Genomic DNA, 288,358 nt, shown 5'->3' on the forward strand with positions numbered 1-288,358 from the left:
GGGTTTTATTGACATATTGTCCACAGGGAAGTGGGAGAGAGAGATTTGGAAGAAATGTTAGAGAAGTGTTAAGAAGCTGTCAGTGTAATGCTGTCATGTGTTAATTAATGCAGGGGAGAAGATGATTATACTGAAATTATACAAATAGCCTTATCTCAGGTTAGCAGCAATTGACTGGCGTTTAAATCATTCACCAGAATTAATTAAACATTGCCTCCAAATGCCTCAGAAATTATCGTGGTGCAAATCATCCCAGAACAATAGCAAGCCTCGCCACTAGTTGGTATGAGTTGGTTTACTCCACTGACTTCAAAATACCTTATCATACCAGTCAAGCAATAGGAAACAATAATTGAAGGACTTATTTCAACCACTGAACAATTCCAGCAGCAGCTCAGAAGAAGAGAGGATATTGTTATCAATTTTCCCAGCACAATGTCTCAGAGCTAGCTCATGTTATCCGACCAAAAGCCATTACAAAGAAAGAAAAATATCACAACCTGATGGGCTGTCTCTCTGCTCCTGGAGAGATACTCAGAAACAGGCAAAATTTACCATTTTATTCTGAGGCAAACTTAGCCACCATCTCCCCATGCACAGTAGGCCTGTGGATATTTGCCCTTGTGGTTATAGAAGCCAGGGAAAATCAACATCATCCACTCCAGGAGCAGGTGGGTGGACTTAGTTTGAGGTGAGGCTGTCAGATCACTATGAGAACATAAGTCACAAAGTTTTTTGAGACATCTGAGCTTCAGTGAGCTTTGGAGATCCCTCATCTTCTGAGGTGAGATAAAAGGTTCTCCAAAACTGGTGAGATTGCTCAGGATGGAGAGCTGTATATATGGGAATGTGAACAGTCCAGGAAAGGAGCACTTCTTCCACCCTGCTGCCCACTTCCCTTCTTAAACCCCAGGAGGATATGTGAGCAGAAAATTCTTAATCTTACAAGTTAATCTGAAAAGCCTTCTGTAGCTATAAAAGTAATTCCAAACTGCAGATGTTCACAGCTTGTAAATCTTATGACTGCCTGCAAACCCAAGTAAAAGAACAGAAAACCCATACACCCATCACCAGTGAATAAATTCAATTAACATCTAGCTTGTTACTCGAGTTCTTGTGCTACAAACCTGTCAAACACTCATCCCAGCAGAGGCAGAGGTGCCTTTTGAAGTGGCCCTGTGAGCCACCAGCTGAGCTCGTCAGCTCAAATAAGCCAAGTCTTCAATCCTCTGCCCACCACATCACAAGCACGCCCTTCTCAGCTCATTGGATTGCTCTTGCTGGACTTTTTGACATAAGCTGCCTCTCTCCAGCTCCGTTTTCTTCAGCAGTGCCTAGGGATTCTCCTGTGACAACTGATGATAAGGTGAATTTGTTCTACATGAATTACATTCGCTGTTTCTCCCTTCCCTGGGGAGAGCAGTGATTATTTCCCTCTTAGGAGTTGTGCTGGGTTTCTGGCATTTGCACTCTCTGGTGTGTCAGTAGGAGATGGTGCAAACCTGTGTGACTTCCAGTGCATCTCTTGGCTGCTGGACTCCCAGGTACTGGCCCCAGTCCTCTGGGTCTGGTCCTCAGGATATTGCAGGATAAGCGACAGCCATCAGTCAGCTAATGCCTCTTAAATTATTTTTTTGTTGTTACTCTGCAAACAGTGTATTAAAGACAATTTGAGCCAAGGAGGAAAGTCAGGATCACAATGACTTATTTTTTGATACAGGGCATACCCATGGCCACCATCTGGTTGGGTTCTCTCTGAGGGTGCTTTAGTTTCCCTCTCCTACTGCTCAGTGCTTGTGCTGGGCAGCATTTTAGCATCATGATTTGCTCCCTGTACCAAAGGGTACATGGATTGTTTGCAAGTTGAGAAGCTTTCCTCCACCTGCAGTGGGGTTCCCCAGACACTCTCACTGCAAGTCACCCTTTTGGGGGCTACCTGGGGAAAATCCCTTTCCAGTGCTACAGGTGTCTGCAATGCTACAGGGGACACTGTAGGGCCAGGGACTGTCAGCTCCTAGCACTCACATCTCTGAGGTGCCTTTACTCATGTTATGGCCACATGTACAGCTCTCCAGTATACTCAGAGCTGCAGTCACAGCCTCGGGGTCTGCCCTACAGGCAGTCAAGCAGGGCAATAGGGCAGCTGGTGCCACACTGCTGCATTTCAGAGAGGCACAGGGAGCAGCCAGGGCTCAGTCATCCCACGTGTGCACGTCAAAGTCAACACAGGAAGGCAACCCTAAGGGAAAAACAACCTTCCTCTTCACCATTCACCTTTGTCACCTCTTCTGCCAGTGATCAAATTCCCAGCTTTGCTCTGGAAACCTTCCAAAACTCCCCTAATCTCTGCAAGTTTTCTGTCTACCTTTTCCTATCTTTGTGGTGGTTGGCAATTTTCTCATCCAGTTATTAAAACATGATCCTAATATGCAAGGGGCACCTACAGAAACAACAGCAATAAAAAAGATGCTTTATGCATAAAGAAATGACAGCCATAATCTGGTTGGGGGAAAATGCAAAATTTTAATTGCTATGTGAGTGGCACACAAAGAAGGACATGGTTTTCACACGTGTTCAAGGAACCAACACATTTCTGATGTAATTACAGACAGTAATTCTGTAAAAACCTGTAAATTCTGTAAAAAAATCTGTAAAACTGGTGCAGTCAGCAGTGTCAGGAGGTTTAGAAAAAGGACATGTGATATCTAGATGGCTCCAGTTCAGAATAATGCACCAGACAACAGATTATTTAAAAAAAAACCCATATGTACCCAAAAATGGAATAGAGAAAAGAGTAGACAAAGCCATAAGATCATCTGAAATGGAACCAGGTAGGAAAACTGATGAGATCAAATCCCTCAGAAAATGTTTTTGTTTTGGTGCATGCAACTTACCAGGAGGACAAGATTTGTGCAGCAGCTACTGCCCAGCCTGATGCAGGATGCCCAGGAGCGTTTCTAACCTCCCAAAATACAGCAGAGCACAAGCCCTTATCCCTACACAATGGGTATGATGCAAGTCTGAGTGCAAGCCTTGGTCTGGCCTGTCATTTCTGTATCCATAAGGTGAGCAGTGCCTCTTGTTTTGCTTATACTGTGGACTGCTGTAATTCCTTTCATCAGATGCCAGCCCTTGGTAGATCTCATTTCGGTTTGGGGGCTTTTTTTAGTAGCTGAAAAACTGGAAGTAAATTGGATTTTGCGTTTGTTCTGAAAGCTCTCCAAATGTTTATGTCAATGAAAAATCTTTGTCCTCTAGACTCCTATGGCAAATAAAATTTGGGGTTTTTTTTTAAATTTATGGTAGGACAAAGGAGTACAGCAACAATAAATCTTGTTTCCAATGATACTGGTTAGAAAGAGATGCTGTGATGCCACTTGTATTTCGTGTGCCCTGCAAGGCCTGCTGGTCTGTAGTGTGAGTGGGGCTGAATGATGTGGGGTGTCTTGGGTGGAGCTTGAATACCTGAGTTTCTTTTACACCTGCCCTAAGCTACACAAAAGGCAAAAGCAAGGTCTGCTTTCAGCTTTGGTGTTTCTTTTGACCCAGGCTTGGCAGTGGGGTCAGGCATCTGTCCTTGACAAGCAAGTGCTGTGGTGAATTTTGCCAGCAGTCAGTGGTGAGCAGCAGTGCTAAAGGTTTCCACATCCATGATGTTCTCTCAGCAGGATGGATGCAGCATCTGCCAATGAAAGAGATTACACTGAAAACATTTCTTTGCTCTTGACTCACTTTTATCTCTTTTGCAAAATACTTTACTTACTATACTGCCTCCATTAATTTATACAGAAACAATTCTTTAGCAGGACTTTTCAAACTAGGAGGAGGAGGGAAAGAGTCTCTGGGCTCAGAATTTCCAGCAATTTTTCACCAGTCTGCTCCAACACTGCAGGGAGCTGTACAAGTCCTCAGTAGCTTGGCCATGGGCAGACTCTTTGGCCAGGCTTTGTTCAAGTTTCTCGTACAAGTAACCCCAGAGGATGTTACCATGAACATGTAGAGCAAAGGTTGTTTAAGTTCCTCTCTCTGCCTCTGGATGTTCCCTGTCTCAGGAGTGAGGATGGAATAAGATTAAGATTACATCAGTTTCTCTTCAGCAAACGTGGAAGCAGCCCTGTGAATATAGCGTGCAAATATCCCTCTTTACATGCCTTCTGCTATCAGGAAAAGAAAAAGCAGCACTCATGACATCCTGTTGGGTTCCATAATGTTGCTTGACCTTTCACTTCAAGTATCCTTTTCAGATTTTTAAGACCATGTGAGAAATGTTTCAGTCATTAAGGTACTTGGAAATTGTTAAGTATTGAAATCACTGGAAGTCTTTTGTTGGCTTAAGAGGAATGCTGGCAGGTCATCTGTGATCCTGCATGTGGGACAGCTCTTCCCTCAAGCATCACAGACTTAGCTCCTATTTAAGTGATTCTAAAGTCTTCAGGAGGAACCAGCAGGTGAACAAGCAGCTTTCTGACCTTGCAGACATTTGAGTGGCTCTATGTCCCTGAGAAGCTTTGGCCAACAGCTTTGTTTCAGTTCTGTGGTGTGTTACCAGGTAGGAGGAGGCACAGGATGGATGCACCCCGATACTGTTCAGTCTGTTGGCAGGTGGAAGAGTTCTTGCTTTCCAAAATGCAGGGAAGAGCACATAAAGCCTTGGTCATATCTCCAGCTTTCTTTGATGCATCTGAAAAGAGACAGAAAGTTGCCTTTTCTGGGATTTACTTGCAACCACCATTAATGGCACTTTGGATTCAGCCTTCCTTGGTTTCCCTTCCTCAGACATTTCCAACGTGCTGTCCAGCACATCTTGCATTTTCTACAGTTTTAGGCAGAGGCATGCCTTGTAGGAAGACGTTTTGAGAGGAGCTTCCCTGTTTTTTATATCTGTAGCAATAAATCCTGTCCACAGGATAATGTGGTGCCCACTAAGTGCAGACCATTCTGGAACAGCAGTATGCTGCAACCTACAAATAAAATGGATTACTTCAGTTATTTTAAGGTATTTCCAGTCACAGTTATTCCTCAACAACATGGATGGATATTTTTCCAAACTAGGACACAGCTGGTTTATGTTATAGCTGCACTCACAGCATCTGAGAAGCAGTCAGATGAGTCATCCCAAGAACCTTTCAGATGTAGGGTGGGAAATCTATTCATGTATTATCAGAATCTGATCCCATATCCAACGGTCTGTTACATAGAGCAGATAAGCAATGGATCTGGTGACAAAAGCTCTGCTTCTGATGCCCTTTCTCTCTTTCCAAAGAGAGAAAAAAAAATAAGAGAGAGCCAAGCTTGACTGTTCACAGAGGACATATTTGGTGTGTCACAGGGAGGAACACGGCACAAAGTTAAATCAATCTTCCAGCAAAACCAGCAACAGGCTTTCAAATCATGTCTGTGGGGATTGGATGGGTTAGTGTAGGTGCTGGCAGAGCTGGGTGCTGTTGGGACGTCTGTGTCACAACCTGCAGGGACCTGCCAGGCCACCTGCCTGGCTTTGGGCACCAAGAGCCTGGTGTAGGTGTGAGGCCACCCTGACCGGCACCAGACTCAGCCTCCAGGGAAGAGGGAGATGCAGTGGCACAAACGAGTGCTGGAAACCTGGCTGGTGACTTTGGCCCTCAGTTGAAGGCCACCAGAGAATGTCACTATCATGGTAATTCATGCATTTAACCTGTAAATAAGAAATTCCCTCTGGCTGCTGTATCCTTCGCCCAGGGAGGGGATTTTTGCCAGCCTGTCACTGACTGTCTGCAGAGCCTTGGGGGAAGAGCTGTGGAGAGCTTGTTAGTGGGCAGTGCCTCCTTCAGGAGGAGGCTGAGTGGGATATAATGTAAAGGCAACTATGCAGATGAAAGTCTGGATGCTGCTCATGTCTTACACCTACTGTCCACTGCCTGTCAAAATGTGGCTGGCAGAAAAATGGGCTTGGCAGACTAATAAGAGAAATGCCATGTTGTAAAAACACAGTCAAGACCTCAGCTTGTCTGTGTTCAAAGGAGAGCAGGTCTCTTGTAGAGGATGTAAATGGCAAGCTCCCATCCCTCAAGGGAACCTATGTGTGCCCCTCTGTGTGGAAATCCCTTGTTCACTGCTGGCCTGTGAAAGCAGCAAAGGTTCAGCAGGGGCCAGAGCAAAGGAATGCTCCATGGTTCATGTGTGCAGCAAAGGCCAGAGGATGGAAACTCTCTTGCATGGTGTTGCAGCATGACAGAAGTGGAGGTAATGTAGCACATCTTCCCTTCCAGCTCCCCTGGAGATTGATTGGGAAAAGGGACTGGAGGAATCACCTTCCTGACCTTGTATCCTTCTGCATTATGAGATCTGTATCCTCTGGTCCAATGGAAGAAGGTCTTTGTTCTTGATATATTATTTAAAAATCCTTATTTTCCCAGATATTTTTATCACACATTACCAATTTTTTAGGCTTCAGAACTTTGCATTTTATCAGCTCTGATCTGTTTCTTCTCTCTTTCTCTGTCATATGGTGCTTTTCTATTTCTGATTGGAGCCTTCACTTTGCCACAGAAACTGGAAGGGATTTTAGCCAATGTTGTCTTCTTTATTGATTGTGGGAATGTGATTATTTTGATGTGAAAAAATGTTGCTTTCCATTAGCTTTCTGTCTTTGCCTTTACTCTGTTTGCTTATAATTTTCTTAGTCTGGAGGAATTAGCCCTTCTGAATCATCACACTTGTGTATCATTTATTAAGTGGGATTGCCCTCTTTCCCATATTAAGCAGTGAGACTGACACTCAGTGCCTGAGGTTTTGCAGTGTGTAATGTGCACAAAACCCCAGGACCTAAATCTCTCCCTGGATGTCAGCATCACCTTTCTGCTCCCCTCTTAACTGTGGTCAGACCTTGTAACTGAAGTCCCATGGTTTTCATGTCTGAGCTAAGGTGAAGGCCTGCACTGTTGCACGAACATTTCTTAGCTTGAAATTACCTAAGAGATGTCATAACCCTAGGGAAAATGTATATTTACTAATTTCAGCCCTGGGGAACTGCTCAGCCCATGGTACCAGCTGCCAGGCAAGGATGTTCACAGGATGCTGCAGCTCCTAGGAGCTTTTGGGCCCTGCACAGGCCCTACATAAGCAGAGGCTGCCTAATTTCACAGCCACTGTTTTTCAACCCTCCTGTACCCTCAGGGGCAGAGTTTCTTAATTGTAAGATGGTCTGTGGGCAGAGCAATTGTCCCAAGGCAGAACTGGGTGGTTGGAGCAAAGAAGCTTTATCAGGAACCTGATCTGATATCAGATCAATCCCTTGACCTCGTGCCCAGGGATGTGGTGCTATTCCCACTCTTCATCCAGGACAGCTGAGGGTCAAGCAAAGGTTCTGAATGTGTCTGCAGTTTACACATAAGAAAACCTTAAACACAGCTGCAGACAGCTAACACTGAAGGTCAAGCACAGAACAAGGGGAGTCTTGCTCAGAGCTGGCCCTGTGGGCACTGAGGGAGGACTGGCAGTGCAAAAAGCCCTCCAAAAGACCAATTGGACATGAAGGGGGCACAGATCCTGCAAACAGACTGAGGCTTCTGCAGGAAGCAGCCAGGTCTGAGCTTGACCCAAGGCTGCTGGAAGTCGGAAAGGTTCCACAGCATCTGCTCATGGCAGATGGCACCACTGGCAGCACACTGGGGCCAGCAGAGGTATCAGAATCCTCCCCTTGACAGGCTGGGATGCTGGGCAGAGCAGGAACAGGAACAAACAAGGTCTCACCAGCTCTTATTATTCTCACAAAACATTGTGTGAACCCGTGGTTTTGCAGCCAGCTTTGGCTGTAGGGCCACAGTGCCAGTGGCACAGAGGTGAAGAGGGTTTGTGCATCCAGGAGTTCAGGGAAGACAGTGGCTGAAGGCCAGTCCCATCCTGGCAGACTCAGACAAGCTGCAAATGCTTCAGTAGGCTGAAGCTACAAAGAATGAACTGGGGGGCAAAATCCTGGCATATTGTGAATGTCTTGACATATAATGTCTGCAAGCTCTTGATACATTCCCTGCTAAGGAGATGATGAGGAGTGGAAACAGCATGGGCTTTGCTGTTTAGCTCATTATTTAGACATATAAATGCCTCATGGTGCCATTGACTGTGCTTACACAGCCTAATTTTTGAGGTAATTAGTTGTTGGATTAAACACAAATCAACTGTGATCTCTCTCAATAGGAGAGAAAGGGAAGATCTTTGCATTGGCCACAGAGAAAGTAGGAGGGAACAGGAACAAAGGAGTTGTGCTGTCAGCAGAGCAGACCTGCTGGAAAAAAATTAATATTTCAGAGAGGAGAAAATTTTCATTTTTTTTTTTCATTTTGGGAAGATATGAAGCACACCAAAGTTTGCAAGAATCTTGAACTGCTTTTGTGAATATTTTTGTCAAAAATATTATTGCAAAGTCTGATTTACTAAATGCTTACTGTGTTAATAGACAAATTTGTGGCTAAATAAACGTATCTTTCAACAAAAAGGAAAAAGAAAATCTTAGTAGCTCTTCAGTTTTTTATGACTCTTTTGTTTCCCCAAGAAAAATAATGAAATTCCCCAAATGCTGGGCAGGACTGTGGGAGGCCGAGACTGGGAGCTGCAGGAATAAGTCACCTGCTAAGTCACACTGCTAGGCAAGTGTCACTGCCAGGAGGGGGTGAGCAGGGGCATATGGATAAATACCATTGTATACTGAATGGCAAAGCAAAGGAGGCACTGGAAGGAGAACAGGAAAATGTTTATTTAGGAAGGGATGTGAATTTTCTGGTACAGAAGCAAAGAACACAGAAAATTCAGTCAAATACCTAATATCTGCATCACCATTGCATTTTAAGTACTTTTGTACATTGTCTCTGCAGTGAAACAAAACTGAGCTAGGTCCAAGGATGAAAAAAGTATATAAGGTCCTGTGCCACTTTCCACAGAGAATCATAGAATCTCAGAATGGTTTGGGTTGGAAGGGATCTTAAAGATCACCTTGTTCCAACCCTCCTGCTGTGGGCAGGGACACCTTCCACTAGACCAGGTTCTCAGAGCCCCACCCAACCTGGCCTTGAACACTTCCAGGGATGGGGTATCTGCAGCTTCTTTGAGGAAACTGTTCTGACCACCGTCACAGTAAAGTATTTCTTCCTAATACCCAATCTAAACCTTCCTTCTTTCAGTTTAAAGCCATTCCTCCTTGTCCCATTACTACATGCCCTTTTGAAAAGTTTTTCTCCAGGTCTCTCATAGTTCCCTGGTAGTGATCATAGCTTATCTCTGATGATCATTCTGACATAGCAAATTCACCATCTCTGCTGTAAACCTACTTTTATTTGTCAGGTGGAAAACACTTGTGCCCTCTCACCCCACAGATTAGGTAAAGGAGTTTGATGAGTAAAGGAATAAGTGATTTATAAATCTTTGGTTTGTGTTATTTTTCTTCAACTCAGTGTCTGGGCAAGGGAGTTTGAACTTTGTATATCTTTGAAGGTCAGTCCTGAGGATCAATCTAGTAATTAGATAAAAATACAACTTCATCATTATTGCAGCAACCAATGTAGACTGTTACATTTAGCAGAGAGGGGTTTCTGCTTTATTTTTTTCTTCACAGAGTTATATTGTAGACATAAAAGGTAATATTTTCAGCCTGGGAGTTGACTATGTGAGGGTGAAAGCTCTGTGGTTGCAACCTGGGTCTTCTAAAATGTAATTAACTCAGAGTTTTGAGCTCCACTGTATTGCACCAAAGCATGACAAGCAAAGGGAAAGTTTAAAAGTCAGAGAAGATAGAGAAGTAATGAGATTTGAAAGCTAAATTTGAATAGAACAATGGATCAGAATAGAATGGATCAGAAAGGTGCCTTGAAATGTAAAGAATTACTTTGCTTTCTTGGTTCGCTTCAAGTCTAAAAAATGTGGGGTTTCCCCTATAAATATTATTTAAATCCAGTATAATGCCAAATGACATTAGCAACATGCTGTTTAATTAAACTTAATTTCATTCTAATGCCCTAAATACCTCACCTCAGTCACTGAAGATGTGATGGAATGGCTCATTCTGGAATTCAGTTCAGCCTTGAGAAGAGATGACTGAGAGAGGATCCTATCCATGTCCATAAGCATCTGAAGGGAGGGTGTCAAGATGATGGAGCCAGGTTCTTCTTGGTGGTTCCAAACAATAGGACAAAAGGCAATGGGTAGAAACTGGAACACAGGAAGTTACTCCAGAACATGAAGAAGAACTTTTTTACTGTGAGGGTGACTTACTGAGAGTGGAACAGCTTGCCCAGAGGTGCTATGAAGTTTCCATCTCTGGAGACCTTCTAAAGCTGCCTGGACACAATTGTGAGTGATATGTCCTCAGGAGCCTTGCTTGAGCAGGTGGGTTGGACTAGAGGACCTTCAGTGGTCCATTCCCAGGCCAACCATTCCCTGACTCTGTGACTCTGTGATCCTACACAGGAAGGGGCCCTCTTCCCAGCATATATCCCTACAGTGTTCCAGTCTGACACACTGGGCTCAAAACCCATCCACACTGACTGAGGAGTGCTGGTGTGCCCAGGTTATTTTCAAGTATATGGCATGGTGGCAGCATCATGTTTCATGATGGCAACAAAGGTTACCTACTAGTTGTTATGTTTGTCATCATCTGAAACAAGATACTGAAACACAAATAAGAATTTTGCCATGGTGCAGCATTGCCTGGACAAGCCCAAGTAGACTAATGGAAGATGTAGTTCAGCTGATTTTCCAGTCCTCCAGATTTCCTCATATGCCAATACAAGCTGGAGGGATGAGATCAGTAAAGGCATTTAAGACACAAGAAGAGAAAACCTGGAAACACAGACAATCTAAAGAACTTGATTTTCAGTCAATCACATTTTGGGACAGGATATAAGCCAGGAGAATTATTACAAGAGCGTGACAGGGGAAGGATGGTGTCATGTATGGAGGATTTGGATGTCAGCCCTCAAATAGTCAGGGAAGCTTACAGTCTACACTGTCTACAAATGACAAGACCTGAATGTGGGATCAATACAAGACTGACATGCTAAATCAATGTAAAAGAGTGTTCCTAAACCAAGTGTCACAAATCACATCTAAGTACAGACACTGGAAAATAGAGAGGCAAGTCACAGTGGCTGCACAATTACATTTCAGTCTGATCTGTGTTTGCTTACAAAAACATTTGTGTTTGCTCCTACCTGCTGTCTTAAGTGACAAGTGTGAAGATGAGGGATTTGAAGGCACAGAAAATGAAGCAGAGCTATAGAAGCGTGACACGGGCTGACACAGTAACTCTGTGACCTCTCTGTGGCTAGTATTGAAATTGCAGCAGACTCACATGCCCCATCTTCTGCAGACTGAATAGGGGCAGAAATTCACTGAAAAGAGTAAGACAAGAGCACGGTTTTTTTCTTAAAAAAAATCCAGAGGTTATGGAGAAGTGCAGGGCCCTGGACACGAAGGTCCAGGCTGAGGGATCTCAGTACTGTATAACTAGATTATGGGAAAAACCTTGGTGAGAAAATGCTAGAATCTGCCAATTTATCCCACTGAGGAGGTTTTTGAAGCAAGGATATGGCAACCACAGCCTTGGTATTGGGGCAGCTGAGTGCCTGAGACAACACCGAGCATTGGCCCATCAGCCCAGCACAGTGTGTGAGCACAAACGACTTCCAACATCAGCCTGAAATTATTGTTCCCTGTGATGGCTTCCTGCTCCATCTAAGCAAGGATGCAGCTCTTCATTAGCAATTCCTGTCCAGTGGCTAGCAACATGCTGAAGGAAGAGTTTAGCTTAATGGTATGTTGGTGCAACAATATAAACACAAAAAATTATAATAATTAGAATGGGAAAGCTGGGTCAGGAAAATACCTATGGTCTGGACTGCAGCCAAAGACATTTTCTCCACTTCTGTTATGGTCTTCTGCTTCCAATTCCGCACAGTTTTGGCCTCATAAATACCATTGTTAATTGTTATCTAATCTCTGCTGAGTGCATGGTTCATGGGCTGAGCTTGTCCTGAAGCTCCCTGACCTTGTGATAGCTCAGGGAGAGCCATGCCATGGAGAGCTACTCTCCATGAAGATATTCATAGGGCAAATAAATTCCTATCTGAGAGACAGAGTTACAAGAATAAGACACCTATTGTCTCACTCACCAGGGGAGGCCAGGCCAGCTGCTCTGCATAAAACCTTCAGCATCCAAGGGGGAAAAACACTGTCTCCTCTGAACAAACACCCACACTTTGCATCCTCTCCATTTTGCATAACATCTGCTGAAATCAGTGTTTGTTGCTTCAGATGGGAAAATATGCACCCATAAACAAGGGAGCTAGAACAGAAATAATTTCCAAACTGGCAAGAATGGTTTGCATCCACTTGTCTTTAGCAAAGGTGGGCAAATGCCACTCCAGCTCTGCTCCAGAGCTTAGTGGTACCACCAAACTTGCTCAGTCTGGCGGCGCTGTTTCCTTTGGGTATGCTTCACTGTCAGCTGTAACTGACAGAAGCCTGTGAAATAATGCACCATTTATTTCAAGATCTATTTTGAAAGGAATTTTTGGCTCAGTGTCATCGGCTCAAAGGAAATATCTTCTCCAGAGAATGCACTTCCTCAAACCAGGCATCTTGGCACATGACCACCATGAGACTGATGCTTCTTTTTGTGGTAACTGAGCACTCAAAAGAAGCCATGACTGGGGATCTGAATGATTTCTTTATTCATTTTAGAGCAGAACCTGGCCATGTTCAGGCTTCTAAGGGGCTCCAGTTCTGCACGTGCACTGTGCATTGTAGGAGTATCTATTTCAGCTGCATGCTGTGAGGACAGCAGTGTGCCTCAGTGCCAAAGATCAGCAAATGGAAATGCAGTCCTATGGAGGCACCTATCCAAAGGCATATGCCTTGTGGAGCTGTGCTTTCAGAGGAGCAGATAGCCCACAATGTCAAGTTTCACTACAGCAGAAACAAGAAGTCTCTGAGAGGCTCCCCAGAGTGGCAAGGTAACAACGAAGTATTTAGGAGCATAAAGACCTTTACAGCAGAGTTAAAGGATTTATTAATATCAGTCTGCACCACAGAGAATGCTGGGGAATATTGGCCCCAGATGTATTTTTTCAGGCTCAAATTGTAGACAGTGAGATGTTAAAACATGAGGTGTTGAACAAGCTTAAGAGCCACAAGCTGCTAGGAATGAAAGGTATATACCCCAGGAGAACTGGAGGAATTTAAGGAAAGAGGAGCTAAGTTGCTAACAAAAATATGCTGCCTCTCATTTATGTCATATCTGTGTTTTAGAGAGAGCTGATCCTAGGATGGGGGACCAGCGAGCCATTCTCCAGTGCCAGCTGCATTGGCTGAAACTAATCAAAACCAGAAGTTAGTTGGATGAACATGACAGAATGGGGACGACTCAGTCTGGATTCACTGAAGGGAAATTGTCTCTAATCTACTAGTTTTTTTAATACATTGCCAGAAGAGTGGATGTGACTTTTTTAGACTTCCAAGAGACATAGGACAAAGTCCTCCACAGGAGGCAATCTGGGAAAAAAATACCCTGGTATACAAGAGCAAATATTGTCACGGACTAGAAACTGCCTAAGAGAAAAAAAGATCAGTTTCAACAGGCCAAAGAATGTACATGAACCTTCCCCTACAATATTCTTAATAGGACTGATGTTTAGTATTTTTAATGAGGAATTAAAGAACTGACAGAACTGTGAGATGTGTTGGATGTGCTGAAGGCTGTGAGGAGGGTCCCACCATTAGGTGTGCTCTGTCTCCTGCTTGGTGGGGTTTGGAAATGCTCCACACAGAACAGTGCCACTAAGCAGCTACTTGCAGGTTTATGTGACACCTGTGTTGAAGAGACAAAATGCCAGCACAGCAGTTTTTGAATCCTTGTTTTCAGTTGCTTTGTAACTGAATCTGGTTTAAATTAGTTTTTGTCATTTCTAGGAATAAATACATCTTGCCGCCCTTTCTCAAAACCACTGCCCTGTTAAAATCTCCACGCAGAATTCACCTTTCTTGCATGACATACATGCAATTATTTCATAAAGTCCAGTGGGATAGCAGGATTGAGCTGTGATTCAGCTCTTACCCTTCTGAGCTGCTGTGCAGCATAATTAACATTACAATTCCTCAAGCCCACTGTGTGGTGCTGGACATTGCATGATTCCCCATCAGCAGCAAAGTGGTCCTTCACCTGAAGTTTTTTGTATTTCTTTCATCTGAAAGATCTTGAGAACCAAGCATTAACAGAGCTGTTGTTTAGGAAGAGGAGCCATAATTTAAAAGGACAGGAAAACCTCCAAGATGTGTATCTCCTTATTCAAAATTGCTTATTTTCCCATTAAGTCATCTTTGAGTTACATATCAGGTTCAGTTTCTTGATAAGGATTCTGCAGATGTCATATCTCCTGTTCCCAGACACTTTTCTCTGCACCGTGTTTTGTGTCTAAAGGCCTTTTTTCAGACAGTATCTTGCTTATAGTAGACAAACAGCCACAATAAGGGTTTTTAAGGTACTGATTCTGTTGTCAGCTAACTTTGCCAGTTGTGACAGTCTTCTACTGTTCAGACACACTTTATTATTCCTTTCATGGCATCTCCTTCTCATCCAGAGATACTGGCAAATTAAAAAATGGCAGAGAAGTGCCAGTAATGAAACAGATGACTACTTTTACCAACGTTATAAATACATTATTTTAGCAGCTAAACTGCTCTGGAAACTTTTCCTGTGAAGGAAATCTAAGCTTCCTGAGCCATTAAACAAGCAGAAGAGAAAACTGTATATTTATGAAAGAGTAGCCAGATTCCACCACGTTTTTTATTTGTGAGCTTTGACAGGTCAATTTGTATTCTCACTGAAAAAAACCCCCAACCCTGTAACCAGCCAAGTGCTTTAGGCCAAACAACTTGTTTCATGTCTAAAATACAACTTTACTGACCAATAGTACATAAAGAGAGGTCATAGAATCACAAAATATTTTGGGTTGGAAGTGACCTTTAAGGATCATCTAATCCAACTCCCCTGCAATAGGCAGGGCCATCTTCTACCAGATCAGCTTGCTGAGAGCTCTGTCTGATTTTTCAATATAAAATGCCTCTGAAGAATGTTTTTAAATGGACTCATGGATGCATTCTCAGCACCTCCTCAGCACCAGCACTGTGACTAGACAGAAAAGGACCTTAATATTTTTAAGGTACTTTTGTTTTCCCTGGAGATCTTCAGTGAGCTCTGATACACATCACTCACCAGCTGATTTCTCACAAATATTTAAATTAAGCGGATTAAAGAAGAGATTTGGTTTTATTTTGCCTAATGCCCAATCACAAACACACACACACACACACACACACACACACACACACACACACATATCTACAAGACTTAGGCTCATATAGTTAAATTGAGTAAGGCCAGATCAATTTCTGTTGTAGTCCTCCCCCATTAATTCCCCACTCTTTATCAGTTTACAAGGTACCTTCTTTTTTTTTTAAAGACTGAGTCATTGATAAAATACTAAACTTGATGAACTCAAGAGAAGTATTGTTATCAGCATTCACAGGCTTAGGGCACCTTATATTTCTGTGCCTCTTGCAGAAACCCAGGCAGTTTTGGGCAATGGAGATGATACATTACAGACACAGAACCCTACCCAGCTGGGTTTTCAGATCTCTTTTGCAATAGCAGGGCTGTACAGGAGCCTTGCACTCTGGTCCCATAACAGGGGTGGAGATGAGTGATAGGACTGTAGTTTTTAAATATATTCATCTCATTACAAAGAGTCGCCTATGGTGCAGGAGTGCAAAGGTTTTCACATCAACCATCACTCCTGAGTTAGGCAAAAGAGCACGTTCTCTCTTATGCTGTCAAACACAAATCATCATGAGAGGGCACTAAAGAGCTGTCAATAGCAACACATTTTCAGACAAGGGTTGTGGTGAGAGGTAATTGTCAAGCGTGAAATCATCAAATATTTCCACTGAGATCTGAAACTGTGTGATTTCAAAATGTCTTCAAAATACAGGGAAGCTGAGCCTTTCAAGATCCTGTTCTCAAACTTGAGCCTATGAAATATCTGGTGTATCAAGATGAGAGGGGATTTGTGAAAAGTGGACAAGCTCTTTTAATGATGAATTTCAAATACTTCCTGTTTTGGAAAATATTCTGCTTGGGAGACTAGAGATATCATGAGGCCTTAGAACACCTGGCAGCACATATGAAAAATGAATGAATGAAATGCAAATTGGACATCTTGACTAGGAAAGATGGACTATTTTCCTCCAAACACTGAGTTGTGAATTGAGTGCCAAAGCTGGTGCAGTTGAATTCAGCAGAGTCAACCCTGACAAATTGTAAAGAAAATCCCCTATCTCATAGACAAAGCAGAGAATTTTCAAAATTAAAATGGGCTGTTTCACAAGTGACTTGTGAGCATTCCTGTGGGACAGTGCTGCTAACAGATGTCCTCAAAATTCTCACAGGCCCCCTTGAAATGGAATGCACATATGGCACAAACTGCAACCAGACACTCAGCAGCACAGTGCAGCACAGGATGATCACTAATTCTGCAATCCTGGTTTAAATCTGAGCAACTGACTCAATGAAACAAGGTCACTTGACATCTCCCAAACCCCAGGAAAGCCAATAAGAATGTATTTGAGGTTTAGATTAAGCCTAGCAAAACCAATATCTGCTTACTTGCAAAATTAATTTTCCTTCTTAGACATTTCTATTCCTCTTTAGGGAACATTTGAGGGTAGGATATGAAGATGGTTCCAAGACAGGGGCATACAAACACATGTTTGATTAAAATCCAGGCTCTAAATTTGTTTCTCATAAGACCAGAACTTTGTGACTCTAGTCTTCTAGTCCAACTCCTTCCCTAAGGTGAGATGTGAGCCTTCTCAGAGTTCTGTTCCAGCAAGACTACCTTCTAGGAAAAAAAAACCCAAAAAAAAGTTTCTCTTGATTCAAAGACTTCAAAGACAAGAAGCAATGAAATATGGAACATATTTTTTTGTAAACTGTTCTAGTTTCCAGTTTCTATTGCTGGTAGAAACCTCTATTCTGAATTTACCTGGCCTCAGCTCCTCATAGTTGGATTTCTGCACCTTTGTCCATAAAAATTAAGTCCTTTGGTGTCAGACTTCTGCTAGACAGTGATCAAAAATCTCAGTCACCTTCCATTCTTTTCATAAGTCACAGAGATGATTTCTCTTATGATTGTTTTTCCAAGACACATGCTGAGTCAACTATTCCTGCCCAAATTTATTGACACTTTCTTGGATTCTGGACCCCAAAAAGGAGGACACCAAAGCAAGAGACATCTGGCATGGACATTCAATCCTATTTGCCTTTCTAATCTCTACATCAGCCCATAGGGCATGGCTGGCTAAACAGCTACTGCTGCTTTTTAATGCTTTCCCAAGGCAGTTTTCCAGAGAACTGTGTCTTGGGCTGTGAAAATTTCTTAGAATCTCTCACTCTAAATACAGTATTTGCATTCAGTCATGGTAAAAGTCATCTTGTCTACCCTACTTCATGTTTGCTCAATACCTCCACTCTGTGGAAGTGCTTCTCTGGGCAACTTTTGCCAGCACCTCACCACCCAATGAGCAATAGAAACACATAATAGCATGGGGACAAGCCCTTTGCAGCCTTGGTAGAAATTTACTTCATTAATTATGATTCTTGCATTTCTGAGATTGTCTAGTTTAGCCAGTTTGCCTGCCTTTTAGTGTATGCTGAGTGGATTTTTTAAATCTTTTCCTCAAAACTTTTAAAATTATCTTTCATTTCTATTGTCAATTGAAATTGTGTTTATTCAAAAATGAACAAATTATTTTATTTTGCATCTGAGTAAGGTTTTCAGAAGTTCTGATTCTTGACTGCAAGGTTATGAGTATTTTTTGACCATTTAAAGACAAATCTTTAAAAAGCTTGAGCTAACAATCATATTTTCATATGCTTCTTTCCAAGTTATTTGGATTATCACTGTTTCTATTTGTAAAACACTTCTCTAAGGAATTGAATATATGTATCAGTTCACTACAATAATCATCTGGGCTTCATTTTGCCTGTATACAAGAAATCTAATTAAGTATAACCATTTGTATCAAAGCCATCACTAAAATTAATTCTGTGGTCAGTTCTTCTTAGACTGTCAAGATGAGGTTTAATACTCAATTTCCTGGATTAGATGTAACAGAGTAAGGAGATTAACTTCAGCAATTTTTAGAAATTCTAAGGTTGTTTAGTTTTGGCAGAAAAATGCCTCCAGCATGTATTAGAATAAGGATCCCTTCCCTTTCCCTCCAGCTACATTTGATACTTGTGAATTGTGTATCTACAAGCAGATAACTGAAGTGTAAATGGCTGGTGTGTAGAAGACACCAACTGTTATCCTCTTTACTGGTTAGGACACAAATCACTGACTGTCAAGGACTTGTTTCTGAGCTGTCAGAAAGATCCCAGCAGTTCTGACCATGTCATTGCCTCTCCTTCTTTTGGCCACTTAATCCTTTCTCAATATAATTCTTCCCTTTGTATCTCGGATAATTTGACTAATTCAATTCTCCATATTTTGATTTTCTATTAAATGATTGCTGACTGTTTCCTCACTTCACCCTCTGCTTTTGGGTATGAGTTTTACAGTTAGTGCAGTCAGACCAGTTCTTAGGAAACTGCTTGTCTTCTTCTTTCAGTCTGTTCTTTGGATGAAGGATTTGCTGCTACAGTCATGGCCCTTAGATTTCTAACACTGGCTTGGCCTCAGACTCACCTCCAGTTCTTCTCTGTCTTGCATTATTTACAGGAGTGAGAGTCTTTATGACATCTCCAGGTGTTCCTGTCCATTAAGACCCTTTCAAGTCCCCTGAAGTACTGAGAAAATTTTCTCCCTGTTCCGTTCTGAGGATCTGGCAGTTTGGGGGAGTTTTGAAATCCCAGTGCTGCATCCTTTCTGCAGGCTAGAGGGAGTCCAAAACACAGCGGGGAAATGAGTGTGGTCTATCAAAAGAGGCCTGTCCTTTTAACCACATCATAGAGAAACAGAGTTCAGTTTTACATTTTCCTGCCAACAGGAGTGCCCTCACATCCATGACATTCCCTCAGCAGCATGCCCATTCGTTGGTATTAGCTTAGCACCAAACCACCAAGGGCTTTGTGCTCTGTCTCTTCAGTCTTTTCATTCACAGAGCTAAAATCATAGTTTTGTAACTATGAAAAGTTCCATGAGGTAGATTTTGCATGATTTACAGGCATCAAATGAGAGAGTTCAAATGCCTTCACCAGAGCAGCCACACCAGGTATAGTTCTGAAGATATAATTCTGATTTCTCTGAATTTTCCAAGATGCTTCCCCACAGCCATGATCCATGCCTACTTCACCTATCTAAGGCTTTGTTGGCTGCCACGTCTTTAGTATCTAGTATAATCTCACTTTTCCTTATTCAGTCTTCCTGTTATTTCATAGGGTTATAACTCAGAGCAGTCACTGCCAAGGACATTCTGATTTTTATCTATCTCATTATAAAATTATATTTGTCCTATTTCTTTTTTCTTCTTATGCACACTTAATATAGAAACTAGTAGAAGAACCTTACAATTAGCAAGGTGAGATGATTAGGTTGGTTAAGACTACAATAACCTATTCTTTGGTGATGGTTGAATGAAGCTTTATTGTAGATGAGGAATATAGTATTTGTTCAAGCCAGGTGGAAGAAGTGGTCAAGCTCTGTTTAAAAGGAGCAAATTAATACAGCCTTTGGGCAGTCAACCCCTACAGCTAAAGTAATCTGTCATCAAGTAGCATTGTGTTGTATGGTTACAAGCCTTTGACTCCAGATTGGATCTAAATGCAGGGAGTTTAGCATTTTTCAAATACTTGAGTGAATGAGGAAGCGAACTAGAGGTGTAAATCACAGAAGCTGATAGAAAAGGCAGAAAAACTAGATATTTAAAAAGAACAGTCAGAGAAGCTATAGAAGGAAATCTAAGAGATGTTAGTGGCAGACTTAAAATCGTAGCTTGGAATATTGGCAGCTGGTGTATGTCCAGGGTATTTTGTGTGTTCATGTGCATTAACAAGATTATCCCAAAGGTCTATGTTACCCCATGGAGAACAGCACATAGATCCCATTTATAAGGTATCTGCTTGCATCAACAGAGTCATATTCAAAGAAGAACATACTTTAAAATAGTACACATAATTTTGTCTGGATAATTATTTTTTTCTCTCTAATCCTCCATAGTTTCAGTTGTGGTTAGACAGTTGCTGTTTTTCGACCCAAATTACTCCAGCATCATTGTGAATAATTCCTATGGGTGTTGGAATTGTGTTGGAAGCTTTCCAGACAATGCTGCCCCAATTCTTCCCAGGCATTCTCTGCTCCCAAGTGTCAGAGTAAGGTGCAGCAATGACTGAATGTGTGCATACTGCTCTCGCAGAAAAGTAACCCAAAGTCTGCATTTGTTTGGCTCTGTAGGCAACTCACATTCCAACTTATGTTTTTACTCCACATTTCAAACTGCTTCATGAACCCTGTGCAGGTCATGGACCCTGGGTGATTCTCACCTGCTCCAGATTAAAGAAACCAACACTGTAAACCAAAGATTACTATTATTAGCAACACGACTAATTAGTAACATATGTCATTTCCTTAGTGAGCCTTTCCAAGGGGGTTATAAATGTCCATGGAAGATGGCACACTATCAACCTACAGGGCTTCACATATTTTGTCTATGCATATATGATTATCACCATGCTTTTGGCATGATGTTGATTCTAAAATTAGCCAGGCATTAAGGGGTATAAGGCATGGTAAGATGCAATCAGAGGGAGCAGAACTGTGGTAGTGGGAGAAGAGGCCAGGAAAGAGAGCAGGCAACATATTTCACATATCAGCATTCACTTGATCCAATTTAGGAACGAGCATCACCCCTCTGTGGTCATGGTCATACAGTATTTATAGAATGCCATCTCCTGCCTCACAGACATCTAATGGCAACTAAGCATTTACTCCAAGAGTAAATTTGAACCAGCTGGCCTTTGGGACCAATGGGATATTTTAGAGAAAATCAAAACAATTTGTTTACTTGTGTGATCACCTCCAAAAGTGTTTAATCTTTTAGAGTCATTAATGGAAAGCTTATCAAAATCAATATTATTCCCTGGCTCAGGTCCAAAAAGGTACTTAAGTGAATACCAAACTTCATGTATGGAAATAATCCCACTGATGAGTGTTCCTAATGAATTGGGACTTTCATTTTAAAATACTTACCACTTTTTCACTCTATGGTGCTCATCATAGCATTATTTAAGTCTCAATTTAAATTAGCATATACATTAAAAATACTGTTCTCTATTGCATCTACTCTGTATAACCTTTAGAAGAAAAGGGAATTGTGATTGCATGCAGGTTTTTGTGAAAAGCAACTAGGTATGCATGTAAAAAACTAATCTTCAACAGCATCTGGAAACATATGCCCATCACATCTGTTAGGCAGGCTCACAGTCCAAGGAAGACATTTCATTTTCAAGCATCACATCACATTGTTTCAGAACTGCCATTTTCCAAGAATTTTCAGCTTGTGAGAAGCTTCAGACAGCTATAGGTTCAGCGCACTTCAAATCACAAACTAATTTCCAGTGAGAACATTGAGGCCATTTATCATAAGCTAGAAATTCTGCTTTCACATATGATCTGGTATTCCAGAAGCAGCCCAAGATCTCTGTTAGGGTCAGAGAGACAGCCAGTGTGGACTAGGCATCTTTTGCACCTTCTACAGCTAAGTTTAGCTTTTGGGATCATATTTGGGGGACAGCTGAGGTGGAATGAACTGGGCAGTTTTCACTAGCATTGCTCTGCTTCCTTAGGAGGTGAGTACCCATACCCTGTGCCATGGGACAGGGTGACCCAAGGCTCTGGCAGGACAGTGGCCTTTGCGTGCCAGCCCCTCATTCTGTACCCTGCAGAGAGAACTGAACACTACCTCATGAAGGTGCTGAGCGTGCAGCTCTTGTATTTTAGTATTACCTTTTCATACATACACATCTTGCCTAACATTTTTGTCCTATTGTTCACCTCCTCTGCTGCTGAGCCACTGTTGGTCTAGGGTTGGTAGCAACACCCCTCCTGTAAGGGATGAGGACTGGCTGAAACACAGTCCCCACCCTGGCCCTCCCTTGCACTGGCTCTTCACCTGGCTCTGGGCACACCCCAGGAGCTGCTGCACAAATAAACACCAGTGCAAACCTGAAAAAAGTCTTCATTCTGCCCAAATGCTGTTTTCCAGCTGTGACTCTTCCCTGGGAAAGCTCTGGGACTTGCAGCATGGCTCCACATAGGCAACAAAGAGCACATTTAGCGAAATGCTGTTTGAGAGACTGTGGTTTTGCTCTGCAAAGGAAAGCAGGAACTAAGGTCCATGCACTTCACAGAAGTTATCTCTGTCTTCTATTAATATCTGTTCTGTAGCTGTTGGATAAAAATATATTGCGCTCTGAATATTAAGTGTACCCTCAACCAAACCCACAAATTTACAGGATAGTCATTGTGGATACAGATATGAGATTTTGTGGAGAGGGACTCCACAGAGAGAAAATGAACAAAGCTACAAAACATAAAATACTAGAAATGTTTGTTATCCAATGCAGAATACCAAAATCCAATGCAAAGCAGGATTTTGCAAAGCAGCCATGTGATACCTTTGACTGAAAGAGGTAATCAATATGATGGGTTTTTTTTTTTTTAAATCTGGTGGAAATACACTGTCTATGCAATATCTGTATCTACTCTTTAGGAAGCTAGCTGGGGGAAATATAAATATAAGCAGAGGCTAAAGGTTTCATACTCTCACATAAAATGTTTGGTATCTGATACGGGAGACACAAGCACCAAAATATTCATGGTTACAGATTTCAAATTATGGTGCACCAAATTAAAATATTCCAAAATCGTGAATCAGACTTCTCTAAAGCTTGTCTCAGTGTGACACTGAACAGTTTCTGTGGAGGAAATCACCTATAATTGCCATCTTACATGATTTACAAGAGCCTTCATTTTAAGACTGGCTTCAAAATAATGAGATACAGAAAGAAGCATTCTTCCAATTTATCTTACCGTTCACAAACCATTGGGATATTTCAGATCTGAGTTTTAAATTTTCTTGTAACCTAGAGGACTAGAAACTTATTCTTTTGAATAAAATGTGACTTTCTCATGTAATCAGTTGCCCTGGAAGCAAGATCCTTAACATAAATGCTGAATTCTATGAAGCTTCTGATAAGCTCCTAAGAATTGGAGTCACTAAATCAAAGAATACAAGATGTAATCACAGGGTCATACTATAGGGCCTGTGAGAAGGAATTGAGTGATGTTAGAAAATCAAAGAAACAACTTCATCTTGCAAAGTGACAATTATGGGTGCTTTCATCCATACAAATTGTTCAAATGTCACAATGTTACAACAAGCTTTTGAGATGCTGAGTACCTTAAAATGTCCTTCTCTGAAAATATTCTTATGGAGCAATTCCCCCTTGAAAAGAGTCAGTTCAGGTGACCAGTGACAGACTTTTCAAGCCATTTGTGTGATTAAATTATGGATAATCATCATCCATCCATTTGTACTGAGGCTGTCCTACAGATCAAGCACAGGAATCTCTCTGCTGTGTTGTGGTCTACACCTTTTCTGACAATTGAACCACAAGTGCTGGTGGTTCTTTTTGCAAACCTGGTGACTGTGTCATTCTCTGTTATTCTGCCCAAGAATGAAAAATGGAGATGGCACAATAATTGGTGAGATTTTCAGCAATCATTCCTGAAAGCTGAGGGGCTGGCATGAAGGATGAGTGGATGTTTTGGTGTTTTGGTGCCACACATAGAGGAGTGCTGACTCTTTCAATTTGCACTGGACAGTCTACTCTTCCTCTCAAAGTATTTTCCAGACTTGAAGTTTAGCATGACTGGTGAGGCTAAATTCAGGCAGGCATTATTGAGTGGAAAATATATTCTGGTCATGTATCACTTTCTTTCCCAGTTAGTTCCACACATACTTAGCTGGTTTCATCATTCTAGTGTGCTGACAGCTCCTCACAGGAGTGAAATTATTTGTCTGATCTAGTGCCTGGGCTGATTAATTGGTTCACTGTGCAAAATGGCCCTACTGAGATCTGGGTTTATTGAGAAAGAACAGGAGGCTCATTTTGCCCCTGTTTCTGCAGCAGCAGATTTCTACAAACACTACTTGTGGTGTTGGTAGAGAGATTCAGAATGGTTTCTGCATCATTCTTGTTGGAACCATTTCCCTGGATGTTTCCTGCACCAAAGTGAGTGTGTGCAGCACCCTGATAGGTCATCAACCCTGTGTTTGTGTCCTTCACTGCTTCTCACATTATCCTCCTGCCTGGAATGGCAGCAGTCAATCACAGCCTGATGTGGGCACTGCCTCAGTGAGGTTGTACATGCAGCCTGGGAGCTCAAATCCAATACATCTAATACTGAATTTCCCTCTGCAATCACTTGAGTTTGTTGTGCTTCAGATAACCCATGAGGAGAGGCTGGTTTTCCCTAAAATAGTTTTTTTACCTTTTTATATTTATTCAATAGGAAACTAGGCAGCTCCAGAACATAATTCAGTCCATGTATATTAGACATACCCATCTTCTAGATGTGTCATGAAAATCAGTAGCTTTGAAAGTGCTTCCCTGTGGATGTACCAAGGTGGATTGGAGCTGCATATTCCTAACAAAGTGCTTTTGAAAGGTTCTGGTGCCATCTCTTCTGGCTGTCATTTCCCAAGGAGGTCTTTGGGAGTCTGGAGAAGGCCAAAAACCCTGCTGGCCTTCACAGGGTGAACCCATCACACAGAGCTGGTGGAAGAGGGGCTGTGTCTGTGAGATGAGTTGAATGCACTCAAGACTGAAGATAATTCAGTCTGAAAGGGACCTCAGGAGGTCTCTAGTCCAACCTTCTGCTCAAAGCAGGGCCAGCTGTGAGGTCAACCTGTTCCTCTGCTGTCCTCATGACAAAAGAATTTCTCTTTTTCCTGGTCTGAACCTCTCTCACATCAGCTTGTACCTGCTGCATCTCATCCTCCTTGCATGCATGGCAAAAAGCATGGATGTAGTTCAGCTGAAAGCTGGCTTTGAAACGTACACAGAGCATAAGGAGAACAAGTACATGTGATGCATAAGGAAGAAATTCAGATATTCAGTATTTCTTTCTCTGTTTGCACATTACAACTAATTGTTTTGTTGGCTAAGGGATGATAAGGTGCCCTCTGTCAGAAACTCATAATAGGCTGAGTTGCAAACACTGAACAAAACCAGCATTTTCAAAAAACTGGACCTATTTGTTAAATGCAGAAATATGCAAAAGTCATAACTGACATTCTAGAATTAATTGACTGTAGTTTGGAAGCAAAATATGACTTCTAGAGGTTGAAATATATAAGTGCTTTTCCTAAGCATACAAATTTTTAACTACAACAGGAATTATTCCTGTGAGGACCTCAGACCTAGCTCATTACCTCGTCATGTCTGATGGTCTCTGAGCTGCTAACAGGACCTCCCTCTCTGCTTCTCTCTCTCTCACCAAACTTGTCCTGGTGAGTGGTTCCTCACTGCCCCTTGTGGGAGCCCCGCTCTTGCTGCTGCCTAAAACAACCTGAAATGAAAAAATCTGATTTTCATATGCAAGCATCACATTTTTTTAAAAAATCAGCTGTTTGTATCTATTGAACCCAACCTGAGTGGTCCCATGCTGAGCAAATGACATGGCTTGAAGATTTTATTTCTAGCTGTTGGGCAAGAAATCTTAAATTGAACTCAAAGAGACAAACTGGATGTTTGAAAAATGCTTTGTTTTCTAAAAAAAATTAGATCTGAGGATGAAATCTCCATCACTAAAGGGTTTTAGGAGTAGGTTTGACAACTATCTGTCAGGAATGCATTAAGTTGCTTTTGTCCTGGCTTTGGATGAGGGGATGAACCCTTCTGGTATATTTCCTTTTGGTTATTCAGTCACTGTGAGGCAGTGTCTACCTCTTATTTGACTATAGAGACAAGGAGCGAGACTGCAAACTTGGAACCACAGTTCAGTGCCTGGAGCTAGATGGGGTGAGCTCAGATTTTAGCTCCTCATCCTGAGCTCATTAGTTAGTGAGTTACTAATTCTGCCATTTGAGTAACTTCTGGTAGGAACAAGAGAGATGGTGTCTGGTGATGGCCATTCATATTCAGCTCATGTTTGAACTTTTCTGGCTGCACCTCTGGATGATCCAGTTCACCAGCCTGTTTTATGGATGTCAGTCCTGCTCATTGGGATGCCTACATGGACCCCAGGCTGTAACTTTCAGCTCTATTATATGAATATATTAGAGAATAGGTGAAGGCAGGGGAGGAAGAGGATGTGATCATCAGCCTTAGGTTCTGTTTTAACTTAATTCTCTGCTAATTCAATAGTTTTTCAATTGATCTCAGAGAGAGCAGACAGATATCATATTTAAGAAAAAGTCCTCTTGCTGATGTTTATGACAAAGTGGAACCTCTGGTGGTTAGCTGTACCCAACCTAAGTAGTTCATCTCTCCAAAGCAAATCTCAGCTGTTTGCAGAGGCCATTTTCATCATTCCCTTAGGACACAGAAATGACAGGAAGGTTCCTGGTGTATGTGTCACAAAGCAAACCCAGTTCCTCTGACAATACTTGGTCAATCTTCAGAACACCATATTGATGCTACCTGGATAAGTGACATTGCCATTTGCCAGATTTCCGGAGCTTGTGTAGAACAAATTGCTGGAAGACCTTAATAGTGAGGAAACCCATCTGATCCTATGGGCAAGCAATTTGTCTGAGATTTCTAATAGCAGGGAAGTTCTCAACTTTTGCCTCTTTGCACTCACCTAATTATCTGACTTTCTGCACCTAATTAACTTGCAATGCTGTCCTCAAGGGAATGCATGATATTTCCAAACAATTTTGTGGCAGCCATAGATAACCCCTCTGTAGAAAAGACACAATCTGCTTTTTAATTATTGTGTCCATTTTTCTCTATTCCCTTTCTGTATTCTATTTCAAAAGAATCAGAAGTGAGGAGAAACAAAATTGAATGAAGGGCAGAAGAAATGCCATGTACTCCTGAGACAGTATTGTGTAACACTGAATCCTAAAGAGATCATATGTACATGAAATGTAGGTTAAATTCCCTTCACCTTTCATTGCAGCAAACAGCTTTTGATTATTTAGCTTCCCTTTACATCTGATGGATTTGACCAGGGCATATGAATTTTCACATCTTTTTTCCATCCTTCCAAGGGTGGTTCTTGAGATGATGTTTTCTTGCCTGGCCAAAACATTTCAAGAACAAACTCCACTTGACATCTTCCAGGACACTTATGGACTCTTGTACTTGAGTGTAACATTGGGAGTCAGGAGTTTTGGGAACTATTTCTGTCTCTGGCACTAAACACTAGAGGAAGGACTCAACAAAAGGCTCTGACCTTTTAAAATAGAAAGTTAAACTCAAGTTTTCACCTAGACCTCCCCTGCTGAGAGAAGGAAGAGAAATATGCTTGTAGATGTATCATTCCACACCAAATAAACATGTTTAAGTTAAGTAACTCACCTTCAAGGTAAATACTGACTGGGGTACTGCCTCTGTACTGCAGTGATATTCTATGTAGAATGGAGACAATAATGTTTATTAGGTATGATATGAGGGCAACCATGACATTTTAGCTGCTAATTTATGACATATATTTTTAAAATACTGTTCAGGAAGCTGAATTGAATTTATTGCCATTTTTACCCAATAAAAGAAAAAGCAACAACCTGTGCAAAACTTTTCTCCAATGAGAGAGATTTCCAGAGGAAAACTGCAAGTACCTCTTCTGAGTCCAGACACTGACTATTCATTTAAACAGGGAGCAGGAGGATGGAGAGCTCTTGTAACTTATGCACAGCTGTGTGGGCTGTTCATATTCACGTAAAGGTCTCAGTATTGCCTTGCTCCCATCCATTGGGGAGCAATAGGTGGTGTGGGTGGCAGTGTAGTTAATCCAAATGCAATGTTGTGTCACGCTCTCTGTGTCACTTTCCTTTTTCTATTTTCACTTTTTCAGCATTTTAATTCTGGTGCACTAATTTTGCTACCCATGACAATGGCTTAATAAGTGTTTGTTCTGCCTTCACAGCATTAGCTTGTATTTTTCTGTCTCTGCCTCTCACACCAATCTGCTTTTTTACTCTCCTCATACCTCTTAAGACAAGCTGGATTATAATAATTCCTGGCAGAACTGGACTCTTAAGTTAATTTTCCCATGGGTTTGTATTAAATCTCCCAGTCTTGGCTATCCTGAACATTTTGAGCCAACATTTTAGCTCCTGGCTGGGCAGTGGTAAGCAAACACAGCACCAGTCTGCAATACTGTCCTTGCAGCTATCCATGATTAATCTCTTTCCATGCTAAGAATTGCCCATTTGTTCCTACTCTTTGCTCTTTATCTCTTCTCCAGTTTTTAATCCATGACAAGACTTTACCTTTCACCCCTGGCCAAGTTTCTCAATAGGCTCTTGTGCAGGACTTTATCAAAAGCCTTTTGAGAGCCCTTTGAGTCCTCCCTGCTCTGCAGCTTTGTTAACCCTTTCAAGGGATTCAAGTTGTAAAACAAGAACATGAGAGAAGGAAGATAATGGCTCATAGGTATTTTGCTGGTTGGCGCATCTATCATCATTTTTGTGTTTTCTTGGCCAAATGGATTCCAGTTGCAGGAGGGATATGAATCTGCTTTTATATGAACCTGCTTTTCTTGGACGCAGTCTGGCTGTTTGCTCCTTCACCACATTTTGGGAGAGAAAGGCCACTCAAGAGTTTATTTAAAATTATGGACTTATTTTGGTCTCTAAGTGTTCATGTCAAACTCTGAATTGACTGTTCCAGATCCCCAGTCTTGCAAACAGACTTGTATGTATCCTGTCATGCCAAGTGTGTATCCGGTCTAAAGGCACAATTTGGCTGCTTGAATGTGGCCCAGTACCATTTAAGATGGCCATGGGTAAGTGCTTGTGTGCATCATGGAACAGCTTTGTAGGCAGGTACCAAATGGGCACCATGGGAGATCTGGCAGTGCTGGACAGAGAGCTGGAAGTGGGCATTTCTGCAGAGCCAGAGTACAAAACTTGCAGCTTGAGATTGGGCAAGAGGCCTCCAGAGGTCCCTTACTCTACTCCATTTTCTTGCATATGCTCCAATACAGTCTTGGCAACACTTGGCACTCCCTGGCTCCTTGTTTTCCCTGCAAACCCTTCTGCAGAGGGGGCAGCAGCTCCCAGCCCTGCAGGGCCCTTCCCATTGTGCAGCCTCAGCAGGTGACTGGTGGGGCTGGCAGAAACCAGGCCCTTTTCTCTGTTCAGAAGCTTCTATTTGCAGTGACTTGCCATTTTGTCTAATCTTACCAAGCCCCTCCTGTACCCTATTTCACCAGTGCACTTTTACTGTCACTCACATTCCACTGATAACTTCCCATTTACTGTTGTTTTCATTTCTCTGCTTCCACTGAAGCAGGCCCCTGGTGAAATATCCCCAGCCCCACATGAACTAATCCTGGTCACATTAGTGTCCAGTCCTCAGCCAGCCCTGACCAGGCTACCCTTCCTGCATGTTTGTACTGCCTCTGTCTGGGCCTTTGGAAGCTTCACCTGGCAAGATGTCCACTAAAAAAAAGCTGAAAACTCTCAAATCTACAGCACCACCACTTCAAAGCAAGCTGGGTGCATTCACTAACTCTCAGGGCATAACTGACTGATGTCTCTGGCTTTTGCTCTCCTTTTTACCTGCCATTTTGTCTGGATTAACATCATCACAGCTGGACTTCTGTTTTCACTTGATATTGTTATCACCATGAAACTGGCAGACAGAAGAGAATATAGGCAGTAAGAGACTCTTGGTAGGTCTCTCTTTGTTTGTGAGGACCATGACCATTTCCTTTTTCCCCTGCAACTGTGATTCTTCTGCACTTGCTTCCTGCATCCATGCTCCTGGGAGCTCAGTCATGCATACTACAGAAGTATTCCTTTTGTGAAAAAAATACCAAAATTGTAAGTGCATCTAGACAGCAGCTTGCTGGGTCCTTGGGGCAGACAATGGAAATGTCACCATTTGCTTCCTTAGTTTTTTACTTGATTTATTTTTTATATCTACTCCTACCTGTAAAATATATATATATATAAAATACAAAAAGTACTTTGACTACAAATAAATATACAGTTTTGCTTTCTGTATCACTGTCACCTTACAATGCATATAGCAGGAGTTGCAGACCACATACTGAAATCTCTGGCTTTTGTGAGGCATCCCACAATTCCCAGAAGTAAAAAACTTTTTAAAAAAGGAGAAATACAACAACATTTTTCAGTCACTACCTGTAATCCTTAGAGGCGTCAAAAGACTCTGGAGGGATCTGCTATATATACTGAAGACTCTGAAGAAATACTGTCATCAAGAAATCAATTCCCAGCTCGTAAACAAGCAGATAAAAGTTCACAAAGGAACATTTTCAACAGGGATATATGACAGTCCTACAAAGACAGCTACCTCTCCTGAGGCAGCTGCATTAAGAAAGCTTTAACCCTTCAGGCAGTGATCAGAAAACCCAGGCGGTCTTTGGACATGTTTTTGTTAACCATTTTGTCTGCTTAGAAAGCAAACACCATAAACCTGTTTCTTGGGAGACAGCCAAGGGCTTGCTGAGGACAATGATTTTTATCCCAAAGCTCTTGTTCAGGATTCAAAGAAAAACTGATGTTGTGTAAACACCATTTAAAGTTGCCACAACAAAAACCCTGACAACAAGAGACAACATAGTATAATAGTCTACTATATAATTGCAATGTAATAGCAATAATAATATAAATGCAATGTAATGCCGTCCTGTTTGAAAGGAGGCAAGATGTTCAAATCAACGATGTCACTGCTCATTCCAGGTTGATTCCCTGAGGAAGAGCAAATCCATTATCACCAGAGCACAGGGAAGTGCCCTCTACAACATGACCTCCTTGTTCCTTCACCTTTTGTCAGAGTTTGACAGCTTTTTATTAAATGTTGGCACTTGGCTATATTCATGTTACAGCTGCCTTGCCTTTCTGAAACACTGCTGATCACCAGGGGTACAGCAGGTCATCGATTTTGCAAAGTACCTGCACTTTTGGTAGGATTTTTTTACAGGAAGTTTTCTGACAGTTGTAAAAACAAATTATTCTGATTATGTTCTGTTTTAACTTTCCTAACAGAATCAAAAGGGTTGATCTGAAGGAGAAGATTTGAAAGACTGGACATTCACTTGCATACCACAGCTTCTTGAAGCCAAGAAACAATTAAACAACAAGGTGTGAAACCTATAATGCTGTACTTACCCTGGCCAGTGAAGAATTAGGAAAAAAGTAGGTAACATTTCCTGGAAGGGGAAAGGTTTTACACACAATGGGGAAACCAACCATCATTTCCTTAAACGTCAGCAGAGTGAATAATCACATTAAATAAAATTTTAAAAACCCCAAACTCTTCTGCACCTGAAAAAATACAATATTGCTGTGGGATTCCTGCAGGAACCATATGACTTAGGGTTAAATTTGAGTAAATCAGATTTTGCTCAGCTCAGCTTCAGAGCATCCAAAGAAAAAATGTGCTGCTTTCTTTTCCATAAAAGCACAGCTTTCCTTCTATTTAATTTTGGGACTAACAAAAGGGGAAGATTGTATGAGTCAGAAGTAAATTGCTCTCACAGGAAATAATTTTTGTTAATCTCACTCACCTCAACTGTTTTCATTTGGCTTTCTTAAGTGTAGCACAGAGAAACCTTATCTAACCTTGATGCTCTGGTGTCTCAGGGATTATATATCATCTTAAATCACAGATTTAACACATCATGTGTTATCTTTCAGCACCTGATAAATGTTATGGGTTTCCTAATGAACTTGCAGAATTGGAACCACCAATCCATTGGTTCTCCAACTGTTGTCTGACTATGTGGCATTAAAGGCTGAATGTTTTATTAACAAAAGGAAAGCCACCCTCAAATTAAAATAAAATCCTCTACTCAAAAGCCAAGCTGCATAATGCTCAACCTCAAATCCAATTTGTGCTCCTAGCTGGCTTCAGAATACAGGAATTGGGTAGTTTTAACAAGTAAAAGGGTTTTCTAGTGACATATCAAAGATGGATCAGATTCAATCACCTGCTACAATCTAAGGATGTCTTTTTAAGAGGAAAATAATCATAGCAAGAGAGTTTCAGGAGCTAAAATAATTAGATGCTGAACCTGAGTGGAAATAACCCTAGAACTCTGGACACAGTGGTTGGAAGGGAGCTCTGGAGGCCTCTTGCCCAACCTCCTGCTCAAAGACAGACAACTGACAGCTCTAGATTAGGTCAGATGTGGTTTGCTACCCAGATTTTGAAAACCTACAAAGACAGAGGCTGAACTCCCTCTCTTCAACCTGTTTCAGTGCTGCACTACATTTCTCATGAAATTATGTTTTTCCTGCTGTCCTTCCCAAGCTACAGACCGCCCACTCCCATCTCTCACTGCCCTGTGCTCCGGAGAAGGTTTTGTTTCCATCATTTACCATGATCTATCAAGGAGTTGTGAACAGCTGCTGAATTTCTCCTTTCTCTCTCTTTTTCCAGACTAAATGAACCCACAAGGGCAGGAGGCCTCTGACCACGTTACTAGAAACGTGTTTTGGCACTGGGGACCTAAAGAAGTTCCCATTTGGAATGCAGCAGGCAATACTGGTTTAAGTCATAGGCAGAAGAAAATCCCATAGTCCTTTGGAGACCTGCCCAGGATGAAGACCTCCAACAGACCAAGAAAAACTGCACAGCCATTTCTGCAGAGCAGGAATGAGGTTGCTTAATAGAGAAGGGGAAGAGGAGGGTTTGACAAGGCCATCTCCTCAGGAGAAATTGCCTCCTGCCAAAACTTTCATTTCTCTGAAAGCATCTCAGCCCAATTAGCTTGTAATTTAATCTCCTGTGTTTCATCTCAGGGTGTTTCAGCTGCTGTGGGTTTTATTTGCACATACATGGTTTGTAGTTAGAGGGATGCCAGCTCTCTCTCTCTGAGAGGACTGAGAGAACCAGCTGAACATTAGTCTGGTGTAGGCAGGCACCTGCAGCACAATAAATGCATCCCCTGATTTTCTATAACTTCCTCTTTCATTCCCTGCTCTTTCCTCTTTCCTCACTAATTTTTCTGCATTTCTTTTTTTCTTTTTTTTTTTTCCCTGGCTCTATGCTCCTCTTTTACAAACAAGCACCTCTTTTTCCATTCTTGATTCCTTTCCCCATCCTCTCTGCTCCCTTCCTCCACAGCTGTGCATTAAACCTTGGTGCCAACATTTGAGCCAGCGTGCGAACCCGTGCAGCTTCACATCTCAACTGCACTTGTGAGCCACAGGAAAAACTCCCACTCTCTGCAGCAAGCCTGTCAAGCTGAGGTGGATTTATAAGGAAGGTCTATGAGAGCTAATGACAGAAGGCACTTGCAACATGTGCAGAAAACACCACAGCAAGGGGAGGGCAGCCAGCTCTCCGTGTTCCTGGGGACGTGATCTCTGTCTCAGCCATAGTGGTATTTGTAGATTGCAGCACATTTGTCCATATTTTACACATGTCAGGCAGCCTGGCTGGGGCAGCCAATCTTACCAGGCAAGCAGATGTCCAGAAATCCTGACATACCCATGGAGCATGGGAACATCTGTGCTGTAGGGTCAGAGTACTCATATGGAGACTCCGGGAAGCCACGTGGGATCTGGGCTATGGCAGCAACATCAGCTACTGTGTGACCCCAGCATGGAGGGTCTGGAGGGCACATCCCAGAGCTCCTACAGCCTTTTGCAGCTATAACAAGCAGACAGTGCCAGGGCAAAAAAGGAGACTGAGGAGATTTTGTCTGTGCCAGAGGCTTGTCTTGTTACTGTGGATGTCACTGCATTTTTTGTGCCTGGATTTGCTACTTTCAGCATGGAGATTGTGTTCCCTTTCTGCTTCTCTATTCAGATGATCAGCAGTGATGCTGAGAATTTCTTGGTGTCCCTTAGCCCAGCAGAGACACAATCTTCAATTGCACATCCCCAGAGTGATGAGGGAAACCTGCAGCACAGTATGGAAGTACATGACATTCCTTATTTTTTCTGGATTGAAAATAAGCAGGTTTATTCATATAGATCTGAGGTTTTTTAACCATTGCGGAGGAAGAAACATGTCCTCAGTCTAAATTTCACCAAGTCCCAAGTAATTGACACTGAACAGAGGCAACATGTTGCTAAGCCTCAGGATTGCTCTCAGAGTCAGTGGCACTCACTCTTCCTGCTCTGGTGTCTGGGCACCAGCAGCTCCTGTGCCGCAGGATCCTCACTGCCCTCTCAGTCCCTGCACAAAGCACTCTCCCATCTCTAAAATCAAAAGGTCAGAAAGGAGTTCTTATCCCCATCCTGTTCTCAGTTTTAACTGAAACTTTCAGATGTGGGGATTAGGATACGAAAATCCCAGTACTGACACTGACACCACATTTAGAGGACCTAAGGTAGGGCCAGTCTGCAAGGCACTGTGACATATTTACCCAATAGGGACAGCAAAGCAGGGGAATTAATGCATTGTTACCCTGTGGCTTCCTGAGAAGAGTCATGACAATAATGGTGATGTCCTTACAAGCACATATATCTGTTTCCCTGGGGAACCAGGCAGCTAGGAGTTAAACTTCACCACACAGCTGACAACACACAGGGAGCAGTGCCCATCCCAAACTTCCTAAATCAAGCAGCTTTGATCACCACAATGGCTGTCACTGGAGAAGGTGGGAGATAGACCATGGCAAGGGCTAGGGGACACTGTTTCAGCCTTGCGAAGTGTTGTCACAGGGCATGTGTATCTCATGCTGTCAGCACAAATCCAGTCCATTACAAGGCTCTGGGTTAGACACATGTCCAGGACAAAGAGAGACTGATCAGGTCATCTGATGCTGATGCCTCTTCTCTGATCTCATTACTGGCATCTGTCAACACCATACTCTGGGAAGTCCCTCACTGATTAAAGGTCTCCACTCCCATCATCCTTCCCAAGCCAGATGTGGGGAATCCAGCCTCCCCAGATTGGTTTCCTTGTTTAGTCTCCTACTGCAATAGAAAACGCTTTGTCTCCACAAGGAAGCAGCAAAGGGATCCTGGGTGGCTTTCCTTAGGTTGAGGAGCAGCCAGCAACTCCTAAACCAGGGAGAGCTAAAAAAAATGGCATCTTCAGTTGGAGACAAGCACTTCTGTTTTCTTACCTGGGCCTCACAGACAGGCAGGATGTTCTGCCACTGACATGTAGGGTCCAAGTCTGATCCAGCTAAAACTCTCTTTTAACTGGCTTAAAGAAAAGGTTGTATTTATTATAGATATAGCTACAGCTGTTTTTGTTGTAGATAAAAAGTTATATGTAACTTTGACAATGTGGAAAAGTAAACATGGCTTTGCCCAGTTTTTTCTCTCTGCCTTTAATATTCAGCATTTTTTATTCTCTCAGACTCTTGAAAGAAGAGGGAGTGGTTGACTCTTGAAAGAAGAGTGCATTGTGTCTCCAGCATTTTGTGACAGCATCTTCTGTAGCATATTTGGGCCTCCTTGGAGGAAAAGTATCACATGAAGGAAACCACCTCAGACAGGGCTTTCAGAAAGATAGATGTGCCACTCTTGACAATGTCATATTAATAAATAGTCCCTTCCCTTCCTAGTCCCAGGGAAGAGCTCTTTCCTAGATGGGAAAGCAGCTTTCCATGTCACAAGCAGAAGATCTGAAATTAGCTGAGGGGTTTGAAGTCTTTGCCAGCAGTGCTCAAGCAGCATTACCTCCTGGCAGGGTGCCTGGGCCCTCTCTGTCCCTGCTGGAGAGCCACAGCTGGCAGGGGCTGTTTACCCTTGAGGCCATCCCCCAATCCCCCTACCAGCATGGGAAGTGATGGGGGGGCTTGGCTGGAGAGGTGAGCCAGTGTAAACCTCCTCAAGTTCAGCAAAGCAAAGTGCAGGGTCTTCCATCTGGGTCATGGGAATTCAAAGTTGATAAAGGACTGGAGCAGCTCCCCTGCAAAGACAGGCTGAGAAAGTTGGGGCTGTTCAGCTTGGAGAAGAGGAGGTTGCATGGAGATGTCATAGGAAACTTCCAATACCTGAACAAGGCCTGCAGGGAAGCCAGAGATGGACTTCTCATCAGAAACTGTAGTGATAGGACAAGGAGTAATGGATAAAAATTGAAAGAGGGGAAATTTACGTTAGATATTAGGAAGAAACCACTTAACATTCTATGTTTCCATGTCCTCAGTCAAAGCCAAACCTGCCCAAGGAGCCCTGTGGAGAAAAGTTAAACCCCAACAGCTCTCCCACACAGCAGCTGTGTGGGAGAGGAGCCCACAGAAATGCCAGGTCCCAGGAGGCCACACCAGAACTACAAGTTCCTGCTGCAGTCAGAGAGACCCCAGAGGAGAAGCAGGTCTGTGCTGCATTATGTGCTTCAGAGATGCAGTCCAGGGAATTTGTCATCCCAAAGACTTTAGCATTCAGGAGGAACTTACAAGTACTGCTGGGATCTCAGCTTCACTTGATTCTTTTTTTTAAGGATGAGGATTCTCCACAAGCAGCATAACTTGAGTCACTGAGTACATCCTGAACAGCAACTAGAGATTGAAGGAGCAGTGGGGATACCTTTATTTCTCCCCTTGCAGGGATATGGCTGGGATCTCTGCTCTTCAGCTGCCTTGGCTGAGTCACTGTTCCTGTCCTCACCTGGGACTCTCTCCATGACTCTTGTGCCTGGTAGGACACAAGGCCTGACTGCCATGCACAGACTTCCTCCTTGCCTTGTCTCCTGTTCACTCTTCAATAATGCTAAATATTAACTCATCCCAGGAACTGATTTCATTCCATGCTTGACTTCACATCTCAGACCCAGGAGGAGCTCTGCAGGTCTCAAAGCTCATCAGAAATCCATGATCCTTTCAGATGCCTAATAACAAGAATGACTGCCTCTGTCTTGTTCCCTGACCAGACATTTTCCTCATGCACCAAAGTTAAATGCTCCCTCTGAAATATATCTTTATGAAATAAACTTCCAAGTGCCACTAGCTCCTAACTCCTCTGTGCTTCTGGTTCCCCCTGCTTTTCTGTCCTCTGATGTCTCCTCCTTTTGCTGTCACAGTCAGAGCAGGCTGGTGGAGGTGTTGGCCTGACACTGCTGGGCAGGCAGGTGGGCTGACACAGACACTTCTTAGCCCCACTCCTGGCTCCCTTTTCCACACTCATCACAGTGACAGGTTGATCTGGTGTGGGTGGGCTGGGAGACAGCAGCACAGATGGGAGACCCAGACAGCCCATTCAGGAGCACAGCAGTAGGGCAAGAAGCAAGATTCCTGAAGAGTGTTGAAACTGCAGGGGAACTGCAACCACAACTGGGAAACACAAGTGAACTTGCATAAATCACTCCACACGCCACATTTATTCCTCTAGTGCTCATAGAAATGGCAGAGCCTAGCTACCCTTTGGTGTTTATTGGATTGCTGCTGGGCTAACAAGATTCATGGGAAAATTAAAAATTGATCAGATGAGCTAAAAACATTGTGTTCTGCTGGATAAAAAAGGTTGGCTTTGAGTAATTTTGCAAGTTGGAAAAGTATTTTTTGAACCACACTTGACATTGCTGAACACATATTGTTTTGCAGCTGGAGTGGGGTGACAGGCAATTGCTGCATTCTTGAAATGGAACATTTCAGTTGCACATACTGGAATCTTTCTTCAGGTTTACAGCTGGAAAACACTTTGGTGATGGTGGCTTTTTGTGGCAACTCATAACAGATTTATTATTCTTTTCTTTGACACCCTAACAAATTTCACAGGGAGAGAAAACCACACTCTACTGAGCTCTGGCTACACGTACTTGGGGGCCAGGAATTGTTCTGCAGGGAAGGCTGTAGTGTGTGCAGCTAAAACAAGGGCAAGTTGTGCAGCTGCCTGTTTAACCCAAACAGGCACAATAACAGTCAATAATCAGATCAACTGGAGCTGCTCCAGTCTCAAACAATGACATCTTGGAGTCAGGGTACAAGTGACCCCACCAGGCTCTGCCTACCTGCACCAGGGTCTGGTTTTGCAAAGCAGAGCCAGCATGGGCCCCATGCAGCTGCCCATGCAGAGGCACAGAGCACCACTGCGGTGTTCTGTAGGTACTGGACCATCTGTAGGGCAGTGGTGGCTGTGACAGGGGGCCTGAGGCAGGATCCTCCCGATACAGAGCAGCTGGAAACCAGGTAGGCTGGGAAATGGTATCACCTTCCTCTGTTTAGGCAAGAACACTATACTGTCCTCATCTGCTTAAAGAGAAAATATTCTCCTCCCAAATGTTCCTGGGAGAATGAGATCATGGCTGTGTTCATACACCTGCTTGTAGAGCTTCTCCCCACTGCTGAGGCAGTCAGGTCTGGTGGGTGGATCCCAGTCCTTTCCTGACATTAAGCACTGTGATTAAACTGGACACTTAATGGAAGACCTCTAAATGCAGACCAAAGTTCTTGCAGGGCCCCAGCACCTCAGCATTCTAGCAGCAGAATTCAGTGGCTGACAACTTGATCTCCCCCACACAATGAGCCAAGGCTGGCTCAGGAGGAGAGGCAAAGATTTGCAGATTGCCTTGGGGCAAGAAGCACTAGCAGCCTTGGAACGTCCCCTGCAATGGCCGGCTGAGGAGGTGGATGTCCCTGCAGGAAGCAGTACTCAGCATGATATTTACAATGATTTACAACCAGAATTTACAACAGAAATTGCCTCTGGTAGAAAAAACTGAGCATTATTAGCAGCACAGTAAAATATTCTGGGAGTCTCTGAGGATCCGAGCAGGGCACAAGAGAGGCAGGGTGCTGGGTCCTTCAAACAGGTCCTTTTCCGTGAGGAAAATTGGTTTTTAAAATTTAGGCACTGACTTGTATTTGTCTCAGGACTTTAGCTGGTCAGAGTGACCCCAAGATATGTTAAAAACTCTCTTTTCCCAGCGTGGTGGTTGAAGAAGGAGTCAGAGCTCTTCAGTTCTCGGTCTCAAGGTTGTTTATTGTTCCTTATCTATAAAATATTTGCTCCTGTCCAGCTAAGGTCTGCTCAGCAGGACAGTCAGAGGCACTCTGCCTCCCCTGGGGCAGTGTTGTCTTTTCATACTAAAAACTACGTATACAATGTTTACAATTACTTTCCAATACCTATCACCTATGTTAGACAGTGAGCTTCTACTCTAAACCAATCTAAAAGTGCCACCATCACAGCAGAAGATGGAGGCCAAGAAGAAGGAGAAAGGCAGGACACATCCAGATCCCTCCATCTTGCCCTCCAACTCCCATTCTAAAAACTCCCAAAAATACAATTTTTTCACCCTGTGATAAATTGACTATCATTCTGCTTAAGCTGTCATGGCTTGCAGATCCTCATCTAAGGTTGGTAACTTGCTCCATAGGTCATAATCAAAACCACAGGCATCTTGGGCTCTGTGCCAGGGTCTCTGAGCCCCCTGGCAGGGATCTTGGCAGTCCAGGACAGCCAGAGGGATGTCCTGAATTCCAACACATTTGCTCTTATCTGAGTGACTTGCTGGGGTGGCTCAGTTTTGGTTTGATCTGCTGGAAGGGCCAGGCAGGCTGGGACAAGCTCTGTTCAGTCTTACTCATCTGGCATCTCGCTATCACGCTTCTCTCCTGGCCGGACCAGCTGTTCCCTACAATCAGCCCCTCTGAGATAGCAGAACGAGCCAAACGTGCTGTTCCCAGTGTCACTCCAGCCTACAAACTGCCTCATGCCTGCAACAAGTGATGGAGGGAAGTCCCTGAACAGGATGTGGACTCCTCTTGGGGCCTCTGAGAGATGCAGAGAATTATTGAAAGCAGAAATGAAGTGAAACTTCTCAAAACTTGTCCTCAGCACTGGGGACGCAGAGGGGCTTCAGTGTAGATCCAACCATAAGGAACCCAAACCTCATCATGGTATGGATGTGGTGTCTGGGGGCTGACTTGCCTTTTGTCCTTCTCCTGTCCTTCTTGTCCCAGAAGGTGTGGGACATCTGGCCCAGGTGGTCTTCTGTGACAGCACACCAGTTACATAAGCTCCCAGCTACAGAGAGGAAAGGAAATCTCTGGGAAAAGCCCAAGGAGAGCAGATTTCTACCTTCTCTCTACAGGAAGGGGAGGAAAAGTGTATCCAGGCATGTTTCCTCAGAAAGATGTATTACCAGCCCAGGCTGCCTTGCTCCAGGAATGTTGCACAGGCTTTTGCACTGAGCAAAGACAAAGCAAAAGCCTTTAAGGACAGATTCTGCTCCATTTCCTTTCCTGTCCACAGCACCAAAACAGCCAAAACCACCAGGAAGCTCAAAACCAAAGACACAGGTTGCGTCCTTTCCTGAGAAGCCTCCCAAAGAAGTTGGGCTGTGGCAATGCCACTGGGAACCAAGGCAGACACACACTGCAAAACACAATGGTTGCAACAAGGAGATGAATTTCTGGGTTTCAGATGGGTCTTGGCTTGTTTAGTCTAGAAAAGAAAGCTAAAATGCCAAAAGAGGATAATCATTCAACATGGAAAAGGTTGCTCTAGAGCTGGAGATCGTCAGACATTGTCCCTCAGCTCCTGACAGGAGAACAACAGATAACTGAGTAATATCCAGCAAAAGCGGCTCAACTTAGACAAGTAACTAAAAGGAGATATCAGACAATAAAAACAGAGATGAAAATGCTGAATAAAGCTTCAGATTCCCATCTATAAAGGTTTCTAATGACAGATCAGACTAACTTTGCCCTAGAATAGTATGGAAACATGCTGAGTGCTTGATGAAGGAAATCTTCATAAACTCTGGCCTCATCTCAAACAGAAATGCTGTTTGAGAGGGTGAACATGGGCAAACAGATGAACAAAAATAAAAAATAAAGCTACTTGGAGAAATGACTGCCCACAAGAGCAAGTCACTCTATGAAATATGACATCCCAACATTTTTTTCTTTGCTTACTTCCCATCTCCTGTATTGCAGTTATGTGTATTTGTCAGTCACTGACCCTGTCTTTCTATCCTCCCCCCTTTCCCAAGGCCTGGCCATGCTTTCCCCCAGGGCTGCTACATATTTAATAGGTATTTTTAGTACATGCATCACTATGGCATCTCCTCCCACCTAACAAAGCTGAAGTCAGTACCTGGTCATGCTGTGATGTGAACCTGTAGTTCCCAAGAGTGGGGGCATGAGCTGCTGAGCTGCACATTCCAAATGACACAATTTACTGAAACTTCAGGGTTAGACTGATTTATGGAAGCTTCCTGAAGCCTGCAGGTATGGCAGTGACCTTGTGCTGGTAGCAAAGGCCAGCTGATGTTTCAAGGTGCTCACACTCGAAACAGGTGGATGAAATCCATCCTCACCCCAGCAGAATAGCTGTAAGCACTGAGCCTGTTTCAAAGTAGCATCCAGTGACCTCCTGGTAGCCAAGTGCTGAACCAGCTGAAAAGGTCAATAGCATATCAGCCAGAACAGCTGGATTTAATAGAAAATGAGTCAAGATGATACATAGCTGGCATTGCAGAAATAACAGATGTCATCTGGGCCGGTTGTACCAGCGTGTTGATGTGCTAAAACAACTGAAAAGAGACTCACATGACCACAGCAAATCACCCTCTTCCCAGCCACTGAAACTGAGATGACCCACAGATGTTGCACACAGATTTTCTGGAGACCAGGTTTCTGCACATGGCAGATCCAAGGCAGATCCCATGGCAAAGCATGGTCTTGAGAAGGGCTATTTGCAAGGAGGGATACAGAGATGAAGCAGATTGCAAGGTAATAGATATCACCCACAGTATTGACTTACATTAGGGCTCTGAAGTTTTCAGTCCCAGGCAACATTGCTGCCATCCTGGATCATGCGTACCCAAAACCCACATTTTCCATTTCACTTTCTCTGCTATAGTTGAAGAGATGGTGATGTTTGCAGATTTAAAAATAATAATAGTCATAAAAAGCAGCTGCTTAGCTCAGAGCATCTTTTATTGTCCAAATTACAGGGGGCTCATGGGGGCAAGGTGAGGAAAGCAGGAGGCAGGGAGTGAGGCTGAGAAGCCAGTAAGTCTTTCTGGGGGCCCTGCAATGCTGCACCTCGCTCCCAGAGCTGTAAAAAAAGGATTAACTTAACAAATTTAGAAAGAAAAAGAAGGCTAAAATAAGAGTCTAAAATAAGAATCAGAATCCCTCTGGTAAATTGCTGAGTTCGCTCCCTACTGTAGAGAGCCAGTGGTGTCGGGGGGAGTGAGCTATTTTCTGGAGATGTACTGGAAATAGCACGGGGTAGTCAGAGAGCAGCAGAGGGTTCAGAGAGCAGCAGCAAGGGAACTTGTGGACCCTCAAAAGTTTTCACACCAGACAGGGGCACCCCAGAGTACAGTGAGAGGACACAGCAGGGATGAGGTGGATGTGGGATGGGATGGGATGGGATGGGATGGGATGGGATGGGATGGGAAAAGATGTTCACTCTGCTGCTGATTCAAGGCTCCAATCCTCAGCAATCACAAGGCACTGAGCCTTGGTGTGCCACTCATGGAGTGAGTGCAGGGCATGCTGAGCCAAAAGCATGGGGCTTCTTGCAGCCCTGTGACTTATGGCACTATCCCAGCACCACATCCCAGCTGCTCTGGCCCCCCAGCATGCAGGCAGTGATGAGCAGAGAGCTGTCTGACAAAGCAATTACTGCCAGGCCCAACATGCCACTGCCAGTGCAGAAATTGAATTTTGAAGCAGTCAGCAGCACTCCCCAGGGAGCACCAGCAGGTGGATGGGGGACAGCAAGGAAGGAGATTTTTCTTACCAAGCTTCAATCCTTACTTGGACATGCTGAAATTAGACACTAAGCCTTGAACTCAAATCCTCTGATCTTTCCTTTTGTGCTCAGCACAGCTCTTGACTTTCCCTTATAAAACCTGTTTGTTGTAGCCACTCAAGATACCTCATTGGTATCTAAATCATTTGTCCTGAATTTTGAGATGATTCTGCCTCTTGCAGACAGCATGATGGGAAGGTGATGGACATCAGGAAAATCAGAAAAAGCCATGGAGGAGACTGGGGCTAAAAAATTAGGCTAAGTAAAACCAGCCATTTGGTGCAAAGGGATCACAGAAGAAAAAAGCCTCAAAGCTAATTCCTTGGTCATTGTTAACCCAGGAAACCATCACCAAATCCTAGGGGTTTGTACTGCTACTTTTTTTCCTCACAGGAGCAGCAGACTGGCACGTAGAGCACTACCTTGTAAATGAGTAACCACTCCTTATGGAGGTGTTTACAATAGAGGCACATGAAGAAATGGTGGTTGTTAGAAGGGCTTTGATGAAATCACATGAAGCTGATGAGTTCAAGCCTTGTGCCTGTCTGGATGAGAGCACCAGGAGGGAGGATATCAATGGGAAAGCCCCTCTGCATCTCAAAGAAAGAGGGAGGCACTGAGTTTCTGTACTGCACCCATTCCTGTGGGTGGGAGGTTATGTGTGATGCTTGTCCCAGTGATGCACTGTAAAGATCCTTTTTCTGGACCTTCAGTGTTTCCCACTGAGCATTCCTGAGCCCTGCTCCCTGGTTGTAAGAAAGCATATGGTCAAGTATGGGAAACGAAATCCCCGGCTGCCTCACCTGCTCTCAGGTTCTGTGTTTCCAAGGGGCAGCGGGGGCTGTAAGGAGCTGAGGCCACGCCAGGTCCCAGAACCACATTAGGACTGGGAAGGTTTATCTGCATTTCCAGGGCCTGTCCCTGAGAACACCCTCCTTGAGAAGCTGCAGGCTCTGGGCCTCAGAAGTGAGATGGAGCCAGGGCTGCCACGGGGCACTGTCACACAGTGCTCCACTGCATGAGCACTGCCCTATCTCTCCCTGAGACCCGAGGCAGTGCCTGCAGCCTCAGCCAATGTGATTTATTTAACCCTAAAGCACTGGCCACTTGCTGGGGATACAGAGTAGACGGCGTCGACTGATGAGGTGATTAAAGATGGTTTATTGCAAAATCAGCCTCGTGGAAGGGTGAGACTGTATGGTTGTTCCATCCACTGAAGCGGGGAGGAGAGGAGTGACTCTTCCATATCCCTTTGCTTTCCTACAGGACCCCTCACCGTGCACATGAGCTCTTGTTCGCTCACTTGCAGGAGCGGGGGAAGAAGAGGCGCCTCAGGCGAGGTCCCCGTCCCTGGGGTGGCGGTGACAGTGACAGTGACAGTGACAGTGACAGTGACAGCGACAGTGCCGTGTAGTACTCGGGAGGGCCACTGGAGGTCTGCGTGCATTCGCTGTCTCCTGCTGCTCCCCGCACAGCTCGGCATGAGGAGCCCCGCTCGCTGTCCCTTAGCCCGGCCCGCACAGTGCACGCAGCCCCCCGGGCCAGCCCTGTCCCCCAGGCCGGCTCCGCTCCGTCCAGGCATCCCAGGGCAGCCTTGGGCTCCCTCTGGCTCCACAGTGGGGCAAAAATCCAAGAGCAGAACTCGAACGTGGGGAGATTAGCTCGTCTGGCTGCTCTCCACGCAGGAGGCACTATGGGCAGCTGAAGCTGCACCGGCTCTCTGTTTCCCGAGGAACTTCTTGCACCTTTCCCAAGTTCGGAGTGAATTCATCCTCGGGCCAGACCAGCATGAAGCTTTCTACCTTTAGGACATGAAAGCCTCCTTCCTTTCCCTAGCTGGCTGGCACCATTGACTAGATGATTTTGGTATTCTCACAGCAATGCTCCTTTTTTCAGGGTCACAGGTTGCTATTTTCTGAAGACAGCCGCTGTCATCCAGCCCCTGCAGCTCCAGCCCTGCACGTCTTGCCTGTATCCATCATTGCTTCCCTGGCCCCTACTGCATCAGTTGCCCTGATTTTGTTTTTAGTCAAGTTCAAATTAATTTGTGAGCTGCAGGATAACAGCATGAGTGTGTGTTTGCACAGTGGTTTCATTCTAGGAAGGTGCTCACGCACTTTCCCAGCTGGACAAACAGACAGGCACAGCAGCTGTCTGACACAGAGGGAGCAGCTCAGGGCCAGCACTGAGGATGCAGGATCACAGGTGACTCAAGGCTGGCTCACTTTGACCATGTTTCAGCCCAATTTTGTTTACCCACAATGGCAGGATGGCATCTTCCCTGCCCAGGGTGCCAGGCTGTGCTCATGGCTCTGGACTGTGATGCCATGGGAAGGCACTTTGGTTTTGAATTTGCCCAGTGCATTCAATATAACAAAGTCACCACTATGAAAATGCCACCGGATCTTTCAAACTTCACAAGCTTTTAGGACTTCAGTTTTAAAGGAAATAGGGCACACAAGGATCAAAACATCCCCACTGCAGCAAAATCAGAGCAGAACACACGGAAAACCAAACTGGACTTCTCAGGAGAGCCTAGGCTGAAGCTGCTCTAGCTTCATCTACACAAGGAAAATGAGCAGGTCTGCATCTAACACTGGAAACCAGTGTGTGAAACAGATGCCTGGCTGTGTCCTGCTGCAGCAGGTCTATCCTCCTGCCCCAACAGTGAATTTTGAGTAGAACCTACCTGGGGCAGATGTCCAGAATGCCCTTTCCAGGGGGCACATGTGAGCCCTGCTGCCTGTGGCCATCTCAGAGTTTGCCCAGGGCTCCCCCAAAACCTCTTTGTGGACCCTAATCGATGATGCCCAACACCTATCCCCAGTTCAAACTGTCCCTGAGGAGGATGCTGGACTCCTGGATCTCTAGAGAAGAGCACCAAGCATCAGGCAGCTGATTTTTAGAACTTGAGGTCCCCCAGAGAGAGAAGGGAGGATCAGTCAGATGCTTCTGTCTGTGATAAGTGTTGCTTCTCACAGGTCCCTGTGTCATGTGGGTGAGTGTCCCCCTGCCCCACGTACAGAGGGAAGGGGATCTGTGGTCCTTGTCTTGCAGCAGTGTGGCCTGGGGGCACCACTGAGCAGGAAAACTGGAAATACCTGAAAATTTGCCTCAGTTCCTCGGTGAAATGCATTATAAAGGGAAAGGAAAATGCCAGCCTGGATCAAGTGCTGGAAAAACCAGAGTAAAGTCAGCTCTGACATGAGCCCAACCCATATAGGGGATGATCTATATTGCCTCCCCCAAGGCTACACACACACTGCTGGGGCATTTGCTGGACATTGTATGCAGTTACAGGGCAGCCTTGCAGGCCAAGCTGAAAATGTGACTTTCCTGTGCTCAGCAGCAGAACTGACTCTCAAATGTTGCCAGAAAAACTTCAAGTAATCTTGCCACATCTTTTTCTGCCTTATTGCAGAGCTCATATTGAACCAGGGCATTTAGAAGTAGTATTTTGAGGTTTTTCTACCCATGGTTAGTTTCAAATCTAATTTTCCTGTCCTTGCTACAGAATATCCTCATATCTTCTTTGCTCCAATTTTCTTCCTGTTTTCCTTTTAACCTCCCCTTGGTCCTTTTCAAACTCCTTCCCCCCTGCCTGCTGTCAGGCTGCTGCAGTGTCTGCCATGTGGAGAGTAAATAGGATGCTCCTCATCCAAGTCCAATCATAAAGCTATAGTTGTACTTTGGTGATCATTAGTTAAAACAATCATTGTTTAAAACACCAGGAAAATAGCTGTTGGTCAAAAGTACAGTCAATAACCTCATGTTCTCCCCTTCTTCCTTAGCAAAGATGGATACACATTGACAGAGTAGCTCATGATACAGCAGATTTTGTAATAGTGCTACCCTGCTGACCCAAGCAGGTAGCCAAAATTCAGGTGGCTGGAGGTTATTTACAGCAAGAGAAGGAACTGACTGTGGAGGAAAGGTGATTTTCCAAAGTGGTGCTGCTAATTTACAAAGAAGGTGCAAAGTCCTGCACTGAAAACCCCAAGAAATGAGCATTTCCTGGCTCACACCACCTGTGCTATTCCCATGTGCATAAGGGCTCTCGTGCTCTCAGCTTTTCTCAGGACACACATCATCCTGTCCCCTCCTTCATGGCCTTGTGCTCCCAACACAGCCCCTGGACAGCCTCCCCCATTCATCACAGAGCTTGGTCTGCTTGCACAGCTCTGTCTCCTACACCTCATTGAAGTGAAAGTTTCTGGTAATGTTTGGGGGAAAACTGAACCTTCATTTAAAAAAAAAAACAAAAACTAAGCTTACAGCAAAAATATAATAAGGAAGAAAGATACGTTGTCTCCCCAGGACTTCATATCCAGTGTCAGAAAATACTACTCAAATTAAAATGCTTAAAATCTCTACAGAATCATGGAATGGTTTGGATTGGAAAGGACTCTAAAGACCATCCAGTTCCAATCCCCTGCCATGGACAAGGACACCTTCCACCAGACCAGGCTGCTCAGAGCCCCATTTTCTCTGCCTTGAACACTTCTTTGTTGGAAAGTATTCTTGATGGCTGCACTGAGATGCTTTAGATAAATCTCCAAGTAATTGCTACATGGCTCAGATTTTAATGTTGCTTTGATCTAGAAGGGGTTTTCTTCACCATAGATGTTATTGTACATTAAATGTACATGCAAGTTCCAAAATCCCCATTCGACAGAGGATAAAGCCAGCCGTGGGCGTGCACACTGTTTGGGAAACATTCATATTTCATTCACAACCCACAAAATTCTTTCAGCCCAAAAAATTTGTAGGAAGAGATTAATCTTCAGAGATCCCCCAGGGAGACTTACACAGCTAAGCTAGTCACCCTTAACTCCCTTTTTTATATCAACTCAACTGCTTTTAGCACATGATTCATTTGATCTATTTGAGATCCACATTGGGTTGTGGGGCTCCATGACTCCAAAGGAGCCTGTTTTCCTACTTTGCTGTGCCCAAAGCAAAAGTCAGCCAGCTCCAACACCAGCAGAGACTGGGGAAACCAGGATGTGTGTGTGGTTACTGCCAGACACTCACACAGCACGGGAGCTGCTGCCAGTGTTGGCTCCTGAGCAGGAGATTTGTGAATCCTCAGCCCTGGGGGTCTGTGCAGCAGGAAAGGGGCCAGCAAAACACTCTCAGCAGGAAACCAGCGTCCCTAAGAGAAGGTGCTGCAGAGCTGCTGCAGTCAGAGGGAGTGCAAAGAGAAACCTTGGGATGCTAATTAATCCCCCTTTGGGAAGATATTTATTAGGCAAATGCCTCACATTCATATGCACATCTGCAGTCAACAAAGAGGCTTTTACTTTTCCCCCAGCCCAGCAAAGCAGGAGGGTGAGAGGTTGCTGTGACCCAACAGCCAGAGGTGCTGCTGTGCTCAGCCTGCTCCAGGCATCTTGGGTCAAGCATGGAAAAAACAGCTGAAATTACCAAGGTCCAGGTTAAAGGAGAACCTGGAGGCAGTTGAGATCTTTAAACCTGAATATCTTCTCCCCCGCTCACTGATGGAGACATTGCAAAGGACAGGGTGGGAGCCATCCCTGATAGACAGCCTCAGCCTGCTGGGATGAGCTGTTCCAGAATCACTGCATTAATATAACCTGGGGCAGCTTGTGCTGTCAACCAGTTAATTGCTGAGGTTGATAGATACAGCCCCTAATGAGCAAAGGATTGTGGCTGCTTGCATCTTTTGCAGAAGAGGCAGCAGGGCCTCTCCTTGTCCAGCAGACACTGAGCAGCGAGTCATGGAGGTTTGCCTTGGTGTTCCCCACGCCTTAGGTATAGGTGCTTTGGGAGAGCAACTATTCTTCCTGAATTGTTTCCCTGATCTGCAATCACACTGATCTCACTGCTTCAGGAGTTACAGTAAAATCTGGCTGGAAGATGTTTCAAGCCATGCAAAGCCCAAGGTTGCACAGAAAACCCAAAATTTCAGACAAAGAGCAGGGCATGATCCTGTCAGCAGGGGAATTGGTAATTTTGTTCTACATTTGCTGGGTGTTTCCTAGGGCTCATGGGAGGGACTCCCCTTGACCCAAGATGAGAGCTGCTGATTTGGGAAGGATAAATAATGGCATTTCCAAGGCTTACTGGTTTGATGTGCTAATCCAAAGCAAAGTCAGCCTAAAGCAGACCTGCTGAAGGCAAAGCATGTTTCTTACTGAAATACTCAAACCTTCTCAGCCCCCAGAGTCACACAGGCTGCCCTCATTATCCCAGGTTTTTTCCCCAATGTACCAATGGATCAAACATCTGTACAATCTCCTGTTTTACACTGAGCAGTGAGAGCTGCTGAGAGCACTGGCATGACACTCAAACTTTAAACTGTCCATCTTAATTAAATTAGTTCTATCCGTGAGGTTCAGCAGTCGGTCATGACATGTGGGAGATTTACCCTCAGGTCCTGAAGGAGCAGAAGTAAACTCAAGAGTAAAATCATCAGTGACTTGGGATGACAACTGTGTTCTTAAAGACCAAAAGCTCCTGGCAGAGCAGTTGCCGCGCCAGCAAGCTGCTGTGAACAATATCCTTTTCATTCCAGGGACCCAAATCTGCCGTCTGTGAACCTGACTGGCTTTTGCAGTGGATTTCAGAGGCCCTTAATTTTCACTGACATTTGCTTCAGTCAGTCACAGCTTTAAGCTCCTCCTTCCCTCTTCCCCATTGTGCAGCACCCCTAGAACCTCCCCTTCACCCTCATTTTCAGAGAAAGCTGAATCCTGGCTTTGCAATAATAAAGGCGAAGTTCGGCATTCCTACAGCAAGGACTCAGGAAATTTGGTCCAGTGCTTTGTGTTTTCTTTGAGTCACTGCATGATGGTGCACAAATCTCTGCATCCCTCTGTGCCTCAGTTCCCTTGCTGTGGTCAAGGATGAAACCCCATTATCTTGGGGGAACAGGAGATATTCATTACTGCTCATAAGATGCTCAAATGGCAGCATAAATAGTAAACAACTATTTAGTACTTTTCTAAAGATAACTCATCTGCAAACACTCAGGTCCACAGCCCAGAACTGGGAGCTCCCTTGGCTGTTACATAACTGCAGTAGGTTGTTTTTATTTTTTTTTTTTTTTTGTAGGAATGGGTTGTTTTTATTACTGTAGTAATTTCACAAATAAAGAATACATCTGACTAGAAAGGATGAAGCAAAAATAAATGCCTGCTTGACCCAGGCATATGGGAACTAAGCATTATCTTAATTATATTTCTGAAACAGCAACCTCCTATCTTTGGCCCAAAGCTTTCAGAATTCAAAGGCAAACACTGCCCTGATTTTTCAGCTTTTCTCCCCCATCCACCAACTCTTTGTGTTGGTGAATTTGGGGCTGCCAGGTATCTCCCAAGTGCATGAGTCCAACTGCTCCTTCCTTGCTGAAATGAGATGTTAGGGGGCATGCAGGGGTGCCATGTGCCTTGCCTCTCCTCACTGGGGTGATCTCCCTCCCAGAGGAGACTCCACTTTAGCGCAGGAGATGCTCTTTTGGCCAACTCATCCACTATTGTACCTGTGCCACGATGCCTTTTATAATCCCGTGTTTTGATCTCCAGTGCAGAGGCTTTGGGAGCTGGGGGTCGCTCTGGCTGCAGTTGCAGGTGATGCTGGTTAGAAAGGGGAGCTCTGCAGTGCCTGGCCACGAGCAGGTCCCACAGCCACCCGAGGAGCACCTTCTCACCAGGGATGCCCAACGCAGCGCAAGCCTGTGGGGTGCTGGCACTGCTCCTCTGAGTGGGAAGGCTTCCAAGTCCTTATCTAAACCTTCCCCCCTCCCTCCTCTCATACTCCTGAACTATTTTTAATAGAAAAAGTGAAGCAATGAAACCACTATGAAACCATCACGATGAAATAAATCTTTAGCTTGAAGCCAAGATCCAGTCACTGCATCTTCCTGAGGACCAAAGCCTGGGAGCTCCAGGAATGCAAATCCCGCAGAGTTCCAGTGACACAGCCGCACTCCCTGAGGGCAGAGTGCATCTCCCAGGACATGCAGGGACAGAACTTGTAGGGAGGGTGCACGGGTGCATCTCACAGGGACATGTGCACATGGCAGGGGAACACAGGGATGTTGACTGCACGGGGGGTGCACAGGAGCACCTTACCGGAGCAAGAGGCACCGGAAACTTTGATGGGGTGTATGGGTGCACCCTGCAGGTGAAGGCACGGCTGAGGCTCGCAGGAGTTGCAAGTCCCGAGGGGATGCACAGGTGAAGTTTGAGGAGAGGCACAGCTGCTACGGCTGGGCGCTGTCACCGGGCAGGGGGAGGCGCAGACGGAGCTCTCGGGGGATGCACTTCACGGGCCCGGGGGGGTCCGGGGCCTCCCGCCTCCCCGCCCAGCATCCCCCGCCCACCCCGTCCCTGCACCGGCCGCGCACGGCGCATGCCTCGGGCAGATGCCGGCCGGTTCCAACCGGGAGAGGCCGAAGCTTTTCGGGTCCTGCGAAGAGGAGGAGCCCGTCCTCCTCCCTGCGCATCCCTCCTCCCCCTCCATGTCTTCTCACCGCCCCGCGGAGGGGCGCAGAGGCGGCTGGGCCGGCAGCGCTCTCCGCACCGCGCAGTGGCGTGGGCACGGCAGGAAAAGTTACTGACCGGGGGGCGCTGAGGGATGGAGAGGGGCATTTACTTGGGCTTGGGACGAGCCGGGGCCGCGCGGCTGCACCCCCGGGCCGTTCCGCCCCGCAGAGCGTTCCGCGCGGGATGGCGGAGCGGGGGCGCGCAGAGACGCGGGGAAGGACTCACGGCGGAGCAGCCGCGCCGCAGCCCGCGGGGACAGGGTGCGGAGCCCACCGGGACGCGGTGCGGTGCTCGCCGGGACGCGGTGCGGAGCCCACCCGGGACGCGGTGCGGAACCCCAGCGGCTGGCCCTCCCTCCCCGCGGCTCCGCGCTCCCGCAGCGCCCTGCGCAGCTCCGCGCACCCGCAGCGACTACTCCAGAAATCTGCTGAGTGCACAGCGCGTTCGAAGTAAACAGACACATGAAAAATAAATTAATAACCCTCTTCCGCGTGCACCGATGCATGCGGGCAGGGATGCGCGGCCCCCGACTCTCCGCGCAACCCCGCGCCGTAGTAATTTGCAAGGGGCGGTGCAGGGATGGGGGGGGCAAGGGGGAGGTGTCCCGCCCCCCCGATCACATGGCGACCCCGCGCAGCCAATGCGGGGGGCTCTAGGACCCCGGGGACCCGCGGCCCCCCCGCCCTATAAATGCCTCTCCAAAATGCAGCGGGGCTCCTTCCTCTCGTCCCGCCCGGCCGCGCTGCTCTGCGCCCCGCTGCCCGCGGGTCTCCGTGCCGGCTCCGCGCCCCGCTCCTTCCCCCTCCCCTTTTTCCTTTTTTTTTTTTTTTAATCTTATTTTTTTGTTAATTTTCTGACACCTCCCCTCCCGTTTTTCTCCTCGCCCCCTCCCCGCGGCCGGTTTGCATGCATTGTCTGTCTCCCAAGATGGTTTGTGAGACCAAGATTGTGGCGGAAGATCATGAATCAATCCCGGGATCCAAAAAAGACACGATCATTGTTTCCTCCTCCCAGATGTGGCCCTCTTTGGCGGGCTCCCCTCCCTCACCCCCACCTCCCCTCACCCCACCAAAAGAAGACCCCAGGCGCGACAATGTCTATATCCGCGAATTCCACCCCTCTGAACAGGAGGTGGTGCGCCGCATCTTTTACGAGGGGATCATGGAGCGAATCCCCAACACGGCGTTCAGGGGGCTGAAGCAGCAGCCCCTCACTCAGCTGCTCTACGGGCTGCTGGCGGGTGAGTATCCGCTCCCTTTTGGGGCGGGGGGCGCCGGGTCTATTCGCCACCGCGGATCTTCACAAAATGGTCGGAGAGGCGGGAGGCGGCGGGATCCGCGGGCGCGGTGCGGCCGGGCAGCGCCGCAGCATCGTGCGGAGCGGCCGCGGAGCCGCAGCGCTGCGGCGGGGCCAGGCGGGCTGGGAGGGGGAGCCTGGCGCCGCCGGGGATGCGCGACCCTCGCGGGTGGCAGGGCGGGCAGCCGTGCAGGGGAGGTCGCGGCGGGGGTGAGGGCGCATCGGTCATTGTGGTTATTACAGGGCTCAGGGGTGCGCGGAGGGGAGCAGAGCGGGAGCGCACCGGCCGCCCCCGCGCAGCCCGGCGAGGGGGGCACGGCGTGCCGGCGTTGCTTGGAGACAGCCGGGCCCGCCGGTGAGCGGCCCCCATTCGCCCCCGGCGTGGGGAGGGGGTGCCCCTGCAGCCGCACCGAGCCGCGGGGTCACCGCACCTCCCCGAGTTAAAAATAGCGCTTGCAAGGTGTCCCCTCCCCGCGCCAGTAATTAATAACGCGCGCCCCCCGCCCCGAGAGGGCTTTGGGGTGGTCTCCTGTCCCCGGTGGGTGCAGGCTGGTCGCACCCCGTGTCCCAGACACCGCGGCGGACGGGATCCCACGCTGAGGGGGACCCCCGGCAGGCGCTGGGGAGCTGGGGGACGCAGCCGGTGGCTCTGGGCCGTGCCGAGAGAGCCGCCGGCTCAGAGGCACCCGCAGAAGCGCCCCAGGATGGGGACGGGCAGGGTGGCTGCCCGGGGAGTCGGTGCTGATGGAAATAGCAGTGCCGCAGTGCCGAACACATGGCTGCGGAGCGGTGCCCGCAGCGCGGCTCCTCCGCCCGGCCGCGTTCCGGCCTCGCCGGGGACAGCGGAGGGGCCGGGGGCGTGCGGGGCTCTGGGGGTGCCCACGGCCCCGCTCCGGAGGGGCTCGGTGGGCCCCGGCGTGGCGCGGCGGCATCCTCCCCACCGGCTCCTTCAGGACCTCATAAACTTCTCCGGGTTGTCTCGTCGCGATACGCCGTCCCTTAACACGATAATCTCGAGAACGTGAACTGTGTGTGTACTGCAAATGTATATTTTGACTGTGCTTGTTTTGTTGATTTATTTTTATAATGAGTTTGTATTCCGAAATCAACACTAAATTCTCTTTTCTGACAGGTGTCGTTTATTTCTCTTCCTTATCTCCATAGTAATGTGCTTTGTTGTGACCAAGTCCTTCCTGCTGACCTGCTGTTTGCCCATCTTTCTGATGGGCATGAGGTACTACTTCAGTAGAAAAGTTATCCTGCACTATCTCGATTGTGCGCTGCACACGGACATGTCCGATATTGAGCAATATTACATGAAACCGCCAGGTGAGTACGAATTCCCCGAGGGAGCCTTCCTCCCCCAGCCTGCTGGGGAACATGGCTGCTCCCTGCTGCTGGCGCCTTTTCCTCCTGTCAGCAGCACTGAGCAAGCTCAAAAGTCGCCAGAATGCAGCTCTTTAGCCACACCAGGCACAAAGCCATCTCTGGCTTTGGTTTGGGGTTTTTTTTTTGCTGATTTTGGTTTCTTTAATTTTTTTTTTTCATTACTCCCCCTCCCCCAAGTGCCTAGTCATCCCAGGCAGGCTCTGTCCACCCCTGGAGCGCCGTGCTGCTGGGTCCCACAGCCACCCCGAGGGCTGGGCTGAGGTGCCTGGGGACACTGAGGCTGGAGGATGTTATTCTGGAGGATGTGGGTCATTCCCTGCAGCCTGGGCCCACCCTAGCCCTTACATCCTCAGCTCGGTGGTTTTTTGCTCCATGCATTTGGTATTAGCTCTGACTGCAGGAGGAGAGGGAGATGAGAGGCCTTTTAGCCCAAATGCTCAGAGGAGCCCATTTTAGCTATTGAGCCCATTTTCCCATGTCATTCAAGAACATTCCTTAATGCAGGTGTTTTGGAGGAGGCTTGGATCAGGTATGTAAAGGGCTGCTGCCGCATAAGCTTGCCCTGATCTGGATTCATCCCTTTGTTCCATGTATGCATATAATTAAAAATACAGTATCTAATGATGATGATACCTTGTTAAGCTGTAAAAGACGACTTAGGTTCTAAAGACCCTTTTTTTTTATGACCTGTCAGGTGCTATTTCCCTTTTTGTAGGCACACAATCATACTGAGGACAAGGGCAGGGGGATGCCTGGGCAGTCAGTTGGGATTTGAGGTTTGCTTTTGGTGGTCACAGAGTGCTAGTGGTGAGCTGGAAAAGCAAGGCAAGGATGGTATCCCACCTGAGTTCCATCTTCTTGGGGTACCTGCTCTCTTCTTGGGTACCTGCTGTGTTATTTTTCCACATGACCATGTTTTTGCTGTATCATTTGCTGTATCATTCATGTTCCCCAGGTGTGACAAACCTTTCCCTGGGCACTTCTAAAGAACTGCTAGGAAGTGTAATAACCACAAGCCTTCCCTTGCTTCTAATATGCAGTGTTACATTTTGCTAAAGTGTTGCTCCTCTTATGAAAATCGTTAACTGGCTTAATTTAGCTGTCTCTTCCCATCATAGTGTATATCTTATACAGATATATCTATGCATAGTGCATATCTTATATCTTGTCCCATCTTACACACAGAGTGTGTTTCATTTACAGAGCGTGTTTTTGTAAAAATTAAGTGATGTGTGATGTATATTGAAAAAGCTCAATCTTCATTAAAGGTGGTGTCACAGAAATCAAAGGGTTCATAGCAAAACATTTCTGCACCTCTGTAGTGAGGCCCAGCAAAGTATTATGCTGGAGAAAAGAGCAGAAGATTCCAGTAGAATAAGAATGTGTGACATAGAGTTAATAGGTGAGCTGCTTCGCTTGTTAATGCTCAGGGCTTGCGTGGTCACAACTGAGAGGGATCACAGTGCCTGTGTTTATAACACTTGCAGACACAGAAAATAAGGGAAAGAGACTCAAAGTAATGCCCTCAATTTGTTTAGGGTCAGTAATGTAATTTAGTTCAGCTGTGTTGCCAACATGTCTTTGAAATGTTAGCATTGCTTTTATTTGGTACCTGAAAGAGCTAATTGCAATTTTACAGTACATGTGTGGGCTTTCATTTTTGACAGAATTTAATCATCTAATTAGGCTTCTGCCATGCCATAAAAATCAGATTTATGGGATTGTTGGTGCTTGTTAAAAGTTCTTGATGATAATGGTGTTGGATAAAGGGACCAGGGAGGCTGTGGGGTCTGGAGAAGGGTGTCTGTGCATTGGAACCAGCGCTGTGTGCCATAAATCCATGTGGTGATATTTGGTGTAGCTGGCCACAAGGCATGAATCCAGTGGTTTGCTCCTGTTTCCTCCAAAAATGCAGTTGGTGGATTTTTTTTTTCTGTAGGACAGCAGGATAAACACAGTTATCCTAGAAAATGCCAGAGTTTTGTGCACTTTGAAGGCTGGCTGGCTGAACATCCAGAGGAAGGCAGCAATGTGCCCCACTGGCATTGCCCATCCCACCCGAAGGACACAACAATGGCAATAAAACAAATTCAAGCCCCAAGTTTGTCTTTTATTTGCCTAGTTTACAAATTAGCACCCAGGCAGAAATTATTGCAGTGGGAATGAGAATGGCTTGTTGTATTGTGGCAGCTGAGATATTTGTGAGAGCTTTCTCAGTGAGGTGTTAAGAGTAATGGGATGTGGGGACAGGGTCCCAGAGAGGCTGGAGGTGGCCAGAGCTTGATCAGACAAGTTAAACCCAACCTGATATAACTGCAGCTTGGCCTGGGAATATGACCAGGCAGCTTGCTGCTCCTTCTCTAGAGAATCCATGTTTTCCTCCCTCAATATCTTTTTTTCTCAGCAGGGAAAAAAGAGAAAGAGAGCTTTTTTGTGGTGGGGTTATGAATTCCTGTTTCAGGGTGATGAATGCAAAGGTAGAACTGGGACATGGATAAAAATGTTGGTTGAGGCTTTGCTGAGGTTTTTGCCCTTGGAATGCAAGATACCCAGGCACAAAAACCCGTTGTTTGCAGCCAGCTCTGTGTGATGCCTAGAGCTGGGGAGTAGTGTTGTAGTGAGTATCTACAGCAAATAGCTTCTGGTGAGGCAGGCATCTACAGTGAGGGGATATTTTAACTATTAAAATGGATCATTCTTGGTGGTATTGTGAAAGCATCCACAGAACATGTGGGTCAGTTTATAACCAAGCCAAAAGGACCAGGTTTGCAGTGGGATACTGTGAGCACCCAGGTTAATGATTAGTGTTGAACAATTCCATGAGTTGCACCATATTAGGGCTTTTCTTCTGTAGCTTTTTTGAACCTCTCCAAGTTAGTTATTGTTTGAATTTTCCTCTGCTGGATTTTGTATGAACTGAAAAATATGTGCTGACAGTGATTTTGCAGAAGTACACTAGCCAAAATTCAAATCATTGTTTTCTATTGCCCTCCTACACTTATGCCAAGGGTCTGGCAGAACATTTGGGCCAGTGCTTAACTTGGAGCTTGTACACAGCAGTGTGACTTGAAATTGCTTTCAATATGAAAGGAATTGTTTGTGTTGTGCATGCTGGGGTCTTAAAACAGAAGGCTGAATGGTTCAAACACCTTCTTGAGCTCTTTGTAAATTCACATTTTTCATTTTAAAATAGCACTTATTGGAATATACCTTCTTTTTTTTTTTTTTTCCTTTTTCAAAGGCTATGAAAAAAAACTGGTGGAATGGTGAAAAAGAAAGGAATTGGATAATGGGCTTAATTGTCAACCAGAGTAACAAGTTCTAGTAAATAGAAAAAACCCCAACCAAAACCAACCAAAGAAAAGGAATTAATTTTAAATAGAGCCCTGCCTCTTGCATTTATCTACACAAAAAAAAGATGAGAACAGCTGGAGCTTCTTTTATGGTCTGATGATTTTGATGACTAATCAATTTTACAGTGTCTCTTTAAGCTTCTGTCCCACTTGGTTGTGTTGTGCGTTTTTTTGCAGTGGTTGGTGTGTTAGAGGGATTCTTGTGAGGCTGAGGTCTTGGCTGGAGAGCTTATGGAAACCAAGACTCCTTGTGTCCCGTGAAAAACTGCTGCTCCCCAAAGTGGCAGGAACTGGAGCTTTGGCTGACGAATTTATGAATTTCCTTGTGTCTGTCGTTGTTCATCGAGTTGCTGTGGCTGTCCTGGCAGGGTTTGCTGAGGTGTGTGCATACCTGACCTGGTGGTGGTGGCAGCTGGGCTGTGTCAGGTTTTGGGAGTTGGTGACAAGCTTGGTGGCTGCATCACAGTGCCCAGTGCTGCAGGGGAGGCTGGACAGACAGACAGCGCAGATGGACACCCTGGGCAGCTGAGGCTGCAGCACCTGGGGGGTGTTGGTGCCCTGGTGATGCAGCAGCTGAAGCTGCAGTGCTGCTGCAGGTGCTGGGTCACAGAGCCACCCGTGCCGAGGGCTGTGGCAGCTGCACAGCTCCAGCCCTGCTCCGTGGGCAGCCAGGCGCCTCTGGGTGCTCCAGGCAGGGAGGGGATGGTGTTTTGCTCTCCTGCCTCCATCCAGGGCGAGCAGAGCCTTCCTGTGCTGCTGCCCTTTGTCCCCTGTGTGTGACAGTGCACGGGAGGAGCCTGCAGGGATATCCTGGCCACCCTGCGGCACAGGGCCCTGGAAGAGGGACTGCAGGGGGATGGCTCTATAGGGTTCAGTTTCTGCTGCTCTTGGGTGGCACATTCCTCAGCTGAGCCCAAAGGGGGATGTCCTGCCCTTCTTGGCAGAGGTTCTGGGATCATGCCCTCCTGCCAGAAGAACACCAGTTAGGCAGGTCCAGAGCTGGGTTGTGATCAGGTGAGATCCTGTTTGCTGCCTCCACCTTTTGAGGTTTCCCTCACCTGCTGTGAGGTGTCTGTCTGGGTAACAAGTGAGTATTTGTGTCTTGCATCAGGCCATTTGGCAGTGGGTTTTTTCCCTCTGGCACGATGTTTGCAGGTGGACAGCTGTTTGTGAGTCCTGTGGCTCCTGCTACCTCTGCTCCATAAGTGCTGAGCCTTGGGGAGGCTCAGAGGTGAGCACCAGTGACTTTTGGGGTGCAGGGAAAATACAGGGTCTACCTTGGGAGGAGATCCTCAGCCCTGGAGCTGTGGTTGCTCTGCCATGCCTAAACTCTTCCAAAGACACACAGAGGGGGTGGGGTTCTCCCCACTGAGCCCCGGGGCAGAGGGGCAGCCACAGAGCCCAGTTCTTCCACATTCTGGATAATGCTCAAGCTGCTAGATAAGCAGGAGTGAAGCTGCTGAGAGTGATAACATTGTTGGGGAAGAATAGAGCAGCTCTTGCTTTGCAATGAAACTGCTCAGTTACCTGAGCCAGAGAGGGCTCGGGGCTGCTGCTTCTCAGTGGAGGAATGTGTTTTTGGAGAGCCCTGCCCCACTCCTGGTGCCCAAGGGGCAGCTGGAATCTGAAGCATCCCTATCTGCAGCATTTCTTGCTGGCTTATGCCGTGCCCTGACCTCGTGTATCTGCCAAGCCCCTGAGCTGCCTGTCCTGTGTTGGGGTTTTCATGCTTGCCTTTCCCACAGTGGGGTAGGGTGATGAGCAGTTCTGTGTGGGGCTGGGAAAGCCACGGGAGAGGCTGTGTCCTTATCTCCTCCTGGGTGTTCCCCAGCTCTGCTTCCTATCACTGCTGGCAACTGAGGTTAGGTCTCCTCAGCAGAGGAAAGTCTGTCCTGTGAGAATATCACTGCTGGCATCTCTCTGCAGCTCCATGAGAGTGCTTCCAGGGATGTGACCTCCATAGCAGAGAGATCCTAGAAGATTAGGATTACAGGCTTTCCATATACTTTATAGTGGGAAGTATTTTGTTGAAGTGTTTCCAAAGCTGACCTCCTGCGAAGGGGACAGTCAGAGATTTTTCTACTGTTGCTTTTGGGTTTCTACAACTTAGCAGCATGAAACTGCCTGGTTTGGCATCTCTCATCTCCAGTGCAGAGTTTTTTGGGAAGCAAGATAAAAACAACTCATGTTTCCAGGTGTTAGGGATGGGCTTTGTCCAGCAGTTTTAGTGGGCTGAAATGTTTTGGTTTTATTTGAGTAATGTAAAATGTCTTAAGAGTGGGATTGCCTCCCAAAACCCACCTCCTCTCACACTGGCACTCCATCACTCATGGCTGCCTCATTTCGCTGTGCTGGAGCCTTGGCTTTTCCATCTGGAGGCAGCCCTGTCCTGCAGGCATGGGCACAGTGAGCAAGGCAAAGAGCTGCTGGCACCAGCTCTGCCCCCACCTGAATTCCCAGAGCTGGCCAAGGGCTGTCCTGGCCCAGCAGCAGAGCCCCAGTGCTGCAGCCCTGCTGATAACAGCTGGGCTAGATCAGGATGTGACACAGCTGGGGTCCCTTGCAGTGCTGAGCCACGTGGGCCCACTCTGCTCAGTCCACTGGAGGGTCTGCAGGCTCTTTCCACTTCACAAAATCTTTTTTTTTTTACCCGCCTCTGGGGGCTCAGGTAGTACAGAGTAGAAGTGCAATGCTCTTGGTGAAAGGCCCACATAGGAAAACTGGAGTTGCCTGATGAGGGGAGCAGTCTGTAGATTCAGGGCTGTGTCATCCACAGCCAGTGGAATAAACATGGTTATGGGCAAGCAGCTGCAGCCTCCCCCCCTCCCTATTTATTTATCATAGGAGCAGGAACATATGCAGCAAACCCATTACTCAATGTGCATACCCATAACATAAAAATAGCTCTCCCTTTAGATCCACAAGTTTGGCACAGTCCCATGTCAAAATTAGATGAAAATAGATTTTATAGTAAATTTTGCAGAGTAATATGACCTTTTTTTCACCCTCCATGTGTTCAAGCAATCTCTCTAAAACAGCCAGTCCCTCATGTACGTGACCATCACTCAGTGTTTGAGCTGTAGCCATGACTGGTGGATGTGATGCTGCTGAACCTGAGCTCAGCCTGCAGGTGTTGAAGATCCTCAGCACATGCCAGTGCTGCTCATTAATCTTCAGTACAGGAGGTAACCAGTTGTGTAAATTGAACATCAGTAGTTTTTTAGGTGCAGTTAACTTCTCAAGACCAGCAAACACACCACATTAGGATTTAGGAACGTGAAGGAGTCAAGGACATCAGGTGTTTTGTGTTTTTTTCCTAGCTTTGAGTAATTTTTTTAATGTTTTCTCCAGTGTTAAATGTTTTCTGGCATGACTGTATGCATTTTTTCAGGACTGTCTTAGTGAATAAACCAAAACGGGTTCTGACTCCAGAATTTTGTTCACAAGTTTAAATGCAAATTTATTACTCTTATAAAGGGGTTTTGGCAGCTCTTTTTTCTCTTGCTTTCTTAGGAATGACCAAAATTTAAAACAATTGCCCAAAAGTGTTTCAGTTTAAGGTTTCATAATAGCCTAAATTTAGGCTCTGTGTTGGATATCTGACTAGTGGCAGGAGTTTTACAGGTACAAAGCTTTGAGCTCCTCTTGACACTGAATTTTGGATGTAGGAACATGAACTGATAAATCTTATTCTCACATTGTTGTATTTATTTATTATATTCAGCCTCCTAGGATTACCCAAGTGTGGTCATGTTGCTGCCTCTCAGTGTGCGCCACCAGTGGTCTTAATACTTTAGAAATTGCCATGGGGAATTGCTCTTTACTTGAAGAGACCTCTAAATATATTGAAAAAAACCTGGTTTTATGTAAAAGTCTAATTCCATGGCCTGATTTTTCAAGAAGGCAGAGCATTCAAAATCTCCCCAAATTTCAGAGTGGATTTCTGAAATTCCTTCTGTAGGCTTAGATCTTGATTCAGGCAGGTTATATTTAACTTCTCAGGGTGGGAATGACTTTTGGGGTGGCTGTGAGCCCCTCGGGGACTCTGGGAGCTCACAGAGTTGTTTGCTGGTGTATTGGCTTTGTTTTGGTAATGCACTGCTGGGGATCTGTTACAAATAATCACATACTTGGTGCTGTTCCCTTCCAGGCTACAGCAAAAAGAGAGACCTGGAGTGTTTTGCTGGTATCTGGTTCTGTGATGAGCTGAGGGATGTATGAGCCTTTGTTGTCACTTTCTGCATCAGCAAAACAGGGAGCTTCAAAGTGTATTTTTAGATTTTCTTTTTTTCCATTCTGTAGAAAGCTGAGGCATCGTTTTGTTATCCTGACAGGTGGCTAATGAAAGGAGTCTTAAAGAATGTCCAAAGATAGCAGCATGTCTTACCTAGTTTCTATTGACATATTTATTCCTTGTAACCAAATAATAGGGTTTAGGGGGGTTTTGAGGGGATTTTTTGGGGTTTTTTTTCCTTCTTTTTTTGTTTTTGTGTTTTGGTAAGGGGGGAAGATGCAATTGCCAAGAAGCCTCATGTCCTTTATTAAGGATGCTTCAAAAATTAGTTCATAGTGGTCTGGTCAGAGCCAGGTAGACGCTGTGGTATCTGTTACAGATGGCTTTGAGCCATTCTTTTAAGTCATCTATTGACCCATTGGACCCCAGCAATCAATTAACAATTTATGACAGCACAGTACAGTATCATTCATTGTCTTCTATAACTGTTTGAAGAGTGTTTCTTTCAAAAGGAAAAAAAAATATTTCTTACAGGATAGTTCTAAAATGTACACCTGTGATTCCCAGGGCTTCTGCTTTAAAATGGGATTCTGGGAGTGAAAGGAGACCTTTCAAAATTGATAATGGGAAGCATGCATTACAGTTGTATTTTTAAGTGGCTACATGAGATATTGTTATTTAAAGTGGGATTTGCAACAGTGTAAATGCTAATGGAATAATGCAAGGTATTAGTCCCACCGCAGCGTGTCCTGCTTGAAATTGTAACTAGCAAGTCATATTTGTCACTTAAAATTCATGTGTTGTTTCTAGGGCTTATCCAAGTGGCAAAACTGAAAAACAGGTTTTGTGAGAAAATGATTTTTCAGTTCAGGAACTGGAAAGTAAAAGGAAGGAAGGGTAGTTTTGGTCCAAAGCAAGCTGATTTACTACTCCCTCTCTGTTTTTTCATGTGATGAAGCAAGGATCTGTGTTTAGTGGGGGATGTAATGCTTTTTTCAGCCCAAAACACAATAGTTGGCTGTTAGAGCTTTCCTTAAGAAGCACAGGTCAGACCCAAGTGCATACCTAGGAAATGCTGACCATGATAGAGCCATGACATGGTAAAGTGTTGGTTCCCCTCAGGCAGGTCCTGCTTTGCATGGCACTGTTAAATCTGTACTGAGTCAGTGCTGGCATTTCAGGCATCCCAGGCCCTGTTTGAATTACATATTTAGGTATTTTATACCGGTGCAGTAGTTGAAGTGGTGTTGAGGGGTCCATCTCTGAAGTCCTGGCTGCTGGGGCATCCATTCCATGTGATCCTTGGAGCACTGAGCTGTGTGCCTGTGTCCTGGCCAGCAGCGCTGGGGGCTGAGCTCTGTGCAGGATTTGTGCCAGCCTGGCTTTCCTCTGCCTTTCATTTTCCACCTTTGGTGATTCAGGACAAATGTGTGAATTGTTTTGCATTGACAAAAACTGCATTTTTAAGTAAGCTGCTTGCCTAGATTTACCCTCAATCACCAGTAATTGCTATACAAGCTGCTCCCACTCTCCCTTGCCAGTGTGCTGAATCCTGACTTGGAAGCCAGCATCAGCAGTGCAAGTTGGTTTGCTTTTTACCCTTGCAACTCTTGGGCTCTGTGCTGGTGCTGCTAATTGAAATGGGGGTGCTGAACCAGCTGTCTGGTCATGTGCACCTTGCACAATGCTCACTTTAACAGGTATCAGATATCATTAGTGATTCCTTGAGGGGTTTTTTTTCCCATTTTTTTACCCCTCTTCCATCCCCTAGCACAGTAGTTCAGTATCCCACATTTCCAGTCTTGGGTCTAACTGCAATATTTGCATTCCTTTGAGTTCTGCTCACCTCTCTTGTCCTTCCCTGTGTTGAATTCTCCTGTGATTTTTGGTCTGATCTACTTCTTGCTTTACTCATCACTTCTGGCATTTCCCATGGTTGGTGGTCCCCTACCCAGGATCCCTCTGTATCTCTGATTTTCCCCTTCCTTCCATCAAACTTTTCAATTTATGTGCCTTTACCTAATTTTATTGTATATGTACTTTCTTCTCTTCTTAGATTGTCCAGATGTGTGGTGAGTGCAAGTAAATATTTGCAAGTATCTTTTGATAGAAGTGTGAGAATAACAACGATGAGAAAATAAATAGAAGTCAGCAGCAGCACGAGGATATTTTGCGTCTGCTAAGCTGCAAACAGTGCACAAACCCACATGTCACTGCTGGGGGGAGAACATTTTACCTAAAGGCAAATGAGCTGCCAGCAACAACATTTCTTACACCTTCTTCAGAGCATCTGACCCACATCACTTCTAGATGTATCGATTGATCTTTTCCCCTATAACTTTTCTCACAAGCCTAATCCTTCCCATTTTAACAAGATATATAAAATCCTTATTGCATTCAGAGTGTGCAAGAAAATAAAAAAAAAACACAAACCACTTCATTTTCTGAGACCAGGGTTTTTTGTTCTTTTTTTGGAGGTGCCAAATCTGTTCATCCTCCCTGGATCTAGAGAACAGCATCAGAAACACTGTGTAACACTTCTAGTGGGAATCCAGGGAAGACCTAAATCTGTAGTCTTCCAATTTAAAATAATGTTAAATAGTAGAATGCAAAGAGAAGCTTTTGAAGACAGCCTGGTTTGGAGCACCTGCCATTTCCAAGTGCTAATTCAGATGATGGTTAGTGAGAGGCAGAGCAATGAAAGCACAGCAGAAACCTGGCTGCTGAACATCCTGATGAAGTCCTCCTTGGTGGAATTACATTATTATTGTGGGATTTGTTAAAAAAGAGAGAAACCAAGCAGTGAAAAAGTTACTGTACAATAGAGATGCTAATGAGAGGGTTGTGTTGTTTTTTAAAATCCAAACTGTCTAAAATGGGTATTTGTAAAACACCTTTTCAAGCTTTTGCTGCTTGTAAAGTCAATTAGAGTCACTTAATGTCTCTGAAAATTTATGTCTGGTGGGGTTTCAGAAGCTGTCAGTGTTCAGAGGATAACATCAAGCTGTGCCTCTTGGACAGTGATTCTTGTCTGGGAATAAGCCATCATTGGGTTTTATGGGGCTTTTTTTGAGCCATCGGTAGTCTGAGGAACATCAAAGCATCTGCAAGGATTCTCAAGAAGTGGGAACATTTTTCATGGATAACTCAAATAGCTAAAGAGGATTTCAGTGAAATCCTAAAAAAAAATCTTCACATAACCCCCCACATTAACTGAGACTGAACTCTTGGGACAGTTTGGCTAAAAGATTCAGTGGAGCATTTGCTTTAGCTTAATCATGGGCTTAAATCCCTTGCTTCTTGCTGGGAGTTTAGCATATACTTAGGGGCAGTATAGGTCCAAGTCCTCTTTGGATAGTTACAGGGGACTTGTGACATAAATGGTGGTAAACCTTGGGTTTGCTGTGTGTGCTATCAGCTGCCTGCAAGATGAATTTATGATGCTTTAGGGAATACTGATGCACTGGAAAAAGGAGTTGTAGTTGTGAACCTGCCCTTGGATATATTCATCCTGCTCTATCCTGGCATTGTGTGTGGAGGTTTAGTGTTGTCTTTGTAGATGGGACAATCCAACAGATCCTTAAAATACTGCAGTTCTACCCAGTCTCGTGTGGATTTTAGTATCTTCTGGCTCAGGTTGCTGTAGTGCAGTTTGTATTCAGTTTGTATTTGTAAGTTGATCCCCTTTCCACAGGTCCTTTGTGAATGAGCCTCAGTCTGAGGGGGCAGGCACGAAGGTGTCTGCTTTCCCTGGCCCTGAGCAGCCTGCCCTTCATTTGCCACGTGTGTTCCTGATGGAGTGAGACATGGCCTGTTACCTACTCACTCCAGTAATTCACTTCACAGATGTCTTTCAAATCCCCAGCTCTTGTGGCTGGTATTGAGGCTGGGGTTCACAGAATGTGGGGTGTAACAAGCTGATAGGTGCTTATCACAGGAGATATGGATTAGGCTTCTGTAGGGACTTTTTTGACCTGAATGGGTGGCAAAGGTTAGGGTTTTTTTCTTATTTAGTTTTAGAGATGTAGAGAGTTACACATGTAATTTTCGTTTTCTGTTAATGCATCATCCACATCACATCCATTGTCTGTGCCCAGCCTGACAGATGTTTGTGTATTTATGGATGTGCAATTTTCTTGTGCTGCCACGTTAAATAAATGTGCTGGTTTGAGTCTGGGCTAGTGGACCTCAGTAGAGCTATACCCAAAGCACATTGGCTTTGATGTGCTGGGAGGGGCATGTAGAAAACTGCTGGCTTTCACAAGAGTGGCCATCCAGGTGTGTGCTTTTTCTGCACCATGGCAGAGCTCTGGCCTCATGTGGGGCATTGCCGCTGGTTTGCTGAGAGTTAAGGGTTGAAGCAGTGTGTGGTGATGAAGGCTCCAGCTGCCTGGGAGGTTTTTCTGGGGTCTGCTCTATTGAAAGACATTCCTTCCTATGGCAGGGGATTGGAGCCAAATGATTTTTAAGGTCCCTTCCAACCCAAATCATGGTAGGATTCTGTGACCTGTGGCAGAAGGAGGTGAAGTCCTGAGGCAGTGTTTGCCCTGCTTGTGTGGTATGAGAGGCTCCAGCAGCAGAGTGGAGCCCTTTGCCTTGGCATACACAGGTGAGTGTGTGTACACACAATTCACTGGAGCAGCCTCACCCCAGGGCTTGTTTGGCTGAGTTAGGGGTAAATATTGCAGCCCCAGGGGTTACATATTCACAGTGAGGCTGGAGAAGCAAGAGGGCTGCAGGCCAGAAAGGTGTTCATTTACAGTGGGAGCTGGGGTGGGGTGCCCATGGGGAGGGGGTACCTGAAGGATGGTGGGTTGCCTTCTCCTGCTGTGTTTATTTTCAAGGACAGCTCTCATTGCAGTAGTGCCCCTGGCTGTCCCAGTTGCCTCAGGAGGGCTGAGTACCCTCAGCCACCATCTCAGGAGGGCTCGGCATCTCCCCAAACCAGGCTTTGCAAACACAGTGAGAGTAGAAGGCAGTGGTACCAGCCCTGTCTGCTGGCTCTGCCTGGTCATGGAAGTCACCACCCGCCTCGTGGGGGTTGGGTTGAAGATGTGGGAAGGTGCAGATACCAGGAGGTGCCTGCAGCTCTCAGTGGGTCAGATCCAGCCCCAGCAGGACTAGGGAACACTTTAGGGTGTGGTGGGGAAAGGGCCTCCTTCCCTGCTCATCCCAAATGGGATGGGCTGATTGGTGTGCTGCAGGGAGAGGGTCATTGCTCTAGGAAGTCCTCCAGTGTTAGAAGTGTGATGCTGCTAAAAGCACATCAAGAATACTCAGAATGTTTGCTTCCAGAGAGGTTTGGTAGTTATTTATTCATTTATTTGTATGGGTCAGGAGTTGGATAAACTACAAACTGTAGGATTAGTCCTGTTACTGCCTCTAGCCTTGGATGTCAGAAGTACATCAGACCCCATTCCAAGGGAAAGGACTTGTTTCTTGGCATGCTGCAGACAGAAATTGCTTTTTTCCCATCACTTTCCATGATAGGATGAGCACCTCTGCAGAGGGAGCATGCTGCCTTGATGGGAGCATGCTGAAACCTGGGTGTCCAAGCCTGGTTCTCCTGACCAGTTTGATTATCTTTCCCAGTTATCCTGTTTAGTCACATACCCCTTCCCCAGAGGTTAGGGGAATAGGTTTGCCCAGGTGTTTGGGGGCTCGTGCAGGTCAGAGAGGGTTGGTCCAGTGAGAAATGCCCAAGTGAGAGCCCTTGGTGAGCAGCTGGGCATGACAGAGGTGATGAGCTCACTCCTCACATCTTCATCTCTTCCCAATCCATTGTAATGGATTTTAGGGGCTCACCTGGGTGTGGCAGCTGGTGACAGGGTGGGTTTGTCCCAGCTGATGATAACTGATGTCCTTGCTGGTTGCCTGTGCCCTGGAAAGATTGTGTGTGCAGCACCATTTCAAGGTGTTACACTAGAAATAGGAACTATTTATTGCTTGCAATAGACTTAATGAGATCAAACCATCTACCACCTGACTTCAGCCTGCAGTTTTTTACCAAATTTCCACCCTAAACCTCTTATTTTTTCCTGATGTCTTCCTCAATATTGAATAATGAATTCTTCACTGTGGTTTCAGAGAGAATATAACTCCTTGTGGTTGCTGTTTCACTCCTATAGGTTATGAAAAGCTGGAGGTCAGGGAGGTTTGATTCATTGTGTCAGGGATTCTTGTGGAACCACTGCCATGGGCAGAAGGAAAGGCTCTGAGTACAGCAGAGCCATATTTATTGTGGGGGTTAGGATGTCCTGGTTGCTTCTCTTTGCTGTGCAGGGTTTGGTGAAGTGCAAGTCCCTGTCTGTCAGATCCAGTTTGTCCTGGGAAGGAAAGCAGAGGGGCTACCCTGGGATCTGAGACTTTTCTGGTCAGTGTTTCTGCACCACAAATATTGCCTTGTCATTGTCACTCCTCAGCTGCTGGGGTAGGGAGGTCCTCACTTAGAGACTCTGAGGGCAGCAAGAATGTGGCAAGGGGCTAACATCATGCTCAGAAGCACTGAAACATGCTGTGCAGCTTGTTTTGGTTGAATATATCCTCTGTGTGTGTATATATATGAATATATACCCATTATTTGACTTGGTCTGTTGTGGTTTCTTTTCCTGGGTGGGTTTTTTTTTTGTTTGGTTTTTGTCTGTTACTTTTTAAGTATGGAAATATTCTTAGCTGCTCCCTTTTTTACCTTTTAGGGGAGGCATCTCTCAGCCTTGTTTTTGACTCTGATTTAAAGAATTTGCATGCACAGATGAGTTATTCTGTCCTGATGCATCATTCTGCCATATCCTAAGGTTGAACTTACATCTTGGCTGCAATTCATCTTACCTAAGTTTCTCCTGACTGAAAGCAGTTGTTTGCAGTGAGCTCTGTAGGCTTTAGCTGTGGTCTTTGGCAGAAGAGGGGCTCTCCTGAAAAGTGACTCATCTCAAAGGTTGTTGACCTCAAAGCCCCATAAAACCCCCTGGAAGTCTTTGTACAGCTCAGAATTATGTTTATTGTTTAACCTTAAGTAAATGAACCTTCGTTTCTCTCTTTGCTGTGGAGCATTTGGTGCAGTACCTATGTAGATACAGGCACTCTGTTGAATAAAGGGAGTCTTGGCTAAATTTAGACCAGAACAGTGGTGATGGATGGTACAAATCAGATTGATTCTGCCCATTTTCCCTGTTTGATTTATGACTTGGCCAAGTGCTAAGCTAAAGAAAGCCATTCAATAGTTATTGCTCAGTCCCTTTTTACAGTAAAGCATATAAAGTAAAAGTCAGCCACCAAGTAATGAATTCTAGAACATCCAATAATTGTAGATTTCCCAGTTTGTTCAATGTTTGGGAGTGAAAATTGCTGCAAGGCAAATTCAGTACCTTTTGAAAGCAATAAAGCCATGTAGTGAAAGATTGATGTAGGAGATGGAGACCAAGCCTTAACAATGTCCTTTTAAGGAGCTGGCTCAAAACACAACCAGCAGCACATTTGGTCTTGTAAACTAATTTCACTAACAAGGAGCTAATTGTCACATCAGTCTTTCGGAGCTGGCACAACCAAGGCTAGCAAAGCAGGCAGAAGAGCTTGGTTTCTTTTGTCCTTAAAACTTCTAACTAAAAAACAGTTTTAACTTCTGGGACATAGATTTACTTAAGGCCCGACTCTGCAGTTAGCTTAGTGTGTATTTTTCATGCATAAGGAGCATCTACCCTGAAAAGTTTAAATACTTTTTTCTGGTTTTGTCCGTTTGTGCAGACCAGACTGTTCTGCTGAGCCAGCTCCATTGCACTGGGACTCATCACCCAGCCAGCCTGGAGGACAATGCCCAGCCAAAATCACACATCCCAGTCTCTATCTGCTCCTTTAAGCTGTTTAATTCCTTGCTGATCGATAACAATTGCTCACATGCCAAAAGCACAGATGCTGCCTTGTTCCTCAATCTGTGCTTTCCCCCTGGTGACCCAGCAGCAGGTAGACCCTGGTTGCTGAATCTGTGGTTTTGTCTTTGCTTTCTCTGTGTTGTGTCATCCTTTTCAGCAGCAGAGAGCAGAGTGATGGGCCAGGCTACATCTGTCCAGATAACCAGGCTGCTCCCAATCCCCCACAACTGCTTCTGCAGCTTTTGCTTGAACAGTTGTTATACACCGGCTTTGTTACAGTCTTTGCTTTTCAAGGTGCAGCATGGCCAGCAAAAAGAGCCTGATATCATTTTGAAAATCTTCATTTTTTCAAGTCCTGCTGTTACACTTCTTAATATAGCAGCCTCTGAAATGTGCTGGAAGGGCTGTCTTTATCCCATCTGCGGCATCGCCCGGGTTTCTGGCTGTCTCATCAAAAGCCTGCTCCTGCCAGTGCCCAGCACTTCCCGGGGCTTTGCTGAGCACCCCCTCGGGTGCTGTCACACGTGGTGACACTCTGGGCCCCAGGGGACTTCAGCATGTTTGCAGAACCAACCAGTGAAGTGCTGACATGGGGCAGGGCCACTGACAGCTCGCATTGATCCGGGCTGGGCGCTCCAAAGCCTTGCCGGGAGTGAGGTGCGTGGGCAGGAGCTGTTGGAAAGGTGCTTCACAGGAACAGGGTGAGGCTTCAAGCAAAGGTTTTAAGAAGATTAGAAATGCCTGCTGGGTTATCTCCCCAGGAGATGCTATTTAGGACCAAACCTGGCCACTTCCTGAAGTCCCTTTGCTGCAGAATATGTTTTTCTTTTTTCCTGTCAAAATATGAGCGTGAAAGTAAGCTATAGCTAGCCATCAGCATCTTAGGGGTTTTCTGGGGGCTTGGCACCCCAAAATGGAATACCTGTGTTGGAGTAGCTGGGTGCTTTTGGGGCTGCACCAGCTCCATGAAAGTTTTCATACTGTTACTCTAAATTGCAACCCCACCACCCTTTCCTCCCCCAGGTGCAGGTAGAGCTGCAGTGGGGCCATCACCTTTGCAGATGTGCTGCTGCTCCAGGCTTGTCAGCCCTGGCATGGTACAGCACATACCACTCTGAATGCAGATATGGTTGTGGCTTGCACTGGTGCTTAGGGCAGCAGTTCCTGCAGTCCAAACCCCATCACCCTGCCTCTCATTCCATGCTCAGGTTTATCAGCTCAGAGGCCAACTCTGCACTCCTGTCTCCTGGGGCGGTTTGAGACCCACTGCTGTGCTGGGTTGGGGTCACAGTGTTTCTGGTAGCAAATGTCCATGGATCTGCCCTGTGGCTGTGTTGCAGACTGAATGCTGGATGTCACTGTCATCCCACTGATTCCCTGCTGCTTGCAACTCCAGAGGCTTTGGCTGAGCTTTGTGATTGCGGCAAGTACCTTCAGCCCTTGGTAACAACACAGGTGAAACCTAGCAAGGATAGAAAAGGAGGTCGATGGAGAAGTAGATGAAGTGGTTGCTCAGAACCAAACCATCTATCTCTTTTCATGCTTTGTAGGTGATCTCATTGCCTGCTGCCCAGATGCTCCATGAATCAAGGGATGTCACCCACCCTTGGCATATAGATGCACTGCCCTGTGCTCTCCAGCCAGGAATTATTTATAACAGGGCAATGTGTCCTGCAGTGGTAAATTGTGGGCTTATTTATGGGGAGGAAGGTGTCCCACAGCATTTCTTATTTCATGCATGGATAATTCCTGTGTCCCTGACATATTTTGTTCCCCCACACCTGGGCCTTGTCTGATGCAGAGGGATGCTCATGGATGTCAGGAGTGTTGGAGTCAGGATCTCTTGCATCTCACTCAGTTTTCATAGCCATAAACTTCACTAAAATGCCATTATTTTGTAGGACCCTTCTAGGAAAGCCTTTTAACTGAAGTCAAGTGTAGAGTTACTAGCAGAACTTGTGGGAGCTGTCATGCAGCCCTGCCTGAAGCCAAGGGAAACTAGAAAGGTGGAAAGGAGAGAAACTCAACACTTGGGAAAGATGGAGGGAACGAGGGATGATAGGATAATGGCATGCCTCATAAACACAGAGAGAAATCCCTCCCCATCCTGGCTAGCTGAGCAGTTGTAGTCAGTGACAGGGGCAGCTGCTGCCTGTCCTTGGTTGGTCCCTGCACCCAGGCTGCCTGTGTCTGGCTGGGTGGCAGCTGATGTGCCCTGTCTGTGCCCTCCTGCCAGCAGCATTCACATCCCAGCAGCCAGGCTGTCCCCAGAAGAGCCTCCTTTCTCCCCTGATGCTGATGTGACTCGGCTGCTCTGCCCTGTGTTTCACCAAGGATGAAGGGCAAGGAGGAGGGAGTGTTGCCTTGAGTGCTGGGAGATTCCTATTCTCCTTCTTCAAGACCCAGACAGGATAAAAGGGCAGGAATTTAAGCAACATCAGCCACACACAGTCACAGCACAGCCAGCTTTGGGCTAGGGACTCTGTTCACTTGCTGCCATGTCCAGCTTGTCTGTTAGAGTGATGTATGTGAATAGTGCTGGCAGGAGGAGAGCCCAGACACTGAACTTTGGGGCTTTTTAGCAGGTTATTGGTGAACAGGTAAAACCAGCTCTGCACTGGGTCCAGATTCCCTCTGTACTGCCCTGCTTGGGCCACCCCTGCTTAGCACAAAGGGCTGCTGCTCTGGCCACAATCACAACAAAAGGTGGCACAGCAGGCTGAACAAGTGACTGCAAGGGCAAGCACTCGAAGCTCCATGATGTGACAGCATGTTGTGCCTCCTCTGTGCAGGTGTTTCTGTGTGGTGGTGTCACACCAGGCTGTGCTGCAGCCAGGGGTCACAGGGAGGAGTCAGGGAGCTTTTGGATCTCTGGGATGAGCAAGCCTGTCACTTTTGGCAAGCCTTTGTGTAGGTATATTAAGAGCATGGAACACAGGCAATTGCAGACCCTGTCCTATGGGAAGTGCAGAAATTATTTTGAGTTTTTTGGTATTTGGATGTTTTTCCTTCCCTTTGCCCCTTCATAACAGCCTGGAGGAAAATGTAGGAGAGGGGTTTGCCCTGTGCAGGGTGCTTTCCTGCCTCTGCTGTAAGGATGCAGAGGAGCTGGTGCTATCCTGGTGGGTTCCCAGCAGTGGTGATGGAAACTGCCAGTCCCTTTGCTGGATGATGCTCCAGGGACATCACCTGTGACAGCTTTGAGCCAGCAGGGAAATTGCTCACATTTGTGTTGTTGTGACATGCCAAAGCAGAATTGAAAGTCACAGTCTCTGCTTGAAGGGATATTTTCTTAAGAAGTTGCATGTCTGTCTAGAAGTTATGTTCCATGCATAAGCCTCTAAGAATTAATGAGAGCTTGGCTGCACAGATAGCAGTGCCACCCCTGAAGAAAAGGAGAGAAGACTGGCATGCCTCTGGGCAAGATTTCCATGCTTGTCTGTGCTGAGCTTCCAAGGAAAACTCCTTCCCACAGGGATGCATCCATGCAAAATTAGCACCAACAGCCAGTGGTGGCCCCAGGATCTGCTGGGTCCTCTCCCCAGCCCTAAGGAAAACAGGGATAGGTTTTACCTGCCTCAGCCCTCACCCCTCAGTGTGCAGGTGCTGGCACTAGGGAGCACACAAGTGTTGGGGCAGCAAAGGTTTGCTTGCTCTTGTGGGAATACTAGAATTTTCTAGAAAGCAATGTATTTGAAAAGCATGTGGAAGACAGAGCTTTGCCTTTTCAGAGCAACACAATTCTGGGGCTGCTGAGGCTTAAGAAGGCTGTTGGATCCTGCAATAGTCAGTCATGTGGGACTCATGCTGGTGAGGAAGGCTGCTGTCCCTGTCCCCTCTCCCTTCTAGCACTACTCTGCTATTGCTTTTGGCTCCAGTCTTTCCACCCATCCACCCACCGGCCTTTTATTCATCAAAAGGTGTAGAAGAATTTGCAGCAAAAATAAATGAATTTATTTTCACCCACCATCCATCCTCGTCGGCTGCGTGGGGGAGAGCTGTGCAGCTCATGGCAGTGGGGGAGGCTGGGAGAGGAGGCTGCAGGCACAGCCAGAGGATTCCATGGCAGCCTGGGCAGGAGGGGAGGATATGTGGCCAGCATGGTGCCACTACTCTGGGGACATCCTTGGTGTCACATCCTTGGGGTGGTGTGTCAGCAAGACTCTGAAGGCAGCCCTGTGCTGTGGGAGTTGGGTAGATGGATTAGAAGAATACCCTCTTTGGTCTTCCTCTAAATTTAAGGGAACCATCCTTAAATTTAGAGCAGAAAGACAGTGCCATCTTGTGTGCTTTCAGGCTCTGGATGCCATCAGCTGAGCAACCATGTCTGACCTTGCTGTGAAGCATGAGCAAGCTGAAATTGTGTTCCTTGGCAGGCACATCACAGTCATTTAGTGCCTTTTTTCATAGGTGGGTGCATCACAAGGTGGTTTTTTAATGGAATGGTTTGGGTTGGAAGAGACCTTTCAGGACCATCTCGTTCCAACCCCTCTGCCATGGGCAGGGACATCTTCCATCAGACCAGGTTGCTCAGAACCCCATCTAACCTGGCCTTGAGCACTTCCAGGGATGGGGCAGCCACAGCTTCTCTGGGCAGCCTGTGCCGGTGCCTCACCACCCTCATGGTAAAAAAACCCAAATCTTTCTTTATTCTATCTTTAGTCTGTGATGTGAGCTCCTGATGTCAACATTGTGTGGTGAGGCAGCAAGCTGAGGAAGAGGAGAGAGCTAAGGGAGGGTGGTAGTGGGTTTTCCATGTCTGCTTCTCCTCACTTTTGCTTTTGGCAGCCCAGAAGGAGTCAGGAGGGAGTGCTTGGTGTTTGGCTGGGAGCAGATGGGGCCTCTGGAAAGTGCCTCCAGTGCTTCAGAGTGGTGTTCCCAGGGCAGCTGTGGTTAAATGGAAGATGTCCATGAAGAACAGATGCTGGAGTGAGCTGGAAGGGCTTTGGGTGACCACAATGATGGGTTGGCAGAAGGTGGAGGCAAGTGAGGATGAAGGCAAAGGTAGAGATGCTGCCATGAGATGAGTATCTGGAAGGGCAGGGAGAGTTGTAGCTGTCAGGGTCTGTGTTTATCTTTGCAGCAGTGATTATTTTCAGATAGCATGTGAGAGAGTAAAACGTCAGCTCCTGCTAATAATAGCCCTGCAAACAAGGCTGTTGCTCATTACTGACAGCTGAGATGAAGTTAGTTTTGTTTCATCCTAGGTATGAAACAGTGCAAAAACAAGCTGTGCTCTGAGTCAGTATCCTCAGCCCAGAGAAGGTCAGGAGGAGACCCTCTCCCAGCCCTGGGATGTGGCAGTGCCAGGTGCTTTTTCCAGGCAGCTTCCACCATGCTCCAGGGTTAAGTGCTGCTGGAAGAGTGGGTATGGTGAGGAGCTGCAGCTGGCTGGCATTGTGGAAAACATAGAATCATAGGATAGGATGGTTTGGGCTGGAAAGGACCTTTAGAGGTCATCTAGTTGAGCCTGGGTAAAAACCAGTGTGAGGACCTTCTTCCTGTGGAACTGGAGGGTTTTCCCAGAGGAGAGGAAGTCTCAGTCCAGGGTTGGCAGCATGTGGTGAATCCCAGGACAGCTTTCAGGGGCAAGTCCCCATCCCAATGGAATGCAGCTGCTTGGAGGAGGGATTTGACAGCCCCATGGGGGAAAGCTGTTCCTGGGCTTGTTCCCACCTTTGGGAGCTTGAGGTGTCTTCAGCAGCCTGAAGGAACTGGCTGCTGGAGATCCTTGGAGCAGACACAGACACGAGGAGGACAGCAGGGTAGAAGTCCTGGGGACTGATGGCGTTTGTGTAAAGGAGAGCTGAATACAACTCTCATTGTTTGAGCAGATGTGTCCTGTCTGTGGCTAATTATAAGTGTTGTGTGCACAAAACACACTGGGACATTTGCCAGATACTATTTCTTTTCGTGTTGAACTCAAAATCATTATAATTAAGCTTTAAAATTGTGAGTAAAAACTAACAACTAACAAGGAGTGCAGGTTTGCTGTCATGCTGCTTGTAACCAGGTCCAGTCCCTGCTGGGATGGACAGGGGTGGGAGTATGGACAGGGTGGTCAGAGGGCTGGGAATGTGAAAGGTTTGGTGGCTCTGTGGTAGCGGGTGTGTCCAAATTTGGGTTTTAAATATTCAGAATACCCCAAAGTACCAGAAACGTGCCATTTTACAAATGTGGGAAGTGCTGCTGAGTGAGCTTTAGCAGCCTCTCAGGTTTGGTGGGCACAGAGAAGAGGTGCTTGCTGAGAGGAGAAAATAAGGAATAAAAGTGGGAAGTAGTCGTGGAAGCAATTGTGTAATCTCGGGTTGAGAGGAACCCAGGTTGTTTCTCTGGTTTGAGGGGAAATGAGGCAGACTTGCTGAAGAAGCAGCTCCAGGAGGAGTTGCTGTGGATGGGGCTAGATGAGGGGGATGTGACAACTGTGCCACCAGCTGCAGCCCGGTGGACACCAGCTGATGGCTGCTTCAGGGCATTTTTGGGGGCTGCCCCAGGAATGGAGACCCAGCTCCCCAAGTGTGGGGAAATTCCTGAACCTCCTTTGTGGAATTACACTGCAGGAGTGGTAGCCATGCATGTAGGGTGAGAATCACTGTGACCCTTATGTTTGGTGTGCTCGCCGTGTGGCCAGAGGTGTGATGGATGGGCTGGGGAGTGAATTGGGCTCAGCCACCACGTGATGAGCACTTAAAGACCAGCAGTGAGCTCTCCACCCCGCAATTTGTATGCAGAGGGAGGGTGGCTGCTTGATTTCAGTGCTTGTAGGTGTTTGTCTGGGGTCGTGTTTGAATGAATCACGTTCTGAGATCCGAGCGAGCGCTGGGGAACAAGTTGCGCTGTCAGCGTGGCAGCGGAGCAGAGACATCTCCACTGCTCGTGATAAATGGGTCAAGATGGGCCCTGGTGTTTTAAAAATTAGCTGTTGACCTAGATAGCAGCAGCATGATGACTTGCCCACAGTGGGAACAAGAGTGAGTGTTGCTGGAGCTGCACATTCCTCTGAATGTGAGGATGAGCCCAGTGTGCTGAGGTGAACCTGGGCTGGTTCCCTGCCCCTTGTTTGTAGCCAGCTTTTCCTTGGAAGCTGGACTGTGCCACAGGGAAGAGGGGAGCACCTGGGGCATCTCATTTGGATGGCTTCATGGAGTCAAAAGGTGCACTTTTCCTACTGCAGCTGCAAATGTGCCTTCCACCACCCCATGCTTTGCTCTCCTCCAGTGAGAAAGTGTACTGAGTTGTCTTACTCATGTTTCCCCTGGTTTTTCAGGAGGGGTGGTCCCTTGCCCCCCTGGGCTGCATAACTCAGGTCTTACAGAGGTGTGCCATGCATTTGGGTTGGAGCAGTCAGAAGGGTTGGTGCAGAAGATGGAGCTGCTGCCCAAGTCAGGTTCTCTTCTGCTTAGCAGCTGGGAAGAAGCCCATTGCCTGCACCGGGGGTTTCTCCTGTCATGGGCTCTTCTTCCTCTGGATGAAAACATATTGCTCCAGAGCACTGCAAGTCAGTGCTTTTCATCTGGGCAAGAGACTTCTCAGTGCCCATGATTGGCTGCTGTATTGAAAAGTGGCTTTCTTGAGATATTAAGCAACTGGTCAGGCCACACCTGGAGTACTGTGTCCAGTTCTGGGCCCCTCAATTATGCTGAGATGTTGGAGCACATCCAGAGAAGGGCAACAAGGCTGGTGAAGGGTCTAGAGCGCAAGTTCTGTGAGGAGCATCTGAGGGAGCTGGGGGTGTTCAGGCTGGAGAAAAGGAGGATCATGGGAGACCTTCTCATTTTCTGCAACTCCCTGACAGGAGGTTGTAGGCCCTGTGCATTTTCCTTGGGAAAACAACATTTCCTTCACGTTGTCAGGGAAAGAGTGTTTGTTCCTTTCTTATGGAGGTCATTAGTTGCCAGATGTGATGTGATTTTGGACCCCAGGCCCTGCTCCCAGAGTTGTGTTTGACAATGGCCACTTGTCCGTCGGGGATGACTCCATGTGCTGCTCTATCTCCCACAGGCTCCTGCTTCTGGGTTGCCGTCCTGGACGGCAACGTGGTGGGGATCGTGGCCGCGCGGGGCAACGAGGAGGACAACACGGTGGAGCTGCGGCGCATGTCCGTGGATTCCAACTACCGTGGCAAAGGCATCGCCAAGGCCCTGGGCCGCAAGGTGCTGGAGTTCGCCATGCTCAACAACTACTCCTCCGTCGTGCTGGGAACCACGGCCGTGAAGATGGCAGCCCACAAGCTCTACGAGTCCTTGGGCTTCAAGCACGTGGGTGTCGTCGAACATTACGCCCTGCCAGGGATGACGCGCTCCTTACTGGAGAGAATGTTTTTCCAGGTCCGCTACCACCGCTACCGCCTGCAGCTGCGGGAAGAATAAAAAAAAAAACCCCACCAACCAAAACAAAACAAAAAAGTATTTTTTTCCCCCCTTCCTCCCCCTTCAAAAATAATAAATTATCCTTCTATTTCTCATCACCATTGATTTGCCAATTTTGGGTTAGAGTTTTTGTACCCTCACGTCACGTTTTGGTTTGCTCCGTTCAGCTCGATGGGCCGGCCGAGCAGCGCCCCTTCCTCGCATGCTGTAGGTGGTGGTGCTGGGAGTCCTGCGACCCAGCGGGGCGGAGCAGCGGCCTCTCCTTCCCAGGTACCTCTGTAAAGCACAGAAACTTACTGCAAAATAGTACAACTGCTCTGGTGTACATAGTCCTCTCCTTTTCCAGGTGTAAGATAACATAGTGATGCATTCATAATAGTGCAGAAATATTACTTGAATGCAGTTTTCAGTATTTCACGCACCAGTAAGTAGAATATGCATTCCTCTTACCGTAACCTACTGGTTAATAGAGAAAAGGTGGGGGGGTGCACCCTGCCCCTCCGCCCCAACCCGCTTGCTACAATGCATGAAGAGGGAAGCGCACGCACTCAAACACATCGCACTGCCACCACGGCACTGGTATTGCACTTTTTTTGGATGTGCCTCATTCTGCCAAATGTCTGAGAGACCCTGGGTGCATCCGTAACCACGACTCCGCTCCAGCTCCCCCTCCTTCCTAAGCCAGCACAGACTCGGACCGGCTGAACTGAGCCCCATTGTACCATAGTGTGAAGTTAAGATCAAACCTAAGCATCTCCTGCGCTGTTCCGTAGCCACGCGTAACCTGCAGTCCTGGGCCAGACTCCGCATGTGCGTTGGACTTTCTCTTTGCTGCCTTTTGGGGTTTTGGTTTTGTTTGTTTTCATCTTATTTTTAAGGGGTTTTTTTGTTGTTGTTGTTGTTATTTTTAGTTTTGGCTTTTGCTGAATGGTGTCGTTGAGGCGTAATGGAGGCTGCAGTTCCTATGGCAACACATTTGCACATTAATGTGCGCACCAAATCTCACCACTTCAGAGAAGCAACGTGTGACAGATAATAGCATTTTGGGGAGCACCAGGGTGAGGGGGAGCGTACTTATTATCTTAACCAGCTGCTTGTTTGATAAATGTAGATGGCCTCACTGCAGCCTTCCATCAAAGGTAATTAACTGCTTTAATGATGTCAGATTTGTGAATTGTACAATGCAAAAAGCAATGCAAAGCAGATTCGGCATGTGTCTGTACCCGGTATGTATGTACAGTGCCTGCCAACTAAAGAATAACCAAGACTACAGCTTCTTCTAGCCTGAGATATCAACTTTTATAACTTATTTAAACAAATAGCAACTTTGCATGAATTACATCTTGGGGAAAAAGAAGACTGGTAGGTTTTAATTTTTAAAGCGTGGTATCAGAGGTATTACAGAAAACCATTTCTGGCTGCACTTAATTTCAGGTGGGTAGAGGGGTTTGGCTCTGCTAATACATTGAAAGGGAAAACCCCTTTATTTACTGGGAAAAACAATTGTAATTTTATGAAGTTTTATGTGTGTGGTGAGGGGGGAACCCCCCACCTCACCGTGATGAAGTTGGTGAAGGGGTAGAGCATGTGTTAACCACGCTTGTGAATACAATGGAAGAGTCAGCAGAAGAGCTGCAGAAGGAAGGAGCCTTGGGGTGTGGAGAGAGGACAGGAGCCCTGGGGCACATGGGGGGACAGACAGCACAGACCTTGGACATGGGGGGCTGTCTGTCCCACTCCTACCAGGAGCTGCCCTTTCCTCTCCAGCCAGAGGCTTTCCCAGCACTGAGATGCGGCTGGTGGCGCTGATGGAGAGCAGGGGGCTCAGCCCATCCCTGCCAGGGCCATGGGCCAGGCACTGGTGCTGGGGATGGAGGAGCCATTTGGCACAACCCCAGCTGCCCTCTCATTGCTTGGCTTGGGCTGGGTCCAGCCTGTGAGGAGTGGAGGGGCAGAGTCCCAGTGTGTGTTCCAGCAATAAGGGGGTAATGAGGATGGTGAAGGACACTGTAGCAAGAGACCATGAGTTTAATTAACAAAATTTCTCTTGGGGCGCTATATTTTTAAAAGTCTTTCTATGCTGTACATTTCTCCTGAAGCTGAAATAATGTACTGTTGGTAGGGGTTCTTGTATAGTGTACAGAAATCGGCAGAATATTTTCTTGCTGCATTCAGTGATTTATTAACCGAAGTAAAGCAGACAAATATGAAGTGTTAGCAAAAGTTGAAAGAAAAACACAAAAGTTTGTGCCTTTTTTAGTTTATTTTTCTGTTGCTATATAATCACTGCACTAAAACCTTTCCAGAGGGGTAAAAAAAACAAAAAGCAAAAACTAGTCTCTTAATAAGGGAGGAATATGTAAAGTCTAAATTGAGCATTAACTTTTTTATTAGGCTATTTAATTAAACTAATGTTGCTGGTTTTATTTGATACCTGTGCCTTTGAAATAAAACTCCACATCCTGTCAGAAAATCCAAACCTGGAATAAATCCCACCAGATCCCACAGACACAGAAGTAACATCAGGTTTACCAGTATTTTCTTCTAAAACGTGTAAATTTTACCTGATGATATTACAGTATCTGATTGTAATACCTGTTGAGTTTCCTGGGGAAGAGGTGCTTTGGGAAGGTGTGGCTTTGGGGGTGCTGTCTGCATTCCTCCCCAGCACACGGAAATGCACTGATAAGGATTGAGTTGTTGCCACTTGGCCGGTAGCTGCCAAGAAAATTTATTCCCTTAATGCTTCTGCCAGTTGCTTTGTGACCACGCTTTTTGGAAGAAGTCCAGCTGGTTGCTCCCAGCTCTCCAGCCAGGACAGCTTGTTTCTGAAGGAAAGGGCTGGCTGCCAAATAGGCTGGGATTTGCTCTCCTTGGAAGATGGCGCAGGCTGCCAGAGCTGCATCCCTGGTGGAAGCAGTGGGACAGGGGTGCTGCCAAGGTTGGCCTTAAAAGCACCACATGATGCTGTTGTTCTGTCTGCATTCATGGGAGGTTTCCCTAAGTGCCATAGCTCAGGCACAGCTCTGGGGTCAGGGGTGCTGGGTTCTGCCCAGCCAGGCTCACCTGCTGCCAGGGAAGTGTTGGGCAGACCACAGTGCAGCTCACAGGGTGACACGCGAGGTTGAGCTGCCTTTGGCAGATCCATCCCTCCGCTCTGCATCTTTCAGGTTTTAACAAAGTGCTTAGAAAAGATCAGCACAGCCCTTTCTCAGGCCCTGAGCATCTTCTCCTGACTCTCCCCATCCCAGCTCAGGGCTGGGTGGGTGAGGAGCAGCACAAGGTGGTTGTGGGATTGGTCCCAAGCAGATGAGGTGGTGATCTGGACCTCCTGCTAGTCCTTGAGTCTTGATTCCAAGAGACCCACATCAGTGTGAGATGGGAGGGGATTTTCCTGAGTCAGTTTGGGGGTTTCTCTTTCCAAGGACAACATTGGCAGGAGTGTGTGGAAGAGTGGAACGTGTCTTGGGTTTGAGCCCAAGGTTGGTAAATGTGGTGGTTAAGTAAGACCAGTTCAGATTTAGATGGGGGATGTTTTAGACATGTGAGGGCATTTCCCACACTGCTCTTACTCTGCAGTGCAGGTGGGCTCTCACAGCCCTCGTGCTGCCTGCAGAGGTGCAGTTTCCTCACCTGGTTGCTCCCTCCTTAGACTGGGGCTTTTTCTGCTAATCCCCGTGCACAAGACACTGCTCAAGTGTCCTTTGTTTGGAGGGGCTTGGGACAGAGCCTTTGTTCTCAGCGGAAAGCACTAGGTGTTATGTCCAAAAATTAAAAAAAAAAAAGAAAATGGGAAAGAAGGGGAAATTTGCATTACTGTGGCTGAGATCCATAGCCTTGGGGTTGTCCCAGCCCTCCAGCACAGCCTGGGCCATGTGGAGGGAGTGGGAACTCCCTCCACATCCTGAGCAAACTGGCATCTCAAGCACATGTCAGATTTGGCAATAAGCTCTCTGGGAAGCTTGGCCCCTAAACAGATCCAGGCTGATAATGTTAAGCAATCAAGCCAACAAAGAAAGTGATTTCTAGTCTGACTTGAAACCCTTGAATTTGTATTTGTTATAAATTTATGCTGTGTTTTCCCTCAGTGCAGCAGACAGCCCCTGCAAGATGCTTAGGAATGGCACCTGTGTCTCTGCTGAGAGATGCAGAAAAGTCCAGGGCATTGCCATCAGTGGAAAGCTGCTCTTTTCCCTCCCCTCTGTCCCTAGGTGGGGTGCTATCTCTGAGAAAGCCTTCACCTTTCTCCAGAAGTGATCCTGCTTTGTGGGGATGGGTGCAGCCTGCAGGACTCATTTCAGAATTGCCTTTCAGCAAATGCAGGGGGCAAATGACGCTGGGGACATCTGTCCCCGGGGCTGGGACCTGGGGTTGTTCTACCCTGTGTTCCTCCCCATGGCAAATGAGGGTGATTCTTCAGGCCATGCTGTCAGAATTTGTGTCCCTGGGGAGGGCAGGCAGGACCAAGGGCCAGCAGAGGCTGCTGGGGCTGGGATGTGCCTGGTGGGGTCCTGGTGCTGCTCACCTGCAGCACGAGCACAAAGGCTTTGGTGCCAGGGCTGTCCTGGGCCCTGTCCTTGCTGTGGCCATCTGGAAGAGCAGAAAGTCCCATGGTCAGAATTCCCAAGGGAGCTGTGGCTTTGCAGAACCTTGTCTCAGTCCTTGCTGCTGCTGTTGCTCACTGATCCACACCCGTGTGTGATGCAGGTCTGCTGCCTTTTAATTTACCAGATTTGCTGGCTGAGGTGCAAATGGATAGAAACTGCAGGGACTTCCAAATTACCAAACACACAAAGGCAGGAACCAGCTCTGGTTACCTCTGAATTAACAATCTCACTTTGGGTGTGCTGGGGCCTGTGTTTCATTAGTGCTGGTGTGATGCTCTTGGTACGCACTCTACTTAAAGCTTAATAAAGGCATTTTAATTGGACACTAACTGGAGTCTTGCAGTGGAATATACTGCACCACATAAAGAAAATGAAGTAATGCTAAGTGTTAAGTAAGCTTTAAAATGCAAAAGGAAAATATTCTTTTTTTCTCCCTCAAAATAGATCCACATAGAATCTTGAGGAAAAATTGGTGTGCTCTTGCATCCCTCAGTCATAGAGACTATGCAACAGAGCTAATCCCACCCACCAAAACCTGCTACCTGAATGGTGCTTGGGAGTATCTTTCATAGAAAGTAAATCAGGAGATTATTTGGATAACTGAGAGTTTAGTCAAAACACGGTATTGTTTAAAATAACAAGCTCCAAGTCAGCATTTGGAGTTTGATCACAGTTAAAAGTCACTGTTCAGTGCTGTCTTTGTATTGCACATGATCACCTGTGGGAGAGAACATGCTTTTAACATCTAAATAGTAGAAGACAGACCTAGTGAGACCAAGAGCATAACAAATACATAATGCAACTGTAAATTTATTTACAAATAACACATTTGAATGCAGAAGCAGCTACTCCTATGTAAGTGTAATGAACTTACAGCTAATATTGTTTCCAATTTCTTTTCCTCCAAAGCTTAATCCTTTTGCCTTGTAATATGTATATTTGATTTTTTTAAATGTAATTAGGTTTAACAAAGCATCAGTTGCTTTGTGAGTTGTACTTATGATTGTGCTGGGCAGTTAGCTTTAAGCAGTTTGTGTGCTTGTGTTATTTTATTAAAGCAAAAGTCTTCTTGAGACAAATGCAGTAAAGGAAAAAAATAATATTTTTGGTAGTGTTAAGCAGATGTGTGGTATGCATTTGGAAAATGTCCAATGTCAGTTAAAAAAAACAAAAACAACAACAAACAGGCTGAATTGCTTCCCAGAACTGCTTGTGTTTAAGGCAGTGGCTTACTCACTCATGTCTAAATAAGAAACTTGGATTTCCCCAAACAGCCTCTTACTCTGCATCTCCTCCCCCTTGTACAAGACCAATGTGAAATGAGTCTTGTGTTTTCTATGTTCAGCATAGTATGTACTGTATCTGTAATGGGAAGTGGCTACAAGTCCTCAAAGAAAAATGAACACACTCTAAAACAGCAATAATTACCACTGGAAAGCAAAAGAGCACGTGGGGGAGAGCCAGGGAGATGGTTCATGAAGGTGATGCTGTCAGGAGCACACTGTGTGTGTGTTCTAAGGGATGCTGTTGCACCTGGGGAGCAGGATGAAGTACAGGGAAGGCCATCAGTCTCTGGAGCTGGGTGTCACCTTGGCAGAGAACCTGCCTGTGTGGGGTCCCTAGAGCTGGGGCATTGCCAGCCCTGATGCAGTGCAGGCTTTTCACCAGGTAAGGGTGAGTTACTGCAAATACCATTCCTGGTGGGAGAGACAGACATCAGGAAGAGCTGTCAGAGTCACACAGAGGAAGGTGAACACTTACTGCCACAGCCTTGTACCCCAGGACATTCTGCTACTGCAATTCTGGGGCTCAGCAATGGCAGAAAACAGAATCAATTGATCCCATTTCTGTGGAGGGAAGCAGGAGCCAGCTCTGTTGGAAAGCTCTTTGCATAGCATCAAGGTAGCAATGCAAACCATTCCCCAGGCGTGGCAGGTGCTAAGGTGGGTACACGTTATCCCTTGGTGTGCTTCAGGCTTTGAGCTGCAGCTTCCCCAGCGTGGCCCCGTGCAGCCCCGGGAGCCAGGCAGCTCTGCAGGGCCAGCAGGGTGTCCCCAGGCAGGGACAGCTCTCCAGGGCCAGCAGGGTGTCCCCAGCAGGGACAGCTCTCCAGGGCCAGCAGGGTGTCCCCAGGCAGGGACAGCTCTGCAGGGCCAGCAGGGTGTCCCCAGGCAGGGACAGCTCTCCAGGGCCAGCAGGGTGTCCCCAGGCAGGGACAGCTCTGCAGGGCCAGCAGGGTGTCCCCAGGCAGGGACAGCTCTCCAGGGCCAGCAGGGTGTCCCCAGGCAGGGGCAGGCCGGTTGCTCTGCACAAGTGACTTGTAGGTACTTAAGTTCTGTTCCTGATGGCCGCTGTAACTGTGAAAATTAACCAGACCTGCTGTGATAAATTTGGTTATATAAGGTTTATTTGGTTAATTTTTTATAAGTGAAAACTGAAAAGATGAAAGAGAATTGTAATATGAAAGCAACTGCTGTAAATAATGTACGAATGAATAAAATCTAAAACTTATGTCAGTTTTTTCCTAAACTGTATTGCTGTCAAGTTACTGATGTGCAGATGGTGCCTGAATCTTTTCCAGCTCCCCAGCTCCAGATGGGCAGACACCACTCATTCCTGCTTCCATTGATAACAGGGATATCTTTTGGTGCCTCAAGCTTGTCCTTAGATTGTATTTCCAGGCTATTCCAGCTCATATTGCCATGTCCAGAAGCTGCACACAGTAATGTGGAGACAGCCCTGCCTGGGACCTGACTGCTCCAGCCACCTGCCTGGTGAGCACTCACCCCAAATCTCCCCAGGGATCAGAGGTGGCCCTGAGGAATGTGCCACTGGAGCAGAGGACACAGCAAAACCACACAGTGTCTGCTCTCTGCCACCAAGGCCATAAGGTGGTGGGGTGAGAGTTACTGAGGAGGAAACTTTCATGGTGGGGGTGCATCCTTGGGGTTCCCCAAGCCACACAGGCCCCTTTTTCTTGCCTACACCTGTGCATTACCTTAGGTAGAAACCCATCAGAGGGCTGTCCCCACTGTTTGTTTGTGAAACCTCACAAGGCTTTTCTGACCCTCTCTGGAGCACCTCTGTGAGGCCAAGAATCACTGACCTCCCTTTGGGGTGGGAATGGGGCTCCAGCCTCCAGTCACAATGAGATGCATTTGAAATAAACTGATTGCTGCTGAAACAGCCTCTGGGGATGTCTGTTCCTGAAAAGCAGTTTCTGGTGGCAGTTATGAATGCTGCAGCTGAGGGACACCTCCCCAGCACCATGTATGTCCCTGGCAGCCTGGCTCTGGGTCCTGCAGGCAGCACCCCAGGGCCATCATCCCCCAGCAGTGCAGCTGGGGCTGTGGGATGTGCAGGGTTATCTAGCTGAGCAGTCAGCAGTGATGTGGAGCACAAAGTTAATGCCTTGCCCTGTGCCTCTGCCCCTGTCACTTCCCTGCCCTACCCAGAGGTGCAGACCCTGATAGCTGTATCTCACTCTGAGGAGGTGAACACAAAACACCTCCTGGCACTGATAGCAGTGAGTTCTGGGATTCGACCTGGGGGCAGAACAGCTGTAAAATCATGTATGTGCACAAGCTTTATTTTATATCAGATCTAACAAAAAAAAACCAAAAAACCCTCCACCCTTAAAACTGCTTTAGTTTAGTTTTTAATAACAGAGTAGTGGCAACAAGAGCTGAGTTGGTTTTAGAAGCTGCTGCAGTGTGAGTGTGCTGTGTGCCTTAAAGCACCTCAATTAACTGCTAATTGGGTTCAAACTCTCCACTAGCCACACATGGCCACATCCCTGTCCTGACTTCTTTCATCCTTTGTGGTGAATTTTTTCAGAAAAGAAATTAGAATTCATGGAGACAAGGACTCTGCCTCCATGCCTGTGTTCCCAGCACATATCTCATGCTCTGGACCACCTGATCCCTTTCCCCGTTGCTCTCAGCACAGCCATCATCTATGGACACCTTGGTCCTCCTAAAAAGCCAAAGCAAAGCAGCAGCATGGACCCACTCCAGGCTGTGCCTCTGCCATAAGCATGGCCTCCCATCAGGGGTTTGGTGCTCTCCCAAAGAGAGGAAGAAGGTTGAGGCTGGAACCAGGCAGGGAGGACCCCAGCTGAGAACATCCAGCCCACAAAACTGCTTTTATCTTGGGCAAACAGCTGCAAAATATTCCATCTGTCTACTTACCTATCCAGCTATCTACATCTATCCATCCATCCATCCATCCATCCATCCATCCATCCATCCATCCCCACCTTGTGTCAAGATCCCCACCTTCTGCTCAGCTTTTGCAGAGCCTGCTTGGAGTCAGTTTGAAGTTTCCTTCATCTCCCAAGTCTTTCATGGAGCTTTCTGTGACATTTCTCTCTTTATTCCCTTAAGCATCTCCCTGGTTCACAGCCTCTGTTCCACAAATGAAAGTACCACAGTTACCACTTCTCCCATTTTAATAGGTGAAATCCTCATGAGGGTGAAGGTCAGGGTGTCCTGTCTCAAAGATTATTTTTATTGCACTTATTTACAACACTACTGGCCAAATTTGTCAGGAAATCAGCCTATTAATTTCTCCATGGTAGGTTTTCATTCTTTTCTGAGCTTGATTGCATTTGCAAAGTCAATAAAGTAAATCCAGCACCTGATATCTGTTATGACAGAAGAGGAATGAGCGTTGTAGGAAGATGAATCTTCTCATCTGGACATGAAAGGCAGGGTCAGGTGAATCATTCTCCAAAAAGCACTCATTTCTCTCCATTAATAACCAGTCCAAGGCATGTCTAGACTACCCAGCAGTAAATGTCTATTCCAGAAACACCTAAGGTGAGATAAATCCTAACATGATGCCTCTGTAGAGAAGCTTAATTGCACCTGAGAACTCAGGGAAGCCGAAGGACAAATTATCATTTCTTCCACAGATATTCATTGGGGCTTTAAAGGTAAATGGTTGCAGTCAGTAACCAAAGATTAAAGACTTAACAGGGAAATATATTCCTGGTTGTTAAAAAATCAAAGGTTTGATGCGGTGGTAAAGACAAATTACTTGTGAAAACTCAGGTGGTCATTAGTGTGGTCCAGCTGCACTGGTTATCTGCACTGTGGTTCCCTCTACCACAGAGAAGTGTGAAAATCATTTGCTCACCACCAGTAATTATATTAGAGTCTAATTACTTCAGTTTTTTGACCTATACAGGAAAAAACTGATGGGATAGGAAAAGAATAAAGAGCTGCTTTGCGTTTCTCTGCAGAGAGAGAAGTGCAATGGAAGAAAGGAACACTACAGCAAACTGAATTACCTTTCACTCCTCTTTATTTGTTTTATGTTGTCACTCATATTTTGCCTTGCAGCAGCCCTGAATAATAGCCAATAAAAATCAACATCAGTTTTCCAATTCTGTTGTTTAGAGGCCATTTTGGTTTAGAGCTGCTGGGCTTACTTGTAAAAACAGAAATTCCTACATCCTTCTCAGCTGAAGAGGCCATGTTTCTCAACAGGAAAGACTGATCTGTATGATGAGATTGGCTTCCAACATTAATTTTTTGTGTTTTTTCTTTTGTGGAAGCATAAAAGTAAACAACAAAAAAGTAAATGCTTAAGTCTTACAGGTTGTGACTTCTTTAAGAGCACTTTAAGGAAGAGAAAGAAATACTAGAAGTCAGTGGACCATTAAAAAACCTCCAAGTAATGTGCACTAGGAAGATATTTGGGCAGATCATCAAGGGGAAGAGAATTCAGTACCAGACCAGGAGCCACCAAGTAGGAAGGATGGATCTTTCCCCCACCCTGGGAACTGTGAAAACATCAAAGAATGAGGGAGGGAGGGATGACTAAATGGTTACAAATGCTGCTCTTGGCCTTTGCCAAGTGTGGAAGGTGGAGAACCCTCCAGTCCCATGGTGATGAACTTCTCTTGCTCTTAAAGCATGAAGAGTCTCAAACCTGCTGGAGAGTCATTACAAGGGGGAGGTCCAGCCTTGAGACCCAAGAAGATCACCCCAGGAAATTAATTTAGGATTGGATGCTCTCTTCATATACTGATTTACCTTTTTTTTCCCCCATGGATAGATGAGCTGAGCAATCCAAGAGGTGTTTGTAGGGTTTGGGTTGCTTTGGCCTGACAACAACCCCGTGCCTCAAACAATGACCTCATGCAGAATGTCAAACCTGCACAAAGAGCTGAATTTTCCCTCCATCCCAGCAGGTGTATGAGAGGCTCCAAGCCCAGGAGAGTTTGTGCCTCTGAATGCAGGGGTGGGCAGGGCAACAGGGCTCTGTGTGCAGCTGCCACTGTGGGCACATCCCCTCGTGGATATTCACAGACACAAGGGCACAGCAGAGGAACAGCTCTTCCTTCCATTTCAGTGCAGCACACCCAGAAAAACACCACCTAAAATAACTTCAAGTTTAACCACAGGGGAAAACCACACTGTGATTCTGCCTCACATTGCAGAGGTTAGCATTCTGTTCAAAATGCTCTCTGATGCAAGAATGTCTAAAACATCATTATTAGCCTGTATGCATGTCAATTCCTATAAAAACTCAAATATATATATATTTCTGTAATGAAGATACCTTTTTTCCTCTTAAGAATGATTATTATACACCCAGCTCTCTCTCTCACTGAGTCCACTGTAAGAAAGAACCCAAATGGAGAATTGGAGATCCTCCTTTTGCATTGCCAGGTGTGGTGAATGGAACTCAAAAGACAGGCAAAATTATACTGACCTGTCCCTCTCTTCATTCCCATTAAGTTTTGCAGGGGTTAATGCACAGAAGAAAAAAAGTAGCTCTGTTCATCAGATTCTGTTTCAGATAATGTTAGATGGGACATCAGTGTCTTGGGAGAAGTGGGGAACTGAAAAAAGGGTGAGCAAATAAAAAAAAAATTAAAAGGGAAAAAGAATGGAAAATAGAAAATAAAAAGTCAACCTGATAGCTATTTTCTACAAATACAATAGTGTGAAAACTTTCCAGTTTCGTTCCCAGACAGGAAAAATTTGTATGGCTGGCACTTGGGTACATTAAACTGCAGAACATATCCATGATAGCTTATTAAATTTTCACAAGGCTGAGGTGCTTCTCACTGATGCTAGATCTGGACTTTTTATCATTGCAGTATTAGTCTCCTAAATGTCAATTAATACGCCTAGGATTATCACACACCATCTCCTTCAGCCTGGCCTTGGGGAGGAGAACTGCAGTTCCCCTTCATGCTTCAGCTCTATTGCAGTGTTTAAAACCAGTATTTGAGGTTTTGGGCAGCCTGGCAAAAATCCCTCCCTGTGACTTGCAGAAATTGTGCATTTAGAGGAGGCAGATGCTGGTTTTTTCACACTCCTTCTTACAGAAACACAATAGATTTTGGTATGGACAGCAATGCCCTCGAGAAATACAAAGGACATGATTCAGCTGGATAAACATGAGGATCTACTATCATTTGAGACAGCCTGTGTTCAGATGTTTGAAGTGAGCCCAGCCAGTCTGTGAGCAGTGCTTTGGGAAAGTTTACCAGCTGGAGAGGTAAGAAATGTTGTTGTCTTCTCCCTTACTCTCGTGCTGAGTCATTAAGATTTATTGAATGCTCTGTTTGCATGGCAAACCTGAACAAGTCACACAGATACCTTGAGCACTTGCAAGTTATGAAGGCTAAAATATAAATATCCTTTCCCCCTCTGGGATTGTTTGTTTTCCTAGACTCTGAACATCTGAGACACACAGCTTAATCACATGATTATCTATTATTTCTTTAGTAGCCTTTTAATTAATACCAGTGTCATAACACCTCTGGTCCTAAGAATTTGCTATGCCTGTACCTAATTAAAAAAAAAAAAAAAGATAGCTTTCAATAGGACAAATAATAGTGAAATGAGCAGGGTATGTGATAAAAGGGTTCCTTTGTCATTCACTTAAGCAAAAGTAATCAAAACACTTCACTATGCTAATAAACTGCAAAATTATTCATTGAGATGGCTTGTTCCTTCGTCATGTCAGAGTCTCAAAGGATTTGTCACCAGAGCTTCCACACAGATTTTCAGTATTTTTTGCATATGTAAAGAAGTCTTAAGGGAAAACAGCACAGAAGCTCAGGGCCTACAAAAGGCTGTGTCAGATGGGTAAGAACTGTGAACTTCATACACTTCCAGCATGCAGGTATAGAATAATTTATCTAAGTGTGTCCTGTACTCAAAAACTCATTCTCAGAAAAATATTTTCAAGAGTTTTGTGTTTAAACTGAAGAGTTATTTTACCAGGGGTGTGCAAGAGCCTCCTGCTCCCTGGATGTTAAGAGCTGTACAGAGCTGGAGGCTGAAGAGCTCATTCTGCCATCACTCAGTGGCTGCCCAGAGAGCCTTGCCTGCTCTCATGGCTGGTGTTGTGGAAAATCTGTGTCAGCTGAAACACCAGGTCAAGGTAAAGAACAATGTTTAAGCTTGTTTCTTTGTTCCCTTTTCACTAAATTAAAGAATGTCACACAAATCTCTTTACATTCATTCTACAGATAATGAGTTCAATAAAGATTGTGTGATTCTCATGCTGCAGAGCTGACAGGTCCAAGGCACTTTCACTGGCGCCTCTTGCTCGGAACAAGATGCTCTGAACCAGCGTGGCTGCAGCTGCAGAGCATCCTCAGCAGGCAGCTCCCACACTTAGGGGGGGGGTCACCTCTGCCCATTGCAGGCCTTTCAAGAGATGGTCCATGGTATCTTTACCTCTCTCCACCTCTTCACTTCAGGACTACCCAGGGAGTGGGACTTCAATGGAATTCCTCTGGGTCTGTGAGTCTGTGGGATGTGTTAGGGCAGGGCAGTAACAGAGCAGAGAGCTCCCCACAGGACCTTGCCCAGTGCTCCTGCAGCTCACACTGTGCTCTCTGCTGCTCCACCGTCACTAAGCCTTCCAAACTGCACTGACAGTGAGTTCCTGCCGCGGCTATGGAGGCATTTGCTGAAATTCAATATAGCAACCCTTGGTCAGTTTATTGGGATGTAAAGTTCCTGGAAGTGAGGTACCTATCAGTGTTGTTTTGTAGGGGGATACAGTATGGGTAAATAAAGTAGTATAGAATGTAATCTTATCCCCTAAAGAGTTGCAGCTGAGCCAATTACTAAAGATTAGGAGCAGGCCTGATGTTAACAGGCCACAGCTGTAGCCAGTCAGAAGAGTGTTATAAAAGAGTGGGTAGGTTGGCTGAGGGGAACTGGAGTCAGTGCCTGCTGTGAGGACAAGGAAGAGTCAGTGCCTGGAGGAGATGCCTGTGAGAAACATCAAGGAGGTACAAAACTCTGGCAATATGGAACCCTTGCCATGTAATGACAATAGAACTCTTGCACTATAATGATAACATTGTTTTCCTGGCAAAGTGTTTTAATTAAAGAAAGCCATTTAGTTCCTACTTAATTATTATTTCTGGGAGTACTACCAAATTTAGACATTAAAATTATAAATGCTAAACATTTTGTCTATCTTGCTCACCTATTTATGACTTCTACACACAAACCATCCCAATTATTACAATGCCAGGTCTTCAAAGGGGCTGGTTTGATTTAGTTTACAAAGAAGTGAAAATTATGTGTGGTTCTGAGTCTTTTGTGGGGGATTGTCAAAGGCCGCATTCTGTGCAGGTGACTCGAGATCAGTCTTTACAGACAAGGCATGTCAGAGTCTAAGGAAAACAGAAATAAATAACAGATAAAAACAGATAAAAACGCTTCTATAAAATGTTTGATATAGCCTGCCTTGGTAATGGATATATGCTTGTGTCCTGACTGGTAGCACTGCCAGAGGCTCTGTTTTCAGAGTCCTGTGCCACAGCCTTAGAGAATAAGAGCATCACTGATCATTCCAAAAGGAAGTGATCTGAAAACCTTATTTCTCTGTAAGCAAAAATTGAGATCTATCCCAGCACACACTGTGAAGACAATGCCTTGGCCTGTAAGCACTAAGTTGTCTGGAAGAGTAGTGGTGGACCGATGGCTCAGATGAAATTTCAAAGAACCTGAGGCAAGAAACCATGATGCACTTAAAGATACATCCATTGCTCTGGCTGCCTTTTGAAGGAAGGAACAGCCTGCTCAGTGCTAGAACAAAGGACCATGGATATCAGTCACAAGGAAGTGAATCCCAGAAGCTGGCACTTAAACTCCAGAGGGGCAGAATCAATCACTTCCCTGGGCACAGGTTTTGGGCTACTTGGTTATTCAGAGGGCTGGCAAACAAGGGAAAGGTTAAGACCAGGCACTTTCTGGAGTGCTGAGTGAACACCTAGTCCTAAAAATGCTGTGTGACACCAACAGTCTGCCAGCTCCTGCTACTTCTGTCAGGCTGAGTAATCCTCATGCTAGCAGCTGATGAAAAGAAGGGTCAGAAGTTCATTTGGCCCAAGCTGGACTTCCAGATAAGCAAAGATAAAGTGCCCAGCTCAGCAGGTCCCCTCCCTGCATGGCAAGGATGGACACACCAGGAACATGAGCAGGAAATGGAGGTGGTGCTGGGGTGGGCTGGGATAGACAAACACACTTTTGGCCAACCTCAAGGGTAAGGTGCACTTATTACACAAAAGCCAACACATTCCTGATCATGTCTATCTGGCACTGAGCCTCTCAAAGGATAAATGCTCATGCTTATCTTTGAGTAAGTCACAGATGTGTGGGTTTGCTATTTTCAATCTCCCAAATGAACTGACAGCAATAATTCTGAAGAGAGTGTTCAGTCAGAGAAAATCAACCTGTAGATGCCTGACAGAGATGAGCTCTACTAAATGCACCAGAAGGAGTATTTGGGGCTATGAACCTTTATGCCCATTTTGGGATTTGAGCTTGCAGAGGCATGTCTTCCTCAAAATTGAAGCAGAGGGGAAAATCACCTCTGAAGTCAACACTGTCTGCCTTAAACATGAAAATAACATTTTTCATTAATTAAAAAATTCAGGTGTTGCCCAACATTGAAAGTAATTTCTCATGGAGGACTGATGAATACAAACTTTGGTCAGTCTTAAGGAGCTGTCTGCAAATCAACCTGGGAATAGCGTTTTCTGTCTTATGACTTATTGATCTTGTATGTTGTTTCCTAATTTGTATCCTAATTGCTGTGTTTGAACAACCATAGAGTTATGTATATGTTATATACATATATGTTACATACAAAAGGCATGACCCTGGGTAAGGAAATGTGTCAAAACCTCAACAGCTGAGCAGCAACTCACCTACAAGGATACAGATAAAAGTTGTATCAAGTTTCAATTCACACAGCCGAAGGTGCTTCCCTAAGAATTATGGAGAGGAGTCCCATCTCCAGTCCTCAGCCAGCACCAATAAAGATTGCTCAGCAACGTTGATGCAGAGGTTCCTGTAACATGTTATCCATAAGGAATTGATGCAGATGTTCCTGTAACATGTTATCCATAAGGAATTGATGCAGATGTTCCTGTAACATGTTATCCATAAGGAAGTGGCAATGAACACTGGCAAGCTGGAAGATGTGTGGGGAGAGAGCTAAACAACAAAGTCTTGAGAGTTTGAACACTACTATTTTTTACTTGATCAAAAGATGAAGATCATTTAAAGATCAAGGGCAGGTCAGAATTTAACTATTTTCTTTCAGTACGAAGAAAAATCTGTCTGCACTAGTGGAGACAGACTTCATCAGAAAATCCCAGTTTTCTCCACACCAGTAGAACTCCAGTGATTAAAAAACACCATTATGGGCTCTTTCTCTGAGGCAAGTAAGAACCTGGCACTGTCATCCAGGCAGGCTGCAGAGCTGGCCCAGGTGGGACTCTGGCTGGGAATGAGCCAGCAGAAAAGCTGAGCGCTTCACCTCTGCATTGGTGTACACCCACAGAATAACTGGGGCTGGGAAGGATCTGAGCTGGTTCCTTCTACTCCTGTCCCCAGGGGCCAGCTGCACCAAGAGGAGTGGCAGGGAGCTTTGTTTGCTCTTACACAGTACAGAGTCTGCCCAGAACCTGTAACACACATTGCACTGGAAGCCCCTCATTTTGCACTGGGATGGAAACTCAGGGTCTGGTTTGCCAATGGCACCTTTTCTGTTGCTGTGTGTGCATTCTCTGAAGGATGAAGGGTTGGAAAGGATCCCAATGTGCTGCTCAGTCTCTGCCCCTGGACTGAAGAAGGATCAAAGAAGTATAAGTATATTGTGATGTGTATTTGTAAATCCTGCACTAGAAATGCATAATAATAAATACCTGAAAGCTCTATTCAACTCCATCCAAATGTTCAATTATAGCTAGCACTCTTTTTAAACACTTGCTTAACATCTCCCCTAGTTACACCTTGCTGAAATTTAGGCCCCTCTCTCATTCTATCCCCAGGAGACCTATGGAGCAGTTCAGTGCCACCTTTATGACAGCCTGTCGCATACTGGATGAATCCTTTCAGATTTCTCCTCAGTCTTCTCGAGGTTAATTGACTTAAATTCTTGCAGCCTTTCCTCACAGGTGATATTGTCTATAGCTCTGATCACTCCTGTTGGTCTCCTATGGATTCCTGTTGCTCCATCTATTTTCTGAAATGTACTTCTGAAAATTGGGCAAGGCATTCAACTGAGACCTTGCTGGTGCTGAAGTGAGTGGAGGCATTGGTTATTCCACTCCTGATCCTTCTAGAAACACCTTCAGCTCCCCATGTCCTTTCCTGAAATCGATACCTAACTAGCTGTTCCCTACAGTTTAGGAAATATGTTGCCTACATTTGGGTAGCTAACTGGTTTTGCTTTTGTGTGATGCTTTGCATTTATCCTCACTTCTTTATATTCCTCTTATACTAATAGTCCATTGTGTTAAAATCCTATTGAATTATAAACCTGTTGGCCAGAAGGATTTAAAGCAAGATTTCAACTGTACAAAAGCAATATAAACAGGATTCAAGAGCTTCCCAAAGAAACATATGATTCTTTGCAGAAAAATATTTGGTTTGTTGTGCAATGATAAATGGTTACCCAGACTGGAGGTGTGGGATGAATTAAAGAGGTTTTTATTAACCTGATTTCCAGGGAATGGAAGGTGTTAAAGGATATAGATAATGCCAGGAGAAGGTTAAATTTTAGGTCAGGTATGAGAAGTGAAAGGACTAAAAACAAATAATCTCCAGAAGAAAAATCAAATGTATCACAAGCCACAGTATCTTGAATACAGCCCAACATTTGCAACACTTTTTAACCTCATCTGAGACCCACAGAGGCCTCAAGGGAAGATGTTGACTTCTCCCAGCTCATATGTTACAAAAGCTCATTATATTTAAAGGAAAGCCTCCCTGGGTAGCTTATTTAATTTACCATCACAGTTCAAGTGAATGGATGGGAAGATAAACAGAAATGGGGATTGCTGGCAGGAGAGTAGGGTGGCTCTGCTTTCAAACTGCTGCAGAATTTATTCATTGTGAAGAAATGAAGTTCTTATCGGTGTCTTTCACATGCAGCTTGGAGTCAATCATCAGCCTGAACAGGCTCTGGGGCATAGCTTAGAGTTAAAAAGAGAGGGAAAAAAATGTCTGGCAGAAGTCCTGAGAACGCTTGTCTTCTTCACCTAACCAGATACCAATAAAACATTTAGGATAAATCAGCAATTAACCAATTTCTGGACTCAGCTGGATGTGGACTAATGGATCAGTGCAGACAGGCCAAGTAACCCAGGGAGATATTTAATTTTGTCTCAGACAATTCTGTAGAGAAAGGCAGGAGCCACTCGTGGGGAGGATGGAGGTTGATTCTCAGGAGCCTGTAACTACAGTACTCTGCTTAACACACAAATTGGAAAATGGGATTGTAATCTGATGCACGGCACTTTTGAATAATTAGTTGTGAGAAATTCAGTGAGCACAGCAGATCAAGCTGCCAAAAATGTAGGGGGAGGGGAAACCAGAGAGGATTTCTACAGTCAATTTCTGATAGCCTGGAAAAATTGATCATGAAATGAATAACAGTAAAAATATAGTTAGCCAGAGAACAGTCTCTAAAATGCTATAAATGCATAAATGTCATACCAAATGGCAGAGGAATCAACTGAGGGCACAAAGATTAGAGATAAAAATATAAGCAATTTTTTAAACTCATGCACAACTAATAGTGAGATTTGTACTAGAAATAACTGCAGCATCAATGAGGAGTGGGAGGAAAGGTTAGCAGTGGAAAATTGTCAGTGTAAGAAGCAAAAGCTGAGGAAGAAAGGAGCTAAAAGTTGTCCAACCAATTAACCTTGAATGGAGAAGGTGACATGGAAAAGTGCACAGAAAATGTACAAACATTGACTGGAAGTTGGACCTTCACAATTCAAAACATGAGCAGACAGCATAAAAAATTGCCTGGACTTAGAGCAGATAATAACAACTTGCTTGATAACAAAAAGGGACTTGCAGAAACAGGTGGTAGAAGTGCCCTTCAAATATGTCTCAAGAGAACCAGCTGACCAGTGAGAACAGCCTGGCTGCTGTCTCCAGAAGGGATGAGTTGATTGTTAGGCTGGGGATGTTTCCCAGCAAGGCAAAGACAAGGCACGATTGAAACTTATTTTAAACACAGAGAACTCTCTACTACAACCATTGCAGAATGGCAGAAAAAACTATTCCTTTCCACTCCCTGAATGTTTCTGACAACGTGCTAATACCAAAAGGAAGTATGCCAGCCAAAAGTGAGCCTGTGAGCCAGGGAATATAGTAAATGCTGGCACAGAATGAGGCAACACAGGTGGGAAGGCAAATTCCAAAACACTTCTGGGGCTTCTGCTGGAATGGCACTATATCCTTAATGTGGTGCAGCAGAATGTTTAAAGGGAATTTCTGGTTTGTCTTCCACCCAGGCGATTGCTGTTGTCCAGCTGAGGAATGACACAGGACCATAACTCAGTAGGGATGGGACCTCAGGAGGTCTCCAGTCCAACCTCTTGCTCAAAGTAGGGTGAGCTATGAGGCCAAAACGAGGCTACTCAGGGATTTGTCCAGTGTGGTCTTCTAGTGGTGAAACAAGAAAAGATGTTTCAACCTTGAACCTTGTTTAACAACCTTGAACCAACCTTATTTGGCCTCCTTTTTTAAATCAGATTAAACATGAAATGAGAGGAATAGGTTTTGCTGGCCCCCAAAAAATGAAATTATTTTATTTTTAAGGGCTTTTTCTTAATCATTAACATGAATAAAACTGTGTCCTGAGTGATCTAGCAGACTCAATGTCTTAATCTACTCTTGCTTTGCAAAAACTCACACTTTTCCCCCCTCCTCATGTTTAAGATGTCTTGCTCACATAAAATCTGAGGTCAGTGTTTGAGCTATGTTTTTTATCAAGCTGGACCAGCACTGAAGATCAGTCCTGCTGTCCCACAGTTGTATGTGGACATGACAAGATTTGCAAGCAGGGAAGTGTTGGTCATGGCATCCCATGCAAACACCAGCAAATAGCTGAGCTGTTTCATTTCCCACAGACACTGAGCTGAAGTATTTTCAAATAGTGCTCGTTCCCCACTACTTCACATGGCAAACAAAGAGATTTACAGATAAACTGAAGGAAGATTCAGGCCATCAAAGACAGACCTGAAATAAAACCCAGACACAAATCAGTTTAAAAGGGTGTTATTACTGTGTTCAGAGAATCAATTAATGAAATTCCTGCTCACAAAGGATAACTGGAACTAAGTATAACCAGCTATTTCCCCCTGCCCATTTATTTTGTGATTTCCCATGCTCATTGATCAGTACTTTTGCAGGGTTCTGCAATTCAAACAGAAGGTTTTGTTTCTTGCTCTCCCAGTGCCTCTTTGTAGGTTGTGAGGAAAACAGAATCATTTTAGAGACCAAATTGAGAGCTTTAAGGGTGTAAAAGTGCTCTTATGATTATTCTTCTCAAGCCTAACCATGTTTTAAAGTCCCTTTCATGCAGAACCAAAATAACCTGACAAGGTGGTTATTTATTATAATAAGGGTCTTGAGTCCTGTGGTGTAAAATTATTGTGCCACCCAAAGGAATTCAAGGCAGTCATCAAATACTGAATATTTTCACCTATATTTATTTGGGAGGAAATCTGTGGTCAGGACTGGCCTTGCTTCCTATAATGGCTCTTTAGATTCAGGCCTCAACTAAGGTTTGGGCAAACTGTATTGCACAGATTATTATGATTGTACATAGATCAGCACACAAGTGAGCTAAAACTGATGCCTTGTCCAGAGGACCTCATTGGGAAATGAACTGCAAACACTACTCTTTCTCAAATGGAGAAATCTTCTCAGTTTCTCTACTGGGGAATTTGGAGCACTGATATCCCAAGTTCGTGGTATGTATCCTGCAAGCTGGGGGGACACAAACTTCACCAAGCCCCAAGACTCGGTAAGCAACAATCCTCCAAAATTATGCCAGTTTGCCTTTTGCCCTCACAGCAGTGCACACAGAATGAGCCCTTGGACACTTGTGATAAATTGGTGCTTTACTGCTTGGTCTTCTTCCTTCTATTAGCTGATTCTTTGAGAATTTAAAACCCTGAAGAAACTGTGATACAAGGAGAATAAAATATTAACTTTGCCTCTTGTATGACAACCTACACAAAGTGCACATGTCTGGGGAACTGTGACTGACAGTCATTTGTGAAGGGCTGTGTTTGAAAATTTGTATGGTGACCTCTGCAGTTCTGTAGCTGCAGATTTGAACAGATGTCAATTCACACAAGTGGATTGAGGTTCTTTTTGTTCTTAAGTGTGTTTTTGGGTTTTGTTAGGTTGAAGGGGTTTGAAAAAATGCACCATCCATCTAATTGTAAAGTATGCATCCTAAGAAAAATGCACAAGGTGAAAATCAGCTGGGAAATTTACCAAAAATTATTATTTGCTCCATATGGTAGGAAGGTTAGCAATATAGTGTTACAGAAACAGGGCTTAGTTAGTAGAGGCCTCCCAAAACCAGCAGATCTTCAAGAGGAGTGAAAGAGATGAGACAGAACATTTCACACTTATTCAATGCCACTGCAAACACAGAGGGCTCGAAAATAGCAAAAAACAGAAGGAAACTTGTGCAACCTCCTCTCTGCTGGAGAGGTGGGATCAGGGCCCCTGCTCCCAGCACCTGGCATGGTGTCACAGCCATGCAGGCAGGATTCCCCTGCCAAAATCTGGCCCTAGTTAATGTGCAGCAGGTTCTGACTTTGCTTACATGATCAATGCCAGTTTTATAAGAATCAATTTTTAGAAACTACTGACTCACATCAGCTGACAGGTTATGTATGATTAATAAGCAACATAAGAAAACAATGTTTAATAGTTTAATGGCTCTAAGTGCAAAGTAAAATTAATTAATTATACAAATTAAAAATGCTGCAAAGTCTTTACAATCATACAGTTCTAGAATTTAAATTGTATTACTGTGATAATTTGAAGTCTAATGCTGAAATATACTGAAGAACTCTTAAAAGTTTTGTGGTTGACTTTAACTTCTGAATAATCAGTAGACTTCAAGGACAATTTTATATACCACAAGCACAGAGACAGAATTTGTAAAACAGTAATGTTATGAAACAAATCTCATTTGAAGAACAAACTCTACAGAAAAACAAATTATTTATAAGAAATCCAAATATTGAAGTAAAAGCCTGAATCCTAAAAAGGAATAAGGCTGAATCCTAAAATTTATCTAAACAATATTTGTCATTATATCAGTAATAAAAATAATAAATTAGCAAAACTGTCATACTTTGTCTAAAGTATGCTAAGGCTATAGTGCAAACTCAGTTTGAAATTAATTGAATGGACAACAATCTACTTATTTTTAATACCTTTAAGCTTCTATTTTGTTTATCTGTTTTGCTCCAAAATTCTAGACAAAATTAAGTTCATTAACTCTTTTTCTAAGTCTGAGGAATGGGACAGTTAATATGTGATGAACAGCAAGCAGTACATTCTACTCACAAAACACAAAATAAGCTGAACACAACAGTCAAGCATCTGACACAGTCCAAATACTGCCAGTTTATAAGTATTTCTACACAAACACTTCCCAAAATATTTAACATTAAAGTCTAAACATCTGTGTAACTCAAATATATTTGTGATGCTCCCAAAGGGTTAATACTGTCTTGTTTCATTTCTTACATGTAGTAATTTAGCAGTGAACAAAAGCAGCTCCCTGCTGGATACCTTGGCTAAAGGAAACACAATGAACTGGTAAAAACCAGTTTTATCTCACTGCTGTTGCCTAGGGCTACAGACAAAATGAAGTAAAAAAATTCACATGCAGAGTATTAGGTGCTTATGAAAGATCCAGCAGCGCTGTTGCCTAGTGATTCAGCCAGGAATCAGCACAGGCCAATGAGGTGTTTGGGTACTGAATAACATCCCCAATGACTGCTTTACATCTCCTGCAATTCTGTCATACACCCCCATGATTTCCCAGTGGTGAGAATCACTTTCAAGGGAACCTGTCAGGGAAAAAAATAAAAATTTAAACAAATAAACACATCACATATAGCACAATTACTCTTTTCGCTTTTTCCTTTGGATGTAATACTGCTCCAGATTCCATGTCTATCCAGTGTGAAATGCTCTTCATTTGTATTAATACTCAATTATTGCTACAATTCTGATAAAAATACCTTAACAATTTAAACTAAACTTTAGTTTTCAAATTGCAAATACATGTTACTGAATTGCAATGAATACACTAAAGCAAAATTCATCTCATGCTTTTAAAAGAGCTACAAATGATGATTTTGATGTTTATCATCAGCAACTTTGTCAGCAATGCATAAAGATACTAGGGTTTTTTTACCCCCCATTTTTCACGTTCTGGGGTATTTTTATTGTTGCTTTGGTTTAATTTCCGTTTGTTTTGCAGTGCCTGGTGCTGTTGTACACAGTAGATTTGTTGACATGAAAGCTGCCTCATTAGCATGGACTATATTTTGGGAAAAAAAAGCTACTTCAAAGATAAAACATCCTTTACGTCAAAGAAGAAAAAGAGATCTCTCCCCATTAAGACTATATGTGTGCTCTACTTTAGTGACATTTTGTCTCTGTATTAAGAAATAATATTCATATATAAGGGAGCACATAATACATATTTAGTTGAAGTAAGTCTGCTGAAGGGGAGCAGGAGCATTTCACAAAAATCCTTTCATCTTCAACATCTCTAATCCTGAAAGACATTTTCCTACTGTATAGAAGGGTAAACAACATGAACAAAAAACCAGACTTTTTTTTAAAGATCACTCTCAATTTCTTCTCTGAGATCAAACTTTATGTTTTCTATCTGGCCTCTGTCATTGATCTCTCTTTGAGGCTTCAGAGGAAGCTGAAGTATCTCCATGATGGATGTAGTCTTACATGCACAAGCAGAAGTATGTCAGGACTGCCACAGTAATTTGCTTAGGAAAAGGAGACCAAACAAGGGTTATGAAATGTGTATCTCCAAAAGTCCTAATCTTTGAAAGCCCCAGATAACTATTTATTGTCTAAGAATGTGTTTCTTTTCACCTATTAAAGCATAGTTGGTGTTTAAAGGAGAATTACCGTTTTCATGGGAATGACATCTTGAATCCATCTGTTTAATGCATTGAGAAGGATTTGCCAATGTGTGACAGTAAAACACCTTAGACAGAGGTGAATAACAAGATATGTCCCATTTGTCCATAGGACATTGAAACCTTCTGCCAGTTAATGGTTAGTCTGAAAAATGTAACACTAAAATGATATTCTACCCCTGCAACCAGGAACACTCTCAGTAACCATGTAAACATTTGTCTTTCCTAGAAACCTATTACAGTACTTATATTTATTTCATGACCATGACTTCCTCAGAGAAAGTATGAAAATTTTACCTCTGAAAAAGGCACCAAAAAGTCTCCTTAAACTTTTCCTATCCAGAAAGGACTATGATTGCTATTCACTTTATATGCCACCAGTAATACCATACTTGATTATTTTTAAGAACCTTATAGAAGCATGAATGCCAGGTATCTAATACAGTAATTAAAAATATTTAAATGTAATATATCTTGAAAAACATTCTAGCTTCTTTTTTTTACCAAGGAATTTGTAACAAAAGAAGAAAGGCAAACACAGGTGTACAATGTAAGCAACCTACAGAAGTGCATTTTGCAAAGCTTGGGAGTATCAGTGTAAGACATTTATAATCCCAGTGTAGCCAAAAAGTCTCATTGGACTTTTAACATTTAGTTAACAGGAATGTAAAATCTTACAAGGGTTAAGTGAACAGTGAGGGGGGAAATCAGTATGGGAACCAGAAAGAGTAATTTAGATCTTGGATACCCTTCATTATCCTTTCTCAATTTCTGTGGGAAGGATAGGCTCCCTAAGGACCCATAAAGGGTCTTGTAACTGCAAGCCTCACAGAGTGGCTGGAATTCTGCAATAGATACAGAAGATCTGCAGGAGGAAATACAAGAAAAATTATCAAGTAGTTTTCTGTTTCAACTGTTTCCATAAGTGCAAATCTGTATGCAACCATCTCTGAACTAATTAGAATAAAGCTGTTTCTCCCTGAATCTTGTTGGGTATTACTGCTGAGTGAATGACCTGGCAACACCAAGTACTCCATTTATCAGCACACTGGAAACCCTTGGGCTTTGGCTCACTGAAGTTTAGGGATTCCCAGGAGCTTTAGCCTTTTACCAAGCAACAAAAGCTGAGCAGTAGGCTACAGTGACAGGTACCAGTTTTGTAGAGAGAAAAACATAATTATTTTATCATGTAATTACCATTTGGTCCAATACATAGAAAGCTGTGTAGTTACCTACTCACTTTCTAGAGATCCTGGTCTGGCAGATTATGTTCTCTACCTTTAGCAATGACCAGTGATTTTGTTTGCTTTGTGTGCTAGGCATCCACACAGAAATATTAAATAGACACATTTTCTAACTGAAAATTACTGGAGAAAGATCTTTTGCAATATTTTTTCAGCAGTAATGAATGCCTGGCACATCTAGAAAGGCAGGCACATATTAAAGGGACATATTTCTCACTCTACCACACCCAACAGAAGTTCCATGGCAATGAATGAAATAGATTTTAAAATTACTATGTGCATTGCTACAACAATCTCACTTCCCAAAAGGGAGTATCCTTTCTTTCAGTTATTTTCCTTTGGAACTTTATAGTAATTTGAAAAAGCAATTACTGCAAGTATGAAAACGAAACAATTGAAGTAAAAAGCAAAATAGTTGTTTCTAGATTCCTAATATGATGATGATGATGATGATGTACAAAGCTAAGCATGCCTGAGAAAGAAATGGAAATTCAAAACTGTCCCTACCTTCAGTGGCACTTCCAAGGCTGTAGTTTGCTGTAGGGACTCCATTATTCTTTTTACCAGTGCTGTAAGGTAAATTTGAAAACCTACAGCTTTATTTTCCATGTTAGAATTGTTATATATATGTATATTAAAAATAGTTTTTTATATTCTGTTACTTAATACCTGCATTTCTACATTAAAAATTATCATTTACAACTTTTTCAGATTATTTTAAAGTGATATTTTATCTCTTGAGAACAGTTTAATTTCCTTTTCTAAACTGAATTTTTGGGTGAAATTTGCAGAATTATTTAATTTATCTAGCCCATATGTAAAGAAGTATAGCACTACTACATTTCATATAAAGGTATGTAGAGCATGTGTGAATGCTCAGTGTTCAACTTCACTTCTCATAACTATCTGTGTGATGACATTTTATATATTTTAATTTTCTAACTTTCTTGTGCAACCATAAAACTCACTTTAAAAAAGAAGCTAGGAAAAAAGCCCACAAGAATCTGAACTTTAAAAAATATTTTAATCTTCAAAGTAAAAAGATCAGAGCCAAATTTTTTAAAAAATCATCTCTGTGGGGTAGTGGAGCTACCAGGACTCTAAACAATTAGCTTCAGTGTAATTCATGTAACTTAACAACTCATCATGCCATAACACTATGCTCAGTATTACTGTGCAAATGCATCTATAATTATTCCAAAACAATCATCTGGGATCAGATTTACCATCACTGGTCCTGCTAATTAGTGTTTTGCTTGACAAAGATTGCTGCTTCAACACATGCTGTTCTAATAAAAATCAAGGAGAGGATCAACAGCTTTTAAAATGGAAGGTACTTTTGGCTAGTGAAAGTGAAGCAGGAATACCAGGTGGCCCCAGAACCTGCCCTGCTCTGACAGGATGGGGGAATAAATAATGGATGTAGTCTTGTGTCTCAGAGGCCTGAGAAGGAGCAGGGGCTGTGATTTGAGCTGCCAGAGCAAACCCACACGATTACTGAGCAGCTTCCTTTGAAGTTATCCCTCACTGCACATCGCAGCTCTTTGGCAGCTGAGGTTAGAGGCAAAGGAGTGACAAGAACTCTAAGAAGCTGTGGATGTTGTTGCTCTGGCTGCTGCCAAAACCTTTCTAATGATGCCAGCAATGAAGAGCAGTCTGTAATGTTTCATGTCTTGTCACTGACACTGAGGCTGGCCTGATAATAATGATGAGGATAACCAGCTTCTGCTTGAACAGTGATCAGACCGTGCTGGCTCACTCAGATTTCTGTGCTAACGAGCTGTCATAAGCTTTTCATGAAGTCCAAACAGTAACTCAAAGTATCAGCAGATCAAGTGCCAGAGCTGAGGAAGCCAAGACATTTGTTGACACATCTACGTACAGTTACACCTGTACACTTGCTTCATGTCAGATTTGGGGTACTTCATGGTCCACTGTGGGGCAGAACAACATTTTTTCAAAAGCAGAAACAAACAGTGCAATCCACAGATTGTGAAAGGAGAAGTGCTGGCCTAAATAATTACTCATTTGTAATCCAGTCCAAGTCAACATGGCTATTAATAGAGGAGTGTTGGACTGCCTCTGTCTTGAGAAGCCCACTCTGAATTTCAACAAGCTGTCAGCTCCAGGAGGTCAGCACTGCAGCAGATGCTGGGGCACCCCAGCCAGGTGGGATGCCTTCAGAAGGCTCAGTGTGTTGCCAGTCAGTCCTGGATAAACATTTTTTCCAAGCTATGACTACACAAAACTTTTGAGAGGATAACACCTGAATTCTGCACTTTTCACGCAGAATCACTCAGCTCTGTGTGTTCCACCAGACACTTATGAAGGGCACACTCAACTCTGAGCAGCTTACCATTTCTTGTGTTTTTAGATAAATAAACAGCAGCAGGAGAGGAAGGAGGGGAACAGGTCTTCTTGACAAAACGAGTTCCAACAGACAGTAAAAGATGGAGCATGAGTCAGCAGCATCTCTTCCTGGGCTGAAATTAGTGAGGGATATGACAAAGGCTGCTGCCTCCTGTGCACTGTTAGATCTGCTCCCCCCAGGTTCTCTAGACCTCTGAATTGGACTAGTTATGTCCCATTTAGCTGTTATCCCCAAAAGGGGATCCATGATGGCAGCAATAACTGCAACAGCTTTCTCTCTTGGTTCACACACTTATTGCTCTAAGGCATCTGGCACAACCAGAGTTCTGCTGCATTCTTAAATACTCTTAATTTTAAAATGCACAGATTAAAGTGGCCACATCAGTGAACAAACCCAATGGTTCTTCATTCACTTTGACAACCATTAAAAACCTCTCCATGGGTTTGCTTCATTTTCTTCTTTCCTTTTTTTCTGTCAGTTCACCTCCCTGTTCTCTTTCTCATGTCACACTGACTTTTCTCTACCCAGAGTTTAGTAAAGCCATTCATTTCAAGCAATCTGAAGTTGTTGTGTCTGCATTTCAGCCTTTTGAAATCACTCCCTTGCAAATATCAAGAAAAAGCAAGAGCTGGATTGCCATTCCTGTTCAGTGGTCTGCTAAGACTGTAAACAGTGAAGAAGGAAGAATTTAAATACATTACAGTCTTTGCACAAAAATAAATAAGTATAGTGGCTGAATACATTTAGGCTGGAAATTTAAAGTTCTAGGTTTTGGAGAGACAAAATTCTGGAATAGTCCTTAGTGGGAGCAATTTTTCATATGAAGATGATAATTTATAAAAGAGACCATATGGCATGGGGGTATGTAATCACAGGAAAGGTTCCCTTTAGTCCTATGTACATAATATCTGATTCTTCCACTGTTTTCTCAAATCTCCTTGAAAATTTCCCTCTTTCTCAAGGCTCACAATAAATAATCAAACATGTACAACTATATCTTCTTTATCTTGTATACATTTTAGAGTGTAGTCACTAAAAAACAGAACCACAGTGTCTAAATAAATCTGTCTCTACCACTCTTAATTTTTGTTTCATTTCTAAGATTTAGACTGGAGACTTTGGGGATAATGATTATTTCTGTTCAGTCAAGAATCTAGTATATCTAGGGCACATAAATTATTAAAGTGTTCCTTTACAGCCAGCCATGTACTGCAAAGGCATTTGTAAAATGCTGTTCTCCCAATCTTTGCAAGTTATCTCTCAAAACCCATAGTCAGCAATTAGGAAAGCTGTTGATTATACTCATCTTAAAATGCTTTGTAAGCTAAGTAGACACGCTAAAATATTGTGCATAAAAAAATGGTGACAGCAAAGTTAAAAGATTTTAGAGGAACTGAAATTTTAACATGCTTTACCATACATTAGATTTTCTTGATACTGACCAGAATAAATATGCTTATTGAAAGTGCTGTGAATAGGAACAAAGATAAGACACGCATGCTTGCTGTGGAACAAAAGCTTATTTGTCCCTATCAAACTGAAGACATTTTTCAAGCGCACTCACCTATGAAATTATGACTCTAGAAACATGTCAAAGCTGGCCAGACATATGATCTATGGAACAGGAATTTTTGCAAATTGAAAGCTATCTAGAGGCATCTTTAGTTTACGCACCAGTGTTTTCCAAGCCAGAAAACGGCACCTCAGAGGACAGAAAATGTCACTAACTTGTGATGACCAGTTCATTCTTTTGTTCTTCTGTTCCTGCAGTTCCCTTTTGAACATGTGCACATTTTAATGCAGTTGTCTCAGTATCAAGTAAGCATAAAATTGCAGCAGAATAAAGTGAAATTTCATGTAATCTGTATGCAAGCCAAAAATGTGCACTGGGCAGATGTTAAAAAAAAGTATAAGATACCATTCTTTGGGTAGCAAGTGATCTTAATATCAACATAAATAGGTTTAATTTATATTGATTGTTGGTTTGGTTTTTCTTTTTGGTTGTGTTTTGTTATTTGGGTTTTTTTTTTTTTTGGTTTTTTTTTTTTTTTTTTTTTTTGACTGGTCATTTCACTGTTCTTAAATTTAAGGTAAGGACTTCAGCTGAAATATTTTATACCTAGTAAAGTATTAGAAAAATTGTTTCAAGCTCTACATTGTGCATGTATCAAAAATACAAACAGATGCAGAAATTCTTTATTTCTATCAATACTGTATAATTATAAATGAATTCTAAAAAAAACGCCCTTTAAAATTACTCTAATGCACTGTGATATTGAACACAAAGCACTGGAATACATGTATTTCCATAAAAAGATGTTATTTCAAGTACCAAGTATCTTTCATTTAATTATCACTAATGGATACAATCAAGCAGAGAGAAAGGCATAGAAGAGTCCACAGTAATTGCCACTGGCAAAGTTCACCTTTCAAACTCACCAGCTATTTATGGAACACACATCAGAAGCCAGATTCTACAGTTGTAACTACGGGTATCCCTTGACCGTAAAAAAAAAAATTAAAAAATTGACTTTTCTTCCCCACAAAGCGTGTTCCCCCTTTTAGCTGTAATGCATTCAGCATAATCCAAAGCCAAAGAGGCAGTTCAAACACAGCATGGAGCACCAGTGTCAGAAACAGTCTCACAAAATGAAAAATTGAGTTCTGCCATTCCTAAATACTCTTCCAGAGTCTGAATTGGGGACAGACTGACTACCTGATTACACAGACTTCAGGACTCAGAGGCACTGAGCCTTCTCAGATCCAAGAACCCAGTTTTTGGCATTCCCATAGTATCATCTGCCTTTCTGCTTCCTGGGCTGCTGGAGAGCTCAAGATGTGAGGAAGCCAGACAGGCAAGCTGGCCAGAAACCAGGCAGATTATTGATGGTAAAGCTGAGAGTCTTCTGCCCAAGCAAAACGAATTTCTGCCAAATGTTTTGATTTGAACTTCCCAAGCACCCTCTAATAGGAAATTAGGATTTTAAAAAGCTCTTTTGCTGTCATGTTCTTGCCCTAAACAGAGAATTGAAGGAAACAATATTCCACATCATTGATGAAAATTGCAACATTCAGAGTACTATGTGCTTCATTGTATTTCAAAGTATGTCAAAGCTTGGGCAGTCAAAACCTTATTATAAATAAATGATGTTCTGCCTTGTCCATTCAGAGCAAGCCATATGTGCACTATAAAACTGTGGGCAATGGATTCTTTTTGAAGAAGGTATTCTTCCAAAGTACAGATGAGACCTTGAGATGACCCATCTCATGCAGTACTTTGTGCAGAAGTAGATCAGAAAAAAAAGAACACTTCTTTGCTTGTTTGCTTGTCCTCTTGTTTATTAGATTCAAAAGATTCCAAATCATTTGTGCATTATTAGATGCACTATAAATGGGATTTCTGTATATTGTAAAGTCCTGGGAATTCTTATTAGAGCATATGAAGTCCTATGCAAGACTAAAGAAAGTGCCAATACTACAATTCCTTGGGGCAATTTTCAGCTGCCATTCAAGAGAGTCTAAGAAGCAAAAGAACATTTTAATGTTGTGAAGTAATTCAAAAGAGACTCTTCCATCAGGGAAATGCTGCTGAGAAGGCTTATCTCCTGCATTGTGATCTTATGAAACAATACTATTTACCTTTATGTTCTTAATTTATAAATCTTAAAAATATTTTAAGTTTCATGTTCATTCTACAAACAAGAAAAAGGAGACATATTTCTTGATGCTTTCCTGAAAAAGTAGATCAGAAGCATGAGTGGAATCAGAATGCAAACATGCTGAATAGTAGGCCAGTACTTCTTGGATCACATTAAATGCAGGAGAATAACACAGCACTGAAGTGTAATCCATTAAAACCCTCCAGCACTGCTCTTTAGCTTCAAGTCCACGTCCTTCCCTTTACTGAGCTTTGTGACTGTACAACTGAGATTTCTCTCTGGATCATTAAACTGCAGGCTGGAAACTGCAAGTCAGCAGATTCTGTAATTTAAAGTTTCTGAATGGACAAAAGCTCAATAGATATGTAAAGACAAAGCTGACAGCTAAAGAATATTGGCTAATAAAAACAAAAAGAGTAAGGATTTTTAAAAAAGGGTGAGAGAAATTTAGGTAAAGAGATGAAAACTCTATTTGGACTTTCAAAGCACTTAAGTGAATTAAGAGCACACATCCTACTGACTCCTCTTTGGTTTAACTCTCAGATATCTAATCTGTTACTTTACTTAGCAGCTCCTGAAATAATTGGAAAATATGAGGAGAAAAAGAGTGTTCCTATTTAGTTTCATCTGAAAGGAATCTAGGTCAACTGTTCTCAGGCTGCTCTGTGATGTGAACTGAAACCATTCCCACCAAGGACTGGGACAATAGGGAGATGTGCTTCAGCACTGTTGCTGGCTGCAAGTGAGATGCCACTGCAGATCCACACTTTCTCTGCTATTCAGATCAAACAAAATCCTCATTAATGACTGAAGAATTGCCAGCTTTGGACCCTTTTAAGACATCTTGGATTAGTTCTTCTACCAGTAGCAGAACTACTTGCAAACCACAGTCGGAGAGGTTGAAAGGCACCTTTGAAGGTTACCTGGTCCAGCCTTGCTGCTCAGAGGGACCACCTCGAGCTGGTTACCCAGGACCTTGTCCAGATGGCTTTTTTACATCTGCAAGGATGGAGACTCCACAACCTCTCAGGGCAACTTGTGCCAGTGCTCAGTCACCCTGAGAGTAAAACAGTGTTCCCTCATCTACAGAGGGAACCTTTTGTGTTTCAGTTTGTGCCCGTTGCCTCTGGTGCTGTCACTGGGCACCACCACTTCCTCTATGCCCACTCCCTTAGGATATACACATTAGCAGGATCCTCTGAGCCTTCTCTTCTCCAGGCTGAACAGTCCCAGGTCTCAGCCTGCCTTCTCCCCCCAGACCCTTCATCATCTTTGTCACCCTTTGTTGCACTTTCTTCAGTCTGGGGAGCTCAGAACCAGATGCAGTACTCCAAGTAAGGCTCTCCCAGTGATGGATAAAAAGGAAGGAAATCAATATCTCAATATCTCTTTTGTGTAAAGAATAAGACAAGTTATCATTCTTCTGTTCTGACAGGAGTATATCTGAAAGTTCCTGTAATGAAGAATTTCCTTTTTTTTTCTTTGGCTCTTAGGGCAAAGTAGAGACAAATTGAAAAGTCAATCTTCAATCAGCAGAATGAAACAAACTTCCATCTTGAACACTCAAGTTTGGCAGCCTATGCTAAGTGCAATGACAATTTCCAAGGCATCTCATACCTCAAGACTGCCCAAGTCCATTTTCTAAAGGTCATCTTAGCAACTTCAATTATAGGATTATAACTTTGAGGCACAAGAAGGAATTTACAGGTATGTTTGTTCTGCACCCTGCAGCTAGACCTGGAGATCAGCAAACTAATTACTACACAGTCTAAACTTGAGTATTTGAATTGCACTCCTTCTGCATTTTCAGAAAAAAGCCTCCAGTCACCATATTTCCATATTGGGATAATGTATTACTATTATTCATATGATAGCTAGAGGTTTTTTCTGTTATACTTGAAAAGTATTGATTTTTCTGAATTTGCTACAAATTCAGACTAGTAATGGAGATCTAAATTTGACCCAATGGGGGCAGAATCTATGATTTTCTACATGTATAATCAACCATGAATCATTTTTATATTTTGGATATAATATTAGCTCTATACTTTATGCAAATTGATGCAAAATAAGATAATAAAAATCCTTCTATGCTGTCCTACAGATGTCTTTCAATGCACTACACTTCCTAACTCTGAAACTATGTCACTTTTAGACATTTTCTGAACAGATATTGCAATCTCCTATAAATTGTATATATTTTTTAAACTTTAAATCTGATTTTAATTCCTGTATTTAGAGGTCAAATGTTAATATCTTAACTGAATTCATTACAATGCCCTGAATATATTGAGCTGAAATACTTCCCAGGTAATTTGTTTAGATTAGATAGAGTTTTAATGCTCTCATCCTGAACTAATATTCACAAGAGGGATCAGTGATGAAATGAGACTAATATAGGAAATCGCACTGTCCAAATGAATGCAGCATGGGAAGGTGAAATTAATTTTTTATTAAATGCTTGTGCTATAATGGAAGATATTTCTTGTATTGCTTAATTTAAATCATTTTTTATATTTTGGCTAATGGGTTTAGCCAAACATTTTGTTGAGCTTCAAACTAGGTCAACATTTGTGAATAAACACTTGGTGCCTACAGGAATAAATCCACAATTTACTGGAGAAGAGACCCAATAGTCTTCTACATGCCCTCACTTGCTAAATTTGTACCAGATGCTGACACAAACCCTGGCTTAGGGAATACTGTCTGGAAGTAAGCCAGATGAGAGGATAGAAACATAGGCACAAACTTTTACTAACCTTAATCTTGAGAGTGCCATCATAAAGGTTTCTTATTACAAAAAAACAGTAAACTAATTTATAAATTACAGTGTGGCATAATCTTACATGAAGAATGGAATAATTCTTTATGTAACAGCCCCTAATCTAAAGTACTTTCAAACTGGTTTATTTCCCTCAAAACCTTGGAGGAAATAGTATTTACTTTTACAGGATTCACACAGTGGATGATGAAATCTTGATTAAAAAACTAAATACAAATAATCATACTAATGAATTCCAAATGAGTGTATCACATTTTACATATGAGGCAGTGGTGGAAAACATTCAGAAAACTCTGCTTAGTATACATTTTCTTAATTGTGAGAACCAATGTGCTTCTTCTCACTACATTAGTTCTTTATTCTCTAAGAGGAAAAGAGTAGAAGAGATTTTATTTACCTGAGAATTCCTGGATTTGAGAATCTTCTACCTCAAACAACAATTCGTCGTGGATCTGGGCAATTAACCTGAAAAATTTCAGAGACATCAGATAATATATGCAAGAAATTTTTAACAGTGCTTTCCATTCATGGATAAGTTAGAGTGAAAATAAACATCCAAAGAAAATTTAAAAATCATTAATGGATTTAAGAATTGCCTCTCCCTATATTCTGGAAACATGAAGGCCATAGTTGCAAACCCAAATTGTGCTTGCCACCTTATAAATGTCATTCATGGATTTGATGACATAACAAGGTATCACTTAAAACCAAACTAATTTGCAGAAAAAGACAAGAAATGATGGAGACAGACTACATTTTGTTAATATAGTTTGGTTTTTTGAATTGGATATAAAGAAGAAGTTCTTCCTCATGATGGTGGTGAGGCACTAGAACTGGTTGCTCAGTGAAGTTGTGGATGCCCCATCCCTGGAATTGCTCAAAGCCAGGTTGCAGGGGGCTTGGAGCAATCTGGTCTAGTGGAAGGTGTCCCTGCCCATGGCAGGGGGTTGAACAAGGTGGTCTTTATAGTCCCTTCCAACCCAAACCATGCTGTGATTCCATTATTTAAATTAAATGTCACTTGTAGACTTTTCTTAATATCTTTTCTTAATAATAGCAGTTATTCAAGTAAATAATTCTTTACAAATGGCTGAAACATCAATATGGTTATGACTTATAACTTTTCACAGCTTCTTAAGATAGTTTCACACTGCCTTAAATTACAGTGTGACATTGACTAACAGTGTGGTGAGCTCTAATAATAGATCTTAAATTATTAGTCACTTACAACACAGTCAGAAGCAGAATGAAACAGATTAACATATTTTTAATAGGAAATTAGGACACAGGACACAAAAAAAGAAATAGATGAAAAGTCCAGGATCATCTATAGCAAGAGAACACAGTTACATGAAAAGTTGTAATTTCTAATTCAAGTAAATTAATTAAAACAAGAGTATCCTGATAACCATTGAAATGACATGCAAAAGGTACAAATCAGAACAGTGAATATTAAAGATGAATAAACAGTCAATCAATTGAATAAGTGAAAATAATTGCATTTATTAAACCAGTCCAATAAAAACACAATAGACTGATTATTGTTTGTTCCAGAGTAGTCTCATGCCTTCAGTCAGGATTAAAGCATCATATATTCTGAATATTTGGTAAGGAAAAGTCCTTTCTTAGAAGAACTTACAATATACATAAAAACTTCATCATAAATTTTTCAGGATTTAGGAATGAAAGAATAGGATTTTCAAAACCTCTCAGCATTGTAACAACTGATCACCTCACCTCCATGCTATAAGTAAAACAGGAGGAGCAGGTTTGGACCAGAATTAAGTGCCATCTTATGCATGTCCAAAAACCTGTGGAAGCAATGTAAATTAACTGAAATTTTCTCTCTGGACAGCAAAACAGGCTTGATACAGCTCTACACGCTCCTGTTCACCAAATGAATGCAGCCCAGCTCCTTTAGCTTAGCTCTCCATCATGGCTAAAGGACATTTCTGTTTCTCGTGCACATCGTCCTGAACATCGCAGCCCATCAGCTCAGCTGCATTGCCAGTTAAATCAGGAGCTGCTTGGAGCTGCAGAGTTACACCTGCCCCATCTTACACCTTTGTGATTAATTTGAAGTTCAGGACCATGTTCTGTCTGCTAAATACAGAACTAGAAGTTGGCATTGCTGGTTCTCTGTCTAGCTCTGCTGCTCTCCTAACCAATGCCTTCAGTTAGAAAATGGGAATAATATTTGTGTGATCTAAGGAATGAGTATTTCTAATACACTTCTATTTTCAAATGAAAGATATTACAGAAGATTTAATTAACACTAAACATGATTTCCTAGACTGATGTCAATAATGAAATAGTACACACTATTTCCTCCTTAATCTTCATCAAACAAGACAGATATTTTTTGATGATGTTTTATCTCTTTTTCTTACATGTTTCACAGCAAATAATGAGTTCTGGTCTTGCAGTACAAGGCCACTTGCATTTTTTCAAGCTTGCTTAAGTAATAACACTTTCATGTAATATGCTGTTCCACAGAAGGAAGCATTCAATTTGACATCAATAAAGATGAAAGAAAAAAGTCAAAGCAATTTGTACATTCAATATTTACAGTTTTCACCATTCCCCTGCATGCACCTACCTAGCTATTGCATAGACTGAAAGAAGTTTGAAAAAGCCCCTATACTTTTGCTTAATAGCTTAATTGAATTCTCTTCACTTTGAAGGAATATTGCAATGGCAAGCTCCTCTCATTATCTTGTGCTAAAAGGTATGGCCAACTGGATTAGAAATTGCAAACCAGGCAGACACTAGTATATTTTTAATTCTACAGATGTTAAGAATGCCTTTGATTTAGAAACTAGTATTTTATTAACTATGTTCTTGCCTGACTAAAAATTAGACATCACTTTTGGTGAGTACACAGAGAATATCCTTTACTGAGAAACATGACTTGCATCTGAGCATGCCAGTAGTGTGTAAATAGAAATTTTTACAGCCTGACCTCTCAAATGCAGAAATATTTATGTGACTGCCAGTCTGAACATGGTTTTTGATACCACTTTAGTGTGCCCAGGATACAACAGCCATCTTAAACTATAATGCTGCACTGTAGGATTTAAAAAAGAAGATATTTTTCATTTTCTTAACACTACATTGATCATTCTTCCAGTTTCCTATAAAGCAACACAGGGACTAAATTCTCAGGCCTCCAGAGGATCACAGCCCAGCTATTACTACGGAATCATAATCATATTAATGAATTATATATGCCAAAACTAATTAAAATGTTCTCAATAGATTTTTCATAGCATTCTATTTATGAAGCCATATTGTTAGAGCATAGTATAAGGCCAATTGTCTAATAAAAAAACTAATAAGATTTTGTTTGTTACTGGAAATCAATATATTCCAGGTCTGGACTACTCTGTTCTAAAGTACAGAATTGGAAGGTTTTCCATTACTACTACAAACACCTAGAAATAATTACACCACTGAACTGATGTCACCAAAACAGCCGTTACCTTATTACTGAGCAACTGCATTTTTCTTTATCATTAAAGGAAACAGCTTTCTCTCTAAACTCAAAAGAAGTTTAGTGACATGACATGCTGCAGGCTCCAGTGTAGGTATGTTCACTAGAAGAGGCCAGTGTAGAAGAGGGGAAAAAAGAAAGAATTATCATAGTAGTCTTCATCAGAAGGAGGATTTTAACAACAACATGCAGTGCTTCAGGATGTTAGAACGTGCCAAGAGATGCTGAAACGAATTAAATTCATGCTTCTTCTACAGACAAGGGACTAAGGCTGGTTCTGACCTAGATGTTCTGAACTCACACTTGGAAAACCCCAGCTCTGTGCGGTGGCTTTGTGGCAGTGCCATCTCCCAAAACAGCTACCTGAAGTTAGACAGAGATTAACCCTCTGTACATTTTTTTATATAGTTTTTGCATCACTGGGGAAATTTTTACTGCTGTTTACAACACACCCAAAGCATAACATGGTTCAGCTTTCCAGATTGGTCTGTAGAAAGATAAAATAAAATATAAACCACCAACAGTTTAGTAGTAGAGTTGGCAGTGCCAGCTTAACAGTTGGACTCAATGACCTCAGAGGTGTTTTCCTACCTAACTGATTCTATCACTCTCTATTATACTGTGCTGTCTGCTTTAAGAATTTGAATAGAAAATAAATTAAAATAAGGTTTAAAACTGGGCAACTGGAAAAGGGGTTAAAAAAGAGGGTTTGATCATCATGCATAACATAGCAGGACTCAATGATCTTAAAGGTCTTTTCCAGCCTAACTGATACTATAATTCTGTAAGGAATTGAGGGCACCTCATTCTGACCAAGAGCCAAGCTGAGAGCCCAGCTCAGTTTAAGATGGTTCCTGATGGACACTCCTACACCTTCAGAAAAAAAGTGGTGCAGGACAAGGTCACAGGTCTGATTCTGAACTAGATCATACCAGTGTAAAATTTCCACAGCAAACGACATACTTTAACTTGAAGAGATACTGAAAATTAAATCATATTTGAACAAGAGATTTCCTGAAACAAAAGGATGGTCTTTGGAGAAGGAGAGAAGAAGATTGATTATTTGAAATCCATTATAACTTAATGGTTGGAGTAAAAAGTTCTAGTGAAAAAAAACCTATAATAAATCTTGAGAATTTAAAACAATGTTAGCAGTTAAGTATTTATGTAAGAACAATAAAATATAAACATTGAAGAGTTACGAAAAGTACACCACTTTAAATAAGGCATTAATGATCACTTGGTAGAATAAACTTTGAAATACTTGTTTAAAATATTCTTTAAAATATTTTATAAACTATTTTAAAAATATTTCTTGTTTTCTATTCTCACAAGGTTTTCATCTTATTTAAAAAAGCACTATGTCTCTGACCAGTGAAATGAAGGCCATACAACAGTATCAGATTTTATGTCCCAAATATTAATATCCTGGTTTCTCATCCTTTGTTCTTCCCCTTTTTTGATATAAGCAAATCAATCAATAAAATAATAATCCAACTAGTAACATCACATTTTTTGTTTTGAATTTGAAACCTATAAATGCCTAATGGGAGACTTCAAAATTGCAGATATGGGAGTACACAGTTAAAAGCTATGTGTAAAAAGTTTAAAAATAAACCCAAAAAGCATAAAAATTGTTAGGTGGTTAGGAAAAAAAATATTAAAACAATAAGCTATTTTAAAATCAGACAAATGGGGGAATATGGAAAAAAAAAAGAAAACCCAGTCCATCAAAACAAAAAAAAAAAAGGAAATATATTTCATGTTTTTTAAATTAAGAAAAAAATTATTCACTTTAAAAATTGACACATTCACACTTAATAAATCAATATTTAATAAAATAAAATATTTAATAAAATTAAATAATGACTAAAAAGGCACGTAATGAAATACTTTGCCAGAAAAAGCCAGAATGGCTGCTCATTTAACAAACACTTGCATGGATGTCAAGAACATTTAGAACTGATGACATACAATGATTTTGTGGGAAGACTTTTAAATCTGACTTTTCAGAACTCAGACTCATCCTCACAAGCAGAGGAAGATGAAAATCTGCAGACAGACAGACATTTGTACTCTCTACAGATCTTACACCTCCCTCCTGGAGCATCTGCTACTGGCCACACTCAGTGATAACGGATCAGATGGAAGCTGGATCCAATTCCTCTCAGAAATTTCCATGTTCCCTATACTGAAACACTATTCATTTATTTTCTGATACTACTAACACTACCTGTTGGGTAATTGTGCCATGGTTTCCCCACAGAACCCAGTGGACAGAAGGCCTATTGTCATGGAAGAAAGGAACAAGATCATTAGCATATTGTAATATTTTGTAGAATTTTCCCTTTCTAAAAATTTTTTTGAGGCTGCACCTATGTGGATTCCTAATGTTGCAATATAAAAGTTACAGCTCAGGATACATCAAGCTTTAATAGATGTTACTTGCATAAACTTCAAGCTACCTATTTCAGTGTTTTCATGATAAAGACCAAATTATTTTAACATTTTTGCCATAAAAATTCAGCTAGCCTGTGAAATAGGCTTTCTCAGCAGCTACATCATGAAGAGTAGGAAACTGAACAGATGGCTAATTAAAGATAATAGAATTTCTGCATGTATCCAAAATGTTTGAAAACATACAAATCTAAAAGGTGACCTACAAAAAGGTTTTATAAATGAAATATATTTATTTGTATTGAATGCTCTTACATAAAGCAATAGTGAAAAACCTGCTAAATCGTGCATGTCTCTTTTGGCTGTGATATTTCAGCATTTTAAGTGTACTTGGCTCTTTCTATAAAGAACAAATTAGTCTGATTTGCTCTGGCTCACTGAGCATGAAGTGTTCAGGTAACAGCTCACCATCTTGTGGATACATGCAAAATACTGCTTTGGTTGCTTGAGGAAAGTGATAATTTTTCTAAGTTACAGCTTGCATAGAAATTCAATGTTATTTGGCTACTTTGGGAGGCAAAGAGCTACATATTAGAGAACAGCTATTGAAAGTGCAATATGACTACAGAAATTTCCTTGTGTTACAGAAACAAAAGCATTTGTCTGTGAAACAACAATCTTACTCTCCTCTCAAGCAGAATCCAAAATTTATCTTTTCCTTGTGGTTCCATTTCTCCAGTATCAGGCTAAGGATAAAAGTTAATCATCTTGCTAGAGTTAATACATTAAGGAAGTTTGGGCACATACTGAGTGGGAATTGTGGGCAGAATACCAGAGCGAAAAGCATTTATTTGAAAATCCTAGTTAACTGCTAGAGAAGAAACATGAGTAAAAACAGTTCTTTAACTTCTGAAGAAACAGATAGATGGATGTAAGTTTTATACCCCAAATTAAAGAAGATCAACACACATAGCAGCAGCACTACAAATTTTACCTTATTTATTTGTTTGAAACTATGATGCAATCAGGAAGTTGGGTTTATTAATATGCCCTTTTGTATGAATCTGAGAGATTATAAGCAGTTTATTAAGTAATAATTATTGAATCCCTACACACCTTATAAAAATGCTACTAGATTCTTGTATTGTACTAAAACTGAAGGCTACTTTCAAGAAATTCATCACTTTTGATTGATCACATGACTTCTATCTGAAAAAAATCCAGGTCACATAAAACAATACTTGTTGCTGGGACAGTAAGAGCTGTTTCTAACCAATTTAGACATCTGTAGAAGCCAGTTGTATTTACAGCTCATGAGCACAGAAAATCATTAGGTTGATTAAGGTGTTCCTTAAGGAAGACATACAAAACTCCAACATCCACTGCTATTGAAAAGCAGCTGGGATCAACCAAGAAAATAAACCTTTTCCTTTAGTTTGCTGGTGGTTTCTCCCTTTCAGATTACTCATTTATCCTTGGCCTGTGGTTGAACCTGTCTCTTTAACTGGGCTCCAGACATGCTGAGAAGTAAAGCTGTGTGTTTGTGGCACAGGTCCAGTGCTGGAGGAACAATAACTTCATGCAAAAGCAGATTTGGTGGATTCACACCAAATTTCTCAATAGTTCTGCAGACTTGTTAAAATTCATGTGCATGTTGTTGAGATACTGAGAAGTCCATGTAATACCTAATAGACTTTGGGTAACATCAGTGCTTCTTCAGCTTACAAAATGATAATATGTACAAGAAATGCTAAAAGGAAGCAATTCTTCCACAATTTGTCAGCACCCTTCTTTCTCACCAAGTTTCCATGTGGTTCTCACTGCAGTGATGTTTTAAACACAGAAAAGAACTACAACTGTCCATCTGAGTTCACCAAGTTCACATTTGCACTCTCATCAATTCCATGAATCTTTCTTTCAGCTGCTATTCTATGCCTTGATTTCGTTTCAGAAGTTTCTCTGCTGTCATCTGCAGGAAACATTGTGAGCAGGTTCTGTGGATTGCATCAGATGGGTGAAAGCTGGCACTTCAATAATTTATGCTAGCAGCACATTTTCAGTGAGCAACTTGGCCAGCAGCAGCAGAACATCTTAAGAAAGATCTAGGTAACACAGGAGAAGTCTGAAAACTTTTGATTACTTGTCAGCACCACACAAAATGTAGAGATATTAACACTGATGCCAGTAGTCGACCCATACTAATATTAGATCTATATCATATATATTAAATTTAATACTACTTTTCCTGATTTCTGTAAAATTGCTTCCAAGTAATTGATTGACTTTTTATTGTCAATTGCATAAGCTGCTAGGCTAGTATTTGAGTTAGAAGATAAATAAACATAAAGAAAAAATTGAGATTGTTGACAGAATTGATCAGTCACAGTGGAAAGTACTGTTTCATCAAGAACACCTCTCTGATGAAGCATCATGAAAATGTAATTTGATCACCTTTCCTGCCTTCCAAATACAGTATCATATGTGCAAACAAGAACTAAAAATCTACTGACTGCTAGACACACAAAAATGAAGCTTCACACTATTGGGTCAGAGTTTTCTTGCTGCTGAACAGCCTCCAGCACAGGAACAATAAATGCAGTGTTGAGAGTGAAGACTGCAAACATACCTGCAAACTAACACTAAAAACTGTAAGACCTTATTTAGATTTTTTTTTCTCTATTTCTAAGGTAAGGAAGAAAAAATGTTGAGTGTTAGCCAAAACTTAGCTATGCTTAATAGAATACTGTCTCCCAGGGTAAATGTTCATAATCACTTCTAAAGCATGTAAAAATGATATTTCCCTTTGATATGCTGTTCAAAGTGAAAACCCTGTTTCTAAAATTAGAAATTCTAACAGGGAAATAAAGATACTTACAGGGGTATGAAGATAGAAGAAAAGATAGTTGTATGCTGTCTTTGGAATGAATATGATCTGATGGAGTGATAATAGGAGATTGATTATATTTCTTATTTTGGAAGAGCTACTGTACATTCCCACTGTTACAATAGCACCAATTATGTCCACACTTCCTTTCAACAATATTTTTCAAAAGGCTTTATAAAGGATGTTAGAATCATTATCCTAACCTGACTGATAAGAAAATCAAGAAACAGACCACTGAAAAATAACCAACTGAATGTCACCTGGCAGACAAGCAGAAACGAAATATTTCAAGTTTCAGTCCCATATTCTTTTGGCAAGATCCTTATTACATTTTCAAATGCCACTGTCCAAGCAGGGAAGTGCTTATAGAATTTACAAGGCATTGATTGTGCTTTTCTGACAAGCCTGGTCTGTAAGTACCTACTAAATATTACAGCAAGGAGCCATTATTGACTACTAAAACAGTCTCCTCTAGCAAAGGCATCCAGTTGTTAATGGCTGGCAGCAGTTCAAAACCCCTGTTTAATACAGTCTATCCTTTTTAAATGCCCTTGCAATGTTGGTCTTTCCCAGCTGTGACATTTATGATAGGAACAAGCAGGATAGGCAGTGATGTTTTTCTGTTATCTGGTGTAACCATTCCCCTATGCTTTCACAACACCAGGAATTTCAACATGTACAACTCCAATACTTCCCCATGGCTGTTACCTCCTTAGCCATTTGGTGACATTACTTCTTTGAAATAAATGATTTTAAGAAAGAAAAGCTCAAGTAAAATTTTTTGTTGAGAGAAAAAAACATTCACAAGCCTAATCAGACATGACATCAGTAGCAAAAAAACTTTGGCTTTCTCAGAATTACAACAAACAGGCAGTTGCTGAACCTAAAGATCTGTGTGCCAGGCAGGAACTACAGAATGTAGTATGTTCTTTGCCCTTGCACCACCTCCACTTGCCTCCTTCACTAAAAGCTGTTGGCTGCTCCTCTATCACTCATCTAACTCAGTTATGCCTGCTACTGCTACAGAAATTTTCATCCATGCCACAGCTGACAGATTCTGGGCTCTTCATTCAACTCAGGTAGCAAAATGAATTATAATCAGTGCAGACAATCTGCCTGGCAGTGTACAGTGCAATATGTGATAGTGCATCATCCAACATTTAATACATAAATGTATAATTGACCGAGTGCAGGCAGGATCTCCACCAAAGAACAATTTCCCTTTTCAGATTTGTACCAGTGGGTCACTTACTTTATTTTTTTTTAAATAGTTCAATGGTATTTTGCTTAAAAAGTTGCAAGAACATTTAAGAGTTACCCAGAAGTTGTTTTATTTTTAGCATAGGAATGAGTCCAAATACTTTGAAATCAACAAACTGAACTTTTATTTGTAATTAGAAATTGTATTTTGAAACACTGATCAGATAAGACAACACTGCTCTGTGTAAATGATACACACACTAACACACACAAATTACTTATAGGATTAGATAATACCCATAAAAGTACATTCAGAAGGACAAACCCTATTTCTTTGTACTGAGCTACACACCCACCGTAGTCCTCAATGCATGATTGCTACAGCTAAATTGTTATCATCCTTTCTAGATGCCAACAGAAACATTGAAGTTCTGCCCTACTTGCACTAGTCTGCTTTTGTCTGAACTTCTACTGCACCAATTCATGTTCTACTGGATTGTTTGCTACAGAATCTTTGCATTACCAAAGATGAGAAACCACTTATTTGGAGTTTTTTCTACATATTTGACTTCAAAGTCTCTTTTTATTGCAGCAAATAATAATGTTCAGTGGCTGTCTGGACCAACTTCTCCACAGGAAAAGTAGACTTCATTATTTCTGCTACTGGCATAAAACTCTTTGAGGACGTTCTGTGATCTCACACCCAACTCTCAGCAGTCACAACAGAAGAGAATCATGATGACCAAGCTTTTCTTTAAAGAAAAGCCATCTATACAAGAATGAAAAATGTTCATTTATTTTGCTTGAGCACTGGTTTCCTGATTCCTGGTTTTTTTTCCCAGTCCATTGAATGTTCAATTCCCACTGTACAGTACACTCAAATACAGGAAGGATATGATCAGTGGGCGTGATTTTAAAGGTGCAGAACTACCACTGAATTAGATCTGACTGAGCTCAAATGACCCTGGGGCACTTGAACGCCTTGGGATGCATTTACAGATCCAACGATTTAAGCACAAAGATATGACTTTAAATGTATAAAAGCATTCTGCATGTCCTTGCTTAAGGAGTTAAAAGACTCAGAGGCACACATGGTAGTTCTAGAGCTGCTTAAAATGCCAGTAACATTAATTTCAACTCATTTTGTTTTGAAACCAAGAAATTTTGCAGTTATTCATTACTAACCTGGCTGTTAAAGTTGGAGAAATGACAACAGAGGCAAAAATCTTCACCATAGCCATTTTACAAAGATCAGCTGCAGAGCCTACGAAAGAAAGGGATCTGGTTTTAATTTAAAGCATGCAAAAAGAAAATGTTCTTCTTGGAGCCATGGCATAGGAACAAAAAATATCAGAAGATTCTGAATTATAAGAATTTTGTAAACTAGCAGATCCAATTAATGTAATATGTGAAACATTTTAAGATTAATAAATAACAGAGGAAGTAATTATATGTTAATTAAAACTAGAAAATAACAATATGATATCATGTGTTAATTAAAGGTGAATTTGTCATTCACAGCTGTATGTTGAAAAATTGCTTTCTATAAAAAAGGTATGAAATTATCTATCTCTAAGCTTTAATTAAAATTTATCTAATAATCAATTAAAGTTTAATGTCACAAAAGGTCAGAACATTGTTTCAGTGCTGCATTTCAATTTGGAGCCTTAATTTTACACTTTTTCATATTTCCATGTATATGCAAAGTATATTCATTACATTACAGTGTTAAGAGCAGTGGTGCATAAAGCAGTGTCATGGCACGGAATAAATGACACATTTCTGGTCATCAAGAAGCAGAATGATTCTCCAGGCCTGTAGTTTGGTGAAGGGCTTTGTTCCAAACATTTTACACAAAAGATTTATCTGATAAAATATAAAAACAATCCTTTGAGTAAAGAATGGAAGTCATAATCCTCCTTAAACATTAAACATCCTAAATGTCATGGTCATTTTTACAACCCTGTAACTCAATGAATTCTGAGTTTTTTTCTTCCAAATGATTCAACTTTCAGAATAGGGGCAGAGAACAGCCAGGTAGCCAAGTGACAAGGGTAGTCTGCTGGAGGTAATCAGAGAATCACAGAAATCTCCAATCTGAAGGGACACATAGAGATCATCTGTGGATGCCATGGGACAGAGAGAGAGAAATGGCAAGTGTTTCTCACAGTGGCTTGTGAGAAGTTTTAGGGAGCTGGAAAGATGTGATAACTTGTTGACTATAAACAATTTGCAGGTGGTGTCTTTCTACTTTATTTTTCTGTTCCTCTCAAGGACAGTGTGTGAGAAAGATGTTTCTGTTAGTTGGCCAATAGAACAGAATCTATGGTACCACTCTATAAAAACTGCTCGGTTCTTTTGAATAAAACCTTCTTTGCCTTTGCTACAACCCTGCCTCTCGCCTGCTCCTGCCCCGACCCCGGCGCAAGAGTGACAATCAGCAAGTCCAACTCCCCAACTCCCTGCTCCTTGCAGGGCTCTAAATCTCAACCATATGACTGAGAGCATTGTCCAAACACTCTTTGAACTCTGTCAGGCCTGGGGAGCCTGTTCAGTGCCCGGCCACCCTCTGGATGAAGAACCTTTTCCCAATATCCAATCTAAACCTCCCTGACACAGCCTCATGCCATTCCCTGTAGTGACAAGTCTTGCAGCTGTCACTGGAAAAAGGAACTCAGCACCTCCCCCTCCACTCCCTCTCTTGAGGAACCTGCAGATTGGGATGAGGTCACCCCACAGCCTTCTCTTCTCCAGGCTGAGCAACACAAGGGACCTCAGTTGCTCCTTGTAAGTCTTGTCCTCAACCCCTTTCACTGTCTTGGTGACTCTCCTCTGGACACAGTCTGACAGTTTGATGTCCTTATTCTATGCAGGCACCCAAAGTGCACACAGGATGTGAGGTGGGGCCACACCAGGGCAGAGCAGAGTGGGACAGTGACTGGCCAGGGAGGCTGGGTCTGATGTCCCCCAGGAAACAGTGGGACCTTTTTGGCTAGGGAAGAATATCGAAAAGAACAAGGACAAAGGCTTAACATCTCTTCCTTCTCCACAGTCATCTATGACAAGCTGCCTCCTCTGGATCACATGCAGACTCTGTTTTGCTCATTAACTGCACCCATGCTGACCCTCAGCTGATGATCGAGATGGCAATGTCTGACTGTGGATTTAGCCTCAAATCCCTGTCCTGTTTTCCTGTTTACATGATGTGGCAAATTACTCAACACATTACAAAAAGGGACAACTGATATAAAAAGTAAGAAAGGCTGTTTCAGCAAAGGTAAGGTAAATATCTTTAAGTGATTGTGAGAATAAAACTATACTTAGCATTTAGTCCATCACAAAAGATATGCTCTAGATACATTCCATATGAAACATTGTAGAGTAATAAAATTTGAAAGGCTTCTCAAAATATCTTTTTACTGAAATATGATTTTAGGGGTATCCTATTTTAAAAAGAAAATAATTTTCCTTTTAAAAAAGAAAATAAGTACAAATAAATAATTGAAGATAAACTGTTTGCTCTATGGGAATAGGTACAACTGAATAATAATTGAAGAATATTATGCTGTACATTGGTGAAAACTATTGAACTGGGAAATATTCAAAAAGAGAAAAAACACTATGAAAGAAATGTGAGGAACTGAATTGTAATAATTTAAAGCTGCAATTCTGCATTCCTCTCAATATTGCAATGCATCTGACATGTTGTACTATCATTTACTGCTACCATAATCAAAATGTAAACTACTTAAATTAATTATACTATTAGGAAAAACTATAAAACATATTAAATGCAATTTATTACACTAAATGTGATAAAAAGTTTTATAATTTTGAAAGTTTTTATAGACTTCAGATATTATCTTATTGGTGAAATCTTAAAATTGAAACATCATGGTAGTCTAAAATGATTTTTTTTATAAAATTTGGGAATACTGAATATTTTAGAGTTTTTAATCCTTGCTTCACTACACCTTCTAACATTCCATTTTGAGTAACAATTACATTATTTTCCATCAGATTTGTCCTCCAGTACTGCCAACAAAATCTGACAATCTCATTATTGTAGCTACATTGAAGCGAGTGTTCCACAGACAGCCTTGCTCCAGCTCTTGGGACAGATGGACACAGCAAATGCTGCTCAGAGGGCTGTGTCTCTTTATCAGTGCTACACTGTGTGCACTGCAGGACTCACAGAATGGGAATTAGAATAAGAATTCTAGACCTGTAGGTATCTTTGCAGAGACAGTACTCAAAGACTGTCAAACATGACATAAATACTTAAGTCATTTTAAAAATTAAACATTAAAATGAATAATATTTGGAGAGAAAGTGATACTTTCAAAAGAAAAATTCAAATAGCTTTGGAAGGAACATGCCATCACCATGTCTAGAAAGCACTTATAATTCTTCTAAGGGACATCAAGGTAGGAAGGATCTCAGTCTTGGGCTGACAGCTCAGGATTTTTTTTCTTTGGGTGGCTAAATTCTGTACACACTGGAGCTCCAAGTGACCTAACCAGAGTGTGTTATTGTATCAAATTAACTAACATGTCAGCACAGAATGCTGACTTTTACATTTCCAATCTATATGCAAAATGCTTTTCTGTGGAAAAAAACCACCTTTTTTCATGCCCTCTACAGAATTATGTTTGAAGTTTCTGCAAAGAATGGGCTGGATTTCAAAACAAATAATAAAAATGCACAATTATTGTAACATTCTGTATTTCTGAAACTAAAGCTACCTGGCAAAATAAAAGCTGGAATTTGTAAGAAATCACAGAAAGAATCACAGAAAGAATCACAGAAACCTTTCTGGAGTAACAGACTATAAAAACCAGAAAGGAAAGTGTTTAAAGAAACAATGTATCTGAAGAATTGAATTCTAGATATTCTCTCTATACATAGTGTTCATCAATACCTACATTTAACTATCACAGAGCACTTTAGTGTATTAGAATATTTATACTGTTGCTATTATTAATATTACCTGTTATTATTATAATAACATTATATATTATATAATAACAGAATAATATTATTATATTATTCTGTTCACTGGCAATTTCCAAGGTAGATAGAATATATAATTTTAACTTCTTTTTCACAGGAAAACTCACGCCTAGTCTAGTAGACTACTGCAATATCCATTCTTCTGAGATTATCAGAGTTGTTGCCCACTAAAGCTAAGCAGGGATAAAGACAGGTGGGTAGAGAGGAAGGTAGGGAGGCAGATCTTTACCTTGAACAACAAAATTTACAGCCTGCCTCTCTGCTTGAGTGCGTAGCTTGTAATCCTGTGCATTGATGTTGGCCAGGGGCCTCTTGCGTCCCATTATGGAAACCACGTAACCTTGCAGGATTTAAACAAAAATTACTTTTATGTGTTACAGAGTGATTAAAATTAAATTTCAAAAATCATTTTTGAAAATAATACAGATATTTGTAATTATGTGCTGCTTGAGACAATTTAATATTTTGTCCACTGAAAACAGTCAGAGTTTATTTAAACCTTCAACGCTTATTGTATTTTTATATTAAGTATTATTTAATTCAGAGAATTGGTACATGTTATACAAGGAAAACTTTAGTGCTTTAAGGCTGTTCAATTTTTATTAGGAATGTCTACTGATAAAGCAGCGAACTCTCTCTGTGGGGGATGAAACTATAAATACCTAGCAGAATTAGCTATCTATTAGCAGCCATAATTAGAGCTTTCCACACAATGAATAGTTTACTTGGGAATAGTAAAGAAAAATCAATTTGTAGAGTAATTAAATCAGTAATGAATATTTCCCAAAAATATAAAATAGGTTTTTTTGGGGGGGAAAAAAGTTATTTTTTTCCCATTTTCTTTATGTAGTATTTCTATGTTCCTTTCACAGCCAAACTTCCTTAATTCTAGTGTGGTGGGAATTTTTAGTTTAAAATAAACATTAAAACACAGTTAAAGCTTTATGTTAGGCCCTATGATGTATTTTCCTAAAAAACCCCTATTTGGAGGGCAAGTGAGAGGAGTTGAGATAGGAAAAGAGATGTGAGGTTCCTCTTGTCAAAATAACACATACAAACTTAGCTTATCTTCAAAAATAAACTTCTATTCTTATTTTAAGAAAAATGAAAAATCATCCATGTTAAAAATACATCTTGAAAAAAATTTTCTTTCTATTTCTGATCACCTTGACTACCCATGAATTGTCATTAGATACCATGGAAATTCAGACTGACATAGTTTCATCTCCTCTTCTGTGCAAGCACAAGTGGTAAGGAGACCTCTTCAAACAAAAAGTTGTCACCTTATTATGGACAACACATACCCAGGCTTGTGTGCAGAGGATGAATTAATTTAGTTTTCTGTGAATTAGTGCATTTCCAGGAGGGCTGATACCAAAAGTACCAGTTTTGAAACAACAAACTGAATTATCTGGAAGTTAGGATATTTGGCAAATCAGTCTTCCCAATTTAACTAACATTTTCATCATTTTCCATGATGAATAGTATTTAAAGATGGAATTCTTGAACATTGTATTCTTATGTAAAATTAGATTGTATTCTTAAGTAAAATCAGATTTGCTGCAATATCCTGATTCCTGTGAGGTGTGACTCCTCATAACTGAGCAGCATCCCCAGACAAACACCATCATCTGTGTAACAGTGGCAGAGAAGGTGCCTGGTGTCAATGATTAATCTGCAAATGCATGCCTGAATGAGGCCTTAATGTGGTCTTTTCAATATGTCAATAATTTCATAAAAACAGCAGCAGGATATTAATATTAATACACTAACAAATCTCTTCCTCATAATAGAATTATTTATATGTTTTTCATGTCTACATGGAGTATCAGACATTCATAACACTTAAAATATATTAGTCAGGGGGGTGCTGCTCACCTTTGAACTGCAGATAAGTTAAAAAAATTACATTCTAATGAGCTCAATATGTTGGAAAGTTTTGGTGAAAAGTTAGAATCCAAGGTGGATTAACAAGAAAAAAATAATATTGATCTGCTGCAGATTTCTAAAGCTTGTACAACCTAAACAGATTGCTCTTCTACCATTAATGGTTAAAATGGTTGATAGGCAGGAGTGTAAGAAGGAGTAAGAAGTAATTAGACAAGGGTGCTGTGATGACTTTAGAGTATTAGTCAAGATATTCCTGTCTACTGAACTCATAAAGCAGATTCTCTTGCACAGAAGTCTGTTCATTGAAATTCATTCACTTTAAAGAAAATAATGCTGAGTTATTTTAAGTATATCAAAAATATATCATAAATGTATAATATTTTACTAGGTATGTTATGTTTGGCTTAATTACAGCTAAAAATAGATGTTCAGTAACTTCACTTTTCTTGAGCAACATTAATAAACAAAGGAATGCAAATGTGTGACACAATGACAGTTCATACTTCCAGTAGATTTTGAGAGCCTACAAAGTACAAAAAATTAATACTACCAATTTTCATGATTAGAAGTGAATTATATGTTTCTGTCATGACACTCATCCATACAGTAATGGGTAATATTGTATTGCAAATTTACTGTTTATTTCTAAAAAATGTCTTAGTACTGCCTGCCCTTTTAAGAAACAAAAGAACTCAATTTTGACAGTTCCGCTAATTAGCTTTTAAAAGACAATATTTCAAGCAGCTATGTTTTCTCTTCTCAAATTACTGCACTTCTAGGATTCACTAAATATAAATGAATATTTAGACTAAAAACAAATTTGGTGCAAGAAGAGTTTGCAGCTGCTGGCTCCAGAAGCACTCTGTGCACATCTGTCACTGCAGCTACCACCTGAACTTCAAGAACATAAATTCTGATTGATGCAAAGAAAAAATAAGTTTAAAAAAATTGGCTGTGTAAATTGACTGAACTTCCACGGTCCAGCAGCCATGTACCCAATTTATTAGGTAGAAGATTCCTTGGGCTTTTTTTCTGTTGGAGTACATTATATGTCAAAATGATGCGGTGTAACTTGACATTAAGTGGGGTTCATTCTGAGAACAGATGTCTTATTCTGTTAGTGTCTTTCTGAGAAAAGGCAGACTTAACCAGCTCCTTTTAGGGCTAAAAAAGAAAAAAAAAAAACCCAACCCTGATTCACCAAGAAAGGATATTTCATCTTTTTCTGTTGTCCTGTAACTATTTGAATTTGGGTCAAGTTGAATCTTTGTCCTCACCACTGTCACACAGTGCAGATCAATAAACAAAATATGGTCACAGACTTTGGATTACCTTTATTCCGGCACTGCTCAATGGTTTTCTTTGTAAATTCATGCACTTTCTTGTATTTTTGCATAAAACTCTCTATAAATTGACTGGCTTGAACAGGAGTAATTCCCAGGCAGTCAGCGAGACGTTCTTTACCTGGTGGTACAGAAATTATTTCTGTATGCAAAAAAGCAGAACAGAAAACCACTACATACAATAGCACCGGTTTCATGCACAATTAGTGGAATTAATTAACTTTACTTACCTCTATGAAAGAGGATGGATCTGATACACTAAAATCATATTGCAGCAAAATAAATGTTTAACCCTGAGCTTGAATGTTTTACTGAAGTTACTGGGTTAAGCATATAATTAGCAAGAAATATATAGGAAGTATGTAATTAAGCAATTACTAGTTAAAATTTATACCTATAAAGTGGGTGAAATCACTTTTGTTCACAGAGCAATGCTGTAGCTTTAAGCATCATTTTACTAGATCACTGTTGCAATCTCCAAACTTAGAAGAGCAGATAAAGATTTGAAACTAACTTTTAACAAACACAAATATAATGAAGATCTAAAATGGTTGGAGATGTTTAAATTTAGCTAGAAGCTTTAGAATTCAGTCTGAATTTAGAAAGGACGTTTGGAGGCTGGGTCCCACAGATTGCAAAGAGTCCTAGGGACCTCAATGTCAGTAGAAATTGGGGTCCAAATTTTGAGATAAAAGGGTTGGAAAAAGAAAAAAATGGGAAAAAATAAATAGAAAAAATGTTCCAACAGAGGGAGAAAGGAATAATAGCTTTTGGACAGGATACAGGCGCACAATATCTGTTATGCTGGATCTAAGGGCATTTAAAAGAAGATGTGGAAAAAACCTGAAGATATTCCAGAGTGTTAAAATATAAACTAAGAGCTACTGTTTAAACCCACTTATAAATCAAACAGTTCCAGTAAAAATAAAACATACATCAACATTAGTCATATGAAGTTTGAAAGACAGATATATTTGTGTCAGCTGCACAGGAACACAGAACCAGCACTGTCTGCAAAGAACATAAGCTGAGAGGAGACATCTCAAAGCACCAAAGGCATGGAATAGTCATTGTCACAGTAAGACTGTCAAGAAAAATTGTCTGGCACTTTAAAAAGAAGGAGGATTGCAGCCATCTACATGCCATCACTGTCAGGCTGATGTGCACTTCAGAACAATTCTTGTAGCATTTTGTTCTCAGTCACGCCAGGATCTGCACTGAGCTGCAAGAACACCAGTCTGGACAAGGTGCTAGAGGAAGAAATTCACACAGACATCAAAGATGACATTTGCTGAGCTATTATAGATCTATACTCTCTTTTTTTTTGACATCTATTTAATTTGGGTTTTCTTCCTGGGTCAGCAAACGACAAATCTATTTGATAAAGCACACATTGCTAGCAGCTAGGAGACTACTGTAGCTTCCTTAGAGAACTGTAACATCTAAGTTTGTCCATGTTATCCATTTAAAGAACTATTAATATACAGAACAATTGCATAAAATACTAGGAAAATTAAAGCACAATATTAGCAAGGATATCTGGAAGGTCCCAGGGAAATGCAGTTCCCAGGAAGCAAGAAGAGGGGAATGAACAGCCACGTAATTGTGTCAGATCATGCTCCACAGTGCAGGAGCACAGGCCATGCAAGGCAAAGCCCAGGATGGACTAAACCTTCTCTGAGCTCTCTTCTGGAGTTATCTGTGCCAGGGTAATTAGCAGCAGCAGCCTGTGAGTTTCAATGTTCTACATTCTGCAATATAATCTTTCAAAAATTAAAATAGCATTAGTTTTCATTTCAACACTGTGGTAGCCCTCAGTGTTAGTCCAGGGCTTGAACATCCTGCCATTGAATAGAAGGAATTCCTTATTTTACAGATGTTTAAGTTGCTTGCATTTTAGTTCTACGAGATGACTAAGGCAGAAGCAGGTGAATTGAACAGCTCCAAACCAACCAAAAATACTTAAAGAATGTCCTGAGGTGGAAGGGACCCACAAGGATCAATTCCTGGGCCTGCACAGGACACCCCAAGAGTCAAACCATGTGCCTGAGAGTGTTGTCCAAATGCTTCTCGAACTCTAGTTCAGACTTAGGGCTGTGACCACTGCCCTGGGGAGCCTGTTCCAGGGCCCAACCACCCCTCTGGGTGAAAGCTTTTTCCTAATTACCAATCTTCTTTTTCCTTTATTATCCTTCAGAGTTAAGGAAAAGACCTTGAAAGCAGGAACCAAGTGCAACCTAAGAAAACAGAACATGCAACCTAAGAAAAAAAAAAAAGAAAATGAAAAGCTTACTATTTACTACATGAAAGGTTTTTATTAGCTCCTGTAAGCATAATACAGGCAAGCTCCTCAGGGAGTGTTTTTGTAGTTTTCAATCCTAAAAGAAATATTATTCACACTCTTCAGTTGTATTAAAAATGTCTCATTTATGAAAAGTGAGCTGTCTTTTGAAGGGAGACAAACTGTGGGTGGAATTCAGACCATCAATTTCAGGTATATAACAATTACTTTTTGTCAGCCCAGTTTCCATCTAAGTGGTTTAATGATATCATTTCATGTCTTAATTAGGATCTGATCACACTTCTAATGAACTGGAAACTTCTTATTATCTTTGAGGTGCTTCAACTGCCCTTGTTTGAGAGAGAGGGACACAAGGCAAACAAGTAAATGGAGACACTTATATCAAGCACTGCTGCACTGAAATCTTTAGTGCCTGGTTCAAAGCAAGTGAGGGAGTGCCAATACTGTGCTTAAATGTAAACATTAAAGTTCTCTATAGATTAGTAGACAGACACAGGCTCTACTGAGCCCTAGGAATTGAGGCATTTCTGACTATATACAGAACTACAGGGCATTCAGCTGGTGGTGATTCTTCTGATTACATCTGATATCTGCCTGTTCCACCCACAGTGAAGGGAAGAGATAGGAAATGTGTACCATTTGCATGGACCAAGGGGCAGGGGTCATAATGCTGGCATTTTGTAAAGTAACCCAGTGATGAAACCATTCAGGTGGGAAATGGAAGATTTGATTCCAGTCTCAGAACAGAGAGGTCTAAATTTACAGTGTAGGGTATGAGTGCTGGTCTTCTTTAATAAAGATTTTAAACACAGAGGTTTCAAATGCAATCCAGCTTAATGGAAAAATGCAGGTGTGTATGCATACACACACACACACCCCTAAACATAAAAAAGATATTCAGGAGAGCTGAATTTGATGCATTTATTCCCAACTGAATACTATAAACGATAAATGGAATACCCTAGCTGATTCTGCCTTTGGCTCAAGGACTCAGTGCAAAAGATGGCTTAGAAAGCATTCACAACCAGGAACTCAAGATGTAACATTAAGTGTTTCCAAGTTACATAAAGTTTGCAGCCCAGGGCTCTGATTTCCTAAATTACTTTTTCAAGAACACACCCTCTGTAAAGAAAGTTAGTCAGGTGCTCACTGAAGCCAATTCACAAGAACTTCTAGGCTGATGACATACCTGCATTTATCTCCCTAGAAAAGGTAACTTTAGGCATGTACAAAGTATAAGGAGTGTGGGGCATCATTTAGAAATAGCAGGTAGTTTTGGAAAGTGTGAAGAACATCTTGACTTATCTAGGACCTGGTCAAGACTTAGGCAGAATGGGTAACAGTGGATTTTTGCATGATTTCTGCAGTTGTAAAGAAATGGCAACAAACATTAAGACTCAAAGTAAAGGAACACTTTTACACTGTGAGGGTGAGCAAGCACTGGCACAGGTTGCCCAGGGAGGCTGTGGAGCCTTGAAGAGCCCTTTCTCCAGCCCTGAAGACACTAAAAATCTGGATACAGGCCTGGGCAACCAGCCCTGCTTGAACAGGGGGCTGGATCTGATGCCCTAAAGAGGTCCCTTCCAATCTCTGCCATTCTCTGATTCTATAAATGTGATTTCAAACAATAATGGAGTTTTTAAAATTTCATTGCAGTTATTCTCATCTCTGTCTATATACTAAGAAAATTATAGTTAATTAGTTAATTAAAAAGTCCACTCAAAATTAGATATATGTTTTAGTTATATCAGCAGTAAATAAATACAAAATCAGACAATTTTTGTATATGGCAATGTAACTACATTAAATTCTTAATTTTTATACTGAGTAGATAATTTGATAATACTGGATAAAAATATAAATGCAATACTCTGATAAACTTTTACTCACCTTTATAAATTCAGTCTACTTATATAAATGATGAATAAAGTATAAATTTACAGTGGCTGGGTTTTTTCTAAAAATGCCTACCTGCTCCATAAACCACAGAGTAAACGATTCGCTTTGCCTGCTCTCTATCAGCATGTTTCACTTGTTCAATTGGAATCCCTTTCCTAAACAAACAAACAAAAATTACACATTTTCAGTTAAAACTAAGTTGTTATCCCCACAGAAAACTTATTTAAAGTCAATAATCATTCAATAACTACAAAATTGTAAGATATGAATAGATGTACTTGAGGGCTTTTGTTGTCAGCCAGGAATGCACAACTTCTTTACAAATTTTCATGCTGATAGTCCATAGTAAATTAAACTATTTATTTTAATTTTAATCTTCTTCTTTCCATTTCAATTAAATTCTTGGTTAGGAAAAATCCTACTACTATATTACTAGCTTTTCAGGTTGAGGAGGATTTAATAGTGGCTCATGAGAAAAATTAATTTCCAGCAGCAGCATTTCTTCAAGATGTGAGGGTCTAGAGACTCAAAGCAGAAGTCTGACCTAAAGCTTGTTTAAATAAGACTATTTTCAAAGCTTCACTAACAGAAATATCAAACCTTTTCTCAAGAAATAACTGATTGAACAGGCACTGCTTGCTCCATATGCTTTACAGAGCTCCACAATAGCAAGGCTCCATAAAACAGCAGCAGTGGCTGATTCTGAACTCAAGAGTGTATCCAGATTACTCCCAGCCAAGTGTCCTCCTTCCCAGCTCCCATTCTCTCCCAACTGACATAAAACAGTCCTAAAAAATGCTAATGGATTTAGCAATGTGAAAAATGAAAAGCTATGACTATGCAATCATCAAGTATGTGTCATCTATAGTTTTCCTTATCAAAATGCTTCAGAAAGAATACTGAAATTATTAACAACTGAAAGCACTGAAGAATATTGACCATTTGGTTTAAATGGAATGGTGTTGGGGGAAATCATACGCTCACTTTCTGAAAACAAATACTTACAAAAATTGTATTTGAAACATGGAGATTAATTGCTATCAGAGATACTTGATGACATCTGCACCATTTGGGAAAAAGTTTCCTCAGGAGACTGTTAATTTTTTTCATGAGTCTGGTCACATTTTTAAAACCAAAGTTTTCTATGGTTTGCTATGAAAGCTTTTTTGTCATGAAAGATGCTTTGCTGTGAAGGTTTTAGCAGAGGAACTTTGAGAAAATGGTGTATTTCTCTGAATCTTCTTCAAGGAAAGTCTTTTGCCACTATTAAGATACTCAAATTTCTAGAAAATCAGCAGAGCCACAAATTTTTGCTTGCATACCTCATACACTGATTTTAGCCAAGCCTATGCTCAGTGCTGGTATAATGAGGCATTCTGAATGACAAACAGGCAGACACTGGATGAAATCAGATTTAAGCAAGTCTTTACAGCAGTACAGATTTTTGAAGAGAAAAAATAAAACTGAATACAATTTCCAGCCTTCATTGGACAAAAAGTCTTTGGTTTTGCAGAAGCTCACATTGTTCTGTTTACTACTACTAATTGCTTAAAGATGAAACAAAACTTTTCACTGCTCAGTTTAGTTGAGAAACAAGAGTAATTTAACAGTGTTTCCACCTGTAATGAAGACTGCTCCCACTTAATCATTCTGCTAGTTTGAGACTCTAACAATTTACTTTCTTAGCTGTGGCAGGTCAAAAGTTCATGGATCTTTTTGAATACAATAGGTTGAGATTCCCAGTTGGACCTGAATACAAGGACAAAGTGGCAATAAGAGCTAATAAGTGCAGAATTAGGAAACTAGACATCATTAAGGATTTCCTGAAACAATCTCCAGCAGAAAGACTCCAGGAATTTCCTGAAGAACCTGGCAGAGAACTACACAGATACTTGAGAAAGCATTGATCCCAAGGGAAAATAGAATCTGGTAAGAGCAAATATCACCTGACATGCAACACTAAGACTGGGGAATGCTGAAACTGGGGAAAGCCTAAAAATGTAATACTGCTTTCCTAAAACTGCATAATTTGAACTAGGTTGGATTGGACCAGGCAAGAAATGGGAGAACAGGAGCAGAATTTACTTGGAGAATTACTGAAGTCAGAGGCTAGAGAAAACTGAGAAGCAGTGGGTACATCAGCTGCTCACTTCTCTGGAAAAGAAGGGCTACAACAGAAAGGACACAGTGGGTAAGAACTGTGGAGACTTGTAGGGGAATAAAGATATTCATCAGACCATGATGCTGAGGGAGACACAAGGTGAGACTTGCTGGGAGGGACTGGTGGCTCTAGAGAAGTTTTAGCAGAGAAAGACACCAGAACTGGATTTGTGCACAATTAGAACTGCTGCTAGAACTTTGATTACGATTTTGCATTATCCAAGCTTCAGCTTGGAAGGCTGACTGGAAAAACCAGAAATAGTCTCATTGCTGTGATGATGATTGGCAGTGTCAGCAATCACAGTAAAACCTTGCCTAACACAGTTATTGGTGCAGATGTACACGCATCATGTAATCATGGCAATCCAATAGTCACTTAGTAATTCCTGGTCTGTGATTAGTCATGAAACACATGGAAAAAATAAAAATTTCAGAGCCTTATCTTAAATATTTCCTTCAATATAATGTTACAACCAAAATGGTCAGTCAACACCTCCAAGCATGCCAGTGGGAAATGTGAGCATTGGACAGAGAGGCATTACATGTACCACTCTGAGTATTTGCAAATTTATGTACCACATGAAAGAATACATAATTATAAGGTATGAAATTGCCATAGAAATCAAAACTGCTTGAGCAAACAGAAGTCATTAATCATAACTATTCTTTTTTTCCTAATAAATGCTTTTTTTCTCTTTGTATTGACAATTATTGGCTTCTCCTAGAGTGTTTGATTCCTTCTGTAATTCAGAGAGGCATTCCAGCAGTTTGAGGTGAATGCTGTTTATTCCTTTGAACAACAAAATTAAAGGGGAGGTGCGCAGTTTCTCAGAACTGCAGCAGCCATGTTAGAAATCCCCAGTGGGCTTTCTGCTTTATCCTGTTTCCTTTATGAACTAATTTAGGTTTGTGATAATTGATTTGTTTTAATGGGTACTGTGAGAACCTATTTAATGATAAAATCTTTATTTTGCCTTTGGACTCATCATGGAACACGCAAAATATTGATAAAAAGACATTGTGATCTGCATACTTGCATAAGAAGTTTTTAGCAAGCCATCCAGGGCATGAAAATATTCAGTGCTGAACTGTGGTATATGTAACATAGATCTTTAGTGGAAATGCATTTTTTAAAATAGATTTGAATCTGAAAAAGGAAGGTGAATAGGCATAAAGTAGTCTTAGCTGCTGGGCAGTGACACTGAGGCTGTGTCTCCAGCCCAGCCAGCACTGACTGTACAGCTGGAGTAAGAAGAAGACTGTTAATGCAATGTTATAGAAATTGGTACAGAAAAAGCTTAGGAGGAAAAAGAATTTGCTGCAGATTTTGTTGTGGAAACAGCAAAATTCCTGAAGGCCTGCAGGAAATAAATATGCAGTTACTAGTTCTAGTATGAAACATTTTTCCATTTTTCCACATCCTTCTCATTACTCTCTCTCAAGTATGCTGGGAAAAGTTCAAGTTCATAATCACTATTTTCACCATCTTCAAATCTCCAAATGTGCAGTATTTCACCTTCTGCATTCCTGTCCTTGCCTGCATACTTGTCTCAGGCTATTTCCATATCTCTGATTTGCTTGTCCTTTACTTTGTTTAGCACTGATTTCTAAGTACTTTGCCTTGTAGTACTTTATTTTATAGACATCTCTTAGGCAGAAAAAAGAACAGTTCTCAGTGCTGGAAGACATGTTCAGGTTGGCAAATCTCAGTATCCTAGGAAAGAGCTAGCAGAGCTAAACAATCTGGGAAGGTTTGTAAGAGCAGCAAACAACTTGCAGACAAAAATTGTAGTATATCTAACAAACACAGTGAGAGTAGAGATACATAAAGTCTTTAAAAAGGTGGCTCTAGTAAGAATTGTACTGTTTGTCTAAAAGGGAATAGCTGCCTAATTCTGAAAGTAAAAAACATGGAGAAAAAAATTTCTAGCAAACAATGAAGAAGGATAACATGAAATTATGACTAAGAAACAAAGTGAAGATACAAAACAAAAGGAGGTATATATCATTTATTACTTTTTCAGAGAAAATACTTTGAATATTAACATAATTTCTCCAAAATTCACTATACATTTTCATTTATTAATGGGGTCTAATGGACATCTTAAAGAGTTTCTACTGAATTCAGTCTTAAGTCACTAATACATATGAACACCAAGTTTCTTTATACCCCAAAAATATACAGCAATCATATCTGTAATTTTAACAAAGTTTAACTGTAAACTGGAATAGCACATTTAATACAGAGTAGACATCTCAATGGATTAATTTTTTACCTGTACAGAATATTAAAAAACTAACATGAAATTTAGTATACAGAAATGAGCTCACACAACATAAACACATAAAAAACCCATTAAGATTAAAGAGGCCACAGAGCATAACATATGAGCAATGGCAAAATAAAACCTTGAGAACAGGTAGAAATGGGAGGAAATCAGCCTTAAAAGAATGCGATAAGACATTCCAGAATTTCTGGGAAACGCTGTGTGGGGACGGAAGGCAACTGTTTATGCACAGGAAATGGCAGAACAAACTCCTCAAACACAATATCTGGCAGGCATGTGCTGCCTTGATCTGCATTACACTCCAGCCAAGCTGTGCTCACTCATAATAGCCACAAACCCTTGGCTGCTCTCTTGCATCTGCCAATTCATCCAAGTCCAAGCTGTGAATTGTTGGTGTGGGAAATGAGATGGAGTGGCATTAAATTCATTTTATATGTGGTCATTAATGTCCAATGAATGAGTCAATGTAGGAGTGAGTACACATTTGTTCATCTGATGGCTCTTACAGCTTTTTATGTTTTTATCAGTGAACTATATAAATCTCATTTTCCATCACCTGTTGCTGTTTAATAGCAGATGAGAGTGTTATATTCGGTAAGTTTGGAACTTTGTGTTGGGGTATGAAACAGGTATGGACAATTTATGTAATCAGTAAAATTAGAAAAGCCCAGTTTTACAGCAGCATCACCATTGGGTGGATCATGTAAATTCTGAAAGTTCACTTTTTCAGTTTAGCAGACCTTATATCTGAGGCAGTCAGAATATATATACTGTTTCATATATATATATTTATGTGTATATATAACAGATATATATACATATATATATATATATATAACAAAGTATATGAGTATTCAAGACATACAGAAAAAAAAGGACTACCTGTAATCCAGTTGACCCACTGCTAATGCAATGAGCAAGAATAAACAATTTTTTTGAAAGCTGCTATTCCATGACTCATGGAAAATGCTGACAAGGCTCAGGCATACTTTGTCTCAGATATTTGCAAGGCAATATGCAGAAGCTAACTTGGAATTACTTTTGCCTGGCTAATCTCTGCTACAAAATACAGAAAAGGAAGAGGCTGGGAAACAGTTTCCCTGAAGACATTGTCATATCAAAATATATCACTACTTTTGTGTTGTATCAATCAAGAGCTAGACATAAGATATGTAAAATTAGCCCATCTTTTTTTCATACAGAAATGTAAAATGTATGGTTTCTATGCTTTCTAAAATTATGAGGCATTTACACAACTACGTTCAAAAAAAAGCAATGAGATTATCTTTCACACAAGAGCATGGAGACAGCAGGATGAAAAATGAAATTCTTCTAGATTTCCCAGAAGAGTGGAAATACAGCTAAGATACTTTTCTAGAAATAGGAAAGAAACCTCTCCACAGAGAAGCTGTGGACTCCCTGTTTCTGCAGGTGTTCACAGCCAGGCTGGATGGGCTCTGAGCATCCTGGCCTAGTGAAGGTGTCCCCTGTCCATGGTAGGGGGCTGGAACTATATAGTCTTCCAGGTCCCTCCCAACACAAACTTTGTAGGATTCTAGGATTCTATGAAAAAAAGCATCTACAAAGACTAAAATGCAGACTAATATCTTGCCAGAAGGGAAACAGCAGGTCAAGAGTAACAGAAAGATCAGCCTTTCTGTTGTAACCTAAGTATATATTAGCTTTTTGTTGTATTTTTTTATCTTCTAAACACTTCTCATGTCCGATCCAAAGGTTATGTCAAATGCCTGGATTTGCAATTTTATCATTACCTGGTTTGAATAAGTGAGACAAAAGGTCACAGAATAACATCAAGAAACTCCTCACAGCACAGGACAGCAGATCCCTCACATCTCTTCCTCCTCACCTGAAGGCAATAGTATCACATAGTATTACATTTACATCCATGTATATTTATCCTCACCCTGGCATCAGCAGAGGCAGAGCTGTCTTGCAGTAACCACTGCACATGATGGAGGACCTCTGGCATGGATCTTCCATGTAAGTACTGGGTCATGTAGCCATGGCTCAGAGGGGAGAGAGTCACAACACACTATTCAGGAGTTAAACATTGTGTTTTACTTAGCTAAGAAGTTTTTTTTTAAGTTTTTATTTGTGTTCAGCTTCTTTGAAATAAAGACTACAGCTGTCATCTTGATGTCATCCTTCCCAGACTACAGCCAACTCTAAAACATTTTTGTCATTTTGTCTCTTTTCCCTTTGGGTATGCCACCCTACAAAACTGTGGTTTAATTTCTTTTATATGTATTTAGCACCAGGAAAATCTTTATAACCCAAATAAAACAGTTTTGCAAGAATCCAGAAGCACTTTAGTATTTTAAAACTTCTTCCAGTAGCTAATCATAAAATAATTTATTTTGTGTGAGTAGCCTCTATAATCCACTGCATGAAGATTTATTTCATTAGTCCTCAGTCTCCTTTTAAAGAGCATGGTATATAACTTTCATGTATTTTAAAGAAGATAAAGACATGACTTTGCAGTTTGCCATGAGGGTCAGAAGTCTTCTGTTGTTACATTTTAAAGTAGCAAGGAACCAGACAAAGCAATTGCAACAAGGTTATATCATAAATTATAGCTATCATCAGTAACGACTTGCTGAGAGATTAATTTGGGACTGAAGTGATCCATTATCTTTATGAAGATATTTACTGGCATGTTGCTGTTTCAGGTATCAGATACAGAAGAGATAAATTAGATAGCACTTATTTTCAGTGCTCTTCATTAGGAAAAGGCCACTTAGAAGATTTTTCTGTAAAAATGCACAATTCTGGACATATGTCAGCTGGAGCAGGAAGTCCCTGACACTGACATAAGTACCTGAAAGAACACACCTTACCCTGCAACCTTCACCTTGCCTCTCCTTCACCCCATTGGAAAAAATGAAAAAGGGCTTTCACCTCACATACCCATAGTCTTTTTTTATTTCTGAGCCATGAGGGCAGTCTTATTTTAGGGCCTCTCTGGGTCTATGAGCACAGAAGAGAAGGAAGTCAGGGTAACTAACTCCCCACATCAGGTGCTGGTGTGAGCATCAAGTGATGGGCACTATCACTGAAAGAACAAATAAATGTTAATGGATTAAGAGGTCTATGCAAACTGGGATGGCATAAAATTTCCCAGAGGCCATTTGTATAAAACAACAGGGATGAAATGCAAATTAATGCCCTTGGAGTTCTTTCTTTACTTATCACAAATCACTTTTCAAGAAGCTTCAAACAGCTAAGACAGAGCAGCAGCCATTTTGGGAGATGACACAGGCAGCTGCAGCAGAGCATCAAATAATTACTCATCTTGGACCTGTCAAAAGTCTCATAAAGAGAGGGACCTTCAGAGCAGCCTTTATCTAAATACCAGAAAAGTGAAACAGAAAGAACAGAGTTCTTAATATATAATCAAAAGATGATGTAATGCTATCTCAGACATTACACAGAATAAAACATAGAGCTATCATATTGTTCCAACAATGTATAGTTTGCTCAGGAAAAATAGGCAGGGGAAGGAGGAGATGTCACATTACATCAAACTGCATCCTCACAAGACAGAAAAAAAATAAAGAGACAGACTTTGAAATATCTCGGCCAGGCAATCAAAAAAGGAAGAAATCAGTCATGCTATATATAAGGGTCTTGAACAAATTCTGCAGAGAGGGATAAGAAACTTCCTACCCCATCTTTTTCAATCTTCTCTACAAACATCTCTTTCAGTTTAAACTTCTGCTATGCCTTGGGTCAACACTGAACTAAAGGCAAAAGTAAAAGTGAAGAATGAATTGCTGTGACAGTCTTGATTTCATCAAAATTTAGCTTGGCACTAGAGTTGAAGTTGAGTTAAATGAAATAAACAGAAATATTTTACTGAGCTCTGGAGTGTGCTCATAAAACAGAGCATTTTATCAAAGTCACTCTAGAAGGACATGACTGTTTGGAGATAAGAGTTTCATACACAACAAAACCTTTCTATGAAATTAGCAAAGTCAAAAGTTATCAGACACCACAAAACAATTGAGGACTATCCAGCCTCCTCAGAGCTTGCTTTCTCTCTAGTTTCTGTTTTAGTTGTGGTGGTGGCAATTGTAAAACTTTATTTTTCATTTACTCTAGAAGGCTAAGAAAGCATTTAATGTGCAATAATAATAAGCTCCCAATGTGACCTAAAATTAATCTGTCTGCTTAAACTTCTAGTTAACTGCCTCATTTATTTAAACCATCTAAAACCAAAAGCCATTATGCTTCCTGAAGATTTTATTCCCTCTGCTTCATCTGCCAGTCTAAACTAAAGTCACAGCTGCACTTTTACAAAGCAGTGTAAAGTACAAGGTGAAATTTCCACAGGTTGTCATACAGACTGTCAGAGTGCAAAGTAAGACAAGTGTTAAATTTCATTAATATCAACTATTGCAAATGAGCTTTCAAAACACATAGAAATCTGTTTGCTGCAAAAGTAACACTGTTAAAATATTCCACACCCACACCTATGAGGTGTTGAACCTGGAACTTAAACATTTTAAAACTCTGATTCTGAGCAGGCAAACTGAACATCTTCCCCTTTTACCACATACAGCAGCTGCAGGAGCTGCAAGTGGTACAGCTCACTCACAACTTTTTTACCAAACAAGTTCTTAAATAGCAGATTCATAATGACAATGCCTGTACATAGTACCTGTCCCTGAATTTGTGACTTGATTTGAAAGAGCATGCCTTCCCATTCAAACTGAAATTGTGTCTCTCTTAACAGCATATAAGAAACAAATTACTGATTCCACACTTTTTATCAGGATCACTCTAAATAAAGGTACAAGATGAGAGATATTTTAGCTATTGATCAGAATAGAAATTATACATATATAGCAAAAAATGCTTCTTCAGAATCTGTTTCACCAAAGGAAAGTAAGTAGAAGCCTTGAAACTAACTAAAAATTGTAACAGAATTAGAAAGCCTGCCAAGTAAATGTTAATGAAAGAAATGTTATATTAAACCTTAGTGGGTATCCTAGCAGGCAGCACTGAGCTTAGGACCTCCTGATTTACAGTGAATCAATACAGGCTGAGTTACAGAACCAAACTTCAGAGCTGAAGGACCACAACAGTCACACACTTCTAAAGGGAGACTTCAGCAGAGATGCTCACTTACACTTATTTAAGGGGGCTGCCATGTAACACACAGGAAAACTTTTCTCCACTCTCTTCAAAGGATTCTAAGAGTAACCTTAAATACTCCCCAGTAAAGAGTAGACATGATTGTAACTTGTCTTAATACTGCAAATATTTCACCATTTTATATGTGCTCAGTGGCATGGAATGTCTCTTCTTCATTGCAACTCCAAAACCAAAGATTTTGCCATTTTGCAATGGATGAAGTGGAATGAATTAACTCAAATTCATTTCAGACTTGACTTAATTTCATAAAAAAGGGGAGAAATGCACGAACCCCAGAGACCCCATGTCCTAGAAGATTAGAAGTGTATGAAATAGCAAGTGTATGAAATAGCCTGGATTATCTGAAAAATCTTTAGACAAATATGAGCCTCTAAGAACCCTAAACTGGCGTAGCTCATTATTTAGACAAAGGACAAAACTAAAAGAGCTCTGCTTGGGGTAAAGGGAGCTGTGTAGCCCTGTAGCTGAATCTTGTAACTCTATGTCTGCTAGTGGGGACAGGAGAGCTAAAGCTCTTCCTGTTTCCTTAGTAAAAATCCACCTGGATAAGCATGATCATTTAATTATTCCTTAATCACCTAACAAACACACAGGTGACATCTCTTGATTAATAATGACTCTGTTCAAGCTTGTTGATAATATTTTCATAAAATTAATATAGAAGGACAAATATTCATATCTGTTTAAAAACCCTTCAGCTGCAGATGTGGCATTCACTTCCCAGAAATCTATTTAACTTATCCCTGATTAACTGGTCTTTCCTCTTGCTATTTGAGAAGGCAGCCCAACTGAATTCCATATCTGCTATACCATACAGTTATATGAATTAACCTGAAAAAATACTATTTTGCGGAGGATTAATCTTTAATCTATTCAATACAAAGAAGGTATTTGAAACAAAGTCATATGAAATGGATATGGGCAGGTGTGTATATATTTAGTCAGCCTACCACCAAGCATTTGTGCATACTTGACCTTATCTTTTTCAAACAGACCCAGTTATCTTTTTGTATGATTCAGTCCATGGGGACTTATTTTGATTAATTTCAGGAATATCCAAAATACCTCTGCTTATTTCCTGTGTTCTTCAGAACTCAGCAGGGTATCAGCAGATAGAGCTATTGTCAGGAAGTATTGCCAAGAGGCTGGAAAAACAAGAGTTCCTATTTTGTCACAGTTTCTACCAGATCAACTGCCAGCATGCAACAGTTTGGCTCACCTGGCCACCACTGGATATAATCAGCTCTGTGAACCCCCTGCATTGCAGGTGGTAAAGAAATAAATTTCCACACTTCCTGTAGGAAGACATTCTGTGAAGAACAAACCAAATCTTCCTGCACTGTTGTCTTTTTATACAAATATGGCTGAACTTATTAAAAAAAAATCACCCAAGACATAACAAAAAGCCTTTTTCCCTTTAAACATGCTAATTTCAAGTAATTCTGTGCTTTGCTTCTCTCTAGGCTTTTTCTTAAGTAATTTCCAAAACCAGCATGTCAGTCTCTAACAAAACAGTTCAGAAGAGATATCACCATGATACTACAGAAATACCAGCTGAGGAGACAGGGACTTTCATGTTTAGAACATTTTATAAACAGTTCCCAAAGTTATTTGAAATGAAGTGTTCAAGTTCCTCGGATCGTGGTATGGATAGTATAAGCTAAAGACCTTTCCATGTCTTAAAAGCATCAGCCAACCAAGCCTACACTATAAAAATGGAAATAATTTTTTTTTTCAAAATAATTGGTGCTAAAGAATTTATAAATCCCTTGGAATTCCAGGAAAATTACACACTTCTTTATTTTAGATATAAACTGCTATGGCTACAAAGACATAATGAGATATATCCTCTTCTCTGGAGCCAATTTTTTAAGCTCTCTGAAAGCCACACAGACTCAGGTGAACAATTATCATATCCAAGGTAAATTTGATACCTGGAAGAAGCTCAGGTATTCATGCTGCTCTTCATCACCACACAAAAGAAAGCACTAATAGCATGAATATGAGGGAGCAGATGACAGATGAGAGAGAAGGGAGTATTTTGTGGTTTGGATCTTACAAAACTCAGATCTCAATGTGAAACAGGAGCAACTAGACCACTATCAATTTCTCCAGCCTTCTTTCAAACGCTGCCACGAGTGCAAGCATTGCATACAGCTGCCACAAACCATCCTTTCATTGGTATCATCAGAGCAAATATCACCCTTAAAGAGTATGCACTAACTACCTTGTTACTTTAATTCACTATCAGTAGTTAATGTGTATAGGTTAAATTACAGTTCAGAGCTAGACACTGATACTTTAAAGAGAATGCCCATTTTCATACTGGAAGGGCAGCAGTTTTTAGATTATTATACCTTTTAATATACAACACATCTGTGTACTGAACATTATTAGACCTACTCCTCTACTATATAGTAACATGTAAGTATTACAATATAGAAATTATTTAAATCTCTCTACTCTCCTATTCTTTTACTTTTAGAATTTAAGGAAAACTCACTGCATACAGGCAGACTTTTTGTGTGTTCTCTGATTTCATACTGAAAAAGAATTAGAGTACAACTCTTTAACAATGTTGTCTATTGAAGGCATTTTTCTGAGGCATAGACCAACTTGGGTATCATTACACTGGATCTACAGACAATCTGTAGCACAGAATATATGACATAAAATACCCAGGTAATTTATCACTGTACAGGAAAATTTGTGCACAGGGACAGTTATCTTTCTACTCTCACACAATTAAACACTCACCATTTATAGTAGTAATAAATTCATGCTTGCAAGTAGGTCATACTGTAAGCAACTCAAAAAATATCTTTGTTAATTTCTCCCATTCTCAAAGAGCAAATATCATCCAAAGAAAAGGTATATTTACCATGAGAAGATAACAGTAAATCAATACAAACCATCTAGAAATATTAGTATTAAATCTCAGAGAAGTAATGTAGTCAAGAGAATGTTCTTTGTTTCATATGCTAGTATTATCCCTAGATAAACCACCTGGGTATTCCCTTTCCTAAATTTCTGAATATAGGAGTATTGGACTTTCACTTCTATCCATTTGCTTACAGGGTCTTTTCCTCTGAACCTCTTGGTTTACGAGGATATAGAGACTACATGTTTCACCATCTTAGTTCATAGTTATAATTTAGAAAGGGCAAAATGGTCTCATAAATCTGCTAGGCCATTTATGACAGACATATCAGTGTTCTATTTCAGGCATGAGAACATAAACCATAGAACATAAATACACTTTGCAGATACTAGGGATATCTGTAGCAAATAATGGATCACAGTGACAACATCTTCAAGCTTAAATTGACTAAGCTTGTTCAGAGCCATAAATAACAGAGTTGCATTTGTATGGCCAGGCTGCACTCAGGACCCCTAATAGAGGGCAGCACTGTGCTCTGCTGGACGCAGCTGAACTTGTCACTACTGGGGGTCTCCATTTGTCTGAGGTAGATTCAAAAGAAACAAAGGAAAGGACTTACCCAAATATTTTAAGTATGGATGAATGTTCCAATCATAGGAACTCCGAAGCAGTACTATCCTAATTTAAAAAATCACTCAAGCAGTAAAGTAGGCAGAAGTCAGACAGGATGAAACCCCTATATGAAACACATCATGCTATGATGTGTTTAAGTGCTTAGCTAAATCAAGATACCTTTCCTGCTTTTTGACTCAATATTGCCAATATGAGTATTTACTTTGATGGAGGAACAACAACCTACTGAGAAGGGTGACAAAAGAACAGTTTGAAAGAGACAGCTAATCATTACACCTCAAATTACTAAATTTTGCAAAGTGCAGATTACCTAAAAGACCAAACTTATTTTTCAGTATCTATTTTTCAAAGTGATTTTAAGATATGCACATCAACAGCATTTTAAATTACACAGAATTACTTATTTTTCATTTATTCTGTAAAAGCTAAAGAGGTGAGAGAAAGTTCACACTGAGGTTTGTTGTCATCAGGATGTCTAGTGGCAGTTGGGTCCCTTGGCTGGTCAGACATCTGCCAGGACAGCTCTTGTCACCTTCAGCACTGGGATGATGATTTGGATTTAAAAGGATTATGACTGTCACAGGCCATCAAGGCAACATAACACAAGGAGAACTTGCAGATAGCTAGAATCCATTATATCATGATTTTTTAAAAGTTTAGGCAAGCCTTGAAACTTTGCCATGTGTTCAGTGTGTCATTAACATAATGCACTCTTGGTGTTGCTGTAATAGCAGGTGTCAACCTGTCTTTCAGGCTTTTTCTTTGTAGGACAACAGAAGACTCACTGTAAGATAATTTTGGTAATACCTCATCATCCCAGCAAAACAGGAAGAAGAGCACTAAGCATATACAAGTGAGCATCAAAATCTCTATCACCTTAGTTTTAGCTGGGGTAACTATGTTAGATGACCAGAAAATATATTGGCTGTACAAGGCAGAGATGAGCAAGCTGGTCTAGTGGAAGATGTCCCTGCCCATAGCAAGGGGATGAACTAGATAATCTTTAAAGGCCTCATCCAACACAAACCATTCTGTGGTTCTGTGGAAGTTAACTGCAGCTTCTGACAGTTTTAGCTGAATAGCCACTTCAAGACAGTTCTGCCAAAGGGAATACACAATACTTCAAAAACACTCTATAGCAAGCAGCGTCTCCAGCAAACAGCTGAGCCCAGAGCAGGGAGGCACAGAATGCTGGAGCTGAGTTACTCCTGAAATGAGCTGTCTCTGCAAGCTCACCAGAGTAGCACAAGATCCAGCCCAGCCTGGCAGGAGCCTTGCCTCTCACTGGGGTTAGTTTGGGTAGTGTGTTGCACATGAGTGAATTTTAGCTTGGCAGTTTATACCTCCACTCAGCCCTTTACTACCATGTACAGACACAGCCTGGGCTGACACACACACCTCTACCTGCTCTGATGACCAGGGTAAAGATTCCATATGAATGATTAGCAGAAACATGGATCCAACAGGGTTCCAAGAGAAATGTATCTCTAAGGCACCAGAGATAGGCTGAGTCACAGCACAGAATACCAAACCAAATTGTGAAAGGAAAGCTTTTATACATGAGAGATCTTAATTTAATCAGGAACTCAGAGAGTTCACCTCTTTGCAGAAACTGCCCACCCATGTGTATTTCCTGCCAAATGCTATAAAAAGCCTGTGAAAGTTTTTAAAAAGGTTGGATTTCATTTGAAGGCTTTAGTCTGAAGGGCAGCAAAGGACCAGAGTCATGTTTCAGTGAAGAAGCTATGAAGTATAGAAAAAATAAATGAATAAACTGATACAAAACTTGGCTGGACTCTGGAGTGTGGCTCAGATTTCTATCCAATAATGTATTCTTCTCTATTTATGATTTAATATTTATCAGACTGAGGATTTTTAGATATTGAAAACCTGCTAAAAGATACCACCTGACATGCATTCAGAAGCTGATATGCTACTAGATACTAACACTAACCTAATTTTTCGTCCTTGGAGAGGGAGCTTCAGAAACTAATCCATTCTTTATAGATCTTGTAGAGAAAAAACCTTTTTTTTGTAAAGGTTTTTCCAATTGTACAAAATATGTCAGGAAAGACAAATAGTAAAAACACGCAATTCCTTCAAACAGAACAAAACTTTTGCTATGCCCATTGGTGTATCAGTTGCACAGATTTTAAAGGATAAAGACCCAGAGAAAACCAGATGACCAGGAAGAGATAAAAGATTTGTTGTTTATTTTGTTCTTCTCATTACCAGTCAGTAGAATCAACTACAGACTATGAAAGAAGAATAAATATCTGGAATGAGAAAGCATTTGTGAAGCCTGTAATTTTATATCTTCTCTTTGGTGCCAAAGAAATTAAGGACAATGTTCAAAAATCCAAGCTGAGTTCAGTAGGAACTGACCCAACAGGAGGAATTCAATTTGTCAGAACAAATACAGATGTCCACATTTAAGCTGGCCACCCCAGACCTACTTTGTTCTCAATGGTGAGAACTGAGAACTCAACACTTATATTGTGCAACTGATATTATTACACAGGGCATATCAGCAGTCTGCCAAATAAATCTCTCCAAGTATGTGACAGATGTCCAAGGTTAGATGAGATTAAACATACCCTTCGTGTTTCTGTGATTCATAAGTCATTTAACAGATTCAATAGAAAGTTTCTTCCAAGCATTAGCTTTACTGAAGCTTGAGAGTAGAGTCAGCAGAATCATTATGTAATGATTTTGTAGACACACCATGACAATTCTGTCTGATAAAAATATTTGCCTGTAATTCTTCATTAAATTTAAAGTTACTGTGTAGCAACTGCAAGAGGTTGACGGCTGCCAAGAGCCGTGAGATTGCTGAATAGAATGGTATTTCTGGAGCAGTGCCCAGAGCTGAGACAAAATTTGACTCATCTTCATGCATACATTTCCAATAAATCATCAAACTAAAATAAGGATTTAACCCCATCATGAGGTTCCAGCGATATCGAGTTAGAGCTATGAATTGATTACAGTATCAAGAGAAGTTTCCAAGAAACTTTAGAAAAAAGGTGATCTTTCCATAGATATATTTCATGGCATGCTTGTGGTCTGGAATTTTGTTCTCCCAGAATGCACACATCTCAAGTAGAAACAGTTGTTGGTAGCAGAATGAATATAATGTGAGCTCCATTTCTTTGTACCGATTCAGAACATATTAACAAATATGTCCCAGCCCTGGGTGTGTTCAAGGCCAGGTTGGATGGGGCTTGGAACTACCTGGGATAGAGGAAGGTGTCCCTGCCCATGGAAGTGGAACTGGAAACTGGTGATCTTTAAGGTCCCTTCCAACCCAAAGTATTCTAGGATTCTAAGATTCTGTGAACTATGGAAGTGTGCAGGAAGTACCATGTTTGGAACACTATGCCTGCAAAAATTTAGAAACTGTAGGATGACAACTGAGCTCAATCAAACATAGGTATTTTTGCTTTCATTTTCAGCTAACAATCTTCCAACTAAAATGGAGATGAAAAGATAAAAAAGAGGGGGAGACAAAGAAAATAAGCAAAGTGCATAATATTTACATGAACTACAGTCTGTTCAAACAGCTTTATGCTACAGCATTCTATTAAATCTTTTTCTGACCTATCTGTTGAAACCACAAGTTTCTTGACATCTACCCTGGCACTAATTGAATGCTCATGCACTTTTGAGTGCATGGAGTAGTAGTCTCAAGTGAGGTTTTTAGGCATCACCATGATATAAACAACAATATAAGATACCTTCAACAGCTAAGTGACTGTTATAATATTTATACTATTCTATCTTTTTTGATAGGTAATATTTTAATTGGCATACTAAAGAGATTAGTAAATAATTATATAGATATGAATATTAAAATATCTACCTTTTTTAAATGATTGGGGTAGCACCTTTTCCAAATAATTCCAGAATATGGAAGCACTAAACCCTATTAGTTCAAAAGAAATCCCATAAGCTCTGTTTTTCAAGTATATGTAATATGATTCCAATACTTCTATTGGATATCTAAGTAAATTTCAATAATGCTTGTACTGCTACTCAGAAAAACTGTTCTGCTTTTTTAGATGGATAACCTCTCTAAGTGCTGCTCTGGATTTTTTAGAAGAATTGGTTAAAAAAAATAGAAGGAGGAAGCCATCAGCAACCACTGTTCACAATATATCATTGCATCAGCTTTAGCCACAAGGCTCATACTGGCCAGTTGGATTGCAGAGTTTTGATATATGGAGAAGAGAAGGCTCAGAAAGACAGAAGGGAATTCACAGTGTTAAAATAGTATGAACAATAGATATTGTAACAAAATACTGTCTTTTGTTATCATTATGCAGTAATAAAATAGCTTAGGTTATTCTTAATATTTTGTCTAATTACTATTAAAATATGCAACATTTAATCTTACCACTGAGAAGCCAGTGTAGTAAAGATATCACTGATTTCAGGTTCTTGGAACAGTTTCAGAAGTTCTGGTTCAGATGATAAGTCAGCAAGGATCCTCAACTCGATATGGGAAAAGTCTAGAAAACAGTGTTAAAATGCATCTATTGCTCTAAAATAAAAACATACCTGCATTTTAACCAGAGTATCACAAATTAAAATGTAAGCCTGGAGTAGTCAATAATTTCTTCATTCTCAAAAAAGGCAGGTGCCTGTAAGAAGCTCATCCTGAAGATGCTATATTCCAGCTATGGATCACAAAGTGTCTCAGTCCTTCATTATCTTCATGTGTCAATTAATATTATTAACTATTTCTATTCACAAGGCAAAAACATCATCCACTTCCAAAACATAATAAGGAACACACATCACATAACAAAATTAATTGTTACTAAGGGATTTGACAGCCTTGTAAAATATGTCATCCAAAGGAGAGGGGAAAAAGACATGAGAGAACTGTGACTATTAATATGTATGAGAATAATAATTGACTCTCTCTCTTACCTGCTGCTAAAAATGTACATCCTTTTTTTGAAACAAACAGTGTTCTTGGGGAAATAGTTATTATGTCCTCTTCTTTTCCTAGAGAGGAGATCCACATTTAAATCCCAAACACCAGCTCAAAAATACTGTGCTGCAAACCATAGAAGGTTTTAAACCAAATACACAGCCAACACCACAGAAATGGCAGTGTAAGCAAACTAGCAGAGCACCAACTGCCAGCATCACAATTATTTCACTATATCAGTCATGTACAACTTTACCTTCACCACCCTTGCAGTACTGCTCACTTCCTTTCTCAAATCCAAACCCTTTCCTAAACACAAGCTATCAAATATATAGAATAACTAACATTATTCACAGATCGCTTAATAAAGGATACATTCATAAAGAAGGGTCTACAAAAATAAGTAAAAATATGCATTTTTGTATCTTTAAACATGCTGCAGCAATGTATTAATAACCAAATTCTGAGGTGGCAGGGGAATATAATATTGAGAACATACAGCTGTCATAGGCATCCAAATTGTAATGACAGAAATCCCCAATAATATAATGAAACACTAACACAAGGTACTAGAAACTGAATGCATCCAGGGAATATCACTTGACATAGTGTAGGGAGGGATGGTGTTTGAAATGCAACAGGATCTGGTCAGCATAAAAGTGAAGAAAATAGAAAAAATGTGTCTTGATACAGGAAAAACTTCAAATTACATTTTTGAGAAGCATATAAGATGATTAACAAAGTCTCCAGAAAGTTTCATGTGCCACAGTTATGCCCAGCACCTCAGGTTTATGCTGCCCCTGCTGACACAGTTTTTAATAGCAACTTTGAAAAAATACTAATAAAAATGACTCATGTAGATAAAATAAAACTGCTGTCAAAATTTTACATTATCTTCCCTAGCCTCCTGTTTAATGACCTGTATTATTTCCAACACAGGGAGTGAAAAGCTGTGAAAAGGCAAAGCTTGACCTTAGCAGAAAAACATTGAGCAGCACTGCCCAGCTGTGGCCGCAGGCATTCCAGGAGGAGAATGTGTGTTCCAAAATCTTTCTTATATTTTGAGTCTGCTCTATGGGTTTCTCTCTTTATCACTTGGCTCATGCTTTTCTAGACTTCACTTTGATTCTCTCTGAACCATCTGCCTTAAATCATCTGCCTTAACACATCTGTTATCAAAAACAACACATCTGACTAACTACTGGTGTTTAGTTGTGAGTATGATTAAAATGGCCCAGCTTAAACATTGACTCAGGCAAAGCCTTACGAGCTAAACACACAAAATCATCCCTAGGATATTTAAGGTATTTAAGATGTATCATTTCATTTGGAAAAAGTGAGGGAAACAAAAAAAATCTAAAAGCTTGTAACTATTTAAATCAGTGCTGAAACACCAATTTTTTTTTTCAGGAACATCAGAAAAAGTAATAGGTTTAAATGCTAATGTATAACAGAGCATTGATCATCTGATATTTAATGCTGGACCTATCAGCTTGCTTCAAAATATAATACCACACAGTAAAATAATTAGATAAAACTGTCTTTTCATCTTAATCAAAACACAGTTTACCTTTTATGTACTGTTTCTTTGCAATTGTAACCGGATGTTTAGAGATACCTTGAATGTTCTACAAACAGGAAGAATAAAAATGCTTAGTAAGTGAAAATGTATTAAAATATGTTTAGGAACAGTTTATTACCAGCATTAGTGATACTAGTGCCAACAACTTTTTCCCATATAATAAGAAAGATTAACCACTTTGCCTTCCAAAGGAATCTTCACACTCTGCATCTGTCTATACTTTTGAATATTTGTTCTTCCATAAAAATTGGAAGATTCTAAGAACAATTACTCGCTTGTGACCATTTCAAAGCCTAATCTCTGGATGCACCATAGAAGATAATTAGTAATCAAATAAAAAAGAATTTTCTTCCTGTTTTAACCTGTCTTTTAGTTATATTGCATTACTTTTGAGAAAAGAACACATGTGAATCTTGTCTGCAGGCTAAAGGAACTGAATATTCTTCAGCCTCTTGGATTTTTTCTAGTATCTATTCCTACTATTTTTAAATGCAGGATAAATAAGGAACCATTTATTGTCTACAGCACATCAGTACAGGTTAAAAACTAGAGCTAATTTTATGAACCAATATGCAGGTCTAGGATCAGCATCAAATTTTTTTTTCAAGGTCTGGGTTCATACACCTCTAGTAAAGCATCAAAGACACACAAGACAACTCCTTTCTGTTATTTTGTGTCCTTATGCTTCTTTATCTAGAAAAGCTACACATGACAAGAGAATGTGTATCAAGCTCTGATTTTGTCATTCCATATAATTAATTTGCAAGTGGTTCAGGAATTAGAGGAACATACTAATATTATGCAATACTGAAAGTTCAGAGAGTAGGAATAGTGCTATATAATTTCCAAATCAGAACGATCATTTTCTATGCAATTTCCAACTCAAAATTGTTATTTTAAACTTAAGAGGGATGTAATCAGACAGCAAAAGCTACTGAAATCTAAAGCAGAAGCAAAAGAACAAAACCCCCAAACCACAACAGTGCCATTCCTAGCATGAGTACCACCCTTAAAGATGTACAATTAAATGTACTCAAGTTGAACACCTGCCACAGCATCCTACAGAGAGAGAAATAGGAAAATACCACACAAAATACAGAATATTTTCACAGCATGGGTAAAAATTAGCAACACTGCTCTTAGTCCATCAATACTCAGAAGAAACACTTGCCAACTGGAATATTTTATTCTTTAGCTTCTAGAAACAGTTAAAAACACAGTTGTGGCAATGCTTATGGTAATGCATATTTTAAAGCCATTTTTGAAGCAAGTGGTTATTTAATCTGTACACAAAACGAACACTACCACTGGCAGCTATTGATTTCCACTAACAACAAGATGGGGAGAACTAGTATTCATTCCTATGAATAATATGCAGTCCAAGTGGCCATGGAATCTAGTAGATCCTCAGAAACTCAGAAAATTTCATCCTTTATTATGTACCTGGACATAAATGAATGTGGGAGCCTAATTTTACCCACATTAAAATATATTTTAACTCTGATTTATAGAACCATTCTAACAGAGGATGGAGAGGGGCTTTTCATTTGACTTTACACTGGTGTTGTGACATATACTTAGGTAATTTTCAGCACAGGTTAAAATTGTTTATAGTTACTCTCACTGATATTTTTCCTTGTCTCATTAGCTTCAAAATCCTGAACAAAGTGAATTTTAAAAAAAAAGTATTTCAAAATCTATCAACAATGTAAAAATCAATCACTATATTGCTATCTTGTTTACATTGAGGGCACATGAACAAAGTCTACCTTAAACTCAATTTTAAAAGTGTTATTAATAATTCTGGAAAACACCAGTAATTAAAATTGCAAAATGTCTTTTCACTTGTAAATTAGTTAACACCTCATAATTTGACTAGCTCCTCAGAAAAGAGGTAACTCAAGAAACACGAGAGTTGTAATGCTCATCTTTAAGCTATTGGAATAGTTCAGCACAGCCCTCTCATCTAATTTTAGATTAATTAATTTTAGGCAAGTTGCTGGTTTAAACAGGCTGCATAGAATCTCTCTATAGCCAGGGATTCTACCTCTACTGGCTCTACCTCTACAAAATATAACCTGTAGTTTTGTTTTTATGTGTACATTTCAAGTCTTTCTGCAAAAACTTCACAGATCATCCAATCTGAGATGTGAATGTTATCCCTTATTGTTAGAAAAGGGCATCCCCATCTTGTTAGAACCTACAAAGAAACAAAATTGCCCTCTCTGAAAAATCATGTTTCAACAGACAAGAAGGAAAGCTTGAAAAGGTGTGGTGGAAAAGCTGGTTGTGAAAGTTAACTATTATAACACCTCTCTTCATTGTTTCTGAGTGAGGGTAAAAAAAAAGATTAAGCTATTCTAGTAGATAATTAACAAGAAAATCCTAGAATTATTTTTTAAAATATTAAAAACATATAAAAACAACACTGTAATCCAAAATTATCTTCCAGCTGATAAAAGGATAGATGAAGCCCAAATCCCAGATTCAACAGGTCTGAAAGGCTGTGATAATCAGGGCAGATTTCTGAAGAAAGCAGCTGTCACTCTTATCTTGCACAAGGACAAGAAGGAAGATGCAGAAAACTACAGGCCAATGAGTTTCTTCTCAGTTCCCAGGAAGATGATGGCACAAATAAACCTAGAAAACATCTGCAAACATATTAAAGTCAAGTAGATGATCTGGGGTAGTCACCATGGATTTAGAATGGGGAAATCATGTTTAACCAGTGACACCTTGTGCAATGCAGTAAGCAGCTCTGTGGAGGCAGGGAGAGCAGCAGATGTTGTTTACCTTGACTCCAGCAAGGCTTTCAAAACACTCACTCATAAAAGCCTCAGAGAAGCTGCTGAAGTACAAGTTAGATAAGTGGACAGTGAGGTGGACTGAAACCCAGCTGAACTGCAGCTCCAAAGGGCTTTGGTGAGTGGCACAAAGGTGCAGTCACACAGCTGGAGGTCAGTCACTGCTGGAGCAGCCCAGGGGCAAATAAGGTCCAGCAGCCCCATCTATGACCTGGATCACAGGGCTGATGCAACCTCAGCAAGATGGCAGGCAATCCAAACCCCTGAGCAGTGCTTGGCAGATGAGTGATTCAGAGGGACCTCAGGCAGCTGGAGACACAGGATGGCAGGGTCCCACAGGGTTCACAGTCTGGAAAGCAGCTCTGCAGAACACAACCTGTGGATCATGGTGAAGAGCAAGCTGAACGCGAGCCAGCAATGAGCTTTGTACTCAGGAAGGCCAACAGCACCCTGGGCTGCATCAGGAAGAGCATCACCAGCAGGACAAGAGACTGATCCTGGTCCTCTGCTCAGGGTGCCTGATGAGAGGAGCATGTAGAGAAGATGAAGCCTCAGGAGCATGTAGAGAAGATGAAGCCAGGTTCTTCTCACTGATGCCCAACGACAGGACAAGAGGTGACAATCAGAAACCATTACAGGAAATTCCATTTGAATGTAAAAAAATTTTTCTGCTGTGTCAGTGGTCAAACACTGGAACAGGCTGCCCAGAGAAAATCTGAAAGCTCTACCCTTGGAGATATTCAAATCCTCAATAGACAATCTCCAGCAGTCCTGGCAAGGAGGCTCAGAACTGATGGGGTTTGGGTATCTCTCTTGAAGCCTCACAAACACAGCTTCAAGTCTCAATAAGCAATGCTCTAATCCATAAGGAAAGTCACTATATGCAAGGAGAGTAGAATCATCAATGAAACAATCCCTAATCAAAATCAAACAAGCAGTTCCTCAGTTTTATGAGTTTCTTCTCAGTCAGTTCAACTCTGCTGAGCTTTTTATTTCTGGTATCCAAAATTCTGCATCTTCATTTGCCACTGATATTTTCATTCCTTCCTAGATTAAAACCAGTATATTATTTCAGTTCCTTCCAAGGACTACAGTATACAGACATATATTGGATAAATTACCTTTGAAGTCAGTGAAGTTAGATTTCACCTAATCACAGAGGCTGGTGGTGCATTTTAATTCTTTCTTACTCTACATCAAGTAGGGTTGTTGTTTGTATTTCCTTTACTCTGATTCTCCTTTCTGTTTTTTATATGGATTCAGCTAACCCCTACATCTCTCCTCCTCCCCATTTACATTATTAATAGCATAAATTGTTATTTTGAACAAGTAACCTCAGTCAGCCCCAGTGACTCTCAGAATACACATCCATGTCTGTATACAAAGGCATCAATAGTTACACACTTTTTTTTTTTTCCTGGAAAATGGCTCACTAATCTATAATTACCCAGATCTGCATTTCTAAAGCTTTATGGAATATGTCATTCTGAAACCCTACAAACTGCAGGGAGGGGAACAAAGCAATCTAACAGGTTACAATGTTACTGAAATAAATGGGAATGCACAGAGGTGGCCCCTGACTATTCTGTGGGCATTTGATTCTGACTAATTCCCTCACTGTTCTAAGAGCTTACTTAAAAATAAGAACAAGAGACAAAACTTCCTACTAAGATAAGAATATCCATTCATAAATATATACAGGATGGATGTGTCACAAGGGAAATTAAAAAATAGCCAAGGAGTTAGACCAAACAGATAGAAGGAAGGAGTTAGGTAAAGTTATGTGCATGTCCTTTGATGTGGTGACCAATCCACCTGCTGTTAGTGAGGCACAGTGCCAAGCACTAGAGCAAAATAAAGGAATTAATTATTGTTTTACAGTGGCTACCAGTGCCAACAAATAGCAAAAACTACTTGCATTTCTTGTAAACAATAACACTTACTGGGACTGTGATCTTGTTAGATTTAATAGCTCTAATAGATTTTGCATCAGGAAACCAATTATTTCCTCATACTTGAGAAATACACATATTTTCTTTTCCATTTGAAAAAAAGTTCAGAGCAGCAAAATTCTAGTTTCTCTCATAAAATGTAGCACTCCAGCAAAAACTGAAGCATTACAATTCAAAAGTTCCTGTGATTTCTCTCAGCAACTTCTTCTCCAGAAAGTTTATTAGAATAATTAGGCCACAACTATTCTCTTTGAACACCAACTCAGCTCTACACAATAAAACACAAAGTAAGTTTTTAAATCCACAGCATCTGTTTGATGACTAGCATTGTAATACTTTTAGAGCAGAAGCAAGACTTTGGTCTGTAAGACCAGACTTCATCACAATGCTAATAGATAGTTGGATGACAACTCCTTTGAGCTTTACATTCCAAATTTCTAATTGCATTTCAAAAAAAATTCTAATTGCTATTTTTTTTTTAATTCTTGCTATTCTTTACTGTTCTCTTCAGTTTATTTGCTTCTTCAAAATTTTCTCACTTCTTTTTCTTTGTCTTTTGTTGTTCTGCATGGGACCACACCTGGTGATAAATTGTGCTCTCACATCTCATTTAATCAGTTTGAGAAGAAATTTAAGCACAGGTTCAGTGAACTGCTTCCTTGACCATCAACACTTCACTTGTTCCATTGTTAAAGGCCAAAGGTATTGGAGAACTAGCAAGGAAAACTGCACCCTGCCTAGAAGAGCATCTTTGCAATGCAGAATGAATAGACTGAGGGCACTCACAACATCAAACTCACTCAATTTATCTGGCACCTCCAAAGCTGGAGGCAACTCACTCATGAGAAATTACACAGCAAAAATAATTTAAAAAATCTTTTTGGAAAATTGCCACATTTAATTATTGCCCACACTAGCATTAATTAATAGTTCTAAAGGAATAAACAGCTATTTTTGTGACTTCTATGTGAAACACAATTTCCAGACAGTCTGAAGATCTAATTTTTAAAATCTGGCATGGATCTCAATAAACACAGAAAACAGGAAAATGAACAAAGTCACCATAGCAATGCCAGCCTGGTATGGATGGTACATGCATTCCTTAGCAAACCTTGACTTGTCTGCAATCGCCATCTAGTGGCTTGGGGAAAATTAAAGACATCTATTTTCCTTGTCAAAAACCACAGAACCATAAAGACTTCTGGAGAAGGATTCCCTCTTTTTTGGTCCTAGTTTGCACTTTTCAGCAGAGAACAATCAATCGAAGGTAAGGCACTACCCTCTTGCCTTACCAGCAGCAAAGAATTATCAAGGTTTTTTAGACATCAGACAAGTGGGAAACTTAGAAGTTATTCATCCCATTCCCACAAGCTTAATCAGCTTTGAAAGATGTGAGCACAAGGAAGGAAATAAAGGGCAACCAAAATTAGTGACTTCTTCCTTCAGAGAGTAGGCTCTAAGAATAGTGTTTGATTACCTACAACTAATTATCTTTTTGCCATATTCCTTGAAATTTAGACCTGACAATGATCTCAGATAATAAAGATTTAGCAGCACATGAGAAAGGTTTTGATGAGTTATTTTTAAAATGAAAAAAAATTTACTCACTGATTTGATTAAAATCTGTGTTTTGTAACAAATTTTCATCTTTGCACATCAAGCAAGGAAGTTTGTATATACACAGCTCTTTGTATCTTGCAAGAGAAAAAGACTGCTCTTGTTTGCCATCTACAAACTGACTACATTTAATTACTTATTTAATTTCATTTTCCTGAAAGAAAAACATACACAGAATACCAGCTCTATTACACTAATATTCATTAATATGGGAAGCTCAAACTCTGGGATGAACCCCAAGGAGATGTGACTTGGTTTTGGTGAAAAAATCCAATGCTAAGGCATAGAGATAGCTCCATGAGTGGCAGCTGGAGATAGTAAATATTGTACAGTTTTAGATGAGCTGCATATTATAGCTTTAAAGCAAACAGTGTCAGGGGAATATTGTCCAAAGGTAGAAACACCAGACCTCTAATTGCACAAAAAATTGCAAGATTTCCAGGCTGGAGGAATTTACTGTTAAAAGAAAAGATGTAACAGTTGTTTTATGAAAAGGGTAGAATTTAGCATCTCAAACAAGATTGTTCCACATACTGAGGAATTTACTGAGCATATGTTTGCAGGGAATTCCTCTTAAAAGGCTGTGAACAGGAGGCTGTTGAAGGAGTTAAGGAAACCCAAGTAAGTAATATCTCTTTGCTCCCAATGAGGAAAGGACAGTCCCTGACTTTACAGAAGTGGCCCTTAACTGTAAATTCCCAAGAGTCAGAGCCAGTGCATGATCATGCTGGGACAGGAGAACTATGGACAGCAAGGCCACAGGGGTGACAGCAAGATGACCCCTGTCCTATTCTGTCCATCTTCAGCAATTGTTGTACAAACCACTGGTTTTTTTCTACTGCTGTTCCCAGCTTGAGAGAGCACGTCCATATCCAAAACTCTGCACAAAGGCTTTATGAAAGGTTGCTGAGGAAATAAAGAATTGGTAAATTTTCCACTTAATGGAAAATTATTGACACAGAAATAAAAATAATTGTCAGCAGAGAAAGATGAATATAATAGGAATGTAGAGCTACTGAGATAATTTTCCTGAATTTCTTTGGAATGCCAATGACAAAGCTTTGGAAAATCATTACTGTGTGAAACCTGGTCCATCCAAGACAAGAAGTCTCTTTCAATCTACCTAACCTTTGATCTTCCCCTATAAACCATTTTTTTAATCATTCTTCATTTCTGCTCTTGTCCAACCTCTTAGATATTTTAATTTTTTCCTAGATACAAATTGGAAGATAATTGTACAGTAGAAGAACACTACATAGCAAAATAAACTATTTAAATACTTCTGCTCTATTCAAACATGAAATCTATGTTGAGATGGAGTTAAGACTGCATTTCGTCCTTGCAAACAGGAATTCAGCCATCAGAGAAATATAGTAACACTTCCCCCTTTTGAGAGCATGTAACACAAGACATAATTTGTGTGTCTGAGATTTTTATTTCAAATGTTCTGTCTCTAAGCACTGAGTAGTTCCTACAGTGTATATCTAAAACTCCCTCTAATGGAGTGCTTCATATGAAAACCAAAAAAAACATCAGGCAGAATTTCTAAAATCTTAATCAATTCACAAGAAGTTCCAACAGAAAACTTACTAACAAATAGACACAGAGATATTTAATATAAGGATCACACATGTATTTGTGCACATTGCTGAAGATTCAGCAATCTTATGTATTGTGGATGAGGACAGTAAAAATTACCTCAGCAGGACATGGGCACCATGAAACTCCTGAGAGCTTACAGAAGCCCAGTGGGGACATCAGGGGATGCTGCACATGCCAACCTCAGGCACAAGAGAAGTGCCCTGACAGGAGTTGAAATGTGAATGGATAAACAGCAGCAGAACAATGACTATGACAGACATCAGTGAATGACACTAATTGTTTCTTGCAAGCTGAACTCCATGCTAATATTGCTCTTACACTATTCTCAGATTACATGGAATCAGACTTAATAAAATTCCAAGAAACACCCCAAAGTGCATAGACTAACTCATGTAACAGAATACTTCCACTAATAGATATTACTATAATTACTTTACATTAAAACACCTTTGAATCTGTGAGGTAGTGAAAGCTACATTAATCAAAACAAGCTTTTCGGCAAGGATGATTTTAATTTTGATTCTTGTTAGCTTTGTGCTCCAATCATATTATAGAGAAAAATAACCTGCCAGTAGTAGTAGCTGTATTCCAAGGTGAATTTCTAAAACATGATCATAGCTTTAGCTTTTACCTGGAGCATTCCCAAAAGATTACTGGCAAAGGCCATTTAAAGGGTAAAATGAATCAGCATATAATCAACAACGTTAGCAATGTCCACTCAGTAGCAGTAAATGCTCAGTGCTGACAATTTAATTTATACATACTGGATTGAAATATATTATCCTCTAATTCCAAAGAAACAAGTGGAAGTATGCAGTGCTGTCATCTCTCAAGCATAGGAAGATTTTAGAGGAACTTTTTTTTCCCTATTTCTACAAATTTAAGCTTCTCTGAGAATTTCTTTTGCCAGAAACTAAAGGACAGTGAAGGAAGACTTCAGCCTCCATAGTCAATATTTCATAATATGCTAAAAATACTCTGGCTGATATTTTTCCAAGTTGCATAGAATCTTTCATTTTTGAGCAGCCAATTTTAATTGCTCTGTTTATTTCTGTGCTTATGTTTAGCTTGTAGAAGAAATAATGACAGACTACCTTATCCTGCATAAACAAAATGCAAGTATCTTTCATGCTATTACTGCAAGGAAGTAGATTTATACCAGCTGCACATTACCTTTCTTTAAATAACACACAGAGCAATTATACATGCAAAGATGATCCCAAACAGAAGAGAAGAGGACAGGATTGAACTGCTTGTTTTAAAGAATGACAGCCCAGATGATGCTACAAGCTTTAGTCAGTCAAATTGTGCTATAAAATGTTGTCCATGTATTGGATACACCCACTCACCATGAGGTAAATGAATCTATACAAATCAGGAGCATTATAGCAGAGAATGCCAAAGATGTGCATATATCATAGAACACTGCAGTCCAGCTGCTGAGAGAACAATGAGCAAACCTTGTTTCTGCATTTGGGTAATAAACCAACACAGTGATGTTCTGGAGCATCAGATATGAGTGTTACAATGTGACCAACAGTGACTTTCCACACTACAGTTGTTACACTAATACTTAAGAACTTTCTATTGCAATGTTAAGGTAGTGTAAAATTTCATCCTGAAAATGTCATTGGACCAAAGGCTTGTCAACATGCCCATTCACTCAGTTTTAAGTACAATTTTCCTGTCACAGAACTTCAGCTGTGATGAGTGAGGTAGAGGAAATAGAGAACTTCTGTCTCCAACATTGTAAATGCAGTTTCTTCAGGCCTTCATTAAGATAATTTTTAAAAAATGAAGCAACAACAAAAGCAGCTATAAAAACATAACTCTACTCATAAAATGAGATACTATTTTAGTGCTATTAGTGCAGTAATAACCACCATATGACTCAAGAGTATTGGAATAAACATACTGAAAAGAAATATGGCACAATAATATGCACTGAATGCAAAAGATGCTCAGAGAACACCAATCAACCACAACAACCAGCAAGCACACTCTGGCTTTCTCTAACAGCACATCAGCTCATCTGAGTGACAGGGGCTTGTACTGACCAGAAAATACAACATTAAATTGCTTTAGTTCAAAAGCCCAAGAAAGCACAGACATATTCTCTTATCTGCTAAGACAACCCACCCTTGTTATAAGCAAAGCCCACATTAGGGAATACTTAGTTAAAACTGATTTTGTTAGCCTAGATGACATTATAGAAGCTTTAGACAAGATGTTTTATATGAACCTGTAATGTGTCTGACATGTCTCTATCCCCAGTGCTTTCCAATAAACATACTTTTAAAAAAAATAGAAAACACACTCCAAGATCAACGAAAAGGTAAGGCCCATATAATTTCTTCATTTTACATAAATAATCTTCTCAGTTGGACAGTATATTTGGAAAGCAAATGTTTTGGAAAGCAAGTTTACAAAAATCTTATTCCTATCAGTGCAGTTTCAAAAGCAGCCAAGGCCTTGGCTCATTCTGGGGAGGAGGTTAAAAAACAAAAGGAAAATGTAAGCATATTCCTGCTCCCAGTCTTGGTGTCTGATTCCTCACATTGCACCAGCCTCTGCCAAACCTTCTAAAAGCTGTGAAACAAAGGGGCAGGGATAAAACAAGACAGTGCAGAATCCCATCACTATTGGAACACCTTGCAGAATATCCTGTTTCTGCTGGAATCCAATTGTAACCACAGACTTCAAACTTCCAAAAAGAATATTTATAGTAGCACACATCAGCCTGCAGCCTTACTAAGGCCTTGGACAAAATGCCTGAAATTTGGAGATGCCACAACAGCTTTGGGAGCACAATTCTGTCAGACCACCCTGCTAGGAGTGCACATGTGGGGATGCCAAAATGGAAAACCTATTGGGATTCTGCTACAAAAGGGAGACAAACAAGCAGCATCCCATCCACACCGTCCAGAATCCCAAAACTATGCCAAAACCACATTTCCATTTTATCTCAGAGAAAATTAGAAAAAATTTCACTCCAAAAAAAACAGCCCAGAGGGGAAATAACACAGATACAGTATGGCTAATCAGAAATACTGGTTTGCTAAGTTAATTGAGAGAACAGACTCATTTTGGATGGCAATTGCTCAGAGGGGCCTCTACTTCAAGGGAGTGTCTCCCCTTAGAATGAAAACCAGATGCTAAATTCATTATTCATATTCCAAACACTGCTTGCAACACTCATTTTCTAATAAACAAGCATGCAATTCTCTATTGTGCATTACCACCAGAAAATCTTATATCTGTTGAAGAGATTGAGATGTATGCAATATTTCAGGTTCTTTATGATCCTTCCTTAAGCATGTTAACATTTAATATGCCCTAATTAGCTTCCCTTTCAAATTACATTCCTGATTTCCAAATTATAGGCTAACATGTTTCTTTGACTTTGATAGGTTATATTATTTTATTTCTTTGCCTTCTTGGACAAGCTATAAAAGCATTTTTCCTGAGGAAAAGCAGGAATACTTTTTTTTTCACTTTTTTCAAGAAGGTGAAAATTTTTTATTTATCTTCAGTATAACTTTTTGTTACTAAAAGGAAGGAAATGCTCCCTGAAGCCCACCACTTTATGCTTTTCAATTTAATGATACAAACATCTTCTGAAGTAGAGAAGCATAAACTCATTAGCAGCATTTCAGTTCTCTCTGCTGCAGAAGCCTGGAGGAAAGAAACCTTAATACAGAATATCTGATTCTAGCACTGAAATTTACATCTTAAACCAAATTATAACATCTAATTTTATGCAATCTTTATATCTCAAGTTAGGATTTCTCTCTTTTCATTCTGAAAGGGGCTTGATCTTAATTGGTTTTATGCTTTTCCATTTGGGTCTTGATTTATTTCTGCTTTAAACTATGAGAGACTGAAAAGAGATATTTCTAGGTGGCTCTGGAGAACATAAACAAGCTTTTATGAATGTCATAAATATATATAATAGAAAAGTTATCTATGAGTAATATAATCAAAAAGTATCCTAATGTAGACAAGACTAATACATTTATACAAAAACAATTGAAAATAACACATTCAAATAATAAACTTAATTAAATTCCCCTAACAGTCATAAGCAATCCATCATAGAGGAAAAAACCCCAACAAACTAGCACGTGGATACATTACAAAATAATTTGTAGGGTTTACAATTACTTTTAGGTTTCAGATACTCAAGTTTTCCAAAAGTAGCAAATAGACATCTACAATGCAATAACAGGAGACAGCAAGATCAAATGCAATAATACCTGTTATTGTTTAACAAAAATACATTAACAGTTATTTGTGAAAAACACATGATTTATACAGAACAAATTCTGTACAGGAAGAAACCAAATGAGAAGAAATGAAGTGTAAAGTTAAACTAAAATAGATGAACACATGGAGAGCCACTGAAGTAAAGTGCTGCTAAGAAACCCCCTCTAAGTTGTTACAACACAAAAGTCATAAAAATTCATGTGAATAAACTTATCTATTGAGAAAAACCCACATAAAGCCAAAAATATACATCATCCATATATCAACTGTGGAACTGTCTGAAAGAAGATGACAGAGTTTATCTGAAAAAGAAATTCAGCTCTGTGTCCAATGTCTAGTCATTTCCCCTCAAACCTACAAGTAAATCCCTCCTGGACTCCATTAACTGCCTTACAGGACAGAGGACAGATAGATCCATTCTCTTTACAAAACAAAAGAAAGATAAAGAAATCTTGGCTTGGAATCCAATCTCTCAGAAGCACTGCAGAATATGGGATGTTTTTCCATTTGAATTTTCAAAGAATCTGAATCACACTTATCTTTTGCTTTAATCACTTGTTAAAGCATTTTAAAACAGTTAAAAATAAACTGCCTCAGCAAAAAATTCAGCTAAAATTTGACATAATATCATAGTAACCGCAAAAATATCTCCAATATTTATGATTTCTGGCAAGAATCTTCCCAATCCGTTAACACTTAGCAAAGTGACAGGGCACTGCAGTATATCTTCCATATCAATAAATGATTCAGAAACAGATGGTATAAGTTCCATAAACATGTCAAACAAAAAAAGCCATGCCAATGTTTTTCCTTAGAAGGAAAAGCCAGCCTTAAGCAACCCTGGATGCTAAGTTTAGCAGCATTATTTTGAACAAAAACCACTTTTAAGAAAAATAGATTTCATGTCCTTTTTACTACGATGGGCCAAAGGTCACTTTGTGTTGAATGTGGTTTTTCAAGACAGCTGTCTGTCCAGCTCTGACTTGGAAATGCCTGTGCTTCACTTCAGAGAATTCAGCAAACTGTGACCTTCATTATCATCTTTTCCTCTCAGTTTTTCCACCTGGGTGCATGAGAAATGACAGCAGCAGTAACACTTCCCCATTCTGTTGTTAATTCAGAATCCTAAATACTGATTTTTACTCAGCAAAAAGCATAAGCACTTCCTATAAATTGTTTGATGACAAATTGCATGGAAATATGTAGCATGAGGGTAGGAAGATGCAAATGAAACATGAACTGTGAAGACAGGTCAAAGAAAAGCTAAGGAAGTCACCAAGTGTGGTGAGGGTGAGAACCCCCCAGGACAGGTTTCTGTCAGAAACCCAAAGTCACCATTCCAGGCAGGACTTGCCAGGAACCACAGCAGCCCATCAATGCAAAGTGCTCACAACTGTTAAAGTTAAATCTCTGCTCCCACAAAGAGCTGTGGAACACCATGGCCTTTCTTCAAGCCTGCAGAAACCTCCTAATCCCATTTGTGCTCATGAAGCTTAAGGTTGGGTCCTGCAGAGAGATAAGCAGAACCCAAATCTGCATGGATAGGAAGTAACAACACTTTGGGGCACAAGTTAAAAGGATAACAGCCTCACAGACTGCCTCTAGCCTTTGTGGACAGTCCCATCTCTGCCTCTGTCCCCAGTCACCCTCAGGGCCAGAGGGCAGGTTTTGGCAGAAAAGACCATGGTTAAACCAAACAGAAACTTTCCCCAGATAGACAGTCACTACTTTTCTTCTGCTGTTCTCTCACCTATGCCTCGAACCCCTGGAGCTCTGCAGCCCCATCTTGTCCCACTCCAGCTCCTGCACTCTCATCCATGCAGCCATGGGCTGTGACAAGAGAGGAACACAAAGGCCTTTGACCTACAGCAAATGGTCACTGGGTGTCACAAACACCAAGAGAAATGGGATCATAGAACACATTCAAGTAAGCCCTTAAAAGGCCACTTTGTGGAAAGGAAAAAAACAAAAACAAAAAAGTAACCTAAGCCTGTAGCAGTCCATAAGTAGCAGTCCATAAAGTCAAATAAAACACGTTTCAGGCATGTACATGGAGATCATCACAGACAAGAGAGGAAGCACAAAGAGCCCACATGTCACAGTCATACAAGCAAGACTTCCAGAGCACCAGCACTGCCAGCTGAGCCCTTTGCTGCTATGAGGCCTGAAGACAAATTCCAGAAGAAGAGAGCTTCCTTTTCTTTCTGTAATACCCACTTTCCAGGGCCCACTGATGCTTTACAAGGAGTGCTTCATGAACACCAGAATTCATGACAAGGAAGTGTCCAAGGTACATCCATTGCTCACAATTGTACTCCTCTCCTTCAGGTAAGAATGTTAATTCTAATCACTCATACCACAAAATATGCCTAAGAACAGATGTCCTACAGTAAACCACCCATTTAATAAGCTTTTTCTGTCCACCATTTAGATACAATACAGTAACTGCTAGACTTGCATGAAAACAAATATTTCTTGTGTTAAAAATATTACATATTTTGTACAAGTAATATTAATTTTTCATTTCAATTAAAATGCAAATTTTCCAATAACCTCACTTACAGGATGTTTGGCTGAAAGTCTGCCAGTCACAGTTCCTGTTTGATTCCAAGTGGAGGAAATGAATCCCTGTAATCAGGTAAAGTAAAAAACAGAAAAAAATAAAGAATGAAGACAAAGAACTATATTTTATTTGATATAAGTATCAGTAATAAAAATGCACTGCAATCAAAACAAGAAAATACAAAAGAAATACTGTTAAATTTTCCATGTAAAAAAGTTCTTAAACAGTAAACATTGCAATCATTTCACATATTTTTAGGATTTTACAAGCTACTTTATATATTTCTACCTTTTTCATGCACGTTTGTAGTCCATCCACATAAGTTGATTTCATCTTATGAACCTAAAATACATAAACTTTAAGATAAATGTTTACTTATAAAAAAAGGGATTTTTCAAATTAAAGATCCTAATTTCCAAATGCATCCTGCTTGTAGACTTTTCTTTTTTAAAGACAGTTTTATCCAAATAAATAATGGATTTGTACTCACTGACAGCTTAACCAATTCCTGTGAGTTAGGTAAATGCTTGGTCATAACCTAAAGACAGAGCTTTGCAAATACTATTAAATAAATTATTGAAATTTATTATTTTATATCTTATGTCCCCAGGTCAATAGATTACATGAAAAACACACACAAAAAACCACAAACAAATTTAAAAGAAAATCAAAACCAAAACCAAACCCACAAACTTTTAAACTTTTAATTTTTTTTTTAATTCTTGGAAGCTCACTCACTGGAAATATAATGATTAAGTGTGGGAGCAGACTAACTAGATAGTTTAGGATTTTCAGGAGGCTTGTCATCCCAAAATTCCCCATAAACAGTTATCTCTTTCACTTTATGCAAAGCATTTCTTCAGAACTCAAAAAACAGACATTTTGCCCTAAGTATGCTTTACAGCACTACACAAATTTCACACTGAAGTTTTCCAATTGTCTTTGTAACGTTGTACAAGTTGTTTGGTAGCTAAAATCAAACATAGAGCAAAACAACAATAAGCAATAAAATTAAAAAGTCTTAAGGATACTGACTTCAAATTAGTATTGGAATGAGCTTTCGCTAGTCAATCTATTTAACTATAAATATTTTTCTGTTTTGCTAAATTTTGCTTTAATGCAACTACATTCTGTGAAAAAATATCAGCTTACCTGGCGGTATTCTAAAATTATCTTAGGCAAGGGATGAAGATCTTGCAATTTATTTAGCTGCAAAATCAAGAATGGGAATTACTGACAGACTTTTCTTGAAGTTTTATTATTAAACAAACTTTAACAGAATACATTTTGGAGGGAGAAATTTTCTTGACAAGCTGAATGGACAAAATACTGGCAGAAGGATGATATCATTCAAACAATCCCAGCCTCAAGGAAGCCTTCATTAGGAAGGATGGGAATTTTTCCTTCCCATTTTATTTTCACTCCTGTCCCACACAGGAAAAAAAAGACACACAGAAGACATAAAAACTTTCCCACAGCAACTTTGAAAACACTGGGCTGTGATGTGTGTGTACTATTTATGGCCCTTTGTTTGGTTTTTGTGCTATACAGCACCAGTGCAAGAAAGAACATGATGGAAATAGACAAGATAATACATATATACACAGGTACATATTTATATACACACAATCCAAGAGGAGAATTTCTCCTGTTCATGCCTTAATAAAAGCTCCAGGAAGACTTCAAGAGAAATTCAAATTAAAAAAACAATAAAATAAAGCATATTTCTGATTACTGTGATTGGAAACTGCCAAAAATTCTGTTGAGAAATACAATTAAATTAGTAAAATAGAGATTGGATATTTATAAGTACAACAAAAAATTCCTGGAACTACAATAGTCCAGGATGAAAAACAGATGCAACTGTACTAAAATTTACATTTAAAATATCAGGGTTTTTTCTTCCTATGAGGGAGAAACTAACATCTTCAGATCTATTGTCTACTATTTATCTCCTGCAAGGTTTCATCCTACCTTTCTCCAAATAACCAATTCTCAGCAGTTGTTGGACTACATAAAAGCATTGCTTTGATTTTAGCTACAAATTCTATGTTCCCAGAAAAAGGTGACATGAGTTCTATTTCACTGATGCCTCTCACTTCCCAAGGCTCTCTGTCACCCTCCAAGGTTACATGGCTGATCTATGAAACCTCCTTCTCCTTGAGCAATGTGTGGGTTTTATGGTTATACTGTTGAGGTTACTGGAGATCATATTTGGTAGTTCAGACACTTGACTGAATGTGGAACTGAAAGTGGAATTTCTTTCTTAAGGAATAAATATTACCCTTCTACCTTCCCCAAAGATGTTCATGTTCAACAATGAGTTGTGCACTTTACTCTAACTCCTATATAACTTAGAGCAATTCAATTGTGGCACCAAATCAGACACAGGTGCAGCTGCACAGAGGCTTTTTCTCTTCTAAGAAGAATCGCCATTGCTATTTTTATCTTCACAAAATGATTTTTTAATGATCTGACAAGGGGATCAAGAGCATCCTCAGTCAGTTTGCATATGACACCAAATTGGACGGAAGAGTTGATCTGGTGGAGGGCAGGAAGGCTCAGCAGAGGGATCTGGACAGGCTGGATCAGTGGGCCCAAGGCTCTGAGGTTCAACAAGGCCGAGTGCTGGGTCCTGCCCCTGGCTCACAGCAACCCCTGCAGTGCCACAGCTGGGCCAGAGTGGCTGGAAAGGGCCCCATGGAAAAGGACCTGGGGGTGCTGGGTGAGAGTGGCTGAACATGAGCCAGGTGTGCCCAGGTGGCCAAGAAGGCCAATGGCAGCTGGGCTGGATCAGCAATGGTGTGGCCAGCAGGAGCAGGGCAGTGACTGCCACCCTGTACTCTGCAGTGAGTACTGTGCTCTGTTTTGGACCCTTCATTTCAAAAAGGACATTGACATGCTGGAGTAAGTCCAGAGAAGCACAACTGAGCTGGAAAAGGGTCTGAAGCACAAGTCTAAAAAGGAACAACTGAAGGAGCTGGGGATGTTTAGCCTGGAGAAAAGGAGACTCAGGGGAGACCTTTGGTAGCTGGTTTGTTTTTCCCCACCATGCAGTGTGAGTCTCTTTTCTGGCACAAGTAACTGTAGCACAAATAGTACAATACAAAAATACAGCATAATTCTTAGAAAAAATCCAGAAAAATCACTATTTCACTGGAATATAACTTAGAAGTTTTGCTAAATCATGCAGCTGGTTTTAAAACCCTTCCCTGTCTCACCACAACTTCTGAGGTGGATACAAGCTGTTGTATTTCAGTTCTCTGAAGTTTCTCACACAGCGTATGCAGCTTTAACTTATCAAATAGTACCTAAAGTAAGAAAAAGACAATAAATCTTTCAAGTGTCAATAAATGTTTCAAGTGTTGAAATAGAAAAGAAAATTATTGGGTGCGTAAACTTAAACAGAAACAGGTTACAAGGTAAATAGAGCATACTGTAGCAAAGAGAACTAATACAGAATTGAAAATCTTTATTTTTAAGCTATTGAAGCAGTGACATATTTACTAAAAAAAAAGAGCATAATTTATACACATACATTCAAATACAGATTATTCAACATGGTTATAATTATGAAAAAAATTATATGTCCTTCATTAAAACCAGAAAATAATTAATATAGAATAAGTCAGAAGTGGTAAGGATATATCTGCTTACAGTTCACCTGTATCAATAAATCTGTAGAACATACACCTTAAGCAGAAACAGTAGAACAAATGATACCTCTCGGAGCTGACAGCTGCTGGTCAGAAGGAATCGTTCTCCAGCAGCCTCATGAGCCTCCTGTTCAAGCTCTTTGAGCCGCAGCTATAAATTACATCAAAATTATTCTGCTTGCACTATTATTTTCTTCAATATCTGCTGCTTCCAAGGTTCATGAGAATATTGGACCTTTATTTAAAATGGAGTACTTGATGTTGTGTAATCATGGCTGCCTACCAACATTTGTTTGAGCAGATTGCTTATACACTCCTTAATTTATATTGTTTTATGATCTGGGAAGAGGATTTATTGTAGTAAGTAGTACCAACATTTCTGGTTAAAGAATTTAGGTTACTGAAGCCTACAGAGATCTGTGAGAAACACAGCTATGCAAATTATTCTGATAAATTAGTAATCTGTCAGACCAGTATGATTATCTAGTCAAATTTTATGTTACAAAATAGGATCCTCTTGCAGCTATTTTTATCAAAGAACACTCATTTAAAGAGTGCATTGTTCACAAAAAGAGGGAGAGGAGTCTATCACTTCTCAGGAAAATGGGTACTGAAAACTGTAAGTTCAGAAAGAGTCATTACCATTTTTACTCTACAACACATAACCCAAAAGGACCCATGCATTTTGCAATGCAATTTCAGTTCTGGGGCAAGGCTGATGACTCAAATATGTCTTTTACTTGTGCAAACAAATAGGGAAGTATCCTAAAATGTAAATACAATCATTTATAATGATATACTAAAAACATCACACTATTACATAAAATGTGACAAAAATTCCTTCTCTTTTTAATCAGTTATCCTCAGTAAAAGCACAAAGATGATGCTACATCATTTTCAAGAAAAAAATTAATACAAAATTTACCCCTAGAATCTCTGACGTTTTTTTCAGTTCTTGTTTGTTCACATATATTTTGTGTGTTTCCATCACTGTAAATACAATTTTAGGTTAAGAACATTTATAATTCACAATTTCAATCTTACATTTTTCTTAGACTATAAAATGGAAACTCAAGCTCACACAGCTGTTATGAGGTTAAGATAACATTTCATATTTAGAGGAATTACATTCCACTTGAGCATAGTCAGCAGCTGTGTGAAAACAGTGAAGATTCATATTTTGAACTGAACTTTTCATACCTGCCAGAATTTTGATAAGTGGAAGCTCTAATGTGCAAAATAAGTTCCACAAACCTTGAGCCTGTAAAATAAGTTATAAATACATTCTTCAGTATTTCCCAGTGAGCAGTATTTCACTTTCTGTATATTCCCTTTTTACATGACAACATGTGTCTGTGGCATGAAATACTACTTAGTGTAAATTATAGTTTCTAAATGCTGTCACGTCTCTTTGTGGGGAATAGGAATTTTGCAACAGTAACTATTTTGTACAAGAATGCTAATAAAGAAATATATATACATCTCCTTTTTTCTAAACAGTTTATTTTTAAAGCAAGCTTCATTACAATAGGACACACAGTTATTCTTTTTCCTTTGTTCACTTGAACGATTAGGTAACCATTCATAATTCATAACTTTGTCTTCATTAGGGAGAAAATAAGAGTTGAAAGGGTCATGTCCCCAAATTACTTACTGAGAACAGAAAGTCTGGTGTTTTTTTAACCAATGAAACAACCTGACTTGTCTAAAAATTCTTGTGGGCTCAGGCTCAGTGTTTCTGTGCCTTTGGTGTTTCCCTGCTGCCTCCCTTCATGGTTTGCTCACCACACTGCTGATATCCACATTAACATGGCTCCACCACCTCGTGGTCCAAGCCCTACACCTGCAACCAGCAAATCCCTGGGAAACAGTAATGCCCCTTCTACCAGAATGTGGATGTATCCTGGCACTTTTTGGGCACTTTTCCAGGTATATGGTCACAGGCAGAAAACACACACATCCCAACAGATTTCTTGAGAAGCATTCTGAACTGCAATAAGGTGTAAAACAGAATAAAAATGTTCATTTGGAAGGGACCTGCAATGACTATCTAGTCACATTGCCTGGTCAAATCAGGGCTGACTAAAATTTAAAAAACATGATAAGGGCACTGTCCAACTGCCTCTCAAACACTGACAGGCTGGGCCATCAACCACCTCTCTGGGCAGTCTGTCCCAGCATGTGACCAGTGCTTGGTTAACACAACCTAGAACAAAAGATATGCTGAGTTTTCATAAGCAAGGAATACATATATAGAACAATATATGTTCTATCTCTTTTAATACTTTTTAAACAGTAATATATAGATTTAAAATATTCAAAGACAAGTCAATATTCTGAACCTTTCCTGTTCTCAGAATCTTCATTTAGTTAAATGTAGCAGAGGAAAATTTTCTCCTAAACATTAACCTTGACACCATCTCCTTCTAGAAAAAATGGCAAATTTGATGGGCAATTTATTTTAAATGTTGACTGCCAATGTAAATCACGAAGGACTGAAGCATTGCATTATTCTAATTTGAATGAGAAATACATCATTAACTCTCTTTAATTCAATACTTACATAGTTATTACTTACAACTTACCTTTAAGCCATGAGTAAGGTCCATCATTACATTATAAAGCTTCTCCAAGTTCACACCTAAGTTTTGATACTGACATAAATAAATCAAAAATATATCAGTAACTTTGTTGCTAACAATACACTAAATATTTTAGCAATATCACTTCTTTAAAAGGCATAAATTGTAAAAATGCGATTTTCTGTCTACCTTCTGTTAACATTTCAGAAACGTGATCTCTGTGAAACCCAAATCATTAACACAGCACTAGATTATGAACATTGCAGATTTTGCCTGTTCCTGTACTTACATTTTGCATCAGGTACAGAGAAATATAGTATTGATAAACTGCCTTTGACACTGCAGTCAGAGTTCTCTTACTACTTGTAAAATGAGGAAAAACTCCTTGCATCCTTTTTCTCACATAACTACTGCCACTCTTGTGCCAGAACTGTTCACTTCCTTCCTTTCTGTTCCAGAGGTGTTCCACACAACACCAGGTCAGCTCCTTCAATTGGCTAGAATACCATTTGAAATGTATACAAATACTGAGAAAGACTGTTAGCTGCAGTTACATGACCATTAAAATAAACTTAATAAAGACTGAGAAACAGCAGGCCTGGAAGATAAGATGCAGAGGGCTCTCTTCAGAACTGAGATATGCAGATCCACTGGTGATGATCCTTGCTCTAAAACAGTCTAGTCCATACTGCAGTGAAAAGTCACCATTTTGTCTCTGAGAAACCTTGTCTATACCAACTTGTCCTGGAACAAATGAGCTGTCTGTGAAATACAAACAGCTTGCTTGATCCCTTCCTGGAGGTGGAAGAGAGCCCAGTGACAGGCCAGTGACAGGCTTCAACTGACACCAAAATTCTTCATCAGTAATTGCAGCAATGACAAGACCAGCATAATGTTTAGCACCTGCTCCAGCAAATGTTTCAGGAGTGTGGACCATGAGCACTTTGGCACAGCACCAAATACACAGACAAGCAGCAAGCAGCACATCCTTGTGCTAGAGGTGTGTGGGTGAGCTGTGGGCTACAGAACAAACCAGTAGTCATTCCAAGAACTGTGGTGGGTGGACAAGACTAGCACAAGACAGGGAGCTGCACTGAAGCAGTGAGGCACAAGATGATTTATCACTTACCACAGATCCCTCTGGCAGTATGGACAACTGTTGGGAATCTACCAGTAAAAACAGACCAAGAAGATTGAAGAGATAAACCTGGCAAAGAACCAGGAGACACAGGAAGAACTGGAAGTCACTGAGCAAAGAGAGAGAAGCCAAAAAGGAAGTGTGAGCGCGCAGGTGACAAATTAAGGAATAAGGAATGGTGGGGGAGAATAGTCACAGGATGTCACAAGGAGACATTAACTGGGAATTGAGTGAACAAGTCACTGGAGATGGCTGTGGCAAGGAAACAAACTAGACCTGAAGCAGGACAGGAAGGAAATAAAATTTCAATATTTAACACAGAGCTGGAAATCAGGATAAAAAAGTTGAAAAATAACTAAGAACAGATGTAACATCTGAAGAACAAAAGACTAAGTCAAGCTAAGGGAAAAGGCAAGATTAAGGATGCTGACTCACAGCAAGGCCATCACACATAAAAGAACCATAGGTAACTTCTGTCTATTTGCTTGTCTATTCCTACACTAATTTAATTCTAATGAACTAATAATTTAATTCATGAAGTAGCTTCTGAAGAACTGCAGTTTACAGCCAGTGCTTTCAAGTAAACTGCCTCTGCTTTTCTCAGAAATGTCTACACTGATGGGTAAGTGCCAGTATAACCAACCCCTGTCTATGCTCCAAGCCCTCTTGGCATCTGTGGATTTGTATCCTACAAGTCCTACAATCATGGTACAATACTTGGTCTGAATGAACAAGGCCTCTGAAAAGTGAATGGCAGAGAAAGACAACATTATTTAGGTTGTTCTACATCATCTTATCCTTCAAACAACCTCTGACAGCTAATATGTCCACACTAGATCCCCATTGCCCAAAAGAGATACAAATATTTTATAGCATTCAGGCAACACATTTCAATAGAAATACAGGGGACATTTGCTATGATAAAGGAAGATTCAATTTCCATAGTGCAGGGGATAACATCTCAAAAATTTCATCATGAATTCTCTCACACTGAGAATTAAATTCACAGATTTTTTCATACAAATGCTTGAAGGTCCACATTTGACTCCCTGCTGTTTGTCAGCCTATGATGTGGTGTGTACCAGCTGAGAAATTTAGCAAAATTGTTAATAACAATCAACTAAATACAGGCTACAAGTGCACAGGAACTGGAGAACAAATACAGCATTAGATATTTTGGAAAGGAGAGTTGGAAATTATTTCGCAGGACAGTGAAGAGAAAAAATATAAAACTCTATATTAATTAATGTTGTTACTGAACTTTACAGTTGTAAAGTAAAATTTTACAGCTGTTCCTAGAAAATGAGCTCCCATCTTGGTAGATGCAGTAAAACCTCCCCTTCTCCCCTTTCCTTCAATTTCCAACATGTCACATTAATAGAATATTTTTTCCATTATAAAATCTTCCATTAGAAAATCCATCTATTATCTATCTTCTTTTGCAATATCTTCTAAGCAAAAGTAATTCTATTATAATTTCCTTCCCTTTTTAACCCAAACAATTGAAAACAAACTACTTACAGATACATTTCTCAAAGTGCCTGTATCTGTATTCTCTGCTCCCTTTGAAAAAGGATTTTCAAAATACTTCTGTATTAAACACTCAAAGGAAGGAACTGTGTCACTGGGGTTTATCAGCCATGCTGCAATCCTTGGATCTAACACAACACTATTGGCAACTACAAAAACAAGTTATTCAAAATATTTAAAATACCTCCCATACTGAAAAACAGCTTTAAAGTTTTGCCCATCTTTCCTGCACACACATATCATAAAAGGACAATATTTACTCTACAAAAATATCAAACATTGAATTCACAGCTGTAACACATGGTCAATAACATGACTACACAGGAGGAAGTGTAGTATTGCACATTTTTGAAGAGTGTTGTTTCATGAGGTTAGGATGGATTTTTTTGGTTGGTTGATTTTTTTGAGTTTTCAATTATAAGTAAACTTTTGGCTCCTTAGATTAACTGTAAAAACCTTCCTTTCTTAGAACTGAAAACTTCAAGCTGAAGGGTTTTTTTATGAGAGTCTCCCTCTGGTACAGTTTTCTTATTGTTGTTAACTAGACTGACACCACAAAATTGCTATTGGGGATCAGGGAGAGATTTACTTCCTAGCAATTGTTAATGTATATATGAACTCACATATGGGTGCACAATGAACTGTTGCCAAAACTCAGAACCTTTTGTCATTTAACATCATATGTGCTTACACTGCACCCTCATGTTCACACAGATGGACAGGATGGGCCAAGCCCAGTGCTGCTTCACTTTCCTTTGAACTACAATCTCAACATGCCTCTGCACTTCTGCCAAGAACAGGAGAAACTAACTAGGCTGCTTTGTGATATATTCAAAGATAAACCTAATTATCCTCTTCAGTAACCCCTAAGTAAGTTCAAACCATGACCTACAGGTACATTTCTAGAGAACTCCATGCTACACAGCCTTGCAGACTCAGTTACCTGGAAGCAAATTTTAATGTCCATAATGCAAGTCACAGCTACAGGACTACTCTAAAGAGAATCTTAGGGATTTTGTTTGTTTCGTTGGAGCTTTGTGTGCTTGTTTTTTTCATAGCAGAAATAATGCATGAGGAAGCATGAAATTTCCAAGTTTAAAAGCCTAAACAAGAATTGGTTTGGTTACAAGAAACTTCAGATTCAAATCCCATTAATTGCATCACAGTATCAAATACTTCCTGTGTGTACAAGTTACATACTGTCACTATTGCCAGTCCCTTTACAGCATTTCTTTTCCCACCTTTCCCATTCCCAGTGCTGGATTTTGTACAGATCCTCACTGTCATTTACTGAAACTTTTCAGATGCTGAACACCAGCTTACCATTCTCCATAGAGACAGCCCTTACTGAAAGGTCACATGTACTTTTGTAACTCACTCAGTAGTAATTTCACAGAATTCACAGAATGACTAGGTTGGAAGAGACCTTAAAAACCATTGAGTCCAACCCATGCCCTAACATCTCAACAATTTGATATATGGAACCAAAAAAAAAAAAAAACCAAAAAAAATCCCCCCAAAAAACAAAAAAAGACATTATATTTACATCTTATGCTTGTTGCTAGCAATTGCTCTTAAATCCAAAGAGAAGAGTCTTACTTGTTTCTATCAAAGAAACATGGGCCCATTCAAGTGATTCCTAATTCTGACAACTATGAGCATCTCTGGGATTTATTTCAGCCGTTGCTTTTATCATTTTCCCAGGAAGTTTTTTCCTAAGGAATATGAAACATGAAGTAGTTTGACCTTTTCAGCTATAGTCAGGACTGTGTTGAGAGCTTTTGTTTCCACTGGAAGCTATCCTTAAGTCAATGATTTAATTCCTACTCTGAGAAGAATACATGAGGCTTGGCATGCCAGACCTCTGGTCATGACCTCCTCCAAGAAAGGTGTTCTTTTGTATGGTACTAAACTCTGTTTTTCAATATATTACTTAATTTAGTAAGTAATAAATTGCTTACTAAATTTAGTTATTTCTACACTCAGTGATTTTAACAGAAACACCAGTGGCACAGAGATTACAGGATGAGATCATAGATTCAATACTTGCCTTGTTTCCAGCTGATTTCATTACCATAAATTTGAAGTAGAGTCCTCAGGAAATCTTTTGCATTGAAGCAAATTATTGGAACTTTGCACTGCAGCATTTGGAACAACACTTGCCTGCACAGAAGTAGCTCATTAACACACACTATACTGCTCCTAGATTTAGTCAATCTATTTACTTTGTTCTTTTAATTAGCACCTAATACTAAACAGTTAACACAAGACATTTCCTTATTCCTATAAGAACAGAATATTGCATTTGAATATTAAATTATCAATTCAGTAATCCTCAAAGCTATGTTCTATGAGAAATTAAAACATCCTAGCAGATATGCCTTATCACATGCACATAAAGAAAACAAATCCTTGTTTAACTCTTGAAGTGCAACCTTAATCCAAAACATCAGCTGGCATCCCTGTAATACTCCAAAATACCCAAATAAGATCACAGAGGCTAAACTGATGTAGCATTATAAAACACTGATTTTAAAGTGACTAGACAATCTAAACTGCCATAACTGCCCTGTGTTAATATGCTGTTTAAATCCAAAATGCTTCATCTTTGTCATGTATTTCCATACCTCTTGAAAATGTTTATAATTGCCTCATTCATGATATTTTAAATAGATATAACCAACTACATAAATATTAGTGTATAGATTTACCAACTATGTGTGTCATTTCTTTTAGTAAGTTATATTCTGGGCAATATAGAAAAATAATAGTTTTTATAAAGCATTTTTAATGGTATGAGACCACAAATCCAGGGTTTGGACACATTAGCAATCACACAGATCACAAGGTATTGCTGTATGCAATATAGAACCATCTTTAAACAATCACACCATTCTTACAATAAATATTTACCCATAGGTTTTCATCTAAATGCTAATACTCTTAATCAGCTCACCAAATTTTTACTGTTCATATGTACATGCTTTACTGATATGTTATTCTCAGTTCCCAACAATCTATATTCAAGCTGACAACGTGCTATTAAAGTATTTGTCATGTAAGTCAAATATTTCAGCTGGAGAAGCAAAGCCATGACTTGTTTCAAGCCATGATTTCAAGCAGTGGAAGAGATACAGCTAAGAACCAAGTCCTGCATCTTGAAATTAATGGTTTGTAATTTAATAATCCAAATTCAGCAGTTTACAATGAAACAGCAATTATTGAAAGTCATAAAATATTCTGATGGAGTTTTAACATGCTAGAGTATTACACCTAGGAATCAGATTCAGTTCTCATTTTTCCCTTTTTGGGTTATGATTTTCAAGGTAATAGGAATAAAAATGGACTTTGATTATAATAAGTGGAAGTTTAAAACATAGTCCAAATTTTTATTAAAATTTAGTATAAGTATTAAGCAGATACATAAAGCCTTTACTTCCAAAATTATATTGTATTATTACTGAATATTAGTAAAATTTCGCCTGGAATGTCAAAAGCCATTTAAAAAAAACTACTAAAAAGATTTAAAGCATTAATAAAGCTCAGAAAGGAAAAATGTCCATCAAAACCGTACTAGTTAAGAAATGCAGTTCATGAAATGGAAGATAAAATACAAGAAAGATAAATTTGGGCAAAACATATTCTTTGGTGCTGTCCAGCTTTAACAGCTCATAAAGGGTTTGCAGGTGAATGTAAACAGGTCCTACCAGAATCCCAACCTAATTCTGAAAGGGCTGCAGTCAGTGATATGCTGAGCCCAAAGGAATAGTCTATTGTTATTTGGTTTCTCTTAGCCCAGACTTGAAACAGAACTAACACAGCCAAAAAGAAATTCAATGAGCCTCACAGGTAAAGACCAGGCCTGTGCTAAGTAACCAATACCATTACTGCTGAAAGCATATGTAAAGCAAAAGAGTATTCTTTCCTTCATGCTCTCACCAAGAAAATTTCTTGTGAGCCGGTTCTCGTTCTCGTTCCCAGAGAGATGACTGTTCAGTTTTTAAATAAATTAGTTTATGATTTTCATTTGCAGCATTCCAAGTATAGCCAGTTGAAGTGTGACCTGGAGAGCAAGGCTGATCAGTCTGATTCTTCACCAGCACAACAACTCCTTTTACTGATAAGGTAGAGGCCTGTTAAGCATAATTACAACAGTGTTTCCTCTGACAGATTTTGTGCAGTCCTATAAAGAAAAATTCCCAAGTATTTTACAATATGAAACCTATTTTGTACACTACAGTTACTGCATACACCATTGACACACGCAAGAGGAGCATGCAAATGTTTCAGCCTTGAAACAAAAATCCTAGTGGTTTCATTTTCTCTAAGTTTTACCTGGTAGTTGAAAATAAAATGTAATGTAAAACATAATTTTTGGTATGTCATTCACAAAAGTATTGCCAATCAGCATGGATTTGTGATTATCACTCACACTCAAATGGTTCTACAGAAGTGACTCTAAATAAAACCCATCCTTCACTAACCTGCTCTGAGTTGAGCTGTGAAGAACCATCTTGAAATATCATAGTAGTTATAAAAGCTGCTGCCTGTTCTATAGTTGCAAGGAGTTTGCTTTTTTCTTCACATCCCAAACTGCTGATATCACAAGGATACTTTCCAGAAGACTTTATTTGTCCAGGGGTACAGCTGTATCTTCTTTCATGCAACATGGAGGTATTTACATGCAATTTTCTTGTTTTCTCTGAACAAGATGTAGATACATTTTGCTTTCTTTTAAGAGAAATAACCATTTTGTTTTTCCCATCCTTCAGGGTTTTTTCTTCCACTGAAAAACTTCTTTCTTGATATTCCCATTTTGGGAAGCCTGAATCCTGGTAACAGCTCAGTATTTGGGTATCTTGACAGCCAAGTATTTTATCCATATGCACTGTCCTGACTATCTGACCAGCAGTTCTTTTTTCAGGGCTGACAGTTGTTTTTAATGTGGCAATTCTGGAATCATAATCCTCCTGGGAAAATCAGAAAGTTTTAGCAAACCAACTATTTGACATATAAGGAGAAACTAAAAATTGCACTAAGTTAGTTTAGAGAAGCTTTCAAGAAAGCAAAATTCTATGAAAAACTGTTGATACTAACAAAACAGAGCCAGTTTGGGGGAGCCACATTACATAAACCAAAATTCAAATATGTATCAGTAGAGATTTTGTTGACATACACCATTTGCATCCACAACCACTTCTTTTTTAAGCTACTATTAGTCCAACACTAAAAATGGCAAATTAACAACCACAACAGGCATCCAATCCAATAGCCTGTCTTCCATAGTGACAAGGTTATTATTGTCTGAAGAGGGAAGAGACCCTTCATCTTCAGCTTCAGCATTCAGAGCACTTTTCATGACAGTTTCATTTGTTATAGAACTTTTGGGAAGGGACTTTATTGACTGCTTTGGAATCTCACGTAAGCGAATCAACTGGATCCCTTCAAATTACTTACAGGATTGCAAGACATAAAAAATACATAAGAAAGTTGCATTGAAGTATTATTATTACATTATTATACTACATTGAAATATTAGTATTACATTCTATTCTGTTTGATCCACTATACCCAGAACAGTTTTTCCTACTCCAGATAGTGCCTGGATGTTGCAGTGTGTTGTAAACTTCCTTCCCCAGGTGTGCCTATACCTCTCTCCCTTCCCCCTTGCCCCCATGCTGAGTGAGTCCTGTCAATCAGGCTTAACATTCCAGCAAGGTGTTGTGTGGTTGGTCAAGTTCAAAGGATGCCCCTCAGGCCCAGGGGTCATTGGCCTGTCTGGGTGTCATCTTCCCCTGAGACCCTGCCCCTCTCACCTGGTTGGTGGCTCACCTGTCCCCTCCCCTCCCCCTGTCCCTGAGCTTAAAAAGGTGATCAGGCCATGCGGCCGGGATTCTGTTGGAGCAGTTGCCTACATTCAGACCTCTGTAACCATGGAATAAACCTCTGGATTTAAACCCTCCAGCAGAATCCATCTCCTTTTTCTCCTCACCATTTGCCTGAAGCTTTCCTCTTGAGGTAAACGAGTTCCTAACAAGCCTGGACTTGTTCAGTGCCCTGCTGCAATCTCCAGCAGCCAAGGTATCTCTGGGGTGATTACACCACAGTTGCTGCCTTTGGCCCAGCAGCGAGGGTCAGACTGGCCCAGGCACAATATAACTGGTAATATTGGGATTCATTTTCCAATACCTGGATCCCTCCACTGCAGCATGCTACTGAACAGCATTAAGCAAGATGCTGCATGGTAGTGCTTGACTTCTACTCCTCCATCCTTATTTCCTTCAGAAATTTCCTTACTATTTATTTTACTAGTTTCTTCTACAAACTCCTCAGCTGAAATAGATCCTCTGCCTTGATTTTATTTCTCTGGAATGGCAACCAGTGACCCTTCCAAGATTCCCCAAGGTAAATGTGTGTTTAACTATTTACAAATATACAGATTTGCATCTTCCCTCAACACTTTTTATGCCTCAATCACAAATAGGCCTTAGAGGAGCTGGTAAGTTTCTACTCCTGAGGCATTTGAAAAAATTATATATTAGTGATGCATTTGCAAGCTTTTCCTCAAAGTTATTTTGAACCATACCATTGTATATTTCATTTAACTTAGTCAGATGAGGCAAGTATAGAATAATACAAATTCTGCTTAGGTCACATTTTTGCATGACATTTTTTAGTAGTCTCCTTCATACTGCCTCTTAGCCAAACTACTTTTTCCAGACACAATTTAGTATTCATTTCAAATCATCAATATTCTACTTTGAATAAATCCCTATACTACCTAAAAATGTTCTGGATTTGGAGGACAATTCCATATAATTTCTTTTAAAAGTTTCTATCCAAAATTCCATATAATTTCTTTTAAAAGCTTCTTCAATTTTTTATAGTTTTCTTGTTGAAAATTAATCATTACTCTTACCTATCTTTCAATGCTTCCAAAAGATTATAGCCTCTGTAAGAGCACCTGTCAGCAGGGAAGGTTTTGGACCTGATCTCACACAGATCAAATAAAAACAAATTTTTCTCATGAGTTCTCTAACTGTTCCACAAAGCAGTTGTCTCTTAATTTTCAGTTGGAGCACCATGCCTAAGCTTAATATTCATCAACTCCACTGGAAAGTGACTGAAATCTCTCATAATTACTGTATTTTGGTCTCTTCTAGCCCAGTCTCATTCAGTTCATCTGCTGTCATTACCACTGCAAAAACTGAGAGCTCCTCCCTTCAAAGGAACCACCAGGTCCTGCTGGGCTCCCTCCAGTCCCCAGCAGAGTTTTCACTGATCAAAGGCTGCTGTCCACCTCCATCCCATCTATTGATTGAGCAAGCCACAATGACAAAGCCAGTAAGTTTGGGGCTTTTTTATGGTTTCACAATATGCCTCAAACCAGTTCTCATATTCCCAAACCTTAGAAGTATAGAGTCAAGAGGTGAAAAAGGCTTAAGAGTGCTTTAGATCATACTTCACAGGATCAACTCTACAGCAAAAGTACAATTACAAGGTAATTCTAACACTCTGAGTAAACAGGACAAGGAAGCTAATTCAGCTTCTGCTACTACCACAATGAATAGTAGATGTTCCAAACAAAGACAAATTATTGGATTTTTGCAATGCTAACCAAAAGGTGGGCACTATAAACTTACCAGAAGGGGAAAAACCCTGTCACAGAAGGGCCAAATATTTAAGAGCCATAGAAAGACAACTAATTCACTCAAGTGTATTCTCCAGACAAACTGCAAATAGTTTTATCATTTAACACAGCAGAATTTAAATTAGGACACTCTAGTAATTATAGAACCAGGAATAAGCAATTCTCTTTTAAAGATTCAAAAAATATAAACAAAGGAATTTAATTATCAAGTCAGAATAATACAGCAGGAACTACAATTAACCACAGAGAGGAACAGCAGCTTCTGTGAAGAACTGACCTTCTATTAGAAATGGCATGGCTGGAAGTAGAGAAAATTACTCCCAGGATGTAGTTTCATAATTTATGTCAATGTAGGAAGATCTCATTAGGTGCAGCAAGTCAAAATTAGAGTGTCATCTTTACAAAAAGGGGTTCCACTCCTATCCATGTGCACCCACAGCTGCATGAGTGCCTGTGAGCCAGTGTAATTTGTAGGAAACTATCTCATTCCACACAAGGCATCAGCTTTCTGCATCTTGAGCAACCTGAATGGAATTGAAGCGTGCAACATGCACCAGAGTCAGAGTAAGGAAGGTTGTGAAATTTGCAGCTGGGATTAGTAGCAGCATCTGCAACTCATCAATCAACTCAGTGGATTTTACAAGCAAAGACTGAGCTGGGGCTGCCACAGTTACCTGTTCCCACTCCTGCACTGGCACTCACTCCCATGCACATCAAACCAAATTCAGAGAAATTATTAAACCCAAAATTAAGCTTCCTAATACAAAGTAATTTTTCATACAAATCAGCTCACTTTATAATTGTTCAGTAACAGGAGTCTAAGAACATTTCTAAACTCTGGTGGCTGTCTGTGGCAACCTCATTTCTGATCAATCTGTCATAAAAGACCAACTTCTTGTGAAAAGGGAACAGAAGTTGGGCCCAGATTCTCAAAGGTAAATACAGACCGAGTGTAAAATAAGACAGAGGAAGTTACCTGAACTATGACTGTATAAAATCTATCATCATAAAGCTTGTTATGAAAGAACCAATGTATAACTTCAAACCTCCTACAAAAAGACTGCTTTTATTCGTTTTCAATTTTACAAAATGCTTGCCTTTTCATTTCTCAGATGTGCATCCTTATCATCTAGTTTATTTTCCTTTGTCTTCTCTATACCTTTAAAAAAGAAGAAACAATTTACAATACAAATGAATCTGCAAGTAGCCCATATACCTTAGGTTTCATACAGGGTTATATTACTGACACTTTTCCAAACCTGAAAGAATTGTAAAAAAATTTCCCTTGACAACCATTTAACAAGTTAGTATCAAGTTAGTATTCATGCTTAAAAGGGCCCTGCAGGTTCCAAAATATGCATATGCAAAAGACTGCTCTGTCACCATTAAGAAAAAAATTATTTAAAATTCACTACAAAGCAGAAAAACCTCTTCCATGGTATTCAGAGGAAGCATTACTATAATTCTGTAATTATGTGAATTTCTCTCTTCAAGGAAACACAACTCATTTTGTTCATAGTAAAGCTGGGGGAATGAGCACGAAGGAAAAAAAAAATCCAAACTCTAGAAACTTCACACAGCTTAACTGTTTTCTTGGGATTCAGCAGCAGTATTCCACAAAACTTTTGTTCTATAAAGCATTATGTGACTTTAGCACATCGTGTTTAACAAAATGACCATGTTTCACCTGCAGGGGATAATTTTTCCACATTGCTCATCTTGCAACAGAACAGGCATGGCAAGTGACACCATTAGGACATGCATTTTCTTTTCTGCCTTAATACTGCCCACAAGTCCCAAGAAGAGGCGAAGCAAGTGAAGGCTAGAAGGAAGGAGCCAGGGGTACACAGGCTAGCAGGAATTACCTCAGTGGGCACAGAAAGAGGATCGGGGAAAAAGAGGACTGCCCTCAAGTGCAGGTCTCCCCAGAGTTTGCAGTTAGGATTCCTTTATGTCTCAATTATCTTACTGCCCAGCCAAAAGACACCTCACAGGCAGAGTATGTGTTTTGTCTGCCCATACTGGGTACAACACCAAACTGCTGCTGTCAGCTATGAATTGGCATTACCAGCAGCAAGATACTCTCTGAAACAACAATGGTGTTGACCAATATCAAAAAAAAGCATAAGGTAACATATTTCAATTTACTAGAACTGTTCTTAAAAACACTTGTTTGGGCAAATCAAGACCTTTGTCTACTGAAGAAAATAAGCTTATTTTAAGCATGTTGGTGTAAGTGTATAATCAGACATTGAGCTCCAGCTCAAACTTCTAACCTAAGCTGTTAGAACAGCCAAAATGGCACAGCTGTGTTTGTAGCTTCAAACATTTTACCTTTGTTTTCTCAACACTTTCTACAATGAGATAATAAATTAAGAATTATAGTATCTGAGTTTACATTCAGTGCTTATAATTGTTTTACAGTTAGACACTTTTCCTTGACAAATCCAATCCCCAGAGAAGATGATGAGGATTACATTTCTCTCCTCCAGCACCCAACAGTCAGTATGACAGGTACTGAAGAGATCTGCAACTTCCAGTTTCTGAATTATAGCAAAGTATCACCAGATGGCAGCAGAAACCTATCCCTGCCTCCAGCTCCTCAAGGCTTGATGAAAAGATTGGAGCTCCACTGCCAGGATAACCACAGAATTTCACCAACTAGGTCAACAGTGCAGATATTTTTTCAATTTGAGCCAAATATTTACCTTCTAAAGACAAACATTTTTTCCATTAAGTAGAGTTAAAAATTTAAAAATCTCTCTATGAAATACAGTTCAATGCAGTCTGAAACAGACCACTAACATCAGAGGTTTGCAGTTGTTTTTGGTTTTTTAAGAGAGGTAAACTTTTTACAGACCCACACTAAAGCAATATGTATATGTATGTATGTATATATATATAATGTATGTATGTGATATATATAATGTATGTATGTGTAGGCAATGACAAGGTTGCAAGAGAAGTAAAATATCAAACTGAGGCTGAAAAGAAATCAAATTTTCTTTAAAATCATCTGGGTTTTGGTCCCAGATGTACCATATATAATGTAGCATTTTAAAATGAACTCATCCCACATCTCTTTAAATGTGTATCAGTGATTTACACAGTGATGAACTATTACCTTTGCCACTGCTTCACCACCAGGCTCCACTGATCCAATACTTTACTGAAAGAGGAGCCTGAACCACAATTAATATACAACAGTGGCTGCAAAAACCACAATATACACAGGAATAAATATCAGATTTAAAGCCCATTGATCAAATATTCCAGGATTTAACTCTCAGGAGGAAACAGACAACTGAAATTAAGCAAAACTCTTAACTTTCTACTTCTTTCCAGAGCCACAATTTGACTGCCTGTGATTTGCACAGAACTGAGAATAAAACCTGCACCTTGCAAAACCTCCTTAGTGCCCACATTATTCTGGAACTGCTGAGGTACTTGTAACATTGCCTAATTTGTTCTTTCACAGGGACTTTTGTTCACTCTTCCCCCTAGAATTTCACAAGGAGCACAGTGCTAATGAACATGTGTTTTAAGGACAGACATGAGTCTGGAGAGCTCACAGGTCTCCTGTTAAGTTCCTAGTACCTCCAGTGATCTTTAAATATCTAGTCCAGAGCCAAGTTAATGTATGCATCTAATTTACAACACTGTAGTACTTAAGGAACAGTCTGAAATTCCCATATAATTCTGTACCACATAGGAAGAACAGAAAGAGAAAAAATTAAATTGGTGGTACCATTCCTTGCACTCACATAACATTACTGAATTTGAAAAGTCCCAGCAAGTCTCACAGTAACAGCTTAATTCCTTTTCTAAACCTGTAAACCTAAACATTTTCTTTTTCTCTATTTAAAATCAGGGACTAAAGGTTTGATACTGTTGTGTTTCAACTTTTCAACAGAAAAAAATCAGGCTAAGTTTTACTCACTCTGGTTATTTTCTCTGTTAGTCGGAGCTTCTACAGGAATAGACTGCAAAGCTGTCATAATCCTCTGAGCAATATTAGATAAAGGCACTTTAGAAATCTCACATCCTATGTACCGCTCCATTTCTAAGGTTAAACCCAAACACAGAACACACAAATTATAAATCAATCAGGGCCATGAGTAATCATCACTTACATTCTGTTGAAATTAAAAACAAAATATAATGAACATGGTTAGCCATTCCTTCTCAGTGGAAAATTACATTTGCTGCCAGACATGCCTATCAGTACTGTATAGGAAATAAAAATATAATAATTTATAAAAACAAACTTCTTTGAAACAGTGTTTTAATACCCCAACTAAAAAAATCAGCAGTCCTAAGTACAGCTAACTTGTACTGAAAGAAAATAAAATCTGACAAATAAAACAAGAAGTATGTCTGAGATACTTTCCCCCTCCCAGCATCTTTAAAGTAGTCTGTATCTAGCACATTGATACATTTACTGTCACTAGTGCTTGGATTTTATCAGGAAAGACATAGGTAACTTTCAAGTAATTGCCAAAATTAAGCCAACACAAGATTAAAGAAACAAGCAATACTATCACAATATACAGCCATTAGTTATATGCTGTTTCAGAAAATATTTATCATAAAAGACCTCTACTTTTTAAAATTTTGTATAATTGATGCATTCAAATACTTCCATATATTAGTAACTTTAAAATAGCTACTATAGCTTGTTAATTTAAGGAACTGGACAGTAACATTTATAGTCCCTACAAGCTTTGACCCCAGCTACTGTTGTTGTAACTGCTTTCCTTTTCTGAAAAGGAGCTGGTTTTCTAGCTGACCTGTCCATATTCTATAATACCTACAAAATGCTTGGGAGAATCCCTAGGTACACCACACTCTGGAGAATCACAAGTAACAGTGTCCACACTGATGACTTCTTGTTGTTTTACAGTTAGACCAGAAGAACATGTAAAACTTGTCACAAACACAAGAGAAATATCCAATACTTTAAAAAATACTTCAAGGATCCAAGCTGTAGAAATCAATCACTCTAGCAAAACCTGCTGTTGACTCAATTATTCCTGTACAAGTGGGCAGCTGGAGTGCTGTTACTCTGGTCTTCTCCCACTAGACCCAGTGCATGAGCAGACTGTCAAACTTCACCATCAGCAAACAATTCCTCTGCCTACACAGAAATATTTTTCTTGGCTCAAGACCACAGGTTCCTTGCAACTTTTAATACTTAAAAGTGCAAACATTTGCATCTAATTCAGAGGAACGCCCATCACTCTGCATTAGCACTGGCTATATCCATCTAGTTCTAATGAGAAGCATGTGAAAGAAAGGGTGAGAGGTGGAATGGCTTTGTTTTCCCTGACATTCCAGGAGTCAGAAGCACAATCCTTCCCTGCACTCAGCTCCTCCTAACTTCTATGCCTAAGAGCAACACTTCTTTCCCACACAGGGTTAAAGTGTTCCCTGCCTTCCCAAGCTGGGAAGCAGCAGTCCCAGCCTCAGGGGCAGATCAAAATGAGAACCCATCACACTAAATACAAACAAGACACCATGCTTGAGAACAGGCCTAGAAAACTCACACAGATTCACCATAAATATTAACCACACTGAACTGAATTGATAGAGTTTGGCATTTAATAATATACACAAAGTATAGAGTTAAGCAGCATGAAATCCAGACATAAAGACACCCAACCAGTAAGTTCAAAAAATTACACATTCAAAAATAAGTTATAATCACACAGAAGTTAAAACTCTTTTGATGGCACTCCTTTAAGACTACTTTTACTGAATTTAAGCAAATATACTAACCTTCATCAATATGTACAGTGCTTGAAAGCAAGCACAGCAGATCCCATCAAAATACAAAAGACTGGAAGTTATCATACTATAAAAGCCTATTGAGTTCCATTGGTACATTAGGAAGCTATATACAAATTTTATAAACGGGCCAACAATGCACATGAAAGCACAAGTATGAAAGCATCAGCACTCTGAATTGAAATGCCTATCACTATAAATTATAAGGCAAACTCAGAAGTACAAAAGATAAATTTTAAATTCTTGTTCATTGCCAAGCCACAATAAGTATAGACTGGTTTCAATGGAGAAGATAGGCCATAAGTTAAATTAAGAGATATTGGAATGGTCTTAAAACAGATGGTCTTGGTAGTTAAAACAGATTCTGGTACATATTCCAACACATTTCTAACAAAATCAAGTCTTCTTAGAAGAACTGTAGGGGAAACAATCATGAAATATCTGTTGCCTTTGAGAACTCTCCTCTTCACTATGAGCACATTACATCCTTGCTCCAAAATCTGGAATGCCTTCTCCACATTCATTTGGCAGTTCAAAAAGTTCTTAGCAAGCAAAAAGACTCAAGGGTTCACACTCCTATTGAAGCTATGCTGTGTACAGCAGAAATGAGCACACAGGCCAGCAGAAGAGCAGCCTGAACATACTTCTTTCAAATAACCAACAATGATTTCATGTCCAAGAGTTCTGACAAAACTGAGGTTGAATTCAGGGGGCAGAAGAAGCCATAGAGTAGCATACAATCTCAGCTGGTAACAGTGGCAGTAAGATTCACTGCAGCGACAGGTGGCAGCCATGACAAGCTAATGCTTATTATTCCATAAACTCGTAGACAGTTTACATTAACATTTTCCTTCCTTAAGAGTACATTGCTGTTTAGACATTAAGAACTGCACTGGTTGTGAAATTCTCGTTTTCCAGACCCCTTTAGCCTGAGACTGCTGCTCAAGTCTCTCCACCATGTCTTTCAACTGCTCTTTATCTTTGAAAAAATACACATACAAGCCTCTTTCCATCTGAAGCAGCTTATTGGACTCTAAAAAGCTTCTCTTTGAGTTCAGATCAGGAAGCAGATCCTTAAGGAGACGATGTAGTTCATCTAAACCCACTTCCAGTCCGTGAAACTGCTCAGTAAGTTCCTAACAAAAAACAGAAGACAAAAAATTTATTACTTTTCTATTGTTAATATACTAGCTGAACTAAAAATATGAAAGATTTTTTGCTTTGGGAAGCCATTAATTCGTAATCAAAAAATAATAACAAAAAAACAGAAACAAAGATAATAAGGGATTCCATTCAATGTATATAATTTTTGAGCTCCATGTAACAGAACTCATATCATATTATGCCAATGTAATTCCATTTACTTGTGGACTAGATGAGTTAAGACCATAAAAATCTGAACCTGACCTAGAGACATGACTGAATGACATTTTCTATCAATTACAAGTCTTCACTGCTAGTCAAGTCTTAAAAGGGAAGAACAAAAAGCACAACAAAAAAGCCAAATCACTCTTACAATTAAATCATTAAATACCAGCTACAACTTTCCCAGCTGGCATTCTTGTTATAGCTCAGTATAAGCAGACTAATCATCGACTTGCACATTATTCCCTTATTAAAGGAATTACTTTCCTTGAGAAACAGCAGCAGTAGAACAAGGTGCCATATTTGAAGAAGTAACTTATATCAATAGGAAGGTATTTTATTAAATTATGTTCAATCCCTAAATACATACTGTTCCAATTACAGTCTCATTTTTAAATAAAAACTGTTCTATATGCTGTAAATTCATTTGACAGATGAATGTTAAATATATTTTTATGTAATTAACCAAGAAAGTATTATGTAACAGAACATTTCCCTTGATGCATTTTTGAGGTATCTACAACTATTTAAAAACTCTAACAAGGTGCATTTAACAAATCCTGCTCCCATTTAAAAGATGTTCTAAGCATAATACCTGAGAGCTGTGCAGCAGGATTGTCCTACTACAGCTGTCTTTTAAAATTCTGGCATTTTTATTTTGTCCAAATGACCCACCCATGGCCAGGCTTTTAAGGGGCCAAACCATACTATTGGGGTCTTAGAGGTAACAGGGCAGAGAGCCCATATGAAATGAAAAGCTATTTAAATGAGTTTTCCAGTGACACCCTACCCAGACAAAGGATCCCCCACACCACAGACTTACAGGAATACAGGACTGCACAAGCCTCTGAAAGAAATTCAGTTAGATGCAACTGTTTGCTCAGAACCCAAAAAATTATTACCTGCCGGCATTTATAAAAATCCAGCATTAGCCAAGAACAATGTAAATGTTCAGCATCCATCATCATTATGTTAATAAATTTGTTGCTAATTAGTGGGGACAGTCTGCATATCTAGAGCCTTCACACCATGCTTTATCAGTAAAAGAACATGACAAACAATGCAGTAATTTGAAAACAATCCTTAAGGGCTTACTGGACTCCGGAGCTGGATCTGATTTGTCCCACAATAGAGATCAGCATAAAGGGCATCCATTTTCCTCTCCCAGCGGGCCAAAAGGAGAGACTGCTCCTGAGCACATGCTGCCAGCTGATCTTCTACTGTGGCACAGTCCTGCTTTAGCTTCTGACCCATCTGCTCCAGGCTTTTGTATGTCTTAAACAACTGCTGTTTTTTACTTCCTCCTTCCAGGAGCTGATACAGCCTGTAACAAGTGAAGTTAGACACACAAATATTTTAACTTTCCTAAGCACTCTATCATCATTAGTTAAGAGAACATGTCTGTGTTGAGAAGTCAGAGGATGAGTAAGGTAAGTTCTGCTGAGGGCACTTTTACAACACTACTTTGTCTCCCACTGATTTCATGATTCCATCTATATATAGCAGTGATTAATAGGAATCCAAAATATTTCAATATCAAATTAGCAGCAATGAAATATTAAAGTAACAGTTAGTAAGCACGTCATGAACGCAAATAGAAGTTGACAGTGTGCTTTTGCCAACTATTTCCTGACACTTCAAGAGCTGCAAAATAAGATGGATTTTTTTAAAGTGCTGAATGAAAGCAGACTTCAACAGCCAATGAGAAATAAGAACAATCTCTGTAACATTTTCAAGCTTACTGAAGTATTTCCTGTTTTCTATCTCTCTATGAAGAGACTGCTAAGAAATTCTCCAATTAGTTACAAGTCATGCAAAAGACAGAATTGCACACTACAGCAGAGTGTACCCTTACACTGCATCAGGAATGGGCTCAGTAAGATTACAGACAAGTTTACATAGTCCAAGTGTTACTACCACCTCTGCATAACAAAAATCTTCAGGAGCTGATGCCTGATATAAAATCACACTGGCTTTATTAAGAGAAGGAGCTATGTTTCAGAAGTAACTGAATGTCTTTCAAGTGTCTTCTGTTTACAAAGCCTATAAGGTTTTTAAATCTTTCAACTTGCCTGCCCTTCATCTAAAACAAAAAAAATAGCCAGAAGCATTCAGTGATTTGGAGACTTTATAATAAACCTGAACAAAAGTGTAACAAGCTAACACAAACACACAATAGGAGTAAAATTAATGCTGCCTAATTCTTCCAGTTATTTACTGTGCCTAACCACATCCAGCTATTACTTATCAAGTATTGAAAAAAAACCAAACACTTAAAGCACCATTCTAAAGAAGGAAGAAAAGTCTGACAGTAACACACCTCTAATTATACAATATATCACATCAAAAGGTTTAGTCTTGATGGAAGAGCAGCACTGCACACACCCTTAACTGTATCACCTGAACTTTAAGGAGACTTAATTATTTTGATGGTGAAAAACCAGACTCCTACATGGGCACCAGGACACTCAAACCAGATGGCAAATCAAGCAGTAAAAACGAGCTGAACTCATGTCACAGTCCGGAGGAGTCATTCCTCTCTCCTACCACACGGGGGGTTTTTGCCGGCCATGCACACAGCCTAGGAAATCACTGCTATTAACATCTGTATCTTTAGAGTATCAGGAGGTGCTAGATAAGACAGGCCTGGGTCTAAACATTCTTCATGCTATGGATATTAATTAGGAATGCTTCAGCAATATTAAAAAGACTGATAATTGAACAGTTTTTCCTCAGGCAAACCTGCAAAGAATTTCAAAGGACATGGAAGAAACAAGTTTCACATGTTGAAAGTTTCAGTTCTTGAAAATTCAAATTTCTAATTAGCTACAGCCAGTAAGTAAGAACTTGGCAGCAGGCAAGGCTTCCCTTGCCTGAGCCTTCATCTCCTCAGTATTATTTCAAAGCAAGTCCAACAGTGACTATAACACTTACCTGCAAGCCAAACCATCCTCTGGGCCAATAGTGCTCCTTGGCTTTGCCTGCTCACTCCGTTCAGCTATCACCTGTAGTCTCCGCTCAAACTTATCATTGCTTTGCTTCAGAGATTCTACCAAGTTCTCAAGCTGGCAGCCGAACTCCAGGTGTTCCTTCATTTCCCTTTCACAGGCCCGCTGAATAAGTTCAAATGATATTTTCTGTCTTATCAAATGCCTGCCTATTTTAGCTAGAATTGCAGCATACCAGTTCTGCCGAGCAATTTGGTGATCCAAGTATTCTTTCAGCACTGGTGCAGTCAGAAGTTGTGCTTTCTTCTTAAGAACGGGAAGCATCTCTTCATTATTTACCTGAGCTATATCTTGTTTAATTGCTGAAATTTCAGCATTTAAACTAGATATTTTAGCATCAATGTTTTCCTGTTGTCCAGTATCCTGCATAAAACAAAATATTTGTGAATTTCTTCATGGTTCCCACCAAGCCACATCCCAAACATTTCTTCAGTTCATATAAAACTCATGTATTTATGTTACATTTAGCTACAAAATTAAATGAAAACTCCACAAGTAGTTTTACAGAATTTTACAAAATAATGCAAATACAGATGAACAAAGTAGATAATAAATATAATTTCTTTTTATCACAGGGTCAGGAAACAGTTTATTGTGTTAAAAACAAAAGAGCTGCATTTTACCTTGCACCTGTTTCAAGCATGCCTAACTGAAATCTCACAAGCAAACATAATTTTTTATATTCAGTCAGATATCAACACTGCTGGCAAAATCAATCTTTTCCAAATTACCCTAATCAATCAAATCCTGTATACTAGTCATCCATAAATGAAAATATACAAACTGACATGATGCCTCAAGTTATTCCATGCCTGGCATAAGCAAACACTTTTCCTTTTATTAGGATTTCTTCACAAATTCCACTAACCACATCTGCCTGTCACTCACTTGTTGAAAGACTTCTGGAGCTTCAACTCTCAGATCCATTTATTTGGTACAAATACTCGAGGTGCCAGAGTGAGTGAACTAAAACTTTACAAGCTTATGCTAAGCAATATAGACAGGAATACATTTATCATATTGGCTCCCTGATACCACAAAACGGCAACCAAAGCTAAGATTCTGTTTACTGTACAAAGAGCCAGTTCTAATTTGAAAATTCAAAGTTAAACTAATCTAGAAAGGTACTATAGATTCTATGGAAACTAAAAGATATTTCACAAGAGCAGTTTTGTGAGCAAGACTAAAACTTCACAAAAGTGCAATTTCACTACATAAAAATGATTGAAATAACAGTAACTCAGCAATTCCTTTCACTAGACCCAGTGGAACTGGCCTGTCTGTTTAAAACTCCAGCACTTTCTGTCACCTTTTTACCTTACCTTGCCCAAGGACTGCAGCAGGCTCTCTGCACACTTGATAGCTGAATTCATGCCCTCCTCTTCAGCCTGCAGCTGAATGAGCTGGTTCTGAGCACAAATATATGCTGCCTGGAGCCTGGCTATCTCTTGCCTCTCTTCACACATTCCATTGGCCTCATCAAAAGGGACTTGCTTGATAAAATCTTCAATTTGAAAGATGTCTTCATGAGAATTTTCAGCACATTTAGGCATACATTCATAAAAAAGCTTTTTTAAGTGTGAAGTAAGTGCTGCAGTTCTTTGTTCTTCCACAGACAAATATCTGTCCAAAGAAATTTGGGAAAAAAACAGTGCATGTGCATCTGACCCTTGTTCTGAATCGGAAGCAGTGAAGAAAGAGGCAAATTCCTTCACTGCAGCTATAAGAGGCTGCAGTTTATTGTCAAGCTCATTATTTACTGCAGTAAACACTTCCAGTCCTTCTTTCCGTTCCTTCCGTGCTTCTCCCCGACTGCCTTGGTAAGTCTGTAACAAGTGTCTCTTTGTAGCAATCAACTGCTGGAACTTATTATACCGAGGAATTTGAAGGGCTTTTAACTCCTGAAGAGTCTGAAGTTCATCCTTTAATTTCTTCACTTTCTCCTCGTCCTCCTCTTGGCTGCTGTTCATTGAATCTGTGGGCTCCAAGGTTTTAAGGACTTCATCCAGTGCATTTCCTTCCAAAACATCCCTACCATGCTGGAGAAGATTATCAAAACCTTGCAGTATTTTTTCAGATACCACATTCTGCACATTTATGTTTCCCCAAAACCACTCCAAAAGTGATTTTTCTTCTGGAGACTCAAACATCCAGTCATAATCTTCTCCATTAAGCTCATCAGCCTTTGGATATCCAATTTTTTTAACAGTTTCCACAAAATCCTTTCCACAGCTCATGATGAAAATATTTTTGTAAGTAGAAAAGATCCAAATACATGAAAAAATCTGAGGTATTATTCCAGCTTTAATTTTTTTGCCATTTAAAATGAATATTCAGTATTTTAATAAAAAGAGTCTGTACAGGAAAAAGGAAGTGTCAGATCACAAAAAAAAACCAACCAAAAACCAAACCAAAAAACCTTGAAGGCAGTTTTGGATTAAAGTGGCTATTCAGAGACTTGACATCAATTTTAATTTCAGATATCTTAATATATTTTGTTGGCCAAATCAGGACATATTTTTGTATCAATTACACCCCAGATCATTGCAAGCAGCTATGTTTTTCCTTAATTCACATAAGCTTATTATGGAAACAGTAGAGTATCATTAATTTAAAAGCAACAGGTGTTAATACTGAGCAATTCATTTGCCTGCAAAAGTGATTTTACTTACATGGTTTTCTGCATATTCATTTAAAAAAAAACACCCACAATTATTTTAACTATTCCAAAATGACCAGGGTTTTCAGTTTGTTCTAAAAACAAAACTACAGTGATGTCACACAGCATTTCAAGATCTTGGCTACAAGGGTTTTTTTACCTCAACAGCAAGCAGAATCTTGTCTTCTAAAACTTTGTTTTAAAGTTTCCTCTGAAAATGGAACAAGAAATGCTTTAATATATAAATACCTCAACATAAAACTGCAGGTCTTTTTATCAATTATAAAAAATTTAAATTAAAATAAGTGTAAAAATACCCTTGTGAAAACGGTCACAACTTACATGAAAAGGGAGTTTGCGGCTTTTCTGTTTCCTAGCAGACAAGTAATCAGCTTTGGGATCCTAAAGTGTGTAACAGACAGCAAAGGATACAAGATAAGTTATCAACAGTCAGGAGGCCTTGCCTGCAATACTCCAGTAACACTAAGGGACTTTTTTTAGTTTGATACTACCTAATACTTTGTTTCTAAAATATACGTTCCCCCTGAGAAGCCCCCTCTGCCAGCCTGGAGAGCTGAACAAGTAAAGCCATTCCTCTAAAACTCCCCATGTGTCTGACTTAGCTCAGAGACCGAAGATAACACAGAATGTTGCGAGAATTCCGTGCCACAGGGCAGCGCCCCAAGCGTCCTCTGCCCTCCGTGCTTAAAAGGGCTGTCCTCAAAACTCATAAATATAGGTGCCACGTGGATGCTGCCACAGTCCTTTCAGTAGAGCGCACCGACAAGGAGTAATGGCTGTAAACTAAAACACAAGGAGTTTGACTTTAACATGAGTTCGGACTTTACGTTGAGGGTGGCAGGGCACTGGAACAGGCTGCCTGGAGAGGTCGTGAAATCTCCCTCCCTGGATACATTCCAAAACAACGTGGACGCGTTCCTGGGTAACCTGCTCCAGGTGACCCTGCAGCAGGGCTGGACTGGATGGTCTCCAAAGGTCCCTTTCAACCTTACCGATTCTGTGATTCTGTGAAATGACGGACCCCCACACAGTCCTGAGCGCGGCACGCTGGGCCACTGCGGCACTGCCAGTGCCATCAAACACCACAAACAAGAGCTCGGGAGCCCTGAGGGAGCCCCCGCGATGGCCGGCCCCGCGCGGGCCGCACAAGTGGAGCCTTCAGGGCCACGTCCCGCCCCGGGGCAGCCGCGGCCTCCGGCCACACAGGGACCCCGGCCGGGGGGGGGAGGTCGGAGGGGAGCGGGGGCGCGGTGGCGGCGGCTGATCCCGCCCCGCCGGCAGCGAGTCCCGAGCCCGCAGCACCGCTCCATACTCACCCCGGAGCTCTGCTCCGCCGCAGCGGCGGCTCGAGGGGAGGGGAGCGAAATGGCGGGAAAGCTGAAGGGAGCCTCAGGGAGGGCTGAGGGAAAGGAGCGGGAAGGCGGAGGGGAGGCTAAGGGAGGGCTGGAAGGAGGCTCAGGGAGGGTGAGGGGCGGCGGCGGGAAGGCCGAGGGAGGGGTGAGCGAAGACGCGGGGAAGGCTGAGGGGAGGTTCAGGGAAGCGCCCGCAGCTCGAACGGCCCGCCGCGCGCGCAGCGTTCCCGCCCCGCTGCCCCCACCGCGCTTGCGCGCGCCCCCACTCCGCCCACGGGGCCTCCCGCGCACGCTCGCAGCTTTCCGCCCCGCGCGCGGCCCGCTCACGGTGACGTCATGTGGGCGGGGCTCCGACGGCCGGGCCGTGCTTCCCCTCAGGACGCTCGGCTGGGGCGGGAGCGTTCGGTCCGGTCCCTCAGCCCCGTCGGGCCCGTCCCTTCCGCTCTCCGCGGCCCTTGCTCGCTGATTTCCCTGCCCAGCACACGGGAACGGGAGGATGGGGCAGACCTGAGCGCAATTGATGTCGTCCAGCTTTGACCGCTGTGCCGTTCAGCTTCCTTGAAGCCCAGACATGGCTAGCGGCGGGCACTTCAGCATCCGTACCCGGTGTTGCTGTGTTGCTGGTTTTCACCCCTGCGTAGCCCTTTCGGTGGTAATTCATGGGCTTAGTGTCCCTGGATTTGCCTGGAGCCTTTTTGAACATGCTGACGCATAACTTCACAAGGCAACATCCAGACCATCATTAAGTGCTGCTTGAAAAGGCACTTTCCTAATTGTTTTGTAGCTCTTTCTAAAACCCATCAAATGATTCCTAGTATTCACATTTCAGGATTTGGTCACTGCCACTTCTGCATGTACCTTACCCGTGGTATTCATGACAATTTACAAACCCCCAGAGCATTTTCTTTCAGCTTTTTTCTCTCCAATTTGGAGAGTCCCAAAATTTGGCCTCTGTAGGGGCAGTGCTCCATTCCCCGCATTGTTCCAGTGCTCCATTCCCCTCATTGTTCCAGTGCTCCATTCCCCTCATTGTTCCCAACATCTTCCTCTGAACCTTCCACAGCATCGCTATGCCTTGCTCAGGGTGCAGAGACCAGACTGCACAGAGTCCTCAAGGCACGGGTGTACCAAGGTTTCCTGTGGAATCCTCATTCCCAGTGCCTTCCTTACAAAGCTCCCTGTTTTCCTGGCTTTTTGGCTGCTGCTGCCCGTGAGGTTGCCAGAACGCTCTGGCCACAGATTGTGGCACCTCTGCATTGCAAAGACTGGCTCTCAAACAAACAGCATGTAAACTTGTCACTAACACTCTGAGCATCCTTTATCAGCCACTCCTCGAGTTTAGCTGTCTTCACTTCCTCTTTACATTTCTCATGCCACGTTTTCCTCGGCTTCCCCATGTGCCTTGCAACAGCCTCCTTAAAGTTCTCATTGAGTCATACCAGGAGGGGAGGTTTTTGCCATGTTTTTCTATTTATGTCAGACATTTTACCTTGGCTTCTAGAACTGTATTTTTAAGCCTTATGGATGTTTGCAGGCTCCTTGGTTTGGAACTAGTCATTTAGGGGTTTTTTGGCATTTTCCCCCATTTTTGCATAAGTCATTTTCTTAAAATTGAGTATCTGTTTGCTTTATTTGTCTTGCATTCATCTTAGTGTTAAGTTTAATTATATTGTGGTTGCTACTATTGAGCAGCTCACCCACTAATAGCTCTTGAATTAGATCCTCTGCACTGTTGAAGACTAAATTCAGAATGGCATTTCTTTTTGTTGTGGTTCATAGGGCCAGTTATTCTAAAAAGAAATAATTTATTGTATCCAGAAATGTTATCTCTACATTTCACCCTGATGAAGCATTGACCCAGTCCATATGTGGGTGGTTGAGCCCTCCCACTACTTGTCCTAAATGTCCAGCTTCTCTAATCTCACTTAATGCAATTGTTGAAATGAACCAACACAGGGAAATGAGCAACCTTGTAGCTTAGCACAGCTAAGGCAAGCTCATGTTAGGCTTTTTTGATCAAAATCGGCACCTGTATCACTTGCAAAGTACAGAATGTTGGTTTCTGGTATACTGTGGCCTGTGCAAGACATTTTTACACTAAATCCTGACCTGGCAGTGAGTTCTCGGGCAAAAAGAGCTGTAGTGTTGAATTCCTCCCCATCAGATTACAGTCTGATCTGCAGCTGCAGTTTAGGCTGGCTGAACTTTCAAATCATCTTGCAGATAGAGTGCATTGTGTCTGTCCAACAGGGAAGGAACAAAAGCATTCACCAGCTTATTTCATAATGCCCTGCTGTTTCAGTTCAGTCAGTTACTTGCACCAAAATGAACTTCTCCTGCAGTGGTATTTTGCAGACTTGTGCTTCACAGTGTTGTGGTTTGGGGTTTTGGTTTGGTTTTATTTTATAAGTATCAGTGTAATTCATGTAAAAAATGCCTGTGTAAAAGCAAATTTTAAACACCTAGAAAAATTCCTAAAATTCTGCTGTCCAAAGGCAGCTCTGCCAATGAAGTCCACAAACACATCTGATAAAAGTTTGCCTGTCTATCGTCTATCATATTGTCTGCCTGGATTGCTGCAACTGATGCCTTCAGTTCCCTGTGTGGCTGCTTCCTCTCCCTCCTTCCAGACTCACACAGCTATGATGTCCCACCTCCTTTGTGGCCTTTCCCAAACCTATGTCCCCATCTGTTCACCTGGGGAAGCAGCACTAATTTCATTCTGGAGCAGGTTTGGAGCCATGTCCATGCTGGCCAGTGGCCACCTCGTGAAAACAGGGAAGAGCTCAATTTGGCCATGTTCAATGCAGGAAATAATTTATTTTTCTTTCTACCCAGACATGGAATTTCCATGTAAGTTTTCATCATGGATTATTAATTGCAGGCTCCATTCTATCTCTGCTTTGTCAAATTTGGTGAAAATTAGCCAGAAGGTTCAGAAGTTATCAAGAAAAGGAGGAGGGGAACAGATGGACAAAAGAAGAGTTGACAGACAGCATGATCTCATAATCCCTGCTGGCATAGGAATTCAGGCTAGAATTGAAATATTTTAGGTCAGAACACTGTGCACTTAAAATTCTCATTTTGAAAGAACAAGCCTCTGAAGAGAAACAAATTTTCATCTATTAAACCATTCATCAGCTCTTAGGGCAGAGATTAAACATACAAACATATCGTCACATATCATCAGAATTTCTAACAGCCCCTTTCCCCACCCAACCTCAGACCCGTGTACTTCAGCATTTGCTTTTGCTGCTCCTTTTGGGTCAAGATTGTTTTCCTCTGATTCATCTTTTTTTTTTGGTTGTGTGCTGTCAAAACATAATTAAGGCTTACCTTACCCTTTTTTTCCATTCTAGGAGCAGTTGTTTTGCATCTGTTTCCTAGAACTGGAGAGGCTGCTTAGATAGCATATTGCCTTTACATGCCATTTTATGGTGAATTCCAGCAGATTAAGGCATAAACATTTCTGGAAAGATATCTGCAAGCTCTGCAGTATTCCATCCTTACCATGTTCTGTTTGTTCCACTGCAAAATATGACATCATTGTGCCTGACACCTCAGAGAGGAGCTCTCAGTTCCCCATCGTCTGAGGCTGTCACAGCAGCCAAGGAGTGCAGTGCCACCACAGGATTGCACTAAACCCTCCCACTGGGATACATCTGTCAGATGAAAAACTCAACCTCGTTTGCTTGCTACTGCTTTAGGGGTTTGTTTTGGTTGTGGTTTGGTTTTGAGGGGGAAAAACATCAACACAGAGGAGGCAAGGAAATAGGCTTTTAGCTGGTGAACTGCAGCTATACAGCTTTTTGATTTTGCATCACACTGTACTCTGCTCACAGCAGCAGGATTGCAAAGGTCCCTGCTGCAGATTGTTGGAACAACAATTATTCTTTGGAAACACCCTGTCCTAAGGTGTAATTCATTGCTTTAAGCAAAATTGTATTCTTGATTAAGCACAACTTTAAAGTGCCATGTGAACTTCTATTATAACAAAGTCAGAAGACAAGAATTTGGCACCAGCTTGCTTTCTTTGCCAAGTGCATGGATCTTCTCTCCAGAGAAATGGTAGATTTCATTCTGAGACCTTGTATTCCCAGAAAAGCAGGTCAGAGTGATTAGTGTCCTTCAGCTTTGTTGGATTCAGTACTGTAAATATACAAGAAGCTCCTACACATTCAGGCTACCACTCCTAATGTATTTAAACATCTAATGCACAAAGGGATATGTTCTTTTTCCTAGAAAACTGTTTACTCTCCTGACCCTGTTTTGAATGAAAACCTAATTTTCATCCTAATAGGCAAGGCAAGCCTCTGGATGTTTAGTATTAAATTTGAAACATCCATTATTAGCAAAATGAGGAAACTTATTTTTCTTTTAAACAAATGGTATGATGTGACAAATATCATAAGCAGAGCTGTACAGATCATAAACTGTACAGGATTTACAAAAATAGTGCCACCACATTTATAATAATTTTTTTTTTAATTCTTGTGCTGAGAAAACTGGTGCTGTCACAAAGTACAGCACTGCTAAAATCTTTTTACAGCTATTTTTTTCTGTTGGAGTTTAATTTATAAAAAGTTTTTAAGCGCTAGATTGTATTTTATATTTATTTTGTGATAATGTTAATTGCAAAGAAAACTGTGATAGAAAAATTAGTTTACTATGCTTTGCCCATGAGTATCTTACTGATTCAGCAGCTCAGCTTATTCAAATCAAATATAAATGTCTCAACTAGCTACTGGCCATGATTTCAATGGAAAACTACTATTTCTGTATTTTTAATGTACCCCACTGTATTTAGTACCAACATGTGTGACAAACTGAAACACAAACCAGGGGATGTCACACACTGCAGCTGAGAGAAAACAATGTAATTTACAGAAGGATTTCAGCTCTGTCCTTCCTCTCATCTCTCATCAGCTAAAATGCTTGTTTTTGTCTGGCTGCACATCACTTGTGATGCGACTTTCATATTTGACAAAATAAACATGCCGAACTTGTAGGCTGTCTTTTAATGCTTTTTTCCCTGTCTTGTACCGAGCTGAAATTATTTCAGGTATAATTACTTAGAACAGACACTAATGCATTTCAATTTGCACTTTGCAAACAGGTTAGTTTGTCTTCAGAAATGTAATAGTGGAAATTTATACAGCACCCATGGTTGGAGACAAATAAGATTAATGACTGTTGGGGTTTCAATGGGCTGGTGTGTGTAAAAGAAGTCTAAGTAGCACCCCAATCTTCATACCATGCTATTAATTTGAATTGCTAAAACTCAGTGAGCTCCTTATGAAATAGCTGACATGAAATAAGGTGGCATGTAAAGATTTGCAGTATGTAAAGAACTGCGAAGAGAAGAAACAAAGCACAAAAAACAAGTGATGAAAGTTTAAAAAAAAAACCTGAGTAACACAACAAAAAGGTATAAAAATTTGTATTTATATCATGACGAGATAATGATACAACACAATACTCCGTGTGCTACAGAACGTAGCAAGCGCCATGTACGTGTGTACAATGAATCTGTATAGTACAGTCAAATGCATCTCACAGACTATGAACCATTCCTTTGGCTCTGGGACCCAGAGGCTCTGGCACAGAACCCCCCAGTAACACCTTTAGGTAACAATTGTACCAGTAAGCAGCAGAAGGCTCTCAGTCAGTGCTTCACCTGCACCAAAATTTCATCATAAACATCCCTCCTGCACAGACCCTTCCAATGCCATAAATCCTGTGGAACCACAGTTTATGCCTCTTGTGCAAAATGAAAGAAAGGAATTGTGAACTTGGGGCACCTTCACTCTGCTTTGCCAAGAGTCAAGCCTCTGGCTGGCCATGTCTCCCCAGGAATCCTTTCCTGGGCTAATTTACAATACTTCAGGCAGAGAGAACAGCAAAAATGGTCTTTTCTGTTTCATGTACCCCCTGCATTTTAATTCTGGGTAGCTACAGAACACACTTGGATGTTTTCTTTACAGCTACCAATTAACAACAGTGCATTTAGACAGTCACTTAAGCAAATTGGCTCATTTCATTGCTGGCAAAATTAATTTCTGATGTGTTTGCCCCATTAGTATTTGTAGGGAGTACAGCTCTTCCTTGAAGGGTTCCTAAAGGGTCTCAATTATTCTTCCATCAATTTTGGAAAGTGTAAGTTAATGGATTAAATATCAGCACTGTTACTGGCTCATACCACACACAACCGATGGCCTCTACTCTTTAAAAAACAAATTTAACAGATTTATGAAAGAGTAATTTGTTTTGAAGACATTCCTTTATCAGCAGCATCATAAAATTAAATGTATAAAATTAATATTACTTAATTAAAAGCTGTGATGATGTGGTTCTTTTAAAAAATGTGTTTCTTTCCACGTGGCTGATCCGCAAGGATGAAAAATTTCACCACTAATTACCAGTCTGCCAAAAAGTTAGTAAAATGGTGAAATAATCACTTGTTCAGAAGGAGAGACTGCTGTAAGTACCTCCAGGAAAAGCAGAAGTACCCATCCAGAGCAGGTTTGCAGGCAGAGCCCACACTTGTAACTTCACCTCTTTCTGTTGCCCAGTTCTCCTCTTTTGGTATTTTAAGTTCACCCACTGAAATGGGTTATGCAAAGTGCACAGTCAGGTGCTCAGAAAACCGGTATTTGTCACTGTAACTTATTTGTAGATCAATGAGTAATTTTTTTTCTAGTCTATAATTATATGCATGTGGTATAGTTGAACCCATACTCATCCATGTCAAAAATATAACACCATTGAAGTCGGTCTTAATTCTGTAAGTTAGAACAAGTTAAATGTGTTAGATTTTATGTCGTTTTTTTCAACTCCAAATCTTATACTAAATAATTAGGATTGAAACACATCTATAAACAGCACATGGAAAACTGTCATTCTAATGGATTTTTTTGGAGGTTTTTTATTTCTGTTTTAACCTGCTAAAACTCACTCTCAACCAAGTTTGTTCTTTGCAGAAGACAATACAGGATCCAGTCTCTGGTTAATAAAGTGTTGCAGGGCTTCTACTGCCAAACCTGCTCTATTCAGAAGATAAATAAATCAGCTGCAATGGGCCTGGCACGGTACAAACTGGGCAGAGAGAGGATGGATGCGAAGGAGGATTCATCCTCTGAATTGCAGCAGAGAATATGCACAGAAAGAACTAACAATTTTAGGCTGGTTTTTTTTGTGCCTCCCCGTGGTGATGCCAGAGTGCAGGCAGGAGCTGGGGGAAGCACTAATCCAGGAGCAGTGCAGAGGCGTGCATCCTCTGACACCTGCGTGCTGCAAGGGAAAGCCCTTCCTTTCTTCTCCCCCAGGAAACAGGCCAAACCTCTGTGTCTCCAGAAAAAGAACTTTGCGATGACTTCATCTCTCCAGAGCCCCTTCCACAGAGAAGGAGACCTAGCAGCCCTGTAATCTTGTCCCTATTCCTTTTCCAGTGTGGTAACTGCAGAGGAAATGGATGAACTGAGCAGCAGCACCTCCTCGCCTGCTAAAAGTATGGTCACAACACGGCAGAGCTGCCAGGGTGGGGGCAGGATTTCATCCTGCACAAACAGTTTGCTTTTTGCAGCCCCACTGTGGGCACAGGTACACTTGCAGACCCACAGGGCACACACACAAGTGTGCAGCTGAGAAAAAATAATAACACTGCATCCCAGGTGCTGTGACCACAGGCAGTGCTGCACTGGCTGCTCAGCAGCAGAACCTAAAAGAATGTCAGAGCCCCGACTGTCCCCACTGCCTGCAGCTCTGCTATGGGGACAGGCCAGCTCCCAAACCTGACCCTAGGATCTGCTGTGCCTCTAACGGGGCTGCTGTTGTCGGGGGCTGTGCCTGAAAATTCCACCTTAAATTGGGCTGTGCTTGAGGGAGAATGACACAGGCAGTATGGTGTCATTTTTCTTTACCAGCGTTAATAGCTCCCAGCTGTAACAACTGAAAAAGTAAAAACAAATAAACCCTTTTTATTTCCACTCAAGATTATTCGAGTAATTTTTATTGAAAATATAAGATCTACAAAGCCATGGATACCCAGCGTGGAAGAACTCATTAAGTTAGCACATTCATCTTTAAAAGGAAAATTTCAGGTTGACCTAAGGTACAATAATGTTCAATTTAAAGTCTCGTTTTTCCTTCTGTAAGTTTCAAATCTCTTTTCATTAGGAGGTTCTGTGCAAGAGCTGCTTGTCATGAAAGGAAACACTTTACAATCCATGAATGTGTTCATTATATAATAAATGAACAGCAACAATATACTAGCCTCTTTTTTTTTTCCTGTTAACAGTCGTGTGTTAAAGTAAACTCTTTATTTTTTTTTCCATGATTTGGAAATTAGTTACATATGCACCAAAGGAGCTAGTAATTTCTGCTGCTTGTCAGCTACACACAATGAGTATATTGCTGTGTGCTTTCCCCAACAATGAGGATTTTAGTAATATGCAAGGTGTATAGAATGTAATACCAAAACCTGCATCACAGAAAAGGTTAATTGTTTTCTTATTCAGCTGCCAGAGTTGATAACCTTAGGCCCCTCCCCAGAGCCAAAGTAGGGGTGGCCATCCATTAGGTTATGTAAATTAAATGTATACGTTTCCTTGTTGGCAAGTTCCAAGCAGTAAGCGAGAGTGCAAACAAGGATCTGTAAGCTGCCACAAAATGTATTCATATTTCTACTCCGTGTTGTAAGAGCCAAAGGGAGGACACGTATGTCAGATGTTGAAAGAACAACTGAACCTTTGCTTTTGATCATTATGGTCAGTCTGTCATGAGGTCTTGTATCTGAATGCTAAAAATGGCACCACACTTGGACATCCCATAGCCTTACACAGTACGTTTGTGTTTCCCAAGCCACTGAGCGCTGGTCTCACAGAGACCCTGACTTTATAAGCTAACAAAAAATAGATTTGGGTGCTGAAGAATCCAAGGGAGGGCTCATACAAAGACAATTAACCCTCGCACCAAAACCTAATTTCATGATTTTACTTAAAGCCACACTGAATCAGTTGTGAGAGGGTGAAGATATAAATACACCTCTCTGCTTCATCCGTAAGAAGGTGGACAACTGACCATTTGAACAGAGGGTCTTGAAACAAAGCTTAGTTGTCCTTTAAACAATGAGAAGGAGAGGCATACATAAATGGTCACCAAGGCACAATATGACAAAGGTGAAGAGTCCCTGAGACTCTGGTCTGGGTCTGTACCATTCCCCTCCTTATACAAGTAAATGAGAACATTTAGGAAAATATAATACAAAATCTCTTACAGGAAATATAGACTACACTTGCTAAAATCACTTCCCTAAAAGTGTTTATAGCTTTTTTCTTTTTTTTTTTTCAATTTTTTTCTTTTTTTTTTCTTCTTTTTTTAATTTTTTTAAAAGACCTTCTTTAAACAGATAATGCAAAGACTGGTCCATTTTTTTCTTACCCGGCAAGCCAAGCTCTAATGACTTCACTAAGCAGAAGTTGTATTAAAATACATCTTCATAGTATTGCTACAATTTGGGTAAATATGTTCTGAACAGCTTGATGAGTACTAAATAAACTTTGCTGTTTTACAGCATACATTTTAATTTTTTTGCACTTTTTTAAGAATAGAAAATGCAATTATAGTGTGCAAAAGAAAAAAAAATTAATTATCTTCTAGCTGAATACTGTAATTTTAAGCCATGCCTTCCATAAGAATGTATTGACATGTGTAAATAGAAGAGAAGAAAAAAAAATACAAGCAAACAGAGATTTCATTTCCTTGCAAGGAAAGATTAACTATCACAAACTGGATCACTTGAGTTCTGTATTCTTCAGAGAAAGAAATGAAAACAACAACCCATAAAACCACTGAAATGCTTCAAATGTCATCCACTCCACGGTAACAGGTTAAAACTGCCATGTTGCTTTCTACTGCTCCCGTTAACATGGATAGAATGATTTGCTGCTGGTTGGATATTGAATACAAAAAGCAAAAGAAAGTTGAGATCATCCCACATGAAGTCATTATTAGAGCTGGCTTTTCCCCCATTTTGAAGTACAGTAGTGACTTGTAAATACGACCTTTTCTAAAGATCATTTGAGATTTGAACATTTATCTGCCTGCTTCACCCAAACAACAACTGCTGAAAGAATTTACTCTATGGAGCCCACTATACAGCATTCAAAATGTTTTGGGTTTGGGGTTTTTTCATGAAAAAATACCACAAAAAGTAGTTTTAGGTTTTTGTATCTCTGAATCACTAACACATTGTAGATTTCATTTATTCTTCCATGTTTGAAAATGGTTTCTGCAAAATCAAAATAAACTGTCAAACTCCCTTACGCCATGCTTCCAACAGTTTGAATTTAATACTTCTTGAATGGAACGACATAATTTATTTCCTTTAATTTGCAGGATGGCTACATCAAGCTAGCTTTAAGTCACAACTGTACCTAACCACAGTTCTCTGCAGCAAACCCATGATTTACAATATCTAATATTGTGGTTACAGTGCAGGGAACCGTGGGTAAGAAACCTCCATGTCAGAGTATTGTGGTTGGGGTTTCCCGGAAGAGTGGCAGTTGACACCTCTGGAATATTCATATATAAGTGCTTCAGTCAGATGGTCCTGAGTTGAGCAGGTAACTCAGGCACTATGAGAGCCTGGCATTCAGTCTGCGGGAATGTGTGTAACCTCCGTCACTCGAACCGCTCTGCAAACTGTAGTGGTCTTCAGCATCACTGGCACTTCCAATACTGTCCATTTCACCTGGAGTAAACTCCATTCCTTCAATGTCTACTTCTAAAGAAAACATAAGAAGGCACATTTTCAGAAAGTTGTAGTGACTAGTCATGGGCCAGTGTCAATCAACACCTGAATCACACTTCAGCTGCAATAATTATAAAAAAAATAAGAACTGGCACAGTAATTCCTGAGGAAAGGATCATCTTGTCCACCTGAGAATTAAAATTCCTTCTGTCCTCAGCGACATAAATATACTCCATGACATCAACACCTGTGGCATTCACATTCTCTGAACAGAGAGAAATAATTCTCTCTCTCAGGTTTTTTTCTGGAGATGCGCAGAGGGAAAACAATTTTTATCTCTGCTTGCTGCTCCTAGTGTTTTGCAGATACAGAATGTGTTAAGAAGATTGTTTACCTAAAGAAATTTAGTAATTAGATTCTGGTAGAAATTGTTTATGCCAATTAGCCTATCAGGTCCAAGCTGTGTGGACTGTCAGTCTGCAGACAGACACGAGTTTTTCAATTAGTAGTAAGTATAGTATAGTATAGTATAGTATAGTATAGTATAGTATCTGTCTTTAATATAATTGTAATGTAATATAGTATAGTTTTAATAAAGCAATTGTTCAACCTCCTAAATCAATAGAATCGGATACCAATCATTCCCGTGATGGGGGCACCCTGCAACTTTGATAAATACCAAATGTTTTCCCAGAACTCTTCCAACCTGCAGATTGACACTGATTTAGAAAACAGCCAGCCCTCAGAATCCGTCCTCCTGCAGAACTGTCCATGGTAATTCCAGCCATGCAGGTGTTGGCTGCCCATGGTGTGACCACCTGTCCCCAGGTAACTGCCCCAAGACTATCCACTCAATCCCCCTGGGCCCTGAAACAGCCAGCCTGAGCAACTGTTCTGCCAGAAAAACTTCCAAATGGGAAAATAAGAAATGGCAACAGCCAGCTTGACAAGCTGTCTTAAATGAGAAACAAATGCACAGAACCCTTGGTGATCGTTGCACAGAAAATGTTTTAAAATTTCACAATAAATGATGTGAAAATAATTTATTCACACAAATGAATTAGGCTAAATAAGATTTTTTTCCATGAGAAAATATTATGACAGCTTTACCAATAATTACAGTAAAAATTCAAAACATTAAATGGTAACTATTAAAAAAACTGCCAAAAATACATGCAGGAAAAATAGCTTTAAAAATACACACAATATTAACAGCTTCAAAACTGATTAGGAAAAATAATAATTTCAAAGAATGTGAAAAAGATGCCTTAATTTTTTACTCTTCAAATCACATTATGTTATCATTTTGTCTGGGTTTTGTTGAAAGCTTGATTTTAGTTCCAAATGACATTTCCTTGTTTCCCTGCTTCCCTTTTCCCCCGTGCTGCTGCAGGCCCTTTGGGAAGGGCTGCCTGAGTTACCTTGTTCAGAGTCAGTGGATATTGTTGATCCCATGCTGTCAGTGCGGATTCGCTCCATGCCCTGCACGGAGAGCTGCTCCAGCCTGCGCTTGAGGTAGCGGTGCTCCCGCTGTAATTGTTCTTTAATATTCAGAGCTTTTCGGTCCTGTTCTTCCAATTTCTTAAAGGGAGAGAAACACAGTGAACTGGCAGTCTGTACCCATAGCAAAGCATAAGTAACTTAAGGTCTTCTCATAAATAGTAATTTCAAAGCATTTTAATTATTTTAATTAATCAATATAAAGTTAAAGTTAAATCGAAAATTTCGATTTTTTTAGTTAGCATTCTGTAGAGGTCAGTACAATTTTAGCAGATTGAATTTGTTTCACAGTAAGATATATGGTTACAGGGGAAAAATAATTATAATTTTAAAAAAATCCCTCAGAGACTCTCTTGCCACTAGCTGACATTCCCTGGCTAAGACCAAATTATTGTTGCCTTGGTTGTGGGGAATATTTAAATCATTTTATCAGGTGAAACCAGCATCATCTTTGATAACTCGAGCACAGCTCAGGTTTCAGTGAGAACATAATGCATCTTTAGATGAGTCTCTTAGTCCACCTATCACCAAAGAAACCATCGTGAGCCTCTGAATGTTCTCCCTCCTACCGTAGGCCATGGAAAATTTTAGCATTTAAAATGCTTCATTAACAATAAGCAGCATTAATTATATATAGAAGGAGGAATTTACTAACAACTCTCTTTATTCTTGCTCTTTTTTTTCCTTGAACTTCTCCAGAGCAAGTATGATAATTCTGTGATAACTACAAAGTCGGTGGTATTAATTCAGAATTTCTCGGCAAACAGCCTGTGAAAGGATCCTTCACATATCTACCTAAAATCTCCCCTCTGACAGAATAAAAGCAGGTATTAATTTTGCAAATAAAAAGAATGCTTCACACCCGATAAAATGGCTGCACTGTTGGTCCAAATACAGTAACAGGAATAAAGTACCTTTTTGTACTTGAACTGAGCCCTTCTCCAAATCACTGCTAGCCATTTAAAAAAACTGACTGCATAATTAGGGAAAAATTTGTAAGAGTATGATGGGATTAAAAGCGTGAAGGATACACAAATCAAAACACCTTTTATTATTAAAAAAAATTATCTATCTGATGCAGTAAATTACAGGTTGTAGCAGTAAAAGCACTCATAAGAGTGAGCAGATTTCTCTGTGAGCTGTGTTTACATGATCACTGAGATTTAGGAGATGTGCAGGAGTGAATACAGCTGCTGAAGTCTCCTCCCTGCCGTCTGAATGAACCTAGCCTTGGTTTTATGAGGAGAGCAGGCTGGGACAGTGCACAGCAAAACACAAGCAAAACCCTTTCAGAGATCTTGCTGTTCCCATGCAAGCCTGAAATAAAAGTGTTTGAAAATAATTGACACCCTTGAATGGGGCAGTTTCCTGGCTCAATGAAATCTACTTTCTTCCACCACATTTTAAGCCCCCTCCCAGGCAATACACTCTGCAGATAATCATCATAGGTGGATACACAATGTTATAATAGGAAAAGGGGTTGGTACATCCATGTACACAACAAACCAAATGTGCCCAATTGATCAGACTTCCTTTTCCTGTATTTTCCTGGCTGCAATCCTAAACTCTAACAACTATTTTAGGAAAGAACTCAGTGATTCATATCCAGGAGACTCAAAACCATCTAGTCTTTCAGAGCAGATCTCAATATATGGGGGGTGTGTGTGTGTGTGTGGGTGTGTGTGTGTGTGAAAAGTTGAGAACTAATAACTGTGCTGAAAATGCCAGCTGGGCACGGGCAAGCTCTGGCAGGGCAGGAGAGGGAGCTGACCTGACAAAAGGGGAGCAATTAAATGCCAACCCAGTTTGGGCAGGTTCAGTTAAAATCTTAAAAAGAAAGTTAAACTTCAGTCTGGGTTTTTAGAAGTCGAGTACTTGGTGCTGTGCAAGAGAGATCTGGAAAGAATCTGTTCCCAGCTTTTTTTATCAGCAGCTGAAATGGTAACTGCAGGGCTAATCTCGCACACTCGCCACTTGTAAAAACACTTCTTCAATTTGTATGCATAAGCCCATCATAGGGGGGCAGCCCAAGACAAAAACCACATGCAGTGCCTTTCATGCATGTTAGCCTGAATTATAAACAAGAGGCCAAAATCTCAAATGGTAAAAACAGGGGTTGCCCAGCTGGAGTAAATGTGCTTAGAAGTGCTGAAAAAGTAGCTCTGTAAACTTGTTCACAAGAATGGTTTTGCTTAGAATAATCTTTATTTCTTCATATGAATCACACCCACTTCTGTAACAGCAGTGAATCTTAAAGCTGTGCATCAGCAGGATGTTCTCCAAAATATTCCAAGATTACTGGCAGTGTTCAATTTTGCCTGACACTTTTCTTGACCTGTTTCTCGGTAACACTGAAAAAATGCCAGATGAGTAATTACAGTCCTGGACACAGCAGCAGAAACCTGTTCTTTAACTTTTACATTTGAATACCTCTTTGTCTTATTTCTGCATATAACCCTGTTCCCTGAAAACAATGACAGTGAAAATGGGAGTGAAGGTGTCTTTGGAGAGAGAAGGCCTGAGAAATAATTTCCTTTGAATTACTTGTGCAAATGTAGAACCCGCACTGCTGCTGGATCATAGGTGAGATTTAAGGCTGTTTTTTGTTTTAAACTTGTAGCAAGGGGAGCAGCAACTAACAGGAGATTGCATTTAATTTTTTATTTCATTTAAATGAGAACCTGGTCAACAAAATGTTGATGGGGTAAGGCTCACTAATAGATATGATACTTTTGATTCCATTATTTTTTTTATCATTAATGGATCTGGCTCTTTTACATTTTAGTAAATTCAGTACAATGCTACTTTGCTTGGTTCTTAAAAATAAATATATTAATTAAAGAACAGCTTTGATAATTTTTTTAATTATAGTGTAAAATAAAGTAAATTATAGTGTATTAAATACACTAGTTAGCAACTAAGAAATCACAAAACCACTGTTTTATATATCTGAGATGCTAAATTGCAAACCACTAAACTTTGACACTGTGACTGAAATCCCTGCAAGTAATAAAGGCCAATAAATCCAGAAGATGGGACATATGGATATGGATTTTGTGTGAAAATTTGTTTCCTCTCTATGGATACACATTCTGGAAGATTCTCCCTTGAAAGAAATAAAAACATGGATGAATGTTTTTACCTTGATATGCATCTTAGCTCTTTTCAACAGACTTAGAGTGGTGTGTCTGGTGCTGTCCGGCCCGAGAGGCACAAGCTGTTTTAGCTGTTCCAAATATAGCCGGAGTTTAGCCCGCCTGCAATCATCAAAAACCAAGAGTTGTAGTGGAGTTGCACCCGACCAGAATCTCCTCTATGCAAACACCATCTGTTTGCAGGATCTCTGCTCAGAGCTCGAGTCAGCCGTGGCTTCCTTTCCCCTCCCTTTGGCAGAGTTTCAGACTGAAAGGTCACTTGAAATGCAGTAATGCTGCTTGGCACACTCACACAGGAGCCTCATACCTGTGTTTCAGAGCACTTTGCTCAGCCTGCTCAGTCCCATCTTAACCAAAGGGGAGTATGCTCAGAGATCTGAGACATCCAGGCAGGGCTGCACACAGCCTGTGGCTGGGTAAGGCAAAAAACCTGGGATTTTGCTCCAATGCAGGGAATTCTGCAGGCACAGCCAGAGCTGTGGGCAGCTGCAGACCCTGATCCCCCTCTCCCCATTCCTATCCCTGCCTGCTGCAATAGGACACACTCCAGCTATGCAAGCCAAGGGCATCCATGCAGCTCCTCATAGCTCAGAGTTGTTTCCAGCCATGGTTTATCGATGCATTTTAACAGGGAAGTCCTGATGCCCCTTCTCCTCCCTTCTACTGACCCACAGCCCCCTCAGAAGGAGACAGTTCTTCCTCTCACTGCACTGTGTTTATTATAAACACACAAGAAGAGACACTTCCAGCCATATTCCTCAACAACAGGGTCCTGCTTTCTCTGTTACTCCCTTGCAACTAACACTACTGCTGCTCTCAACAATCTCTCCTGCACTACTGCCATATCTATCAGTAAAAAGAGGATGAACAAAGTACTGTTTCTACAAATATTTTCCAAACTAGAAAGCAGCTGGTGATACAACAGTCCAAGGAAGAGTTGCTTGACCTATCCAAAACAAGGCAGTGGCAAACCAAAGAACTGCATGGGAGTGTGTTTCTGCAGTTACATCCTAAAGAAAATCTCTCCTGGTTTTAATTCACACCCCTTGAACAGGAATCCACACAGTTCTGCAATGAGAAATGGCTGTGGAAGTGCTTCCATGAATAACTGCTATCGTCCCTTCTGCCAGCCTGTTACAGGCTGAGCAAAGCCATGACCTGGAGCTGGCATTGCCCTCACAGCCATAAGAGGAACTGAAGCAGATCCCAAGAGTGAGGTGAATAATCATCTTTTTCAAATTTGCTCGATGCTGCATTAAGGAAACAAACACTGCAGGGAATTCAACACTTCTGGTCAAGAATGAACTTTTTTTGAACAATGAGCTCAGAACCGCAGTCCAGCATCGATGTTTGAAATGGACAAACATTCTGGGGCCCAAACACTCTTCAGCAGGGTTTAATATGCACCAAATGACAAATTAAACATTTGTAATTGGAATGATTAGTGCAATGTGAAAACAATCTGAGAATTAACATTGATAAAATGCAAAGCAAAACAGAATTAATACCGAACAGCAATGACTACATAGTCACACATGTAGTTCTCTCTGCCTATAAATCAGCAGTGTACTAGCTAAGAAACCACAAAGCATTTCCACAAAATTTTAAATTTTTTCTTCAAGCCACTTAGAGAAAAAAGATTTTTGGTAAAAATCTGATTCACCAGAGAAAACTGACGACAGACTTTAGGTCTGGGGTTTGTTTTTAAATACAAGGTTCTAAACTTAAGCATCAAAATGCTTTTATTTAAACAACACCAACAAAGATTGGCTGAAGCATTCACAAAAAGAGCCCAATCAGATTCCCTGAGGCTGCTACTTTAAACTGGAATATCAATCTTTAAAATACTGAAATACTTAAATTAGGGACTACTGATATTTATACAGAAAATCTTAACCAGGCAAATTTTTATTTCTGTGTCTGTAATCTCTAACAACTACCTGGGGTAGTTGCATTTTAAATACAAAAACTTGTGTCAGGGAATCAATTCAAATAATCTTCTTGTTTTCTAAATGGCCTCTGAACACACCCACATGAGCCTGTTTCACTTAGCCCAACCTGGATGCAACTGTACTTAGACTGATGACAAGAAAGTGGGGACTGAAGATGAAGGAGCATATGGGAAGGAAGAGGAGAAGAATGGTACCAAATAGTAAATAGAGAGGTAGACACCTAGAAATAGAATGAGCAATATACTCGGAGCAATTAGAAGTCTGATAAGGAATATACAGAACTGTTGATCTGAGATTTACTTACTATTAATTCTGGAAAACATTAATGAAACCAGACTACATAGTGAACTTATCTGCCTCCTGCTATTTGAGGAAAGTCTGCTTACCACAGGGAGAAGAAAGCAAGGCTTTAGTGCACTTCCTTGCCATCAACTGGGGAGTTCACAGAAATATCACCAAGGTTCAGGGGCATGGCCATGTGCCTTTGTAAAGCACAAACTCTTGAATGTTACCTGCCAGCCCAGTAGAGCAGGACTTTACAGAAGTGCCAGGAAGAACATGGGACTGAATCTAAGAAGAGTATTTTTAAGTGACCAGTGAGAAGAATTAAAGGGGCTGAATATTAACAAAACTGCTTTAAGGCTTTTCCAGTACTACCAGCTGATACTGATAGCAGTAAATGTAATAAACACACTTGCTGAAAGACCTCCTCTAACTTCACCTTTTTTTTCTTAAAAGGACTTTTTCTTTCATCTAATTACTCAACACCTATGAATCCATTACAGATTTGAAAGCAAAAGCTTTACATAGATCTTTACATAAATGCAGACATGTTTATGTGACTAATTTGTATATTATAATCGATGGCATAGATTGTGAATGTACAAAAAGAAAACCAGCCCACCACAACTCCTCTATTACTGGAGTAAGTATCCCCACGTTTTTCATCTTGCACATCTTAGAAAAAAACTGTAAGAATGTAAGAAAACATTTCAGGCATGTTACATTAACAGATCACACCAGCAGGAACAAGGGACTCAAACTTCACAGCAGATAAGTTGTCTCGTACAGACTCTGCCAGCACTAATTTCTCTCTTTTTCTGCAGGGACCTGACAGCTTTTGCTTTTCCTCAGCTGCCTGTGACCACAGGAGGAGGGAAAGGCACTCACAGAGGTAATCACAGCCAGAGCTGCTTTGTGTTTTGCAGCTCACGCCTTAAATTCCACCTAAAAAAATAACAAAAAAAAAAAAAGTAAAAAAAAAAAAAGCAGCCTGGTGTCAGAGCAACAGGGTAACAATGTCTGTGCATGAAACATGGCTGAAGCTGGGTCATTATGCTCTGCTCCAGCTTCCAACGCCAGTGTGGTATCTGCCTGGACAGCAGAGCTGACAGAAAAGGGCAATTTCCTCACTTCAGGTGGATGCACAGAAATATCCCCCCCCCCATCACTGATACTGATTTCATCTGGGAAGGCAGGGATCTAAAAAATGCCATCCAAAATCCAAATCAAGCCTGCAGATCTCTGGTTTGGGTGTAGCCCCACATATGGAGAGGTGCATGAGCGCCCAGTCTGATTTACCACATTGTCCTTTGTGCCAGATGATAAAGGGGTTTCAGGTGTTCAAAACTCCAGTGTTTCCCCATAAGCAGGTTCACAGCAGAGTCCTCTGAGTCTACTTTACAGCTCTTCTAGTGCTTGATAAGCCCAGGCTGGTCAGCATTCCAGGGCAGGGGCCATGTCCAGCAGCTGTCTCCTGGTCCCTCACATTCACATAAAGGACAAAGCCACCTGCTGACAACTGACCCAAAGGCTACCAGCAGGAACTGCCCTAAACTGGTATTGAATCCACTTAAGCCATGATGGGCAGTAGAGGCAGGGCTTTCAGAGCCCACGGCAGAATGAACCCTGGAGCCCCACAGCATGGAGGGACAAAGCAGCAAAAAGGGGTAGTAAGACTTTTCCTACAGAACAAGGACATCCACCAGAAGACCATCACGGGAAGACCACTCACTGACTCTATCCTTGGAGACTCCAGTTTGCTCAAGTGTTTGGCTGTGAAAAGGCAGGTTCACTACTTCTCAAAGAAAGGGCTGCCATACAAAGACATATTAAGATCTTTGACCCTAATCAATTTTGTAATTGTGTTAAATGAGTCTATTAAATAATAGTCAATAAGCTTTGCTGCATATCTGAGATCCCAGATGGAAATCCAAGCAGTACACCAAGAAATGGAATACTAAGATGTAGAAAAAAAAAGAAACAAAAAAGTCCATTGTTCACCCTGGATAATCTTCATTCCAAGGAAACTGCAACAACTCCAAGAAATTCCTACAACTACTTGACAGACGGTTGCAATGGGAACAAAATACTTCTCTGTAGGGCTAAATAATACAACAAAGGCAATGGCTGTGGATTCAGAGGTTCAGGGTGGACAGTGGGAAACAAATTTTTTATTGGGGCAGTGGTGAACAACCAGAATAGGTTGCCCAGAAAGGCAGTCCTTGGAGATTCTTAAAGATTTACCCAGACAGAGCAATAAACATTCACAGACACATATCCATGTCTATGAACATGTAAATCCAAAATTGCCTGTAACCCTTCAGCATCTGACTCACAAGATTGCTCCTATTCACGTACCAGCAAAACATCCCCCGCTGTGTGGCCTGAACCTGTGCCACTCTGCCTGACAGACTGCTGGTAGGGCTGTGGAGTGACCTGATCCACTGCAGCCTTTCCACAGGGGCTCTCCAGGGCTTTGTCAGGTCCAGCACAGCAGAGACAAATGGCCTGCAGCCATCAGGCAGCAGATAGCTGTTCAAGCAGCAGTTGCACAGTTTTTTGACAGCAGCAAAGGTGTGTTTCCTAAACCGTTCAAGTATAAATCTACAGGCTTTATTTAGAGGCCAGTGAGCTGCACAAAGCCAGCTGCAAAGGCAAGGTGCATATACCAAATGAGCTGCTCAGTCCCCTGCATGGCACGCCTCAGCCAAACCCCAGTGACATTAAATGGCCACAGACACTCATGATCAAGGGTGACATTACTGAGTTCCTGTGAAATGTGTGCCTGTCCATCCTGCCATCCCAGTTGGGCACTCCCTGCAGACAAGCTTCCAACAGCCCTCCATGTGTTTGTGGTGGGTAGCACGGGGTGGGCATTTCCTGGAAGCTGCATCCAAAGATAAACAGTTCCCAGTGCTGGCATCGTGTTCCTGACTGCCAGAGGTCACTTGCTGAAAGTGTCAGATGGATCATGCTCATCTGTTTCTGAACAATTGTGAGCAAGAGCATAAAGCTCACTACAGAGAAGTCAAATTCATGACAAGTGTTCATCTTGCACATCCTCCAGGTCCCACTCCACCGCCCCCACGGAGCACAGGAATGACTCCTCCATGTACCCATTCTCTCCTGACCCAGAGCTGGCTGTAGAAAGGAGGGAGCAATTCTATCAGCAGTCTGTCATCCTGTGGGAATCCCAGAACAGTTCTGCCTGGTCCACACCTGCTCCCTGCTACTAGCAGATTGCCCAGTCTGCCAATGGAGCTGTCCTGGCCATACTGGCATCTTAGACATGCAGCATCTCCACCTCCAGCAGCTTATGGAGGAAGGATCTGGAAGGTTAGGAAATGGCCAAAAAGCCACTAAATGTCTGTAATTCCACACTGCATGCCCTGATTTTCCCTTCATGCTGGCTGCAGCAGCTGGCAGGGTTAGACATGATGTTGCTTCCACATGCATAGCCCATCATACCTCTCACCACAGTGCACCACTGAAGCAGGCATGAAACAATGCTGGCCTCACAAGCAGGCCCTAACTGTGCTTTCTGTAGGGTACTTTAGTGCTAAAAACACTTATGTGACTGAACAAACACTTGTGTGACTGAACATGTGTCTGTGTTTCAGACTTCCCAATTTTACTCCACTAAACTGGCTCTGTGTACAGGAGGTTGACATACTCTCAAAGAGATCAAACTCAAGCAATGCAATCACTACAAGCCACACCAGTGAGAATAAGCAATAGATTTGAAATAGATGTAAAAATTAAAAATCGGTCATTTCTGCACATCAATCATTTTGGTCCAAAAACCAGACAGCATCATGCCCTATCACAAAGCAAATTCAGTACAAACTTAATAAAACTAAACCCCAACTTCAAAGACTAGAAACATATTTGAAATTAATCTAGAAGACACATTATTATAAACTGGACAGAGTTACCTAAGCATTTCAATTTCCTTCTCTAATGTTTCACTTTTTTTTCCACATTCAAACCTATCCTGGTGCTGTGCAATGAAGTTAATACACAAAGGTTTAAATATAGAGCAGCTACTAAATTTTTCATTGTTGCATAAGGACTGTGTAATCTGGCTTAAAAATGTGCATAGGGTAAAGTCAGAGAAGAATCTCTGCACCAAAAATTCACTTCTGGAGTCAAATGTTATCCAGATACACTATGAACCAAAACAGTCTGGCCCGAGCCCACAACTTTGGGTCAGAGACACCAGCAGTGCACTAATGGTTGTGTTCCCTCCTTAAAGCAAGGTGAATTTATCTCCCTGCCAGACACGAAATTCAGCATAAAATACAGAAGTGAGCTAACAGCAATTTTAAGGCGGTCATGTTTTTACAGGAAGACTCTTCACAGATTTATTTATGAAATGCAAATACCTGCATACAGGGAACACTCAAGTTTTACACAGAATCAGCAAAGAGAAGCTCAGGATACTTTGTGACATGCACTGGGTCAGGATGAACACTGACAGCATCATTACTCATAAACATCATTATTTCAAAGTTTTTTAAAAATGCAGAAATGTAGCAGTAAAAACCTCCCTAGTGTGACTTCAGGGTTCACCTGCCACCAAGGTAGAACGAGGGCAAGAAACTCTGTCTGTCCTCTGATACCAGCTTCAATCCCTTCTTACTGGAGCTTGACACAACAAGGCAACATCTTTTAAGGGCTGCAGCTCTTTTTATTCTGTGCACAGTCACATCTAAAGTGGAGACAGAATTTTGCTGCAAATTGTTTTAATGGTACTGAAAATGTAATATATTCATATTATTTTGTGTAGCTCTGGATATCATGGCCACATATGCAGTGTTGGTAATCATGTAATTATATACCCAACTCTGCTTAGTGGAAGCTGGTACTTAAACATACTTGCCTCGCTCCTCTTTAAGCTAACACTTTTATTAAAGTGTCAGGAATTACATATTTACATCTCTACAAGACTTTTTGTAAGCTACCAAAGATGACTCTGTACTAATTAAAACACATTTGCTTACAAAGGCATTTAAAGAGATTATTTATAAGCTTCCAGCTTACGAAATCACAGAAATTCAATCAGATAAATGGTTCTAAAGAAACCTATTTATTAATGATTCAGACAGTATTTAGCATATCTCCAGCAAAATATTAAACATAATAGAAGATAACGGCCCTCCACCGCAATAAAAATTCCTGTTTCTTTCATATTTATTTCACTCAGAAACACTTTTAATACTTTATTCTCTACAAAGGATACCTCAAATACTTCTTTTTTTTCTTGAGGATGCTCTAGCTCACACTTGAGCTGCACAATCTATTTCAACTACACAACAAATATGCTCTAGTGAAAAGGAAAGAAAACCTCTTAGTATTAAAGCACTGTACCATAGCAAGGCACCCAGTGTGCAGATTGCTCCGAGATGTGTGAAAAGCTTGCTCACAGCCGAGTGCCTTTGAGTCAAACCCAGAAAATGCAGTCTTGCTCTTACAGCAAACCTCTTGGCTTTTTATTATCCAAGGAAAGATAAACCAAACATCAGGAAGCTGAGGTAAAAACAAATGCCTGAAGTTTGCCCACTGGTGAAGATTCATCCAAGGCATTTTTTGTCTGTGTCTAACATCTTACAGGGCCTCTGCAACTAAATTCTGCAGTAAAGCCCACATGGAAACTAACAGGGAGGAAGAGCAGTGAGTGCCTAATTGCAGTGATTGTTAATGAATTAAATGCAACAACCCTGAAACCACCTGCCTTATTTACTGTGGTATTAACTGTATTCATCCTCAATATGCATTTCCAGCATGCTGAATACTTGTGTGCATCTGCTCTGCTGAACTGAAAGCAGCCACCTTGGAAGTGTCCAAACAGGGGATAACAACTGCTGCAAGTGCCTCTTAGCATCACAAGCTTTCAGAGAGTCAGTGCTGCTCTGGACTCATCTGCAAGTTTTCACATGAATACTGCTCAGCAATGTCTGGTGCTGTTCCCAATGCTAAGGAAATAGAGAAAACCTCTGCTGCCTGTTAACACAGCCTGTTATTTCCATGTTTTGCACATTTATCACTCTGAAAAATATTTTGGTTCTTTTACACTATATCTAAATGCACATTTCAGCAGTTACAGTGCATTTTATTTACTTTCCCTTAGTGCCACCTCAGCCCACTAGCTGAGTCCAGATTCCACACTTGACCTTTACCTTTTCACCTTCCAAAAGATGCCACTTGTTCACATTTTAGACATATACCTGGAACCAGAACTTACTCCTACATCTTTCAGTACACATAAGTTAATGGAAGCATCTGCAGCGCCACAAATGGATGCATTTCTGGCCAGTTAACAGAAAGCTAGCTGGAATGCAAGCTGGGAACAGGTGACTAGTAGCTGGTCTGTGAGAGGGAAGCTGCTGACTCCTAAAAGAGGGAATATCTGGCAGACCTTGCTGCCCATGTTGCCTCCTGTCTCTCCCACCATTACCTGTCGCTCCAGTAGCTCCTTGCTGAATGCAGTGACAATTGCCTGTCCTAAGTTACAAGCACTGGGCTACATCAACATCTCATCTCTCAAAATTCCCACAAGGACACTTTGATGCACTTTGTGCTCTGGTTCCCACCAGAAGGTGAGCTGTGGTCACCCATGTGCTGCCATAACCCGGGAACATCAGCTAAGAAGGGCAAATGACAGCAGCTCCCAAGGCTTGCTTTGGGCTGGAATGACCCTGCAAAGCAAGGTGGACAACGCCAGGACCAGAGACCTGACCAGAGCCTCAGCAGCTGGTGGCTTGCCAGAGTGCCCACGTGCTGTCCCTTCAGGAACCTTCCCAGCAGCAGAAGCACACAGACTGATGCATGCCCCACAGTCACACCTGACTTTGGCCACCAGAAGAAACAAAAGCCCTGTGGCACAGTTAGTACCTGTTGCTGCACTGCTCCTCAACCTTCTCCCACTGGAGCTCCCGTGCCTGCAAAGTGAGCAGGAGCTGTCTGAGGCATGCGAGGTGTGACAGGGATGTGTCACACGACGGTGCACGCTCACCCACGTCCCCGCACCGCCCCCAGGCCCAGCCAGCAGCCAGGAGGGGCTCAGAGGAGCCCTTGGGCAAGGCAAGCACAGGCAGGAGCACCTCAGCAAGGACTCCAGCGCAGGGGGAACACCAGCAGCTCTCACTGGTATCTGTTTTACCCACTGGGGAACCAGAGCCTTTGCCCCTGCAGCACTAAGAGCTGCAGGACCATCATCTGACCACTCTCATCTCTTCTCCTTGTTTTTTTCTAGACTCATCCCTGCAGGCAGGTTTTTCCTCACAGCTTTCCCCATGCTTCAGCCATCCCACTCTCTTAAGCTGCTCTTATCTGAAGAGCAGCCATGAAAGGTTTAAAAGCCCTTCATTGTTCTTGTGTCTCGGCAATAACTAACAGCAACACACAGAAATCTGAGATGTATACTTCATGGGAAATGTCAACAGGAATTTACAAGCTATACAGGGATTCTCAAAAGCATCACAAGCAAAAGTAATGGCAGCTGGATATCATTTGTCTTTCCTGGATGGTATCAATCATAAATTTACATGTATGAGATTCTACATCCTTTGACCATAGGCAATAAATCTCTGACCTTGCAAGAATCTGAGGCAACAGAAATCAAACATTATGCAAACAGCTGAAACCCACTGCAGTATGTTTTTGCCCTTGTATGGATTTCTTTTCTTCTGCAAAAAAAGGGGAAAAAAGGAGATTCCAACTTATATTTTAGCATATCAGCCTTTAGGTTGTGCTCATCTATAAAGAACAGTTTTCTGTATTTTAAACCTTCAAAGTCAATGTCAGACAAATAGGAACAATTCTTAGAGCTATAGAAAAGGAATTTCTTTTTCAGGTGTCTTCTATTTTTAGCCCTGCTATCTACTGATTGTCTTTAACATTTACCTCTCTAACACTTTTAAGCAATAGTGAGGGAAGTGTCACCTGGTACCATGAGCTCAGCATCACACAGTACCTACCTAATCCAGGCACATGAACAACAGTGCCTCAAAGAGAAATACATGAATGATGGAAATACCATCATACATACTGAAAACAGAGTCCACAAAAAACTAGTCAGCCATGCTTTTAATAAACTTATTTAATACTTCTTTCAGCCAGCCACCCATTTGTTTTGCACATTAAAATGTGCTCATTACAATTTAGTAGTCCTCCTAAATTAGACCTCTCAAACCCATCTGTCTTACTGGCACCCAAGTTTCTTAGATTACACTGCAGGGAGACTCAAGTTTGTCTGCTACCTCAGAATAGTGTCAGACCCAATTAGATAAGGAAAGTGCTGCCACGAGATCATGCCATTACAGGATCAAGCAGTTGTAATTCCCGCTTGACGTGACATGGAGGCACACACGTACTCACACGCTGCCCACGGAGCCCCAGCAGTGGGTCAGGACGTGCAGCAGTAAAACTCTGGCCCTCCCTGGCAGTGGAGCACCACAAAGCAAATTTGCACAGCACATCCAAAGCCATGGTGTGAGTCTGCAGACCTGCAACAGGTGTGTTGGCTTTTGCCATCTTTCACAGTGCTCTTGGAAGGAATTTGTCAAGGACCGCAGAGAGTGGGTTAAAGAGAATTACATTAATTTAAACAAGGAAAGCTGTGTAACAACAACAGGTTTGCACTGGGTTTACACGCAGAGGGGAACAGGATGATAGTGATGATTTTTCACAAATTAACCATTCACCACCAGGCGGTTGGAGAGGATGCAGTCTGCCTCCCCCAGAAGTGGCTCCTGGGAGCTGCATGTCCCTCTCACGTGGGGCTCCAGGACCAAGGTGCAGCTCAGCTCTGTGCACATGAGCTACACATTTATCGACTGACAACACCCCAGAGCAAGTCACTGCTCACAAATCAGCTCATGGCTTGAAACCGGCTTTAATTATCAGACTGTTTCCCCACATCAAAATGCTAAGCAAGAACATCGTGTCTCAGGACAGCTGCCAACAGGAAGGATCTTAAAAAAAAAGTGTGGGGGAGACTACAATGCTTAAATAAGCCTAGAGAAGTTGAGCTGCAGCACAGCACTAAGCCAAGAGAGCACACTTCTGGGCCTAGTGAGCTTTTTCTGCCTAATTTTAAACCTCCCTATAGACCTAGTTATTTTGTACGTGTGTCAAATGAGGGGAGAAATGTGTTCAAGTTTGTTTTTTTTTAATACCACCGTATGATGCCAAATTAAAGGAGAGGCAAGTCAAGTTGAATTATTTTAGCTAAATTAAAAACATGCATTGCTGTCATACACTGAGCACAAGGCCTAGGGATAGCAGACAGCCAGAATTAAGCAGCCTTTTCCTGCATCAACTTAAATGAGTGTGAAGCATTAATATTTGCAATACTGGGTACCTGTGTCTGTGATTTTATTGTCTATTGAACCTCAATATCTAAATATCAAGTATCCAGTTCAAGCAGCCTGACAAATGCTGTAGGGACTCCACGTTCCACATGCACAAGGCACCAAAAGAAACAACAGCAATTTGCACCAGTTTTAAAACCTCATCGGAGCTAAGGCAACTCTGTCTCCAGTTCAGCACCTAAACAATTACTTGCTCCTTCACAGTGGTAGAAAGTTTTAAGCTCTGATCAGGAAACTATCAGAAAGAGATATTTAGTGCTATGTGTTACTTTCATTTTTGCTTCTGCTATTACTTCCTCGGCACATGCACCTACCAAAGCCTCGTGGCCATCTTAGAGGGAGCAGCTAATGATGGCAGCTTGAGCCTGCACAAGTGAATTGACTTCATTGGGCAAGGAAGTGGTGGGTGTTGCTTTTACCAACAAGTGCAGATACTTGAGATGTGTTCCAGTGAGACAGCTGAGGTGCCCTGGGACAACAGCAGGGTGCCTGTTCCAGCCAGCTGAAGGCTGGTTCAGACCCCAAGTGAGAACAACAAAGGAGAGAAGAAAAGAAATCACACTGAAGTAATTAAGAATACATGTCCCCAAATGTCTTGCTGTATGTCTCCAACTCCCTCATTTAAACCTTGTAATTAGAGGTGAATGGAAGACAGTGAGGTGTATGTATAAACAAATTTAGGGGAGGGATTAAATGCACTGACTGTAATTAAAGATGGTCACTTCCAAGGCTACAATGGGTACTTTTACTTTCAGGTGAATTAAAAGCTGAATAAACCTATTTCTGCCACCACCCCGACAAACAAAAAAAGAAAAAATCTGGCATCAAGGGACAGTGGAGACTTGCAGATATCTGACAGTCCTGCCTCCAAGTTTAGATACAGCTTGCCACAATACCAGTAGTGCCTTGTTTATAATTTAATGTCCAACCAATTTCCCTTTCCATTGAACAGTATAAAACTAGTTGTCCTGAGCCAGATAAGGTGCAGTTGAGCAGAGTCTGAAAATGATCCATCTGGGGATGATAAGGTATGGAACACCTTTCAAAACTCTCCCTCCTTCTTTCTTCCCTGCAAAACTCAGCTCAGATTTTTTAAGTGCAGTGTCCTGAGGTTATCTGGCAATGGAAGGAAGCGCCAGAAGTTTGGACTCACTTGCCATGTGAGTATGTAAAGTCAGGCAGTGGGAAGCAAGACACCCAACAGTCTATTTAAAACACCTCTTAGCACCTACACCCAATAACTGCTTCTAGCAAACACACACAACAAGCTCCCAAATTTCCCTAGCAGAAATTATTTGCTCCACCCATGTTGTTCATTGCAGCAGTCAACACAACAGCACTTACCAATCGGGATTAAGTCAGCTTTCTTGGGGAATTACAGGGTTTGCTACCTTTATGTTTTGTAAATACCAGCTAATGTGCTATGTAAGACACAGAGTGTCTGTGCAGCTGGTATTTGCAAACACTGCTGGTATTCCTAACTTCAAGAGGAGCTGCTGAGTCCTGGCAGCAATTACATGCCAGGCAGGCCCCTTATTTAGCACCTTGTATCTTCATTTAGTTACCCAAACTGAACCATCAAGGAAAGAAAAGCAGATAAATCTGTTAGGCATCAATCCCAAGGAGGCAGCTGGGAGAAGAGGACTCACCACTACAACTCCAGCCTTTTACAGGCATTTTGCCACCTCCAGATGCAGTCTTTGACTGTTACACAAATCTGCTTTGTTGCAATAAGGTAGAACGTAATAAAGGCTTTCTTCATGTAGGGCATGTAGCCTGCAACCAGAGTTATTAGTTTTTCAAGTCAGAAGCATTGCAACATGACCTCATGTACATACATCCCAGCCCACACCTCTGCTGTGTCGGCTGCGCCAATCTCCATGTGCTACAAAATTAGTCTGATTTGTGTAGAAAAAAGCTTGTGTAACATAAACTAGCATTAAACAATAATATTAGCCAATTGACATCCTCTGACAAGTCCTGTCACTCTGCTCTAACCTAGAAGGATGTGAACATAGATTAGCATATGTATTTCCATCTCAAAAGACAGCGCTCTATCAAAGTCCCAAAACAACTCTCTCCTTCCACACGTAGCGAGGAGTGGGTAGAAGGAATATCTTATCCATTCCTGGGGATTGCACAGGGCTTTAGGACAAGAGGAGTCAGTTTTTAATTGGATCCCATCCACAAGGAAGGGGATGGGGGGGGGGGGGGGGGGGAGTTGGTTTTGGTTTTGTTTTTCCAAAAAAGGCCCAAATTAAACTTGTGTGAAGAAATTGCCTTATGCTTTTTCACATTTATGATCTGCTGTCTAAATGCTCATGCTCAGAACAGTTTCTGGAACCTTTCTGCATCCTCTGCAGCTGCCTGGATGTGATGCAGGGTTCAGCCTGGAAGCAGGCAGAGCTCCTACTGAAACTCCCTGGGCATGAGGCAGAGTTGGGCCCACAGTCTGCCAGTGTACCGAGGGGAAAAAACACAGATTAAAAACTACTTGACCTGCAAAGGAATTCTATGCAGTAAATCTAAGCACAAGTGTCTGCTGACAGAGACCACGAGGGAAAAGGAGCATGAGCTACAGCAGGGAAGTACACACCATTCCATTCAGAAAGAGACATTTTGAATTTGGGACCAGGCCATGGTATATCCAATACCCAAGTGAGGTAGTCACTCCAGGGAAAGGAGGGCTAAAAATAGAGCTACAGATGCCAATAGAGCATGGAGGCAGGGAGAGGAAGGGACAGGACAAGCAACTCACAGAACACAGCCACCTCCTCCAGCTGAGGTTGATTCCTTTTTGTCTACTCCAAGCAGGGGCACTGGGACGTGAATGCTCATGACAAACTTGGGAGAAAGAAAGCCAGGCTCCTGCAGATCTGGTGTGAATCCAGAGCCAACCTTGCCTCAAAGAGCTGGAGCTGCACTGCTGACTTTCAGGCACATTTGCTGCTTCTTCAAACCACAGCAGGTACCACTTCTGTATATTGGTCTGTGGGCTTCCACAGACCTGACTGGCTGGGATTCAGCCAAGGATTCCCATTGCATTATGTAAGACTCATTTCAGAGGCCAGCTTCTTAAAGTCCATTAGCTGCCTCAATTCCTTAAAAAAAACCAAAAATCAAATTCCAGCTCACTTGTCCAGATGTAGCTAAGCAAGCTTAAAAAACCCCTCTTTTTCAAAATACCTAATTCAACTCTTTTTTTTTTCTCCTCCAATGAAGAGAGCAGTCACCATCAGGCCTCTCCTGCCCTATATGCAGGGAATCAGCACCTAACTGTCCTGAAAGTAGCAGAAAGTCTGGCCCATCCATCTCTACTTTGCACAAGTCCAGCCCACTTTCTCTACCATGCTGGATGAGAACTAGCCAGGTCAATTAGCAGATCCTGAAAACATAAACCACCTTCTACATAGTCCGTTAGAGGCTGACACACAATGGACTTATGTTTGAAGAGAGGGATGAACAAATTTCAGTGGAAAAAAATGCATGCACTTGGTTTCTCACCCATCTGCTCCCTGCTGGCTGCTTGGCTGGCCAGGAAGCACAGAGCTTTCTAGAGCCCAGACCCAGGACTCCACTCATGCTCCACAGTCCAAAGCTGACTTCAGCAGGAAAAAGGACATAATAATTGAGTCTAAAATGTATTTTAGTCCCATCTTTCATTGCAAAATAGCAGCTTTGTCCAAATCATGAGTATGTGTACATTTCTGATACCTGTAATATAACTTCCTGAGCAGATTAATTTTCAAGCTTTGTCTGCTTAATACACTCCTCCTTTCCAAACCAGCAGTGTAGGTAGGAAGATTTGTTGGGACTGCATCATCAGGTGAGCTGCTCCGTGCACTGAAAAGACAACAGTTCAGGGCATAGGTATCCACAGCAGCTACTGCAGCAGGTACTGCGGGACAAGTCACAGGTCCAGACACTTGCTGACTGCCCAGAGATGAAAGGAACAGCATTTAAGTACAAAGCTGTGAACCTTCCAATTTCTTTAATTCCACAGATCTGTCAGACTCAGAAGCATGGGTTGCTTCAGCAAAAGCACAGGATTAAATCTCAGTTCTGCCAGTCCAGTTCTTTATAGACTTTGCTAAACAAGCTCTGCAAAAAAAATTATTACAGAGATTTTTAACACCTGGTAAGAGAGGCTTTAAGCTGACATTCAGCCTTGCCCTGGCTGAGGCAATGCCAGTTACCTGCTCACTACAGCTGGAACCTCAGAGAAGCAGTCATAGCTGGGGAGGGGGAGCAGATGCCCAAACCAGGGTGGCTTTCAGCTCACAAAAGTAAAATCACACTCCTAAGACATTATCTTGCTCAAGTAGTGCAAAGGCATGTTTATTGCAATTCACTGGGATTGTAATAAACCTCTTCACACCAACCAGAAGGTGTAAAAAAACCCCTCTTTTCTTGACAAGAAAACCAGAAGAAAGACCTAGTACAGAGGTTAGATTCTGCTAGCAAGACAACGTGGCTCCCACCACTAACACAGCAGCCACATTATCTGAATGGTTTATGTACAATCTGGACAGATCCTAGAAATGGCAGCAATTTTTATAGACCCATTATAACAATGAGATCTTTCCCAGGTCAGCAAGACCCATCCAGCACAGCACTTTCCAGGAAACAGCAGCCAAAACTGGATGCTTAGGAAAAACATTAAACTGACAGAGAATTGAACTGTAACTGCTCTGTACTGTAAATTAACACTGTCACTCAAAGAAGCCATCCCACCCCTCGCGGTGACACAGCAGGGTGTGCCTGTGACAGTGAGCTGGCTCAGGAAGGTGACCTGGCCAAAGGAGGAAGCTTCTCCCCTCCTGCTGTGCTGGCAGGAAGCAGGACCCAGGAGCACCAGTGTGCAGCCAGGGCTGGGTGAAATTGCTGGGGGAAGCACAGCAGTGAGACACTGGGTGATCCTTCCCTTGAAAGACTTTACCCCAGCACCAGTTCAGGGGTTTCCTCAGTTAGTGGTGGCACCACAGCCACTCAGCATGAGGGATCAATGCAGTTACAGCTTTTTGCTGCATAACACTGCTAACCACAATGGTAATTTGTGATTTTGAAAAGGCAGCCCATAATAAAAATAAACATTAAGCATTGTTTTGGTATGCTATTATTTCAATGACCTTTCAGTTCTGTTTCAAAACTTCCAAGTGTATCACCAACTGGCAATTACATGCTTTTCATTAACCCTACAGTTTACTAACGTGAAGAACCACAGAGAAGATTTCAGGACATCCATCTAGGCATTCTCTCAGCTTATATAAACTTCAAGCACCAAGCAGCTCTGGTGGGTGAAACTGATGTACCAATGAATGTAACTGTGCTTTTGAATGCGCAATTCCACCATGAGAAAACCACCTATCAGGACTTAACTTCAGAGGCACCTGCTCTGTTTTTTAATGTTGTACATAATAATGCTTCCATCAAAATATATATTGCTTATCAAAGCCTGTGTTTCTGTAGGGATACCCTACAGAAACACAGGCTATATTGCATCATCGTGTGCATCATCATTCATTCACACGATGATGCAATATAGAAACTTTGTTCTGGTGAGATTTTAGCTTTAAGGACTACACAAAACTTGCATCAGTATTACCTTCTGTGCACAAGGGAACACTTCCAGTCTCCCCCACTCAGCACTCTACACAACACATACATTAAGCTCCTTTGGGAAGAAAGAAAGATTTGGGGGTTTTTCCATCTTTAAGGTTTTGCACTGTGTCTCATGTATTCCCCATTCTCTTCTTGCACTTCTGAAAGTTCAGGGCTGTCTCACTCAGCTGATCCAGGCCAACTCCACAGCAGTCTCAGCTTGAACAGCAATGCCTGGTTTTTACCTCCATCTAGCTCAGCTCGCCAGCTTTTGTCAAATCTAAGCCTGAGGACGTGGGACCTAGATCAGCCATACCAGGGTCACACAGCACTTCTTCAGCTCACATGGTGCCGGTTTGGGGACAGCAGCATGTGGCTTACTGATTCTGAGGTACACTTATTCATTTCCTCACTAGTTCTTAAAAGCTGTTCTTTAAAATCATCAAGTTTCATGAGCTGTTTCCAAAGACTTTGCCAGGGGAAGGGCAAGACCTTGAACCTCTCTTGCAGCACAGCTCCTCATGGCCAGGCAGGACTGAATGAAACCGGGGAAGTCCTGATGGGTTGATCCCAGTATCCTCTCTCAGGGCTCTGTGTCCTTTGACAGGAGGTGACAGAGGATGAGACATCATCTCTTCCTTGCATAGCCCTGCCCAAGCTGGGGAGAAGACCACAGTGAACAGCCCAGGGCAGGTTCTCCCTGCCTTCACAGCAGTGTGGAGATCTCAGCACAGTCTTCAGGGACATACACCTTGGCTTTTACCTTCTAATGTAGAACTAGTATAAATTGATGCAAATAAATGAGATTATGCTGTGTCTTCTAAAGAAGCTTAAGTCTCTCGTGAATTCTTGGGTGTTTTTTTACACTATGAAAGCTGAATTCCTCTATACAGCTGTCAGGTCGATTTAAAAATTTCCTTGCAAAAAGTCATGATTACTAATTTGCTTACTATTTATGTTGCTCTGTGAAAGCCTACAGACCTAATGGTCTGGCTGGAAACAACAAAAGATACCTACATGAATATACACATTTGTCATTAGGAACTAGTTACATCCAAGTGCCACTCTGACTAACCTGTCTGTAATTATTAAAATATCCTCTAGGACCTCAGCTGTCCCTAGGATAGAAGATTTCTTGCCTTCCTGCTTTTTATTTAGGGGTTTTGCTGTTTCACAGCTCCAAGATGCACACCTTAAATGCACAGGACCAAAACAAGACTGCCATTAGACGGATGAGTCCTTACAGAGTTTCCCTGTAAGAACCCACACCAAAGTTCTGAGCAAGGTATTCCAGAGAGACATAAAGCAAAGAAAAAGGAATTTCATGTATGAATCACTGAGAAACACTTTACCATAAATGTACTCTGAATTCTATCATATAATGAAATTTTTTTCTTGCAATTACATTTCTGCTTTCGTCTTCCTCTGAGCACCCCCTCAAGAGCACACAGAAAAGAGACCCAGCAGTACAAAACACAAAATAAAGTGGTAGTGCCAAATGGCCAAGCCAGCACACACAGAGGTCAACCACTGCCATTCCCACCAACACTGAAACCAGAGATAAAACCTCTGATGTGCAACAGCAGTGCAGAACCCAAAAGAGCAGCATGTACATGAATGGCTGCCATGGCTTTCCAGTCACCAGCATCTCTGGCCACGCTGACACAGGACACTAGGGCTGTGTACAGGAGGAAGCCATTTCCCTGCCCTCCAGCACGCAGGACAGCCTCAGACACCACGTGAGGGACTGGGCGTGGAGGAGGACACGCGGCCATTCCTCTCCTCCTCCTCGACAGGCTGCTGTGAGATAACCCAGTGTGCCTTGCCAGAGCAGCATCATGGCAGTGCTGAGTCAAGGCACTGGTCCTGGAAAGGAGACACCTCCAAAATCAACATCCAGGGCTTCCCAGCTGGCAGGGCAGGGCTGCACCGGAGGGGGAAGGCAGGCTCTGCCGCAGGGACACACCACAGCTGTGAATCTTCCATTAAAGCATGCAAGACACTTCATAGATCTTAATGTAATTTTAGTTAAACACAGTGAAAAACACTATGATCGGTATTATCTACTCATACACCCACAGTGGTGGAGGAGGGGGTTGTTATAAAGAAGAAAACAGAAATTGCAGGAGTCCTTCACACCAATACATCAGGCAGCTAGAACTGTACACACCTCATCTGCTTTTGCAAGCACCCATTTGCACATACAGGGATCTTGCACTAATTTGCAGGTTCTCACCAGGAAGAATAAAAATCTGGCTTCAAGTATAGTTTAACTGCAGGAGGCACAGCAAGCAGCAGCAGTTAGAAACATTAGTTGTATAATCACAAGACATACTGTGCAGTTTACCTATTTTGACCTTGAGATGGCAAAGAAAGAAAAGGTAGCGAGGCAAGTACTATATGGTCCATCTACTACAAAGATACAACACAGAACTGAAAGTGAGATCAGCGATTGAACAATTAATAGATTCTCCTTCTGGCCCTGCATCTGCTGCAAATGCTGCTGTGCCTCATTTACTGTGCTGCTTAAACATGTTAAGGCAGAGCAAAAGGAAGAAGAGGAAAATAACTGAAGGGAAAAGAAAAGGAATATGCAGATTAAAGTAAATTCTTAATGATGAAGCAGGAGGAGAGGAAGAAATTTAACAGAATGAGAAAGAATCACAGCTGGGGGCAATTTTTTTTTCTTTTAAAGTGTGACCAAAGGACAGAATTTTACATCCAGTTATTTTCCTGAAGACTCTGTCAGCAGAACTTCTGCCCTTACGATGTCACTGCCTTAGCCAGTGCACTGCATTCTACTGCCCAGGCCTGTGTTTGTGAGCTTGAGCCTTCTCCAGTTCCTCTCATCTCTAGGGTGACCACGTGGCTATTAGGCACAGCTATAGTTTACTCATATTACAATTAAACTACAGGAAAGCATGTAAGCATGCAAGGGAAGTGATGGTCTAGCTGCTACACAACTGCAGCCACAGAACAACACACAAAAAAACCCCATGAATTCAATCTTGTTGTGCCATCAACCACATTTCACCTATTTAGGACCATGCAAACAGGTTTAAATCATATCCACATATACCCCCCTCGCTTTTGCTGGATGTGTGAAACCCGAATGACCACAAGCAACACACAAAAAAAACCAACAAAAAACACCTGAACGGGCGTTTATCCTGCTGCCTGAATGGTGAGTGAAAGGCAGAGGCCCCGCAGGGAGGGTGCCACGGTGGGAGCGAGAGGCAGAGCCAGCATGGCCACAGTGTCTCTGTGTCCCCTCAGACAGGCAGAGCCAGCACGGCCGCGGTGTCTCTGTGTCCCCTCAGACAGACAGAGCCAGCACGGCCGCGGTGTCTCTGTGTCCCTCGGACAGGCAGAGCCAGCACGGCCGCGGTGTCCCTCTGTGTCCCCTCGGACAGGCAGAGCCAGCACGGCCGCGGTGTCTCTGTGTCCCTCGGACAGGCAGAGCCAGCACGGCCGCGCTGTCCCTCTGTGTCCCCTCGGACAGGCAGAGCCAGCACGGCCGCGCTGTCCCTCTGTGTCCCCTCGGACAGGCAGAGCCAGCACGGCCGCGCTGTCCCTCTGTGTCCCTCGGAGCGGTGCTCCCGGAGCCCTCCCGCAGCCCAGGGCCCAGCTGCACACACACCCTGGCACGGTCCAACACCCGCGGGATGAACGCTGCCTCCGGAACGGGGCAAAGCAGAGCTCCGCACCGCGCGGGGCTGCTCTAAGCTCTGTCCCGGCTAAGCCCGGCTTTTCCCGGCGCTGCACTGGCCGGAGCAGGCTGGGCTCAGGCAGCGCCCGCTCCTGCCCCAGCTCAGCTGAGCTCTGCGGACAGGACATGCAGCACCAAGGAAACGGACGGAGGGGAAAAACGGATCTCTAGGTACTGATATGCAAGATGAAAATTAACTGCACTTTAGCCATACTTTAAAAGAAACATAAAATAACCCTGCGTGACACATTGTTCCCGAAAATCATTCACCTTAATCACAAAAATACTTTGTACTTACAGCATTTAACACCTCTAGCAAGCAGTTGCTGCAATCAGATTCTTTGTTAGTAACAATTCGGTTAACCAGTTACAGCATTAATCAGTCCAAAGCTAACTATTAGGGATGTTTCAAAAAGAGCACACCAGACAACAGGGGGAAAAAAAGCCAAATAATACTACAATTATTAGATTTTAGTTGATAAAAAAACCAAAACCAACTTAATAAATTATTCACTGCAGAATCAAAACAATTTCAACAAAATGTTCTTCAATAAACACAGTAATTCAAATGTCAGCCATACATCTTTTAATTATCTTTTTTTCAAGACTTACCTATGTTTTTCTAGTTCGTTGTGTGATGACCTATTAAAAAGAGAAAAGAAATATTAGGGAAAGGATAAATAAACCAAGATTTATAATATTTTAAAGACAATACTTGCATAAATTGCAAAAGAGTTCTCTAAAATACGTATTTAACATGGATTATGAAACAGCTTTTCTTTTAAATTAGTTCACTTTTATATTCTTCAGGGTATCAACTTAATTTCCATGAGTAAACTGTAGGTTTGGGGGGAATTATAATATATTTGCATTTATTAGTGTTCTATACATTCAGAGACAGAAATGAACATTAAAAACTGAGCAGGTTAGTAATAAAAACAGCCCACGAGATTTTTATCAGTGAAGAAAAATTATGAGGGGGTAGAAAGTGTTCGAAGATCTAAATGGCAACAGGCAAGAGCAAAAAGCACCCAAAAAGCCAGCTTTCAAGCCCATGGAAAAGCAGAAAGAAAAATCAGCAGCTAATCACTGCTGTTGTTGTTGACATATTAATGGCAACAAAAGAGGAATCCTCTTAATTCTTCTCATTCTACAAAGAGAAAATAAAACCCAAAAAAAATCACAGTCCCTGTACTGACCGCAGCAGCATGTTATCCTTTTTCAATCTACTTGGATTAAAGATTTTTTTTTTTCTTCTTCAACCAATGCCTCGGTTTCTTTGCCATTAGGAGGCAGCCCTAAATTCTTGGGGGATTTTTTTTTAAACTGATTCAGCTAAAAATATTCATTTTATTTATTTACACAGCCCAGATTAAAAACATTCCTAAAATGAAGTTACTGTCGCAGCCTCAGAACCAGCAATTTTCCGTACTTTCAGTTTTGTCCCACTGAAAACATGCCCAGCACGTCAGGATCAAAAGATGCAGAGGCGGTGGCAGCTTTTAGGGCTGGCAGATTATGTCAGAGCAGCTCTGCTGGAGCCTGCTGCAGCCCCAGCCTGCAGCTGGGCACGGGGTGCAGAGTGAGGGCCTTTGTGCAGGGCAAGGGGGAGCAGAGCCATCCCAGGGGGATTTGGGAGCCCTCCTGCACAATTCTGCCTGGTGCCGAGCTGTCCTGCTCTCCCTGCACACACCGAGCTGGATGCTGGGCCTGGGTGCGACCGACGGCAGAACATCACTCCAGGCACAGAGAGGGAAATAGAAAGCAAAGCTCACACAAGAAACATCCAGTGAACAAACCCACGAGCAGCTGATCTCAGGCCAGTGCAGCTCCCGATCCTGCAAGGAACCAAGTGAACTGCCCCTGTGCAGGTAAAACTGAAATGCATACAAGGTTCAGCGCTGATGCCAATCCACTCTCAGCAGAGTGTTGGTACCAAGACATCAGTGATGCCAACCATTACCTTTTTCTCAAAAGCCTATGAATGAATTCTTTATGTATTTTTGTTGCATCAAGTCAGCCATGATCAAGTAATGTGTGTATTTCTACAATGCCATTTAAGTGCTCCTGACCAATGCAGCAACACTACAAGTGTTAAACACATTTTCTGTTCTACATTACTAGGGCAAGGTGGGCTTGGTCATTTGGCTATCTTAAGACAATTTTTTTAATTCTACTCCTACTCTCTACACAGAGGTGAGACTTTCTCTACAATCATTTCTCCACACCAATGTTCACAAAAATTGACAAAGACCGTGCTAAATCCACCAGTGTTTATGAAAACACATGGAGAATAGAAGTTCAGTAGAGAACCATTGTCCCCAAACACCCTCAACAGGCCTGTCAAAGGCACTGTTTGTAGGGAACTTTGGAACCAGAGAGGAAATACAGGCCAGCCTGCACTCATCCCTATGACATGAACTCCTTCTGGCAATTAGACACAAAGGTGAACACAGTCACTCCAACTGGCCCATTCTGAGCTGCCAGCTCCCAGCAGCTCTGGTGAGCACACACAGGAACTGCACGGGAACCACTGGCCAAGGAATTCTGCCTGCATGGAGTGCCGTGCTGGGCTGAGAGAAGATGCTGTGAGCAGCTGGCAGTCCTGCACACACAGTACATCTACAGGGCACCTGTGGCACATGGAGGGGATCCTGGCATTCTCCTGAGGTACATCCTGCCAGGGCAGCTCTGCAGCACACAGCCGTGGGGGTGCCAGCTGCCAAAGCCAGCAGCAGTGACCATGTGCCTCTTGGCAGAGCTCTTGGGGACACAAAAGCCCCAGCGACGCCTGCAGTGTGCAAACGTGGGCACCAGCCACACATTTCAGGAGGTGACAGGGGCCAACTAACGCCCCAACTATCAGACCCCAGGCAGGAACCAAAACTAAGAGTCCTTTTATCTGAGAATTGCTCCATCTACAGAGCAAGTTAAATACCCTATTACAAAGCATGACAGGGATTTCTTTGGTTGGGTTTGTTTTTAGAAGACATGAACCTCTCTTGAAATACTGGGTTTTATTTCCTTCATTGTCTCCAGCACAGTATATTGGCAAGAATATCTGTCTCCTGCTGTTTATGCAACCTAAAGTGAGGGGAAAAACCATAAGAACTGGTCTCCACACAATCCAGTACCCTGTTTCAAAATGGAGTCTTTTACTAATTTAGTAAAGATAAGATGTAGGTCACAACTAACAAGATATATGTATATATGTATTTATAAGAGAGAGACAGATATATGACTGTGGTTTGCAGACAAATGGTCTGTGGAGCCTTTCAAAATGGCTTCAGGAGAAGGAAGACTTCTGGTGTTTAACTCAGGTTCACTCCACTGAGTGCTTTTTGTATCTCCACAAAAAGCTTGGGGAAGTTGAGGGTAGCAGTGAGGGGAAAAAAAGGTAAAAAGGTTCAGTGAAAAATAAAGAGAAAAAGCCAACAACAAGAAATTCTGCAAAATCACAGATTTACAAGAAAGGGATAATGAACACTGGTGCTTAGACTACACTGTTGATCTGAGACAGCTCTAATATCCCTTTAGCAAATGCCAAGCAGTTCACAGACTATAAATTTTATTTGTGAAGAAATTGTCAAAAGAAGATTTGAAAGAATATAGAGGAACCAAGCAAATGCAGCCATTGGTCTGCAAGATGCTGTGCTACTTCTCACAGCACATCCCCAGAGCCATCCCCATCCATCACCTTCCTTTTCCCCAATTCTAGGTATTGGATTTCAGCTTTTGGTTGGACATTTAGCAGACACACCAAAGAAATTTGTACAGGTGCTAACTGAGATTGCAAGACTAACACAGAAAAGGCAAGGGCCCCTCCACCTACACTGCTGCCAGTTTATGGGTGAGCCAGCAGGATCTGGTCACATGCAGGCTAGGCTGAGATTTCACTGTATGCAGGATGCACAGCCTTTTTCAGTATTCAGACAGCTTCCCTACTCCTCCATCCATCCATCCATCCATCCATCCATCCATCCATCCATCCATCCATCCCACTAGAGGGGCATCTGCTCAGCAGGAAGGCAGCAGCTCCTGACAAAAGCAGGGGTGTATGGCAGTGCTGTTTATTGCCCTGTGTTAACAGCAGCAGGTCTAGACCGTGACTCGCCAATACACTTCCAGTTGCCAAAGCACTTTAAAGCACTGTAGGGAGCAAAGCAGGGTACTGAACCAAGTGCTTGAAACAGTGGCAGCACCTTACCAGTGCCAGGGCTTTCTGGTGCAGGCAGGACTGCCAGGGTGTGGTACAGCCCATGTGCAGGATACAACTCCACCTCAAATCATGCAGCCATGTGAACTACACTGCAAGCACTTCACCTTTTCTCCAGGCCAAAAAAGTAAGAACAAACAGAACAGGAAGCTTTACAAGGTGCTACACCTTAAGTGTCTGCATCCAGTTCCCACTCCCAAAAGTGCAGGTGTGTAAAAGCACAAAGCTTACACCTGCAGTCTTGTGTGACCATGACTGCTGTGCAGCTTTTCATTGAAAGGATCCAGATTCACTTCCAGGAAATTCCCTGTCCACATACCTAACCTGCTGTGGAATGCACCTGAAAATACTACAGTTCACTCCACAAAGCACAGACAAACCTGAACATAAGCACACATTCTGCCTATTATTCATAGCTTCTGGGTTGTTGGTTTTTTTCCATTTGTTTCAAACTGGATGCATTGCTTACAGCCTGTCAAAGAAACAGCCTGTACCAAATTAATCCACTAAAATTTAATTTTGCATTCTCCTCATAGCAAAATTTAACCAGTTTTGCAGATTCAGGGATCTGGGAACCAGGCACACTGGCACAGCCTTGATGCAGAGTTCTCGCTCTGGGATCACATTCAAGTTGGTGCTGCCACATGTTTGCAGTGGCCAGGTCTGAATGTGCTTCTAATACGGTGGCAATTTGTTTTCCTCAACTGCACAAGCAGTGCAGCTTCCAAACATTGCAGACCTACTGCAGTTCCTCAGGGGGGACAGGTCCACTGGTGAAGTCTGTTATACTGGGACTAAAATGCATTATTTTGAAACCAAATGTGGCAATATCAATTGCTGTCCTAGCTTCAGGAAGGCAAACGGAGAAAGATCTATCGAATTCAGAAATCCAGGTGAAAATTCAGCTGTGTCTGCACAGTCTGCTTTGCAGTATTTTATTCTTGGCCTCTCACAAAAAAAAAAAAAAAAAAAAAAAAAGAAAAAAAGGAAAAATAAAACAAAAATCAGGCCCCGATCCCTAAGCTGCTTAGTGTGGGCACAGAAAAACATCTGCAGAGAGCAAGGGGCTCGCTCTGCGGGCCACAGGTTCACCCTCACCATGAGCCAACATCAACAGAGGAATTTGGACATTAGGCTCTGTTTTTATTTGAAAATCCAAATGCCGCTTTCATATTTTTCTGCATATAACCCTTTGCCAGAACACAGCACGAAGTACATGTCTATTTATATAACATATGAGCAAAAATATTAATTAATTAATAGACACAGAAGATATATTTATAACCCGGCATTTATTTTGCTCCCTCTCCTTCAATAAACCAGCTCCTAAATTAACAGGCCAAACACACTGCATCACCGACATTCAATTCCTTTCTCTGAAAGTAAATTTAACTGTGACCTCAGTAGACTGGCATCTAACACTAAGATTTTGCTTTTCATTTTCACTTATTTCTGACCCTTTCACGGCAAAGCAGCTGCCTGAGCTCCCTGGTGCATGGGCAGACACACACCTCAAACCCAGACAGAGCTCAGGGTACCCAACACCTGGTGAGTGTCACTGCAGCCAGGGCAGAAGAAAGCCCAGTTATCTGCAGGATTGCATGTTCCTCTGTGAGAGTGCTTTGCCTTGTGAGCAAACGTCACCAAATTTCAGATTTGTGTCGCATTCCTCCTCAGCACATCGCACACGTGTCACCTATCTGTTTCTTTAGAGCAAAAACCAAGCTTGACTTCTGAATATTTGCTATTAACACTTCCAAGGTGCAATAGCAATAAATGCAGTTCTTTGTTTTATGCCTTTTTTTTAATTCTAAGTACACCTGAACAAGAATTATTAGACTGCATGGCACTGCTTTAGGAACTACGTACAGCCACTGCTCTGCGGAGACATTTATTATACTATAGTCAAGTACCTGATAAGTATTATTGTAACAAGATGTGACCTAGGTTTACCTCCCAGCAAAAGATAATATTGTGGCTTTCTCTAATCTCCTGTCCTCTTCACAAAACAAGAATCCAGTTTCATTTGCCAGAGGATTTTGGTCAAAATTACTGGGGGGAAACAAGTCTGAATCTCAGCTGAGGACATGGTACGAACAGCAAACCAGAAAGAAAACAAAGCAGTTTGGTTTGTGTGACATGGGAAAGGGCACATCACAGGAAACTGAGAAGAAAACACGTAAGATCAAGACATTTGAATGTGCAAGTGAAACAGAAATGGCTAAAAACTGTGTCTGATTGCTACCAATGACACCGAGGATATTGTTTATCAACAAACTGCTAACAACCACTTTCAATTTTGATTCAAAGCTAACAGTGGACAAAGAAAAACTTAAATTCCTACAGTGGACAGAAAGCGTTTAGATTTTGGCTAATTAAATGTAATTCTGCTGGTATATTTCCCTGCTTGAATCGAAACCTGCCAAAATTACTTCTCACTCAATTGCAGTCAAGAGGCCAGCAAGCTTTTAGCCCAGACCTGACATCCTGTCCGAAGGGCTGGCAGCCTCCTGCCCCTTCTCCTGCGGGTCTGGGCCTCGCCAGCCACCCACAAGGGATGGGGGTCTCATCCTACAGATTCTTACATGAACATCACCAGCACCTCGGCAGGGCAGCGAGGGGACGATCTGGGCCCTTGCTGAAGCCCAGGGCAGCTGGAATCCATCCCTGCCCATCACCCAGCCTGCAGTGCCTGGCCAGCACACCTGTGCCACACGGGGTGTGCTCTTCCCCCCACAGGCAGGCACACAGGGGGGAAAACACAGAACAAAGAAGAGTACAGCATGCCAGGCTTCCTCACATCTGACAGTTTTTCTCCTCCTCCCCTCTTTTCTGATTTTCCAAGAATAAGGAGATGTTTTTTGTGCTTTTCTATATGTATACCTCATAAGGCATAAAAAAACCACGATGTATGTGCATATATACATCTCTCACTTTTTAATCTGATCAGATGCTGCAAGCAGCAGGATACAAAAATAGATAATGGAAACAACAATGCCCCTGCAGATCTGAAATGTGCAGTTAGCTGCTCCTATCCTACTCCTCCAACCTTAAGTATGTATTTTTAATCCAGAAAAACAATGAAATAATAAGACATGAATTTCAGACACGTATGCAATCTCCTGTTAGCAATCAGATGCCTCCCTGCATCTAATGCTCCAAACCCAATGAGTCTGGAAAATGGTTAAAGTGGAACAACATGGACAAACACTGCTCGGTGGTTCACATCACCCACGACCACTCCAGACCCTCTGAACTTTGGCCAGTCGTCTCCCTCTGTTAATCTTTGAGTTGCTTAGGAAGAATTAACTGTGTTTCCAAAAATCCACTCTAGTCTGGGGCTCGACCCCTAGAGCCTCTAAGCTCCAAATAATAATAAAACAGTGATGCTGGTGTATATCATGTATTTTGCCCTGCATATTTAAATGCAGGGGTAATTTCTCCCCTGCAAATCTAAGCATGCAGGAAAATGTGAGCAGCGATTGCTGGACATGGGTACAAAGCCCATAAGGACAATGCAGAGGCACCCACAGGGCCCTGCTGCTGCCCCTCAGTCCCTGAAGGAGCAGGGAGCTGCATTAAAGCAATGTCCCTCTGATTCCCACACCAGCCAGCAAACCTGGTACCCGTGCTGAACCAAACCAGCCACTGTCCCGGCAGTGTCTGCACTGGAAACCATTCCCTGACAAACACTGTCCTGTCCTGTCACACACATGACCCATCCCTCATCTCTTCACTGCAGCTAGAAGAAAACAGAGTGTGAGCAGATGTACACATTGTAGGATGGCATTTTTGAAGGTTGCTACTGCTACGGAGTGAGAATCAGAACAACATGCTAAACAGGTAAACAAATACAAATCTGCAGGCAGGAAGAAAAGCAGCAAGGTAACTGCAAGTGGATGTGTGTGCCTCAACTTCAATAACACTAGCAAATTTGTAACCAGAAATCTTTTAATTCTGCGGTATTTGATAGATTACAAATCCTCTCTTAAAAACTCCTGAAAGCAGCTTACAATTCAGACAAATAACTATTTTGCAGCGGATGACAAGAGCCCTAAGAAAGGAAACGATGGAATAATAGCTCTGTAAGTAACAAAGATTTTTTGAATGCAAGAGACACACAAGAAATCTGTACGACTCAAGGAGCAATTTACAGCTGGAAAACTTATGAAATGTGTTTTGAATTTTTTTAAAGGCAGTGAACATACTTTATATGAAAATAATTAAAAATCTTAAGGAGCAAAGTGTCTCAGGACACAAGACATTCCTCCCACTCCTGATGACTTTCTCTTTTAAAATCAACTGACTGTCTTCTCATGCTCCATGATGAGACGAAGAATTCAACTAAAACTAAAACCAAAGTAGGAATGCTGCAATTAACAGCCCCCAAAATGGTTGCCTTGCTCGGAGCAGGGGCACGGGGGCACAATTTGCTCCCCCTCAGTAATCTTGGAGACACACAGCTCGGCCGCAGCAGGCACCACCAGGGCGCTCAGCAGCTCGTGTTTTTGCTCAAGGAGGGAGTTCGTCAGCTTTTGATTTCGGTTTGCACCTCCGGTGCCCCACGAGCAGCTCCTGGCCGCCTGCTGGGCACCTCCCCAGCACCATCCGAACCGGCCGCAGGATGCCCGGCGGAGCAGCGAGAGCGGGCCCGCCGAGACTCACTGCTCCTTTGGAAAACAAGTCACGTGCAAAGCAAGTTCATTTTAGGCTATTCTACAGGAGCCACCAGCCAGCATGACCATGCAGAGCAGAGCATCGCTGCCCGGGGACGAAGCAGGCCCAGCAGGGCACGCTCCTCGGTCCTCTCCGGAGCAGCCCTGGAGGAGCAGAGCGGAGCAGAGCGGGAAGAGCCCAAGGCCGGGCTGGCTCCTGGGCAGGGACCGGCAGCGTTCCCGTAAGACAGCCAGCCTGCCGCACGTACACAGCCCGAGCAGCAAACAAAGCTGCGGAGCCTGCGCGCAGCCGCGCTCGGCTCGGGCCATCGCAGCGCAGGTAGCGGCTGCGGGGCAGCACCAGAACCGGGCGCCAGCCGGACAAACAAGCGCCGAGCCGCGCACCCGGCCCGTCTGCGGGCGCGGGCCGGGCGGAAGGGGTGGCGAGCCGGCGCTGCGGCACAGCCCGTGGGCAGGTCAAGCTCGCTCCGGCACCTTCCCAGCCCGTGCCTCCCGGAGAGGCCGGAGGGCGGGCGGAGTGTCCCCCCCGCCGCCCCGCACACGCTGCCGGCCCGGAGCCCAGCGCCGCCGCAACCGGAGGCTGCATCTGCCCGGGCTGCCGTGGGGGAGGCGGCCGGCTCGCTGCCTGCGGTTCATAAATGAATGCCGGGGGGGAAATTAGGTGCCATGCAAAGAGAAATCTGGGTGGCGATTATGGTGCTTAGGTCTGCAGCAAAAGACGCTGTCGGCGAGCGCGGAGCAGAAGGAGCGATGAGGGCGGATGGGTCTGAAGTGCAGTGAGTACTAAGGAGATGGTGTACGCGTGGCAGTGTTTATATGAGAGATCAAAACAGAGCCAAGCCCATCCAGGGGAAAAATGGCGACTACCGGGATGGGGAAAACTGAGATACTGGATTAGTTATTATTTTTCATAAATGTATGCACTGCACATAAGCTAGACACATTGGAAAAGCTGACGATTCATTCTGAAAAAGCGGTGCGTCTATTACCTGTTATTCTGGGATTTTCTGGCCATGGTGCCTGCCTTTGTTTTCTTTCTGGAATAGTCACTATCGAAGGGTAACACTGATGCATAGCCATGTTCTGCTTCTAGGGACAAAGTCAGCATTAGTGGCAATATATTTTTTCCATGCAATTTTTTCCTCCTTTGCAGGAACGCTAGGGTAAAGAACAGAATTTTTTCCGGTTGATTTGTTTGGATTTTATTCTGGCATCTCTTAAAGAAGGAGAGACAAAAAAAACCCATAACTCGGTAAACCAAAGGGGAAAAAAAAACCAACAACACCGAAGTGTCGAAATTAGGAGGATTATTGGAGTGCACATTAAAAACGAGGCGGATCATGCAAACCCTTGTCACGCTGCGCTGGGGGAGGGGAGCTGCCATACAATCACCGACTGCCACACACGGAGCGGCGAAAGGGATCCTGAGCGCTGCCACACGCACCGTCCCCATCCAGAGCGGCACAAACAACCCCCTTCTGCTTTGCTTGGGGGGTTTTATATTAAAAAAAGCCAAGATCCGAGCAGCGATGCTCCCCCAGCGCGGTGCCGCTGGCGCAGCCCGGGTCCCCCCCGGGCAGGTGCGGGCTCGGGGCCGCTGCCCCGGCCCGGCCGCCGCACAACAAAGGCCGAGAGCGGCTGGGAGCGCCTGCGGGTGCCTGACCGACTGCCCGCCTGCGCCCTGTACCTCGGTCTCTTCGCTCCAAGTACTCGGCCGCTTCCAGGAGGATTAACAGGGAGTTCAATTCCATGGCTGCCCGTCCCGAGCCCCCCGCGCCGAGTTCACGCGCGGGGACTCCCGAGCTCCCGGTTTTAAGCACCTCGCTCAACCTACATTTGACACACAGCGGACGGGCAGCCCGCGCAGCCAATGGCGAGCGGAGAATGCGCGCGGGGCGGGACGTAAGGAGGTGGCCGGACCAATCGGCGGCCAGAGCCCCCCCCTCCGTCGGGGCAGGGGATGTTGACAGATCCCCGCCGACCGCGCTCATTGGCTGCCCCTGTAGTAACAATTTAGAAGCCGAAGCTTAGCAACAGCACGTGGTGGCCCGGCCCCCTCGCACGCTCATTGGCCGCTTCCTTGCAGTTAAGAAGGCCGAAGCCGCTCATTGGTGCGCGGGGCGTCATGCAAATGAGGGTGGCTAAGGGGGCCAATGGGGCGGGAGGCGCGTGCCGCGCGGCGGGAGGCGGGGAGAGAGGCGCGGGCAGCCAATGGGCGAGAGGGGGCATGGCGTTGCCGTGAGGAAGAGGTAGGCGGAGAGCGGGGCCGCGAGAGGCTCCGCCCCCTCACACGCGCCGTGCGGGACGCGCCGGGCGGGCGCGGGCCAAGCGTGAGGGAAAACGGGAAAAAGGGAAAAGGGGACGGTGAGGCGGTGGAGCGGCCCGCCAGGGACAGGATAGCAGGAAATCAACGGGAGCGAAGGAGATCATACTAACGGGACCCCGGCGGGGCTGTGAAAATGTGCCTGGCACGCGCATCCTTAACCCTTTGCGGTGCTCAGGCGAGAGAGGCAAACGGCAGCGCTGTAAAAACACGCGCAGGGACGTAGGAGAATTACTAAACTCTGCACAATGGCCGAACCTGCTGAAAAAGAGAAACAGTGGGAAGCTCTCAGAAACGCAGCCAGAGCTCCTGCCAGCCCTCCAGCCCTTGCCAGCACATTCAGCTGCCTTTCGTCATCTGGATGCACAGAAGCCGAGTACCAGAATAGCCTGGCTGCCGGCTCGAGTTGAGCAGGAAGAGCTCAGCACCTTTCCTGCCCGCACCACCCGAACTCTGCATCCTTATCTCGGATGGCTGCTGCACAGCTGTTGCCTAAAACTGGTTGGTTTTAACACGAGCGAGTGTAGTTTTAAAATAGGCATGTTTTGAGCTGTGCTGTGATCACACATTGGTACATCTTCAGGCCAGAAGTGCTGGAGCCTATAATCAGTCCTCCTGCAGGATTGCACTTGGGCACACAAAAACCCAAAAATTGGTTTTAATTGAACTGTGTAGGTAAGAGCCACCCAGCATATAGGATGGATGCAGAGTATTGTCCTGTGTGTTTATTCCTTGGCAAAAGATGTCAGCCAGAGTTTCCTTTTAAGAGGATAATAGCAATTCAGATTAAAACAAGGATTATGGTTTACTGTTTCTACAGCATTGTGGTAAAGCCACATATACATTACACCTGATCTTGTATTAGTCTGTATCTTGTTGCCCCAGATGCACAAGAGTAATGTGGCTCTTGAACATTGCTGAAACAGATCACATTTTACTGCCATTTGGTCCAGGCACCAGGGATAAGAGAAAATACAAGGCAGTGATAAAGCAGCATTGTGATTGCAGTTTAAGAGAATTTTGTATATGTTTAGGAGAAGTCTGAGTGATTGTAAATTACAAGGCAGAAGGGAATTTGGTGCATAGATTGCAAAGGTAAAAAATATTGCTGTAACATTTTCCACTTGCTTCTTGAACTGTTGAAATCCTGCTGCATGTGGGTGAAGCAGTACAGTTTTTACTGTAAACCATTGAACCTTGTGGCAGTTTTGCTGTTAACTGGAAGTAGGTTTAGACACAATTTGACATTGCCTTCTGTTACGAAACAGCGTGAAACCATATATGCACAGGTCTGCTTTGTCCACACAGGAAAGAAAGTTCCCTTTGCCTGACACATGCATAGGGCACTTGATGAGGAAGATACAAAGATGCACAGATAAAGCATCCTTGTTCTCAGCTGCATCCACAGCAGTACCCCAGATCTTCAGAACACCTGTATTTGTATGTTAGTGTACAGGTCTAAATAATCTTAAACTGCTTTGCACACATGCTGTGGAATCGGTCATACATCCAGAAAGGCAGATGAATGTGCTAGGTAGGTAGGTGCTTGTGTGAAAGCCCAGGGTTCAGATATGGATTTACTGAGGCTCTGAATGCCAAAAGCTCTGCCCCACCACACTGTAAGGGCACAATTTTACCTGGGGAAAAAAACTCTGGAAATACAGGGGTATAACAAACACTGCACAAGTTTGTGCTTCAGGAGGGAACACAGCCCGAGCTGAGCACACTGCCCTCACCAGACACTCCTTGGAGCTTGGGCTGATCCAACTGCTGAGCTGGAGCCACCCTCAGCCTCCCCTGCACTCCCCAGTACCCAAACTCAGCACCCTGAGGTAAAAACCATTGCTGTCTCTGCTTTCACATGTGCACAGAAGTATTTGGAAGACAGTTGTTTTAAGGAGATGGAGCACAATTTCACATTGATATTGGCACTTTGCAGGGCCTTGTGCCTCCACGCTTCCCTGCATGAAGGGCTGCTTTGGTAAGTAAGGAACCACTGAAACCAGCTGGAGTAGGTGCAGGAGAAAGTGCTGTGCAAAGCAGGGGCCAGTGCCATCACCAGAGGCACCTGATCTCTGATTGTGGTGGCTCTCAGCCTCAGAAGTCATAAACTGCATTGGTCTGGTGGAACAGCATAATAATGTAACCCCACACACTCACAGAGCCCCTGCTGGTGAAATCCAGGGTAAATCCACACACATTTGGGAAGGACAGGGCTGGCTTATGCCTGACAACCAGTGACACACATTTACCCACAGTTGCATTGAAGAAGCAACACAGCAACAACATTAGTTAATGCTGAGAAGTTTTATCAAGATTATTCCTCCTAGGGGTGAACTCAACGGAGCCCTTCTCAAGAGGCACCACAAAAGCTTTTAAAATACCTAGAAGGAATCATTCTGGATCTGGTTTTATTTGTGCCAGGGAACCAGGACTAGTTGTGGTGGTGTCAGTGTGGGTGCAGAGGTGTAAAATGGGTGTGAAAGAAGTTCAACCAAATTACTTTAAGAACTGAAGGACAGGCTCTGAGATAGATGTGTGCTGGAAGGCTTTGCAGATTTGGGTCTCTAAATAGCTTTCTTCCATTTCTACCAGCAAGCAGCAGGAACAGCTGAGTGCAAAAGAAACAGCTGGCCTTCAGTGATAAGGGGTAGCTGTCACTTCATGGTGAAGTTTGAAAAACTTTGTATTTAGAAGCAGAAGGGAGAGCCATCAGCAGCCACACCCTAAAAGCTGAGCTGTTTTGCAGTTTCTTTGCCACCTGCACTTGGTGATTGGAATGGTAATATTTACAATTTTAAATGTCACAATGTCTTTCTTTTCCAAAATCCGTCCTGTGGCATGTCTTGGCATGTTAGATCAGTGACATCAGAGCTGTTGACTGCCCCAAGCTGTGGTGAGGGCAGAGATCTGAAGCTGATGATCAATAATTCAAGAAATTTCATTCACTATTTCCCACCTATGTCCTTAAAGACCTACCCTGCTTTTCAGATTTGGCTTATTGTATCTGCTGCATGTTTCTTTCTTTTATCTTTTAAAATTCCATACTACATCATATCCCTGTGTCCAGAGATAAGCCCTTCACTGTGCCTTGGACTCCATCCCTCTGTTTTCTTGGGTGTTGCAAGGTTTTAGTAATAAGCAAAGACTAAGTCATCTGCCCACATAGGAGGGGATCTGCACTCAGGGCTGGCACTGACAAGTTTCATCTCCCTGACTCAGTATCTCAAATTCCATTTATTCCTCATCGTACCTGTGATTCAGATAATGAACTCTGTTTCCTAGATACAGAAACCAAAACACCTGAAAGTTGAAGGTGCAACTTTTGGAGGAAATTTCAAAAGTAACAATTTTGTCAGTGCCCAAGCCCAGTTTGAGACACTGCTTCTATTTTCTCTGCCAAGTAAAGCAGTTCTCCACCCCTGATCTCAAATAGCAGGTGTCACTGCATCTGCTTGGCCCTGTATCTAGACTGCTACTGGTGCACATGTGGCTTTTAGTCATCAATTTATTTTATGTGTGGTTTACTTTAAGTTTGGGGTGGTTTCTCTAAGTTCAAAGTGGCTGAAGATGGGAGCAGCCCATCAGAGAGCTGCTTTCACACCTTGAAGCTGAGGTTACATGACATGAAGATATGTGGGGTGTCAGGGTTAGTGAGTTGCTGCTGCAGTGTTGAGGGACTGTGTCCTGTGGAGGAGTCATGTCTGTGCAGCCTCACCCCATGAGCTTTCTGGGTTGGTCCTGACCTGTCACACCCCTTCAGCTGCACCCAGGTGTTGGCTTGGAGAGGAGCTTGGTCCAAGGATCACAACAACAAACAGTACAGATTCTGTGGATTCCTGGGGACCTGAGTGGCTTCCATGCATTTGATGGGCTCTCTGTGTGAAGCTCACTGCCTGGCCTTGACCAGTTGTTTGCTGCAGAGTTTGAATCACCAGCTTTCCCGAAACAACTGAATTTTTCCTGATTTTGCTTGGGATTTAGCATAGGCTTATGTACTGCTGTGGTACACACATGCTTGAAAGGCAAATCTAAAAAGCAAAAGTACTTCAAACCGAATGCCAGTCCCTTGTAACACTCTTTTCATGTTAATTGGTGTTATTATGAAAGACAACATTTGCATCTTGGTGTCCTTGAGAGTTTGGCTGCAGGGAGCTCGTGTGCCCCTCTCTGCCAGGGCTCCCCGAGCAGCGAGACGCGCCGTGCCCTGACGCCAGGCCCTGCAGCCATTCCTGTGAGCAGGCATGAAATTATTCTTAACTGATTGAAGTGAAGCATAGATTGAAAAGCTTGAGAGACACTGCTTTACTCCATCCTCCTGCTCTGGCAATTTTAAACAGCGTCATCCCAAAAATTCCCTCTGACACTGCCGCACTGAAAGTGCTTTACAGGAGGCAGTGGTATCACTGCTTTCATTTTAAAAGACAAAAAAGAAATGAGATGAGGCAAAACAACTGGCCAGTAGCACTCAGCAAAGGCAGGGCAAGGGTTGGGAGGATGGCTGGGCATCCCAGTGCCCGGTCTGGCTTGTATGGCATTATGATATACTGCAGAGTAAGGATTTGTTATGTTATTTCAGATCTGAATCTCAGAGATGTCACGGCCTTATTACATTCCCTTGGTGTAGGAAAAAGGCTTTGTATTGCATTAATCTTCCACAAGGGGCCTTGTGTACACTTGTATTGCATTAAGCTTCCACAAAATATAGAGGCTAGTGCAGTGCAAAGAGGCTTTGAAGAAATCATGGCTCAGACCCACTTTGTTTGAGTGCTTTTGGGGGGCATGGGCATCTGCCTGGGGTCACTGGGGTCACTGCTTGAACAGGCTGGCAAATTAAACATTTCTGCTTTAGCTGATAAAATCAGGCCTTCTTGCTGGGTAACTTTGACACAAGCACATCATATAGAAGTAAAATATTCTTCCTCACTGTGATCATCTTCTAAGCTGCCTTGATGCTTAGCACCCTGCTGCAGTCCAGGACAGACAGAGAAACAGAGCAGGGGTGTGCATTTGTGCTACCAAACAGAGCTGAAACCAGCCTGCCTTTAGCAAACACAATGTTCGCTAAAGGAGGGAGGAAGCTGTGAGCTTTATGAATAAAATCAGGCAGTGGTAACACAGTCTCAATCACATCCTCTGAATATAAAAAAAAAAATAGCATTTTCTTAGCAAGGTACCTGCATCCTGTGTATCTGCCAGTTGTGACTTCTGAGTTACAGGAAGAAGCCCCAGTGAATTTGTATTGGTTTTTGGATTGGAAAATCCATCCAGATATGGAAGAATGAGTTCATGCATCCTATGCATCCTATGGAGAACAACACAGTAGTTAGCAGCCATTAATTTACAATATATTTGTTATAGAGGAGGAACCAAGAGAGAAAAAGTTATATTTACAAATTTAAACATGGAGATTTCTCACCTGGGTGCTTGGACATGCAAAATCTACTTCAATCTGGGTGAATCAGTTAATGAAATTAGAAGGCAATTAGAGCTCTACCTGAGATGTCTTTCCATAAAGCCATTCTCCAGGAACCAAGTGCATGCATACCTATATGGGAGAACAGGTTTTATCAGAGGACAGATATCTGTAACATATTAATAGGGCTGCAGCAATTATATATGGAAATTATTGTGTTCTGTTCTCAGTAGGGAAAAAATAATACCTAATGTGGCTGATGCAAATCTGCTGCCAGCCATAGGATCCTATCATTTGTATCAGCTGTGATGGAACCAAGTGAATCTGTGCTGGGAAGATTGCAGGCACATCCCATATTGTACAGTAATGGTAATACCCTGCATTTCTATAGTGTGCCCAACTCACTCATTTTAGACTGCTTAGTCAAGATTTTCCAGTTCAGGCATTTAATAGATATTAATAATTAGGCAAATAAAATGCTGTTCAGCTGATTGAGGGAGGAATGAGTATTGATCCTGGGCCTCATGCTGCTGGTATAGTTGGGTCAGTATTGCCGTGGTGGAGATAAGAGAGCTCATCCATCAATACACACATCTGAGAGAACATCAAAACAGCCCAGGTGGTAAATAACCTGGACACTTGCCTGCAGGACCTAAAATTAGAGATCAGCACAAAGACTTGGCAGGTGAATACTCAGCAGATGCTGTCTTATCTCTCTATTTGCTTTGGAAGTTTGGGGCTGACCCAAAACATGTTGAAATCAATTTGTATCTTATCCTTTATTTCAATAGCCTATGCACTAGCCTCTAATCAGTTGTGGGCCTAATCAAATGATTTTTCTCATTGCCAGCTAATTACTCCTATGGAGAAATGAAACAATGTTAGATGAGCACTCTGTAGGAACTGTATCTATACCATATGGTTTAGAACAAAAAATGATGGGCTTGATTGGATTGTCTTAAAGTCTCTTATTCCACCTAAAACAAGGACAATTTCCCACTTTTTTCTTGGTATGAATACAGAAACTGAGTGAAGAGTCAAGTGGAATGACTGTAACAAGCTCCCTTCCTTATGCAACAAAAAAAAAAGGTACTGCAAGCAGGAAATCATTGGCTTTCAGCATCCAAGAGAGGAAGAAGCAATGCATTTAAACTGCAACAAGGAGGTTGGATATCAGCAAAATGTTGTGATATGTTATGTTCTGTTGGTGAGGACAGTGAGAATGGGACTGCGATACTTGGGGAGCCTTTGGCACCTCCAGCTTGGCTCCAGCCCCAGGCAGAAGATGGAGCACCCAGAGACTTCCTGGGCCACTGTTGCCAGTGCCTGCTTGGAGTTCTGCCACAATTTGGGGGAAAATGTCAGGTACAGGACAAAGACAAATTCAGTGCCATCACTTTGTGGTGACAGGCCATTTGCTCTATTTGACACATGGCAAAGCAGGAAACGTGAAAATGTGAAATCTGCAATTAATTAGATTATGGGAAATCAATCATGCTAATAAGTATCTAAATGTTGTCAGACTCTAACTATAGCTTTGTGGATAGGACTGGTCTAGTGATCACTTTCTTTAGGAATCACAGGTGGAAGGCTGCATAAGTCTGACCAACTGATCCTGTGTGCAGCTTCCCTGTAGTATTTCCCAGCTAAATCTTCAAACTGAGTGTTGGGTTTGAGGCGTTCCATGAGGCACTGAATCTCAGCAAAGGGAAGATCTTGGCTCAACAATCCCAAAAGCTTCTTTGACATCCTGGAGGGGAAAAGAAATGGCCTCCACAAAAGGTACAACTTGCTGAAAGCAATCTTGCATGCCAAAAAAGTACCACTTAAACTGCACTGTGTGTTTGTGGACCAGAATCTTAGATGCTGTAGCATGGAGTGGTTATGACCCAGCCTTACAGGACCCATACAGCACTGTGTCTGTAAAATATGAAAAATACAAAATGCAAACATTCAGATGAGCCAGCAGTGCCCTGGCAGCCAGGAGGGATATCCCTGTCCTGGGGGCATCAGGCCCAGCATCACCACTGGGGACAGGGAGGGATTGTCCTGATCTGCTCTAGGGTGGCCTCACCTCGAGTGCTGAGGGCAGCTTTGGGTGCCACAGTATAAGCAGGATATAAAGCTGCTACAGAGCATCCAAAGGAGGGCAACAAAGATGCTGAAGGGCCTCAGGGGGAAATGGTATGAGGAGAGGCTGAGGGCACGTGGTCTGTTCAGCCTGGGGGAGACTGAGGGGAGACCTCAGTGCGGTAACAAATTCCTTGTCAGGGCAAGAGAGGGGCAGACACTGATCTCTGCTCTGTGGTGACAGTGACAGGACCTGAGAGAATGGCCTGAAGTTTTGTCAGGGGACGTTTAGGTTGGATATTAGGGAAAGGTTCTTTACCCAGAGGTGGTTGGGCACAGAACAGGCTCCCTATGGAAGTGGTCACTGCACCAAGCCTGACAGAGCTCAACAAGCATTTGGACAACTCTCTCAGGCCCATGGTGTGATTCTTGGAGTGTCCTGTGCAGCTCAGGAGTTGGACTTTGATGATCCTTGTGGGCCCCTCTCAACTCAGGATATTCTATGATTCTATGATTTCATCTCAGGCAGATGTTTATCCTTCTAGTGTCATGTAGAGTGCCATGTTCTTTGTGTTGATTTTAGCATTGAGAGAAAATTTCAGTAACAAGGTGCTAGTGAGATGGAAGAAGGTGGGGGCAGGATGGAGAATTTAACTTACTTGGTTTATTTATTTTCCTTCCAGCTTTCCACAGGTTTGTTTTTTTACCTTGTTCTTGGCTCTATGTCTGATCCCTTCTGTCCTGTTTTTGTTCTCCTTCCTTTGTTGCCGATGGTTTCCCGCTGTTTCCATTCCCCTCCTTTGGTGTGACACAGATTCTCTGCCTGAGCCACGTCCAAGGTGTTGGGCTCCCTGCAGTTACAGCACAGGCTCAACACCAGGGACATGACTTCCTGCTTCTCTGACAGTGTCTGCATTGTGTAAGTGAATGTGTGTTTTATCAGCCCACAGAAAAGAAGTTTCAGGGTATTACTTAATGGATTCTCCTTTTTCTACCTTCTCAGGACACTGGCAGCTCTTCACCTCTTCTTCATTGTTGCTGCTCACTTGGTATCTACAGGAGACTGCTCTAGATGATCTGAATACAGCAAGAGAGCTTTGCTTAATGTGAAGACCCTACAGTCAACACAGAGAAAACACATAAAGGTATGAGAAAGTTGTTAGGAATAAACATTACCTATGCAGAGGGAAGTAGAAACACAGAAAAATCCCTGGATCTCATTACTAGAGAATGAGATACCTGTAATAGCTTGGATGTCTCACATCCAGTTCAGGGCTTTCACCACAAAATAGTCCTCCTGTTCACTGGGACCAGGGTAACACAGGGATGGATTTTTACTTTTTTCACCCTTTCAGATGTGCTAAGGATGGTGGAAGGTAAGACCTGTGCCCAACACTTTACAGCACTATTGGCATTTCACCACTCACTCCCTCATGTTGGAAAGTCTAACTTACACCAAATCACTCTGTCACCTCTCTGTCTTTGAATGAAATGTTGAGGGTTGTTTAAAAGTAATAAAGTATATTTATTACCCAAGCAGTTACCCAAGGGGTGAGAAGATCACTAATAGTATTTTCTTCTATTTAAAAAGATAGGTGCAATATTCAGAGGTGCACTGATGATACTTAAAGCTTTAACTTCTAATAACCATCTGTCTGGAGTTGCAGACACCCCTGATCTACAGCTCCAAGGTATTTGAATTAGCATCCCAACTCCTGTGAACTCAGAAAGTCCCTGAAGAGAGGTAACCTCTGATTGCTGAGCAATAGTGCTGCTCAGTTCTGAAACACTGACACAAACCACACTATAGCTGTGCATGAGCAAAGGCTGACACAACCACACAAAAGGTATCTATAAATCTTTTTTGACAGCAGGTAAAAAAATCTTTCTTTGGTCTCATTCTTCTGTTTGCATCCTTGCCTTTGCCTCCCAGATTCAGATACATGTTTTTCACCAGACAGGTAGTATGATTGCTTAAGAAAAAGGAGGCAGTACTATTACCTCAGTGTGACCTCTGTTTTCATTGTCTGTACCTTTGACATCTACTCAAACACACATTAAACTATCTAAAATGCACACATCTGGGCTCTTTGGTGGAGTATGTTTGTTTCATTTTATAAAGCTTTGCTTACCTGTGGAGTCTACTATTTATTGTATGATGCTTTTTGCCACTTAGGCACTATGCTTAATCAGATTTGTAAATTAATTCTCTCCTGGGGTTTCTCTTTGTGTGTTCAGAAAGCATAAAAAGTGTTAATGACACGCTTCAAAACACACACTGGTTACATTAGTCATCCTCTCAGCATAGTAGTTTTATGGAGAACACTTTCAGTTAAAAAAAAGCCTTATTTTCTTTAATCCAGTTTATTTCCTCCCACTTTTGATCCCTAGAGTTATGTTACATGTTAGTAAACAGCTACACAACACACAAAGGCTGTAATTGTCTTTTTTTTTCTAGAGGAAAAGAGCTACTGTTTACATCTTGAAATATCTATTACTACTTTTTATGATATATTCAACTGAAAACATTTTTATACAGGAAATTCACCTTGTTCTGGAAGATGGAAAGCTGGTTGTAAAAATGAGCCCTGCTGAATCACAACATGCCTTCCTCCTGCTCTCCCTGCCCAGCAGTCCCAGACCATGTCAGGGCTGACACTGGATGGGAAAGGACAGCTTGGATGGGGAGCACCAAACTCTCCATCAGTGCTGCCCACACCTTCATGGACAGACCTTCCCTCACACACCGTGCCCCTGCCTTGTCAAGCTGTTCAAAGCACCAAAACCCTTCTGTGGCAAACGTTGGGAAGTGGGAAAGAATTTGCACAGCAGGAAATGTCACTGATGTTGGTGACATGTTGGAGGAGAGGGGGCTTGGCCAGCACTGCAGTGCCCTTTGGCAAGAAAGGAGGACTGCCATGGCCACTGCTCTGCAGTGACAACAAACTGCAGCAGATCACCTTGAAGTGAGGGGTGCTTCCCAGAAGTCATTTTCACAGACAAGAAGTCCATTTCCTCAGACAAATGTGGCTGCAGTCCTCACTTTATGCCAGTGGCCCCGACAGAAAATCTCCTCATACTGCACACTCACTCTTGTACTCTCTAGGAGTTTTATCTACACACCCCACCCCAACCCACACACTCCCCCAGTCTCTCAGCCCTTTGTGTTTCACAGGAAACAAGTAGATAAACCACATCTTTCAATTTCCTAATTATGCAAAAACGTAGAAACTCTTAAATTTTCAGAAGCTCAAAAATGCTGACATGGTTGGAAAAAACCAGGCAAAGAGGAGACCTGAAACCAAATGGGGACTTTACACTGGGATGTCATAAACATAACAAAGATGAGGGGTGTGCTTACAGAACACTCACATGTTTTTGCTGAAACAGAAGAGCAGTGGATGGCAAAGAGAGCCCCATCTTTGAGGAAGGACCCAGCAGGAGGAAAATCTTTTGTCTGATGGAGCAATCCATGATTCTGAGAAGAGAAAACATTGCGTTGATTGTTGCACAGAGGAACTTGCTCAGCTCAGTGGGGAGGAACCTGGCTCCAGCACTGCTTTCCAGCAGGACCCTGGGGATTTCTAGACATGTTTTTGGCCAGACCACTTCTTCTCTCCCAGCCTCCCTCTTTCCTTGGATCTGTGCCTGCCTCAGAGCTGTGGGATAACCAGGACTTCATCCATTCTGCACCAACATGGGGACATGCAACTGCACTAAGGACGTGCAATGGAGCCCCAGCAAGAAGCCAGAGAGCAGCTATGCCTGTGCTGCTGCTCCCTCATTTCTGAGTTCCACATTCACTGCCTGTCCATTGGCTGGCACATGTTTGTGTTCCTGGGACACCTGGAGAGGCTGAGTTCAGCCCATCAGTGCAGCTGCTTGTTCCCCTTCTCCCTGGTTTCACATGTTCACTCTCAAATCTTCTCCTTCTTGCCAGTTGCTTCAGACCACATGATTTAACCCTTTCCAAATTTTCCCACATTCAATAACAATTTTGGGAAATGGGAAGGGCATCCAAAGAACTGAACCTGCAGGGTAGGTGGGCTGGTGGTGAGTGCAGCCTGTTGGAGTCTACTGCTGCTAGCAGGGAATGCTGCAGCCCATGGTACCAGTACTTACAGTGCCCTTTTCCCCCAGTTCCCACATCATAATAGCCTGTACAGGTCTCTAGCTTGGATTTCCTTGTTCAAATGTCTGTATTCTTTTTCCTTGGGAAACAGCAGAGTGACATGGAGGAAGGAGGAATTCCTGATTCTGGTGAGTTCTGGCCATGAGTGCCACAATTGTCAGCCAGATGCCAAGAAACCCATGTCATTCACAGGCAACATTTGTTTCCTTAGCAGCTCTTCTGTTCTCTGGCATGTTGTCAAGGGCAAAGGAAGAGGGCAGGTTCATCAAGCACTGCTGGCCAGGCTTGCAGGCACCATGCAGCCTTGGAGGACTGACTGCAGCAAGGCATGGACAGAGTTTTCTGCAGCCTGTGCTGCTGCTTTGACATCAAATTACTCAGGTCCTGTAGGTTAATATGGTTACTAGTTCACATATAGGAAAAGAAGTGTTAAAACACCAGTTTGAAAGGCAGGACTGTTGTGAGGGTGTGAGCACCTTCCTCCTGAGAAGAAGCCTTGGCCTGGTAGAGCTGTGCTGTCTGCAGGGCAGCTGCATTATCTTGTCCTGGATGAGGACCTGCTGCCTGTCCTGTCCCAAATCTGTCCCAACCTCCCTTTCTGTTTCCACACTAGGAGCAGAACATGAGGGTGGTGTCTCTGTGGCTCTCCAGCTCCTGCTTTAACCAAGAGGATGTTTGTTTCCTGAAAAAGAAAGCACAGTCAGCTGTCATGCTAGAGGAAAATAAAACACAGGGCCAGACTGGTATATTTTACACATCTGCATAAAGATTTCATCAGAGCTTAACTTGGCTTATCAAACCAAGCCCTAATTTTGTACATCACTAGTAGACAAGCTCAGGGGACTGATGCAGACAGGGAAATGCTCAGTTTGCTCCCAGTGTGGTTGTCACATGAGACAGACCCAGCTGGAGTAAGCACTGAAAGTATTGAAAATGGACACTGACCATGTGGAGCTCGGGAAATGGAAGGATATGACATTAATGCTGCAGATATTCCACATTCCCAGTGATCTGCTGCTGAATGTGCCACATGGCTTCACTGCGTGGTGCTTGTCCAGCACATTTGTTACTCTGATGAAATTTGGTTCCACAACACCCCATAGCTGAGGCATTGCCGGATGTTCTGTATGAATGTGAGAATCAGAAATTCGTGGTAGCATTGGGTGGATCAGGAATGGGGACTTTTTAGGTAGGGAAGGACTTACTGTCCATGGCTAATGGTGACCTTGGGAGAACCATACAGCAAAGCATCTTGACTCCATTAGGGTCCTGAATCTTCCTGTTGTTTCTTGCAATTCCTTTATCTGTATCCGTTGTGGAATGGGTAATCATGCCCATTTCAGCCTAACATTGTCCCATTTTCCTTTCCTTTCCCCTTACACTATTATACATAGCAATCATTTTTGGCCACAAACATTTTTATTTTTGTTAACTGAGGTATTTCTCAGAACAAAAATCTTTCTAAGTCTGGTTACTGTTTTCCCTTATTGTGAATATTCATTCAGCACTTACCTTTGCCAAAGATGATGTAGTGCAAGCAGGTGTCCCAGCCGTACAGAAAACACATTTCATTCCTGACAGCGATCCTGCTGTTTCAGGAGAAGCCTACCCCATGCAGAGATAGGCTGGTTAGATCAAACTGTACTAATTGCAGAGTGATTTGGAAATCTGTTCCACTTGCAAACAGAGTGAATCCAACACTTGGTAACATTGAATTAACAAAGGTCACATTTCATAAATATTACCGAGCAATTTTCATAGATAATGCAGCAGGCTGGTTAATGATTAGAGCAGTGAACCTCTGACGTAAAGCCACGGTGAATAAGGCACATATTTTTACAGCTTCCGTTATTATTGCCTCAAGGATCTTAACTAAAAGCAGCAGAAATTATTAGGTTCCAACATATCTTTAAAATCTAACCAATCAGGCTGTATCTGCTCTTCCCAATGGCTTTTGTATTACAAACTAGAAAATTCAGTTAGATTCTCAATGGGAAAAAAAAGAACATACTGGTTTCAATCCGGTTCTACTGGACTCCGCAAAGTAAAAACTAGTTTTGGTAACTGGTGGGAATTTGCATGGCTCAGGTTAAGAAGGGATGGAATTCTCCCTCATGCCCCAACTGCTGAATCTGCTGGATCAGGGCAGCAAACTTTAGTAAAGACGTAGTTCTGCTCCAAGGATTGATCCCAGGGACTGGCTCCCCTCTGAAAACTTGGTTTCAACTGGGTCAAAACACTTTTTCTTAGATTGGAATGAATTACCTGAGCAGTAATCTTGATGAAGTCTGTGGGATTAGCTCTGTAGGGAACCAGTGTTGAACATGTTATAAGGGAAGATGATGGAATGAATCTTTATGAATCTGTGGGATTAAACAGAAATCTTAAGCCCAGGTATAAATAGAGGACTCAAAGCCAGTGAATGTCATTTTTTATTACTTAATTAGGCATGTTTTTATCTGATAGTCACATACTCATAGACAACCTGTATTTCTCAATAGAGTTTTATCTTCTGTGAGCCATTTGTGTCTGAATTTTATGGGTTAGAAAACCTTGGTATACAGCTGTGGCACAGCTGCCATCCAGCAGTGCTTAAGGATGGAGGGCTTGGAAATCAGCAAAATTCCAGCAGGAATTTTATATTTCCTTCATTCAGAAGAAACCAACAGGGATGGAAAGTTGCTAATGCCAATCTATAATGCATGTTTGAGAGAAATGATCATGAAATGAAAATGCATGAAATGAAACATGTAGCCCTTTGTGAAACATGCAGTGATGTCCAGGTACTTGGATGAAGAGGTGGAACTTGTTACATCTCCATTTGGGAAAGCCATTTGATGAGATGAAATGTGAATTTTCTATGCAGTGACACCATTTGGACATGACAGATTTTAATTTTCAAATTTTAGGTGCTCATGCTCTAAGGCCATTCAGAACCTAAACCTAAAAAAGTAATTCTTTGAAAACCTAAATGCAATTAAAGTGACAGAAAAAACAAAACCAAACCAAACCAAACTCCAACATCAATGAAAGTAACAGCTCAGCTAAACATAAAATAACCCTAATTGTGAAAGCCAGCCTAAAGCAGCATCAGGACCAGAGTCAGAAGAAACCTAGAAGGCTTTTCCCACAGCTGGACCCAGGGGACCCTGACAGGCTGTAGGGTCACTGCTCCCTGGAGGGCTCACCCTGCCTGCAGACAGCCCTTTCTCCAGCCCTGCCTCCATCCCAGCTGGAACAGGCTGAAAAATAACTGGAAGTTTCTTGTCAGAGCAGACGCACAGCACAGCCAGTTCTTCATTGACAAATGAGAGAAAGAAAACAAAATATCACACTGTCATTTAAAAATAGCTTCAGCAGAAATACCACAGGCAGTGCTTTCACCAAGCAGAGATCAGCGACTGATTAGGGAGGGTTATCAGTGTACCTGGTGCTGGACAAAACCCGATCCCGCTGCACGGCGCTCTCACCCAGCTGCACAGATTGTGGGGGTGATGAATGCCTGAGAAACTCTAGAAGATTTCTGATAATGCAGGAGTTTGAAACAAGGGGGGTCTGCTCCTCGCCTGCAATGCAGCTTTGGGAATGCTTCTTGTGATCTGATGGTGCCAAGTGGCATTTTCAGATTTTGGTGGGACAGGGCTATTCCCTGTTTATAACAAATGCAAGCTGGCTTGGTCTGCTGCCAAAGTGGGGAGAGCTGTGCAAGGGTGATCCCCCCTGCAAATGATAGTAAAAGTATTTCTAAAGGAGAGGCACCAAAGTTCAGCCCAGGTTTGGGGACTTCCATTTTTAAAGCACAGTGTGTGCAACATGCAATAGTTTTCAAACGGCAGAGCTCAAATTGCATGACCCAGGATTTAGGGTTATTGCAACTTTTAACATTCCTTCTGGTCTCCTGCCCCTTGATTCTGCTTATACAAAGAATTCAGGTGTTAAAATGAATGTATTTTTCTTGATCTGTTCATTGTAAAGTACTTAGGCATCATTTAATTTGTAACTGTTATTTGGGTCTATTTGCATTATTCTAATTATTTGATCCAATAGGGGAATTAATATTCACTAGCTGAAGAAAATTGTGCAATGAACAAAAACACACCAGTTTGCTTAAGAGACTCTAGGATGAATTTCAAGATAAAATAAAAAATTGATGGAAGGATATCAAGAGCAAGTATAGAGATTTTCTGAGATATAATTTGTTAGTTTACCATAGTCCCTTCAAGATGTACCTTGACCTATCACTTGTCTAAAACTTCATATCAGGAGCTGTGGCTGAAATCCAGATGCTTGAAACACTGTCAGAACTGAAAAAAGAAAACAAGTATATTAGAAGAAAAGCAACTGGATGAGTAGCTTTGCTAAGTCAAGTGTCATTCTCATGACCCTAAGATTAAATATCTTTCCTGTTTTTATGGATCCTGACTGTTTTTGACACGTGACTGCAAAAGCAAAGCGCAGCACAATGGAAATATGTGCAAACCTATCAAAACCACAGAAAGAGACAAATCAGGTAACATGGTGACCTACCCTAAAGCAGGGAGTCCCCCTCCTGGGGCTGCCCTCACAGCTGAATGTGTGCCCTGATGGTTGGATGCCATCCTGTGCAGCGTGCTCGGGAGGGCAGAGTCCCTGCCTCTGCACTCAGGATTGAGGACACAGCATCTGCTGCCTTCCAAAGCCACTCCATGGAGTGGGCAACACCCCAGGAGCAGAGCACAGCAGTGCCTGGAGCCAGCGTGGCACTCCCCTGCCCCTGAGGTACAGCTGCTCACAGCCATGTTGGGCAGCAAGCAGGGGGATGTAGAAGCCTCACTCTGGGTCTCCTTGCAGGAGCCATCTTGCACCCATCCTTTCCCCTCTTTTTGCCCTGTTCCCAGCATCTTGGCCATGCAGAGTTCCCACCATTCTTGTTCTTCCAGACCATCTTCAAAATGCTGTCTTGGGTGATTCTCTGATCTCCCTAGGAGCTGCATTTCTGAGACTTCCCCTCCTGCACAATGTCCATTCCTGGTGGGATCCACATGGGCCAGTTCTGGGAGCAGTGTCAGATCTATCACACTTCTGAGATTCCTGCTCTCCCCTCGTGAGGTCAGGGCATTATCTGGGACTGGCTCTTTATTAACGCAATGAGTCACTGTTCTTCAAGCTGAGGGAACAACAAGTGACACCTTAGGCCTTTCACTCCCAGGTCAGTTGCTTGTGCTCCAGGCACCACCTGAAAGGAAAACCAGCTGCCCAGCTCCCCCAGTAAACCAGAGGTGGGAAAATGCAACTCCCTCAGCACAGTCTGTAGCCATATCTTCTCAGCCTGGACCAGTGACTCTGACAATTTTGCTGCTGAGATCCCCTGCAGGAAGGAGAATACTGAATACAGGTTGTCAAAATGCCTTTTAGCATTAGCAGGATACTCTGCTCCAGGCAGAGTAGGATACATACAAAGCCTTAAGCTGTTCCAGGCTTCACAGAGCAGCAGACAGGAAAATACATGTGGCTGCATTGGGACACATTGTTTTAAAGCCCTGTGTGATAGCACCAAGTGGCATAAATCAGAATTACCTGTCACAAACTGTATGTCACTGTGGCCATTTCCCCAGTCCTGGCTGAGCAGTAGCTCAAACTCTCTGAGACAGTGGTTATACTGGAAAGAGGGAAAAGATGTAACAATGCAGGAGATGGTAAAAAAAGCACTGATGCCTGAAAAAATGTTGGAATGCATCCCTTTAGAAAGTAGTGCGAGGATGTGTGAGGGCAGGAACACGAAGGGCTTTCCTCCTTCCTGAGAACCCAAAACTGGCTCCAAGATCTTTTCCTTTAGCATCAATTTCACATTTTGGCTTTTCTCTATGAGGAAGTGCAGGACTCATATAAACGTGTACTTTCTGCAGCCCCAGGGTGTCCAATGTTTCTCTAAAACAGTTTGCTAAGTTAAAGCTCAGTTCCCCAGGGAACTGTGGAGTGAGGCCAGCAGCACGTCCTGGAAGCAGCTAATGAGTGAGCTGCTAAATACTTCACATTCCTCATGGACACCAATCCAGACTGGAAACCTGAGGAGGTTACTCAGCATAAGACATTTGCCCCTGGGAACTCTTCTGAACAGCAACAAGTCAAGTCAAAACCTCAGTCCAGACCTCACCTCCAGATCCAAGCCATATCCTGACCAGACCCAACACCCTAAATGTGGGGAGTCACAACCTGGGGCCTCTGCCTGCTCTGGAGACCAAGAGCAGGCTCTGTATTCCTGGTCCTGAGCTATTGCCCACCTGTGCTATTTAAAGGCCTTTTTCCTAATTGCCTTCCACAGCTCCAGCTTCTGTTGGGGTTCCATCCTCCTCTCCAAAAGTCTCTCCCTGCCTTGGTTTAAGTAACTCATTGCAACACACTCTAACCAGGGCTGTCTTAAAACAAAGGTAGGTGTTGATTTCTTTTCACCCTCCATTTGGGTGAAGTCACCATGGTGTGTGAGCAGGTTGGCAGTGAAAAGCAGCCTGGCTTGGAGTTACCACTGCCAGAGAAGTTCTGGGCATTGTGCTATGGTAACTGAACAACATCCCATGGCTCTCAGAAGTATTTTCCATAGAGAAGGTCAAGATAGCAAGAGCAGATTTTGTAGAGTTTAGTACCAATATGTGCTACTGAAAACCAAAGATGTTGCTGAAAATTTAAGGAAAAAGTAAATTGTCCATGAACACAAAGTTTGATGCTGGGATCAAGGTGCCAGGGCTCATAGCTGCTATCCCAGACCTGCTGCTCCAGCATTTGGGGGTCAAAGACTGAGAGTAGCTGTATTTTTGTAAAGAAGTCCTATTCTTAGATGGATTCAAGCATAGAGAAATCAGGACAAGAGCTTCATAAATTCATTTCCTTCTGCCTTCCTCACTCATCATTGACTTTTTCCCACACTTTTTGGCAGCCTCTAGCACTATTTTTCTTTACCCCACAGACTTCTGTGCTGCTTCTGTGCAAAGGTAAGCTCATGTAAGAAAGGCTTAGACAGAAAGAAAAACAAACAGCCAAGATCCATATTTTAAGTATTATTGAATACATTCTGGTATCACTTATTTCTTAGAACAAAAAATTATTTGTATATGTCAAAAACCTAAAGAAAACCTTGAAGTGTTGAATTTATCCTTTCTAACATAATAGTTATAAAAAGAAGGTACCATTTGCTATCTGCTTCCTACAACATTACACCCAGGTGGTCTTTCCATTTGTCCCAGAGTTTGTCCTGAGGTGCTGCTGTGCTTTGCTCATTACTGCTAATGCTGTTGTTCTGCAAGGTTATGAGAAGATGAGGCAACACAGAGCTTTTCAAATCCAGGTTTCAGGAAGAAGAGAGACACGTATCACTCCAGCCTGTTGGGGGAAAGAATGAAAAATAAATTGCTCTGGTGATCTGCAGTTGCTGGCTATTAATTCCTTTGAGGATTTTGTATTGCTTCCAAGGCAAATACAAGATTAGCTGATGGAGTAATGGAGTAGTATGGGATAGAGATCACATGGGGGTTCTTGTAACACAGATGTTATTTATTTAGCCTATGTAGAGCAAACCTACTTACAGATGTAATTCTGTATGTTCAACACGCTGTCTACGTGCCCAGTAGCCCCCCAGTATAACTTGAGAAGTCAGGAATCCTGCCTTTGTGAGCCCCCAGCTCCCAGGCAGGGACAGCTGCCCTCACACCCACCCCTGCTCAAGCGAGTGCTCCATCAGGGAGTCACAGTGCAACCACCTGGCAACGTGCAGAAGTGAGCAGGTAAAAATCAACCTGGCTGCAGGAAGGCAAGGGGAGAACAGGTCTCAGTCACCTGGAAACTTCCTGCTGATTCAGCCAGCTGCAGGGGCTGCCCATCCCAGCTGCAGCCGTCAGTGGTGGTGCTTGGAAGAAATGCTGCTGCTGGAAGAATGCTGCTATTTTGTAAAAGCATGTGCAGGACCTTCCAGTGCCAGATATCCAGACGTGCTAATGCAAAATGCATTAGCCCAAGCAGCAGGAGCTCCAGGGTTGCTGGCGCCATTGAGTTCCACTCATTTCATCTTTATTATAAATACTGCATTGTCGTCTCATTCTTTCCTCTCATCCTCTCTTTAGAAAAGAATTATAAGGCTCTAGTTGACTGGTCCCTTTGACTTAGTACAGTTGTTAAACCACAGGCAGTAAATACCTCTTTCAATTGTTTAAGGCGGATGTATTTATTTCATTGGAACAACTGAATGAAATCTGTAAGAGCTAAAGAATCCCCCCTTTCACGGCAGCTCTGCTTTTCTACCTCTGAGCTGAATGCAAAAGGAACTCTTCCTTAAACCTGCCGTGTGAAATCAGCCCACCTTCAGGCTCCCCACTCTCAGCGTAGTTTCTTGTGGTTCAAGCAGTATCGCAGCCTCCAAAGACTCACCGCCTACTTGTAAATAGCGATCTTTCACCAGGCAGATCTCAGCTGACAAATGTTAATTGTAATGCAAACTATCCAGAAGATGAGCTCTTCTCCCAGGACTGAAGGGCAGCCACGTCCCAGATGAAACGAGGCAGCTGTTTAAACAGCGCGGGGTGCGCTGCCCCGGCTGCCAGAGCAGCGGGAGAGCCGAGCTGGAGCCGTGCCATGCCACCATGGTTAACACCCCCGCTTGTGTGGAGAAAACCTCCGCAGCCCTGCTGGAGAACTTGAACTGACCCCACGCCACCAGGAAGATGATGCTGTTGCAGTGGAAAACAGATATATAAAAATTGTGTCTTTGGGCTCCTGCGGTGGGGTGCTCCCCGCTTCAACTGGGAAAAACAAATTCTGGTTGTTGGGGCAGGATAGGGATGGGAGAGCAACATTTTTCCCAGACCAGAGGATTTGAAAGGGACCAGGGATGCTGAGAATGCCATGCAAATCTTGTTCTTACCAGGAGGCAGATCCTTGCCTGAGGTGGGTAGTGCTTTTGGGCTGTGGCTCCCAAAGGAGTCCCCTGGGAAGCTGGGAACCAGCTCCTGTTCTTGAGAAAGGCTCCATTGATGCTGCTCGTAACTCCACCATCTCCTGAAAGGAATTCTGAACGTGCTGTTAGCTCGTTTTTCCTTCCAGTCGCATTTGGTCACTGCTCCTTCCCTCCTGCCCAGCTCCAGTGTGGGGTCTTTGGGATCACTATGAAGAGTAAAAGTCATCCCAGACAAACAGAGGGACTCACCACAGCTGCTCAAGAAAACCATCCTGACAGGGCTGCTGGGCACTCTGTGAGCAGCAGGTCCTGCCCTTTGCCTGGGCAGCCTGCAGGGAGGAGGTGGCTCAGCAGTGCAGAACAGCTCCAGGAGTGAAAGGTGCCACTTGCTGTTCCCATGCCTTGGGTCACCTGGCTGCAGAGAAAATTTACATTTCACACCATGTATGAGACACACATAGAGACCACTAGTGTGTGTTGCCAAATTATCTGTTATCAGCCACATCTTTGCACTTCTGGGCTAAAACCCCCACTTTTCTGGCCACCAGATAACTTGGAGAAATGTTTATTCTCTGGCAGGAACTTAGGATAATTTTCAGGGGTTGCTGTGCTCCTAATGAGTACATGGAGAAGTACTTCTGTATGTGGCTGTGCTGAATTTCTGATTCATGCCATTCTCTACTCCTTGGGGTGGTTTCAGAGGTTTTGTTTCTAGTTTGTTTTCATTTTTAAGATAGTTTTGTACTATTGCAGCAGGAAACTTCAGTTTGGTTTTGTTCAGTTTGAGTTTTTAAATAAATAAAATGCTTTATCCCACCTTACATAGTTTTCAGATGTGTAGGACTTCATAAACTTGAAGAACATTTTAAGACAAAAATACATTGAAAGGAAGAACAGAGGAAGGACTAAGATTTGAAGATTCAGACAACAAGGAAGTTTGTAATGATTCTTACTTTCTTGGAATTTAATAGCAACATTTTCATTGATTTCAGTGGCAGCAGGATGGCAGTCTACTTAAAAGGGAAAAAAATTGAATTTAACCAAAAAAAATCTGTTCCAACTCCACATCTCCTTCCCTGCTTTTGCATCAGTTCCCAGTATCAGGCTGAGCAGAACAGCCACGTGCTATTTCCATGCTCCACTTTGCCCTTCAACAGCTCTCTCCGGCAACTTATTTTAAAAAATACAGGAAAACTCCTTCCCCAAAGGGCTGTAAAGCCATGGATTCAGTTGCCAGAGCAGGCCACCCATTCCTCTCAGCAAGGGCTCTTGGCTCAGCCCACACTATCCATAGTTGTTTTCAACTGAGACTGAGCTGATAAGGGGATTTCCTTTCAAGTGGAAAAGCATAAACTATATTTATATTCAGATAATTTCCTATTTGTTGGGTTTAGCTTAACAGGCTGAATTTCTGGCCTGTCTCTCCAGTGCTCTCCAACCACATGAAACATTCCCAATGGTCCGGGTGGGAGTTGTTTTGCCAGAAGCTGGAGAGATGCCACAGTGCAGCTGCTGTGCAAGGCAGAGGTGGAAGGACACAGCCAGTCCTCCTTGCTCTGCTTTTTCTGCAAGGAGCTGACACAGACCACAGCACCTGCTTAGCATCTGCTACCGTGTTCATTACAGGCACTTGTGCCACTGACCCATCATTTGTCCATTCTCTGGGCAAAAAATGTGTATTTTGATCAAAAATTTTTAAATCCCTGAAGTATAACTAATGCCTGCTGAGCCACCCTGAGAACTCTGTGATTTTGCAGGCAAGTAGGACCATGCTCAGCTAAGGAGCAGAAGAGATTGAATTGCATGAGGAGTAGAGGAAGGATTTACTGAAAAAGCTGGTAGAAGACTCCCAAACTATTAATGCCCAGGAGGAAGGGAATATCAAACCAGCAGTACTTCATGTTCATCTGGGAAACCTACTCCATTTTTCTCTGCAGGGATTTCCAGAGGATGAGACCCCAGTTCACAGCAAACTGATAATTATTAGTCTTCTCTGTACCCATTTACTTGCAAAACACCTCAGGATCCCTCCCTGCAGGAATTGTTCATGTTTCTTGTATTACCTGGGAGTTTTATATTGCATTCCATTCACTGACTGCCAGAGGAGTATGCTCTCAAGGTTTAAAGATTAAGCTTTTATTTAAATATATATTCCTCTAATATTGTACATCTGGTTTTGTTTAAACTCATTTCAGAAATCCCTTATTTTCTGGGACCTTTACTGCTGGTCCATCTAAACTCAGGCTGTGGATGTTACCAGCAGCTCTAACTGAGCCAATGTCCTTTCCAAGATCAGGATTCCTCCAGTTTCACCCTCCTGGGAACTCATGGGGTGGATCAATATACACAAAGGTTTTGCAGAGCAATGTCCTAAAGCCACCTTTGTTTTATACTCTGAAAGTCCAGAAAATATTAAAAACACCTCTGAAAGACAATAAATACCTGAATGTGTTACCCTTTCTGGGAGCCCTTGGTGCTTCTTGAGTCCTTTGATGTTTGGGTCAGTATCCTTCAAGAAACAGCACAAAGCTCTGGCCCACCCACCTCCAGACAATCTTCTGGTTCTGGAAAGAGTTTTTTCTTCAGTTTTGGAGTGCTGTCTGTGCCTTCTTGCAGTAGGATCTTGTCTCTTTATGTCTTTCCATTTTGGAGTTTTCTGTTCTTTTCTTTTGAAGTAGAAATATTGTATGAAACCCCAAGAGCTCTAAGGACAGTGTTGATGGACCTTGATGCCTTGAGTTAAAACTGAGAAAATTCTTCTGCTGTGAAACAGTCATTAATCAGCTCTGAAAGTTAAAGTTAATAGAAGAAGTCTTTAGAATTCAAATAGAATTTGTACAGATATAGGCAGGTGCCCCAGGCCTTGTGTGTGTATGTACATACAAACACATATGTATGTACTCACATATGTCTACATTTATACAAGAAAAGTAAGAATCAATATAGAAAGTAGTATCTGAAAAAATCCAGTTACCATCACAAAAGAGACCATCTCCCTAGTCCTGCCCTCTACAACTGAACAACTCTGACTCTATAAAAGAATTTAAATTGTATGAAATAGCAACATTGTTTTAGCTTTTGGTTTTCTGGGAACATTTCTCTTCTAGAGTTTCTCAGCTTGAGAAAGTGACAGACTACACAGTGGATTCCTGTACCTTGTGCAGCCATGCAAATTACATCTAGTTTTCTCATGCCCATTTTGAAATACAGTTCCCATCCTACTTAACCATGTCCTGGTGTGAGACAATACAGTATTGAGAAACACTTGAAGCTACAATAGCAGCAATGCAGATCTTTTGTTTTATCATTAAGTGGAATGAATCCCTGAGGACTCAAGAGAACTCCACAGAAGCCTGATGTATGCAAAAAGAGGCTGGTTATGGTAAACAAGGTTAGAGATATGTGAATATTCAACATGCACATTCAGACAATGAGTAGACAAACACCCAGTATGATGGGAATTTTCGTGAGAGAGCCTTCCTTCTTGCCTGTAATAGAGACAAAGGGACAATATCCATCCTCCTTTATGAGATCTCAGGTGGAGGAATGTAAAACTACCAATGCTCCATCTATTTGAGGCTGCACATGGACCCTGACTGAGCTACAGCAGAGACCAAAGTCTTTCATCCTTAGAATGTGAGATCATCAACTGGAAGTCAAGTGCACAGGGCCAGGTAGATGTTTCTTGCTGCTCCCTGCTCCTGGTGAAAAGTTCCTTTGCAGAAAGGAATAAGCATGTCCTAACAGTGAGAGCTGGCTGGCATGAGAGCTGAGGACAAGCCTGGATCCAGAGCTCTGCACAGGAAAAGTAGCAAAGGGAGGTGGCATTGCACGGAGCTCTTAGAAACAGGCACAGAAATCCCGGTAATAGGACCAAGGTGACCACATTCAGGCAATCAGACCAAACACAGGAGCAAAACCAGGTCTGGCCATGGCCTTTGACATGCCCTTTTTGAGGACAGCAGGCTCCAATCTCCTGCATTGACATCTGCAGTAAATTGTTTCTTCCTAAATGTCTGCAGTTGAAAAACAAAACCAGTCTACAAGATGTCAGTGTTCATCTTCCGTGAGAGGTATGTCAGTCAGGTTGTCAATTAAAAGCATTCACTGAAGGTGAGCTGTGGATAAATTAATCTAATAGGAAAGCTCCATAGGTCAACAGCTTCCAGTCAGGGATGAGGGAATGTCACAGCACATTGCCTGTGATTGCACATGATGGTAATACTGTCTGCAGTCACCTGGAGGCAACATCCCTGGATATGCTAATGACACCTTTGCCTGCAGCCTGCATGGTGCTGTGGTTCAGCATGTTTGAGCTGAAGGTTTGTTTCTGTGCTGACCACAGCTCTTGTGCTACTGAATTGCCCACATGAGCATCCTGGGTGGCTCTCTGTGCTTGTGAATCATCTCCTCCTCATATACCAGAAGAGCAATTGTCACACACTCAAGAGGAGATGAAAATGGGTCACTCTGTAGACAGTACTAAATGGAGCCAAGATTACAAGCAGAGGAGGTGCAGTCTGACGTGGGACATCACCAAATACAAACTGCTGGAGATCCTCACAGAGGCCAGCAGGATTTGGCAGTAGGGACTAGTGGGCCCGGCATGCTCTGCGGTCTGGTCCAAAAGCACCAGCCATGGAGTGTGAGCTGCTCCAAGGACCACACAGCCTGAAGAGGTGGACTCTGAGCCTTCACAGTAAGTCCTGCCCTCTGAAGCAGAGGTGGCACAAGATGACTGAAAATCAGTTTATTGGCCAAATACTCAAATAAGAAGTAATGAAGATTTCCTGTCACCTCTGAAAAGCACATTAATTTCTCCAAAGGTGAAAAAATCTCAGGTCAGAAGCAGCAGGGTATAGGCACACTTGCTTGCAGAGTGACACTTGAAAGTAGAACCAATTCTTTCAGCCATGACCAAGATAAGAAGACAATCCACATCAAACTCATCTGAATTTAGGGAAATATTCATCTTTGGCCCACTGCTTTCACAGGACATAATTTGAAACTACAGGAAACACAAAAAAGACACTATCACACACATGATGCGGGAGAAGCAAATCTTCAAAAACTACCTCAGCACTTCAGGAGAAGAGATGAAAAAATCCAGATGCTCAGAAATACTCTGCTGGACACGTCCCTCAGATGGTTTTTTTTGTTGCTTAATATAATGTTTAAAACAGTCTATTATTGGCTGACATTCTTCAACCAATCAGTTCACATCTGGTTTTTTTGTAAAACTATTTCATATTTATCCTCCCAGAGACTTTCTAAGCAGTAGTAGACATTTTTCAGAGATGCAAAAGGAATTCTGGATTAGTTTGGTTGGTTTTTGTTTTTGTTTTTCAAGATGAAGAGGAATTTGAGAGCAAAACCAGTTTACTTGATTTACTCATCAAGGTATTTTTTTATAATACAGATGGCAGACATGAATATGGAAAAATAATCATAGATTCTCTCATGAACTGAAAGATACCTTTTATCCATAAAATGCCTCAAAACAACTACAACCAAGTAATGAAAAAAAAAATATCCTTGAATGGGACACAACTGGTTTGTCACAATTCAGACAAACATTTGTTATGCAAAAGCAACTCCTATTTTAAAAGGCAGTGCAGGATATTTGGGAATATTCTCAAGAGTTCTGTTCCCATCTCTGCAGAAACATAAAATTACATTTTTTGACCCTTTGCATCACAGCAAGGTCAAGCATTCTGAAGTCACCATGGCTGGGTGCAGGAGCTGCTTCTGCCAGAAATTGTAGACATTTTACGTCATGCACATTCTGGTGTTTCCCATTACTGTTTTCTTTCAGTTTAGGGATAATCCAAGATGTTTGCATCTTGCCATTTAAAACTAAGAGAAAAACCACAACAGTATTTTCCATGTAAGCCAAAATCTTTCACATGTGCCAACTGCCAAAGCAGACAAAAGAGCTTTGATCATAGTCAGACACCATAACTTGCTACTTGTTTTAATTACAGAAAGTTTTAGCTATTATTACACGACAGGCTGGCACATTCAGCACATGACATAATTTTATGAAAGCTTTTCATTTCTCTCAGCACAGCTCCAGCCCTAGGCTATTCCACTCACAGCAGAAGCATAAGTCTGAATGAAGCCAGGGAGATATCACAAACTGAGACCCACAAAACCCAACCATGCACCAATCCCACTCCCATCTGGGTTGGAAGAACATCATTCTCAGTGCTCCAGCCAGGGCAGAGCTGTCAGGTGCCTACAGATTGTGTTTTCTTTTGTTCTTTTAATTTTTCAGGATGAAACAATTCTAAGCCTCTGGGTTTTTGGGATATACTGCCTATTGCTTTTACTTGATGTTGTCCTCCTATTTATAGTACATTAGTTTTAAGCAGCTGATAAGCTAACCCCCAAAATATTGGGTGTTTTCGTGCCTGAATGACTGTCAGACCACCAAAAAAAAAAAAAACCCAGTCATGGCACAGGTCAACCAAACATTTTTATAGGTATTACTGGGCTAGTACAAGTTTTCATCTCTCTTAGCAATAATTGAATTTTTTGGCAAAGCTTTCTGTGAACAAACTCGCAAGAGCTCTGATGAAGAGCAAATCAAAGGGGCTGTGATGGTCCTAAAAAAGGCTCTGTGATTTCTATTTGAACAAATGCTTATGAAGACTCATTTTCTCAGAGCTCTGGAGCTCTAATCCTCATCTATTCAGCCCATTGGAGAAAAATACCAAATCACATCCCCTATCACTGCATCTAATTTCAAATGAAATCAAATAAGCATAGTAAAGAGAATAAACACAAATAATTAGTGGCAACGATAACATAGGAACTGGTTTGAAAGAATATCTTTCCTTTGGAAAACACTGGAAAGCAGTGTCAGAGTTTAATTTCAGAGATTTCTGTTTAATGTCAGAGATTAATTTAACAGCCATTAAAACATCTTATTAACTCAAGTGCTAATTGAGTGCTTGGCAGGAATAACAGAGCACTGCCAACCATACACATAAAAATGGCTAGAATTTGAGGAAATTGTGTGGTTTAACATTTATTACTTTTATAACTTGCTAATATAGGTTTAGCTGGCTCAGGTGGCCTTACCTACCTCCTTTGTACCTGTTTTGAAGATGTCATGCTCTGATGGCACAAAGTCTCAACTGTCTTTAGGAAAAATTAAGTCCTTTTGGTTGAAATCTTCCAGATTGGGCTAGATGTGTTTTGCAGTGATGCCAGAGTTTGCAGGCAGAAAGGTGCAAACTGCTGAGCTTTGGGAATTCTCAGTGCCATGAGTGCTGACATGATGGGCACTGGGAGAGGCAAGGTGAGCACTGGGGGAACAACTGGCTCAGCTGTTCCAGTAAAGGACCCATGACCATGCTGACCACCACACTCCCAGGACTGGTATTTGAGTTCCAGAGTAGCAAAAAATTGTTTTTTTGCACATGGATATCTGCAGTCTGTAGGGAAAAGTTAGACCAGCAATGCTCCTTCCTCTATATTTGACCCCCAACAGGGATGGTTTGTGGTTAACACATGCTGCTTCCTGGGTCTTCTCATCCCTTGCACCCATGGCCTGGGAAGGCATCCTACCATGGCTCTAGACTGAGAGAAGATGGCCACAGATTGTTGTATTTTGCTTTTGCAGAAATCACCTCCACCCATTCCTCCGCCAGCACCCACAGCAGGAGGAAAGCAGTTTTTCCTGACCAAGCAAAGCCAAGGCACCATACAACCTGAATTTCACTCGAGACCTCAAGGGATGTGTATCCCACAACTGGAAGTGTTACAGGGACACTCAGCTCCAAACCTCTCCCTTGATGACTGCAAATGGAAATGGGTGGTAAGGACCTCACTCCTTTAGGGCAAGCCTGAACTTCAAGTCACATCAGCTAAATTGAGCACAGGCAGGAGATAATTTGAGCTCAGCCCACCCTAAACACACGACAAATACTTTGAGACCAAGTGAGAGCAAATAATGCAGATGAAAAGTTTAAGGTCACGAAGTTTGTCAAGTTTAAAAACACCTCAAGTTGTTTCCTAGCCCTCAGCAGGGACACACCCCTAGCAATATGTGTTTAGATACACAGAAAGCAATGGATGAAGCCTGGATTTATGGGCTGACCCAAGCTCCTGACCTGTGTGGGGCTCCAGCACGTGCTCCCCTGTGCTGGGAGTCTTTGCTGTGACTGCTGTACCTGCAGTGAGCATGGCTTCTTCCAGCTCAGCAGCTGCAGCCATGGTGGTTGGGGCTCTCACACACAGCTGCCTCAAGCCTGTAGTCAGGAGCCCCTGAGAGGTTATTTAGCTCAAGCTTCAAAGCTGCTCAACTGCTCTTGATGAAGCTCCAGTGAAGCATGAGCCAAGCAAGAGTGACCAGGGCAGGACTGGAAGGCGTACCTAGGACAAAGTTCAGGTACCAGGCTTGCACAGGTACCCGGCACAGGTTATAAAGTACTTCAAGTTGTCTACTCCACTAGGAACCTTGTTCAGAGAAGGGAGGGAGGTTTTGCTGCATGTCATGTCCCCCAGCCACCTAGAAATGACCAGCCACCAAACAACTAGTGCTTATTAATAAACTTGCTTAAGGAAATTGGCTGGAGTCTTACTTTTCATTGTGCTGAATGAATGGAGCTAAAAATAATCCAGAGCTCGTTTTGCTGGGTAACAATGCAAGAGAGACTTCCTGTTCTAGCAGAAATCCCTGAGTTTAAAAGTAGAAGCTTCTCTAGGCTGGGTGAAATTCTTCAAATCTAAAGAAACACTGAGGTCACTCTCTAAATTCCTCTGTCCTCCCAAATACAGATATTATTTTAATACTCTGTGTGAGGAGAAATGTAGTGTCTCTCTTAGAACCCAGCTGAAAGCACAAGTTGTTTTAATCAATGAGCCCTCAGATACAAAGGTACTTCTTGGTTAAGACCCAAATTCAATAATTATTTTTTCAGCTGAACTAGAATAAAGACATTATTTAAACATGTATCTGTCATCTCACACTGCCTGCGGCTGGCTGTTGGATATCTATTTCTCAGCAGCACTGTGGCAGCTCCTTATGTAAAAGGAAAAAAACATAACCATTTCCTTGCATGACTTCATTTTGGGATTATGCCTCCTTACTCCTCCTTCCCTGGAGCATCCTGTCAGGAGATGGTCTCAGGTGCTAACAGAGCCTATGGTGGGTGTGCCAGTGCACACTGGTCTTTGCAAACTGTTTGTGTGGCAAATGTGCAAAACAAGGGGCCTCAGCTTTTGATTTTTTTGCTCAGTGCAAAATGAATCAGTCTGGTTGGGCTGCAGAAGAGAGGGGATCACTGGAGAACAGCAGTGGCACCACTGCCAGGGCTGGGATTCTGGAGACTGAGCCATGTAAAAATATTTTAATCCTGCCAGGCTCCTCTTCTTCATTTTGCCATTGGTTATGTTACAGACCCATCAACTCTCTGAATAGTTTTCCAGGATCAGCTTTGATCCTACAGTGCTGCCACTGTGGGCAGCCTCCTTGCACAGATTGTGCTCTAGGAGAATAAGGACCTAATCTATGAGCCCTTTTCTTAATTCTGCAGATGCAAAATCTGATTTTTTTCCCTTTGGGGCAGTGCCATGCATAACAGACCTGAACTCAGAATTGCCAGTAAATACTGACTGTTCTTCTGTGTGTGGAGCTGCAAGGTGGTATTGGACTGCATTCAAGCTTCATGGGGCTGTGGTGATTCCCTTAGAGGACGAGGTCAAGGTGGTCAGGTGAACCACAGTTGTTGTGGGTGGGGTACTGAACACCTAAAGGGTGATAGAAGTTTTAGGAGGCTTTAAACCCAGAATAAGAATTGGTGAATTCTGGGCAGAGCCAGCTTGTTCCATTTACTTCACACAGCTGGGGTCAAGGCACTTGGTCAAGGGGTACAAACAAGGAGGAGGCAGAAACTGGTGGGGTGAAAACAGAGATGTGTGTTGGAGGTGGAGGGTGGGCAGGAGGCCATGATCTCAGGGTAGGAGTGAAAAGAGGCAAAAAAAAAAAAGACACACTGGGTACCTGATAAGGAGCTACTGATGATCTCTTGGATGTTTCCTGCATAGGAATGTTCCTGGGAGGCTCCTGGGAGGCCATAGCCTTGCTGTGCTCCTGTGCCATGTCTGTAGGGCTTGCATACACAGGTAGTTGGGTCTGCAAGATTTAAGTATAACTGCAACAACCTAAGCAGTCCTCTGCTTCTGATGGGCTGCAGGTATACACAGATAATAGACAGATCTATCTAAGATCATCTTACCCTCCACCAGTGAGATCTGGAGCACTGCTGGTCTTTTCAAGGCTGGGTGACAGCCACACTGCTGCAGAGGGCATCACTTAGGGGTGAAAACACCTTGGTAAGCCTTCAACCCAAGGCAGCAGCACCCAGGTGCAAACTACTGCCTTCAGCATAATTCCCCCTGAGCTGAACCTGCAATAGAAAGTCAGCATTATCAGTTTCAGTTGCTCCTGCAACTCTGGTGGGTTTGATAGTTAGGAGCAACCTTCAAAATCTGTATGTGTGCTGTCTGTATCACCTGTTCACCAAGTGGCCTTTCAGCCTGCTGCAACACCATGCAGCATTTTCCCTCACTGTCCCATGACTGTGGTTCACAGGGGACTTCCCCCACTGTGGGGCTACCTCTACCTGCTGGATGATGAACACATAATCTGGAGCTTGGGCTGTCCCCTTGGACAGAGCCTGAAATGCTCTGGCACAGCCACAGTCCCTCAGTGTGGGGACAGCCTGAGAAACACAGGGCTTGAGAAAGACAGGGCACACTGCTGTCCATGAGTAACTGAGGTGGCTTTTGTACCTCAGTCAGGCCCTGCAGAACCCTCCAAGCTGTGGGGAGTGTCTGGAGGATACAGAAGCAGATTTTGTGCTCTCACCCTGTGCTTTGATGCTCGTGCCTAATGAGTTAATCAGCTGCTTGTTGTCGCGCCTGAAATATAAATAACAAACAAGCAGAGGATGAACTGGTAAAATAACAACAAACAACCAGGGGATGAACTGAAACGAGCAAAACATTTTTCTGGCTTGTGCTCCTTTGACTGCACCATCAAAGATCATATTAAGATTTTTGTAGAAGGTTACTTCTCTGAGTGTCTTAGCTCCAAAATTATCAGGAGTGTCAAAATCCATTTGCAGGAAGACCTTCTGGGGAGGAGGACGCTGCTGAAAGGGCAGAGATGTTTAATATTTCACGAAGGGCATGCACAGACTAACGCACATTTCTCAAAACATCCTCATTAAAATGCTTTAATTAACATTGGTTCAAACACTAGCAGACTTGGAGATTCACATGTCTCAGATACATTGGGGGTGCTGTGCACTGCTCAGGTCCCAGTGGGAGCATCCTTTCCCTCTGCCAGGGGAAGGGATGCATCTTGACCCCCCTCACAATCGCCTTCTATCACCGTGTTGAGATTCCTCCTCTCAAAGGGACAGTAAATATTTTTTCCCTGACCACATTCCAGCCAAGTAACCATTCATGCAAGAGCAAGTGAAATCAACAGTGTAAAGGGAGCAGCAGAGATGATCCTTTCACTTTCAAAGGCCATAGTTTCAGTTCCCCAGTGCCATTAATTTAATTAACCAACTACCTGGAATCTGAACTAAGCACCCCCCTCCTCCCACACAGGCACAGGGAGCGCTTCCCAGCCCTTGGCCACCTTGTCTGTATTTTGGAGAAAGGACAAGGAGAGGGCTTCAGACCAAGCCACACAACAGAAGAGCAGGGGCAGAACCCCATTTATAGGAGGTCTTTTTTGAAATGGAACAAAGATGCTTTTTTTCTTACCCAGAAGAGACAGAGTGCCTTACACTTTCTGAAAAACTGAGTTAATTCATGAAAAAAGAGATGTAGGGTAAAGCAGGTGGAAAAATATCCCCCGTGCTTATTGTTCCTTGGGCCAGGAAGGATTTTGAGGTTCTCCAGAGCATTGCCCTACTCCAGGCATGTGTGGTTATGCAAGAGCTGAACACCTACAGTGACCTGGTGCTGCCCACCCCATCCCCATCATGGGCATTCCCTTCCATCCAGGAACTCCAGCCTTCCCTGACATGTGCAGCTCCACAAATCACAGGGAAAGGTCAGGGACTAAAAGTGCCAGCAAGACTAACCAAGTTTCCTGACAGAAGCAGCCCATGAGGAAGTGCCCTTTGCCACCAGTCATTTATCTAAGAGATAAAGAGGAAGGGGCTGCTCTCTGGGCAGACTGCTACCCTTCCCAAGCCCTGCTGCCACCCCCCAGCAAAGCCATTGAGGAGCTGGGCGGTAGCTCATTCTGCACTGTCTTTTACAGTGATTATTAACCAGGCTGGAGTCACATTCCCAGCAGCAGCTTCCTTTGGTCAGCACTGACGTAGCAGCAAGCCATGGTGAGTCAGATCTGCTGAGTGAGTGCCTGAATGACTCCATCCTAGCACATGGTTGGCTGGAAGGTGCCATCCCTGCACATGGATCCCACTGGAGGATGCCATCCCAGCGTGCAGGGCAGCTTGCACTTCAACCTACAATAGATATGAATTTCTACTCCAGAGAAAATACATTTTAATTATGCAAACTCTATGCGCATTTTTAAAACATAGGGAAAGAAAAAACAGGATCCTGTTCTTATCTTTTTGTGAAATCATTATTCATTTGAAATACATGGATAATTAACCACATTATCATGCAAATTTAAGTGAATTGAGCTGGCTGAATTAAAGAGACTTCACCTACCTAACCATAAAAATTGCAACACGGAGCTGTCGCAACGAAGCTCTGAGCACTATTTTTAGTGCAGCGCTGTAAGAGGGCCTGTGGGAGGGCATCTTCCAGAGGAATGCAGACAGTATCTTTCAGGAGGAATTCATCCTGAGGAAACCATTACTAGCTCTCACGAATGGCCAAGGGATATTTTTCTGGCTGGGCTGGAGTTTATACACAGGGAGCCACATGCACCGAAAAAATAATCATGACTCATTGAATTTAAGGAACAGTTTACTGAAACCAAATTTTCAAGTGCTCCTCCCTCTGCTCCTGGTCCCTTGGCTCGGTATCCTTGGGGTACACCAGCCCTTTATTGGTGAATAAAAGTTAAAAAATTCTTATTTACTGACTCTGAATGAAAGCTGTCTAGTTTTTTCAGAATTACAGTTCTACAAAGCACTCGTGCCATACTTTTATTCAGCTACTGAGATGAACTTCTTTCCATTTTCTGTGGTTTTACAGCTTTGCATCTTTGACTGTCAGGTCTCGGGCACCGATGTTTGAAGAGGACATGCACGAAGAATTCCCCTCATCAAAAAAGGACAATGAAAATCCAAAGCAGACCCTGAATAGTGATTTTTCTAAAGATATTTTTGTTCTTGTTTGTTTTTTTGTTCTTTGGGGGTTTTTGTTTTTGTTTTTTGCCTGTCCACACATTAACTTTGATCTCTGTAAGAGAGTACAGCTCATGCTTAGGAAGTACCTTGGTTCTTGTTCAGTTGCAACCTTGTGTGGGCTTCCCCTTCCTGGTCATCCTTCTAGGACACTGACAGGTATTTCTGGCACACTGGCACTGCAGAATCACAGGGACCTGTGATAATGAATATTGTCCTTAGACATTCACAAACCTGGCTATCTTTCCCCCAAATGCCTTTAAAGACATAAACTGAGAATACTGTCCAGGCTGAAATGTTAACCCATCTGAATCACCAAAATCATTAAATGAGTCACATAAACTCACATTTTACTGGTAAAAAGTACTTAGCAGCATCATCTTTGAAAAAAAGTCACAATGCCATATAAATAGACATTTTGAGATGAAGTTTTGTGGGTGTTTTTAGATGCATCACACTCATTCTCTTCCTCCCTTGAATATCTTACCTCAAAAAAAATTGACTCCAGATGCTGTATTGATGACTTAAGATGCTGTGTCAGGAATCTTAGATGAAGGGGAATCCAGGAGTTCCCATCTCCATGAATGTCACTGGGACTTTGGTTGCCCAAGTGACTTCAGCAAACAAGGACTTCAAAGCCTTTCAAAACAGTACAGCTGAAAAACATAAATAAAGGTTGTCACTGGCCTAGGATTTTCAAATACTTAACTACTTTTTTATGAAGATGTTTGCACTTATCAGCCTTATCCAACACTTCAAAGGGTAACCAGTGGTGGTCAGCTGGGTCCCTTCCTTCTAATTTTGCCTTGTGCTTGTTGGAACTTGGTTTTGATCGCATATCCATGGGGGAAAGATTTACATTTTCTGACACGTCTGCAAAATGCCTGCCACAATGTCTGAGCCCTCAAGCTGCAATAGTAATAACAATAATAATAACAATGATAATAATAATGATAATGATAATGATAATAATAATAATAACAACAACCACCACCAACAACAATTCCCAGTGTGCACGGTGTGCAGCGAGGCAGCTGAGAGCCCGACTGCCAGCAGCTTTGTAGTCTGACATCTAATTACCAGCAAAGAAGAGGGTGGAGGAAGGCCAGCTATAGCAGAGGAAGAGGGAAAAGCTCCTGGGAGAAAACCAGAGTGCTTTACAAGGTGGAGTTGCTCTGCTCACCTGTGCTTAATGAAGATGCTGTGACTAAACACTTTTAAGGTATCACTCCAGAGAAATCCCTTTGTTTCTATTGGGAAAGTTTGTCTGGGTGGATTTGAGGTTGTTTTCTGCTGCTTAGGGAATTCCACAGGCTGGCACAGACCACAAAACACCCTTAAACATCAGCAGAAATCAAGAAGCAGCAAATGAACAAGGATTGCCTTGCCATCAGGGAATGCCAGGAGGTGGACACAGGCTGCACCAAGAGCAGGCACAGGAAATCTGCTGAATCCCAAAGCCCTGTGATTTATTGCCCTGGTGCAAACCATCTGCCCAGCACATGGTCAGTCAGCCTGACGCCTCTAAGAAATCCCACCTGAGAACCCAGCAGGCTGAGACAGGGCAAAAGGGACCACTTGGGTCATAAATACTGCTCTGTGTTTCTGCAGGGAACTGAGCTACATATTTCACTCAAAATGAGTGAGTGAGCGAGCTGGTGAGGAATATGGGTGGGGGTTTTTGTTTTATGGGAAAAAATCTGCAATTTTGGAATTTGTGTTCTACTTCGAAGCAGGTAATAAATTTGTCGTGGACTGCAATTCCAAAATTGCTTCACATGAGGTAGATCAAAGTGTTTGGTGTCTATGAAATCTGATGTAGGTCTTTAAAAATAATAAATTATCTTTTTCTATAAAACTGAAAGACATTGAACCAAAACATTCCAAAATATAGAAAAATCTGGAGCAATTTGAGTTTATTTAAATTTTGTCAAATACAAAGCATTTCTTCAAGAGAATTCTTTTCCTGACACATCAGCATTTCCAAGCAGAAAAAAACACTGGTCCTGTTTCCCATCCCTGGTGTTGTTCTTGCACCTCTGCTCAAAAACCTCTAAAATGTTGAAGCTGGAGAAGGCGGCTCGTGCTGGCAGCAGCTTTGGGGAACAGTCAACATGTGCTGATGAGAGCCCTGGACATGCTGGGATCTCCTGGGATACCCAGAGCAGACACCCAGGCATTCCCCCAGAGCCTTGTCAGCCAGGCACACGTGGCCAGCTGGTTTCTGTCACCACAGGCAGAGCCAGAGGGCACCGCACACGCGGCTGCCTCTGCACACAACAGCACCCTGACAGGCATTTTCTTGTCTCAACAAATTACCCTGAAGTGCCCTAAAATATTCAGATTGCTGGAAGGAATTGAAGAAACGTGAAGATGTAGGATGTGTTTTGCTGAGCTGACCAGAAAACTCTTCCTGCAAACAGTCGGGGCACGATGTAGCACAGCAGCAGAAGGTGAGAAGGAGATGAAGGCACAACAAAGCAAATGTTTTGCAATGACATTTGTCCTGGAGTGTAAATTAAGAGCTGGAAGAGCTTGGTGACAGTCCAGCACACACCAACAGCAGGGTCTGCATCAGGAGCCAGAGGCAACAGCCTAGCCTGCAGGACCAGCTACTGAAGCAATGCTAAAGGTAGTCTAAAAATAAAGCACTTATCAGGGTGAGAAGGGCTGAGTATTTCATCACTCTGCCTCGATCGATGACTAGCAAAGCATGAGCAAGGAGGATTTCTGTTTTGTTAGGAGCTGTTTTCTGATTCACAGTTTGCTGGGCTTGGGCAAATACCTTCCGTTGACTTAAGCTTTGCAAGAATGTTGTGTGAGCACTGGGCTGCACCATCCCTCACCCACTGGCATGTCTGTTCCTTTGGTGCAGGAGAGCAAAACACAGCATTTTTACAGAAAAAATATATAAAACACATGGCTGGCCCAAAACTTGTAAGAAGCAACAGGTTTGGTGCTCAGCTCCTCCTGTGCCCACTTGCCCCACATGGAAAGGCAAGCAAACCTTTCCCTGCCATAGGAAAAAAAGCTTCACCCCATCTGAGTGACTTGACAAACTCTGTCCTTGGAGATTTGTTATTTAAGGGACATTTCACTGAGCACACGGGTAGGTTTGGTTCTTAAGGCCTTGCATCTCAGGGAGACAGGCAGGGAGAGGACAGGGAGAGGAGCCTGGCAGGGGGTAGCACTGGCAGGGCAGTGCTGGTGACACTGCTGGACCCACGGTGTTGGACCCATCTCTTCAGGCTGTAGGCAGGCTCTGAGATAAGGGCAGCTTCACATCCTTGCCCACACGCTGGGACAACCTATATCCACCTGTGGCGTCCAGCACCAGCCGCTACTGCAGCACGGATCCTCAGGCTGCTTTCCAGAGCTGAGCCAAGCTCTGCACGGACGGGGGGTGGCACAGACACGGTGACAAGCTCAGCGCTGCCATGCGAGGCCCGCTGCCGCCGCCCCGGGACCATCACCGTGGGAAAGCCTTTGATGTGACCACAGCTCCCGGGGCCGCCAGCCGGACTCCGCTTCCACTCGGGTACCTGCCCTTGTAAACAGCGGCGCCGGCGCACGCAGAAGCCACATCCTGTCACCCCCTTGTGCAATCCGCAGGGCCGGCTCCTCCTTGGCCACAGCGCGGAGGTTGCGACACGCGGGGAGCGACACGTCCGTGTGGGGCAATGGCAATGCGGGCCGGTCCCGGCGGGGCGCGGCCCCGGCTCCAAACAGCCGCACGCAGCCGGGGTTCACTTTTCAAGTGACCAGTGCAGCCTACGTGCATCGGGAGATGGTTCCTGCTAGTAATTCTTCTCCACAGGAACATATAGCTGACTTTATAATTCATGCATGCCTGGGAAGTTCAATCCAGTCCCACTGGAGTAGCAAGCTTGGTGGGAATTTACTTATTTAAAAGAGTGCATGCAGTAGCATTGAAAAAAAAATCAAATCTATCAGAAACCATAAGTGTTAATCCTAACCTAGCTTTGCTTTTCTTAAAATATGGTCTAGGGAAACTGCTTTTAAAATGTGGCTTCCCTAGTATTGCAACCCCCACCCAACAGTGTTATAGTATAATAATTAAAACATTTACAAAATGAAGATAATCTATGGCTTATCCAAGTTTCTATGGAAATTTGGAGGCTCTGCTGTATGCAGCTGTTCCCAACTAATGCAAAGGTTGGCTGTAACTTTACTTCTGAGCCCCTTTGTAACTTGGGGGATAATTTATCTGTTCTGTTTACACAGTTCTCAGCTTGCACAGCCCTAGAGTGCAACATTTCTATGATTCCCAAGCAAAAGGGTGCTTTATCCTCAGCCTGAGCAATTAGTGTTCTTAGGCTTAATGAGGCAGCTCTGCTGAAAGGTGTGGGTGCTTGCTCTGGTGTTGCAGACATTGAGATCTACCAGAACAGCAGATGCACGACGGGTGGACTGCAAACCCTTGCTCACCCTGGCCTGTTGTACCCCAAGATTTGGCAGAGGCTCTGCCAGATGATGGGCTGTGGGTAGGAGCCCATCCCCACTGGTTCCAGCTAATAGGTTTTGGTGAGCCCATGAAGGGTAAACAAAGACCAGGGGAAGCAGAAAAAAAGAGTTTTCCCCCAGGATGAGGCTGGTATTTAAAGGGTAGGAAAATAGTTCTCTCTTAAGTCTTGGACACCTTTATACATGCCACCTTATTAACACTTTCACAGACTCAGATAGATCAGGGGAAGCCGTTGGATGACAAAGAAAAAGGGAAGAAACACCTGAAAAAGGATTTTAAATGCAATGATGAAGGACTGTTGGGGCTTACATTTTATAAATCAGGCTGATAAAAAGCTGGACAGCCTGCAACTTCTTGTGGGAGAGCAGAGAGGAGGCACTTGCTACCTGCTCATCATCATGACATGATTGTGTTTTACATTCACTAACTTATCTCCAGTTAGTCCGTGGCTGATACAAGCAGTTTTCACTTTGCAATGTTAAATTACTAATGAAGAAAGTATTAATAACCTCTAAGCAAAGAAAGTTGGTCAGAGGAGCAAAGCTCCAGCAGCTACACAATGGCCCCAGGGGTGTAAAATCTTCAAGCCTCATTGAAACAACAGCATGAAAATCTGCTTTTTACAAAGGGAGAGAAAAACTCTGCCAGTCAGGAGTGCACAGAAGAAAATCTTTCAGCTGAAGTAAGGCCAGAGGTTCCCATCCTGAACAAATATTTAGCACCATCCACCAAATTAATCCCTTAGCATTAGTTTAAACTCTAAGACAGAAAGTCATAAAGCTTCACAGTGGGAATTTAAAAAAAAAAGCCCAAACAACTAAAAATAAGCCAAAATACACAAAAGAAACCCCCAATCCCAGTATTTTAATTCCTGTCTGTATTTAGCCACTGCAGGACAGCTGAGTTACAATTGGGATAGAGGTGGTGATGGCTCAAAAATGTCATTGATTTTAGAGAGTGACTGTATCCAGAGGTTCTCAGTCATTTCTCAGTGAAAATACTTTGCAAATAATGATACATATCCCAAGATATTAAAAAGTCTTTTAAAGGGGTCCTACAGGAATGCTGGAAAGGGACTTTTGACTAGACCATGTAGTGACAAGACAAGGGGTAGAGCTTCAGAATGACACAGGACAGGTTTAGATTAGGTATCAGGAAGAAATTCTTTACTGTGAGGGTGAGGGCAAGGGATTTGAATACACATATGTTGTATTGCATAAGCATGTAAGCCAGGCTGAGATCAACCTGAACTCCTCTGCTTCCCCAAAGGGCAGGATCAGCTCAGCCCCAGCAGGCACAGACTCTGCTCTGATGGATAGCAATGTCCTGTTCATCCTCCTTGATCTCCCTGACTTGTGTGTGGGGAATAAGGAAGAGGGTTTGATGTAACACAAGAGTGATTTCCTAGAAGACAACAAGATTTGCTGAGCTGCCTGTGCTAAAGTGTTGTTTGCAGAAGCACAAGTCTCTCTCTGTCCATGCCAGGGTTTGCAGCAATAAATGATGGGTTCACTTGGATGCATGCCTTATTGCCTGTGGGAACCCTGTTGATAAGTCACACAATTATGTCACCGTGGAGCATCTATAATTTTTTTGTAGTTGGGTTTCTTTGGTTCCCCAGAAAATCTTCTGGCCATACAGATTTCCTTAAAGCAAAATCTTAAATTTCCAGCTGCATATTATCTAGATTTTGGTCATCATCTTACCTGCAACCTGGACAGCCCATGAAAACTTGTCTTCATATGGTTCTCTGCTGGGTTATGACAGTGGCCACCTCATCAGAGCTGCTCACTTGCCTTTTTGGGACAATACAGATAAAATATTTTAGGGTCTAGTAGTATCTGTTTGCAGAAGTCCTACATCAGCTCCTTATCATCATAATAAACCATAACAATACAAAAATCTGAACTAAGATTTATCTGAGATTAACAAACGGGTCTCCAAGACATTAAGAAGCAATTTGCAGTCTGCTTGCTTTCTAGCCTAGAGAAGCTCTGGATGCCCCATGCCTAGAAGTGTTCAAGGCCAAGTTGGATGGGGCTTTGATCAGCCCAGGCTAGCAGGTGGCATCCCTTCCCATGAGGATCTTTAAGGTCCCTTCCAACCCAAACCACTCTGTGATTCTGGTTTGCAGGAGACTACCTCTCTTACTCTGATGGCCAGTTTTGTTGTTTCTATGATTACACTGTTTTAAAGTCAGAGCCTAAAAATCTGTGCATGTACTGAAATCTCTCCTTGCACATATAAAGGCCTTGGATTTAAAAAAATTTATTTAGATTCTGGTATTTTCTTTGTGACTCCTATGGCTACATGCATTAAACCAGCTCTGAGGTTAGACAGCAATTAGAGCAAATGTTAAGATCATCAGCCACTCAGGTCTGTTAAAGCAGAAAACTATTTTTGAGGCAATCCAAGAAACACAGCCCAGCTGGCCAACAACAACACACCTTCCTCGTAAAGACGCAGGTTTTTGTGCAGCTGCATCTGACCCCTGAGCTCAGAGGAGCCTGAGTGCCAGCTAATAATGCAGCTGCAATGCAGATACATCCTGGGAGCATACTGCCCTTCAGTTTGCTTTCCTAAAAAAGGGGGAGGTGTGTGGTGTCCAACTGTGTCCACCCGGACAGAGAGATACAAGAGAAGCCTGCTACAAAGAGCAAACTGAGCCAGACCTGAAACTGTGACAAGATGGTGCAAGCTGGGATCCAGGA

At 42.1% G+C, this 288,358-nt stretch overlaps 4 protein-coding genes across 6 annotated transcripts; 1 reads left to right on the top strand and 3 right to left on the bottom strand.

Moving 5' to 3' along the window:
- Positions 1-52,095: 52,095 nt before the first annotated feature.
- Positions 52,096-85,061, top strand: NAT8L (N-acetyltransferase 8 like). The gene is made up of 3 exons (XM_054293948.1): positions 52,096-52,659; positions 53,880-54,044; positions 77,558-85,061. The coding sequence occupies exons 1-3, from the start codon at positions 52,326-52,328 to the stop codon at positions 77,923-77,925; spliced, it is 867 nt and encodes a 288-aa protein (XP_054149923.1). The 5' UTR covers positions 52,096-52,325; the 3' UTR covers positions 77,926-85,061.
- Positions 85,062-100,866: 15,805 nt separating this feature from the next.
- Positions 100,867-190,782, bottom strand: POLN (DNA polymerase nu). The gene is made up of 25 exons (XM_054291270.1): positions 190,734-190,782; positions 189,476-189,610; positions 186,633-186,694; positions 182,369-182,854; positions 181,824-182,017; positions 179,935-180,047; positions 177,876-178,033; positions 175,220-175,288; positions 173,835-173,895; positions 173,560-173,624; positions 172,702-172,785; positions 172,200-172,289; positions 170,131-170,187; positions 169,267-169,320; positions 168,978-169,043; positions 154,163-154,220; positions 152,589-152,666; positions 152,050-152,164; positions 134,586-134,668; positions 130,302-130,433; positions 127,309-127,419; positions 123,252-123,330; positions 112,490-112,557; positions 103,788-103,849; positions 100,867-100,935 (listed from the first exon to the last, which is right to left on the bottom strand). Exons 1-25 carry the CDS (start codon positions 190,780-190,782, stop codon positions 100,867-100,869), a joined length of 2,598 nt encoding a protein of 865 aa, XP_054147245.1.
- A 497-nt stretch (positions 190,783-191,279) lies between these two features.
- Positions 191,280-199,881, bottom strand: HAUS3 (HAUS augmin like complex subunit 3). Its single transcript, XM_054295037.1, is given in 8 exon segments — positions 191,280-192,245; positions 192,248-192,458; positions 193,783-194,011; positions 195,622-196,058; positions 197,018-198,050; positions 198,515-198,565; positions 198,697-198,756; positions 199,692-199,881. Coding segments are annotated over 5 exon segments (1,842 nt in total). The 5' UTR covers positions 197,933-198,050; positions 198,515-198,565; positions 198,697-198,756; positions 199,692-199,881; the 3' UTR covers positions 191,280-192,195.
- A 7,794-nt stretch (positions 199,882-207,675) lies between these two features.
- Positions 207,676-246,737, bottom strand: MXD4 (MAX dimerization protein 4). 3 transcript variants are annotated; one of them, XM_054293153.1, is made up of 6 exons: positions 246,630-246,737; positions 245,932-246,028; positions 236,663-236,692; positions 215,120-215,234; positions 211,899-212,058; positions 207,676-210,510 (listed from the first exon to the last, which is right to left on the bottom strand). In XM_054293153.1, exons 1-6 carry the CDS (start codon positions 246,691-246,693, stop codon positions 210,362-210,364), a joined length of 615 nt encoding a protein of 204 aa, XP_054149128.1. In that variant the 5' UTR covers positions 246,694-246,737; the 3' UTR covers positions 207,676-210,361. The 3 variants fall into 3 exon arrangements, with proteins under 3 accessions (XP_054149128.1, XP_054149119.1, XP_054149112.1); XM_054293144.1 differs by having other exon boundaries at positions 245,932-246,031; XM_054293137.1 differs by having other exon boundaries at positions 245,932-246,100.
- Positions 246,738-288,358: the final 41,621 nt, after the last annotated feature.

Source organism: Melozone crissalis, unplaced genomic scaffold (assembly GCF_028551555.1).
Source record: "Melozone crissalis strain CALT ecotype California unplaced genomic scaffold, PUWL_Pcris_2 ptg000006l_1, whole genome shotgun sequence".
In the NCBI taxonomy this organism is placed as follows: Eukaryota; Metazoa; Chordata; class Aves; order Passeriformes; family Passerellidae; genus Melozone; species Melozone crissalis.

Coding starts and splice junctions, on each gene's coding strand:
- NAT8L (XM_054293948.1), top strand. CDS start 52,326: ATGCATTGTCTGTCTCCCAAGATGGTTTGTGAGACCAAGATTGTGGCG. Junction 52,660..53,879: donor GCTCTACGGGCTGCTGGCGG/GTGAGTATCCGC, acceptor TTATCTCCATAG/TAATGTGCTTTGTTGTGACC. Junction 54,045..77,557: donor ATATTACATGAAACCGCCAG/GTGAGTACGAAT, acceptor TATCTCCCACAG/GCTCCTGCTTCTGGGTTGCC.
- POLN (XM_054291270.1), bottom strand. CDS start 190,782: ATGCAGAGTGATGGGCGTTCCTCTGAATTAGATGCAAATGTTTGCACT. Junction 186,695..189,475: donor TAACAGAGAAAATAACCAGA/GTGAGTAAAACT, acceptor TCTTTTTTAAAG/GTATAGAGAAGACAAAGGAA. Junction 169,044..169,266: donor TACAAACGTGCATGAAAAAG/GTAGAAATATAT, acceptor ACCTGATTACAG/GGATTCATTTCCTCCACTTG.
- MXD4 (XM_054293137.1), bottom strand. CDS start 246,693: ATGGAATTGAACTCCCTGTTAATCCTCCTGGAAGCGGCCGAGTACTTG. Junction 246,101..246,629: donor CTTGGAGCGAAGAGACCGAG/GTACAGGGCGCA, acceptor TCTTTACCCTAG/CGTTCCTGCAAAGGAGGAAA. Junction 210,511..211,898: donor ATCCACTGACTCTGAACAAG/GTAACTCAGGCA, acceptor TGTTTTCTTTAG/AAGTAGACATTGAAGGAATG.